The 212,463-nt window shown below is 41.3% G+C and overlaps 12 protein-coding genes and 4 long non-coding RNA genes across 37 annotated transcripts; 9 read left to right on the top strand and 7 right to left on the bottom strand.

Moving 5' to 3' along the window:
* The first annotated feature begins 5,606 nt into the window (after nt 1-5,606).
* On the top strand, nt 5,607-26,681 carry LOC114877974 (patched domain-containing protein 3). Of its 5 annotated transcripts, none has more exons than XM_029191214.2 (10): nt 5,615-6,079; nt 10,456-10,654; nt 17,276-17,552; nt 18,574-18,784; nt 19,044-19,229; nt 19,330-19,673; nt 21,502-21,702; nt 21,797-21,928; nt 23,270-23,583; nt 23,698-26,681. In XM_029191214.2, the coding sequence occupies exons 2-10, from the start codon at nt 10,610-10,612 to the stop codon at nt 25,165-25,167; spliced, it is 3,180 nt and encodes a 1,059-aa protein (XP_029047047.1). In that variant the 5' UTR covers nt 5,615-6,079; nt 10,456-10,609; the 3' UTR covers nt 25,168-26,681. The 5 variants fall into 5 exon arrangements, with proteins under 5 accessions (XP_029047051.1, XP_029047047.1, XP_029047050.1 ...); XM_029191217.2 differs by having other exon boundaries at nt 5,616-6,079; nt 10,456-10,650; XM_029191216.2 differs by lacking the exon at nt 10,456-10,654 and having other exon boundaries at nt 5,617-6,079.
* Nucleotides 26,682-37,650: 10,969 nt separating this feature from the next.
* On the top strand, nt 37,651-104,094 carry LOC114878009 (acetylcholinesterase-like). The gene is made up of 6 exons (XM_029191317.2): nt 37,651-39,256; nt 71,347-71,489; nt 81,105-81,257; nt 89,757-89,920; nt 92,049-92,206; nt 95,076-104,094. Exons 1-6 carry the CDS (start codon nt 38,125-38,127, stop codon nt 95,198-95,200), a joined length of 1,875 nt encoding a protein of 624 aa, XP_029047150.1. The 5' UTR covers nt 37,651-38,124; the 3' UTR covers nt 95,201-104,094.
* Nucleotides 104,095-108,964: 4,870 nt separating this feature from the next.
* LOC114878005 (venom allergen 5-like) lies at nt 108,965-120,265 on the top strand. The gene is made up of 7 exons (XM_029191315.2): nt 108,965-109,245; nt 113,366-113,487; nt 113,711-113,792; nt 114,248-114,408; nt 114,780-114,880; nt 116,517-116,611; nt 117,154-120,265. Exons 1-7 carry the CDS (start codon nt 109,140-109,142, stop codon nt 117,201-117,203), a joined length of 717 nt encoding a protein of 238 aa, XP_029047148.1. The 5' UTR covers nt 108,965-109,139; the 3' UTR covers nt 117,204-120,265.
* A 1,110-nt stretch (nt 120,266-121,375) lies between these two features.
* Nucleotides 121,376-141,945, bottom strand: LOC114878003 (calcium-binding mitochondrial carrier protein Aralar1). Of its 6 annotated transcripts, XM_046289099.1 has the most exons (18): nt 135,328-135,431; nt 129,139-129,195; nt 128,888-129,030; nt 128,652-128,767; nt 128,436-128,575; nt 128,176-128,322; nt 127,796-127,937; nt 126,969-127,062; nt 126,457-126,492; nt 125,590-125,680; nt 125,380-125,455; nt 124,883-125,001; nt 124,637-124,807; nt 124,428-124,568; nt 124,155-124,349; nt 123,981-124,083; nt 123,016-123,106; nt 121,376-122,269 (listed from the first exon to the last, which is right to left on the bottom strand). In XM_046289099.1, exons 1-18 carry the CDS (start codon nt 135,373-135,375, stop codon nt 122,095-122,097), a joined length of 2,085 nt encoding a protein of 694 aa, XP_046145055.1. In that variant the 5' UTR covers nt 135,376-135,431; the 3' UTR covers nt 121,376-122,094. The 6 variants fall into 6 exon arrangements, with proteins under 6 accessions (XP_046145055.1, XP_046145051.1, XP_046145052.1 ...); XM_046289095.1 differs by lacking the exons at nt 126,457-126,492; nt 135,328-135,431 and adding an exon at nt 141,511-141,945; XM_046289096.1 differs by lacking the exons at nt 126,457-126,492; nt 135,328-135,431 and adding an exon at nt 135,592-135,864.
* Nucleotides 141,946-142,763: 818 nt separating this feature from the next.
* On the top strand, nt 142,764-167,220 carry LOC114878002 (ran-binding protein 3-like). 6 transcript variants are annotated; one of them, XM_029191297.2, is made up of 12 exons: nt 142,764-142,940; nt 154,745-154,853; nt 154,936-155,045; nt 156,064-156,174; nt 156,925-157,101; nt 157,319-157,574; nt 158,862-158,951; nt 159,779-159,936; nt 164,115-164,219; nt 164,494-164,571; nt 164,636-165,363; nt 165,442-167,220. In XM_029191297.2, the coding sequence occupies exons 2-12, from the start codon at nt 154,789-154,791 to the stop codon at nt 165,751-165,753; spliced, it is 2,190 nt and encodes a 729-aa protein (XP_029047130.1). In that variant the 5' UTR covers nt 142,764-142,940; nt 154,745-154,788; the 3' UTR covers nt 165,754-167,220. The 6 variants fall into 6 exon arrangements, with proteins under 6 accessions (XP_029047130.1, XP_029047135.1, XP_029047133.1 ...); XM_029191300.2 differs by lacking the exon at nt 142,764-142,940 and adding an exon at nt 143,325-143,520; XM_029191301.2 differs by lacking the exon at nt 142,764-142,940 and adding an exon at nt 152,568-152,667.
* LOC114878006 (acyl-CoA-binding protein-like) lies at nt 160,000-163,801 on the bottom strand. 2 transcript variants are annotated; one of them, XR_003789682.2, is made up of 5 exons: nt 163,692-163,801; nt 162,444-162,743; nt 162,185-162,299; nt 160,955-161,874; nt 160,000-160,857 (listed from the first exon to the last, which is right to left on the bottom strand). XR_003789682.2 is itself a non-coding variant. In XM_029191316.2 (4 exons), the coding sequence occupies exons 2-4, from the start codon at nt 162,456-162,458 to the stop codon at nt 161,735-161,737; spliced, it is 270 nt and encodes an 89-aa protein (XP_029047149.1). In that variant the 5' UTR covers nt 162,459-162,743; nt 163,692-163,801; the 3' UTR covers nt 160,000-161,734. The 2 variants fall into 2 exon arrangements, 1 of the variants encoding a protein (XP_029047149.1); XM_029191316.2 differs by having other exon boundaries at nt 160,000-161,874.
* Nucleotides 167,221-170,587: 3,367 nt separating the features above from the next.
* On the bottom strand, nt 170,588-171,457 carry LOC114878008. The gene is made up of 4 exons (XR_003789684.2): nt 171,370-171,457; nt 171,179-171,207; nt 170,920-171,070; nt 170,588-170,716 (listed from the first exon to the last, which is right to left on the bottom strand). It is a non-coding gene; the product is annotated as an uncharacterized LOC114878008 (long non-coding RNA).
* An 893-nt stretch (nt 171,458-172,350) lies between these two features.
* Nucleotides 172,351-190,497, top strand: LOC114877997 (microtubule-associated protein futsch-like). The gene is made up of 11 exons (XM_046289305.1): nt 172,351-172,681; nt 174,713-178,449; nt 181,577-181,710; nt 182,704-183,198; nt 183,414-183,668; nt 184,480-184,674; nt 188,002-188,536; nt 188,607-189,130; nt 189,199-189,518; nt 189,696-189,917; nt 190,051-190,497. The coding sequence occupies exons 1-11, from the start codon at nt 172,599-172,601 to the stop codon at nt 190,367-190,369; spliced, it is 6,819 nt and encodes a 2,272-aa protein (XP_046145261.1). The 5' UTR covers nt 172,351-172,598; the 3' UTR covers nt 190,370-190,497.
* On the bottom strand, nt 180,212-181,570 carry LOC114878007. The gene is made up of 2 exons (XR_006830173.1): nt 180,747-181,570; nt 180,212-180,671 (listed from the first exon to the last, which is right to left on the bottom strand). It is a non-coding gene; the product is annotated as an uncharacterized LOC114878007 (long non-coding RNA).
* LOC114878004 (solute carrier family 35 member E1 homolog) lies at nt 190,399-194,097 on the bottom strand. Of its 3 annotated transcripts, none has more exons than XR_003789681.2 (5): nt 193,717-193,805; nt 192,871-193,445; nt 192,137-192,345; nt 190,823-192,069; nt 190,399-190,544 (listed from the first exon to the last, which is right to left on the bottom strand). XR_003789681.2 is itself a non-coding variant. In XM_029191311.2 (5 exons), the coding sequence occupies exons 3-5, from the start codon at nt 193,196-193,198 to the stop codon at nt 191,554-191,556; spliced, it is 1,053 nt and encodes a 350-aa protein (XP_029047144.1). In that variant the 5' UTR covers nt 193,199-193,445; nt 193,717-193,802; nt 194,006-194,097; the 3' UTR covers nt 190,399-191,553. The 3 variants fall into 3 exon arrangements, 2 of the variants coding, with proteins under 2 accessions (XP_029047144.1, XP_029047145.1); XM_029191311.2 differs by adding an exon at nt 194,006-194,097 and having other exon boundaries at nt 190,399-192,069; nt 193,717-193,802; XM_029191312.2 differs by lacking the exon at nt 193,717-193,805 and adding an exon at nt 194,006-194,088 and having other exon boundaries at nt 190,399-192,069.
* A 566-nt stretch (nt 194,098-194,663) lies between these two features.
* On the top strand, nt 194,664-198,264 carry LOC114878001. Its single transcript, XM_029191296.2, has 3 exons — nt 194,664-196,991; nt 197,057-197,258; nt 197,324-198,264. Exons 1-3 carry the CDS (start codon nt 194,988-194,990, stop codon nt 197,599-197,601), a joined length of 2,484 nt encoding a protein of 827 aa, XP_029047129.2. The 5' UTR covers nt 194,664-194,987; the 3' UTR covers nt 197,602-198,264.
* A 1,080-nt stretch (nt 198,265-199,344) lies between these two features.
* Nucleotides 199,345-200,790, top strand: LOC114877983 (THAP domain-containing protein 2-like). Of its 3 annotated transcripts, none has more exons than XM_046289168.1 (3): nt 199,345-199,708; nt 199,847-200,442; nt 200,714-200,790. In XM_046289168.1, the coding sequence occupies exons 1-3, from the start codon at nt 199,605-199,607 to the stop codon at nt 200,785-200,787; spliced, it is 774 nt and encodes a 257-aa protein (XP_046145124.1). In that variant the 5' UTR covers nt 199,345-199,604; the 3' UTR covers nt 200,788-200,790. The 3 variants fall into 3 exon arrangements, with proteins under 3 accessions (XP_046145124.1, XP_029047078.2, XP_029047079.2); XM_029191245.2 differs by having other exon boundaries at nt 199,847-200,645; XM_029191246.2 differs by lacking the exon at nt 200,714-200,790 and adding an exon at nt 200,531-200,622.
* Nucleotides 200,791-200,810: 20 nt separating this feature from the next.
* Nucleotides 200,811-201,904, bottom strand: LOC114877987. Its single transcript, XR_006830184.1, has 5 exons — nt 201,812-201,904; nt 201,545-201,729; nt 201,367-201,470; nt 201,141-201,300; nt 200,811-201,063 (listed from the first exon to the last, which is right to left on the bottom strand). It is a non-coding gene; the product is annotated as an uncharacterized LOC114877987 (long non-coding RNA).
* A 434-nt stretch (nt 201,905-202,338) lies between these two features.
* On the top strand, nt 202,339-203,415 carry LOC114877986 (myb/SANT-like DNA-binding domain-containing protein 3). Its single transcript, XM_029191251.2, has 2 exons — nt 202,339-202,515; nt 202,630-203,415. The coding sequence occupies exons 1-2, from the start codon at nt 202,339-202,341 to the stop codon at nt 203,308-203,310; spliced, it is 858 nt and encodes a 285-aa protein (XP_029047084.2). The 3' UTR covers nt 203,311-203,415.
* A 688-nt stretch (nt 203,416-204,103) lies between these two features.
* Nucleotides 204,104-206,360, top strand: LOC114877985 (DNA-binding protein Ets97D). Of its 3 annotated transcripts, none has more exons than XM_029191247.2 (6): nt 204,104-204,402; nt 204,618-204,915; nt 204,985-205,135; nt 205,210-205,286; nt 205,361-205,595; nt 205,662-206,360. In XM_029191247.2, exons 1-6 carry the CDS (start codon nt 204,365-204,367, stop codon nt 206,177-206,179), a joined length of 1,317 nt encoding a protein of 438 aa, XP_029047080.1. In that variant the 5' UTR covers nt 204,104-204,364; the 3' UTR covers nt 206,180-206,360. The 3 variants fall into 3 exon arrangements, with proteins under 3 accessions (XP_029047080.1, XP_029047083.1, XP_029047081.1); XM_029191250.2 differs by having other exon boundaries at nt 204,354-204,442; XM_029191248.2 differs by lacking the exon at nt 204,104-204,402 and adding an exon at nt 204,439-204,531.
* A 3,296-nt stretch (nt 206,361-209,656) lies between these two features.
* LOC123988591 lies at nt 209,657-211,123 on the bottom strand. The gene is made up of 3 exons (XR_006830201.1): nt 210,845-211,123; nt 210,651-210,764; nt 209,657-209,762 (listed from the first exon to the last, which is right to left on the bottom strand). It is a non-coding gene; the product is annotated as an uncharacterized LOC123988591 (long non-coding RNA).
* Between the last annotated feature and the right edge of the window lie 1,340 nt (nt 211,124-212,463).

The raw sequence follows: 212,463 nt of genomic DNA, 5'->3' as shown, positions 1-212,463 counted from the left end.
ACTATTTAAATATTTTAAAATGATTTAAATATTAAATATTAAATAATTATTATATTTAAATAATTTTAAAATTATTTATGGAATCGACGAGCAAATAACATTATCTTTGAAAAGTAAGAGGCAATCGAAAGGTATATGCAAATCAACCGTGGATAAACCGGAGACCTGCGTTTATTGTGCGTTTATCGAGGTCTAGGATAACGCATGAAAAAAAGCTGATATCAAGTATGATACTAATTAAAATAAAGAAAAAAGAGCCGGCAGCCTAGTTGCTACGAAACACCTTGCTTTCAGTTTCTCACTGCTCTATTTCTTCAAATTTCAGATCGCTGTATGCAGCGAAGAGTTCACCATTACGACACAATAGAAGCCCTGCTGTGATCGGACATGTAAACAATTGCATAAGGAGATTAATGAACTGATCTATATTTCCAAGGATCAATCTGATACACGTTAATTTAATAGAAGAGTCACCTTAAATTTCACCCATTTTTTCCCATTAGAATTTCAAATCAAACTATGTGCCAATTAATTCTATTTAATCTCAGAAAACAATTTAAGTTCAGCATAGGGGTAGTTTTGGTCAAAGTGACTAAATTCTCACTATTCTCAATATTGTCCAAGCACTGTATACCCCCCAAAAAAGGTCAATACTTCCATAAAATAATAAAAGGGATTTTAATATCCTCCATCCCTGTTTAATATTTAAAACTACCCTCAAAACAGTTTTTATTGAATTTCTCAAAAACAAATGCAGATAGGAAAGAATGTTTCAGACAAAAGTTGTTTGTCTTAAAATTCTGCACCAAAAAGGTCTCTTTCATTTTTTCAATAGGCAAATAAATGGGCAAAAACCATGTGTTTTTAGGGTGACTCTTGTTTTTTAAAATGAAGCTATCAATGATGCAACTTGTTGTATAATCAAAATCTTACTTTTGCGATGATGTAACGCGTCCTATCTTTCATAATCAGCCCTGATGATCGTGTATCGTCGTGCTTGATCTTGCAGCCTTGGCAAGATCATTGCCACCATGACACGATCGTCGGTGTACCACTGCGAGAAGCGAGCGACGATTACGCGTGCCTCTGTTACAGAATACCCAGCGTTTAATTGTAATATATAGCGGTCTACTTATCCGAATGTATCATGAACGAGGGTTTATTTGATTTGTAAAACGGTCGGTCAAGGATTGTCGCGTTAGCACGCGAGTAAACCGGGCTATTCTTTCCACATAATCTTATTGTATTTATGTAACAAAATTACCGGGTCATTATTGTCGCTGCATAGTGGAGGAGGTGATTTAATATTCGATGAAGTAGATTTTTTATTTTAAATTCAACTTTGCTTTAAGAATCCCTCCACATAATCTTATTGTATTTATTTATGTAACAAAATTACCGGGTCATTATTGTCGCTGCATAGTGGAGGAGGTGATTCAATTTTAAATTCAACTTTGCTTTAAGAATCACCTCCTTTATGATTGCTCTTCGTCACACGTCTCAACTGTTTCGTAGTTTTATATCACAGTTTTGTAATTCGTAGAGAAAGTTACAGATCGTTAGGAATTCACGTGATTTCGAAAAGCGACAGGTTGTACGAGGAAAATCATTGTATCCGAGAGAAAGCTGCGGTTTAGATGTCCCTTGTCCATCGCACGCGACAGCCTTACGGATGCAGTATGGATTTCTAATTGATACTTCATAACGGAGCATTATTTTCTTCATTTGTTTTTTACTTTTGTATTTCAGACCAGCGCAGCGGTACGTTGGAAGCAGATCCCAGCCGGCGGATGTCCACTTCTGTCCAAATTAGTGAAACTTGAACGAAACTGAAAGGAAATGAAAGCAAATTGGCTTGTCTCTGAAATCGTGGGCCGCCATGGGAGCATATAGAGCAAGGATAATTCCATTAAAAATAGAAGACATTGATAATAATTCAACATGGATACCAGGTGAAAATTAGTGTAATAAATTAAACAGAAATTAGGTAGAAAAATTGATTTGAAATGAAAGCAAATGTCTCTGAAATCGTGGGCTGCCTTGGGAGCACATAGAGCAAGGATAATTCCATTAAAAATAGAAGACATTGATAATAATTCAACATGGATACCAGGTGAAAATTAGTGTAATAAATTAAACAGAAATTAGGTAGAAAAATTGATTTGAAATGAAAGCAAATGTCTCTGAAATCGTGGGCTGCCTTGGGAGCACATAGAGCAAGGATAATTCTATTAAAAATAGAAGACATTAATAATAATTCAACATGGATACCAGGTGAAAATTAGTTTAATAAATTAAATAGATATTAGAAAAATTGATTTCTGATTCTGAAATCATTATTCACCTTTTATCAGGCTAACAGTAATTTATTTTCTTAATAGATTTAGAGAAGCTATCAAGTGAACAGGGTACAAGAGTCGTTTGAAACAAACCATCATAACAATAGAAACAAGTAAACGTGGGCAAGGAGGCAATGAACTCGAATGAAAACAGTTTATCGTGATATTTAATAAAGGTCGTGTTTCAGATGGTAATACCGCTGTTCGTGCTTCAGCTGAATAAACAGTCCTTTATTCAGAACAATATCACGGCCTCTTGTTTCGTAAAAATCGTACACATGTTTTTGTTTTCCATGTTTCAAAGTTCAGAGATTGTAACAAGAAATTATTTGCAGGTCATTCGAGAGACGTTCTCGGATTTCGACACCCTAGCGCAGCTGCAGTGTCGTTTCGTGGAAGAAAGAAGAACAAAACTTCCAGCTGAACAATAGATGTTCCATAAGATGCGCAGGTGGCGAGCAGCGTATCGGGAAAGGTGAATCTGTTCCTGCATCCTCTACCTGAGCAGGTACCAACAGGGATTCCTGGAAGGGAGATCTTGACCCAGAGATCTCGTGAAAAGTCGAACAACTGTGATTTTCACGAATTTGAAGAATAGAAATGGGAGGGGCACGTCCACGGTTCTATCCCATGAACTGGAAAAAAATGCAGCTTTCTGATGCTTGGAGAAGCAAGAGCAGACTTAAATTTATTTAGTTCTAAGAAATAGCAATTTTCATTTTTTATTAGAAAGTCTGTGTATATAAATTTTTTTATTTTCTTAGTCGATTATACGATTTGAAATTTATTTAGTTCTAAGAAATAGCAATTTTTATTTTCTATTAGAAAGTCTGTGTATATAAATTTTTTTATTTTCTTAGTCGATTATACGATTTAAAATTTATTTAGTTCTAAGAACTAGGAATTTTTATTTTTTATTATAAAGTCTGATATATATAAATTTGAAATAAATTTTAAACGCCGTATAGAATTTGTATTGCGATTAACCCTTTGATTACTGTTGGCGCAAAAAATTTCTCTTATGATACTGTAGGCACCTATAGGTGCTTAAACCAGTTTGAATTCTTATATTGGTATAATGCAATGGAATTCAGTATTTTGATTATTTCAATCTACTTTCTGAAAAAAGGCTGGTAGTCAAAGGGTTAACAGGAACGTTTCATTCGAATTTATTTGTCGGTGAACTTTGATGTCTCTATTTTCTTTTCTTGTAACGAAAGCCCTAGATCTCTCGAGTGAAACGAACTTAATGAGCGTTAATGAAACTCGTCGCAACGTGCGCGGTAACATGCGATTTAGCTGTAATTTCTCTAGTCGTACGTTTAGTTACGTAAATTGGAACGTGTCCGCTGACCTCCGGTTTCTCGTCTTATCGAAAATGCTGCGTTCTCTATTTAACTGTGAACGAGGAAAACGGAAGAAAGGTCACGATTTAATATTTCATCAATGTTTTTATCATTCTTATCTTAACTCATTTGCTACCATGATCCCCAAATGGGGATTTAAATATATATATTTTTTTAATTTTTAATGTTCTATCATTCTAAGGTGAATTATATTTTCTAATAATTCTAACAACGTTGCATTCCCTTTCAGGATCTCCAGTCGAGACAGAAAAATTCAACGAGAGCATTCGCAGATAGAAAATCCAGTGTGTGTTAAGGACGTTTCTTATCGGTGTGACCGAACCGATTGCAGGTCGAGCGTGATGTGACGTCAACGGAAATGCTGTGCAGAAGTGGTACATTCGATAATGGAAGCGAGTCAGAAGCCTTATCGCGTTATAATCAGCGGGCCAACGAAAGGTCAACCGAGAATTTAATTTCTCGTAGAAAAAAAAAATAGTTATCTGGTTGGATGACTTTTGTCTCTAGAAAACTGGAACCAGTTAATTATTTTCGGTTACTTTGTAATGAAATATGTTGTATCAACACCTGATCATAGGAATGAATTCAAAATTAATTTTTAAATTCATGAAACTCAAATCCGGATGTTCTTAATTGATTTTATACTCATTTTTCCTTATGAGTTTCGAGAATTTTGATTCAAAACTTTCTTGAGTTTCGAGGAACTCATTTCTAAAAAAAATAAAAAAATGTTTTCAACGGCGTTCGGTTGAATGGGAATGGAGATAGTAATTGCGATCGCATCTATAGAAAGTCTGCCTACGCTCTTGTGTAAATGCGTGTAAGCTGGGAAGGAAGTATCAAACTAGATAAGCGCAGGAACGTTCTATTACTTCCGTCTACCGTGGATGCTGCGCGTTAGATTCGTCCGTCCGCTGTGAGATTTGTGAATTGGTTCCTTTCTAACGCTTACGCAGGATCGTTTCAATCTATACAGACATTCTTAAACCGTCTTTCGTTCCTTTACTTTCAAACAGTCTAAATAGATTTATGTTTATAGGTGAACTATGAATAGGAACAATCTTATAAGAAAATAAAATTTAAAAAAAATAAAAAGAAGATAAAGGAACAGGTAAAATTTTGTATCAATCATTCACAGTATTTTTTTTTTTAATATTCTTATTCATATTAAATTGATGTAATTTTCAGTGTTACTTCTTTATTAATTTCTATGTATCACTAAATTATTAATAACTAATAACTAATAAAAACAATTTAAACAGATTTATGTTTGCAGGTGAACTATGAATAGCAACAATTTTATAAGAAAATAAAAAAATAAAATGAAAAGAAGATAAAGGAACAGGTACATTTTTTATCAATCATTCACAGTATTTCTTTTTATTAATATTCTTATTCATATTAAATTGATGTAATTTTCAGTGTTACTTCTTTATTAATTTCTATGTATCACTAAATTATTAATAACTAATAACTAATAAAAACAAGTGAACTTTGCAGGTGAACTATGAATAGCAACAATTTTATAAGAAAATAAAAAAAAAGAATGAAAAGAAGATAAAGGAACAGGTAAATTTTTTATCAATCATTCACAGTATTTCTTTTTATTAATATTCTTATTCATATTAAATTGATGTAATTTTCAGTGTTACTTTTTTATTAATTTCTATGTATCACTAAGTTATTAATAACTAATAACTAATAAAAACAATTTAAACAGATTTATGTTTGCAGGTGAACTATGAATAGCAACAATTTTATAAGAATAAAGAAAAAGAATGAAAAGAACATAAAGGAACAGGTAAATTTTTTATTAATCATTCACAGTTGAAAATTGATGTAATTTTCAATATCATGAAATTAAATGGATTCGAATTTTGCAGGTGAATTCCAGGATTTCTTTCATTTCTGAAAAATTATACCTGAAGATGAGGGGGGAAAGGGATGCGAGGGATGAAAGGAAAGAAAGGAACGGGCGTACGAAATTCGCGGTCGAGAAAGGTGGGAGGGGAACGGAGAATCAGGCGCGAGAAGGACGGGGAACCCCCCGACCGATGACGAGGGGTTTCGAGCTTGAACGAACGTTCCCGAACGGCGCACGCTCAAGCTAGTAGCGGGAGTCTCGAAGCGCGCGGCAATCAGTTCGAATCCGACATTTCTCGACGAACCGCTCGCTCCTTTCTCTCTTTCGTTCTCGATTTTTCGCGTCGCCGACGATGACACGCCGGTTCTCGAAAACGTGCAGGTGAAACCACATTCGGTAAATAAACGTTTTCAACTACCTCTGGTGTTCCATCGTTGATATCCAAATAGTGATCTTCAGGAACGATTCACGTGGAACAATTTTAAACAGGACCTGCTCTGCGTATCAAGGTTTGAGATTCTTATTTTTTATTATAATATTCAACATTTTAATTTTACACAATAATACTAGGTATTGAAAGACCCCACGTTTTTAGATTTAAAAAATAGAGGTCAAAATGATTGGGAATAATTCTGCTACTATCAGGGGAATGAATCACCAACTTAATTGATCCAACAACCGGTTGTTTTAATCCTTCTGGTTATGTTCACACTTCTGTTTTTTCAATTTATTTATCGACTTTCAATCATCGTCTCACAATGTTGCAGAGATGGCATGGATGGTTCTACTTTCTTCTACTAGAAAACAGAAATCTGGACCACTGTTCCTTGTGATAGTTTAATCAGTTCATCGATATTGAATGTAAACAGGAAGTAGTTCTATCACCAAAGAAGGCTTTCTCGAATTTCTCTCGTAGATCCTTCTGTAACATCCAATAATACACAGATAATAATTTCAATTGAAGGTCATATAAATCAGAAATTTCTTATGTTAGAATGGTGCATACAGTTTAAGGTTCATTATTTCATTTACAATCAATTGTTTCAATTGATGGTGTAGTTGAAATTCTTCCATAGAAAGAGTACTTATTTACTCTTTGACGATTCATTGATAGTCTATCAATGTACTCTATAGCATTAACTATAATAACAAGTTAAAATTTCTCATTTTAAGGTATCATTGGTGTTCCCTTCTGACAGCTGATTATCCAATTTACTACATTGCCGCCGCGTCTGTTTTATTAAAGACACGTAGAAAGAAGCGTTCAATGTATCATCAAGTTGCCATTACTTTGAATGCACTCGATTGTTCTTGTTATGTTGCGAAGGTATGCTGTTGAATGTGCGCGACGGGTCAATCAACCGCGGTGTTCATACACCCGATGAACATCGTCCCCGTAACAAACTGTTGACCTCGGTGTAGAGGGGAATTGCTCGATTATCGACGAATCACCGTCGAGGGGACGCTGGTTACTCTATTTTTATCGTTTTCAATCTGTGATCGTCGCACCATCCACACACGTTCGATTCATAGACGTAATTATTGATCGAGTCGTCGCTTTTAGTGCTCGTTAAACGGCGTAGAAAAATACAAAATGTTTCAAAAACGTTGCACACCATGAAAAATAGATTCTTTGTGTAAAAACAAGTAAAAAAGTCCTTTACCGTTTTGCAATCCGTGGCTTCGTTCTCGAGATATAAGCAATTTAAGATTGACCGCCCGACTTCCGGGGTGCTCCGTTACGCCATTGGTTTAAACACAGAGCACCCCGGAAGTCGACCGGGCAATCTTTAATTGCTTATATCTCGAGAACGAAGCTACCGATTGCAAAACGGTAAAGGACATTTTTATTTGTTTTTCCATGGAGAATCTATTTTTTGTGGTGTATAATGTTTTTGAAGTAACCTGTATGCGCTTGATGTTACAGCTGACTGCTGCATTTCCCTGGAATGAAAGTGCATTATGCTGGCGCGTTCAATGGGGCGCAATGAACTATGAACAATTCCATTTTTTTATCTGCTCGTATTTTGAATTCGAGTAGTTTGTTGAGCCATTGTTAGATTATTAAATTTGATATTTTCAACTTAGTTAATTAGATATCCTGAGTCGTGGGTCTCTGTTGAATCATTTCTAAACATAAAAAAAATTAAAAAGAATATTCATTTATTCCAAGATTGAGCTGAATGAATTGCAGAACAATCAGAAATATTAACGAATCGCTTTCACAACAAAGCGCCGATAAAATAGCACGTTTATCGGTTTACGGACATTATAAAACCGTTGTGTGCAGTAGCAAAGTCATGAGTTAATGGCGCATAAATTTTATTCGAGCTCATAAATCATTTAGCAAACGATCAAAATAGTTAGAAAGTTTTGAATAACGCTTCTGCGTTCGCATATTAATATGGGCAAACAAACGATTTCTTGGACATTGTGTCAATTGAAAGTGTTGAATTTCTTTCCAATTTTCTAAATTTCTTGAAGCTTTCATTAATGCTGAAAAATCATAATTCATGCAAATATATTATTTAAAAACAGGGGCGTTAGATCTTGTATGATTTAGAAAGTACATTTGATGTATTCTGTGCCTCCTCTGCAAAAAGAAAAATGATTTTTCTAATCGACAAAGAACTCATACATTCACCATGGAAAATAAAACAAAGTATCCCTGTAAAGTAGTAGAAAATAGCTCAAGAGCAGGGAGAAAGAAAGAGGAAGGTATTGAAATGAAAGGTGTGTACTGTAGTGTCCATTGTAAGGATCTTACATTTCTCCTCGTGTTAACATATTAGCCAGTCAGTTAAAGCTTGCTTTCGAACAGGAAGAGATACATGCATCAGAACTATAATTTATCGTTTACAGGGAATCGAGCCACGATGCTGTAGATGAATGTAGAGAGAAAGGAAGGAAGGAAGGAGTGTGTTTCTTTCAAGTCGTTTCTCTAATTTGAATACGATGACCATTGATTCTTGTGTAACACATGTTACAAGGTGATTTCGTTCAACTTCTTCCTTCGAATTACGTGTCATTCGTTAGAATTGATTATAGCCATTTGGAAGAAGATTCCATGTTTTATATAGACATTAGCTACTTGGAAATTGTCAAAATTAGGAGCAATTTAACTGTTGAAAGGATTGAAGCATTAAGATTCAGAAAATTCAACTGTATTAGCTTTTGTATGCAACCAACAATGGATTAACTGTGTGATGAACAACAATAGATAAGTTTCCATGGATATCCATCATTTTTATAGTTATTGCTGCTCTAGACCCCTGTTTCCATTAAAAAAAATTGTTGAATTAGTTTGAAATTATAATTTTAGATGACTGTAAATCATGGCAGGGGAACACATCAGAGGATAGCAAAGTACTTGCAACGGTGGTTTACATGAAAACGCGTGCCTGAATACCCGGAAACGAGTGTAAACGTGATTCCCCGGGCCCAGATCCGATTTTAGTTTGAATTATATTCAACCTGGGAAGATAGCGATCTTCTGGTTCGAGCACGCGAAACCAGTATAAACTTCCTTGATATTGGAATTGCGCAACGTCCTCTCCACTTTTTTTTAATCAAGATAGGAAATCATTATGACACTTGCGTGAATTTTTCCGGTATTGTTTTTAAACATAGCGACAAAAAGAAATTGAATTTTTGATTCAAAATTCGCAAGCTCGTGTTAGAAAACACGATGATTGAAGAAAATTAGCTATTTATATTCTTAATTATTATCTTTTAATAAATGCCCATTATTCGCTGTGGCAGTCAGCTTTTTAAAAAGATCAAACTAGTGTTTAATAATCAATGGGCAATAATTCATTGAAACGCTCGTTCAAAGAAAGTTCATCGCCATTGAATATCGTATTGAATGAAGCTGCATAAGTCAAAATAAGTGTTAACGTTAATAGCCGATAATTTATTTGCAGGTGTTGCATTAAAGAGTCACCACAGTCATTGAATAGCTACGCATCCGTCCTTGTCCCGATTATTTCACCTGACCCGTGGATTTTGCAATACTCAACCTGACAATGTATTAAAAAAAAAAAAGAGGAAAGAAACAGAAAAATCATACTTGACTGCATACGTTCGTGATGCCAGTTGTATCTAGGTCGAATTAAATACAATGTCATTGTAATAATTTTCTTAGAGAAGAGAAACACATTGTTCATGATTGTGTCATCTTGCTTCCAAAGCTAGATTGTATTTGGGACCATTATGTCTTTCAATATTCTTCATGCAAAATTTGCAATTCCTCCTTTTGTAAGGAGGATTCTCTTTTTGAAAGAGTGCCATTTTTTCAAAGTGCCATTTTTTCGAAGTGCCATTTTTTCGAAGTGCCATTTTTTCAAAGTGCCATTTTTCCAAAGTGCCATTTCATTGCCATTTTCATTGGTGCCATTATCAACGATTCTGTTGGATCGTAGCCAGTAAAAGGAAAGTTGCTGTTCTAGTTATTGCTTGAAACCGATTTTTCTACCAGTTACCCAGCGATATCGTTGTTACGTGTCTCAGGTGTTCATTTTTGGGGGAACGTTTTCTATAGTAAGGGGTCGTAATAGCTTCTGGTTCGTCTTGACGTCACGATGAATTGAGCAATGTGACTGTCATAATAATCGCACGCGGAAATACATAGTTCCTTTGCTAGTCGCTACGGTCAATTAATTAGCAAATAGTACCGATGACGTGCCATTTCATAATTAGATCATGGTGTCAGTGTGATGGGTGCCATTTTGTTGATTTTGGACTGAAAATACCCCAAACAGCTACTTGTAAAATATATTTCAATTAACAATCTCAATATTAACTCACAAATTATTTTTATAACAGCATTTTACTTTATTTCAGATAAAATATCTATCTTTATGTACATATTTTGCATTCATTCCAGGAACTTCAAGAGCTATCACGCGTCGTATTGGTTGTGAAATTTTTATACGAATTTTTCTGAAAGATTAATAATGATATGGATAATGCGGTTTACTGATTATGTGTGCAGTGTTTTGCATTCGTGCTTCTCGTCACGTTGAACGGCTCGCGATCGAATGTGCTGGGAATGTAAACGCATAATTGCGACCGCACGAACGTACGTACGTAGAATTGAGCTTGTTGACACTTTAGAATACTTTTATCGTTCTTACTTATTCACTGCTTCTGCCATTTTGATTTTTCACTTTTAATCAGTATTACAACCTGTACTGTACACACCTTTCTGCATCCATTTTATTAAATAGGCTTTTGGAGACTAGCAAGGGATATGTCGCAGGCTTTCAGAGATTTTCAGAAGCTTCCAAAGATCTTCAGAGACATCCAGAAATCTTTCAAAAGTTACAAAGGATTTTTAAACATCTATGGACTCTCAAACACTTCTACAGTGTCCCACTGAGAATTTCCAAAATGTTCACCAGAATCTTCAGAAATTCTGTAGAATTATTTTTCTTATTTAGAATTAAGGAAATGTATACACAGGGTATAATTTGATCAATCAACAAGATTAACACACTTTCGTTGCAAGAAAGAAAAAAACACGTTTGAAAGGTATCTTGTGCAAGGTCTAACTATATGTCCTGTTGGTTGCATTTTTTTTGTTCAGTTTCTTCGTTTTGAAAGAACCAACGACGTACGAGCGTCGATGCTGTTTCGACAGCAGTTCGTTCGACGAAATTGCGACTAGATATCGTTGAGCAACGAAGAGGATCGTGCTTACTTTCATTTCACGTAACGACCATCTTGTACGCACGAAATTGACCTGGAATCGCGTTAATGCTTTCGCGGTCAATTAACGAGCGAGTCCACATTTCATCCCCATTCGGCGAAGAAAAACCGGTACATGATGCAAAAACGGGCCCGTAAAACGTAACCGCATGAAACTGACTCTTTCTTCAGCTGTTTTCCCGAAGAATTACCCAGAAAATTCTAGAATTATATAAGTACCTTTCCTCCTGGATTAGAAATTGTTTTCTTATTTTAAAGGAGAAATTGACAATTTTTCATACAGCACTCAGGTGCAATGAGATCTTCTAAATGAAATTACCATTGACCATTAGGTAACAAACAGTAATTACAGCATCCAGCAATTATACCTGCAGCAGTAATCTCTGAAACTCATGGAAATTACTGTCCATAGGTGTCTTAGAAAGCAATATACTTAAACAGTAAAATTACAGCTATTCAAGAATCATTTCTCTGGACCAATGATGGATTGTCTTAAGGATTGTATATGTCTAATGGATGGATTTCGCAAGGGAACGCGTTTCAATCTGGAGTTTTCCTCGCTGAAAAATCTATGAAACGTGATAAACAACGTTCCAGCAGCGTGGAACCGGCATTTTGTCGCAATCTCGTCGACATTTAACAGCCCTGTCTCTCCTCGTTTTTCTTCAGCGCTCAGAGTCTCACTCTGTGAACCCTTTAATATTCAAAGCTAGAAAAAAGGCAGTAAAAATTCACTTTGAAATGTCGGTTCTTTATTTGCAAATACAATAGTGGTTTTCTTCTTTTACAGGAGGTATACGTTCAGATTGATACACTTTGTTAATTAGAGATTCTGGTTGGCACGTGGCCGAGATCAAAGGAAAGTAACACTTTATAAATAATAAAATGGGAAATTCACCGTGTGCTCGGTCATGGTAGGCTTTCACGTCGACACGCTGCACTTGCTGCCAGCGAAACAACTGTTTCAGAATAATTTGTGGCAAGGATTTGTCTTAAACGATTGTTCCATGACTCGTTTCATTGCTGGCAATAACACCTTGGTCTGTGAACATTTCATGGACTTGGTACAATTATTTACTTGAAGTGGTTCCATTTTCCTACCATTGGTAGGTATTCTTCCAATTCAGTTTTTCTTATTTTTTTTTTTGCAGAATGAATTCCTAGAAAAAGAGAGGCAATCATTGTTATTAAGGTACATCGCGTACAACGAATTTCGGGGACAAGGACCGTCCAGTGAAATTACGTGGTTGATATTCTCAGGGACTAAGTGCTTCAACGTTTCGTGACCGGCATACCAGATCATCTGTATTACCTATTCGTTACAAAGTATATACAGTGGGTAACAAAATTATTCGCTCACCGTTTAAAACAGAATACCTCTTTTAAAATTGGACCAAGTGACTTGGGGGGCCCCCTAAGTAGAGTAATGTTTATTTGAATATTAATCTAAATTAGTTATACAAGCTTTAATGTTAATTTTATAAATTTTATTTGAGCTACTTTTTTTTATGTCATACAAGCGAAGGAGCCCCCTTAGAACCCCAGAAATCTCAGGGCCGGCCCTGCTAATAATGCAAGTAGAGTAATGTTTACTTGAATATTAATCTAAATTATAAATAATGTTAATTTTATAAATTTTATTTGAGCTTTTTTTTATGTCATACAAGCGAAGGAGCCCCCTTAGAACCCCAGAAATCTCAGGGCCGGCCCTGCTAATAATGCAAGTAGAGTAATGTTTACTTGAATATTAATCTAAATTATAAATAATGTTAATTTTATAAATTTTATTTGAGCTTTTTTTGTCATTGTGAAGGAGCCCCCCTAGGACCCCCGAAATCTCAGGGCCGGCCCTGTTGACCGATCTCGATGAAATTTTCAGCACACACATAACTTACTTGAATCTACAAAAGACATATTTTAAATTTTCATTATAGACTCACACAAAGAGTAGAAAAATTACCCTTCTATTGTTTTTCATAATTTCAACAAATTGTAATTTTTTAAAACGACAAAAGCACATATCTTAATAAATTAATTTATATAGCTTTTCGAGAAACCTCAAGTCATTCGGTCCAATTTTAAATAAGGTATTCTGTTTTAAATGGTCTGCGAATACTTTTGCGACCCACTGTAGTCATCTTTATGGCAGTTGTACGATCGGTTCGTTTGAACCGCTGAAAATCTATACCGTACCTCTTTCTTTCGGTTATGTAAAATTGTTTTGCACGGTTCTACGATCGCTTTTACCCGTGAACGCAATCAGGAACCTGGAAATTTCGTAGACCACTGTGCAAAGTAGGCATAAAGCGATTGATGGTGAAAAATGGTGAAAGCGTATTCCCGTTGATTATATTAGAATTTGTATCGTACTAGCAACTGGATTTCGTAATCGTATCGTTATCGGAAGTTATCGTTGGTGTCAGGGATACTTGGTTACATTTCAAAATACGTTGGAACATTAATTGAGTCAGCAGAACTGAGATCACGATCTCTAGTTTCTTATTACCCAATGAAAAATCTATTTTATAATTTTCTTTATTTTTCTAGATTCTAATCGCTCAGAATTTTGTCTTTAGTCTTGGGGGAAACCCTGAGTGAACCTTGAGAGAAACCTAAGAGCCTCAGCTGTTGGTGTAATCAAATGGCACTATAGAATGTGGTAGTACAGCAAGAGTCTACCAATATCTCTTCCATCAATCTAACGCTGTATCACTTCCACAATCATGGATGAGCGAAGACCTTGCAGAAGGGTCTCCCCTAAGCTTCCTAAGCTTTCAACATTCTTTGTAGCATGTCGACATTGCGATTTAGAGCAACGATTATGATTCAATAATCGCCACCTGTTTGATAAGTCATATTCGACCCTGTTACCCAAGCAACAGGCATAGTGCGATTGAGCAATGCATACTTACCGATCGTACCTACTCTTTCAAACGGAAACGAAGCAGCCTCGTCAGAGAAACACACTCCCAAAATGAAAGCAGAGAAAGAATCTTACGTAACCGGCAAGAAATTGTGAATTTCACTGATAGAGGGTATATGAAAAATTCGTTGTTTCGATGGCAGGACTAATAGGTGGCCGGTCATTAATTAGCCTCATTAGAATCGTTACTTAACCGAGTTACGATTTCGTCGAGCGAACAAAAGGCACGATTGTTACGCGAACGTTATTCAATCACGGGGATCGAATAAGGAAGGCGTGTGTAGATTATGGACGCTTGTATTTGTGCGTTACCCAATGACCGGTCTTTGGCTGGTTACTTTCTCCCTGATGGAGAAAGACGGGCATCCGTTAAGGTGGATTGGCCTCTGAACTTCGCGAAGCCAACGTCATCTCTTCGCTCGGTTACGGAGCAACCCGTGGACAACTGTGGAAAAACCAGTTGGAATCGAGTGCAAGTGGTTTTAGAAAGTCGTTCACCACCGCTACCGTCTATGTCCGGAGCCAATGTCCTTCCGATATTGGCGAATACTCGGACCCGTCCACGCTTTCCAATTTTATTAATTCCTTGACAGTATTTTAGGCAGGTGGATGACGAATTGTTCTTCTGTAGAATTGTCTTTTAGATTTGATGACGATGGTAATTTGAATTTTGGATGATTAGGTAAATGAGTGACAGGGGACTGACCTCCTTTTCCTTAAAAATGTGGACTGACTCCATCACTATTCTGAAATTTCAAGATTGCAAAATTGTAAAATTTCAGAATTGCAGAATTTCAAAATTTTGTTAGTGAAGGGATAAGGTTGTCTCAGGCTGAAATGGACACTGAGGGAATTCTAAAAAGGAGTTAATATTTTACAATTGGGACTGACCTCCTTTTCCTTAAAAATGTGGACTGACTCCATGACTATTCTGAAATTTCAAGATTGCAAAATTGTAAAATTTCAAAATTTTGTTAGTGAAGGGATAAGGTTGTCTCAAAGGATAAGGGAATTCTAAAAATGAGTTAATATTTTACAATTCATCTTGTGAGGTCCTCTTCTAGAGATCATATGTTTAGTGGCAAGCAGATGCTGAGGAAAGAATATCCCAGGAATATCAGGATTGATTCACCCTCATTCTCTTGTTACGTGATCCTAGATGAGGGCATTGTGATCTTGAAAGTAAGAGTTCTTTTGTGTGGGAACAATGGGGAGGATATTGATCTGAAAAATGAAACAAGAGCCCCTCCTGTCCTTGATAGAGAACTAATGCCCTTGTTATTCAATCCTTGAGATTTCCATAATACCTCTGTTACCTTAATTCTGCAAATTAATCAAATTCAATTCGAAATTACCAATTATTCAAATATAAAATTACATAAATTCAAGAATACTAATTCCAAACAATTTCAGGTTCAAGGAATCACAAGTTTCCGGAAACGTTGATGTATGACTGAGGTGAATGCTCTTCCAACTTTACATTCATGCCTTCCGGCTAAAATACCGACCGACGTCAGGATGAAGAACCCGAGCGAACGTTCATCTTTTTTTAGTCCTGTTTCCCTCTAGTTCGTCGACTCTCACCTCCCGCAATCTTGTCCTGAATCCGCGGACTTAATAGTCAACGATGATACCCCGGTGATTTTGTTATGCTAAACGCGTATTGTTGCGTGCGATTTGGGTCAAGTCCTGCGTCACTTTTACGGGTCTTCTCAATGCCATTTGTCCTCCCGAATTATATTTCGTCTTCGAATTCGTTTAACCCACTTTTCACGTCTCTGTCGAACACTATTATAATTTGATCAAACTTACCGATAGATCTCTAACTTACAATTAGAGGAGTCCAGAAGGAATCTCTCTCCCTGAAGGAACTTAAGGAAAATCTATCCCAAGATCTCTAATTTTCAGTACCTAATTTATTACCTCTAGATAAGTTTAAAATAATGTCTGTGACATCAAGTTAAAACTTACTCAGCTGTTAAGTCTTATTTATAAAAGGGCAGTGGTGACTGATAGATTGAAGAAGATAGGACGGATATCCGCGATTTTCATCGTTAAAATTGAACGCTTGTTTCTTGTTGAGTTATTTAAGAAAGAGGGACGGATGTCTGCGTTATTATACTAAGTGTGCTTTTTCATGAGCAGCCTGCGTGAGTGACGCTATTTTGTATTACCAACCAGTGTCTACTTGTATAGCCTTCTTCTTTTGATCGGCTTTTCCGTTTCTATTTCACAATCCTTGCAAACTGTTACTAAATATGAGGGAAGAAAAAGGTATCTGAAGGACTTAGAATTTTGTATGCTTGAATCATGAGGTTTAAGTTAAATTTGAATTAATATTTTACTTAGCTTGGATTAGGTCTAAATGCACCAAGTGTAAGTTAAATTTGAGTGAAACTTCTGTTAAGTCATTGCTAAGTCTAAGTTATATATTTAATTCAGCTTTTAAACTTTATTTGTAATAACAGGTTCACTGTCGCCCACATTTACACAACGTCCTTGCGTACGAGCTTAACTGTGGTAATTATTTAGCCTGTATGAGTGCACGTGCAACGTTCCTTTACATAAGCTTCGAAGAAAACCCGATGGGATCTGAATTCGTCGCAACCGGACCGTGGCGAGGAGTTAATTTCACGTGCTTTACGTCACAACCAACACTGTCACTTGAAGCTATTAAAAGTGCAACTTAGAAAATTAAAAAAATTATTACTTATCAATTAGATCTACCAATTATCATTCTTCTTAACGTTACAAACCATCAAAATGGTGCACTGGTCAGTCTCACTGTTCTTCTTTCAAAAATGAAAAGGTAATTGATTTGAAGTCCTGTTCCCCAACTGGTGGCTGACTTTCTACGCCTCAAATGACTCTTTTTTTCGAGATAGGAACACGGATCATGTAATTATAGAAACTGTTTCAAAGGAAATATTTCCAGTTACTTGCAGTTGCAATTTTAGAAATTGGTGCACTTGAAACTGCCCTAAACGTTGCATTAGGTGTTTTACTTTAATGCACTCCATAGAATGGTCAATTTTCAATACCTGATTTATTACATTTAGTCATTTGTTTTCAGATGTGGAGTAATCTGACCTGCGTGGATGATTTCCTGAACCGAGCGTTCCATAAACTAGGCCTGATAGTCGGCCGTTATCCTGGCTACTTCGTGGTTATTCCGGTTCTATTGGCCTGCATCTGCTTCACCGGCTACCAGAGGATCCATTACGAGATTGACCCGGAATACCTGTTCTCACCGACCAACGGGCCGAGTAAAACTGAAAGGGCGATCGTCGAACAATACTTCAAAGTCAACTATAGCCATCACTTTGATCTGAGCCGTATCACCAGGCCAGGTGAGCTGTGGTAGAAGGTCAAGGAACGAGGAAGCGAAGGGGAAGAATCGTTGCACTATTTGCATTGTTTGTATATGAGATTGGAGGTCCTGGGATAGATTCTCCTTAGGTTCCTTTTAGACTCCTCCTAGGATCTCTTCAGGGAGAGAGATTCCTTGTAGACTCCTCCTAGGATCTCTTCAGGGAGGGGAAGATTCCTTCTGGACTCTTCCTAGGATCTCTTCAGGAAGAGGAAGATTCCTTCTGGACTCCTAGGATCTCTTCAGGGAGAGGAAGATTCCTTCTGGACTCCTAGGATCCCTTCAGGGAGGGGAAGATTCCTTCTGGACTCCTAGGATCTCTTCAGGAAGAGGAATATTCTTTCTGGACTCCTAGGATCTCTTCAGGGAGAGGAAGATTCCTTCTGGACTCCTAGGATCCTTTCAGGGAGAGGAAGATTCCTTCTGGACTCCTCCTAGGATCTCTTCAGGAAGAGGAATATTCTTTCTGGACTCCTAGGATCTCTTCAGAGAGAGGAATATTCCTTCTGGACTCCTGCTAGGATCTCTTCAGGGAGGGGAAGATTCCTTCTGGACTCCTCCTAGGATCTCTCCAGGAAAAGAAAAATTCCCCTAGATTCTTCTTAAGTTCCCCCAGGACCTGAGCTCCTCCCTTACCTAATAGAATCATAGAATATCAATAATTGTGTATTAATACAAAAAAAGAAATTAGCATAGCGTTGTCGGCGTTATGAAGGCGAAGGCTCGTCAAAGTTCAAGGAGAAAGTGCATCAACTTCCCAGACTTAATCGTCGCTCGTTATTTCTTCGTTTACATTGTCGCCGCTGTATAATTTTCTTCCATTCTCTGCGTCTCGATGAATCAAGCGTGCTTTGCCATTAGCCGAGACGCGAAAACTTTCACGTTTCATTGAGCCGTCGCTAATTAACCCCTGACGGACAAATGTCAGTGGGTGGTTCCTCTTTATGATCAAACGAGATCCTTAGAAATGGTTTAATAACGCTTCCTTCTCTCTGCGACAGGTCGATTTGGACACGTGATCGTAACGACAAAGGACGGGGACAATAATTTGTTGAGAAAAGCGGTGTTCGACGAGCTGCTGGAGTTGGATCGACTGATCAAAAGCGCGAAAGCTGTCTTCGAGGGTGAAGAGTTCACCTACAGTCAGATTTGTGCCAGGTGGTTGGATACTTGCTTCAGCAACAACATTTTGGACCTGCATCATGTGATAGAGTATGTATTGTCATGACTGGCCACTATTGGATACAATATAAGAATTGTAAAGGAGATTGAGGGTCATCTGTGATACTTCAGGCTTACATTCATTTTAGACTCCAACTGTAGCTAAGAAAGCAAAATACTAGACTGAAATATTTTCCCAGATTGTTATTCGTTAGATTCATCTTCAATCTAATTTTAACAAGGCATCGACCCATTAAACATTGTATCATTTACACGTTCTGGCATCTAAGTAGTCGGTAGCACTTTCTAGGGATGTGGAGAATAGAGAGCTGAACCTGACGTTCCCGGTGACGTTGAATCCCGTCACCTGGGACATCCACCTGCTACCGGTGTTCTTCGGAGGAAGCGTAATCAACGAGGACCTGATCATCGAGTCCGTTCCATCGTTGCAGCTCGCCTACTTCCTTGCCGCTGACAATGCACGTCAGGATGCGATGTAAGCAAACCATGATAAAGCCATTAACCGATGAGAGTCGGTGATGGGAGAATCACTGATGAGTCAGATAATCATCTTCTTCCTTTGTTTTCCAAAACAGCGGAGCAACCTGGGAAGAAGCTTTCCTCGACGCCTTGAAGAAGGTCGAGGATGAGGGTGTCTTCAAGCACATAGCCACCGCCAGGTTCGCCTCTAGGACCTTGGAATTGGAGCTGGAGGAGAACACTAAGACAATTGTGCCTTACTTCTCCAGCACGTTCATTCTGATGGCTCTTTTCTCAGTGGTCACTTGTATGATGACTGATTGGGTACGCAGCAAGCCTTGGTTGGGTCTTCTTGGAAACATCTCTGCAGCGATGGCCACTGTTGCTGCCTTTGGGCTGTGCATTTACCTGGGTGTAGACTTCATTGGTCTCAATTTGGCTGCACCGTTTCTGATGATTGGTGAGTGGCCATCTATCTACCAATTTTTATTTTTAACCTAGACTTTATTAAATAACTAACTTAAAATACTTTAGACACTAGGATGGAGCCTATATGTACACTTGGCTGTAGACTAGACTCTGTTACTCAGGGGAAGTGCTCTCCCCCAATGCAGGGGAAATGCTGGGGGGCTCTCTTTGGCTCTCCTAAGGTTCTCCATAACTGGAAGGCAAATATAATAACTCAAATTGCAGCCAAGTGTACAAGAAGAGCCACAACACAACGCTCGTTGATGAAATCCTTACGCCACTCGGTCGTCCAACCTCTCGGACTCGATCGAGTGGCTGCGAACGACTCGTCAAATGTCGTGGAATCACGAACGACCCAACGTCGGTGATTTGCGTGTAAAGCGGAAGTCCCAGCCAAGACTTTTTCCTTCCATCGTTGCGCTCGCTTGATTACCAACCATGATTGCGTTGCTCGCATATGATCAATTTCGAAACTGTTCTTTGTGTCGCGTGTTGTCATTGACGAGGCTCCAGCCGTGCATTGTGCTAGGTAACTGGTCGTTGAAGAGGAGGGTACCAGACATAACTGTTTATTTTACTTCTGTGTAGTTGATTGTACTACTTGTACGTTGAGCCCCATGCTGGTTCTTAATTTAATTAAGTCCAGGTGGTGACAAACATCTTCAATTTTGTATAATCAAATAATTTGTTAAAGAAAAGAGATGGCAAAATTTTATGTTATCAATGCAGGGTACCATTTTTAAAAATTAATCTATTATATTCTTAATAATTATATCAGCAAAGTTTCATTTAAATATTAATGAAACATTGAACCAGGGGATTAAAGTTCGGGGGGGGGGGGGGGTTTGCTATGCCATTCCTCGATGGTGACGCAGCAAAGATTTCCGGCATGGAAATTGTTCGTCCTTGCGTGAAATTGAATAAACGACGGTTATAAATCGACGTCCAAATGTAGCAGACGGTCGTCCCAAGCTGAATCACGAATAAAACTAACCATTCTGATTCACTGCGTGCGCTAAACTGCCGCCTCGTTATCGCGATAATAGCACCTTGTTCGTTTTCCTGCCAAAGGGATGTGCGATTTTCTCTTCTGACTCATCCTATATTCTCTTTTATACAACCCTTTGTTTCTCTTTTGTACATCATAATTGATTCAAACTGACTAATTCCACAAAACAAAACATAAAGAAACAGGGCCGGCCCTGAGATTTCGGGGGTCCGAGGTACTTCACATATACGACATGATAAAAAGTACTTCAAATAAAATTTATAAAATTAACATTAGAGCTTGTATAACTAATTTAGATTAATATTCAAGTAAACATTACTCTTCTTGTATTCTTAGACGCAAAAAAGTCTTATGGGGACCCTGGACCTTGGGGGGCCCTAGGGGGCTGCCTAGTCTGCCTAGGCCTAGGACCGGCCCTATAAAGAAATTAATAAAATACAAAGTGCTTTGTATTTTTAAAATGTGGAGTTAATTACTTGGTATTTTATTAATTTCTTTACAGGGCCGACCCTGGGCCTAGGCAGACTAGGCGGTCGCCTAGGGCCCCCCAAGGTTCAGGGCCTCCATAAGACGATTTTGCGACCAAAGTGCTTTGTATTTGTAAAATGTGGAGTTAATTACTTTGTATTTTATTAATTCCTTTATAGGGCCGACCCTGGGCCTAGGCAGATTAGGTGGCTACTTAGGGCCCCCCAAGGTTCAAGGTCCTCATAAGATGATTTTGCGACCAAAGTGCTTTGTATTTTTAAAATGTGCAGTTAATTATATTATTCAAGTATTGCAATTAATTATAGTAATTATTTGTTAACAGGAATTGGAATAGATGATACGTTTGTAATGCTGGCAGCCTGGAGACGAACCAGTATACTGAAACCGGTACCTGAAAGGATGGCCGCGACTCTCAGCGAGGCTGCTGTGTCCATCACGATCACCTCTCTCACCGATATGATTTCCTTTTTCATTGGGATACTATCGCCTTTCCCTTCGGTGCAGATTTTCTGTATCTATTCAGGTGGTTATCGAGATTCACTGTACTTTGTTACAGAAATGAAATTTCAAATCTACACCCAATAGATTAAAACTGATACTTCCTTCTTCCGTTCCAGGTTTTGCGGTGGTTTTCACCTTTGTCTTTCACCTGACGTTCTTCACAGGATGCGTGGCCATCAGCGGCTACTGCGAGCAGAAGAATCTCCACAGCATCGTCTGCTGCAAAGTGCAGCCTCTATCGAAATCCTGTGAGTAACTTCCTGCTTCGTTCAGCGGGAAACGAAACGCGCCAGGAATTGCGCAGAAAAATTCGAAATTGGAATGAAACGTTGAAACGCTTTTCCCTGTTGCGCAACCGTTCGGGAATTTACCTGGTCGGTAAAAGTAACCAGTCCTCCAATGATCATTTCGGTTACTGCATTCGACGTAATCATCGTATTTACGCGTACGATCGAAGAAGAGCTCACCCGGAATACTTTCACGGGCCACGTTGCCTCCGATGTATCGTTTACTGTTTTTGTTTGAACTTTCATTTATTTCCATCGCCACACTGATACTTTCTACCTTAAACCACTTAGCCAGCCGTGCCTTGCTCTGTGTAAAATCTGGAGGTATGTATGTATGTGTGTAAACAGTGTGTCCCATAGATTCAATTTTGAAAGAACACTTTCATACGTAAAAGTGGCGTGAAATTTAGAAACGAAAAAGGAAAACATTGTATTTTATTTATTGCTGCTTCAACTGGTTATCATCAGAAGATTTAATGTAATAAAATGAAATTGTACATAGTAGTGCATGGGTCACACCTGCATCAATCGACTTTCTCCAGGACTGAATCTTGTCATCGAACCACTTTTCACGCTTTTTCTCGACGGTTCTGTGGGAAAGTCGTGGATCGAACTGTTTAAAGTTACACCGCTGTTCGTGGTTACGTCAGAAAAGCATGGCGGGTTACGTTCGAACAGCGTTAATTCGTTAGATCACTAGGTATTACGTAAAGGTACCGCTTTCTCCGGGCACTGTCAACCTCGCGTTACGAACAATGTCATCTCGAGGAACAATTTACGTAACCGTCTTCTTCGAACCGAAAAGACCATAGGATTTTGTGTTTACCGACTCGGTCATTTATGGAATCAATATCTTTGCACCACTAGTGGTGAAAGTTGCCATTTCTTTGAGCCTCCCGACACGTAAGCTTGGACCAAAGATGGTACAGCGCGTTTCCACGAAGCCTTATCACTGTTAGAAAATAGTTTTAATTTTACCAAGAACTGTGATACCTTGAAGAGACAAGATTCCAAAGTGTTTGCATTGATATTCCCTTCTGGAGGCTAATTAATAATCAACAGGAGTCCCCTAGTGGTCAAAGCATCTTGGAAACGGTTGCTGCTCAATTGTACCCTTTGATTTAGTCATTCAAACGTACGTGACTCGCATTATGATGCAATTAGCATCGGTGATTGGCGCGTGACATTGTACCAACAATCACTGTGTCACCTTTGTTCCCTCTGTAAGATGATCTCATCAGTTGTCCTCTTGGATCACTTTCGGTTTCACAATTTTGAGAAATAATATTTCTTTGTTTCCAGCGCACCGATCTTGGTTGTACAGAGCATTCTGCACCGGTGGAGTGGACCCCGACGACCCGTACAATCCTGTGGACAATCCTGAACACGGATGCATGAGCTGGTTCCGCGATTACCTCGCCTCTGCGTTGAACTGTCGACCGGTCAAGGCGGTGATCATCTTTATTTTCGGTTGCTACATCGTTGGCGCCCTCTACGGACTGACGACTCTTCGAGAAGGCTTGGATCGTCGCAAGCTTTCCAAGAACGATTCTTATTCGATTATTTTCTACGATCGACAGGATTACTACTTCAGGGAGTTCCCCTATAGAATACAGGTAACAGGGATCATAACCTAACCCTTCTGATGTCTGCTAGATGAGATAAATAACTGAACCTAATGCTGTCCTTATAACTGAGACTCTAATGATCTTCATATTTTCCTATTTCAGGTGGTGGTCAGTGGGGAATACAACTACAATGACCCAGTGATTCAACAGCAAATGGAGAACCTGACCAGAGCATTGGAGGCCAGTAAATACATCAGCAGCGCTCCAATTTATACAGAAAGCTGGCTGCGAACTTTCCTCAGTTATGTAAACAATAATCTAAATGAAGTGGACGTCAAGGATGAAAAGAGCTTCATAAAGGTATTGAAGGACACCTGGCTGTCCCCGAAGAACAGTTTCTCTCTGGACGTGAAATTCGACGAGCAGGAAGAGCACATCATAGCTAGCAGATTCCTGATCCAAGCGGTGAATGTGAGTGGGACCAATCAGGAGAAGGATATGGTGAAGGAGCTGCGTCGAATTTGTACTGACTCTCCCCTGAACGCCAGTGTATTCCACCCTTACTTCGTCTTCTTCGACCAGTTCGAGCTGGTGAAGCCTACCAGCATCCAGTGCATGGTATTCGGTGCTCTGATCATGATGTTGATCAGTTTCATATTCATTCCCAACGTGTTGTGTTGTCTTTGGGTCGCTTTCTGCATTATTTCCATCGAGCTGGGCGTCGCTGGCTACATGGCCCTCTGGGACGTCAATCTGGACAGCATATCCATGATCAACTTGATCATGTGCATAGGCTTCAGCGTCGACTTCACTGCTCACATCTGTTACGCCTACATGAGCTCCAAACAGAAATCACCTGATGACAGAGTGAAGGAGAGCTTGTACAGCCTTGGTTTGCCAATAATCCAAGGCGCTGCATCAACCATTCTAGGGCTCATAGCCTTGCTGCTTGCTGGGACCTATATATTCATGGTGTTCTTTAAGATGGTCTTCCTGGTGATCTTCATAGGAGCCATGCATGGCATGTTCCTCCTACCCGTTCTGCTGTCTCTCTTCGGTCCCTCCTCCTATTCCAACGAGAGGATAGAGAGCGAGAAGGCTCAGCAGCAGAAGAAAATGCAAGAGAACGATCTCTCCTCGAAGCTCCAGCAGCCCTATGTGATCCCTCACCCCACTCTGTCGTATTATCAGCCATCAGGAGTTGCGAAGAGTCTTCAGGGAAGTCCTGCGACCAGTCTGGTCGCGTTCGAGGAAAGGGATCTTGGTCTGGGCACCAGCGAGGACAGCAACTCGACGGAGAGTGGGTCCTCGCAGAGCAGGAGGCGGGAGGGCCAGGGGGAACAGGAGAACCAAAGGCGTCACGACGTCTGGAGGAGGTCCATAGGGGTTCTCTATGGCATGTCCCAGTTTCAGACAGCCGCGCACCCTGCTGCACCCCCTCCAGACTACGCTGGCACGTTGCAAGAGCTGCAGGCTGATCAGGACCGACGAGCCGTGAGGACGGTGCCCTATGTCGGCTCCCACCCGGCCTATCGGTCCGCCAATCAGCTGCACAGGGATCACAGGAGAAGCAGGTCGTACCATAACCTCCAGCACCCGTCGAGGTACCTATCCGACCCTCGGTATCCTTAGAACGACCACTGAGCCCTGTGAGCCATAAGCAGCACTCGGCGTGATAGGACTCTGCGGTGCATTTCTCTCTGGTATTCTTCAAGTTTGTGACGATTACCTATAAAGAGGATTCGGGACCAGGATTTCGGTGATCGTTCATATCACTAGGATACAGTCTTACCGAAGAACGTACGATTTCTGACGCAAGTTAACTCGAACCAAACACACCAAATGAAAGATTGTGACTATGCTGTAGGTAAGTGCTGTCCATGGGAGGGACGGATGCTCTCTGGGACTCGTGGGGTGCACATGGGACCAAATCAGTGGACTTCACGGCTAGTGCGTGTCGAGAGTGAGTGGGAAAGTGTTTGGCTTTGTTAATGTTCCCTGTTGAGACTCTCATGGACAGCACTGCTCTAAGGCGTCTATGCTCGGACCAGACCAAGACACTTCGAGGTTAGGATAGGGTCGCTATCATGGACGATTATCGAGCATCGACGAACAGTATGCTTAGAGAAGCCTTCAATCGAGGAAAGGGAATACTCGTCTGTTTTCTATCTTCTTTCCCCCCCGGTGTGTCCCTCGTTTGGGACTCATCCAGAGATTCCGGGGGGAAAGAAGCGAGGAAAGCTTCTCGAAGCTGATAATCTGTAAATATCTTTTGGCGAGTTTGCTGAAGGTGCAGGGAAGGGGTGAGAACTCGATGGATCTCGAGCTGCATGCTCCGAGGAAACTTGGAAAGCGGATTTCGTCGGAGCGCATCTCTTTTCGAGGAATTCAAGTGGAGCTTTAAACGAGCCAGTTCGGTTGTTCGAAGAGACTTGTTTGCACAACCGAGAAATATAAATCTTTAGCGCTCAACGTGTACGACGTTAAGTTCCTTCTGAGTCTCATAGGAGCGTAGAAACGTATCGTTGTACAATTTTGAAAAATGTCTTGTGCTTTGTTTTTTAAAAATGTACACCGATGTGCTTGTAATAATGAGCGAATTTATTACAGTTTTTACTCGGAATCTTTTGTCAGCTAGTTCTATTATAGCATCGAACTCGTTCCCTTTCAATTATTCTTAGGATTTCTTATCGTGCGAGCATTTAATAAGAGTAGCATGTAATTGGCGGGAATATACTGTTATCAAGTCACGTGGACGTTTAAAATATTTCAAAATTTGATTTGAACACGTTGGTTCCATTCCTTTTTTTAATTATAATTTCTGCCATTGTATAATATCCATAATAGATTTTCTGAGCAGTGGTAATTGAAGTTACGTGACTTGATAATGATGTGGTACCGTTTTAACAATCGTTCAAGAAAAGAACGACCACTTGCTCAATGGAAATCAAAACCAAAAGCGCAACAATAGGGAGATGAATCCTTCGACTGTTAAATTCCTTTTTGAATTCGTTTCTCCGTCCTCGTGAATAAAAAATGAATCTTTTTCAAATGTAAACCTGATTAAACGCTGGTGAAGCGTGTCGTGCCTTATCAAAGTGTGTTTTAAACAATTAAATAAAACAAAAAAATATTCTTAGTTGAAATGTAAGAATGGAAGAAATAAAATTGATTGATTCCTGATAAGTTTATCGGTCCTAACATTTTTCTTGGGTTCTAATGATTATATACGTGTTTTTTTAATTTTCAAATTACGCGCTTTAATATAGATTACCAACAGAGCAAAATCGTGTAAAGAGGTTTCACGACTTTGCTGTTAGATGGCGCTGCAGGTACCATTGTTGAGACTTTAGGATACCGACATCAATAAAATATCCTTTTTTCAAATTTATCGCTTTCAATGCAATAGAGGGCTTTCGAATGAAACATATAACAAATTGAAAAGGGTTAGAAAGCTCAAATAAGTGGAGAAAAGTCAGATAATAGGAGAAAAATGAGAAAAATTTAATTCCATTAGTACCACCTTTTCGCCGCTAGATGGACGACAATTTTTTAGTCCATGAAATGCAATGAAGTAAAGTTGGCGCGGAATATTAATATTTCTTAACAATTAATTGCTCCCCAGTTGCTCCCTCGGAATTTAAAATTTCTCCGGTCGCAAATATTATATTTAACGAGATATTCGCAAACAAAAAAGCAGAAATTTGTTATCCGCCTAGCGTGTTCGAGGGTATACAAAAACTGATATGGCGAAGGGTGAAAGAAGAATCGAACCCTTTGCAACCCTTTTCCTGTCTCTTCACGACTCGCTGATGCATGAAACACAAACTTTAAAGTCGACAAACACCTTCTGGGATATTGCATGCCTCCTTCTGGATAATCGATGCTCCTCAAAGGGTCTGTATCGATACGAAGATCATCTTGGAATCTTTTCGTGTATCCCTCCAGAAATCCTCTTTGAATATCGTATATTGCCCTAGGTCCTTATACAATGTGCATCAGAAATTTTTCAAATGGTATTTTTAAACTTGTAGAATAACTTATAATATTTAGAACGAGAAAACTTGACTCAAAGTTCCATTTCAATTTTCGAACCTAACCTATATTTAAGTTGCATCTAACCTTAACTTAAATGACCAAATTATTTTTGAGATATTATTTCGGTTTTAAAGTGATTGTCATACAGTGGCCAATAATTTGCCCTCCGAGGGATGAGAACCTTTCAAATGGTAGCACTAATTTAATCGAACGTCTGCATCTAATTTCGTGCACCGCAAGCCGTTGATCGGACAAACTGATTTGCTTTCACCTGGAGGATGAACATCCCCCTGGTAATCCATTCCTATTCGAGGTCGTGGCTGCTATCATCGAATGAACATCATTCGACGGCACACGAAGGCAGCCCTAACAACAGGACGCAAACGTCAACAACGTTATTGGACATGGGATGTCCAATCAAACCTGTATTCATGGGACAGTAGTAGGTTGTTCGCCTCTGCGTTCGCAACTTCCCACCACGTTTTCGTGTATCGTCGATTTTTTTATTCATACACAAATCCTCCACTAATTTCCAGTCGAATTCTTTATTTGTTAAATCAATCAGCAGTACAAGTCCTAGGAGTAACGAACGCGCAAGGAGAATCAAGTCGAACAACCGAGTTTCTGTCTTTCGAACAAGCAAACTGTTCCCGAACAGTCGAGCAGAATTTCAGATTTGAATCCAGCAGGCGGGTAATTCGATCAGGGAGAGCCACTCGTTTCCCCGTGAATTCAGGTTGCTTCAAAGGATGCTCTGATTGTCCAAGTTCTCGTAGCTACCCCCAGTCCCCCCGCCCCTTCTACTGTCCACTTGATGAGACTATACCTTACCCTACAGTCTGGCGAATTATTAATAGGAACAATGTCGATGGTTATGTAGCCGGCGTCGTCGCGGTTCCTCCAGGAGTGAGTTATCGCTGGAGAATCCTTGGCACAAGTTTCCAGCTGGGAGAAACCTGACGAGTATCCTGACAAGCAGCCTGTTGCGTGACCTGACCGATCAATATCTGCACGGGCGCAACACCCGCGACTATTCTTCCTATCTTTCCAACCAAATGCCTCCCGTTTCACCCTGCTAGCCGTTGTGTAACCCCAAAGAGTTTCCGAGTACACAGCGACCTGTGCCAAGCTGTTTGAATTAGGATTATGCAAATCTTCTGTATGTTTGTTAAAAAGTTAGGTGATAGGAGATGTTTCCAAGCGCAGTAGCCGTGTAATATTAGAAGATAGAAGGATAAAAAGTATATAGAGGGCGTTTGGATCAGGGCCTACAGGTGGCCCATCGGTAAGGGCATGTAGCAGCCTCCTGCTTTGCACTGGACGTTGATTGAAGTGTTCCTTTCTTATGGAAAATTGGTTATAAGGAAAATAGGATGGGGCACAAGAGATAGGAGTGCGTAGAGGGCGTTTAGATCAGGGCCTACAGGTGGTCCATCGGTAGGGGCATGTAGCAGCCTCTTGCTTTGCATTGGGAGGTAGTTGAAGCGTTCCTTTTTCATGGAAAATTAGTTATAGCTAAAATAGGACGGGGGCACATTAGATAGGAGTGCGTAGAGGGCGTTTAGATCAGGGCCTACAGGTGGCCCATCGGTAGGGGCATGTAGCAGCCTCTTGCTTTGCATTGGGAGGTAGTTGAAGCGTTCCTTTTTCATGGAAAATTAGTTATAGCTAAAATAGGATGGGGGCACATGAGATAGGAGTACATAGAGGGCGTTAGGTGTAAGGCCTACAGGTGGCCTATTGATAGGGGCATCTACCAGCCTCCTGTCTCACTCTACTGCTGTTTACCAAGGCGCCTCCATGGTTTCTACCATTTTCACTTCACTGTAGTCTCTCTAATCAAGATTCTACCTTCGACAACCATCTGCACATTACATTTGCACCTTTAGAATCAGCGGCAAATGTCTTCTCGCACACGTAGACTGGTAAGCCGAGGGTGAATGGGAGGAAGATTGTCTAGTGCTGCAGCTTTAAGTCAGCTTTTAACATGAAAATGTGAAGCGTGCTTTTAATGCACGATGTTATTTGTTAAATGAACCATTTAGTATATTTTCCTCGTCGGGAATAATTACGTAGCCAAGGAGCTTGACCCGCTTTTTTCACGTTGACGTCAAAACCTCTGTTCGGTTTCCAACGACCTCCGGGAATACCTGTTTCTTCGTGAAAAATATTGCGATCTCGTTTCGAAATACGTAAGTTTACGTTGAAAACTTTATGTTTATGTCGTGGGTAGTATTAAACAAGAACTATCATTCTGACTGCACGATCGTGGTGTAATCGAACTAACTACAAGCTCGGGGGAGTTACCTATTTCTACCAACTTCTCTCCGAGAGGTTTGAGGTGACGAGGGAACATCGTTGGCTAGAGGAAAGCATCGCTTACCAAGGTACAAAGGGTTGCTTACGAAGACGTAACCCGAAACCACGAAAATCTAGCGAATTTAAACGCAAGTCTCGGCTTTCAAACATCTTTGACCAGAAACTAAACTCCCTACTTGACAAGACGAAAGCGGACTTCGCTGCTTACATAAGTTCGGCAATCTTCACTTAGTACCCTGAAGTTCGTGACTTATTTTACCAAGAACTCGTAAACTGTACTTACAGTCCCATAAACAGTGAAGTCCACGGATGTTCTAGTGTTATTGACACCGTTATTGTTGGCTATTCGTTATAATTAGTGTTCAGCTACGAAAATTGAGTTGTTGGCGTAATATGGGAACCCCGATAGCTGGGTATCGAATAGGGTTAGAACGGCAGGGCCGATGTTAACGTCAGCTATTCTTTCCCAACGGTAAACCGTTATCTGAGAATATGTCAATTCCAATAATTGGAGGTTCCTGATAACCTCGCTTTGCTGAGAAGCCTGTGGCGGTAGCGTTTATTAGCTAGAATTTGAGGATGCAACCACAGAACTGTCCTCTAACAGGAACGCTGATATACTGCACCAGAAGGTATGCATCTGTTATAGTGTTTCCATTGAACTTTATAGTGAAATTTTAGTTTTGGATGGTGCAAAAAAAGGAACCGTAACTCTAGTGGATTGGCGTGAGAGAAATTGGAGATAAAAAGTAAAATGAAGAAAAGTTCTTTGCCGAAGTGGATAAGGTGGCTGACTGTGATTGATAGGAGCTGGGAAACGTGAGTTCAAGTCCCCCGGTTAGGTCAAGATTTTTTCTAGAGATTTTAATGCTAGTAAAATAGTGTAATAGTGATGAAAAGTGTTCTAGTAATTTTTCATACTGATGAAAAGTGTTCTAATAAGTTTTCCCTGTGGGTAGGGAGTAGAATACACCCACAGTAACCCCTGCTTGTCGTAAAAGGCGACTAAAAGGGGGCCCTTTGCTCATTAGGTTTCTAGTATTCCACTAGAATAATTGTATTAATCCTAGTGAGAAAAGGGAAAATTACCAGAGTGAGTCCTAAGGGCACTAGAGGAATTTTCCCACATTTGTAAGTCCTACACTATTCTAGTAACATTGAAAGAAAATAGATAGAAAAAAGTTTCAATTAAACGTAACAAAAGCTAGAACATGCCATGAAACTCATAGAAGAAGAAGGGGTTTTTATATCGAGCCCTGCAGAACTGATCGCACCGTGGAGGAACATAAATCGTCAGATAATAAACAGCATTATCCGGCCTGGCCCCCTATTCTAGTTCCCCTCTTCCTCTTCCTCATTCTTTCTCGTCGATCGTGACACTGTAAACAATACGCGCAAGCGTAAAAGTAATAAACTGTGGTAAGGGACGAGTCGAAGGAGAAGCACGTGTCGGAAGATTGAGAGGGAGTTCGGGATGGGCTTGAAGTTCGTGGCGAGATTAGAAAGAAGCTGCTCTTCCGTTTGCTGAAATAAATCGAGGAAATTTTCGCGATCTTCGGAGAGATTTTTCTATCGAATAACAAAAAAAGAATTGTCTCAATAGCGAAGGCTTCGAGCAACCATCAAATTAGAACAATCTTTGATAAGAGATTCCCCTTCTGATGAACGACGCATTTTCCCACAGACTTGCCAGAATCTTCGAGAACTAGGAAACAATCGTAGCCTCCGGGATGAGTAAGGTCAGGGAGAGGCTTGCTGCGTGTCGGAAGAAGGGCGACCCGGACTGTATGGCTAGTTTCAATTACGCGAGCGACAGGCTAGGGACGAGCGCGTAGACATGGGAATGTTGGCTGAGACTCGAGGCTGCCGTTTGTCCTTGAACTTTAATCCCACATCCAACTGGTGGTTGGCACTCCCGTCCCGCGCTCGATTTGTTTCGATAATCATTGGGGCACACACGTGGGACACGTTTGAAGTCCACTGGGACAACTCACAGGGTGTTAAAAAAGAAGGTCCATGGGGCGGACATTGCAGACCCCAACTGACAGACTCCTAGCGAATTTTAGTACCCTTTTTCCTCCTGAACCCCATGACTTCGTACAATCCCTCGGTATCTGTCCTGTCAGGGTCTCCACTGATTCTGACATGTCACAAATAAACTTAGCAGTCCGTAACTGTTGTATCACCCAATACAGAATTGGAACCAGCGTACGCGCCGCGTGAATTGCATCCTATAACAAGATGCGGGCCGCCTCTGCTGGTAATCATCGGAGTTACTTACCAAATGGAGTGATGCTGCAATTGCCAGCGGAAGTGACTTGTTGTCCCCTCGGCCGGGCCGACCAATCGTAATCCTCTCGGTCCACGATCATTGCAGTCAACGTGACCAGACTGATCAAACGCCTATTTTCCTACTGTCTTCGTTTAAGACGTTGTTACGAATCGAATAATTAGGAAGAGGCTAGCCAGGCGAGGGGGCGATGCCGGCTGACAGAGGACAGCCTCGACGAATCCAATCGGATCTTTCAACCTGATAAAGTGGAAAAATTCGGGGATCGAATCGGTGCGTTGGAAAAATTCATGCAATCGAGGGTAATAGGAAGATTACTGGGAGAGGGAAACGATATATCCTTCTTTAATCGTGGAGCGGAGAGGTAGATGGGAATGAAGAGAAAGAGGGAGACTGGATAAGGCTTATAAGAGGGAATGGTGTCAAGAGGGCGCTTAAAAAAAACTCATCTAAAAAAAGCAAACTTTTCAAAAGCATCATCTATTAGGAGAGTGTAGTTAAGAAGATCGTCAAGCACCGACTCTACGTTTCGTCGATCCTTTGAAATGTTCGCGATGCGCCCGAGTGCTTGATACATATATTTTATTCCGCTATAGGCAAGAGAATAACGACGGAGATAAATCTAAATCCAAATTAGCATAATCCAGTTCCAATACTTCTCTCCCCACATATAGTATTCATGCTTAATGAGATGTATCTTAAATCTAACCTATAATTCACCTAACCTGACCTCAACTCAGATCGCGCTACGTAATATGCGAAAAATATGAAGATATTATTGAGGAACTATTTCTCTTTGGGGCTGCACTTCGTCTTAGGGGATCAAAAATTTGTGGTTAAAAAATATCAGATCTTATAGGTTTTCGACCTGAACATTCAAAAATGCAAGTTCAAAGTAAAAATGTACATATTTAACATATTTTTACAGGTTATGACGCCATATTGCTTCTATTCATACAAATGCCATGGTTAGGTTAGGCCTATGTAAATCTTTTTGGTCACCTGAATAAGAAATAATTTTTATACATATATTTTTAAATAAGGTAAACGAACCAATCAGAGTATGGGTAGAAATAATATGGCATCGTACTAACCTGTCCAACTCCACTAAATACGTACATTTTTACACAATTGTATTTTTTTAAACCATTGGTTTCCTAAACTTTTTATTTGTATTTTTGGATATTTCAGGTTGAAAACTACAAGATTTGATATTTTTGAACCACTTATTTTTGGTCCCTCAAAATGAAGTTTTACCTTCTTTGGTGTTATTAACATCACGTTCGGGGGATAAATGACGGGAACTTATCTGATCGTTAAAATTCCTCGTGTATGATGCAATGGTGGCTAGATGGACAGGTTATGTAGCCAGGTTTCGGGCCGGTAACGATCCCAGTTAGGTCGGACGTGGCTCGATTCCCGATTATATCGATAATCCGTTCTCCCCTGACAAATTCATCCCTCGTCTTCGTCCGAATTCTGGATCAGCTTTTGTATGTTTTCAATTTTCATTCGTCCACCGTCTGCTCGTCCCTCTTTATTTCTACTTTTTCCTCGTCCTCTCAAAGGGTTTTTATTTTCCCCCAGCCTGTTCGACGCAATAACGCAAAGAGCATGTACCCGTGAAGCAAACATCAAACAAAAGCATTCCGATCGCGTGACCGTCGCTAAAAATCGCGCTTCGATCAGGCTTGTTTGTTATTTGCTATAACACTGCTTGTTTCGACCAGCCTTTCAATTAAGAAACAACGCTGGTATGCTCGATTTAATTAGAAATTAATTCGCCGATAGGTCGATGATTATTTGATAGTCCTGGGATTATTTGATGACAAGGAGGTTTTTGAATTCGAAATTTAAACAAAGGATTCGCCTGCGCCTGACCAATCTAACCCCGACGTCCCTAACCTTAATCAAGGCGAACGACTAACATGGAGTAACGTTTTTCTGACGCCTGCTGACGTAGAGGGCGACCTGTAAATCATTAATGGTTTATTTCCAGTCGGCTAACCTCAATTAACAATCACCTTTCATCAGGGACCCTCAATTGTCAAGTGAGCCAGGTGGAATCTTTAACGTCCAACACCACCAGATGATTAACCGGATTCAACCTAACCTAACCAGGTGTCACATAATTCATGATCCACCTTGAAACCACCTGGGACATGGTTTAAATACTCAGGTACCCATGTTACATCAAGAATAACCAATTTTCCAGTCAACCAAGTGGATTCTTCAGCATCCACGACCATCGGCCATCGAGTGCTCCGGCTATTCGGAATGTGGTTTGAACAGGGACGAGAAATTGAAAGATTAGTTCGTCAAGATTTGCGTCCTTCCGTTATTCTTAATGTCCCTCGCGGGACTGGTTCGACCAGGGGACGATCGGGCGTTGCACAAAGTTCGAGATAGGTCGAGAGGTTCGCTTCAGGGTCGTTTTACTCGAGAGCAGTCCTATAGCGATTCCAAGCCCGGCTGGATTCGTAAGAAATCGATACGCGGCGAACCTGCCACCTGCTGGCAACCTCCGACCTACGTAGCGCAGGTGCTGGTACTGTTTCTTTCCAGAACTGATCAGGACCCCATGGAACGTTGTCATCGTTCTACTGGAAGGTGGAGGGAGAGGACTATCAGTTGACCTAGAACTTTGAATCACAGTTCAGGTGGATAGAACCAGCCGGTACCTGACGTCCTTTCCCTCCTTCTCTTCTTCGACTAGTTTAATAGCTTGGATGAAAAAGTAATAGCTTCCGCCTTTTTTCAAATAACGCGTATTTTGGGCTGAACTTAACACGATTAACCTGAATTTAAATTGTACCCATATTTAATTTAATCCGATTCAACTTCAGCTCCGATTTACTGTGAACTACATTCATGAATTTCATATTAAATATAAATCATATTTAGTACGTGTTCGATTCGGTTCAATGGAGTCTCAATTTAGACCAAAGCCAAATCTAATTGTATAACCGGGCCAATTAAAGGTATCAACTTAGATTTCAAATATGGAGTTATATGTATTCTTCATTTTGGAGGATCAATAATATTTCAGAAGTTCTCAGATGAACTCGAGAGGAACTTAAAGCAAACTCGATGAATCCTCAGCTCGTTAATTCGTAGTTCGACAAATATTCTTCAGGATCGAGGGAAGCATGTAAATCTTCATTTCGAGGATGGACGGCAATTTTTCAAGCTGCTAAAGCGTTCGACGAAAGTCTGGGACCGGCTTGACCTTTTCGGTAAAGAGGAAAAACGAGGCAGGGCGCGAAAGGGAAAAAGGAGAAGCCAGAGGCCTGGTGACGCTATCCGGCGGATAAGGTAATAAAATGGTCGGCTTCGAATCCCATAGCCTGCGAATCGTTCGTCGATTAATCGTAGTTAAAGCTCCGACGGGTCTATGCAACACGCTGGACCGTGTAATCGATGTAATTTAATGAATTACACAAGGGCCGAAGAGAGGCGACTCGCTCGAGTGGCCTCTCCAATTCGTTGCCTCTGATTCGCTGACAAATATTCGTTTATAATGTTACGCGTTTTGTAGCTTCAACACGTTTCAAAGTTTAAACGATGTTCATCAATTTCGATGATAGAATTATTTTTAAGTCGAACTCAATTTAGGTTAATGATTTAAATATGCGCTGTGCAGCACCATTTAATATGGACGCCATTATAAACAGTAAACCTAACCTAAACTGCTACGTTTAATATGGACGCCATTATAAACAGTAAACCTAACCTAAACTGCTATGTTTAATATGGACGCCATTATAAACAGTAAACCTAACCTAAACTGCTACGTTTAATATGGACGCCATTATAAACAGTAAACCTAACCTAAACTGCTATGTTTTGCTTAGGTTAGGTTAGGTCCAGGTAAAATTTACAAGGAAGAGAGTTGGCCCAATGCAATCTATAAAATCATGAAATTCCAACAACCACAAAGAGATCCAACGCAGATCTTTTGAATTAGAATCAATCCTTTTAAGTTTCAAAAGCCCTTGAATAAACTCATGGAGTGACATCGTTGTTATTATCTCCATTGGACGAGCTGGAATTGCGGTGTTTCAGCTGTTGGTTCAGGAAGGGTAAAAGAGAGAGCCTGAGCATGATAAACAAGAGATCCCGATCCAGGGGTACAGAGATACGAAAGGAGATTCTATCTAGCCGGGGATTAACTCGAACTGACCTGTGTGTAAAGAGGCCTTTTAGGGCAGGGATGTGATTAGAACGAAAGAGATCTACTTCGAAACGAAGAACTCGAAAATGGATAACTACAGTGTAATTGGCGGAGACTCGTTAGGGGAATCGTTTCATTCTTTTCTTTTTTTTTCGATATTTGAAGAGGATTATTTGTCTTTGAGCCTAACTGGTTTAAATCTGACCCATGATGCAATCTAGCAGACCTTAAAGAAATCATAATTTGTCTTCTTCTTGTAGTCTGCTAATGCCTCAATTTTTTGACAAAATCCCCCTTTGATGGGGCTGATAAACGGGGCTTTTTGCGGCCTGTTTACCTTTGGGGTAAGAAGAGGGTGAATGGAATTAAGACGATCATATTGCGTCGAAACAGAATCGTTTCGGATGTGCCTTTGCGAAGGGTGAAATGTGGTTTGGTTATGGTTGGGATTGAACCAGCTTGCCCCGGCTTTAGCTCACCTTTCTCCCCTATATTTTCTGCTATCATTGTAAAAACGAAGTTATTGGAGAAAGGGGGAGAAAAATTTTAACATTTTTCTGACTAGATCGAATTATTTGAAAAAGTATCGTATAAACTGAACAGTTTCCTCCACTATTGGAAACGTGAAGTTATTGAATTGAAAAAATAAAAAGTTTCTGCTGTTCTGCGTTTCTTTCCAACCAATTAAATCGTCTGCAAAATAGAAAAATTGACTCTCCACAATGTTCACTTGAACTGAAAAGAGGATGCGATTTCTTGGTCGGACAGAGTGATTAAGGGACGCCGGAATGAGATTGAAACTACGAGGGCGTGTAGATAGACAAACGACCAAGGACAGTGTTTGAAGATCGACTTGTCTGTAGATGCGGGTAGGAATGGGTTTAAGTCGCATCGAATCCATTTGAACAAACCATTCTTAACCCTAGTACAAAGTTTGTTAAAAACGATTCACAACATTTTTTTTTTTTTCAAAAAAAGGAAGGTTAAAAATCTCATCCTTTGCTTCAACTTTTCAAGATCAACTAGGTTTCTGGATTACACTTCGATCTTGGGGAATATTAATAGCTTACCAAGCAGACATGATCTCTTTCCTTAGATGAAATTGCTCCAAAACTCGCAACAAAGAGAATTGAATGGCCATCGCTAGAGGCGTGAGGTGTGCGCCAGCACACTCTCCACCACCGCATCTACCACTACCATCACTGCCACCTCCACCACCACCACCACCACCAGCCAACGGCGCACCTCTACTCCGTTCCACCTCTGCCTCCACGATCAGTCGACCCCGTGCAACGCGGCTCGCCGGCCGCCGCGCGAAAATTTATCCTACGTCCGTTGCGTGTTCTCCGTTTCGTTACTTCTATCGCGATTATTTCCCTGGTGATCCGTTGAGATATTAATCCTTCCGCGTCAAGTGGCAACCGTGGCAAATAAAAAAAAAAAAAACACGTTCACCCTTTGACACGGATCTAGCAAAGAAAGAAAGACTTATACCTCGTGCGACAAGGGTAGAGGGAAAAAAAAGGAGGGTGAAGAACGGTGATTCAGGGCGCGTGCGTGCGCGAGTCGGTGCGTATATGTTCCGATACGTCAGGGTGAATTAGAAGACGCACGGAGAACGAGACACGGCGTGGTTAGAGAGTGGAGGCTGAACGGAGAGGATTCCGCGCAAAAGCCGGCTTCACGGCCGGTCCCCCACTCACTAACTTGTTGAGTCTGTCTCGGCAGGTGTGCTTCGCGAGCCCTGCAACTCTATCCAAGCCGCACGATGACGGACAAGCTGCCCGCGTTGCTTCTGCTGATCCTCGTGTGCACAGGCTCGGCGAGAGCCAACGTGACCGCGCAAAGGAGCAACGTGCATAACGACCCCCTGGTGGTGGAGACCACCAGCGGCCTGGTCCGTGGATTCGCGCGTACCGTGTTGGACAAGGAGGTGCACATATTCTACGGGATCCCGTTCGCCAAACCCCCTATCGGACCGTTGAGATTCAGGAAGCCCCTGCCTATAGAACCCTGGCACGGCGTGCTGAACGCCAGCGTGTTGCCTAACAGCTGCTACCAGGAGAGGTACGAGTATTTTCCCGGCTTTCCGGGGGAAGAGATGTGGAATCCGAATACGAACATCTCGGAGGACTGTTTGTACCTGAATATCTGGGTGCCTGAGAAGAATCATCGTCTTAGGCATAAGGGGTCGGAATCATCCAATAATGGAGACAAAAATGGGCTACCGATGCTGGTGTGGATCTACGGCGGAGGATTCATGAGCGGCACCGCCACCCTGGACGTCTACGACGCAGACATCATGGCAGCAGTCAGCAACGTCATCATCGCCTCCATGCAGTACAGGGTGGGCGCGTTCGGTTTCCTGTACCTGAACAAACACTTCACCAACAGCGAGGAAGCTCCAGGGAACATGGGTCTGTGGGACCAAGCCCTGGCACTCAGGTGGTTGCGCGATAACGCAGCCGCCTTCGGGGGCGATCCCGATCTGATTACCATCTTCGGGGAGTCCGCCGGTGGTAGCTCTGTGTCTCTTCACCTGATCTCCCCGGTGACGCGAGGCCTAGTCCGTCGGGGGATTCTTCAGAGCGGTACCCTAAACGCACCTTGGAGCTACATGACAGGGGAGAAGGCTAACGAAGTGGCCAGGGTGTTGGTCGACGACTGCGGATGTAACTCCACTATGCTTCAAGAAAATCCGGCTAGAGTGATGGCTTGCATGAGGTCCGTCGACGCCAAGACCATCTCCGTGCAACAGTGGAACAGCTACTGGGGCATCCTGGGCTTCCCATCAGCGCCCACCATAGATGGCATCTTCCTACCCAAACATCCACTCGATCTCCTGCGAGAGGCTGACTTTAAGGACACCGAGATCTTGATAGGAAACAACGAGAACGAGGGTAAGTCAGATTCCTGCCATGATCCCATAGCTTCTGGTGCACTGGCTACCTTAGGACACAGCAGATACCCATTCCTCTTTGCGCTAGGACTTGTTCCTTTTACCTACAAGCGAGGGAGGTGTTGGCGGACTTGTTCACGATAATTAGCGAACTTGTAAGAAACATCAAGGTCATAATTCTTGGAAGAGGAGGAAGAACTAACTCAGCCCTCTGCTGCTGCCGCCTTCTGCCCCACCCTTCGCTACTTCCACGAGTGTTTACCGCTCTCAGGGCTAGATTCGTGGAAATCCCCTGGTGCCGCGAGTTTTTCTGTGCCGTGTTTCCGTAGTTAGAGCGTCCCTCGGTCGTTACGTAAAAGGAGGTTCAGCTAGAGGGACGGGTAACCGGCGGCGACTGGAAACAATGGTTCCAGTGTATTGTCGTTAGATAATGCGGATAGCTATTCATTATTGGCTCGTGATCTGCCCCTTTCTCGTTAATGAAAAGCCCGCGTCTCGCAACGCAGTTGCGTTCACCTCCTCGCCTGCACGGGAAATTATTCCGCTCGGCTTTCTTAAAAGTCGACCCACTCTAGCTAATTAACCTTTGTGACGTCTAAATGCCTCAGGGACCCGGTTCGAACAGCCTTTGGTCCCGATCGACAGAGCTTTCCTCTGTTTGCATAGCAAAGGACAACGTAGTCTCAGGGAACATCGAGTGCTTTAGTCATTCTTTTTTCAAAGTTTCAAGGATTTCTGCTACTACTGCTAACATTTTGGATGGGGAGATATTGATTGCGGATTGAGGACACCCGTAGGCAGGCTACATCAATTTAAATTGACATTTCCGTCGCGAAATGTCTTTCGCGTGTTGATAAAAGCTTCTGGAATCTTAAACCGCCGCAGACCTAACCTAAATCAACTTGAACTTAAATCTAGTATAATTAATTCATTCATGCCATAAGCTTGTAAATGTGACTTACCTAAGACCTTAACCTAACTGAATTTTAATTTCACCTTGATCCACCTGTCCATCGTTTAGTTATACGTTAACACCTCCATCAGAATGAGAGATGTTCGTCTAAGTTAGGCGCCGCGATGGCGCCAATTAGCTGGAAAAACGAGAGCTTCGATCTTTGACCCAAAGGCAAGCGCGGCCATTAATAGACGTTCCCCGCTTAAACGAGTCGAGGTAATTAAGCAACTCTCCTCGGTTTGGTTTCCATGGTGTCTGAGCCCTAAATCGAACGCTCCTTATTCTCCCCCGGAGAAATGCGCGGGAAAATTCCCCGATCGTTCATCGAACCCTAAATTATCATTGTTCTCTCCACCTTTAATCCATTTTTCAAACGTTTTCACCCTTTTAATTACTAATTAGACCAAAATGAAAGAGTGCATCTTGTGAACCGATGGGAAGTGCCTGCTACCCACTTGGAAATAGTTAAGTCATAAATGAAAATGTGTAATTATGCTTTGATATGTTAATGGCTCCTTCATGTTCAATGGAGTTCACGTTTATTTCACGTACAACTTGAACTGGCAGTTGCGTCGATGCGAGATGATGTACGTATACCTGCATCAGTAATTTCCCCTATTCAGGATACCGCTCGATATGATATCTTGGACCTGACACCTGTGCATATTCGCACTGCTACTGACAATTGAACGCTCTTACGAGCCTGTATCGTTTGGTAATGTCTTGGAGAATAGGTTCGATGCAATTATTCCGCTTCTCCGTGTAGACTTAACTCAAATTTAACCCATGGACTGTGTAGTGGAAGCCTGAGTCTTTGGGGCACCTAAGGCATACCACTGGTATAGTTATATACAGCCTTGCCCATGTGACCTGTGGGCTCGCAGGAGTGGGGATCAGTGTGGGCTAGGTCCAAAACAGAAATTAGTTAGATTAGGTTAGGTTGCGAGCCTGCAAAGTATTTGGGTTATCCCATATAACTTCCTCCCCTAGAGCAAGTACCTGCAGGATTAAAGAATGTACTCATAGTCTAACCTAACCTATATCTAAGTAACCTAACTGAGACGTAAATGGACTTTATTAAAATTGAATTAGAACTAATTTAACTGCATCTGGAATATGTTTAAATGGCTTAGCCAAGACATATTTTGAGAGGTCCTGACAAAAGGGAAGGTAGTCATCCCTGACCCGAGAGTCTTCCACGAATTTCCAACGTTGCATTTGCATGTGCAGCAACAATGAAAAGGGGGAATACTGAAAAACAGAGAAAATAGCAAGCCATGCAGGACTACGTGCCTCTGTTCTCGTATGTTCTCGTGAAAAAACCAACAATTTCGGTGGCTTCTGTTTACGTTTCATCCAACTGCATACGCGGAACAATGAAAATTTACGCTGCCTGACAATTTTTTGTTTACCTCCCTACGTATATACGTAACGAAAAAAATATAGAGGTAAGGAATTTTCGATCCGATCGGGAAGGGGTGAATTAGGGAACGGAGGAGGCTCCTTGGAAACAAACGGTGCACCGTTAACGAGGTCAAACGACGTTCGCGCCACAGTCGATAATTACATCAACAAGCTGCAGGATTATAATACGAGCGTAAATTCACATACTGTATGCTATTAACCGAATAATGCATCGGCCTTCCTCGCACCGATCAGCATTAACCGAAATGAGATTATACAATGTGCGAGGAAAGTGTAACACACCGAGTAATTACCGCTGACTATTTGATCATTATCACTCGTTTCATGTCGTTGTTTTCGTGACTTTATTCACTCTCATAGAATTGTTGCTCTAGGGCAAAGGGGGCAAAATTTGGATCCTGGGGCTTGGGCTTTATCTCCTGGTGCTACCTCATATAAAATAATCAAAATACGTGAAATGGGTTGCATAGAAAAGTTAGGTTACATTTTCTCTCATCATCAAGCCCTGAGATAAAGTCGAGACTTGGGGGTAGCACCCCAAGAACTGAGGGCACAAATGGGCCAGGACCTGCCCTAGAAACTTCGAAGCAGCTCTCAGTTAATCTTTTGCTTAAAATGGTGCATTTCATGCAACATTTAATATCATGATATTAAATTTCAAAATTCTATCTTGAAAATGAATTTCGTGTCAGCATATCAATGTCAGGACATTAATTTTTAATATTCCCAAGAGGAATCTCAATGGTTTAACAAGATTTCTTTTTTTTGTTTGAAAAATTATCATCGGTTTCAGTCGCCAGTATGATATTTTCATTCGTAATAAAATTTGCACGATCGGTCTGACACCTATGTATGTATATATTGAAACGTTATCGTTAGAGTGTGATTGTTTAAACGAAACTCACCGGAATAGCAAACCATGATCAAATTTTATTGTGTTCCGACGTGATTGATAAATATCTCTCAGACCACTGCTTTGATCGATGCACGTTTAAATAATCCTCTCTGTTCCGAACAATATTTTCCGATATATCGATTTTTTAATCGAATGAAAAAGAAAATGAGAGACTTCTATTCCATTTTGTTTCATTTTTTTTTTTTTTCAAAATTCTTTCCCTTTTGTTTCCCACTGATCGTGACCAGAGAAACAATGACGAATCCCCATCGAATGATAAATAAAATAAAAAAATAAAAAAAAATTGTTTGCAACACCCGCATCGACAATATTATTACACCTCTGTATCGATTGGTAAAACCATTTAAACGGATTTCGAATAATGGGAACCGTTCCAACCGGCGGGGAAGGTAGAAATTTATCGCGGAGAAAAATTTATCGCCAAGCCGTGAAAATTTCCTTAATTTAAAGCTTCGCCTTAATTGTGGATTATTTAATTCCTGTCCGAGGAGAATTAATTGAACCAAGAGGTTCTACGAAAGAACATATTTAGGGTTCATTTTGCTGGGATAATTTTCGAGATAAAAGGAAAGAAAATAGGATTTTATAAGACGATTAAGTTAATCTGGACTTAATACTAACCTAACTTGAATCAGCTACGCTGAACCTAACCAATCCGTCCGCCATTGACTCGACCATAACCTCAAAGAGACCTAACCTATAATTAATCGAGTCGAGATCTGCTTATCCTGGAAGTAATTGAAAATTAGCATGCCTAACTTAATTCGTGTCCGGCCCAGTTCAATTTCTATCAGCCCATCGATCAAACCTAACCTAACTTCAACAAAGCAGCGAGTGAATGAAGCTTCTTAAAAGCTGCTACACCAAATAACCCGACAATCTCATCAAGATGATCTTTAGCCTTTAATTTTTTTTACAAGAAACAAGATTTACTACGTTCGAAGTGTAATGTTCACAGTCGTTAGGGGGAACGATCAGACACGCTAGGAGGTTAATATGCTCAACGAGAGGCGGTTTTTTGTTAAGATCTGTCGGTGATTAACGTGGGAACAGGCGAACAACGGTTGTCACGCGAACACGCGTCAGATTAAAAACAGGCCTGTTTCGCGTATTAGAAGCTCCCGACAGATTGTCGTGGAAATTCCTCCCCCGGTCGGATATGCGTCTTCGTGTTATTAGGTTTCAAACATCGTTCACGAGATGACAGCTGCGATGTCGCGTGAAAAGGGTTAAAGCGAGTAGCGAGAGAGCACGGGCTCTTTTGTCGAGGCCTCTGTGCAATTACGCCAGACAAATTGCTGCTTGGATAATTCTGGGAATTGCACAAGGGAAAATCAACGAAGGAATCGGCGCTGCTTTTCAGGAATATTCGCTCGCGCGATTAAAATTTACCCTAACCTACATAAAGCGAATAAGGAGGTACTTAAAAAATGGCTGGCGTGTTGATTCCTAACCTCGTTTGTTAATATGATATCGAAAAATTTCGTTTGATCGTTCCGCTTTAAGTTACAGACAAGTGAAAAGGTGCTTGGGGTAACCGAGCTAGCTACTTGAAATATGTTTCATCAAAGGGTTAAGGTCACGTTGCGGGAGGGTCTCCCGTTAACCCTTGTCCCAACGCTGGTCCAGATTCTCCATTATTCAGTTTCTTTTATCCGACTTCTAATGGCTGACCTTCGTAGGCCGGACTCTTCCTTGAATCTTTCAGAAGTTCATACATGAATTTCCGTCGTTTTATCCTTCTCGGTATTACGGACGTAAACGTGCGGTGAAATTAATTTTTTATCGAAATTTTCAGTATTCAGTATCGTTCGAAAATTCATGTACCATAAATAATTGAAATGGTAAAAATTGGTCAAGGTGGAAAATGGTCGAGGGCGTAAAGTCGCAGAGTATTTGGTTTCCAACAGAAACGGCGCGGGTTCAAATCCGATTCCAGTCGCGTTTCTCGTTTTTCCAAATTTTTCTCGCTCCTAAAAAACGTTTTCCACCTTCGATACTAGTTTCCATAAATAATTTCTCGTGGAAAAGTGATTTCTCGATTTTCATGTGTCGGAAAACCGAAAAACGAAGGTGGAAAATTCGAATGGAAAAAGGTGCGCGGTAAAAACGTGTAAGGAAAAAGGGTGTGGGGAAAATTTCCAGGAGAAAAAATGGTGGAAAAATAAATGTTAGAATTGACAAGTGTTCCATTAACGGATGCGTCGGATCGATCAGGTGTAATAAACGGAAAAGTAAGATTTCTGCGCGTGGTTGGGGCCCAGATGCTAATTCCAGGGTTTGCTAACGATGCATCGAATAATTGCACAGGGTTGCAAGGAATTCTGTGAAAAACCTGCACTTTGTTAATTAATACCCGCTTTCGTTAATGCCCGGACTCGTCACTTTCAAAGGTATCATCATATCGTCCGTGATCTTTGAAAGAAGCTTGAGATGTATTAATTAGCGAATTAGTCGTGCAATTAGGTTCACTGTAATGTTCATCGTTTATAAGCTAACTACCTTGATCAAATTAAGGAATGGAAACATTCGTGATTATCCGCCTCGAGATTGCATCAACCATCGAATTTTCTCGAATTTTCTTTCCAAAATGGAGTATCCGATCGATAGCCAGCCATTCGGTTACCATGTGTAATGTGATCAAGCAATGGGATCTAATTACACAAATAACGGTTCGCCGTAACAGACTGTGCTTCAACCTATGAATGATGCAGTTAGGTAATTAAGGGTTTTCCGAAGGAATTTTGCCAGGAAACCGTTTCTTGTTAATTATTCCTCCCCCAGTACTTTTAGACTCCACCGGTTGACGTTCACAAAAAGCACACACGGGCTTCAGTAACTGAACGCGAACGTTCGTAATTACCGTAAAAGCATTTTGAATTTATTGAACGTGAAAAAATGGTCCCTTCGGAGAAAATAAAATCAGCATCGATGGACAATCGTCAGCTCGTTCGCGAATAATTGAAAAACGGGTCGAGTAATTAAAATCGACATAAAATGTACATTTTACAATCAAACTGTTCATTTTTTTTTCTAAACTGAAATTGCTTGTTTTTCCGTCGGGTTTCGAATCAATTGGACTCGCGTACGGGTTTATCGTGGACGTAATCTTCTCTCGTTCGATTGGCGCGCGCGCGAGCTCCCGGTTTCGATCCTTTAATCTGATATCGACAACGAACCAGCTGCTGCAGTTCTCCTCGGCTCCACGCGATTTGTCCGTCACTGTTAGCCGGCTGATCTTTGTCTTTCAATTAAATGTAATGCAGGCTGACGCGTGACGGGCGGAAAATACGCGTGGGAAAGCGGAGAAATAGGAATGCGAGAGGGAAAAATAGATGAAACGATCGAAATGGGTCATATTTGGAAATGCAAACAAAACTGGTAGGGCGCTTACGTGAACGTAAGTTAACTTAGTAAAAGTAGATAAGTTCGAACATTTCCTAGATTGTTCCGAAACTATAATTATCCCCGTTATTAGTTGTTAGAGTGAAAATATCCAGGCGACACGGATTAAAGTAATTGCGCTCCGATTTCCACTTGTTTCTCGTATCTGATTTTTTCGGAATACAAGCCAGCAAATGGCGACACGCGATTTCAGAAGCATCACGAATCCCCCGGATCCGTTACGTGACAATTTACGAGATCGCTTCAGTCTAATTACGGATTTACGGCGGTTCTTTTCCCGGGAAACGAGCTGCATGCACGCCTGCGCCGTCCGTTGGCATTCAGAACAAATACAAGCTGGAAGATTGATTTTATCATGTACAACAAAGGATCTCAGGGAATGATAACCTTAAGTCTTTAATGTTCCTTATCTGGAAAGCTTTTGTCAATCGCATGAGACCCGGAAGGGATTTGCCGTATCCGTAAAAATCTTATTTGTAGACTAGAGAATCCGACGGTGGTCGGATTTGCAAATGCAGTCCTGTTTGTTCGAACAAAATGCGATACCCCCGTTTCGTCGATATCCCAGCGCACAATGCGACTTCACTGTCATATGAAATTTTTGGAGGGATTGCTATGCGAGTACGTGACCCACATGCGACGAGTGGCAAACATCCGCAACGCCGCGACGCTTCGATTTTTGATACGTCCCTTCTCGATGCAATCTCTCTAAATTTGATCGAATAAAAACTATGAGATCTATGGAGCAAAAACTGCACAGCTTCTCAATTAGAACGCGGCACACGTGCCCGCTATCAACCGCGCGTTAGTCAACCGCGTAACGCGGACTTTTCCAGGCTGTAGGGAATCACTGGCAGAATTCCAGCGGGTCTATCATTCTTGCCGCATCAGGATACCGATGCACACGTAGCGAAGGAACGTACGACGACAGTCCGGAACGTCAGGTGGCCGGGGATTACCTCTCGTTAGTATACATAGGCCCATACATCCCGCAGCTGCATAACCGTGTGCCTTCAAATATGCAGAGAACTTGTCGCCATTTTCTATTGACGCTTCCGAATCACACTTCCCCTTCTCCCCCATTTCTAGTGATTTTTCCTCAACTTTCCACTCTGCTAGGGAGTTTCTCTATTTCAGTTTATTACTAGACTCATCCGCGTCTGTTTGGAACTTTTTTGGTAGTTCTGGCGCGTTGGGGGAATTACCGTACCCTGTTAATATTTCAAGGACCGTTTTTATATGGGGCTTTCCTTTTATGGGAACTTTTTTTTCTTTGAAAACTCTTGGGGTTTTCATGAGATTGAGGAACATCGGAGAGAAACGTGTGATGAAAAAACTTTTCCACCCTATGGTGGATTTGAACTCGGGACCCTCGCGGTGGTTAGCGAATGTTTTATCCACTGGCCTACCGATGTTCCTAGAAATTTTTTGTTCTTTTATCCATTACATGGCGTAATCGAATTTTCATTAGACAATGACCGGGAAGAGCTGTGTCGGCTTCAATTTCAAATTACAACATTTACAGTAACCGAGAGTGTTTGCTCAACCGGATGAGAGCTTTTTAACATAAACGCCTACAGCTGTGCGTTAGCCTCTGTTCCGTGCAATCGTACGTTGATTGTATTTGCCGCAGCCATTAGGTGATTTAGGATTACACGATTAGCCCACACGTTGATACGTGCGTTGGACTGAATTCACCCCATGAATATGCATGCTTCTTGTTTCTATCATTTGTACAACTAGCCAGTTTTACGATTTGATTCGATTTCCTTCGAAATACATTTTGATATTCACCGTGTAGGCAAATTCTGTGAATTACCTTTACAAAATTATCAATAATTCCCATTGAAAGCAACTAGGGTTTATCGCAAAGCACAAGAGACTCTATGGCATTGAGGTAATTAGGATTCTTGTTTGGGGGGCTAGAACCCATGAATGAAGGTAGGGCCCCTATGCATTTCAAAGGAGGGCACCCTCTGGTCCCTACGACTATGGCCCTCGCGCGGGGCACGGGGGGAGGAAAGGGGCATAGCCTCTGAAAACCGATCGAAATGAGCCCTGCCCCACGTAGCTTCGCCAATATTTCCATTGAGGGAAGCAGGGAATCGCAAACGGCCCATTATCCGCGTGATTCCAAAGGCAAAGGCGTTCGTTCGATCCGATGGATAAATGAGCATCGTATCAGCGGACGAGCACGAGTGCTCTGTCCACGTTCCTCGAAACGAAAACACGCGCGATTGTTATCGACATCCATCGAAATCCAACTCGAGTTTCCTCCCCTGTGGTCCAGTCCAACACCATTATTCGTTGCTAGGACCCAAAACACCTCACCGTCTTTCGAGACGCCCAGCTAATTTCTTGGGATGATTTATCCAGCCATCAGACAGGACGAATAAGAAACAAGGAGCAACGTCGTTACTTTCGGCAAGACTTGGCGACTGGCCAGATTCAACAGTTGCGGGGAGATCGGGTTGATACTGGCCACGAAGCCTAGGGAAATTGAAACGAACGGCTTAAATAATGGCTAGGGATATTTTCCCCCGACCATTTAAACGACGGTACAGTTTAATTACAGTAGAAATTGATTCTCTTCCGAGTTTATCTGTTAGCTTCAACTGACCTATCTAACTGACCAGGCTTATTTAACAACCCGTTAGATACACGAAGAGCTAACAGTGGTATTAGCTAGCAAACAAGACGCAATTGTTAATAATGTACAGGATGCTTTCCAATCCTTTGTCTGCCACGTACATCTGCGGCCAGAACACGGGACACGTCGCTTTTGGCGCTCGTGAAGGTACAGGGGAAGGGCGAAAAAGGGAGAGAGGAGGGGGGGATAGTTCTGCATCTTGGCGAAAGCTTTGTATATGGACATCAAAGGGAACGGTTTTAAACCGCGTCTCGTGACGGAAAGGAGTGCTGCTTTTTCCGCGTGCATGCTTGCAAAGCGACGCGACAAATAAAAGCCCCTGTCTCTTTCTTCTCTTCACTTTGTCTGCTGCAATTTTCTCTTAAAATGCTCCGGGGATGCGTTCATTACGCAAAGTTACGTGAAATGAATTAATCTTTCTACGTCTCGCATCGAATCCCCACAGTGATTTCACGTTTTAAAATAAAACGAAAGCCGTTCTGCGATGATAAAATTAATTGGAGATAAATTTATAAAAGTTTCGAGGTTGATGCTTTTAATAAGCGATAATTCACTGTTGATGAAACGTTTGTTGTTTCTACTTAAATTCTTGACGAACCTGAAGAATTTCCTGCCGGCTGATAAACAACGCACAGATGCACACCGTGAACACCTGTTATTTATTATTGCAACCATGACCGGTAGAGCGCATGGAAAGAGAAATGCATTCTGGCCACCTGCGGCGATTAATATTTTATATCAAGCATGAAATCCCTTTCGAGGAACAGTGACGCGCTCGATGAATCTCAATTTTACAGTTACCATTTATGGTACGAAGAATAATTTCAGCGAGGACGAAATTTATTGGGACATCCGTTCGGAGAAATCGAGAGGAGAGTATTTCAATTCCTTCCGATCTTGGGTTCTTCAATTTACTTTACTCTGTCTTTCGAGGCTCGTAATGGGAGCTACTAAAAATTTCAAGGGCCAGAATTGCTCGTTCGATTGTTGATTTACAACTTACATGTAATTTCGAAATGGTGGAAGCTGAAAGTAGTTCACTGGGTAGGATGCGCCGCACCGTGTCAATTTACCCGGGGATCGATGATTATTTACGAAGGTGTTGGATTTCGTGATCGCCGTAACGATAGAGAAGATCGGTTTCACGATTATTACAGACTCAGCTCGGCCAATCGGAACGCTGGCTCGAATAATAGAGGGGTTGGATGAAGGGAAGCTACAGCCGCGCGTGCTGTAAGTGTACTCTAAAGGGACATTAAAATGTATGAGCTGTTTGGAGGCTCCGCAAGAAGAGGCTCCTTTGGCTTTTAGGGGCTCGATACGTGTGTCAACAGCAGCATGTTAAATACCACAGTCGTGTCACTTCTGTTTTTGCAACCGTGCAATAAACTTAAGTTCCTTTAAAAACTGCTTAATACAAGTAATTCGTCATAAAACAATATTAGTTGAAAGAAAAATTGAAAGTTAAGTGTACGTGGTGGGACAGGGGGTAAGGGACTTAACTCCTACGCGGTGGGCCCGGGTTCAAATCCTATAGGGGGCAAAGATTTTTTCTGAAGCTTAATTCAATTTTTCCTGGTATTAAACATTGGGAAATAATTAGAAACAAATTTTCCAAGCTTCAGGAAAAATATTCGTGCCCACTAAATGGGAAGGGTATAAAGGAAACGGCGGGAAAATGCGGAAAAGTTGTATCTAATTGGAAATTTCTACCAGGAAAACGAAGAAAAAAGAGGAAATTAGGGAAAATAGAGGGAAATGACAGGGAGAAATGCGAAGAAGTAGGAAATTTGGAAATTTCAGCCAGGAAAAATCAAGAAAATTAAACAGATTCGCAGAAAGAATAGGAAAAGGAAATTGCGGAAAATAGAGGAAAATTAAATGCAGAAAACTAAGGAAACACCTGAGAACCGTCTATGAGAAAATGGACAAAGTTGAACAGGGTGAAAAAATGGAATTTCTTGGAACAACTGAAGCATCGCTCGGCTTTAAACGTCCATGGAGTTGGCTGGTGAATTGGTTTCGCAATAGCATTTAAGAAAATTGCACAAGCAGAAGTTTTCCGACGGGTAGCAGAGGATTTCCATGAAATAAGAGATGATCGTGGAAAATGGCCCAAGAAGTTAGCAACGTTCGCGGAGAGTTGTCTCGAGAAAAAATGGAAAAATTAGTCCTGAAGGAATTGTAGGAAGCATTCAGGACAATTTCTGTCATGGTACTTTAAAAAAATGGGTGCGTGGTAGCCTCACATGAAACATGTGGTTACTAAACAGAGTATACGGGAAAGAAATGAATATATGGAAAGTGCGTTCCTTGCTACAATAAAGACGAACTGAGAAGGAGGGAACGGAGTCTAAGTCCCGTGCGTCGCCGACCTTCCGGACGGATTCTTGGTACTTACAGTCCAGATCTACTTCTGAGTTCAAATTTTTGTTTCATTGCAAAAATAGAATATGCTGCCCATTCACCAAAGAAATAATGTTCAGAACAAATTCGAGCCTTCGGCCATAGAAAATAAGTTTACTTGCCTAACCCAGATCCATTGCTCGTTTCCTCTGACCATTTCCTCGACCACACTGTCGTAAGGAAGTAGGTATACCATATTTTTTATGGGCTATATTTCTTCCTTAGTATCTCGTATACGGGATTTAAGGATATCACCAAGAAATATCTGTTATTACGTGCAAAAGGGACGTCTCTGGTAAACGTTCCCAACATTTCCTAACAAAACTTACTCCCGACTGACTTTTCAACTCGCAGCAAATCGTTCCAAGTGAATCCACAAATGCTGGTCGGTGCTTTTTGTGCGCGATATGCTTCAATCTGGGTTAGAACCAAGAATTAATGACCAGGGACTTGGAGCAAATTTTGCGGTTTCAAACCGGAATACAATGAAACGAAGTTTCTATTATGTTATCTTTGTTGAATCAGTGATCGATTACTTATGGCGGTTCGTTTGCGTCTGAAGGAAAATTGGATTTCTGTGCCAGCAATGAAATTAAAGAATCATGTCTGCCATTCCGAGCACGTTGACGCAACAGTAATTCAAAAATTGAACCTTCGGGGATCAACGGATCACTGTAAGCACCTGACCAGGTTACACATGGGGAAAAGTAGGAAGCCCTGTAGCTTGGTGGCTAGCATTTATCGCGATTTATGCGTAGACAGGAGGCTGGTACGAAGTTCATCGACGAGTGTTCCGCGCCAGGAGAGTCGAGGCCGATAACGAATCACCGTCTGGGGGTCGATAGCTGTGTAGCTTAGCCTACATACCTCGACCGTCATGTTTTAATCAAACAATCAATAAATTGTCGTGGCGCCAAAGCGCGGAAGTAGCTCGCGGCAACGTTAAACGATTAATCCATCACCTTTGCCCTGAAGAAACTTTCTGGTCTTCAAGGATTTTCGCACATTTCTCTACCAATTCCGCAAATTTTCTTAGAATGGAAGCTAGGTCTTGAAATGTAACAAGAAGATTCGAGGCACATTGTAACGAATAAGAGCAACATCGACGGGCGAACTATCGAGCCAGAGGGTGTGAGTCAATTTTTGCATAATTGATCGAATTTAACGTTCTCCGGGTCTTTCGGGGTCCCTCTTTGACCAGCAGCTCACGTGCAAAGGTAGCTGAAAAGTTTCGAGTGTCGAGCAAAGAAAGGAAAGTCCGCGACACGGCACGAAGAAGCAAAATTTCCCGGCAGCAAAGAACGCTTGCCCCGTCTTTCAAACTTATGGAACTCTAGTTTACTCGCTGGTTTAGAGTAGCTAACATTTACCCCGGACACGTGTTCAGCCGCCGATGCACACGATGGCATTTCCGCGATTTTCCACGCTCCACAACGACAGTACCGGAAGCGGTAAACTGTGTCGCAACGAGAAATGGAAATTTCATGGATTACACGCTGTACGATCGAACCATCGTGTTCTTGCTACTTTGTAAAGCTTCGCATAAGAAGGATTTACATGAAACTGAAAGGTTTATCCAATCATGAGAAGGTTACTTGTTGGGAAAATAGGATTTCGTTGTAATATGATAGTGGAAAATTTGGAAAAATGAAAATTTCTTCTTGGGAAATTGAGGAAAGTGGAAATTTTCCATTGGAAAATAGGGAAAAGTGAAAATTTGCCAGGGGCGGATAGGATTTCGTGGAGATTTGATATCGGGAAATTGGGAAATATGAAAATTTTTCTTTGGAAATTATGGAAAGTGGAAATTTCCTCTGGGAAAATTAGAAAAAGTGAAAATTAGCCATGGCAAATTGGAAAAATGGAACCTCCTCATTGACAATTAAGAAAAATGGAAATCTATCGTCGGGAAATTAAAAGGAAACAAAGTGCGGTGTGAAGGAAACTAAAATTAAAAAGTAGGTGACACGTAATCACCAATTATTTTGTTTTCGTGTAGCCAGGACGCAACAAGTATCACGTGAACGGAATTCTATTTGCCCCCCCCCCCCCCCCCCCCCCCCGTTTCACTCGAGCATTTCTAATCCCAATGTGACCCTAACCCAAAAGTAACACAGTACTGTCCAACAGTTTGCCCTTGTAACATTGATCTTATTACTGATGGCACTGTCGTGCAAAGAAATATTGGAACTTTTTTTCCACTTTTATTACCATTTCTGTCATCGCTGCCCCAAGGCTTATCTGGTGGCAGACTATGGCGTCGTAAGCGATTGGGGCATCCTGTGGACTATCCCATATCGCTCAGAGGTTATATTCCGTTTCGGTAAAACCTGTTTTATCGAACAGCTCGCGATACACCGTCCCTTGATAGAAGCTATCGCAAGCAGTTGCCAGAACCCCGGAAACTGTTCGATTTTCGGCTCAAACATCCTGCGGCTTGCGGTTTATTTTTATTTAGGCTGTAGGCAAACGTTGGAAACAAGGTTTCGCGGTGTTTTTCGTTCAGCATCCCCCTATAAACTCGGCCAATTTGTGTGGCCGTCTGGTTTTTACGGTTCCTGTTTGCTTCGCCAGCCTGTTCTACCGGCAGTATAATACTTTATTTGATCAACAACGGAGAGAAACATAACCGTGACAGCGGAGGCTGTTTCACAGAGGTTTATTGATAGATTAACGGGCGGCTGTGTTAGGATAATTGACGTCTTGACTCGATAAGATGGTGGTGAGTCTCATCTCGCAATCTCTGACAATTTCGCTAATGGCTAACAATTGATTGTCATGGGTGGACGACGTACAACGTAGATTCAGTCTCGTTAGCGATGTCTCGTGATCGCATCATTACTTTCTTTTTTTTAACCGACGGTGAACTTGAGGATTCTCCGGCGTAACAAGCACCGTGCTCAATTTCATTTGGAAATTAGAAGGTTAGGGTACTGGAAAAATGGAAAATTAGAAACTGGGGTATTGGAAAATTGGGAAATTGGAAACCGGGGTATTGGAAAACTGGGAAATCAGGAACTGGGGTATTAGAAAATGGAGAAATTAAAAGCTGGGATATTGGAAAATGGGGAAATTAGGAATTGTGATATTGGGAAATGGGAAATTAGATATTGGGGTGCTAGGAAATAGGAAAATTAGAAGGAAATTGGAAATCAGGGTATTGGTAAGTTGGGAAATTGGAAATTCGCGAATTTACAAACTTGCGAAATGGAGAATGCACAAATTTCGACCATGTGTCTAGCAATCTTGGCAATCGAATATTTTATTTCAAACTTCTTCCCGAGTTCTCCAGATATTTCCTTTGTTTTCCTCGCGTCCCCATCGTCAAGATTTATATTCCAGAAATTTACCAGATACCGCTGGACTAAAGATTTATTTCTCCCTTGGAAATTTACTAGAGAGTCTTCTGGTAACTCTGAGCCATTCGTCGTTCGGGAAGCTGTGTTCTGTGTAGGATCGATGCTCGAAAAAAGAAGCGCGCAACAACCGGAAGACCGTGTAAGAGGTAATTAGCCTGAGAAAAATTTGAGATCTCGTCAAGGTTCATTTTCCTCCAGGAGGAATATGCATCGTTATCGACGATGCATCCTGAGATTCGTATCTCCACTGCAAATTCACGGGAAATCCTTCTCTATCGTGTAATTATATCCTTATTTTATCGTTCGGTATCGGTTTCGGGGAAAAACAGGAAACTCCCTGCGGCATAAAGAACGGCGGACAATCGTTTTGCTGTGAAAAATGTTTCAGGTCGGTATGTTTTCAATTTTAGCGTCGACCTAGACTGACTTTGCCTTATAAACGTCGAATTTATTGGAAAACACGGCTGGCGTTTCGCTTTACGATCAAAGTTGTTCGCGCCGGTGGAAAGGAAATCAACGACGTGAGGCCTCGTGAAATTACAGGGAAAATCGGGAAATGTTTTGACTTTACGAGCATGATAAATCATAAAGGGGATTCTATTTGGTTATTTCTGATATAAAATAAATAATACACGGAAATATTTCGCAAAAATTTGTGAATTAACATTCTGTAGGAGTTAGGGTTTGTTTTTTTCCGAGCAAAGTTTTACGCTTTTCCCAGAGGGGAAATAAATCGCTAAAGGGCTAAGGGCGTTTACTTGTAATTGTAAGCACAGACCCGAAGTTCCTGAGATAACAGGCTCGACAGAAAGCGTAACTATCTAGTAACCGTGACAGGTGGTAAATGGCAGTCGCGCTACGTGACTGTAAATACTATGTCACTTTACATATCACCCACGGACACCCTCTGGCCACCTCCAAGACCTCTGGTTCGACAAAAAAGTCTGGTTATTTATGAGAAACGGGGTCGGCTTGTGAGTTTCTTGCTTTCGTTTATACGGCACTCGACAAAAGAAACCTGCGGAAAGAGATTCATAAGATTAAAAATCTCTGTTTCATGCGGTTTCTTTGCGAGTGGATGCTTTCAGAAACACGAGAAGCTGTGATAAAGAAGAGTTGGGATAAGAGAGTCGTAAGGTCGAAAATGAGAAAATTTAGAAACTGGGACAACGGGAGAAGGGAAATAAAAATTGGGAAATGGGAAATGGAAAAATTGAGCGATGGGAAATAAGGATTGGAAAATTGGAAAATGGGAGATTGGAAAGTGAGTGATGGCGAATGCAAAATTGGGAAATGGGTGCAGCTGATGCCGAAAATTGGAAATTAGGAAAATTGATGCGTGGGAAACTTGGAAAATCTGTAATTGAAAACTGGGGGTGAATGGAAAATTGGGAAATACGTGAATGGGAAATGGGAAATTAGGCGGAGCGCGATGGGGAAATTAGGAAAGTGGAAGCGTGGGAAGCTTGGAGAATCTGTAATTGAAAACTGGGGGTGAATAAAAAGTTGGGAAATGCGTACATTCGTGAATGGGAAATAGGAAATTGGATGCATCGGAATAGGGAAACTTGGAAAATGGAAAATTAAGCTTCTGGAAAATATAGAAGTAAACTAAGGAACGGATGCACACTTCCTGGAGGAATAATTTAAGATAACTTTAACAAATATTCTCGAAAACGCTCTTTGCGAATTGGATCTCAGAAACGCGTTCATTCGTAATAAGCTTCAGTCAGATTAATATTTACGCTTGCCGTAATAAAACGCCGTAGACATTTCGCTGGCCGATAATACGCTTACTGAAGTCTAATAGGCTTTCCAAGAATTCAGTGTTCTTACCTAACAGCTATTGACTTTAATAATCTAAAACCTTTTATTTTGTTCAAGGAAAATTAATCTATCGTATCCACGATGAAAAATTAATATTCCATCGTACCTATCTATAATAACAGTACTGACTTTCCGTTCAGTTTTAAAATAAATTAAAATCACGATAGGAAAGTTGTAATCTTGAAAAATATTCCAGGTAAAAATCTGATTCGCGAAGCAATTACCAGGCGGTAGAAAGTTTTTCATCGAGCATAATACCGTCGATATTTAGCCGGAAGTTCCAGAAGATTACGTTTTCAACTTGTAAACTAATTTCTCAGGCACGAATGAGTTGTGACAAACTTAAGTTCGTCGAGTAAAGTGCTTGATTTACGAAAGCAGTAATACTTTCACCATATCTCGTTTCATTTTATACTTTAAATATAATGCCATTAAATCTGGAGGATTAAACGTGAAAATTTCCATTCATTAGAAGCAATAAAGCGATGCAAGATCCATCGAAAACATTTCTCTGTTCGATAATGCGCTTACACGCCCTCTAATAAGCTTATCGTAAGAGAAAAGGTTCGAGTTTTCTTTGCAAGAAAAGCCCTTCCACCATCGCGTTTTCAATTAAACGCTATTTCCTGTTGGTTCATGCTCGAGGATCAAGCGGGAATCATTAAAAGCTCGAAACAAGTTAGACCCGCCGCTCTCTCTACGGCCTTTTATTCGCATTAAAATTGAAAAAGTTCCGCGAAATGTCGGCTTGTTGTTACCGCTAACAATAACCATTTCCAACGGTGGGAAACGTTTTTAATTGGAGCGCTCCCTGGTGAACGTGGCGAACAATTAATCGGGAAAATCGTTCCTTTAATCATAACTGGACGTTCGATGGATCGAACGAATCGGGGGGGGGGCTTGAAAATGTGTCGAGAAGTTGATGGTGATTAAGTACGCGAGAGAATCTGTGGGGCTTATATTGCAGGATTTACTATTACACTCCCAGTTTTCATAGGAATCTACTTGTCCAACCACCTAAGGCACAATCCCCAATGGGGTCTGACCACTACAGGGTGATCCTCTCGCTAGGGGACACAAAGGAACACTGGCGACAATGGTGACCGCACCATAAAGAGGTCCGAATTGTCACGTGCCAGCGGGGACCTACCCGGGCCGAGACGACTCTTCATGGTGCGGTCAAGGGATTCATTGTCGCCAGTTCCTTTGTGTCCCCCAGCGAGAGGATCACCCTGTATAAGGCCTACATCCCAGGATCTACAGGGAGGTTCTCTCGGCGCGCAACACAATAGCCGCCCCGCACTGCTCTAGAGCAGTCTTGGGTCCGGCGACTTGACCTCCTGGGCTTTTTGCCCGCAAACACAGCAGGGTTTCATTGTGCGGGGCGGCTATTGTGTTGCGCGCCGAGAGAATCTCCCTGTACAACTAAAACCCCCAGTCCTCATAGGGCAGACCTGTCCAAGTAGGGGAATTCACTCCTGGAACACATGTTTTGGGTCCCCATCCAACGCTGCTCCTTCAAGTAAGATGGGACGGTTCCGACTACTATCTCTCCGAGGAGACAATACCGCCACTAGGAAAGACGGAGAGATGGTAGTCGGAACCGTCCCATCTTACTTGAAGGAGCAGCGTTGGAAGGGGACCCAAAACATGTGTTCCAGGAGTGGATTTCCCTACTTGGACATGCCTGCCATAGGGCATAGGGCTTATCTACTTGTCTGACCATCTGTGGGACCTACAGTTTAGAGCCTTCTACTACAACTCCCAGCACCCTTAAGAATTATCTACTTGTCTGACCACCTATGGCCCAACCTCTAATCTGCTTGCCTGACAAACTACAGACTCTGACCACTTTCTATTCGTCTGACCACCTCCCTTCATCCCCTGCCACTTCTCTGAATATAATTTCTCTGACCATCCTCACAGACGTGTTAAAAAGCATGAAATAATGGTAACAGAAAGCTTTGTCAATGCACAATACAAAGTTCTAATGAAATATGAACCTCCGCTCTGGTTTTTTCATCAAGAGAGCCTCCTCGACAGAGAATGATGCAGGGGTAGTCGTCGAAACGTTGTTAACGACGTCCAGAAAGACGGTGACAAACGTTTTTCGAGGAAACACGTGCCAATTAGTTTCGTTCAGAGATGGTTTCCACTGAGGGCGACTTTCATGCAAGCTTGCCGGACCAGTGCGTGTAAATTTAATGAATTGGCACCGCAGTGTGGTAATTTCTGCTTTTCCTATTTTTCAGCCTCTGACAAAGGAACGTGTATTGAAAAAGATTAAACGACCTTTTTCATCTTTCAACAGCTCATTATACTTTTATAATTCACACTGCGTTATCACCAGTTTGGAGGATTTTTGAAGAGCAAAGGAGTATCTTTTTTCATCCCTCTTGCGGCAAGTGTAATTAATAGAGTCTCGAGGGTTTTTTTTCCAACGATGCTCAACAATACGTCGCGAAAGTATTTGTATGCAAATACCGACTATATTAAGTTATTACCATACGAGAGTGTCACGACTTGTTTGCCGCTTGATTAAGAAACTTTTCAACCCTTATCTTCTCCAAAGCATTTTCTTCCTCGAAACAAAAGAAATTTCCATTTCTCTGTAAAATCCGTGTGTACGATTTTCAACGCTTATCGTCAAGCCTATTTTTCGGTTGCCGGAGGAACTTTCGCTGTTCAGAAACGCGGAAGCGCGAACAAAATATTCCTGTAGGAAAAATTTTGTCTGAACGAAATTACCCGCGGCGTTCGCCGAAGATATTATGTATTCCATGCATTTCGTTTGTACCGTGAAAACACGCCGGGAAATCTGCGGTAAGACAAAGGGAAAGGGTGAGGAGGAGAGAGAAGAACGCGATGAAATCTCGCGTGTCCTATCTGGCTTGGAATATTAAAGGGTTTTAGGGGAAACGGTTGGCCGATTCGTGGCGGGCAAACGAGGAGAAGTTGATCTAATTGAAGGAAATAAGAGAAGCAGATGGTGGTGGCAAAAGATTTCATTGGGTGAAGTGGTCTCGAGGAGAATACGATGAAAAGATTTTAAGTGACTGAAGATAAAACGTAACCAGAAACGATTTTTATATTAAAAATTGATGGAAGGACCAAAATATTTATATTAGAGGGAAAGGGCATAGGAGGAGGGTCTAAAGTGCCCTCGAGTCGATTTTATTGAGCTATGCACCATTTAATAGCTTATAAAAAAAGTATATTATACACCAAGTTTCAACCGTGTATCTCAACCAGGGGGGTAGTTATAGGGTAAGAAAGAAAAACTGGTTTTTGCCATATTTTCCGTATTTGATGGTATTCAAAAAATCTGAAAAAATTCTAGAATATTCTAGACATGTTTCTTTATGACTATGAATTTTTTTAGATTTTTTGAATACCATTAAATAGGAAAAATATGGCAAAAAGCAGTTTCTCTTTCTCACCCTGTAACTACCCTCCCGGTTGAGATACAACGGTTTTTTTTTGATAAGCTATAAAATTGACCATTGGCACTTTTGAACATCTTATCCTGCTATACCCTCAGCATCACAGATTTTCGTTTTTCCAAAATATTCAGAAATATCTCGGAATTGAATGTCCCGAATTCTTTGATGCGTCTGGTGCACGCCGGAAATGCTGAAAAAAAAAATCGACTGCGCGTCGCGACGTATTCCTTGGGGGGTGGTCGACGAATCGGAGAGCATGGTATAGGTGACGACGTGGCAGGAAATGGGCTTCCATTCCGAGGAAACGACCGAATCGCGGCTTCTTTTGTCTCGAAAGAGATCTGATCAAACGAGAAGCCGAAGGAAATATATTTTTCACGACAGGGGGAGGAGGTTGATTTCACGAAACCTATGAAGATTCGCAAAGGACCTAAACTTTTATGGTATGTACCTAATGTTTTTAGCTAAAAACAGTGGAGGATAGTTTATTTATTCGTTTGTTAATGAAAAGGGACGACAATATTTAGTTGAGGACAAATTGGAGACAAGTTTGGCGTAATGTTCATCACGCGTTCCCTCCCAAATTCATCACGGTCCCATGGTGTTTAACCATACCGTCATGATATTCGCGAACTCGCAGTAGAACTTCAGGCCGCAACGATGAACCTGCTGGGAACAGCGTTTAATCGAATTTTCACCTCTCCGGGCATGCTCTGTTAGAGTTGAAAAGCTGAATTTCGACTAATTTCGCTGGTGGTCACCTTATATCTATGTTCTCACCCCTTTTACACGTACTATGGTATAAACGATCACCATCATTCATCGCAATGAAATTCTGCAGGGAATCAAGCAATGAAGTATTGAAAAATCAGCAGAGGGAACGCACTTGGTGTAGCTGCGTGTCGTTTACAAAATCACTGGTCTATATGTGAGCAGCAGGGTATCTCATCTCCATAGAGATCGAATTTTTATTCAAGAGTTGCCAGGATACGTGACCGGAATCACTTTCAGCTAGGCTGCATCGATGACACCCATAAAGATTCAACTCCTTCCATTTTTTTTTTTCTGTTGCGTTATTGTTGGCAACACTTGCGAGAAAAAACTCCATCGAAGAGGATCGGGCAATATTTCACTGGATAACGTAGATTTGATGGACTTAACCTACTTCGAGCTTCGACTTAAACCCAACCTAACATGGACCTAACCTAGCTTAACCTAACTTAAACTCAGAGCCAACTAACCTACCTTAACTCAAGATGGATACCTTAGACATAACCTAAAAAACATTGATTGTACTTTTAACCCACTTGCAAGCTTTTGAAATATATCCAAGCCAGAGGATTTACGATTGAAGTTTCCCACCATTTTTCCCTTCTCCCTTGCGTTTTCCGTGACGCGGAGTCATGGTGCGGCAACCGGTACAAGGATAAAACATAACTTATAACCAGCCTTTCATAGACACAGCCCATTGTTTACGGGACGGCTTAATGTGGCCGGTGATAAATCTGCTCGTGAAAAGCTTAACGACATAAAGATCTCGATAAATCCCTGCTGAAAGGAGAATGGTCAAGTTAGTTAGCTCGTTTATTTAACGATTCCTACGGTTCCGCAGCTGAAGCGACCATCAAACTACATGCTCATAAATATAACCTAACTATTAGCGGGACTATATTTTATAATAAATTGCTACATCTTTTTTTAGAGGGCACGGAGGATGATGGCGAGAGTTAAAAATAATGCGAGGCTGTTCAATTGATCGAACAGCGCAGCAGTGAAATTATAATCACGGTAAAAATGGTCCCATTGGTGTTACTTGTTATTACATTTATTGTCGGTTCATTATGTAATCGAGCTGATCGGTGCGAATTTATAGAATGGCCGGAAGGAAGGAATCGTCGAAAAGTCAATTTCGTTCTTCTATCCAATTGAATCCGCTTGATTGGTCAATGTCGGATCGATTCGGGCTTCGTTGGAAACTTTTACCGTTAATTAAGCGAACCGTGCGAAAACCGAGAAACTGTTCGATTGAAAAAAAAAAGGGAAAGGAACTGATGGAAGGTGGAAAAAATTAAGCGAACGGTGTTTGATCATTTAAATCTGACCTCCGAGAAGAAGAGGAAAAATAAGTATTTAATTAACATGTTAATTATTATAATGAAAATGGCTCAGTAATTAAACTTTGGATTTGTTAATGATGGAACTGGGTTGATGGATCACTAGTGAGTTAAGAAAATTAACCAAGACCTAACCAAAACTTAACCAACTTAACTCTAACCTAACCTACACTTAGCAAACTTAACTTACCTAACCGAAATTTAACAAACTCAACTCAGAAGAGTTGTAGAGTGACAGGAAAATTTCAATTTCAATACTTGCAATCAATAAATGATAGGTGGAAGAATGAAGAATTGTTAAATTGTTCTTCGATGAATATAAAATGTCGAAAAGAGGTTAGGGCGGGAAAATTTGAAAGGAGAAATTGGAGACTCGTTCAGTATCATTAGAATCGTTTATTGCCCGCTATGGAATCGAATAACGAGAGGCAGAATAGAATATCGATTCGCTGAAAACGATAGCCGACCGTGTAAAACTTCAGTTTTACAAGGTAGAACCGATTAAAACTAATTTCATTTCATCGTTACGCGACGACATTCACTTCGATCTATTCCACTCGTGTTAATCGAACGGATGATAGTCAAAAGATTTAATTAATCCTTGTTTTAAATCGCTCCTTTTTCACGCGATAAACAAATCTCCTGTTTTTATTAAAAATTATATCGTTCCTATCTGGTCAGGGTTACCGGTGACCCCAGGTGGAATCGTGTTCTGAAACGTTTAAAAAATGAATAAATCAGGAAAAAGTATACAAACATAGCAAAGAGTCGTTTAAAATATTTATTCGACGTAAACCAGACCAGTGGGGACACAATTAAAAAAAAGCAGGAGAAGGCTGTAATCTAAATTGTCGTGGAGTTAAAATCGCGAAACAAACGCGACGAGGGTGAGGGTCGATAAGTATCGTGCAAGGGTAGGCCGATAAAAAGCTACAAAGAGGAGGACTTATATACCAGGATATCTGACCCAATTTCCAGCACGGTCGAAACGGGTAAACGATTCTGACGCACGTCAGTCCACCGGGCAGCCGCGAAATGCCGTCGACGTAATGAATTAACGCTTCCCGCATGCTTTCTAAACACCACATCCCCGGGAAATTGGAATTTTTAACATTTTCTATGAAAACGATACCAATGAAATTCGGAACTGTTAGGGGAAAAAAGGTCAAATATTCATGGAAATTATAAATTTCCTTAGAAAATATGGGAAATTAAAAGGATTCCTTAGAGAATACAGGGAAAATAATTCCTGGAAATATAGAAAATTAAAATTTTTCTTAGGAAATCCGTGGAAAACTTGAGAATTTCCCAGGGAGGCATGAAAAATTTAAGAATTTTCTTGAAGAAATGTGAAAAATTCGCAATTTTCTCGGGAAATGAGGGACATATAAACTCTTCCAGAGAAATATGAGAAAATAAAGAAGTAAAATTACATAATTTCCTATAGTATAATTTATCCCTTAGCAAGCCACTATGAATTATTCTGTGGAAATCGGTCGTTCAGACCCTGGACTAAAGCGTTTATCATCATGGTTTGCTCGACATTTATCAAACAGTGGAACAATAAAGTGCAATTAACGCGGCAAATAAGTTGAAGCATAGAGGGGGAGGAGGAAATGAGGGAGGAGGGTGGTTTTCGTAAGTTTTCAGTCACAGATTCGTCCTTGAGCCAAATACGTGGTAGGAAGGGCTGGCCATTCGACCCTCCCCACGCTTTCTGACGGCTGCGATTACGAGGGTAGGCCGCAGTTCTAAATTATATATTTCGCTTTCTCCGCATTTCCCGCGTCCCTTCAGGTATCTTGAAGTTCACAACGGAACTCGGTCAGGAGACGCAGCTGCAACTTGCAAACGGCTTGCTTCCGCCGGGCTGAGTCGTGCTTCCGGGGAAAATGACATCTCTGAATATTCTACTAAACGTGATCTAAACGTTCTCGAAAGAGTACTTGAAGCAAGTTGAACGGATTTCTGTCGAGCATTTCGTCCAGTTAACTCTTTATTCCTTTTTTGGATTTGAGAAAATTTTTCATTGAATTATGTTGAAAATGCTTGAATTATAGCAAATACAACTCCTTTTTCCACTTAGAACTGTCTATATATTATTATTCCACATTTTTGTGCAAAGTTATTGATGTTTCCTTTCAGAACCGATGAGACGAAATGCTTTTCATTAATTTTCTTGGAAAATTGTACGGTGACTATAGGTTGTTATACATCAATCTCTTGCATTTGTCATCCTCTATACAATGGTTGAGATGGTTTTATAAATTTGTCATTTTTTGAAGACTTTACTTCATTAACACTGAACGTTCTAGATTAGTGTTGAAATGATGGAAAATTCTCCACAGATTTACCGGAAATCGTCTGTTCTCCAGCAGAATCGAACGACGTGAGATAGTAAATCACGAGGATTCCCGGATGGGGCACGCGCAGGATTCTTTTTTCCTCGAAGCAAAAGGCAGACGGGCAGGCAGGCGTTCACCCGTGGGAGATTAAAGTTGAGCAGCGATTCGTGGGAGGGAAACTTCCTGGCGAGATCCAATCAGTCGGAAAACTTTATTTTCCACGGGCCTTCGAATGTTGATTCATGACTGGTTCGTGGATCGAGCTCGTTAAACGGCCGTCCAACCGGCTCGAATCGATTCGACCGACCAATCTGATCGGCTGCTTCCTTAAATATCCGTTGCACGATATCCTCGCGCACGATGAATAGGAAAAATTAAACTATACGAATTTCTATACAAAAAGGAAAGTCTTCCCTTTCTTTTTTCCCTCCATATTCCTTTTTTCCTTTTCCTTAACCAAGTTGATGGACTCACGTACGATGGAGACCCTTGTTTATTTGTCTCCGGACGGGTCACAAGGGACCCATATCTAGCGGTTAATTGCAATTCGCCAGGGAAAGAAGGGTCCAAATTGTATCTCATGCACTATTCATTTACACAATACGCACACTTTTCCTCGTCGTTTGCATTATAGGACAAAGGAAAGTAGAGCCGGAGTCCGGGTCCGGAAGCGTTCGCCGCTCTTCAATTATCGAGTGTCCAGGATCGTTGTACCGTTGCCGATTAATTGCTTTCAGGTGGTCCCTTTAGAATTCGAAACGAGAAACGATTTAAAAGACTCGCCAGGTTAGCCAGGTCGATAGAAATTCATGATTAAACGAGGCTCCGTTTCAATGGGAGCAAAAGAAGGCTTTGGGATTCAAGTGGTCTATCACCGAGGATGCGGTTGGAACTCTAAGATCTGAGCAAACTGGTCTCGTCAGATTTATAGAAATTCATGAAAAACAGGGACCACGGAACTGGAACTTAGTTTAGGACCACATGCCCAACCGTTCATTTTATCTGTCACCCCACTATAGTAGTCCGCTGACAACCCTACCTCCAGGAGTCTAATATTGGATTTCGGAGTCCCGCTTCCATAAATTTAACAATTTATTTATATTATTAATATGCATCAATCAATAGTGAACAAGTAGCCGGAAGTTGCTTAGCCCCGTAGGGGAGCGAAGTGTCCACCTGGGGTAGCGGCAAAACTCTGTTTATGCCAATGGTCACCCATGCTTGCCACTTAGTCCACGAGTGGAAATTGAATATGTATTCGGTATACACAGCCGTATGGTTGCGAATTCTGTTTATCTATGTCATGAAAATTGATGGAAGATCCAGGCGACGACCCCACCCATGAACGGCGTTGAGTAAGACCGAAGGACCTTACGACCCTGTCATTCCGAGTCCATATAAAGAATGTCCCGATCGATCAGACCGTTCCAATGTCTGTCATTCGATCGATGAATGAATTTTGAAAGAGCCAAAGAAGTTTGCGGGTCTGATGTCTGTGACCCCCAGGCAGATACGTGTTTAATCATGCATGCAGGTTCACGAGGCAAGTGTAAACATGGCGTAAACGTGTTTGCCGGGTTGCCGTGCTGGTTCGATTAAAGCCGAGGCGCAAAGAGATGGCGGACAGACATCGGGAACGGTAGCTGTGCGCAATTAATTCGGCCTGCGGCTTCGCTGGATCTCGTTACAGCTTCGAACGCGGTCGCTTCCGCTCGGCTACGACGCAATGCATCGAATACTCTGGCTCATCTCGTTCGGCACACGGTGTTTCAAAGTATTCCAGCCCCGGCAAACGAGAAATTTGGAAAGGAGGATTAATGAAACGGCATCGAATCGAGTTTCCTTCCGTCGGATAAGTTTCCTATGTCTCTGGTTATCCCGGCAACTTCCACTCAAAACTTTCCTAATAACGCTTCGATGAACGAGGAACGCGCGCGCGCGCGCTCGAACGCGTCCCTACGATTACATTCTCTCGTCAGATACGTGCCCAGTAATACAATGGCGCAAATTAATGTAAACACTTTGACCGTATCGTTTGTATATCTACATTGTGTTCTCCGACATTGCGTCACTCTATGGACCAAACAGTCGCCAATGAGGTCGAACTGAAACTCGATTAAACGGATTTCCGCGCCGGGATGCGTTTCTTTTATTTCGTTAATTAGAATTTTTCCTCACTTTGTGGTCGGAATCAAGGTAGTACGAAGATAATCTTGCCTCCAATATCAGCAACACCGTTTCTCCTATTTTTTCGTTCGGATTAGCGCCCTCCGTTCATTTAATTAACGTTCTAATTTTCCCAAAGAGGAGGAAATTCCTGGTTACAGCTGAAAAACAGCTCGCTAAGCCAGGGAACAATATCGCTTTAATCAGCCGGCTGAAGTTTTAAGTAAAGCAACATGGCGGCCAGCGTACAAGTAGGTTGTTTGCTGAATTCACATTGAACGAGAATCGCCGATCCGACAATTCCATTTCAGCTGGACCGAGCAGTGAGTAATACAAAGCTTCGACTGTTTCTCGGTCAATTAGAACTGCACGGACACGGGATGGTCAGGGAACTTTCCGCGTCCGAAAGTTCTTCCTCGTTATCGTCACTGAATTCGGCCATCCTCGGTTCTCGTCAGTTGACCCGTGGATTTAGTACTCCTTTTATGTTCATGAAACGTAAAATCCGAGTTTGTATACACTAGGAGTCGAATAATGAAACAAGAACTCGTTGTGGACTGGCGATAACACTAGGGGGCTGATGGTGACATCGTAAAGATGAAGATGACCATGATTGGTAATGACTCAGTTAAGGTAGAAGGTGAGGGGCAGGTGTAGTAGAGTTGAGGTGCGGACCACAGTGCGCAAATGGTGGCATATGAAGCCAGAGGTGGCAGTAGGCTTTTGGGATGAGGGGAATGAGCCACTACCAAGGCGCCAGTCTTAAGTACTGACCCATCCCCAAGCCAAGTACTGATCTGGACTGATCGGCCTTTCATGTAAACTAATGCTAACAGTGACCTGGTGGTACTATAGTCAAAATAAAGGGGGACGGCTATAAATTGGAGAACCACTGGGCTGCTGATCATGCCATTAAAATAGCCGACCCAGCCACAGCACTTAACTCCCCTGTTCCCAAAGACCTAAAATGATTTATTCTCACATAGTAAAACATGTCCCTCTTTGAAGCTGCAATTTGAACATTCGTTTCCCACAAAGAATTTCACTTTTGTATTCCAGCAAGAGGTATTTCTTTATTACGCGAAGCAGACGCGTTAGCCCATTCCAGCAATTTATCCAGGGTAATTTATCTACCCTTCAACTCGACTCGCAGTCAGAGACATCGTTCTTCGTCGTCGGAAATGAAATCGCGCTGCTGTCAGCGACGCGGAAAACGGCGTAGAGCCATCATCGGACTGCAAACGAAATTTCCAAGTTTCCTTTCAAAACTCTACCACTTAACGTCGGTTAATATAGCGGAAACATAAAGAATTGAATCCTTTTTATACTGCTTCGAGAGCGATACAGTTCAGTTTGCCAACAAAAGCCATAACATTGCAGATAATATAAAACGAAGGGGTTAAAAGAGAACGGAAGCAAAATCAAGAGATTGTTTCGATGGTTTAGAAAACTTGGACCAATTTCGACGAGTCTAGTGAAGAGTCGGGATCTCGGCCGCAGTTGGTAACACTGCTAGGGAAGTTTCTGATGGCCGACAAACTACTCGAATAGGCAGAAGTGAGGGAACTAGCGAAACTACTATTCGGTTTATCGCTTAGAACACGATCGCGATTAATATTGCTGTTTAGGGCGGATACGAGACACGCGATAACGTAACCTGCCACGTTTCTGAATGTTAACTGCAATATCGTGTCAGACCGGTGGTAAATTGACCCCATGAAGGATCTAGTTACAAATACTTCGGTGTTCGAGAAGATTGAACGCACAGCACTGCAAATCACTAGCGTAACTTCAGAGATGGACAGAAATTCCTTTACTTTATTTTAACAATACGGGTCATTGATGACCCATATGACAATAAGTCCAATGAACCATAAAAATCTTTTTGCGCTCCTTTATAGCTTTTCAAAGACACAAGGCTCACTAAAAGAATTCGCGAAAAGATACACTTGTTTTGTTCATTATAGCAGCGCGTTTTCCTCGACCGTTCAACAACAAAGGAATAATTATAATTTCTTTTGCTCTCGGAGATGGAGGTGGAGGAGACATCGCGTTTGTAGAAATGCTCGATACAAAGCTGTCTTGCCACGCTCTAGAAAAACAAGATTCCACTCCAGAAGCAGACGAGAGAACAATGGAACTCGATTTACGAATGCTTCCGCGAAAATATCACTCCGGAAAAGAAATCTTCGCGAGGAATAAAGTAGAAACCACTCCTTTCGGTTAGGGGTTGCATTAAACAGCTCATTCGCTCGGCTGACTGAAGTTGTAGTTCGTTTCAGGACCTTGTAATATTATTAATCGAGTTCCGAAGTAACAACTCGACTAATTGCAAATTAAAAGCTCCTGTGATAACTTAATAATCGTGCCACTAAGGAGTAACTTTATGTGACTCGTGTAGCATAAATTCATAGTCATCGTTACACCGTGTTCCCCCATGAAACCTGTAACAGCGGGACGGAGATAACATGCAGGCATTGTACGAACAGTTTGCTCCAACTTTTCCTTCTGTTTTTCCTACGCCCGAACCCCGCCTGACGGAGGCTTCTTATTTTCTTCGGTGTACAGAGAAAGAGAAGAAGAAAGTCTAACGGGGCAACATTAACGACGGAAAGATTTATGCGACGGGCTCTCGCGATGCTTCTTCTTCATTTATGTATCTCCCACGTTGTGGAGACGCGTGAAAAATTCATGGCACGACGAATTTTTCACGACAAAACGGAACAACGATGTTCGAGTAGAATCATTTTTGATTTCTTCTTCTCGTTTTTCCTCCTCGATGAATAAGAGCATCTTCATTTTCTTCTCCAAGGTTTCTTCTTTTTGGTCTCCGGAGTTCTTGAAGAGATGTGCATTAAACATCAACAGCAGGAGAGAACAGAAGACAAGAAGAAGAGCAGGAGGTTCGGCAGTTGGCTGTTGGGTCCCTAGTGTGGGATGTCTGATCAATGCGAGTAGTTACTACTGGAAAGCCGCGAGGAGTTGAGTTTTACCAGCCGGAAGCTGTTTCGCGAGGACTTCGCAGCGTGCTGTCTCTGTTTGCGGTTTTCCACGACCGCTTCCCTTTCGAAAAGCCCTTCCCTATCTCGCCGTTCGATCGACCGACGCTTCCGAACTTTGCCTTCTTCCGTTTGTAATCTACCCCTTCAAACTTCTCCCCTCCCTTATCTCGCGTCTGTATTTACCGATGGAAAGAACTTCGTTATCGCGACGGTTCGCAATAAGGAAAAGTGTGCTTTGCAATTTGCTCGTTGGGGTGTTTACGCACTTCTTCCCCTATCACCTTCCTACTTTTAACGACCTTTGACCCCGTGTTCCGATAAAAATGCTACGTCTGCTTCTACAGTGTTGCATATTCCAATGAAGGAAAGTGCTCGAGGAAACGACGATAGGGGTGGCAGTAGGCTAGGGGTGGAAGTATGTAAGGGGTGGTGCGGTAATAGTAGGGGCGACAGTGGGCTAGTGGTAACATAGCAAAGTCTTGGGTTCAATTCCCATTGACTTTAGTCCCTACTGTGCATGCCTCAAGAGAAGACAACTGGGACAGCAAGAGCACCCCTGAACTGGGGGCACGACCAATTAGAGGGGAAATACCAGTGTGGGACTCGTACCACCCACGACAAATTAGACCTGCATTCCTTCCAGGTGCCTTCTTGCGAGGCACGCACAGCACCTTCCATGAGTCCCCACAAAATTCACTTAGATGAACGAATTGGTAACCGAATAACATCGGACGGGTTGATACGTCAACAACGCGTTAAGGCCGTCTTTGAGCCTTCTCCCTGTCAACATGCCACGTGGAAAAACAGAAGGGTAATGGAAGGGTAGGGGTGGCTGATCCAACTTCCGCCGTCTGGGAGCAAGATTCCCGTGAAAATTGTCGAGACCAGAGGGCAGCCAACAAGTTGCCAACAGTGAATCGATAGGAAGGAGCGTGTCGAGGCGTGACTCGTCTAACCTTGCAACTCCCTTCTTTTTTTAACCCGTTTCCAGTCACCCCTCGTTCCCGCGAGGCAACCTCTCGATCTCTCTGCTTCTCACGTACCTACGCTCTTCTTTTTTCTCCACCCCCACTTCCCGCTGCTTCTACTTAGCCTCGACCCTCCACTTTGTTCCACCCTCGGCGGTCTTCCACCTCCTCCTCCTCCCTCCCGCAATATCTTTTGCCCCGGCGAGCTTCTGTCTCCTTCAATTTCCGTTCTCCCTGTCCCTGTTTCTTCTTCTCGTCGTGAGAGCCCTTCGAGCCTCGGGGAATCTCGAATATCCTCGAGGAACCCGCCGGATAATTGAGTTCTTTTACATCGTACCGTCACTCCGTTTGCGGCGAGTCCCGGAAGCAGTATCCCGAAACGGAGGACGAATTATCGACTGATTCCTGGGAGACTTTTTCCTTCCAAACGTAAACCTTTTGTCCATTATCCTCCAAGGACGTACATGTCTGTTGATCTTGAAAGGATGGTCGGACTTAAAACTTAAGGCACTATTGTTGCCACTACTTGGAGTGATGAAATTTTGTATAAATTAGAGTTCAGATAAGACGAAGGCCAATTTTCGTTCCCCCAAAAGTAACATATTTGAAAGAGATGTATAGTTACGAAAGGACAAGCTCGAAAATATCGGTGGACAAATTCATATTTCACTGGGATGACGTGGGTACCATTTATAAGACGAGGGTAGCCGGATTGTGGACGAGATATTTACAAAGCAAATAGGTTGACATGTTAGTGGTATCGGTTCGACAGGGTATCTTTCATTCTGCGCGTGTATACGCGTTAAGGGATAGTCACCCTGTGGGATCTGAAAGGCAGCCTCGCCTCAGTATGGTTTTTGCATACTTCCGGCGTTGCGCGCGTAAACGATGAAAAGAAGTAGCATCAAGGTACGAAGCAAGACGATGGGGGGATAAAATGTATCTTTTTTCAGAGATACGCTTGATTTATTGATCGCGTTCTTTGCCATCTAAGTTTACTTTGTGTTTTACAGCTGCACAAGATCCTTGCCATGCTGCTCCTTCTTGTTCCTTTTAAGTCTTAACGTTTAAAATTGCATGTTCTGACCTGGCTGAATGTGTTTGTTCCAGGAACTTACTTCATCCTCTACGACTTCATCGACTTCTTCGAGAAGGACCAAGCGAGCTTCCTGGAACGCGACAAGTTTCTCAACATCATCAACACCATCTTCAAGAACATGTCTCAGATCGAGCGGGATGCCATTACATTTCAGGTGAGTCCTCAGCATTAATTAGTCCTTGTTCATCCTTCGGGCTCCAGCAGGGTTTCAAATTTTTCCTCTGCCCTCTGGAAACGACGACAGTCGCATTTCCAAGATGAAAACGTTCGGACGGTTGACTAAAGTGTTACAGTTTGTCACATCGGGCTTAGAAACGAGCCGTAGACAGTCGATATTCCGCTCACGTCGAGCCAAGACACATCCACCCGCGGATGAGTAGTATAAGACGCAGGCTGCAGTAGTAACGGACCGCGCAAGTCAGACGGCTCCGCACTTTGTACCGTTCCCAGCGAACCAGTGGTAATGGAAGACAGGAGTCAGACACGGGACTTGAATATTCCATGCACGCTGTATTACATTGGACCCGGGAATTTTCATAACATTCTAGTTTCCCGGGCTACTCGGTAACCATGGAATCCTGGCGTTCCTCACAACATTATCCGCTTTGACAGAGGTTTTCTTCAACCGCGGAATATAATATAGCGCGCGGAAATGGTGGAAATTTTAGGAGAGATGAAGTTCATTTCACTAATTCCCTAATCTCAGTCCTAGGGATCCCTAGTATTGGTCCTAGCGATCCATAACATCGGTCCCTAGTGATTTCTAGCATTGGTCCCTAGTAATCCCTAGCACTGGACCTTGGGAATTCCTAGTATCTGTCCCTACTGATCCCTAGCAACGATTCCTAGGGATCCCTAGCATCAGTTACTGACAAAAACAGCGCTATCTAACGGAATTATTGGCTCCGCTAGTTTTAAATTATAATCTGAAGATTGGAAAATTTTCAGACTCTTATTGTTTTCTGACACGCCTGTATCATCGAGAACTGTATCATCAAAGAGACGAAAAAGATTGACAAGATTCGCGAAGCAAATACGCCTCGGCGCATCGGGGATCGAAACAGGGACGAGGCAATTTCGCGTGGAAGTTCGGATAAAAGTTCCCCCACTCCGTAACATCCCTGCCCTGTTAATATTGGAGGAAGAATGGCAGCCTCTGAAGGCCGGGAAGCACGTCAGAGTCGTTGGAAAACTTCCGTGCAACCGTATAGTCCGAACACTATAATGTTTCCTCTTTTTTTCATTCCCCGAATGCAAAGTACTTAGAAGTTTAACATAGTTGTTGAACGCGAATCCTCCGACACTCATAGAAACGAGTTTATCGCAAAAATTAATTTAGAAATCCTTTAATTTCCATCGGTGAAAATATTCAACTTTGTTTTTAATTTCGAGACCATTTGGAACTTATCAATTTTACAAAAACGTGTTAGTTGGGTGTTTTTTCTTTTTTCACGCGCGTTGAATTTTTACGATACTGCTGGGGAAAACGTTTGCAGTGATTTTGTAACACCTGTTCTAGTGACAAGAGGGAAAGGTGAATCGTCCCTTGGGAAATTTACAAACGCTAATTCTCCGTTCGTTAGCTGTCCACTGGGTATCATAGATATTCGCCCCGTCTGTCGTATATTATTCGATATTTCAATTATGTATGTGAATTCGATCGACAGCTGGGGGGAGGGTGAATAATTCGAAGCGTCCTTCGAGATTCGGATCGATTTTCCAAAAGTAGAAATTTATAGCAATAAAGAGGACAAGCATGAATCCACGTAACTCGTCTCAAATTCAATGGACCCGGATTGATACAAAAAAAACATTTCTTATATTATTTACAGCAACACTTTACTGGTCCATCCCCATTGAGACTCTGGTGACACAGTGAAAAATTGAACACTCTGTTACAATTTTCAGTGGACCAAAAAACAGCCGGTGTAGTTACAGGCCAATCGATCGGACGAATTGTAGGGGATGTTCAGGGTCGAAGGTCCCATAGGGTGTCCAAAGGTGGAAGGTCTGATCAAAAGTTTTGCCACCCTCTTAAAACAAACAAGAGTTGGTAACCACACAGAAGGGAAGTGTCCAAAAACAAGAGTGGTTCGCTGCTAATCAATATCGTTGTGTGCACGGTTAATGTCACCCCTCCCTTCCACGAAGGGAAGGGGTGGCTCTATGTGGGGCTGTCGCTAATTACTTTCCTGTCGATGATACGTCGCGTCAAAGCTACCTTGCCGTGGATCAGAGTTTGTAAAACCTCCAGCGAGCATCCATTTAATTAAGCAGCGACATGTGCGAGAGGGGGTTGGCAGGGGGTGGCAGGTGCACCAGGCTGGAAAATTGAAATTGGAAAGGGCTGTCTGTGCGCTGAAGATCTGATCTCTTCAGACATTCGTTTTTTCTTTCGTTTTTTTAAGGGCGACATCAATGTACAGAAAGAAATCCTTCGGTGAAAATGAATAAAGTCGTACGGTAACACTTTCATGCGATTTTTTTTAATGCGGAAAACTTGCTGAACACGTCATTAGCGTTCAGAAAATTTTTAATTTTATTTCCAATTTTGGGGGTTGAAAGTATCTTCCTTTATGGTCAGACTTTTTACGATACTCAGCAGTATCTATATCCCAGACGTTTCTTTTAAGTCGCCAATTTTTTTTTTAACTCTTTCACGACTTCTTCTTCTGGTATTCACATCTGTCGCAACCGATCATACGTATGCAAATGTTTGCCTTCGTTGGTTTCATAAATACGGAAACGATGCTCCCAATATATCCGAGGAAAATCGGACGTAGTTCACGTAAATATGTATGCACCCTCGTTTCCGGTGAACCAGCATTCTTGAACACAATCCTTGCACCCCTTTCACGGCTAAATAATGAGACCATGAATATTCAGCATCTAATTTCTTGAAATCTATGAATCTGAGTCCTTAATCGAAAGGAATGAACTCGGTGACACAGAATCGTATCTTCCTTTGTGCTTTGCCAAGGAAATAATGGTCGTTCGATAAAGAAGAACATTCATTTCTTTCACTTCTTCAAGGTTCTCGATATTTCAGAATATTCCGCTTGGATTCGTGTAAGAAGACAAACGAGGTTGGAAGTAATTAATCTACGTATAAGATAATGACAGGGTTAGCTTTTTCAATGGCGAAGGAAGAAATGGAATCGATTGGCGAGGTATTTTCTACAGGTGGCACGTCACGGATGACGAAGAACGAGGCAATGATAAAAGCCCATGCCGAAAATTGATTTCCAACAAGGTGGCCGCATTTACATAGACCGCCCCTGGCTCGCAATCCCTAGGATCCGCTCCCGCCCCATCCCTTTCTTCCTTGGGGTGGCCACCCCATCCTGGTCGCATTTGAGCCGAGCACGATTTGCATTCCCCCGGGCCTGACTTTTGTCGAACACTTTCACGAGCCGCTGCACTGAAAATATTCCGAGACCGGAAGCAGCCGGGCGAAATTTTCCTCCTGGACATTCAACAGACGTCACTCTTCACCCTCTCTGCTTTCTCTTATTTCGCACTATTTCTTGCGAGAGGAACTGATTCTATTCCATGGTTTATTTTGAAATTTAGTTATTCTGAAACGAGGGACTACCAGGGGAAGTAATTTTCGTTTCAGTATGAGAGATAGAGTTCATATGCTCGGCGAGTTCCGACGTGTTCCATCAACCGGTTCGACGATACCGTCGGGGGTAGCTTCAGCGACTGGTATCGCGACGCTGGCCAAGATAACGCGTCGTGGAACATTTATAATTAACCCTAAAACCGGAGGTATCGCGGATCTGGGTCGGTAATTATGAACACGTGTTTGCGAATATCCGTGTAGCCGCTGAAACTCTCGGCCAAGATCGATCGTCATTCCCCTACCCCCCTGACCCCGGGGCTCACCGCTGAATTTTTCAAGCTACCCCATCCCTTTCCCTCCCACGACACGAATTAATAATTTATTTTGACGTCATCCGATATTATGCTCGAGCCAAGGACACGAAACCGTCCGAATTCAGAAAACCCAAGGACGTACAACAGAATTTTCATGATGGAGCATCGAAATTTCAAACGCTCCATAGGCAGCTTCCGTGTTTAATTATCGCTAATTCAGACCGTGCTGTTCGACAGAGATGAACCATAATCCATAGAAAATACCTCCGTGTATCGAATGAGCTGTTAAAAACCGAGCCACAGAGGACGGTAAAAGAGAGTTTACGCGTTGTACGATGAAAAACGTTCAAGGTAAAACACGTGAAAGGAAAATGAAATTAATTTTTCAATTTGGTTGCAGCATCGCCATATTCGAGCTCCGTTCGCGAATAGCCGCGTAACCAGATTAACTCGAAATTGAAATTATTCCGCGGATAAAACGAACGAAACAATGTCTTTAATTTTCGACAGAGCGTGGAAATATATATCGGCGGCCCGCTGTTCGGTTCCCTTCAGCGAGTATTTTGAAAGGTCGCCGCGGGTTGCCTGGGACGAGGTGAATAAATAATTTCAACCGCTCTCCACCGCTTTCGACCAATGAAACTCGCGTATTTGTCGGGTGTTAAAAATGGCCGGAAATCAGTATTCATAAACACGCCTCCGCCATTTCGCTATCTGACGTACCACTTCCGCCGGACGGGATACAATATATATTTTAGGAAATGTTAAAAATAAATAAGTAAATTTTCGAAAATTCTTTACAGTCACAACGCGGGGCATCAAGGGTGTTACTTGATAGCCAGGGAACTTAATTTTATTCCACGATAACGGAGGGGTTTAATTCTTAGCGCGGCGCACCAGTCGAAAGAATGGGGTGTAACAGTGTTGGTGGCCGTTACAGGGAAAACCAGATGGCACGTGGGATGCGCAGGTCGCGTTTCCCAGTTGATATTAATGGTGTTCAGTTATCGAGCCAGTAAATCAAGCTCCGTGGTTACACGCCAGTCTCGATAAGTGGCCACCCCTTAAATCGACCCTGTACAACCCCTGTCCCCGCTCGCCCCTTGTCACATCTTCCCCTTTCGTTCGATACCTGAACTCTGATTTCACGAGCAATCCGATTTATTCGAGGATTGAAAACCTTTTGTGACTCGCGAATCGAAAGGATTTTCGAATTTAATATAATTTATAATACTACGTCTTTAGTCGTCGTTGGGAAAGTAGATAAAAACAGATGAAAAATGGCTAGAAAAACAGAAGGTATCTAGAGGAAAAGTAGCAACACCTAGCCTTACAAAAAACACCTCGACACCCTAGAATGAGTTAAGCCTGAAGCTGAGGAACGGAGAAAGATAACACTGAATCCCTGCCTTATCCAAACGTCATTACATTTAATCCAACAGAGAAACATACGGGCTGACCTTAATTTTCGAGAAACAGACACAGTAAACAGAGAAATGGAAGGTGGCTAAATAAAAGGAGGAGGGTATCTTTGAAATCAACCGCAAGATTTTTCCATCCAATCCGGCAACAATCGTCCAAGACAAGATTATTTAAACAAAAGTTTGAGACTGATGCATTGTCTCGGTGATTCGAGGCCTGGGCTCTTTGTTCCCGATGAAACATTACGGAAAAGTCCTGCGGCCAACGCTTCTTTCTTCGTCACTGGATCCTCCACCCCCTCCTCCTCCGCCTTCTTCTTGTTGCCTCTATTCTCGGCTCCCTTTGTATCACGGCGCGCTTGTACCACGCTGAAATAACGCCGGACGACGAAACACCGGGCTACGTGACGAAAAATAATGCCCTCGGGCTGTTCGATACGCGAAAAATGCTTGGAAGCGTGTTCCGCGCTTTTCAAATCGGACAACGTATCCTTGCGAACTTCTGTGACAACGTAGCAGTACGTGACGTGAAATGGTATGCGAAAATCGTGATACGGTACCCTGAAAGCGACAGAATTTCATAATTACGGGCGCAAGATCAAATTTTTTACATCCAACACGTAGTACTACGTTTTGAAATGACAACTTCTCGAAAACGTAGCGCTACGTTGTTGCTACGTGCAGCAGCCAACCGCGGAGTTAAGTTTAATTACAAGGACGTTAATTTCAGTGGCACACCTCGTGACCACCGATAACAGAATTATCACCCGCGGCGATCAACTTCGATTCTAATACCCGCCACGATTCGCGATCCAACTATGCGATCTACCCACATATACTGGGTGTCTAAAAGTCACACAACTTTTTCCAATAATTATATCGGTCACAATAATCCCAGAAATTTGAAGAATAACTCTTCGAACTGACTGACAGAGAAATAAAAACAAATGAGTAACAATTTAAAAAGAGATTGTAACATTACATCGGTACAGATAGATTCAGGACACCCGGTATATTCGAAGAAACCGATTCCCAATACACGGGGCTCTCTCGGCTATCCGCTTCGGGAAGTTATCGCGAACTTTTAATAGCCAATTCCGATCTTTCGTTGATATTCGCGCAAGAATCCTCCTGTTCCCTGTGCCTCTTTCTCCACTTGGTGACGCAAAAGCCCAACGTGTGCGTGCGCAGTGATCGCGCGCCGCCGGAAGTGACACGGAATCGAACCTGAATTGGCGAGCTACGGAATATCTATCGCACGTCGGCTGCTACAATGAATTTATGTAGATCAACCCTTGATTAGATTCCCTTTTGATACGCTGCCAAACGTCTGCGCTACGCATACATTTCAATCCTGATCTTGGGATTCTTTTATCTTTGAATAGTGCAGTATGGAGAAGATGAACCTATTACCATGTAGCACGTTTTTCTTAAAGTAGATACGTCGTCTCCTGGGGAGGAGCTATATGTGCCTTAAATACCTGATGGCGTGGAGGTCCATACGGTCCTGGTGGGCACATGGCCGGAGTTCCGTGAAATTAACTGCTCTTTTCGGCCAGTTTTCAGAGGCTACGCCCCTTTCCTCCCGCCGCTTGCCATGCCCCGTGCCGAGGGCCCGGCTAGCGGCGGGTGGAAAGGGGCGTAGCCTTTGAAAACTGGCCGAATGAAAACAAGACTGAGGATCGGAGGAATAGCACCTCTGTTAACCCTCCCCCCCCGGACCCTTTTTCTTCATTCGTCGAAGGGGAAGTACTCCCCGTGTTAGAGGCGTCCGTCCCCTCCAAGAGCCTAATGTTCTTTTAAGACACAGGGAAAATGTTTACTAGATAATGGTACCCAACAGTTGATGGGACTAATTTCAAAATGGTAAAACGAGGATCAGTGGCAAGCCAAGATAGTTAGTCGATAAGCTAGCCGTGTGCCGGGGTTTAAAGCACGGCTTACGGTACTTAAAATCGGCTCGACGCATGAAAATTGCCTGTCACGTGTAATTATAGGCCTGATTGAGTATCAGATTATTCGTGCACCGCGATCAGTGACAAGAAACCGGGTCATGCGGCCGCGTCGAATAAACTTTCCTTAATATCCTTGTAAAATTAGCGGTCTTAACTTTCGAGTAGAGACTTGCCGCAACAACCAACGAGTTTTCGAGCTAAACTAACCATTAACCTAACTTGGATGATCATGTGTTAAGAGAATAGTTCGTAAACAGCGAAGCAAATTCAATTCCCTTTGGTTTAAAGAAACCGTAGCCGTGTGGGAGAGTGTGTCGATGGTGAATACATCGACCTACACCCGTGGACATTAAATATGAACGCATTTGCCACCCTCGCTTACCCAGTGAACGTATGTGGTATTTCACGCCCTTGAATTTTCTGGCTACCTTCATAAATTTCGCCTCTTAAAGGGTCTGAAAGCCTAGTTACGGTAACACATTGTGAACGCTGTTGCAAATTTAAACAGCTGTCCCATTCGTACCCACGTCACATTATGAAATGCTCGGAAGGTTTGGGAGCGCGCTTAGGAGGCGTCGTTTCCATAATGACCTCGTTAGGATCAATAACCCTAAAGGTCCTTGCGAATTGATTAGTCGGATCGACAATAGACGTCCTTTGGATTCGTCACGACCTTTCGCCGGCCTACGCTGAAATGACACCGGCTACTTCCGGCCACTCGTCCCACGCTGATGGGATCTTTATCGACGATTCACGTTTACCGCTCGTTCATGCCATTCATTGCTCTTCACTGAAGAATATTCCATTCGAACCTCGGACGAGGCCCTTCATGACAACACTTTATAGATTTTGAAAAGGTTAACAGGCCGCGCTTCGAAATTGCTCAACGATAAAAGCCAAGAGATTTATATCTCTATCCTTCGTTAGAGCGTGTCACGCTTCGCAGATTAGATGTCTCGCCGCGAACATAATCAACTAAAAGTTTGATTAAAGCCTCAAACCAGTACTCCTCGGCTTGTACAACGATATCATATTGCGCACTGTGCCCGGGCAAAACCGTTAATTCCAGCCTGTCTGTGCTGGAACGGTTGAACGCACGAGCATCAATGGCGGCCGGGCGCGGAAATCGGAGACGTCGGGTTTGGTTGGATTTGGCAGGGTCTACTCGTGGCTTTCGTTAACGATGAAACGAGTCAGGCTGCAATGATCGCCCGGAAAATGATGGTGAAAGATAGCATCGTCAGACTATGTGCACCAACTGTACAGAGTATCTACACCTCAACTATAATGCTATACATTTCTCAGTTAACTTTTTCCTTCCACTGAAACGGTTAAATTAACCAGCAACTCTTGGTACAAACAACTAATTACATAGAAGGCTGGGTTCTTCAGTCCCTAGCTCGAAAGGACCAAGGAAACGCGTTTCTCGAGACGCGAATTTCGTTTCATTAAACTTGCCAGCCTGTGCGGGGCACAAAGTAATCTTTCAGCGATCAAACTTGTTTCGTGTTCCGGCGCCTGGAAATTTTCCGCTAATTGGAGAACACGCGAAATCCGTTCACCGTTCTGAGGACGTAGTTTGGAGCACGTTGGGCCAGCCCCTGAATCATGTTAATTTATTCCAATCAGAAGTGGTTATTCCCTTGTTGAAAGTAAATATTGAAGGGACACATTGAAACGATACGCTTCTATGAAACGTTTTCATTGTTGGAAAGTTTATGTGAAATTGTACCCCTGGAATATGGAAGCGAAAGAAATCCTTAGTTATAGAATGAAGTAACTACAGTGAACTTTCGTTTCAACGTCGATTCATTAAGAAACTCTTCAACTTTTATTCCGGGAAACTTTCCCGCTACTTCTTCGATCTCTTGTTCTCCACGGAACCGCGTTTCTTCGCCTCCTACTGGCTGTCCTCGCGAACCAACGTCTGTCAATTAATGGTATTCCATTATTCACGAAAACGCGGGTCGATATTCGTCCGGTATCAAAACCTTCCGTCAATCTCCAAGTCCAACTGTAGAGATGATAAATCTGGCATTAAATGACTCGGTAACTTTCCAGTTCGCTGGGAGCTTCCATAACACTTGAGAAAGTTCCACATCGTTTACGTTGGTTCGTTTCGAAAATCAAGGGATTCATCGATCAACGGTAATGTTAATTAACACTGGTGCTAATTAATCTGAAGTTAACCACCGCCCAGTCACGGTACTCCCGAGCGACCGAGTTTCCTATCGCTCTTGAAACTTTAAATAATCACTGTTCCTTTTAACTTGTCACTCGCTTCCGCTTGCAGTTTTTATCCGGTGACACTACCTCGACGGTAGCCGTACACTCTTACAATTAGTGTATCCTTTAGCAGGGGCTATGGGCACCCCACGACGCCATGGGTCCTACTGTGTTAGAATCAGGTCTGGCATAAAGGCTTCCAGGTTAAGGGCGACCAAAGGGCCCTACTTATGGGTAGCAATACGCTATATCCCCCACACTGACCATAAACGTGTTTTTCTGTTGCAGTACACTGACTGGGAGCAAGTGAACAATGGCTACATGTACCAAAAGATGGTCGCAGACGTTGTCGGCGATTATTTCTTTATCTGCCCATCGATACACTTCGCCCAACTGTTCGCCGATCGTGGCATGAAGGTCTACTACTACTTCTTCACTCAAGTAGGTAGTGGTTTTTTTATCGTGTCACGTGCGACTCGTAGACATCGACGGATACGCGTCACGTGTAACACGTCCAATCGATAGTCATCCATTATTATGTTATAGCCCTGTGCCATCGCGAAGACCGTAGCTTGACATTTCCACGAGACAACACAAAGAGTCACGTGGAGGTGGCAAATGAGAACGATAACACGGCTCGTGATTCTTTTCCCAGGCCCGATGCTGACCCCTTATCAGCAAAGGCTGGAAACCGACCTCTCACTGAATCTATTATTCAGTCTCACACGGAGAGATCATCGATTCCTTTTCGAAAAGCGAACACTTCGGTTGATTTCCGTCGGGTATCATTTAACCAGTTGACCAAATGGCTGTCATTTTTTAACTCACACTGAGTTCTTTTTAAATTTACGAGTCTTCTTTTAATTACTATTCGGTTACAGTCTGCAAAAAATGCAAATTAGGACTCAGCACTTGCGCGTCATTTTATATACACAAGTATTTCTCTTATAAAATTAAAAACAAACATTTATGCAATCCGTGATTATACTGTTTATTAACTGTATCATTCGTTGGCCGTGCAAACAGGTCCATAGAATATTTTTAGACTTAATTAACCGCATTCGTGGCGTGTTGAACAATTATGAAAAATATAAAACGCCGTGGAAAACTGGTGTATGATGTTCTCGTAATAAGCTTCGTTCCCTTTTTTTCCATAATTCCATGGTCGTTGCCACCAGAGAGGAAAAACAAGTCTAAAACGTCAACGAATGATTGACCAATGATGGCTTTTCGAACCGAAAGCTCACCAAACATGTCAGCAGAAAATTTATTCATTTTTTTTTTCTCTTCCTGTCGTTAACCATCCATCCTTCGACTTTATCGTTTATTTGTCTTTGAAGAGAACGATGGACTACAAAAAGCATAGCCATTAAAGAATCGATACTATCAAAGACGAGCTTTTAAAAAGCACTTCTTTCAGTTGAATAAAAAGTCTTACAGATATTAGGAAAGGTGGCTTTTTCCATTTTTATTGCTATTCAGTCTCATAAAGAAAGCAATCGTAATTAAACTTGTAAAATTTTTAGTGTCAATAAGTGAAGGTAAGAAATAGAAATTTCTTTCAAGAAATTTCATCAAACCTTCTGAACTATTCAAAGTGTAATTACATTTTGTTTTTTATTATCTTGTTCTGAAAACGGAAGACCGTAATTTTCTCGGTTCCATATATAGTTGAGCCTTTTTTGCGGGATCTTCGTCGATCTTTCCTCGAGTTTATCACGAAATTTCTCGATATATGTTCCCGTGTTGGGGTTATAAAAGCGGGTATATACAGGCCACTCATGAGGGCTCTTCAACTTTCATCGCCTCTTTAGCTCGAGAGGACATTAGAGTTCCACAATTTATGTAACGCCCGAGTGGAACATTACGGGCGCTGATGTCGAAGAAATATATTATATTAGCCTTGGCTGGCTGAGATTAAAGGAAAAAGCTAACAAGGAATCAAAACGAGATAAATTTTTCAGATGTTCCGAAGAATTTTTCAATTTTCTCCGCCTTTTTCCCTCTCTCTCACATTTAATCTCCCGTTTGCTGCACTTCTCACGCTTTAACCTCGCTCCGTTGAACACCGCCATTGTAAACGTGGCAGCAAAATTAGCTTGCGCTTCGTTAAACAAACAGAGCCACACACTGGGAACGGAAAATCGTCCTGCGTCACGTCAAAAATCGACTCACTACAACACTGATGAGGATATTTTACACTTTAATTAATGCTGGCATATTTGGGAAAGAAGCTTGTGCTAAGAACTTTTGCATTCTTAGGATAGCTATCATGACACTTGTCCAAGGAACCCCATGACAAGGGGTCCAAGGTATATCACTGCTAGAACACTGTCATTTCCACTTCCATGGCACTTCTTATGGGTTATATGAGCAGGTCCCAACACCACTGCACTTGTTGTCCACCTTATTCACTATGCCACAGCTAAAACACTGTCACCTCCACTTCTATAACAGATTATTGTCAATCCGGCCGTCCGAGGACAAGCGCGGATGTGCCACCTCACCCTTTAGGGTATATGCTCTATACTACTATCCACTCCCCAGCAGCCACCACCCGTGGCGGGGAGTGGAAAAACTGTCAAACTCATTATTTTTCAAAATCATAGTTATCGGGTACGGAAGATCCAACACTTGACTCTTTGTCGGCGTGTAGGAGTTTTGCTCTAGGACGCGTCTACTTTATCATGCTAACCTGAGTGGTCCCAGCTCAACCCACCAGGCGCTTCACGCCCACAGCCAGAGCCCCGTTTGCCACCGGTAAACCGGTGCCCGGACCACACCACGAGGAGGAGGGGTTGGCACATGTCACCGCCGGGGCTGGCTGCAAGGCCCCAACGGCATCTTTGTGCCTCTCCACTTCTATAACAGTTGGGGGTGTGGGGATCCCAACACTATGGCGCTGGTACCCCATTGCTATCTTTACTGCCATCCCCCCTGAGGGATGGAGGATGGGGCCCCAGTACCTTCTTTCGGTTCTTCTAATGGGTACGATAGCTGCCACCCTATGTATACTTAAGTACCAATCCGTGTAAAGCGGAGGCCGTAGGCATTAGAAACCTTATTCCCTATAAATATTTTATTTCCCTACGGGAATCCCGTTTTTATGACTCTGATTGCATTGTCTGCAGGAATACGGCCCTCGTACTGGGGTTGGGCTTAGATCATTACTTCTGGGATGCGCAGGGTTAACATTGTTGCTAGTACTCCTAGAACGTAAAACAATGACACGTGTAATTCTGCGGTATGTCACTTTTCTGACACGAAGTCAAGAAGGCACGCGTCGACTGTCAGGTCGCGTGCGCCAAAACAGAATACTCAAACGTATAAACACTTAACTCGGTCGTGTTAAGCTTTCGCAACGCTGTGAACGCTCGATCTCTGCCAGTTTCGCGCTATCCTCGAATAACTGGGACGTGAAACGCGCGTTAGCGAAACGCCGAGACCCAAGTAATTAGCGGAGGAGGTAATTTATCAGGGTAGCGCTGGTTGGAAGCAAAGGAGGATGTCATTACTCATGCGCGCCGCTCGTAATCTTAATAACGGTTTCGCTCGGTGGTTAAAGAAACCCCTCCTGTGTTTTCCTTCTCTTCCTGTGTGACGATTTACCCGCTACGCTGGAGGCTTTCCCTTTTACAAACGTTAATACGTCTCCGGTTTCTTCCTTTTCGACGCCTTTCCTCTTTCGGCTCTTTCAAACGTCGGGCATATGCAAAGCGTATGCGCTTTGCTTCCTCGTGTTGGGCTACGCTTTGAAACAGGCGTTTTAACGTCTTGTATATTTGCCTGCATTGTTGTAGACAGATGCCCCTTAGTACAGTTACACTTCTTCAACAGAACTCATAAAACAATGGTCAAAATAATTTTTATCTTATTTTTACAAACACAGAATCTTATGGCCTCCCAAATTCTTGATCAAGAAAGAAATTTAAATATTTTCGTTCAATGTTAACTACCTCACTAGAAAATCCATTCCCCGAGGCAACTTAAAGTTAAGCATCACTTTCAAGACTTCAACGTACTTGGTTCTCGAAGAGTACTCGTTACTGGAAGTTGTCCTTTACCTAACGGGCATCTTCATTTGGTTTTATTCCTTCAAAGCTAGCGATTCTGCTCATCAATCGCTTGCTCTGCTTCAGGATTCAAGGCAATCACCATTTCCTCCGAAACATCCCCGGAAGATGTTTCCGAGTCAACCTGTTTTTCATTTCAGTCCTCCAAAGAGACTTTTGCAAAAAGTAACACCGAGAAAAAGCTTTTCAGCTCACGGACGAAGAGGAACACGAGGAGGGAGAGAAAAAATGAAAGGCAACCATGTAGTTTGAAATGTCCACGGCAGAAGAAGTCGCAAGTTTTATGCTGCAGTAAAATAAGTTCAAAGCCGATAAGTAGGTCAGAAACGGGTTAACGTTGAAACAAAGTCCGGGTAAAAAGAAACGAAAGAAAATGCATGCTGCCCGAAGCACGAGTATGTATATCTAGACCCAAGGTTCTTCTGAAGTCAAAACACATCTTCTCCATCAGTATAGTGATTCTTTTTACGTTGGTCTTTTCTTTGTCCAACTACTGAGCTTGAGACGATTTTCAACATCGGTCTTTTAGGATCACTAATTACCCTTGGACTTGGATAAAAAATTTGCACAGTTCCTGCTAAAATCTCCACGAATCCTTGTAGATCTTAATTGTCAGGATCTTTCTACGTCGATGTAAAAAGCTTTTGAATATGCTGGCTCAGAACTCGTACTTATTTGCGGCTTGGGAGAAAATCAATTTGATTATACCCTCCGTTACGTCAATTAAAACAGAATCCCATCTTCCTCGTTAAAATAAACAGTCGGTCCAAGAATTGTTCATTATCAAAAGACCTCGTCCCGCCTCTCGACCGGGACACATTGACGTAATACAAAGCCGGAGGGCAAAGCGTTCCAATTCATCTAATAATGAACGTCCTCGTTCGAGATTCTTTTTCTCTGGTCGAAAAATAATTGTTAGCGCGAATAAATCAAGTCGGATGAACCAGTTCTTTTCGCGGCGATTCATTAAGCACTGAATCGACCGCGGCGATTAGCCTGGACGGAATTTAATGGAAACGAAATCCTCGCGATGAAAGTTGACGCTTCTGAGAAGACTGAGAGCTTCCTTTTCATTCCATGATTCTTCGTTCAGTTTCACGGGGAATCCTTTCAAAACGTGTTCTCTTCGCGTGTCTAGGGAACTTCATTATCGACGTAGCAAGATCGCGTTTCATGATTTTTCACAGCGATGGAAGTAAGAACGGACCGGCGAACCATTCATCCTGCGTGAAAACGCGATTGAAAGGGTTGAATCGTGGTAGCCAAAGGTACGGGGCGGCGCTTCTATTGAGAACGCTTTCCAGGAATCGTCGGGGGAACCGAAGAGAAACTTGAAAAGACGTTACTTTGCGCGGATGCTAAGTATCTCGGTCAGTCCGCGATTAAACGTTGCATTCAGACCTCTATCCTTGACGGAAACGGGGTTAATTTCTAAAGGAATGTGTCCTTTCAATGTCTTGCCTCGCTCTTCAGAGCTGAGAATGCAAGTTCCTCAACTTTCAGTGATCCTTGTGGTCCGATTGGTCCTGGTTCGACCATGCTACCACTATTTATCACTGTTTCCGTTTGTCTCTCTTTCCAACAAGGGCACTGATTGCTGAATATTTTCACAGAACACTACACTGACACACACACTATGCACAGAGCGAAGAGTAGCACAGTTCATCACCTAGGTAAAGGGAGAAAAATCAGAAGAAATTTCTCGATACACGTTTATTAAAGATACATAATGAAATTCCAGTCATCCATCAGCTCCACTGTCCATTATCGACCGCCGTATCGTTATACCTGCCCCTAAGGCTTCCCTCTGGACGTTCTTCACTCGCTGACGCTTCCCGTTGCCTTTGTAATTTTAAGGATCGTTAAAATTAACGACGTTAACCGAACAAGGAAGACTGCCGTAATGACAATCGCGCAATTGCAGCTTCCTTTGTTCGATTTACTTCTTTCTTTCAACCGTTGTGCACTTAGTTTTCTTCCTCCTCAAAAGGGATTACCTTTCGTTGCTTAATTAATCTTTATACAATTTTGGGACCAAGTGTTTTGGCAATATTATCGTGACAAATTTAATAATAAGAAACTGATAACTCCTCGTGACAGTCAATACATTAAGGAAAAGATAAATAACTACACGTCCCTTCGTGTAGGGAGGCTTGATGTCGCTGCTGTTTCTCGAGAGAAATTGCACTTTCAACTTTTAAGTTTCTTCCGTATGAAGTTCCACGGCAGCGGCAACTTTCGCCTTTGTAGAGAGCAGTGAGTAATCCAACTTTTTCAGAGGGAGCTTAAAAGTTCGCGACACGATCGTTCACGGGACACGTCGGGGGAATTTATTTGCCGAACGCTGGAATGCGGTCAATTGAAAACCTGATGTCTCGCGCAGTTCACGCTCGATCAGTCGGTTGATTTCGAACTGGCAGACGGTTTGAACAAGTTATACTTGACTGATCACTTACCTGCTTCGTTTCCATTCCGTCACACTTGGCTGCTGCCTACACTTATTTTCACTGAAACCAAATCCCCCCCTCTTGATATCAATTATGGAGGCAGTGATAATTCTATGTGACCTCGGCTTCGTTTGTACTATATTTAACCTAAGCAGCTCTCTGTCAGCCTGGTCGATTCCATTGTGCCGTTTCCCAGCGGGTCCTTTCCGCGGGTTCGACGAGACGTCGTATTATGCAGAGACTCTCCTGGTTATTCTCGACGAATCAGGCCGGGATTTAAGAATACTCCGAGTTGAATCAATAAATGGCCCAGTTGATAAGACGACCTCCATGATGGAATACTATAAACGCGACTATTCCACCCCTTCCAGTTAGAACAGTGGCCCAAAAAGTAAACGAAACCAAGTTGGATTTATCTCACCAAGATCCAGGACCTTATATCGAGTTTCGTTTAATGATTTACTTAATGCGATTAGATCTTCCTTGCGGATCTTTTATCAGGCTCCGAGGCTTAGTCTTTCTGTATTTTCGAGATGCTTCTCGAGTCTGCGACAGAGTTTGAGAAGCAGAGAAAGTTGAATCGAAGGATTTTAATTAATTCCAGCTTTATTATTGCACGAAGAGGTCAACGTCAAAAACATCGATCGTAATTGGATTCCGAAGAAAACTTCGTGATTGCCTCATCCGCGTGGCAAAGACTTTAAGGGTCTGCAGTCCAAGACACGAGTTCGTTCTGTATTGTGGGCGGACATTGCTCGGATTTCATCATTTTTAATGGAATACAATCTGAGTGACGGTATTTACCAGGCGCTGCTCTTGGTCGCTGAAAAATCGCGACCGTGGTGCAGTGTATTGTTACTGGGTATCTGTAAACACCGATAAATTTGCGTTCCAATCGCAAATACTGCAGTTTAAACAACGGAACACCTGCAGTGTTTGTTCACCCTTATCGGTAATTAACAGACGTCTCGTGCAAAAAAAACCTGCGGGTTTTTCCAATAAAAATTGATAGCACGATTCGCGAGATGGATCTGACACTATTTTTGAAACGTATTCCAAGATTCCTTTCGTTAGAATGAAGTTTGCCCCAGATTTCCGAAGTTGATACGGGCGAAACGATCTTGAGAATAATTAATTCCCCGCTTGAAACATCTGGTCTTCTCGAATCGAAGATGAATCGGATTTTCTGGAAAGCAATTTGAAGAATTCTGCTTTCAGATTGAATTTCCCATGGGGCCGAGCCAGTCATCTTGATCGCTGACACTTTTATTTATTGACTACATTGGTCTCCGGCTAAACATTTACCGGAATCTCTCATCCGTCAGCTCGAATGCCAAATTTCTTTGCGAGGAAGTTAGAAGCCAACAATAGGCCCCCATTGTGTATCAGTAGGCAGTAGAATTCAACGAGAACAAACGTTCAATTTCCACCCGTAACCCTCGGTTAGGGTCGGGTCGCAATTTTCCTTGCCCCAGGCAGGAACAGCATCGAAGACGACAACCATAACGGGGAATGTGTCCTGGAGCAAGAGGGGCTCATTGGATTCTATGGGTCGCTGACGCTTCGTTGATCCTCCAAAGACTTCGTATATAAGCGTATCCACCATATTAGAATAATTTCAGCTTTTATGAGTCACCTGACTATGCTGTAAACGTGTCTGGAATCTCAATAAATCTTCAAAGTAATGTGGGACGAATCCAGTCGCTTTATCTTCTTCTTGAATTAAACTTGTAGCTGTATTAAAACTAGGTTATCGTGCCAATGAGGCGCGTTATGTCTCAGTTGGTTCACTGGTACCCTGGTGCACTGCAGTGTTCAGTAGAGTCTAATGGTACTCGGCAGTGTCCAACAATGTCCAGTAGTACCTTTTTTTTAACCTGGGGAAATCTTGCATAAGACTCCTTAGCGTCTCCTGGGAGAAGGCAGCGAAGGATTGTTGAATTTCTACTGACTAAAACTCCCGCGGCGACCAAACTGGAATGTTGAGGACTTTGCATTAGTCCAACATCCCTAAAATCCTAAGGGCCCTGGTAGAACCATAAGAAATACTTAACAGTCGTCAGTAATACGGCAGTAGGCCCAATAACAGCCCTGAAACAGCATCAGACGGTACCGAAGTGGCTGTACTGTCGCTTCAGAGTAATAAATCTTCTGTTGCTCTAAAGTGATCCTCGCCCGCTGAACAGTGAACGTTAATTCTTCCGCGAAAAGCGCTTCCCCGTGAAAGCGACACAACCGGAATGAAAACTGACAAACTGCGAGGGGTTGGCGAGCGGTTAATGACAACACGATACCGTGTCGTGGCGGGGTGAGAGTCGATCTATGGGGTCAGCAGGCAGGGCTGATACACGACGACAGGCTGAGAATGTATTTGAACGGGCGTTTAACGCAAGCATAACCGACGGGAAACCATGTTACAGAGAACGAGCACAAACTTATGGGGCGAATGGATGGGAGTGATGCACGGTGACGAGGTGGAGTACGTGTTTGGGCATCCGATGAACACGTCCCTGATGTACAGCGACAAGGAACGGAATCTATCCTACAGGATGATACAGTACTTCTCTAAGTTTGCCTACTCGGGGTAAGTTTTCTCTTCAACGTCTTATTATGTAACAAGTATCCCGTTGAAAAGCCCGAGATCGCGGCTCTTTTCAGTTGTCTCTGAATGGGACATCTTGGAGGGAGTTTATCCCGCGGAGGACACTTTGCTTAGGAAGTTCCTGATTTTGTAGGTCGAGGGTACTTTGGGAAATAATTTTATCCGCCGTGGAATTTCAATTTTTGAAGGATGCTCCAAGTAAGAGACCCGTAGGTCCGGGGATCGCTAAAAAATTCATGGAAATTTGACACGGCCAGGACGTTCGACCTACTTCGACGAAAAATTCTTGCGTATTCGATGCTCCTTTTAGAATCCACTTATACGCTATCGCGGAGTATGCGGAACGATCCACCTTGGAAACAATGTCGCGCACCGGGACGAAGCATCGAAATAAAATTCGATGGGTACAGAATATCGAGAAAGGTCAATTTTCCTTTCGACCAAATCATATTATTGATCGCATTTTTGTTTCTACCGCATACGCGCATTCCCTGTTGACCCACTACGTTATTCCACGAATCAGTATGGGCTCTGATATCGGACTATCAGTTAAGCCTGAGACCGTGTGTTCCTCGTTCCTTCCTGGAGAGAGACACACTGTTTCTTGCCGCGTCACATACCGTTCATTTAACAGGATAAGAATTGAACGATATTTCATCTTGGTCGGATTAACAGCTCGTAAATCATGTCGAAAGAAAACAGGCTGGGACGAGACAAATTTATCGAGATTTTAGATTATTATGACGCATCGTTCTGGCTGGAGAAAAACTTAAGCCAAAATGTTTTTCTTAACTTATATTTCAGATTGTTTTATCCTTCCCGAGGACACCTCTCATCGATAACTAAACGCATCAAATTGGATTCTTTTAATCTTTATTTATTTCCATCGTAGTGCCATCGGTGAGGCGCGAGACATCCGTCCATTACCGGATAAGACATATATCCTTATTCATTCCGACATTTCTCCGAAAGTTCACACGACAGTCTGACAGCCGTCGATTCTCGTTCGGCTATTTAAAAGCCGCGTCCTAGTCGCGGTTGCTTAAAATTGCATTTGCTATTCACGTCTGGCCTCGTTTTAAATATACCCCTGGCTGAATAAGAAGCCAAGGAAGCTCCGGCGGAAGGGCCTGAAGCGATAGGAGACATCCGAGAAACAAATTTCACTTGCATGAACGTGTCTCGAAATTATACAAATTTCATCCGGCCAATTGTTCAGGCCTCCCTTTTCTAACTTGACACGACACACGGCTTTCTATAATCCGTTTCATTTTATCCATTAATCTCTTCCACTCCAGTTTTATAGTTCTCTGCGTCAATTGCCTCGTTACGATGACCTTTGACATGAGAATAGAACGGCGGTTCCATATCTGAAGCTGGATTAATAATTCCAGTGACGTGGCTACCTAAGCGCAGAGTCATCCGCTGGATTAATTTCGGATGAAGTGTCGTATTTGGCGACAACGATGAAATATTAACGATTGGCCCGCGGATACGATCCGCAAAGCTTTTCAATCTGGGTTAGCAGAAACCGAGGAATTATTTATCGACAGTGAACACGGCGGCTCGATATATCGCATGACCGTTGAACACGCTCCAAGTCGATATTCTTTTTTAATCCTACCACGTAAGGATCTATAACGATCCGATCGTGATATTTTTAATTCGATCGCATATTCGTCGACGTCGAGCATAGTAGTCTTCGTTCTGCGAGTTCTGTGATCCCTCGTCGCGGCGCGCTGTTTAAAGGGGAAGGCATCAAACACCATCGACGGGTAATTTAATAATGGAGAATTGCCTGATGAATGTTTGATTGACCCGTCGAAAAGGTTGCGGTACTCTTGCAACAATTAATAAAGCACTTTGATAGGACGCAGGACAATTTATTAGCCGCGACAGGCGTTAATATCGATTTTAAACGAAACCAGTTAACTGCCCCTGTTTGCGATGTCCCGAATTAATTAATTATCAACCAGACAGTTCTCTTTCAACGCCTCACATTAATCCGTCCAGGGTTGACGGACTATTTTTATCTTTGAAGTCTTCATTTCTTTCCTTGCTGGTTAACTTGAGGCGGAGTTTCTTGATGGCTCAATGAATTATTTTTTAGGAAACCGACGAACGAGGAGTCCGAGTGGCCACCATACTCGAGGGATCAGCCCCAGTATTTTATCTTCGACGCGGAGAGGATTGGCCTCGGCAAAGGTCCGCGCACCACGTCCTGCGCCTTCTGGAATGAGTTTCTGCCAAGGTTGCAGGGAGTACCAGGTACAGGATCACTTTCACTTCACTTTCTTTTGCACACGGGAGGTTTCCCTTAAGGCGAATTTATGTTGGGCATGGAGCTGGGGGCTAGGGCCATCCTTCTCATCCCTATGGCCTACTGGCCCAACTGCTGCTCCAGTTTAAATTCAGCCTTAAGGGACGAAGCACAGAATCCTTGTTTGCCACTATTTTGGAAAACCAATGCACTAGTCACTCGACCCACCAAGGATCCCAAACGATCAATCACTGTTTCAACTATCCAACACTTGTTCAAAGTGGTTATCCTAACGCACACAATAAGTACAGAAAATAAACTTCAGCAAAGAATTTTCATCAGCTTATCATCACTGTATCTTCGTCACGACAGCCTTCATTTGTCATTCCTTCGTTGAGATATCTTGGGTGTCCTTGCTCGGAGAGATCGATGCCTCGTTTACTTAATGCATTAGCACCCCTCAACAACTGGTTGGCTACTGAAATTATCTGCGTGAGACTATCGGCGATAGGCGGGGCTTCGATAAATAATTCAAGCCCCGCCGGATCGATACCCACGAGATTTTCCGTGTTCCCCGCATTTCGTTATCCAACCGGTTGTTGTTGTTGCGTGACGTTCCAACACGGCTGCTCTCATTTCGCATTCACTCGCATAATTCCGTGCTTTTGTTTGTTCGAGATTGTTTCGGATTAATCCCGGTGTTTGATCGAACCGAACGAGGACACTGTTGCATCTCCCATTTCCCCAGCTTTACACTGTTTCACACCGCCAAATCAAATTACACTTTGCACCAATATAATGTTCCTCTGCTGGAATTTAATTAACTGCGAATTGATTAGGTTTAACTTAGGACTTACCTGAAAAAACGTAGGCGCAGAACAATCGTAGAAGGCAGGGAGGCTAGGGTAGGTCAAAGTTGGCATTGATTCTAAATTATCTACGCATTAAATCTGGGACAGATGTGACTCATGAATAAGTCACTGAAATATGCATTCAAGATTAAATTGGTTTTGCATAATTAGGCAGATCGGAAAGTTGCGACGCAACTTTTTGCCTGCGCCTTTTGTTTCTTTTGCGTCTCGGGCGAGTACAACGCAATTATAAATGCTAATGAGGCATTACATCGTAAACCAATTAATTACAGTTTCATTTAAAAAAGGAACAAAAAGCTGAGTCACAGCCAGACTATGAATTAAATCAATGCTAACAAAAAAGTGAGGTTAGGTTCAAAGAGCAAGTTGATTCTAATGAAAAAGTGATGTTATGTTCGAAGAGCAAGCTGATCCTAATGAAAAAGTGATGTTAGGTTCGGAAAGTAAGTTGATCCTAATGAAAAAGTGGGGTTAGGTTCGAGAAGAAAATGGTCCCCCCTCAAATCTGAAGGTCCGCTTCACGAATCTTGCCGATCTGAAGAGGAACGAGAGTAGATGCGAAAGTAATTTCTTCTCCGTCGACATTGGGTCACCGTAGGTCCATCGAGGCAGCCTTTTCAAAGGCTGATCACTAGAAGTCCATGAGAATTGGCTCGACCACAGAAGACTAGAGCCACTTGCAATTCCCAGATTAATATTGGAAAAGCGAATACACCGGCCTTTCTTCTTTACACAATCGAGACCAGTCGTATGGGAATTGTCCGACCACAAAATAACATCTCCATTGCTAGGAGATACCAGCTCCATCGATCCCCCCCCCTGTCGAATCTAACGTATCAATTCTCCTAATTTGAAAGTCAGAACGAACCGGGACAATCTCGGAATTATGGCTTACCTTGATTCGTGTTTAACCTTCCTCGTTGAAGCTGGAAAATAACTCGGAGCATTACTATGTACAGCGGCATCTACCAATTTCCTCGTCGCTTTAATTAACAGGACACTTAAAGCTCACCTCTAATGGCGTCCAAATTGCTGTCCCTCTCGTTTCTTTCAAGAACCACCTAGCTGCTGGCGAAGTAGCGTCAAAGAATTCAAGGTAACCCGGAATTTTGATACGAATAGCAGGTCACGATCGATCCCATTCGATGGTAACCTTTCGAATCGCGTGCCACCATTTCTGCTGGATATTTAGGGATCCCTAATGTTCACCGTTCAATTTTGATGAAGTCATTAGTCAGATTCCAGGCGTTTGCAGTCGGTCCTTTTTCATTTGGCAATTTCAGCCAATCTGAAATAGACAAAGGGAATATGGTATTAGATATTCGATCAACCAGGACGATCACTGAAGGATGATGATTTAAGGTGTTGGAATATTTATACCGCGCTAAATGAACGCGAAACGAATTCTCTCTGTTCTTGGCAGCCATTAACGAATGGCGGCACTGAAATTGCTGCAGGCTTGCTAATGAGCTCGGGTAATTGGATAAATTAAGCGTTTCACTGTTGAAATTGGTCCCCGGCGAGCATGTGAGCCAGCATTGTCAGACAGTTGCAGTCTGGAAAAAAGTAGTGGCGAAATTTAATTAATGAACTGTTGTATACCAAGTTTAGTTATTAAAAGTATTTTATGTTCTTTATTTGCCCTCCCCATTTCTATATTGCCTAGGACATACCACACGTGACACTTAATCTTTGCTAACATTAAGTACTCAGTTCTTAATCCTCAATCCCCCCTTCTTTTTTCTAACCCTAGACACTCTAACCCTTATTTTCTAGCCTTTATTGTTTGCCCCCCTATATCTGGAGCTCTACATTCCCTATTCTCATTCGGCACACTACTGCACTTGTATAGTATCCTTTTGCGCATCAGCAGAGTGCTCCCATTTCACATACTCTCGAGATTCCTCGGCTTCTCTGTCGCTTCCACTTTCACCATATCTCCCATTACGTTCCCGGCAACTTCCACCAACATTCCACGTGCTCTATTCTCCTGTTGATGTTCCAGATCCGATACAGGAGGCATGCAACAGCGCGATAGCATCGAGTGTATCAGCCGGGGCTGAGAATCTGCGCAACACCCTGGCTATCATGGTGCTATCGTCGATCCTGGCGTTCTCGAGAGTCATCTAAAACCGTAAGAGGGACAACCGGTATCGATCGAGCCTTCCCTGAAAGGCCGCCAGGTCCGGGGTACGAACAGTGCGTTTCAGGTTCAGGATCTCGTTAGCGGTTAACAGGCTGTTAATCGGCCGGGTGGATCAATGGATCCCGGCACCCGTCAGCGTCAAACCATGCCTACTTTTCTCCCTTCCAAACGATAAAAGAAACAGAAACCCTCCCACGAACGAGGAACGGCTGATTCCGGTTGATTCCAGATTTACGAGCGAGTTTCTACAGGGACTTAACGTGGGATTAGACAGGGGCTTCGTAGTAAAGCAGTAGCCATTCCTTGGTCCTCCTCAGCGGCATGATCTCTGCTCGTCTTTCCTCGACCAAACAGATTTCATTCCAACCCCCCTGGATCGTGGGATTTAAACGGATAGGATTCAGAGATTGATGAGCGAGCAGGCTGTCGTTAGAAAAACCAGGACACCTTAACGAGCGTGTCCCAGCTCATCGGCACTTCTACTCCGAAGGGTGCACCCATCAAATTTTAGCGGAGAAAACCGACGAGACATTGTGAACCTAGGGAATTGGCTACACCTTTGGAAACGTGGATAATGAAGTGAGGAGGAGACGGAAGGTAACATCGAAGAGGGATTTCCTTGTATCAATTGTCCAGGAAAACACGGACGACCAAGGGATTTGAATAAAAATAGATGGGACTCGGTCTGCGGGCAAGCTCGTCGGTCCGATTCAAATGATAATACCTCCGTGATCCGATTTGCATAAATAATACAGAGAGCAGAGCTGACCGATCGATAGGACTACGGGTAAAAACGTGTTTCCGTTGGGACGGTTGGTCGCAGTAAACAGTTGGTTGGCCGCGATTAACCACCTGTTCGTGCAATCGATGGACTCGTGACAAAAGTTTCATCAGTAAAACGAGCAACAAGTGCGTCGTTTTGCATAAGAACGAGAGAGGGGTGAGGCGGGGGGGGAAGGGTGAAAGGTCGCGAACGATCGTTTGGATCCCGTCCAAAACCTTGGCTACGTGGTTTCTCGATTCTTTCCGATGGTTCGAACGCTTTAAATCGATCCCATGCTTTATGCCCGATCCTGGAATCAACCAAGGGCTTTGTGGAAGGTCGGATTGTTGCCTCTGGAAAAGCCTCGGATGGGGATGGGGGGAAAAAGTTGCGGAACGATTTGGCGCGAGTTACAAAGTGAAATTGGCTTGAGAAGATTGTAAGTCGACCTGAAACGTTCGAGATATAGGTGAAACGATTTACAAGTATCGACCGGACGGGCATGAAACTTTGGAAGACCAACGGTCGAGAATATTCATTGCAGCCCCTGCAGGAGACCAAGTTCGATGAAATATTCCCGAAGATTCAGTGAGACCACTCGTTTTTCGAGCATCCCAACCGTCGAGAACTCTTCCCCTGGAGATCCTTCACTCGGACCGAACATGGAAAAGCACCTTCCTTGGAAAATTCAATGGAGGAACTGCGATAGTTACACTTCCTATGGGAAAAATTGCGCGAATCTAATTGAAAATTGTCAAAAGTAGGCGCAAGACTAATTCTTATTGAATACCAAATTTCATGTCAAATCTGACAGTCAGAAAATACGGGAAAGTACCATTAGAAAGCCGCTTAAGGGTTCTACATAGGAGGAATGGCTCTCGAAAATTCAATGGGTTAAGTGCAGACTGGTGTCCTCCAAATAACTCGACAACACCTTCGAACCAGGAATACCATTTGCTCGCCCTAACGAATAAGGGTGGAAAGAACTGGCGACACAGGGGTTGAGGGAGAGCTGTCGGAATCATTATAAATAATCTCTAGTTCATCGAAAGTCAGTCTGTCGGGTACTGTTCACGTCGCTCAGAACTCGAAGGACTTGGTTCCTTGAAAGGCTGCCTTCAGTTTCCAGTTGTGGAAGAATTTAATGAACTTTTCTGTCGCAGAGTAAGAGATTGTTCAAACCATTCTGTCGCAGTATGAAAATGTTTATTTTTGCAAAATTATTCTAATTATAAGATAGCCTACGAATAAAAAGACCACGATTCTTATTTCTCCACGGTTAAGCATGGGATAGGGACCACCATACGAAGACAATGAAGGTAGCCTACTGGGGCAGACTTAGGACTCCCAAACCCCCTAAAAAGTATCATGGAAGTAGGGTTACCAGTATAGGAGAAGTCAACGAACCCAAAGATCCTGGAACTCTCAAGTCCCTCAACCAAATACCATGGAATTAGGGAGGGCAATGGACCCAGTCCCTGTTTCTAGGACATCCTTCTTCGTGTCTCTCCGTTAGAAATTTGTGGACGCTTATTTTACCCAGAAACTCTACAAGGTGTCGCGAGAAATGTCGAACGACAATAAATGTTTGCCGGATGGAGGAGAACAGCCACGGCCTAACGTAGTCTTCTACGATCGCACAATCATTTTCCATTAATGTAAACGTTGCTTGGCATTCCGATGATCCGGAACCTCCCACGAGACAACAAATCTACTTTGCATTCCAGACGAATCAAACGGAAGAGGAGGACTACAAGATCGCTCGCTGGTCCCTGGATGAAACTCGTTCGAAATGATGGAACACCGTTCAAAGCTCTCTTGAATTATATTTCGACCCTTAAAACGATCCTGTAAGGAGATAAAAAGAGAACCCAAAAGGGATTAATAGACGCCACGAGCTCAAGAGGACCACGATCGCTAAAGGGGACACCACCTTTGATCTGGACTTTCAAGATGGGCACAGCTAACATGACAATACCGTCGGTGAAGTAAACGTTTAAACAAGTAGATAAATTAAATCGCTAGGAGATACTAAAACAAACACACATACAAGGTTTAATAAAGTAGAGGAAAAGGAAGGAAAAAGGTGAGTTTAACAATGGAGGACGGAACTTGGAGAATCCGTTGGGAGGAAGGAGTCCAGGTCAAATTTTCGAGAAAATCTCGAGAATCGAGGGACACGCGTCAAGGGTGCAGAATTTAATAAAAAAAAAAAAAGAAAAAACGAAAACTAAGTGAAAATATGGTTCTTTTCTCGAGTCGATTCAGGTTACTCTACTTCTCTTTCTTCGAGTAGACTTTCTTATCGATCTTGAAGTTAACACACTGCCAACAGTTTCTTATCTTCTTCACTTCTATTTTATATTTTTCAAAGTTACCATTTCTCTGTGTTTAAAGAGCCCCGAAGGGTTGGCAGTGTGTCCAGAGATAAACACGTTAACTTTCAATATAACAAGAAATTTCGTTCCATTTTCACCGCTTTCGGTCTGTTTTCCGAGGAATAAAACGGGGAGGTGTAAAAAAAAAAACGGTCCGCGCACCCCTGAGGCACGACAAGGGTTAACCGAGGAAATTGGGGGGAAGATAAAACGATTTCTCAGCTTCGTTACACAGCTGTCAGAGAGATCACAAATATATAAATATATATATAAATATAATTAACAGTAAAGAAAAAAATAAACAAAAAATGGCACCTCGTGAATTAATCGTAAACACGTTAACAAGAAAACAAAAAATAGGAACTTAAGAGATGTATTGTTTAAGCGATGTACATATACGTATACATATACATATGAATCTATAAATACTACATACGAATACACACGCATACACACATGCAGCTGTACAGCTGAGATTACGCGTGACGTCGAGCAAGTTGACGTAGAGACGTACCTAAGGTAATTAAGGCACCCGTGTAATTTGCTCCGCAACGTAGCTCCACAGACGCAGACACACAGTGACACTTAGCCGGAATATTGATTAAGATAGATCGTTAAGGGCCGTCTGATCATTCCGATGAAAGATCAACCACCGAAGAGCGATTGTTTCGCCCGAGAACACCTGAGGGAACAAACTGTTCGAGGCTGGAGGACATTTTATGAGGGATATGACTTCCGTGGGATTTCCGGTTGCTGAGAAAAGTATCCATGGGAATTGGCAGACGTAAAACCATCGGTTAGACTTTTATAGCAAGGAATAAGAAGGGACTGAGTATGGAAAACCGAAAGAAAGTGGGCGACCGAAGATGGTCGCTGCGATGTCCCAAGATCTACATGAGCCTAATTCAGAGTTTCTGAGGATTTTCTCGAATAAAACGAATAATTTTCAAATTTGGAAGCTCTAGAAACTTTTAGAGTGGAATTTAAGAAGAAAGGACCCAGGGTTCGGTTAGGTTAGGTTGAGCTGGATCTCAATCGGGCCTAACATACAGGTAGCCTATCGGTTAATCCAAGTCCTAATCTTAATCCCAGAAGATTCTGATGGTCCTAAATGCAGGAAACTAACTAATTTTGGTTCTAATTTAATATTTTTGCGTGAACAATGTCGAAATTTATTCGTAGACCTAATCGAGCCTAATGTAAACGCAGCATACTAGGTCCTAACTTACATCCAACTCGAAATAACTCCTTGGGACCTACATTTCAAAGAGAATGTACAATTTCCGAATTAGAAATACTTTGAAAGCTTCTGAACAAGTTCCCAAGACTTCGCCTACGTAAAACCAAACATACCGAACGAGCTTAAACGAAGGAACTGGAACAGTTTGCCCCGGTCTCGCGGCAAATGCGTCGCTGAAACACGAATCTTCCATTTGGTACATATCACCTATATAAATACGTCATATAGAGAGAGTTGATTGTATCGTTAGTGATCTTTTCTCGTAGCCAGAGCATCGAGTCTTTAATCATCGTGCGTGACAGCGTGAACAGAGAGAAAGGATTCGGTATTTTGATTACAGCAAGAGGAATCGAATATTTTCTACCTAGTTATCATTGGCTCTGAACTGTCGCCAGTTGACCCTCGAGCAGCGGAGACATTAACCGAAAGATAAACATATCATTTTTGGTCGAAAGGATCTCATATATTGGAAGAATAATATTAAAAGAGGCAAGAAACCTTCATTTTGATTGGGGCTCTCCCCATGGTCCGCCGTCCGAGGGTTAAGAGACTTCGTCGCCGACCGGTCGTTTCACGTCTAACGCCACCCAGTTTGTTGTCATTCCTTTACGTGACACTAAAGGCGGTCCGCAAAGAACGATTAGCAACGTAGTCGTGACGCCCAGTCGACGTACGTTCGCCAGACGAGTAAACGCAGGGCCGTATATATACGCTTTTCCAGCGTCCAACGCACTCATCTCATTAAAGATTAAGCACGTCCTCACATATCATTAGTTAATTACCCGAGTATCGTCGTGAAAACTTAATGTTAGGATTAGTGCCTCGACGTGAAACACGCTCGGACCATTATCGTCGAAACGGACTATCCACGAACGATTACATGTTCCCTCGAACAAATTGGAAATCTTCATCTACCACGACGCTAATTTTCCTTTAATTTAATTCGAATTTATCCTCGACTTGGTAAAGAAAAAAAATGTTAATGTAACTTGTTACAGGGTGGAGAACTCGGTTAAGTCCGTGGTAGTCTGTAAAGCGAAATGGGTCAATATTTGTCTCTAGATAGTTTGTTCCTGCGTGTGCGGTTTATAGTGTACAATTCATCAGGATCGATGCCGTTCAGGATGTCGCCGATAACTCGACGCAACGTCCCTGAAAAATCACCGATTCCAAGAACTATTGTTTCTTTTTAAATTCCTTTTCGTTCGAGCCTAGCCACTAAAACGAATACGGTTCTAAAAACCTCTTCGCGAATCGTGAACCCTTTAAAGGTAATTTAACAGAGAGACTATATATATATATACACATATATATTTTTCGCTAATGAAATTATCGCTTCTCAATCTCGACAGGCCTAATTGTCATTTCGACGGAAAAAGAGTACGCTTAAGCAGTTACGATGATTCGAGGGCAGGTCAATCGTTGCTAGGTGTTTATACAAAACGATTGCGAACGGTTTTGACGAAAGGAAAATTGATTGAAAAAAAAAAAAGGGGGAACAAACAAAAAGAAATGGAGCGCGGTCATTTGGCTAATTAAACGACTCGATCGCGCGTAAACGCGACGCGAGCCAGTTTTCGTTTCGCTGACGTTTGCGGTTATTTCGTTCACCGTCGATGCGTCGCCGGGTGTCCTGTGTGTACCGATATCGACCCGGGGACGAAACCAATCCCGGCAAATTTATTCCACGCCTAGTAATGAACAGTTTATCAATTTTCAACGATCCTTGTCCTCGCTGTACCACCCTTCGTTCAACCTGTCCCCTTTAACTCGCCGCGCAAACGCTTGCCTGCCTTTCCGTTTTACCTTATTCTAAACAAAAATAAGAGACAAGCCTGGCTGGGAGAGAAAAAAATGGAGAAACAGGTGGCGGGGACAGACCGAAACAGTCGACGGCACTTCTATCGATAAAACGAAAGGAAAAACACGCGAAGGAGGAAACAACGGGCTGAGCGCGTGAAAAAAGAGCGACAGAGCGATGAAGAAAGGAGACGGGAGTACTTAGTTGAAAGGGGGTCGGGCCGAGCGTAGAGCTACGCTACTGAGAAGCAGTGGATCTGCTTTTAAACGGGGCTGAAGGAAGAGGAGAGAACAGTTTCCTTATGAAACAGGCGAGAGAACGGGGGGAAACGTAGATGCATAAAATGTTCAGTTCAGATGTAAGGAGGAAGAGGAAAGAAAAAAAAGAGGGTAAAAGCGAAGAAGACGAAGGCTGCCGGTACTTTCCATATACCCAGGCGCCAGAACCCACCGTGTTCCTCTATCGATCAGCGTCAGCTGGAGGAAATCGCTCGCTTTACCGTTTCCAGTAATGGTGTCGCGTGTTTTATTACACTTTCCCAAAGAGAATCCTTCGGTTTAAGCCCTACGAGCGTTTATTGAAACATAAATATCGGCGACGCGGGTCGTCCGCGGGACACACTTTTGCTGTGGGGATGTCTTTTATGAAACGTCCGCGAAAATCAGAATTAACCAGTCACAGTGACGTTGATTTCCGGTGAGAAACCTTCGTTGATCGATGCGCGAGAAGCGGTTCGTTCTGAAATTTCGCGGGGTTAAGGTAAAAGTAGGGACTGACGTAGCCCTAGCGGCTACGAGGGACTTTTGAATTATTCCGCGCCGAGGACAGGGAATTTTCCATTCCTTTTTTCCCCTCCTTTTTCTCCTTCCTTTTCCGGTGCTGAATTGCGTTTTAACCTGAGAGGGGGAAAAAAACACCGCGAAGCCGCGAGGCTCGGTACACATTGGGGCGAAGATGGAAACGGTGAAAGGAACAGATGAATAAGCGGCGCATACAAGCACGCCTGGCTTACCCCGGAGCGCACTTCAAAGCCACCCCTTTGATCGTTCCTACGGGGCAAAACTCGGCCTAAGTGGGCCAACACTCGAATTCCGGGGTAACAAACAACTGCTGGTTTATTTCCCACGGAAAATCGTACGCCCCATAGAAAACCGCACCATTCACACCCTTTGATTCTCTGATCCTTTAATCAGCCTCCTAAAGGAGGACACTTTGTCTGAAGCTGTTCCTTAAGTTCGCTTTCAGCCTAACCCTTTTTTTTTCTTTTTCGTTTAATGGAAGAGGAAATGCGTTTACGCACGCGCAGGTTATCCGCTGTTGGCACTATTCGGCTAGAGGGGGCCCGGGCAGTGTGGGACTTATAACGCCCTGAAGGGGCAGAACCCAACCTAACCTGATTCGCTTCGAGCTGACCAATCCGGTTCACCTGCATGAACCTAACCTCAATTTAATTAACCTACTCCGATTTAACCAAAGAAACTGTTTATTTTTCTTTATGTAGGTATGCGAAATATTGTAAATTAAACGAAAATTGATATTTTTTATGGTAAAAAAGATTCTTCTGATCTTGGAATTGGTATATATTTAAGAAAATCAATTTTCCTTCTGTCTCAAACGGCAATTTAAAGCGCGCGCGATACGAACGACACAAAACCGGCCAAAAAACATAGTAAAAGAGAAAAACGCGAGACGAAAAGATAGAGGAGGAACGAAAACGTGTTGCAGCGAATGGTTGCAGGATCGATCAAACTGATGAACGAGGCCCTAAAAGTGACGAGAACCTTATCAACGACAGCACCGTCGCAAAACACAGCGAATTTTCCTCGGAAATGCTAGAAAATAAAGTAGCCAAACACCATTCGATCGCTCATTCACCTCGTTCATCCCGCATTCCCTTTATTTCTCATCGAAAGCACTTCTGATGCTAAAAATATACAATTTTCAATATCGCAGCTTCGCGAGAAGAGCGACCCAATTCAAAAGCAATAAATTTTTTTGAAGTGTATCGCTTTTCCAGCAAACGGACGATATATTTTTTCGAAGCAAGCGAGATAAATGAATGCTGCTCAAACGCAAAAAACTTCTATATGAAAAAAAAAGTAAGATAGCTATCTAGTCTCCGTTATAAAACAGATGAAGAAAGAAAAAAAAAGGTGAAGTTAGGAGGCAAACTTTTACTTTGTCCGTAGTTAATTAACGAGAAAAATCATGTGCATGTATGTATATAAAATATATATATATATATAACTAAGTATCAAGCAGACATATTATATATATATACACATTAAATTTTATATATTATATAATGATATATATTATGTGTATGTATGTATGTATAACACACCTGCACGAGGGTCGTTCTTTTGCTTTCGCGGGTAAAAATTGAAAAGAAGAAAAAGTATATTGTTTAGGGCAAAAGGAAGCGACCAGAAGAGATACTAACAAACAAAATGGAGTAAAATATATATTGAGGATAAGGGTGAGAGTGAGAGAATGAGTGAAAGTGGGAGGGAAAAACGTGTGTGTTGCGTTAAACGTTGTTAGGTTATAACATAAAAGATATTATAAATGTTACACAGTTGTACGTAAATGAAGAGAAGTCGAAAGGGCGGAGGGAGAGAAGAAAATGAAACTATGTATAAGAGAAATTAATGTAGTTATTAAATGAAATAAACGATACGATGATTACTACGAAACTTCCTTCGTTCGCTACTCCCTCCTTTTCTTTTTCTTTTTAATGGACAGATAATTTGAGAGAAAATTCAAGATTTACTTTATATTTTTCTTGTGTTCATTTATTCTTCCCCTTTTTCTTTTTTTGTTAATTAAAATGATGGTAAATCAATGTTAGTTGAGATTCAAGGAGAAGCGCAGCTGAAAATTATAATTGGGATAGATTTTAATTTGAAAATTCACTGTAGATCTTATTCGTGTCCGTTCATTGAATCCTAGATCAGCGAATTTTGATTTTATCAGAATTTCAATTAATAAGATCCTAATTGGCGAGTAGAAGAGCTGATTAATCTAGCGAAAATGAACAGATTCGAATTAACGAAGCCCTAATTACACCTGATTCCGTGGGGCGTTAAGAGGATCCTGATTATTAAGAGCCTAGTTAACGCCTGTCTAATTAAGGACACCACCTTCTGACGAGGCACAAATTGGGACACACTGGAAACAAGGTAATGTTGAATTGGAAGCGAAAGAAGATCTGATTGCCAAGATGACTGAAAATAAAAATTTTACAAAGTTAAAAAACATCAAATACTTTTTCTCTCTTTTAAGTTCAGATGAGGTTGCAGATTTTAAAGATCGTATTGAAATCGGATAGCTCTTTGATATTCTTTTGATTAAAATGATGACAGTTGGTCCGTGAATTCATTATAAGGCAGCAAACTCCACGTTGAACTATCACATATTTTTAGAACCTGATCGATAACCATCAAATTTAATACGAACCAGCTGAAGATTCTTTATTTCCTCAATTCCGATTTCTTTGTAAAACTTTAGGTAGTCTGTGAGACATGTTACATCATAACTGTGATGAAAAAGGTGCAATTAACCTTGGAAGGCTTAATCACGGAGTTGAAAATAAAGAGGTAATTTTCTTTTAAATAATTAAAGTCTAAAGGTGATGGACTTTCACCTAATGAAAAATTGCATCATATGTGCATTCATTGTTCGGACACGTGTCAGTGCATTTTGAGTAAAATGACGTATGAGCGAATGGAGGTCGATGACTAATCACTCGACTGCATAAACAGTGTTTATGAGCAATGATGCAGTCGGGATCTAGCAGAGTGTAAGAGCGACGACCCGCAATTCCGGAGGTATAATATTTCCACGACTCGGAATCACAATGGCCTATTTCCACGACCCGGAATTCCAGTGGCCCAAAATTTCGACGACCCAAAATTCCAGTGGTCCTATATTTCCACGACCTGAAATTCCAGTGGTCCTATATTTCCACGACCCAAAATTCCAGTGGCCCTATATTTCCACGGCCCAAAATTCCAGTGGCCCTATATTTCCACGACCTGAAATTCCAGTGGTCCTATATTTCCACGACCCAAAATTCCAGTGGTCCTATATTTCCACGACCCAAAATTCCAGTGGCCCTATATTTCCACGACCCAAAATTCCAGTGGCCCTATATGTCCACGACCCAAAATTCCAGTGGCCCTATATTTCCACGACCCAAAATTCCAGTGGCCCTATATTTCCACGACCTAAAATTCCAGTGGCCCTATATTTCCACGACCTGAAATTCCAGTGGCCCTATATTTCCACGACCTAAAATTCCAGTGGCCCCATAATTTCCACGACCTGAAATTACAGTGGCCCTATATTTCCACGACCCGGAGTTCCAGTGGCCCTATACTTCCACGGCCCAAAATTCCTATGGTCTAATATTTCCATGACCTGAAATTCCAGTGGCCCTATATTTCCACGTTCCAAAATTCCAGTGGCCCTATATTTCCACGGCCTGGAATTGCAGTGGCCCAAAATTTCCACGACCCGAAGTTCCAGTGGCCCTATACTTCCACAACTCGAAGCTCCAGTGACCCTATACTTCCACGGCCCGGAACTCCAGTGGCCCTATACTTCCACAGCCCAAAATCCCTATGGTCTAATATTCCTACGATCTAAAATTCCACTATTCCATAATGTCCACGACTCGCAATTCCACCGACCCAGGACACCACCAGTCCAAAGATTCAATTTCTCAAGTTGCCAATCCTTCCACGCTTCAATGTCCCAGTATTTCGATATAGAGCCCATAAAAATAAACCGAACAAGGTAATACCTCAATTCTCCTACAAAACAAACCTATTTCAGTATAGATGGCAACTGAACGAACAGATGCTTCATCGGTCGCAGCTATTTCCGTGAAATTTCCAAAATCGATCAAAAGATCCGAGGAAAAATAAATCGAAGAACACAAGCCGAAACGCAGAGCACGTTCCGACGGCAGAAAAATTTTCTCGGTCCCGGGCAAAGTATCAGTTGAATTTGCATTCCAAAGTGCAGCAGCCCGATGCAACGTGCATTCGCTAGCAGCTTCTCGAACAACGTTTCGCACGTCCTCGACGAGATAAATCATTTCAAACGTCAGTTTAACGAACGCCCGGCTTTCAAAACCGGTGGAACCTTATTATGATATTTCTCGAACCGTATTGACCACGATTGTCTAAGGAAACCTCACGTTTCTCTCGTTCTTCAAACGAAACAACGGAAGATAAAAGAAGAAAACTGATCCAAGTCTTTTGTCTGCTTTCCTTTGGTTTTTTTTTCTCAATGACAAGATTCTGCGCTGTTTCGTTAAAAATGGAGAAACAGTGTCGCAAGATCGAGGATCGAGTAAAAAAAAAAGAGGAACACCTGGTTTGGAGATGCAAATAAGTCGTATAATCGACCATTTCGGGGAACAACTCCCATGGAGAATAATTAATTCCGCTCGAAACGCTGTCTGCCTCCTCGACTCGCGATGATCAATCGATCTAACCGGTCGATACACCCGTTCCGAGGCAGAATTTACATCGGGATTTTTGACAAACGATCGACAATTACAAAATGTAACGATTCAAATCGTCGATTACACCATAATTCCCTCCACTTATCCGGATTATAATTCATTCGAAATATTATCCGATCAGAGCGACTCTTTCACGAGATTCTGAATATGCTAAAATGTGACCATGATACGAATCTCGACAGAGAATGGACAGGATGATCAAAATTCCCATCCGTCCATCGAAGCGACTCGTTTTCTTTTTTTTTTCGTTCGAAATGATCGTTCGATTAGAAATTTATTGATATTGACAGTTGCAGTAATAATTTTACTTGATCGTAAAAGTCAGCGTTTAAAAGAAAAAGGTTAAAATACGAGTGTGAATATTTAACGACCCTAAGTTTGAAACGAGAATAAAAGGTGTAGCAGGTGAATCGGGGCAATTACTCGGCCGTCGACTAATTATTCCCGATTATTAGGGAGCGTAAGATCTCTGGAAAACTTTCCTCCCTCTTCGCGGCTCCTCCGTTGAAACTTTGCTGAATTTATATTCGACTCCGCATCGCTGGAAACTGTCGTTAATCTCGTGTATGACGCGGACCGTGTAAGCACATTAATTATCGGGAAACGGTCTCTTGCTTCTAAATTAGCTCGTTAGAAAACTGCATATCATCCTTCGATTCTTGAACTAGCAAGTTTAAGAATCCCATTTGTCCAAATTGACGTCTAACGATCAATCTTTCAGACGAGACTTTTTCATTTATGAATCACCCTGTATACACTTTGTCTTCAAAGAGCATCAATGAAAATCATATAGGGTCCATTTGAATATAAATGGCTGAAGAAGTTAGTCAAAAAAGTGTATGGGTGCCGAGTTGACCTTTGACTTTTTGGAGGCCATTTCCTCAAAAAATATTATAGACAGCATCACACTCAACTGCATTTAGTAGACCTTGGACAGTAGTACTAATGCATATTTTTAGATTTGATCTAATACGCCTCTTTAGCAGGTTTTCGGAAATGGTCATTTGGTCATGGGCCTTTTTGGCCATGTCGGAGGGCTGAACCGGACCAGTCTATATAGCTAAAAGTACCTCTAGTCAATGCCTACAAATGAAGGAGTTTTGAAAAAAATTGCCTCGTTTGGAATATGTCGCAAAATTGAAATGTAATATGAGGAAATTGTAATATGAGGAAAAACAGTGGACGACGAGGAGCTCGCTGATGATGTCAAATAGGGTGATTAAGTGCTACCCAGAATGGTTTTTGAAAAACTGGCCTCCGAAAAGTGAAAGGTCAACTCGGTGCCCAAACACTTTTTTGACTAACGTCGTCAACCATCTTTATTCAAATGGACCCCAATGAATAATTATAACCATTCCTAAGCCCTAGGCCGAGGGGCCGGTACCCTATATGACTTTCCTTGATTTTCAAACTTCGATGTACCAAGTCAAATATCTTCGAAGAACGTTGTTTCCTTGCTTCACTGTCCAAATTCACTTCGTCCTCCATTTATGACTCACCCTGTACATGTTCTTTTCCAAGATTTCTATGTCTTCCACAGTTTCTACAAGTGATAATCGATATCAGTCCGAGCTCTTCAGCATCTGACATTTCATAAAATGGAGATAAATCGTGAAAATGTGGCGGAATGACTGCATCCACTTCGTCCTCCATTTATGAATCGCACTGTGCATACTCTTTTCCAAGATTTCTTCGCACTTCCAAGTTCCTACAAGTGACAATCGACGTCAGTGCGAGCTCTTCAGCACCTGACAATCCATAAAATGGAGATAAATCGTGAAAATATGGCGGAATGGCTGGGACGGATCACGATTCTTCACGAACCGTCCAACATTTTCCAACAGAAAAGCTCCTGATGGCAGATTGCAGACTGTCCTTGAATACCCGTTGAAGCAGCCGTTATCGAGGACCATGCAACTGGTCCCCTCCATAGAAACCGGTAGCCCCAACAATTACACCGTCCAACCTATGGGACAGGTGAATATAAAGGCAGCCAGACGAGCGTGGCGGCTATTAGTGTCCGTCTGCGTCCGACGACCGGTTCTGACTCTCGAGAGTCTAGTAAATCATCTGGTTTCATCAGCTGATCGACCAGCCACTCGCGTCCGAGTGAACCTGATACTGATTCACCCACGAGGTTATAGGACATCCAGTGTAGTCCAAGGGACTAAGGACTGTGATTTCAGAAGAGAGGAAACTTTGAAAATGAAGAGACAGAGAGACAGAATCTGGCTGATGCTGGTGCTGGTCTTGAGTCCGATGGTGTTGGTGGACAGCTCATGGCCTTCGTGCGTTGGAAAAACCATACTAAGTGAGTATCATAACCGATGACAGGTCTGACTAGTCGTGGACAGGTGGTAAATCAGAGAATGAAAGGAAAATGTCAGATAGTTTGAAGAGGAGTTGGAGGATCTAGGTGGATATGAGGGAACTTCTGATGTTTGAAAGATCAGAGACGTCTAGGATGGGGGAAACTTAAGGAAACTAGATAGCTGGGGCTGGGTAGACTCGGTTAGGAAAACTTCGCGAGGGAAATAGGAAAACAAAGACCCAAGAAAGAATTAGTGACCACACAGCGAAGCAAGTGGCTGAGAAGAGGGTCATTTGTCTGGGGGTCAAGAATTCACCTGGATAGCATTGTTTCAATCTTTACACTTGTCACTTTGTCGGGCTTCTTTATCCTTGGCGCTTGGATTTCGAGTTCAGGTGATTCATCTCCGAGCGGCGATTTGAATAATCTCTGCTCTGCCTCTGGTGCAGCCGAGTACCGTGATTTCCAAGCTCGTCCATCAGCCTTCAGACAACGCGCTCCCTCCGATAAGAACGTGACTAGACGTAACCTACGTTTTACCAGTCTCGTTACCAGAACGAATTAATCTATTCTTTAGTTCCTAACTTTTTTCACCTTTCACATCTCTCCTGCTCTTTTCAAGATGATCTCTTTTGTTCAGAATTTCATTTCATTTCTTTATCATCGTTAACCCTTAAAGGGTTGACCACCAACTGAGGGTAGATCCAGAGGAGAGGCGACAATTGTTGAATTAATTAAAACTCTCTGATTTATTAACGTGGTTCGCACCAAAGCTGCCATAACGACAGAGAGTCAATTAAGTCCGAATTCGTTCAACGATCACGTATCTCGTTCCATTCACGATTGGACTTCTTCTCACGCAGATCAGACAAGGAAATCATGCAAATATATCGGGTCCACTGACACACAGATGATTTCGAAACATTCATACCTGTCTGGCCAGCCTCGACAGAGTGTCTAATCCATTTAGCGAACCGCCTTGGAATTTCAATGGGCATTTTGTAAGGAATCCTCGATTGTGATCGAGGGTCGATGTTGGCAAAATCTTGATACGGGTCCAGAATGGGTCAACGACAGGCGCGCATCGGTGTTGGTAGAAAATTGGAATAACCGTGGTAACTATGAATGGGAGCCGGTAGCCTCGTCGGAGAACTATTTATTTAACAAGCTAGCAAGTCCATTCCCACGAAATCCATTTAACTGTGAGCCACGACAGAGAATGGAGTTAGCAGGTGTCGGCGGAATCGTTACGTACCGTGGCCCGGCCAAGCCCTCCTCATTTCCGGGACAAAAAGAAACTGACCGTGTATACAGCGCTGGGGAAATGTCTAATTCCAGTGTCATGCCCCCTCTCGTACCCTGGTCGATATCGATGCCGTATAAACGGCGAGGTATCGATGCTGAATTAAACATCACGGAACATCTTTTTGCATTTATAAACTGTACGTTAAATTATTCCAAAGAAAATTAAATATACAATCATAATGATACTTTAATTAAAGTCTTTTTTTCGTGGGTTACTTTCTCTCATCAATTAAAAGCTTCGGTGGTTTATCGATTTCCGTTTCTCCATCGAACAGTAATATTATTACGCCGATGTTGAACGCTGAATATTGTATTAATAATCCAATAATTTCGCGATACGCGTTTATAAAAAAACGCATTAAAAGAATTAGAGATGAAAAAAGAGGTCGTGCGTCTGGCTGGATTATTTTAATTCCGCGGTAATCTGGTCCTTTTACAGGGAGCACAGGGATATTTGAATAAATCCAGCAATACGACGAGAATACTAATTTTTCTCCCCCCCGTTAAAAGGGAAGCGTGTTAATCGTTACGCGAAAAAAATACACAGTCTAGGCAAATTTAATCGTCGTTTCGTTTATTTTTCCCTCCCTCCGCTGACGAAATAATCTCTTTTTCGAATCGAGAGAATTTCCGGGTGAAAATCAGAGAAATAGGTTTTGAAAAACAGGTTTCGCTCTCGTGGGCTATATTTAAAGCTAATTGCGCAATCCTAATTAAAAATAGCAACGGAAAATTAGCGATTCCAGAATTTAGAAAGGATTTTTATTGCCGAGACCTGTCGGTCGTTTCGAAATCGTCTGATTTAAGATATGAAATATTAACTGGAAATATAAACAGAAATCAGGATGGATCAAATAAAATGAACTTTGTATACATAAACAAGGTAAATTCATTAATATTTATGATACATGAAAAGAGACGGCCTTTAATTAATCCACGAACAATACCGTAACGTGATTTCGAGAGACTAAACGAACGAACGTTAAAACGAATATCGATAGTTCGATATAACAATCGGATAAATTATTATGCAAATTCGCTTGCACGGAAACAACGATTTTATAATAAATTTTCAAAAATATCTGCGTCTAAATATATCAAACTGAGAAAGAAATTTGCTTCGCTTTAATCTCGTCTGTCCAAGAAAAAAAAAGAAAAATAACATCTGGTTAGGTGTTTCTCATTTTAACTGAGACGTCAAACGGAACCCAGAGGTAATTAGGTAAGTAAAAAAGAGAGGAGGAAGAAGAGAACGAAAAAGAGAAGTAGGCAAGTTTATTGCTCCGCTTTTCGTCCAGCTGTGCCACTCTTCGTCTCATGAATAATTCAGTCGGTACATTATTTACAGGGAGAAAATTCGAATCTATTACGTTTCGATACAGCGTCGAACATCGAACGGATTCGACTTTAAAAATAGCGTGTGCCTCGGCGAGGCCACGTTTTTGAATTAAAACATCAGCTTCCGGTTAAATTTTCTCAATGAAATTTCGCCTCGAGAGATGGGAAGATTAATTAAAATTGTAGCTGAGAATTTATCTAATCGAATTCAATTTCCGATTCCTCCCTCGAAAATTTACATGTAACCCCGAGACAAAGGTAGGAACCTCGTCCCCCTGGCGGAGGTAAAAGTTATTAGGGAAAAGAATACGGTAGAAGGAAAGTTTCCTCGGGGAAAGACAGAGGGAACGTCGTTAAAGCAGATTCCAGGAAAGTTAAGAGCAATTCAAAGGGACCGAGGTGCTGAGAAACAAGAAGCGTAGGGAAACTTGAGCGACTATAGACATCCCTGATGGTTTACGAAACAACGAAATAAGAATATTGATAATATTCACTGATCTCGATGCGCGTACGATTCCCTTTGTACCGAGTCGTGGAGGAATGCAAATGCATAATAAACGAGTCTGCACGCAGCTAAACTCTCATATCCAACGTAGCGTGTTTCAGTGGGACTAGAACACCACTCGGAGGCATTAATCAATTAAAACCGGTTGAATTTGTAATTTCAGCAGCCCCGTCAGCTTGGTACAAGGCAACGGTAGCAATTAATGAAAGAAAGGACATCCTGAGCCAACACGCCAGTGAATAGGATTGATCAATAACACAGTGGACTCTCTAATGAGGATTAATTCTTAATGTCCTTATTATCCTGTGTTCATAGGGGGTGTGATAAGCTTAGAATCACTGGAGGATTGCCTCGAAAGAAGCAACTCGACATCAGCTCTTCTTTGTTTGAAGTCGCCCGCAGAGCAAGTGTCGCTTAATGCCAGAATGAGAAAAAAAGTCATCTTCTGTTCTTTAAAAAAGAAAAACTCGCTTGTTCGGCCGATTACCTTATAGTGTGCCACTCTCGTCCCGCTTCGAGATCAAAGTCAAGCCGAATAGTATACCTGCTCATAAGAGCCAGTTGCTTATTCCGAGGCGATACTGTAGTTTTAGGAAAGTCTAAGACCTTATACTATAGGGACTCGCTAATTCCCTGCTGGAATGCCTAGATAGAAAAGTCTAAGACCTGATACTATAGGGACTCGCTAATTCCCTGCTGGAATGCCTAAATAGAAAAGTCTAAGACCTGATACTATAGGGACTCGCTAATTCCCTGCTGGAATGCCTAGATAGCCAACGACTGCATGGCTGCACCACTGATGCTCGATAATTCCCTGATTCTTAGAATTTCCCGCCTCTAAAACAAGTGCAGGGAATTATCGAGCACCGACTGCGCTACGTATCAATGAACACAGTCCATCGGTAGGATTTGCCCCGTCGCGATCTTCGGATTTCCCGAACTTGATTAAGATTAGCGTCAATTCATTCGCAGGATCCAGCGGTTTATCCTGCGAGGAGAAGCAGGCCATCTTAGACGAGCATAATCGGCTGAGACAGCTGGTGGCTTTGGGGCAGATTCATGGACAGCCGAGCGCCGCGAATATGAGGGAAATGGTAAGAGGATGCTGCCTGCTTAATCCTTCCTCTCGTCACATTTTCTCGTGGAATACTTTTTTAACGCGGCGCGCATTGGGTAACTCCGGTGCTGCGTTTCACACGGTTTCTCGCCGCGTTTAAACGTGCTTGTGTAACGGGAGAACAAATTTACTTAAGTTGCCGCGAACCGGAACCGTTTGCCGTGAATCTCCTTCCAACGACAAGGAAATTTCTTCCGCAGGTCTGGGACGACGAATTGGCGGCGATCGCGCAGAGATGGGCGAACAGGTGCACGGAGATCCACGACAATTCCAGAAACGTTCGTAAGTAAATTTGTTTACTTTTGAAACACCCTGTAGGTGCCAATCTCGCATGGGTACTTAAATAATCTATAAACTTTTATTGTACACGTACCTTTTGAAGAAGGATCTTCTTTCTCAGCTTTGAAACATTAAAACACTTGGAACACCACTTTTGAATCACCCTATACACTGCACAAAACTTGCACTTTAGAACACTACGAATCACTTCACTCTTCGTTAACACATTTGTATTCACTGTAGGACACTTAGTAGCTTTCTAAATTTAGGGACATTGTTTTTGTATCGTCCTGTACATCAATTGAAATCCTCCATTTCCCTTGAATTTACAATAGACTCAGTCTCGCCATGCGTGCGACAGTCAATAAATTAAACGGGCAAGAAATCGTCCAGATAGAAAAGCGATTCTCCGCTCTATCTCTTTGGATCGATCAAGATTAATGGTGATCAATCTACAGGTAGGTTCGCAGTGGGGCAAAATATCGCTTGGACATGGACAACGAGACCTCCGGGACCGTTCGACGACGAACCGAACTGGAGACAGAGGATCACGGATTGGTTCAACGAGGTGCAACATTATCGAGCCGGTTACAGCGACGCCACTGGGCACTACACTCAGGTTGGTGATCATTCACGTAAATGAATCTCTCTGTGAGTACATAGAACACTTCCAGGCTGCGTAAGTTCCCCCCGGCTCGTAAAGATGACTTTGAAGAACGACTGTTCGAAAAGTCCCGGGGTATAATCCAATTCAGCGGAGTCAGGGATGAAATATTGTTGCGATACAATTTTTTTGCTTGTTTCAAAGAGTTGGTAACTGAACTAATTAATCATTAGTGGGCACGCGTGCTCGGAATCGCGGGAATAATCCCCGGTTGCAATCGCGTTGCAGAGAAAGTATTCGAGAAAATGAACGAACACTTTCCGTCGAGCAGAGCCGAGGAATCTCGGTTATTCAAGGGGATGAAGCAGGTTTTAAATTACTTGCAGATCGTCTGGGGCGACACGTACCTCGTGGGCTGTGGATACTCCTTCTACTACGACCCGGCTCGAGGCTACACCAAGTATTATGTCTGCAACTACGGGCCCAGGTGAGAATATTCCATTGAAACACTTTCGTAATATCAATTCTCACCAAATCTCCAACCATCCATGCAGTCCCAATGCATGTCTTCATCTCGGAGTGTCTTGTATGCCACTATTTGCACCTTCTCCCTGGCCGGTTTATGCCTCCAACTTCTTTACTTCTCGAGATTTTATGTCTTCATTAACTTGTGCAGTTCCTCCGAAAAATAATACGCCCTTTGTTTGGGCTGTAATTGCCCGCCCCCATATGTAGGGACCAGTCGTCCTAATTCCTAATTCCTAATTCGTCCCTGAGCCCGCGCGCTATGCGCACTCGGATTGGTCACTGTTTTAATTCAAAACAGTGCTTAATAATTCGAAAATAAAGCTTCAAACAAGCCGTGTGAAGTTGGCCCCCCAATATTAAAATTTTTTAAATCTTCTTTTTGCAAACGTTTGCCCATCGTTTGTCCATTAATGCCCCGTTGGAATTTTCGTTTGCCCCTTTTTAGTTTAAAAGTTACAAGCAATTCAATTTTGGGGGGGCCCACTTCACGTTGGCCCCCCAAAATTAAAATTTTTTAAATCTTCTTTTTGCAAACGTTTGCCCATCGTTTACCCATTAATGCCCCATTGGAATTTTCGTTTGCTCCCTTTTAGTTTAAAAGTTACAAGCAATTCAATTTTGGAACATTCAAAATCTTCTTTTTGGAAACATTTGCTCACGAATACCCCGTTCGAATTTTCTCCTTCCAGTTAAAAGAATCATACGCAATTACATTTAACTAAGATATTATATTCACTCTCGTTTATTCGTTTAGAATAACATGTTTGTATGGCACAAGTTGTTAAAATTTATAGTACCGCCGGCATTAGCTTTACCCAATAGTAGGCATAGGTTTTTATTTTTTAAAGCACAGCTTAGTCTGGGTAGGATGGCTGAATCCTGATCACCTCCATCTTATTCTTCAGCTTATGGTGAACCTTCCCTTCGAGGGTGCCTTAATGCTGGGATCTCCAGCGCCATCTAAGTGGGGTACTTCAGTACTCCCCACTCCATTTAAGGGGTACCTTAAGTCCCCGCCATTATGGGCTCACTATGAAAATGTATACCCATAAATTCATGGAGATCAGTCCCAAGGAACTAAACGAACTAGACACTTCCTTTCCATCTCTGCTACTCTTTCATTTATCTCCCTTCCGCTTCAATTCAACTAAACGCAGAAGTAGACTCACGATTTCGAGCTGGAAATACGTTAGGACTCTCCTCGGACGCGAGCTGCCTCACAATCACCAGTCCGTTCTACCTGGTCCGCTTTTTAAACAGTCTACTTGTTAATTTTCAATCAGCTTCGACGTTTCTGTATCGACGGAGTATCAGAAATTCGCGAAGAGTGGAACGTGCGTGGAATCCGATCCGAGGGTGTCATACATTCCTCCCAGTTTCGCGGTTGATCATAACGAAGGGGGTTTCGTGAGCGGCAACAAGCGTGAACGAGGACGATGAATGATGCATGAAGCGATTTTATTTTATTTTTTTTTTCCACCTTTCGTTTAGCCGATCAATTTTTTTAACACACTCCGTAATCGGTTGCGTTTCATCACCACCATCGATAAATCATCCTTCCGACGCTGTTTAACCTTAATTCTTTCGCATCGCAGTGGCAACGTGCTAGGCTTTCAACCCTATCAATCAGGCCAGCCTGCTTGCGGCAGCTACGGGATGGTTTATTCGAATCGATACGCCGGACTTTGCTGTAAGTTTCAAACAATGATCATGCCTGAACTGGAGTAAGTCTTTGTCGAGGATCTTCTTCTTGTGAAACAATCCTCTCATTTATTTCACTCTGTGTTTCTTAATGCGTTGACTGATGAAGGTAACGATGAGTGGTATGGGAGTAAGGGTAGCCCTCAAAGCATATGGGCAAAATTGAGGGAAAGGGCAGTCCCTACTGTATATAGGCGCAAAGTGAAGGGCAAGGGCAGCCTACACTGCATATGGGCTCCAAGAAGAGGGCAAGAGCAGCCCCCAAGGCACATGGGCAAAGTAGAGGGCAAGGGCAGCCCCCAAGGCACATAAGCAAAGAAAAGGGCAGTCCCCATTACATATAGCCATTACAAAATAGAGGGCAGCAATGAAGGGCAAACAGTGACATAGCTAGCCTACTAAAAACTAGGGGGCTTTTCACCCTCTTTTTGGAATTGTTACCCATCGGTCAACATGTTTTTTAACCCTTCTGCTCCACTTCTTCCCTTCATTTTCAAACTTCGCATAAGTCTAAATGTTTCTCTTTTTCAGCTGGACACAATTACTACCACCTGGGTGCCCTCTGTCCATATGGGCGATAGGACAGTAGGAAAAATGGAACGATCGTGTTGATAACGTGACTTTGAAGGATAAAAGTTGAAGAAAACGAACACTGCGTCGAGATTGATCGTTGGATATTATTTAAAATATAGTTCATTGTTTCTAGTCCGTAACAATTAGGTTCTAATCGCGTTCGAAGAAGGAAAAAATAGCGAACGTTTTAGGAAGTTAATTAGGTTGCTCGTAGATTATCATGTACACCGGCTGTAACGGAGGAAACTCGTTAAACCGAGATCCGATAAGCCGCGTTACAAAACCTCGTTGAACGTGTTAAACAAAATTAATTGGAAAGCGAAATCGATTCCCAATTTTCACGGGATTCGGGGATATTGGAGTATCAGTGAAGGCTCTAATCAGATTTTGATTAAAAATGAGAAAATAAAAAATTAATAAACATATCACCCGACAACAAATAAAAAGTAACTGAACCGATTGTCGAAATTTTCGTCCATGAAGGTAATTTCAAATTCACATGTCCAAGGCACCAGGATTTTTACAATATTTCGGGACACCGTGGGATAATAAAGGTCCCATAAAACACCGAATACCGGGTCGTTTAAGCGAATACTAAAATATTCCAAGCATTATATCCAACGTGTTGTTTTCCCCCATAAACGTGGCCCCATGCAATCTTTATAAGCGCGAGTTGCTTCCTGCATCCTGTTGCCGGAACAGGAATCTCTTTAACGTCCAAACTTATGGTGTGTTTCTATGTTATACCGAGTTCCAAGACTCGGCAGAAAATTTGTTAAACACAAAATCTCTCTTTAGAGAGATTAAAAAAAAAAAATAGGATTGGGTTCGCGAAGAAATTTCACGATCAACTTTTCCCAAAGAGACGACCGAGATGAATCTCTTAAATAATATTTATTCTTATTTTAAAATATATGCACAACAACTTAGGTGTTATTCACAATTAGGTATTTTCTTTCATATCTTTTTTTGTCTGTTTTTCTTTTGATTTACAATTATATATAATATATATATATATATATCTTTACAATTCGCAATGAGGTAAAACTAAGTTTATCAAAGATTATTACGACCGAGAGTAGTTCGTAAGAATTCGAATTGAAAATCGTCTAACTAAATCGGCCTTCCGCGGCTCAGCCGTCCAGAATCTGACACGCAATGATCACAGATCAGTAGAACGTCGATTCGTCAATTGGCCAAGAAATACCTGCCTTATATTTATCCTTTTAATATTATTCTCAGATTCTCAGATTTCTTCTGTCGACTGGGCGCCGAACGGATATGAGACGGTCGATCACGGAAACGAGCTTAATTTTAACCCTTATCTATCCCTCCCTTAACAATCCTTTCGCTGAGGATCACGTATATATAAATCCCAAAACGATAGCCTCTTGAAACCGTACATATACGTGTAGTTAACTACGGCAGACTCTCGTTATATTGCCACGCGAGGGATTTGACCTCCTAATGCCCCCCCCCCCCAATCATATTTTACGATGATGATGCTCTTTTATATCCCCTCCCACCTTTCAAATGGAAGCTTGCAAGATTTTCCGCTCCTACAGCGCCATCCGTGGCGATATAACGAGAGCCCACTGTACATGGCTGCTGTTGCTTTCAAGCCACAGCGAAAGGATTAATGTTATTATTACACGTAATAGATTTCCACGTTCAGAGTGCTTCATAAAATAGATTTAACCTTAATTTAGTTTTGGTATGTTTATTTTTTTTTCTGTTTCTTCTTTTGTGCAATCGCATAGCCATTGTCTTCTGCGTTAGGTCTCCCGCTAACCGAGTGGTCGTAAACAGGCGAAATAATCCGTGTGCCTGTGAACGTAGATCGAAATTCTCGAAGAGGAATTGAAATCTGATAATTGAAATTTAATTTCACGCTGAGTTTCATTCATCGTTTCACGAAAGTATCGACTAATTTTTGGAGACGTCTTGCATTTTTCGGCGGGAATCTCGATCTTCGTTTGAGAAAGGATAAAATCTAACCCTATAAGAACAGGCTGCCTTCAGAAACGCTGATTTTTCATCCGCGGATACCGGAAACCGAGTAATTCTCTTTAGGCCGGTTGAAGAAACCCTCGAGCTAATTAAATTTGAAATTTTAATTCCTGAAAAGAAGAGACCGAGGTTAACCCTACTGTTATCAACGAAATTGAATTCAATTCCTTGGAAAATGCGTGTCTGAAATTCCTCCTGTTCTAATTTCTTTTTTTTTCTTACTTATCACAAGCCAGCCTGCGAGATAATTCAGATTCTTATAACGTTTAGTTAAGGACGAGTCGTATTAACACTTTAAACAATGAAATAGAGCGGTGGCCCTGGGCAACTCGATGGCCCTTGAGCGAAATAAAGTGTCTTAAAAAGAAAATAAACAGCTTTTCTTATTGGCTTCTGGTATAGCTGCCCTGGCACCTAAGGGCAATCGAGGTTGCCCCCCGGGCAGAGTTGCCCCCGCCCCGGGCAGAGTTGCCCAGGAGCTTGAAATAGAGGATCGGTGCAACAATTACTGAGAAAAATCGTGTATATGTGTTTACGTATAAAAACCAAATGTGTTTATTGAGCTGCGAATGCCCACGACGGATTTCTGAATCTTTTTTTTTTTCATTTTAAATATATTTTCTTTTTTGAACAAAATGCGAACGCTTATCCACGAGGTATCCCGCTGTTCGACTTTGATTAACAAACTACAGTTAGCGCAAAAGCAAACATTTGGTTTAATTTTACTAAATGGACTGAAACGTTAAACTGGCCAGATTCGTTACGTCGATCACAACCGGGTTATATGCAGCGTTCGCATTCGCCAGTCGCATATATATATGTACACGGGCTAATTAAATATATTTTACATATGCAACATATGTATATACATCGAACTATGATCAGGATGGTTCAATTGATATCCAAGGGGCTCTCAGCCTACCCCTAAACTCCCACTTCGTTCTTCACTTTATATAAATATACACCCCAGACTTAATCCAGACCCTGTGTACGAAATCAAATCCACCAGAATTACAGAAAAATCATATTTGATGATCGAAAAACCTGACTTATAATTTCAACGAAAGAATCTAATTTTTCCCTATTAAAGAATTTCATTTTTCAATGATAACATTAACAAATTTTTGATGAATAAAAAAATTCTTTAATAAGCAACAAATTCCCTAGGAGAGTTCTCCACGCTCGACAGTGTACACCGCCATTTACCCTAGGAAGGTTCTCGATGCTCGACACTGTACACCGCCATTTACCCTAGAAAGTTTCACCATGCTCGATACTGTACCTATGCAGAACCAAAGGACAGAGAATTGGAAAGCGACTAGAAGAGTAGAAAGAAAAGGCAAATGGAAATCTCCGAAGCGAAATTCTATGGGAAAATTGCGACTTGTCTACCATCGAATACAAAGCTACAAAAATAGTGTAAACTCTCGGGGGAACCGCGTACAAACAAGCTTCAGTTTCGACCGCATATAAAAAGTAGAAAAAGTAAGGTGCCAGCGGCAAAGCAACGCTTCAAAATTTCGGACCAATTTCTTTCACCCTTACGTGTCTAAAGAAATAGGAGAACACGCCAATATTCAGCTGAAGCAAGAAGCAATGTATAATTTATAATCTAATTGAAGTCGAGTGCAAAAGGTGAGGCAGAATAGGGTCGTTAATGAAAGGTGTTCCTACGTGTACAAAGAAGATTAACGACTGCTTCTTGTCGAGCTCCACACTTGCGCAGATCGGTAAACGTAAGATTAAAGAGGCTATTGAGAATATTCAATAATATCTTTAAGTGTTCCCTGTCTCAATCTTGACTCAGTGCTGTCCACGACCCCTTTGTGGTCCTCCTACTATGTACACGTTCCATTGGGTTCTCTCTTAGTACTATAGTCCTCATCGTGAGAGGATGTACACCTTGGGGCAACGTAGGCTTCCTTTGACTAAAGGTGCAGTTAGGGGAAAGGAGTGTCTCATCAATGGCTTTGGGAGAGCCATGGAATAATTGAAGGATTACTCGAGGAAAACCCAGGGAGAAACACTCCTCCCCCCTACACTGTACTTAATTTAACTAAGAAAAACTTAAGCTACATCCTATTGTACCCCCCTGACGACGAGTTCTCATTCTGCGCATCTCGCCTCTGATTGGCTCTAACATCCAATGATCATTCGATACACCTGCATCCTCACTTCTTTCCGCTATTCATATATTTCTGTCCACCATGTACATGATTAATGAAGTTAGAAGCAGGCGGTAGAAGGCCTCCCGAATTCCCTCCTGACGGGGACTATAAATATACATCCAATTTTTATTCGCAGACTGTGTGCCTCTAGCTGCAGAAGAGATTCCCCCTGGACAGCACCGGGTGTAACTTGTCTAAACCCTGTGTTACTGTTCCTCTTCTGTCGTTCCATCACGGTGGCCTCGATGGAGGATCGTCGCCTGAAGAGGTTGTGCGCGTTAGCGATGCTCAATCCCATATGCTCGCTTCAGAAAATCTGAGCCTCATCTTCTTCAAGGAACCTGATTCCTTCCAATTCCCAGTTTTTTCTTTAGATGTTTCCTTTCTCCTGCTGATCTGTGTTGCTTCCAGGAAGATGATGCTGTTATTTATTCGTCGAATGTTCAGAGACGCTATAGGACCTCGAAGGTCAGGTGTCCTAAGAGGGTTACCCCGGACTTGGGCCTGGGAGAGTCGGGTTCCTTCAACGACGACGGTCGAAGACCCGATTTTAAATAAGTTTTCACCAGGTTTGGCTAGGTCGGTAGGTTCTGTGGAGCTCGTACCTCGTTGGTCTTGGACAGTCGGTTGAGTATTCTCAGCGACTGGATACGCAGTTCTGTCGATGGGGTTGTCTGTCGCTACAAGCTTAATTTTCTAGCGGAAGCTAACTCGACGAGCGTTACTTTCCTTGTGTACCGGTTTGGAACCTGGGTAGATAGAGACCGAACTTTGTTTCGATACCGTTGAAGATGGGCAACGCTACTTGGTAACCGCCTATGTGGTCTGGGTTCGTCGAACGGATCTCTTCCGCAACTCCTGTCGCCGGCACCCTGTGCTCGGACCCGGAGGGTCGACTGGAAACAACCAGGCACACGTTCAGTGATCTCATACTCTCTTTCTTTCAATGAAAAACAGGCTTTCTCATGCGGATGCAAGCGATTTGGCGGATGATATTTGACCAATCTCCTGGGTGAATTCTTAAAGGATCCCTGACACCTTCTGCCCTTAACGTAATACTTGAATGATAAGAAAGCCTTACCAGCCAAGGAGTTAAACGTGTTCTTTTGGAATATTAATGACTGTAATAATTTTAAATACCACAACCATAAATTCCAATTACATTTCTTTTTGATTGGTAGGCAAAAGGTGTTGATACCGTGTCTCCGAATGGAACAGATTTAGGAAATGAGGCAAGCTACTGCAAAAAATCACACAGGCGGGTGAGTTGAGATGAGAAGAAAAATCGAAGACAAATATTGAACACAAAAAACAAAGGAAGAGAAAGCACAAGATGTACTTACCAAGAAAATAAACGGTTCCAAATCATTTTTTAATTTGCATGCAAATTAATCACACAATATTTATAACCGGAATGGATAAACGTGTATACGATTAGTATGCGTCAAAGACAAACAAAAAGACAGTTCGTCAATGAGAAAATATGAAAATAAACAGTTCAGATCACCGACACACAACGCATTAGATTTGCATGATAAACCACCCACACGCAGACACACCATAATTTGGACAAAGTGCGGTTAGCAGATAGTTTTTTAAGACGATTGAAAATGATGAGATTTATCTTGAATGTGCTACTTACGATCCTCCGAAGTCGACCACGAAGAGCCTCTGCAAAAGCTCGTAGGTGAAGAGGGTCACGCCAAACTGGGGTGACGATCTAAATACTCGGGCTGTAAAATAGGGTAAAAAAGAATAAATAAGATCAATCGTTTGATCGTTAACACTTTCACACAATACTTCGTGTTCTTTGTCTAAATAAAGATTTGAATTTCAACATTTAATCACTCTTGGTAAGAATTAATATTATGATTTTAATTATGAGCTGTACATCCACGAGCATAGATGGCCTCTGTTGATTGAAGACTGATGTAGAGACACCTCTCACCATTCACCTTTTAAATCACACCTGGGCCAAACTGTGCCCTGAGGGCTTGGGGGCAGCACAGAATGCCCCAACCTTAATTCAGGGCTTTATTGAACCTCTTAAACCATCTATGCCCAGAAGTGTACATATGAAATTATTCGACAAGATGATATCTTTCATTCAAACTATGAGACACTATTCGTCCTAGCGATAGAGTTTGAACAACTATTAGTTGCAAATAATAAGAAATGAATAAACATGTAAGTTACGTGAGGATAAACCGTGCGATGTAATATGCTGTTCGGACCAACTGGGTCTGTTTTAAAACAAAAACAGTGAAAACCTCTTTGATTGAAAGGAACACAACGTTATGAGAGACAAAACGTAGAACAAAGGGTAAACTGAAACATCACGGATTATTATGTGGCAGGCAGAGAGATAAAGATGTACTCACTCAGAAGCAAGTCACCAGGTCATATTGGGGAGAAAGAATAGGTCGAAAGATGCGGCCAGGGGACGACCCCAGCCCATGCAATCGACCAAATCATAAATGTATTACTAACTTTCTTTTGTATGTGAGAACTTAAAATAAATATCACACACCCTAGGAGCTTTCTATTTCTCCAAATATGATAGAAGAAAGAAGTAGTCAAATGAAATATAGGAATTGAATTTTATACCTGTGGCTCCTTTCCAGAATGCCCTTGGACCTTCTTCCTTGAAGATCTTCTTCGCACAATCCAGTAAACCGTTGTACGTTGTTTGACCCTGTCTGGCTACCACCTAAAATACAACAACGTTAATTAGAGAATATACAAGAATGAGATAATTGAAAGGGAAGATTGAGATATTACTTGTAGCCTTGTTTTTATCACATCTGCAGGAGTGACCAGCGCTGCTGCAGGTACACCAGCGATAGCACCAGAAGCAAGAAGAGACAGAGGGGTGTTGTAACCCCCTTCGTCTGCTAATCGTGTCTTCAAGTGGGCATACATTGGGAAATAAATTGCACTAAATGGAACGTCTCTTAAGAAACAAGCTCTTGCACCCTGAAATGAAACAGAAGTGACATTAACAGTGATCTGGTTTAGTTGATCCTGCTCGGGATTCACCTTGCGACTACTCACTTTATACAAACCAAAGAGACCTAATTCTTTAACCACAGTCCATGCTCTGACTTTAGCCCCCCCTGCTATCTCTCCAGCCACCTGCAGCCGGATTTTAACTATTTCCAAGGGATTTGTGAATATCACCTGAGAGCCTCCTGCCTAAAGATCAAATAATCTTTCTCAATATCACTAGAATTCTACTTTTTCTTAGAGTGGAAGAGACTTACACAAGCACCAGATAGAATTTCCCCATAAAGAGGTAGATTGCCGTTCTTATCCATGAACTTATCTCTGACAAAATCATTGACAGTCAACTTGATGGCCTTCTCAGGTGCCACCCCCATCAGCTGAGGTATCAAACCTCTGTAAAGACCGAAGAAACCTTCATGCCGTATAACCTGTCAAACGCAAGACACCAACTTCATGATTAACAATGCAGACAGTGTTTCATGGCGAGACTTTTCGATTCCAACCTTTTTGCAGCAATCAAAGCTGTTTCTGTACATCAGCTCGCCGACAAGGGACCCGGTCCTTTGGTTCTGCATCCTCGTCTTCACCAGATCAATCGGGTAGACGGCTGTGGCGCCAACCGCTAAAGAAAACATTATTCGTCTAATGGTTTACTTTTAACTGTACCTTCGTCACAGGGAGTCTCGCTCCAGAAGTTGATCTTTCAGCCAAAATACAAGCTGCCTCAACAATGATGTACACAATAATTTTTACAATTTTCAGTTTCTTTGCATGCCAAATAAAAAAATTTTTAAATTAATGGAAAGGAAATAGTGCACATCTTCTTTGAGGCATCTTGTGTAACCATCCCCCACAAGCATGGACCAACGTCCAATTCAGTAGCTCCATCCAAGGATCGAGATACAATAAATCATTTATTTATTCAAAGAAGTAGCTGAAGTCATTTGCCTGGCTGTAAAGAGAAAAACGTTAACGTCGATAAGAGAAACAGCGAACGTACCTCCTCCGATGGATCCAAGGACAAATCGGTATCCACTCTCGAGTATCTGGATGACGATACCACGATCTTCGGGGCTCTGAAATAGAAGAATTCTGTCTATATTGAACAACGTATCCGACACACAGTCTGGTAATTGTTTGTTACATTGTTCCCAGGTTAAATCTGGTGCCATCTGACCGGCTTCAACAATCTTCTTGTCACCACACTTACCGACACCGCCTTTATCTCGGCAAGGCGTTTTGTTATTTGCTTGAAATACTGCTCGGGTGTAATAGCCACGAGATCATTGTATACAATTTTCCTGAAACCCGAGAAAATGCGTGCTCAATACGTAGGTCGTTGCTGTCGCGACGTTAAAAAAAGCAATTTTTTTAAAGAAGAAACTTTGAGGGGTTTATGTAATGGCGAGGCGGTTGCCTTATTCAGAATTTTAAAAAAAAGAAATAGAAGAAGAAGAGGTGGAGAGGTGGTTGTTATGAAGGATAACAAATAACGTTGATGGCACTGCTTCGAGCGATTCTATAAATATATCCTGCCAATAAAGTTTCCTTAACACGCATAATCTTAAATATGTCATAGCATTGAAAACGGGAGAAATGGAAATATCGTTAGTGCCCATGGTGTGCAAATGTTTGCAAATACCATCGTCCTAAGATAGATGCTGAAGAAAGTAGGTGAGACAAGTGGCATTATCGGTTATGTACAGACAAATACATTGGCAAAAGAAATGGGAATTTTCCTTCCAAAAGACAGCATACGTGGAATTTAGAAAAGAATATGATTCTCCCTCTTTCCTTCAGAGTCCTTAACCCGTTGAACCCCACAGTGAAACTGGGACTTATTAAGCTCTAATTACTAAGAATAGTAATAATTAATTTTCAAATTTATTTTTATTAAATTGCGCAGCCGGTCACCATGGCGTTCAACGTGTTAATTCTCTTTGAATTATTTTTATTTCCCAAATTCTCTGTTCTGCGGCGTTTCAGAGAAAAGGTCCCATTGCTTTCGCGCGAGGCCAGCGTATGCGTTATAACAAATTCATAGCACGGTGATTATTCTTGTAATACAAAGACGCACCCAAGCCGCGAATCTGCCTCGTCATCTTCTGTAGATCTGATCCAGGCAGCGTAAACACGTAAACAAATATATTCAATGATGGGAACTTTAGTTGGCGCTCGCTGAAGATCGGAAAGAATAATGGAAAGTTTTCTTTTGGTATAGCAAACACAGAAAAAAAATAAACAAAAAACAAATGAAGGGGCGGGAAGGGGAGCTCTCCATCTTCCTTTGATAAGAATGCGAACACTCGATTATTTGGATGATGACGGTGATGCGTGTGCTGGCTGGTGCAACGATAGCATTCTCTACTCATGCGACATTTTTTTTTTTTTCATTTCTCGCTTTGCTTCTCGTTCACCAGGTCAACGTGGAAGATTAGTTATCGCGCTCGATTATCGGTCCCTGATACCGCAAATATTTTTCTGCTCACAGCTTGATTATTGTTCTCGGTTCCACGTGACCTTTCTGTTCGATCGAACAGTCCGATGTCGAGGAGAACAGCTTGGCGTTTCAGGGTCAGAGATACTCACCCAGTCTGATGGAGCAGGTCGCACAGTTGAAAAAGAATGTCCACCTCTAATGGCGTGATCTGCGACATCATTTGTGCGGAATGAAGGAACGTTTCTAAAAAAGAAAATCATTGCCACAAACGTTTCACTTATTTTTGGGTATACTTCCGAAAGGCCCCATCACCCCAGGACAACCAAACTTCGGATTTATAGTAATTGAGGGACGAGAAATCGAATGAGACCATTTTCAGAACTGGCAAATAAACCGTTCTCCAGATATACAGGGTATTATAACAGTGCGGAAACCCCCTATTATCTTGATAAGAACGCATTTCCACGCAAAATGACTAACCTAACCTAGGTTAGGGTTAGGGTTAGGTTAGTCATTTTAGGTTAGTCCCTATTATCTTGATAAGAACTAACCCTAACCCTAACCCTAACCTAGGTTAGGTTAGTCATTTTGCGTGGAAATGCGTTCTTATCAAGATAATAGGGACTAACCTAAAATGACTAACCTAACCTAGGTTAGGGTTAGGGTTAGGGTTAGTCATTTTACGTGGAAATGCGTTCTTATCAAGATAATAGGGGGTTTCCGCACTTTTAGAATACCCTGTATATCTCGAGAACGGTTTATTTGCCAGTTCTGAAAATGGTCTCATTCGATTTCTCGTCCCTCAATTACTATAAATCCGAAGTTTGGTTGTCCTGGGGTGATGGGGCCTTTCGGAAGTTTCCCCTTATTTTTCATTGGAGAATTCATTAGGGGTATTAAAAAATTCCCTGAAGACTTTTCATGATTTATCCAACAGGGAATTTTTTAACACCCTGTATTATTCGCGAACAAATACCTTTGGTAACCTCCTCGTATCTATGGCCGTTAGTAGCGTTTAGATAAATACGTTTGATGAGCTCCATGTTATTCAACAGGGAATTGAACGCCATGAAGTATGGAAAGCTCACTTTACGCCCGCTCTGTCCAGTACTAGCAGCCTGTAATTTATTGAATTTATTGATTTCTTGTTCTTCAACACTTTGGGTGAATTCCTATTGAATTTCAATAGGAATCCATCACTCATATTATCAGGAATTCTTTGACTCAATTGGAAATACTTGTATTAGGTACTTGAAATTGTGGATGAAAATATAATGAAATATTTTTAAGATAATATACAAAATTAGCGTGGCAGTGAAAGGGTTAAGAGAAGCAGTGACAGGATCAATAACGTACAGCGACCAAGTTGTCCCTCACGTCCTTGGTTAGCAAGTGGCTCTTGATGCTGATCATGATGTCTTGGAAATCCAGCGCCGAGATGAAACCCTGACAGTCTTTGTCGAATTTCTTGAAAGCCTCCGTTGCGTACTCCTCGTGGAAGTCCTAGGAGAATCGGTGATTAAGCATTGCTAAAGAATCTTTGGACCCTGACAGACGTTACTTAAAATATTGAAAAAGATGAGCAATTACTTTTATCAGAATAAACATTAACGTACATGCAAGAATTGACTGAACTCGGCATAGTTGATCAACCTCTTCTTATCCTTTCCAAAATAAAGTTTGATCAAACTGCTTTCCATGTCGAAGGGCATCCTTTGATGCAGCTCAGTTTTCAGCATCACCTCAACGAACTCGTCTGCAGGGAGAAAGAATTAGCGATCTCCTCTTCGGGTTAATTAAATGGGGAAAGTTTGAATGAATGTTCTGCTCACCAAACGCAACCATTCCATTTCCATTAGTGTCGAACAACTGAAAGGCTGTCTTGTACAAAGCATCTGGCACGCAGAGCAGCCCTTCGAATGCTTGGAACTCAGGGAATGATATGAGCCTGCAAGTTTTAACGGTATAATTAAAGATTCTTATGCTCAGTAGTAATTAGCAAGGTTTAAATGAACGTTCAATCAGTGAAAGGAAGAATACTCTAATTAAAATGAAACTGGATACAAACCCATCTTTACTGGTATCAACGATACCGGCGAGCAAATTAACGGAATCAGAATTGTAATCGGGATTCGTGAAGAGTCCAAGGTAACTTCGTACGAAGTCAGACGGGGTCATAAACCTCTCGCCATTCTTCTTTTGTGAGGCGTACTGTAATACATCCAATAAAATGTTTATTATTCCTGATCCTTTCTCTAACATCCACCTGTACCGTGCAACACTGTGATTGATAAAGGCTTAACTCAGACAATTGTTTACCTGATTAAATATTTCATGGAGCCGTTCAGTGTTCGCACGCTTTAGATATCCGGAACCCTGGAAAGCAAACAAATCATCAAATTAATACCAGTGAATAAAGCAAGAGTAAATAATTTATTCTGTCACAAAATCTCTCCTTCCTCTGGAGACTAATTAATTTTGCAACAGACTTCTTGAAAATGAAAATTCTTCTTAATGTTAATGATGAAAGACGTTCCACGAATGGCGTTACATTAAATCCATTTACACAGCTGTACCCCTTACACAATTTTGCAATTTACATCAATTTTTCTAGTTTTCAAGATATTCAATCAAATGCATTCGCACTCTACTCTGAAATAATTACTTCCTGATGGCCCTTCGCAAAAGACTGAGTTTAACACTTTGAGTGCCACGCTAGAACTATTGAAAATTCCATTAAGTATTACTTTTGTCTTAACAAATCTTGTGTATATTATCTTCAAAATACTAATAATTTCAAGTATCTAATACCAGTTTCCAATTAAGTAAGCCAAAGAATTCCTAATAATGAGTGATGGATTCCTATTGAAATTCAATAGGAATTCACCCATATGTGGGTGATGTGGCACCCAAAGTGTTAATACCATTCGAACATGATCATATTTGGTATCATTTTCAACAGAAAAACCTAAGTAATCTGATTACAATGGATCCATAGTTATGAAGTGAAAGGTATAGGAATTCACCCATATATGGGTGATGTGGCACCCAAAGTGTTAGTACCACCCATACGTGGGTGATGTGGCACCCAAAGTGTTAATACCATTCAAACATGATCATATTTGGTATCATTTTCAACAGAAAAACCTAAGTAATCTGATTACAATGGTTCCACAGTTATAAAGTGAAAGGTATAGGAATTCATTGCTCCTTATTTTGATGATTTATTGGTAGCTGAGCTATCGTCGATCACGCGTCATAGATAAGGCGATCACTGGAATAACCGGTGTAAAAATGCGAATAATAAACGGGTGCTAATGTAATCAAGGATCCCGGGTTATCAGCCATATTATTTATCATGTAATGCAGAAAGGTTGCCTTTGCTTGCACAGAATCCTATCATATTGCGTAAGTCCACGATAGCAGGGTCGTCAACATAGCCCAATTGATCATCCATAAAAATTATTTCATATGTTGCCTCTTGTTTCATAAATTTGTATTCGAGTAATCTTGAATGCAGGCCTAACAATGGCTGGAGAAACACTTTTGCTTAACCTTTCCAATCAGGGTAATATGTTTAACAAATACCCGGCTAATTAAATATACAGCTCAACAACCAATTAAACTATTGACCTGGATCAAATATATTTGATCCCATAACAAATGGGATCTCATAATCTTCAATTTATTCAATTTAAGAACGTCAGGATCATTTATACATATATATATAAATAACCCTTATTTCATTTTGATTTTTTTTTTTAATTTAAATTTATTTTTAAATATTTTACTTTTTTCAATTTAATTACATTATTAACCATTTTGAGAAATATTCCTACTCTAAATGTGGAAGTGGGCAATTTGTGGGATACAAATTAGGAGGGAGGGAAGAAGTACCCTCGTTACCGTGAACCAGCTAAGAATCTGATAAAATCCTCAAGCACTCCGCATGTATAGGGGGATCATGTATCGGTCGCGTGGCACTAACGAACCAGACACCACTACACTCGCTTTTCACGGTCAAGCTGCTCGAGAACTTGACGCAGAAAATAATGCGGTAACGATATACATGTGTATACGTATAAGCCAGTCGGTGAACGTGCCAGCTCGGCGAAGCCGATAACCCGATCCGTTGTCGCTGGGTTTCACCGGCAAGAAAAAGAACCGTTCCAAAAATAAGGCTCGCCTTCTGGCTACGGATGTCCTTTTCATCAACAAAGCTACTAGAAAATTTATCAACTGAAAGATTTTCACACTTATGAAACTTGATATTATATAACAACAAACGGGGGGTCTTAGAGGCAACATAGCAACATTATGGAATATTTAAACAGTATAGCCCTGATTAGGGATGTGCGGGTACCTGATATTACGGGCTCGGGCGGGCTCGGAAAAAATCGGGCGGACTCGGGCGGGCCGGCCGATACATGCGCGCAGTCGGGTGGCCCGACTGTTTCGGGTTCGGTCGGGTACAGTCGGGCGGGTCCGGCCGCGGCCCGCGACCCAACTCTCATGTAGTGTATTTTGTAATTTCAAATAGATTATTGAAATGTTAATTATTTTAACGCTTTTATTAAATAATTAGATTTATGATATTTGCTGCGGTTAAACTTGGACTCAAGGTCAGTGTTTTTTCACTAGACGAACGGACACTATGATATTGTACTTGTTAATACTTGTAATAAACGTGCAAAATCTGCTTTATATGGAATTTTGGAGCTCGTCCGAATCTGCCCGACTGTACCCGACCGAACCCGAAATAGTCGGGCTACCCGACTGCACGCGTCTATCGGACGCCAGCCCGAGCCCGCCCGATGTTTTCCGAACCGACCCGACTAGTCGGGCCGCAAATCACTAGCCCTGAAATAAAATGATAATCCAACGACTGGAAAGTTAGTTGAGCCTCCTTATCACTCGTGATTTATAGAAACAGAAGGCTCTATCAATTCTAAATTACACAGAGAGGAAAAGTTTCCGTTCAATGACTCGAGAAGAGAATTATCTGTACTTTTACTATTGTAGATTAATTACTTTCGACTGCTCAAGGTTTCCAAACATTGTACAATGCGAATAAGACCTAAACTAAAATTGAAGAATGAAACAAACTATATAAATATCATGGCAGCCGACCTTGAGAAGTCAAAACTCATCTCTCTCGCCCTGACACCATTATTCAAATCAAAACATTTCATCGTTAAACATTATTGCATCATTATTTTAACACACAGCGAACTACGTAGAACAAACGTACCATAACGCGGCGATTGTTATAAGTCTCTTTCTAACGTTGGACAAAAAAGTAGCAGAAGAAGCGAATCCTTTCTGGGTAATAGAAAAACCGTGTCACGTGGTTCGCGAGATCAGCATGCTGGCGGTGGTCGTCGATTATGGGGCGTGATAAAAACCCCTTAACGGGGTTGGGGCGAGCGTTAAATCACACGGAACGGTATGCGAGCCGCGCACGTGTCGGATTTGAACCGACTAGACGGGAACACGTCACCGATGAACCGCGTGCGTTTCGCGAGCGAAAGTCACGAGTAGACTGAACCAGCTTCCTGAAGCGCGCGCTCGCGACGAAGAGAACGTTCTCTTAACCCCCTCCTCCCCCGGGCAAGTGTCTCGCTTTTTCATTGACTTTCTGCTGGCAGCCAGGCGATGGCCTTCCGATTCTCTCGCTTCGGTTATGCAATTCTATGTAACGTTCGACGTTTCCGACTAATTTCCTCTACAAAAAAAAAAAAAAAAAAAAATAAACCCATATAAAAAAGGCCGTGAAACAGTTGGATGCGGTGAAATTCGAACAGGACATAAAGTAAAATCTCTCTAGTTGACCGTTTGTTGCTCTGCTGACAGTGTCCGTCGGTTTCATCCCACGCCTATGGATTTCTCACCAGACGCCTATGTTCTGTTCGTTCCAGTCAGTCACGCGGTACGCAACGCGGCTTCTTTAATGACAGTTTGGTAATTTATAGTAAAGTACTGTAACTTTTTTAATATTAATTTTCTTTACCTACGGATTTTTTTTAAATATCGGCCAGACTCTTCTGATTAAAATGAGAGGAAATATTTACTTTATTTTAGGTACAAGGAAACATCCCCAATTATGTCACGTTTGATCTCATTTTAATCACAAAAATTGTATAATTTGCATCCAGAAAAATTCTAAAAATAAAAAAGTTAAACTGTTGTTAATTTCTCGGCTGTTACGGCTCTCTTGCTACCTTCTCTGCGAGGCTCAAAAAATCCTGTCCATCCTGCCCACATTGTCCATTTTCGCTTTCCAGCTTACGGACAACTAGAGAGATTTTACTGTACCTTCTTTTTATTCTTCTAGACGCCGACGCCGCTTGGGCTCGATCACTGTCAAGAGCAGGTATTTTTACGTCTCGGAGAGCACGTGCCTTGACATGGCCGCCAACCGGTCGACCGACCGGGTAACTTCCTGCATGCAACGGCTCTTCTCGTTTTGCAACGATCCGCGTTACGTAATCGTTGTCACGTTGTTCATCGACGTTCATTAGTCCCTGTTCGCGGCACCGATCCTAATTAAACACACCGAGGCGTCGAATTCTTCCACGCGTTGACGCCACGGTGATAACAATCGTATTCGCCGTTTCCATGTGATTAGATTTATTAGGGCAGACTCATTGAGAGAACGACGAGAGTGCAATCAATAGAGATAGCGATGACGCCCAAAGGATTTCCTGTCACGTGCATCACTTTTCTAGGTTATGTTAACCATCGAAGGGTTTGGGGGATTTTTCAACTCAAATGTCACTAGATAGCATAGGTCGATATTATAAGAAGATGCTAATCTGACCTATGCCATTAGGATAGCCTTGATATTCACACAACCTTTTCCTTTTAGAATAGGAACATTTGTGAACAGGGCCGGCCCTGGGCTTAGGCAGACTAGGCGGCCCCCCAAGGGCCGGCCCTGTTGAAAGGCCATATTGCAATTATTCTAAATCTAAAATTGCAATTATTCTAAATCTAAAATTGCAATTATTAATGATGCTTTGAAAAACAGGGCCGGCCCTAGGCCTAGGCAGACTAGGCGGCCCCTTAGGGCCCCCCAAGGGCCGGCCCTGTTGAAAGGCCATATTGCAATTATTCTAAATCTAAAATTGCAATTATTAATGATGCTTTGAAAAACAGGGCCGGCCCTAGGCCTAGGCAGACTAGGCGGCCCCTTAGGGCCCCCTGAGGTCCAGGGACCTCATAAGACGATTTTGCAAGAATGCAAGAACCCTTTAGCTGCCACGGGAATTTTTAAACTTGCACCAGTGGACCACAATACAAATTTCATTTCAAAAATTATATGATGGCAAAGAATTAGAAAATATATTAAAATAACGGTACAATTTTGCCAATAGCACATTTTTCTTAATGCTGGTCACCCGTGACCATGGCCCAAATGAAAAGGCAAGCGCCGGTCCCATGGGACTACCGTGGCAGCGAAAGGGTTAATATCAATTTTATAAATTTTATTTGAGCTACTTTTTTTTATGTGAAGGGGCCATTTTTCTTAGGGCCGGCCCTGTTTCTGAAGAAATTAAATTCCTCTTGAGACCAAAGGCAAACAGTAGAATCCTCTGAAAACCACTTTCCATTTGCTAAAGAAGATAAGCAAAATGAAGTCTAACAAATGTAAATTCAATCATACATGACCTTCTCTGTGTGGGAATAATAAACGTCAGAGTAACGGTTATGATTCCAGCCTCTGAATAATTCCTTTTCAAAGATTTTCCCAATGAATCAGTGCGAATTGTTAACCGATTCCAAAGTGGCTGAATGGAAAGGAAAAAGAGAAAAGAAGCAACAGGTGTCTTTGAGAAGTGTAAGGACGGCCACGAAAGCAGTGGCGGCTAATTCGACACGAGTATGTGCAGCCGAGCTAAGATTCTAGGAGACTAGCATTGAACGGGGGTGTACTTAAAAGGTATCCCATCCACGGCCGTCTAATACGGTTAAGGAATTTTAGCCTAGCTATCACGAAACGATGGATCGCAGTCACGGATAATCTCGGCGACAACAAGATCACACGTTTACGTAATGAATCACGCAAAACAGAATATTAGACGTACAACAGTATCAATTCTAACCGAGTAAATAATCGATGGAAAATAAATTCTCTTTTATGTAAACTATGAAACATAATTATACTCCTATCAAATTCCTACATCTTTGAAAAGCCTCAGCGTATCTCAATATGGTGCCTTCTAAACGTCACTTTTCCTGTCCAATTGTGCACCCTATAACAACAGAGTTAATGGAAAAGGTTCCATCAAGCTATCAAACAAAGGAGGACAGTGTTAAGTTTCTAAAGTAGGAAAAAAACGATCAATAAAAAGACGATATCATTGCCAACCTTCGGCGTCGGATATCAAACACCTCGGCAGAAAATTGCGCCCAACGATTGTTTCCTATCCTAACGAGCGATAAGTGCCCAACAAATGTTGACTTATATTCTAATCAAAATGCAATTAGTCAATCAGAAGTAATTACCGTGACGGTGGGGTGGGGATTGCTACGTGTATCGCATACGTGTACCATACATCACATGGTTTCTGTCGAAGAAACCGAACGATCAACTACGTTCCTCTTAAAAATCCAAAATTCCATTCGGTCACCAATCACTTTCACGTCTTCCAAAACACTTTCACCGCAATAAAACATTCCTGCCTCTCGTACGTGGGATACTAAACAGAGGATAATGAGAGAAACGTCGAAAAAGTGATATTAATTTTAAAGAATATTATCTCGGCTGACCTCTTCACAAGTATCGATGCTCTTCTCATGCATTCTCCTTTCCTCATTCGTTTCTTCGTTCTGCGACGCCAAGTGTACTCGGATAACGCGCACGGGGGATCACCTTTTTAAATGCTCGTGGAATCTTGGATCACGTGATCGAGTGGCGGGAATAACGCACGAACGGCTGGATCATTTCGTCGAAATAAGAGATGTTACCTCGACGGGGATCCAGGCGTAACTGACGTGGACTCACCGCGAGACTCGCGACGCAACTGGTGCAGGTTTACGCGCGTACCGTTGGGAGGAGGACACGGGGTTCCCGGCTCGCTTTACGGGGAAAACTGTAACACAGGAAGCTTGATATATCACGCGTCAGCGAATCTCGTCCGAATGGACTTAATTGTCCAATCGTATAATATACATTGAACCAACTCTGTATCCAAGTGACTACTAACTGAATTAATTTAACCCTTTCCCCGCCACGCGAATTTTTCAACTTGCACCAGTGGGCCACAATACAAATTAATTAATTAATTAATTAATTATTAGTTAATTATTTTTTATTAATTATTAATTATTTATTTATTTAGCTTCTACACAGAATATGAGATAAGTAGAAACTTTTTAGATATTAATGGTGAAGAAACTTATGCTGATATAAATTTTATATTAAAAATTTTGTAATGGCATATATTAAAATAACGGTACAATCTTGCCAATAGCACATTTTTCTTAGTGGCGGTTATCCGTTAGACCACAGGTCCCATGGGACCTCCGTGGCAGCGAAAGGGTTAATAATAGCTGTAAGATTGTACCAGGAAACCCGAGAAACTTGACTTTTACCGAACTAACAGGTAAGCGTACCCGGATGAGATAAAATAAAATAAATAATCGAAGAGGTAAGCAGAGGCTGAATCGGATGGATTTGCAGTGGGCTGGGATAATAATACCCGTATCCAGGCCTCGCGTGTGCGACACAGAAATTGGGTCAATGCGAAGGGAACAGGAGTCGAATCGCTGAGGATGGAATCTCGCTAAAGCTTGCGCTCGAGGATTACAAGAACAAGGGAAAACATTGTTCGAGCAGACTCGATGGAAAATACGTGGCATAGCATTTTAAAAAAATTATAACGCTTCCCTCGTTTCCAGGTCAACCGTCGAGCAAACTCCGGCGAGAATAAAAAAACAAAATGGCTTTACCGCGCGATTCCGCTGAACGCACTGTATCTTCGAGTGTCTTCGTTTAAAAAGAAAAATAAACGGATCATCGATTTTCTAGATACGTTAACACATTCCATGCGTTTCGAGGAAGTTGATACTTAAAAACTGCAGAAAAGTTTTCTAACCTAATAAATCGGCGGTTCGGATAAAAATAAGACACGTGTCGTTAGAAGCATCGATTCTGAAATAAAAATTTATGAATTAAAAATTGATCGAAAACAGGGCCGGTCCTGAGATTTCAGGGGTCCGAAAAAGGGCCCCTTCACATATATGGCATAAAAAAAGTAGCTCAAATAAAATTAATAAAATTAACCTTAAAGCTTGCATAACTAACTTAGATTAGTATTACTCTTCTTGCATTTTTGCAAAATCGTCTTATGGGGGCCCTGGACCTCGAGGGGCCCTAAGGGGCCGCCTAGGCCAAGGGCCGGCCCTGTTTCTCAAAGCATTATTAATAATTGCAATTTTAGATTTAGAATAATTGCAATATGGCCTTTCAACAGGGCCGGCCCTTGGGGGCCCTAAGCGACCGCCTAGTCTGCCTAGGCCCAGGGGAGCCCTGCCTTTAAAAACATCATTAATAATTGCAATTTTAGATTTAGAATAATTTCAATATGGCCTTTCAACAGGGCCGGCCCTGAATTTTCGAGGTCCGAGGCGAGTTCCAAAATAGGGCCCCTTCACAAAAAAAAGTACCTCAAATAAAATTTATAAAATTAACATTAAAGCTTGCATAACTAATGTAGATTAACATTACTCTTCTTGCAATCTTGCAAAATCGTTTTATGGGGGCCCTGGATCTCGGGGGGCTCTAAGGGGCCGCCTAGTCTCCTAGGCCTAGGGCCGGCCCTGTTTTTCAAAGCATCATTAATAATTGCAATTTTAGATTTAGAATAATTTCAACAGGGCCGGCCCTGAGTTTTCGAGGTCCAAGGCGAGTTCCAAAATAGGGCCCATTCACAAAAAAAAGTACCTCAAATAAAATTTATAAAATTAATATTAAAACTTGTATAACTAATTTAGATTTGCATTTCCATTACTCTTCTTGCATTCTTAGATGCAAAATATTCTTATGGGGGCCCTGGACCCTGGGGGGGCCTTAGGGGCCACCTAGGCCTAGGGCCGGCCCTGATCGGAAATAAATGATCCTATGCAATGACGTCAGAAATGGAAGCAGATATACACGCTCTCTTTTACCATTTAAAATTCAAACGATCGATCCTCTGTGGAGCTGCAAGGATTCAGTATTTCTTGGCCATCAAATCACTGTTGTGTATCGTCCAACAGAGATGAAGAATTCTGTCTGCGCTTTGCTGATACGTGCAAAAACGTTAGACGGGAATAATTCTCTGCAGAAACGTTGGCTTTTTTTCCTATTCTAACAGAGAGGAATTTTTTTGTTAGAAGCCTTTACGCGACGTTAGAGGCGAATTTATGGCGGAGGTAGAAACTCGGAATTAGAACGGCCTGAAAATCGCGTCGCAGTATTTTCGGCTGCTCTAGTAAGATACACGTGTTTCGCAAGTTTCTAGAGGCTATTGACTCGCAATCTCATCGGATAAATGATTATTATATTCGTCGATAAAATTAAATACGATATCGCTGAGAAATCTGATCGTTTTATTTTCTTATCTTACAATCGTTCCAGATTATTGGAAATCGAGGGAGTTTCTTATCGCAATTTTCAGACGATCGATCGATGTTGCATAACTGTTCGATTATCGGGAGTTTGATAATATCGATCACGTGACGCTACCGGTAAAAATGCAAATCGATATATGTATCGCTAGAAAGCCGGTAGGAATGAAATCGACCGAAGGTTACCCGATAAAAAGAAATTATTCTGACGTTTTAAAATAGGATGTAAATTACTCAAATAAATAATTATTTATTGTGAAAAATTGTGTAGAGGAAATAAAAACAATTTCGACTTGCGCAGAAAACCAGTGCGCCGATGCGGTGCATTCGACGCAACAACGTATCCGATCCACGTACAACACGGAGAATGATAGGCTTCCCGAGGGAAAATGAAATACGGGAAACAGGAATTTTCAAATGTCTTAATTTTGAAGATAATAATATTAAAAGTAATTTAGAAAAAGGTTAATGTAAATTTTAATTGAAAAAATTTATATATATCGAAAAAGAACGAATAACAAATTCAAATTTTCCCGCGGAAAAATTTACACCCAAGTAATGGCGGACCACGGACCTCTATATATTTGGGGCCTGATTGCCTGCAGCGTCATTTTCCTTCGGGACGCTCTTCGAGAAGCGATAATTGAACTTCTAGGAAAGTAATGCAACTAAAAGAAAAAACTGAAAATTGTAAGGTTAGATTATAAAGTCATAAATTCTGAAATAAAATGCATAACTGGAAAAAGAAATATTGGCAAATATTGATTTTTAAAACATAACCTAAAACTGTATAGTAAAGTGCAGTTTATACGTTACATTATATAAAATATATAAAAATATTCACGTTCAATTTGCAGAAAGGGATTTGAAAGGCAATTATTCGGGGCTTTTATCTTGATGAAATGACCGGTGAATTTGAAAGGCAGAAATTCGAGTGGTGAAACGAGAGACTATTGACGAGATTGATTTGTTGGTTTCTCGATTGTCTGCTATGTTTATCGTGAAGTGTGATACAAGAGCATTAAATCAGTGCTGAAGTAATCGTAATCGCTTACAAACAGCAACACTGATTTCGACATGGAGAAAATACTATTTTCAAAAACACTGCTCGTTTAACTGAACGTATGTTTATCATTACTGGTCAATATCACTGAATAATAAACTTCTTGAGTACAAAATAAAAAAACACGAATTTAAAAAATAAGCCTAATCTAACCTGAAGCTGATATTACAATTATTCTTTCTTATCGGTTTTTTCTTCTTATCATTTAACGTCATAAGATTATGCATACTTATCGTTAGTTGCAAGTTTCAAAATGACTGTCTTGAAATATCTACTAGTGGAAAGAAAAACGACCGAAGGTCAGGTTTAAAATCGCTTGCGAAATAATGCGTCTCTAACCTTCTTTGGTCGACTTTTTAGAGATTCAAGCTTAAAGTCCCCGGCTCTCTTGCACTCAGGGAAAATCAATTTTTCATTTCGTCAATCATTCCTCACTCTCACTCATTCCCCTTCCATATTTTAAAAACAAATATTCCGTTTGAGATTAAAATTAATGAACGCAGTAGATGCATCAATTCTCTAGTTTCATCACAACTGACGTTGTTTATGGTTGATAAAAGGGTTACAAAATCGGGGACACTTGATAAGAAAGCATCGCCGGGATTTAATAACCGAACCGATTAATGGACACGGCTAGAAAATAATAAATAACAACCGTCGACGTCGCTCAGCGGAAAAAAGATGCGGGATAAAACACGGACCAGTGTTGCAATCAAGATATTGTTTTTCCTTTGACGTTATCCAGTAATTAGAGACTTTAACAGTGGAAGTACATTTCCAAATTATTTCTTCCTCGCAATGAAGGGACCAATGATCTCAAAGGCAATAATTATTAAAAAAAAAAGAAAATTTAGTTAATAAATTAAGTTAATATTAGCTAATATTACTTAATTTATTAACTAAATTTTCTTTTTTTTAAATAGTTATTGCCTTTCAGCTACTATTAACTAATAAATTTAGTTAATATAAATAAATTAAATTTGAGAAAAATAAATTAAATATAAAAGGGAGGTATCTCTCGCTGGTAGTGAGACGACTGAATAACTTTCATGAAATGGCATTCAAAATTACGACACAGGATGCTTAACAGTCACGGAAGGATTAACACCACGGTCAAGGTTGATGTTAAGCATTATATTGTACGATTCGAATCGAACGCCTGCATTCCCCACGCTCGTCCCTGCGTCTCGGTAAATAGGACATACTTTCAACAATTTCCGTGATCGCTTATGTAAGCTATGCGCCAAAATTCCAATATACCCAGGTCACTGTACCAGTAAACCTCTTCTCCAAGGCTTCCCCCGTCGAGGACCGTACTGCGGTATAAAGGGCACTAGAGGCCTAAAAGGAACTTCGAAACTAGCCAGAGTACTACCGAAGACAATTCTTCCTGCGCTTACAATAAAATCCCCATTTGAAATAATTCCATGTAAGCCACAATTTTTCCAAGCGAACTGTACATATGCTGTATACCGTGCAAACACTGGGGTGGCTGTTGGAATTCAAACAATGATGAATGTGTACTCAGCTTTATAAGTTCCAAGTGTTACGGTTTACATTCCTTACTCATCGCTATTTCCTATTCCCATAACGAGACAGGATGTTAGCAATCATTACCGGTTATCGTACAGTGGCATCGCGGAGGGGAAGAAAAGGGTGTGTAAATGACGGTGAAGGAAAATCGTGGACAAAGATATAGAAATCGAGAGTGAGGGTTGCGACTGAAGTCCCGGTGACCTCGAAAGCGAGACAGCCTCGCGGCGGAGACTTCAGGATCGATATTAGCACCGCCATTCGTGGATACGTCCAACCCGATGCAGATGTCACTCGGCCAGTACCGCTTTCGTCCTTTGCACCGGGACTCGAAGAGAACCGCGACGGTCGTTCGAAGCCGTTAAGATAAAAGAATTCCGGGCACAGGCCGGATTTACGAGCCGTTTGAAAAACGGCCGTTACGAAGCGACGCACGCGGTACGGCGTGTAACGAGGCGAGAAGATCGACAAAACTTACCCACCTCTTGGCAGGATGCTTGAACGAGAAGCGAGTCCATCAACATTCCCAGCAGGAAGTTTACCTCGATCGTTCCTGCACGAGTTCACACCGAGTGGAAAAAAATGAGATTCTTCTTTTTCCGGCTGAAATCGAACAGTGATGTTCGATACACTATCACACGCACAGCCACACACCGGGTCACAACACTGGAATAAGATTTTTCACCGTCGATACGTCCAACGAGTCGCGACGCTCTCTACGAAACGCTCACCTGCTCTTTGAAAACACTTTGCAGAACGGAAGCTGCCATGCTACTGCGCGTCGACCAATCAGCTAGCGCCATCTCAGCGGCCATCATGTCTCCCGCAGTTGCTGATTGGTGGCGCCACCGATACCTCTCGCGGCCGCTGATTGGTGGCACCGCGGAGGCTCGACCGCGCGTAATTGGGCAAGATTCGAAATTGTACTTCGGGACATTTCGTGTTTTCCATTATATTTGAAAAGTTTTTCACGTTTGTGCATCCTAAAATATGAAATTTAATTAGGCTTAAGTTTATAATAATGAGCAGTTGTTTAAATAAATGTGAATCGTGGCGCTATCGAATGTAAATTTGTGGCGCCGTTTATTATCAATCATTTCAGAGCTTGCCGGTTGAGAAGAATAATTTAGAATTAAAAAGATTACAGGTCGAAACGATTCTTCTCGTTCATTCGAGACATTTAATTGAAGCTGTAGGTAAAACAGCAACCTTGTTTATCATTGTTCTGATAGGTGTCGCTGGCAAGCAAGCGCGATTTTTGATTTCTACGAATAATTGTTGCTTTTTTCATAATAAAATTGATTTATCGTACATATTATAGACGATTTCCTTTTAATTATAACTGTAGCAAATAGCTCTTTTAATTTCTACTAATTATTTAAATTTGTATTTTAAACGTTTATGTTAAATTTCTCCAAGAAAATACTATGTTAATTAATATTTTATTAAAAATATACGTAATTTATATTAATTTTGTAGAAATTACGTTTAAATTTTCCTAACCTGAAATAAATAGAAATACGAACCATTATGTGAGAAAACTCGAACATCCCGCTGTTGTCATTCAACATTCTGTCATGTTTTTAAGAAAAATCCTCTTCATGATTTTCATAGAATCGTAAGCGTTAAAATTTAATTATCAAATCAATAAAATGAGGTAGAAGGTGACGAGTATCGAAGCGGGTACGTAACGTGCTCTAGAAAAATCGAAACGGCGGCCATATTGAATATCGACCGTTGTTTGCGCCAACTTCAGGCGATAGGTGCATTTCTCTACTTTTTCGCGAGATTGTCGCTTGTTGTCCACTGTGTGTCTGTCCTCCGTCGAAAGGAAAACAATTATTCGCTTCTCTGTGGAAAAAATTGATCGCTGAGTTGTGACTGGCGTGGAAGAAGCAGGAGCCACTTCTCGGTGAGTATGCGGATATTCTGTTTATTCGTGAAAATTCACCAGTTACCACCACCGAACTACGTCGTCCGAAGGGGAACCGTTGCAACGTCGGGAGATAGGTTCCGCTTGAAAATTTCGAGAACAACACGTTGCCCGCTATCGTTTTTCCATCTACATTGCGCCATCCCATACTTTTTCAATCCATATACTTTCTCACGCCTTGTGACAACGCATTTTTCCTAGCTCGGAAACGTTTACCGTCGTGTACCAACGTAAGTGATCATCTTTTCACATTCTGATAGTTCTTCTGTAAAAAAAAGTAACTCGTGTCATTTGCAATCGATAATGCCCGTATCGTAACTCACTGTTACTAGATAAAAGATAAGCGCGCAACAACCGTTGAATCATTATCAAGAAAATTTAATACGCGTAAAAAATTTCCTAATGGACAACTTTGTGCGTTACGTTTGAAAACACGAATCATTTGAATCCTTGGTAACCGGTTTAACGAGCTTTTCGACTTTTCCCACGTCGATAACGATTTTCTCGAACAACGTTTCGATTCTGAAAGCTCAAGCATGCTCGAACGAGAACCGTCCATGTAAGTTTCCTATAATTATCATTATCAGTTTGGCACATTCACCGCCGTTTATTTATCGGATTCTTACCAGTTTAATCACAAACTGTTTGCACAATTGGAATATACCATTACAAAAATTCATATGCGCAACGTTAAATGTCATACAAATAGGTTATAGTTTAATATATGGTGGTTCATGGTTCTCATTCTCTTCTAGATGTCATTACTTTCTTCTGCTATGTTCCAGAGAAATTATACGTTTGATTTTCATACGAATTGCGTTGTTATAAATTCATCTTAAAAATTATAGGTTACGTTGCAATTGAGCATATGTTAGAATACATGTGCAGATAAACGAATTCCTTGAATTTCCCTTGCTGTCAGACATTGTACGTCCCATCAAAGTGCTTTATTGTTGTATTTCTCTGAATCTTAGCACGACATTGCACTTGCAATGCTATTTTAAAGCCAGGTCAAACACCTCAGTTTCTATATTGCACATTATATATATATTTCCCTGCTCTATATCAGGAGGCATTCCATTCTGTGTCATCCGTACACAGCTATATCATTCCAAATAGGAAAATTCCTCTATGATTTCACTGTTGTCAACTATTGGCATGTGGCATCTATGCTTAACTAAATATGTACAGTTTCTTGTTAAGTTTACTGGCTGGAAACTGATGCATTTGAATTCGAATGCTCAAGCAGTTAAAATTCAATCAAATGCAGTGACACGAATCAATGATTCTCGATTAACGACGGTTCGATAATTTGAACGGATTCGTTCGTCGACACACTGTAATTACAGTCATCCTTGGGGAATTCAAATTTTCCATTGTATCAATGGAAGGATCGTTCTTCACCTTCCATTGTGTCTTTATATTGAACATGAATCAAGAGAAAATTAATAGCGATCGTTTCTCCGCGTTTGTCGCGTATAAATCATCGTTCAAGTGACACGATGTTGCCGGTGATGTATTATGGCGCTGCTTGTAAGGAAGCAACGGCTGAAATTGAAACTTGCTAACGGCATTTTCCTGGTCACGTGACTTCCAGTTTCAATATACAGCTGTTTGAAGGGTGTATGGGCGCTAGGCGCCTGGTGGGTGTAGTCTCTAACCCACTCAGATTAGCTTGTTCGTCCCTAGACCAAAATTCCTTACACGCCGACAAAGAGTCAAGTGTTGGGTTTTTCCGTACCCGTGCGATGATTGGCCAGCCCAGGAGCGGATTTGTCCAACCCGCACGCCACTTGGTTGGGTGGCGGCTGCTGGGGGGGAGGGGGTGGACTTATAGCGCAATTGCGCCCTTTAATACCGTTGGTATAAGTGAAAAATTGGGAACGATAAAGGGGGCTTATAGCGCAATTGCGCCCTTTAATACCGTTGGTATAAGTGAAAAATTGGGAACGATAGAGCGGGCATTTAGCCCCACGAGGCTCACTTACACAATGGGGCTAGTCGGAAGGGCGAAAAGGACCTTTTTTTTGTTTTTGGGAGAAGAAATACATTTACGTACGCGCAGGGAACTCTCCATGTCGCACTATTCGGCTAAGGGGGCCCAGGCAGTGTGGGACTCATACCTCCTAGAAGGGAAGAGGGCGAAACGGACCTGGACCTTTCGAATCCTCTTAACCTTCAGTTTTTCTCAATAAGAGGTTCCCTTTGTTTTCAGGCACCTGGCCGATTTCGCACGCCGGGGGCTCATGTTTTAATGATTAGCAGCAGCGACTGGCGCTATCAATGGGAACAATGATTTTGCAATAGCTATAGGTATCTTTATTACCAGTCGCACGTTTGTAATAACGAACAGCGTAACTCGTGATGTTTCTATATTAAGTTCGGTTCTCCGTGCACGGGAGAGGGAGGACGGTACAGCTGATTCTCTTCTCATCGCGTTTCTGATAATCGTCGTGCTTGAAGAACAATTAACATTGTTAACCGTGGAGCATCTAACTGATTCGTTAAACATGTTTCATGTAATTCATTCTTAATTAGGTTATATCTGAAAAGGTCAATGAATTGTTATTTCAGAATCCAGGGCCGGCCATGAGATTTCGGGGGTCCGAGGCCAGCTCTGAAAAAGGGCCCCTTCACATATGTGACATAAAAGAAAGTAGCTCAAAGAAAATTTATCAAATTAACATTAAAGCTGGCATAACTAATTTAGATTAATATTCAAGTAAACATTACTCTTCTTGCATTCTTAGACGCAAAATCGTCTTATGAGGGCCCTGGACCTTAGGGGACCCTAGGCGGTCGCCTAGTCTGCTTAGCCCTAGGACCGGCCCTGTCAGAATCCAATGTAGATATACTAATAATGATATTGTTATTAAATGTACGTTTATCTGTGGGAAGGAATCAGTATATTACATTATATCCAATGAAGATATAGTAATAATGATATAGTTAGGTTAGCTATTATTATTTAGAAGAGCCATGAAATATTATGGTTTGTATTTTACTGGTCAGTATTTAAATATGAAGGGTTAGGATTTAAATCCTTTGGTCAGTGTCCTTCCATAGTAACCATTCTCTATTTATGTACTAACCTAACCTAACCTAACCTAACCTAACCTAACCGTTTAGTATTTTTATACTGACCATTTTGGTAATAAAATACTAATCGAAAGTTGATTTATGTACTGACCGAAAATGGATTTAAATACTGACCATTTAATTTGTTGCCAAATATTATTGAGCATTCTAGAATTAATCACGGGTTAGTCATGCAATTATTGCTGTACTCGAACAGACTGTAAGTGGATTCTTAATGCTAATTTTTCGATGGTTCTTAACATTACAATGCAAATAATGTTTACAAGACTCGTCGCTTGTGATATTGCACTATACTTAATGGAAAATCCTTAAAGGTTAAATTCAGACGTAAGATTGGAAGGTCGGGGATTAACTCCTTGGTACGTTGATGAAATTCCAAGGGTTCAGAGAGGAGGGACCGTTGAAAATATGTAACTAAAATTAAACCGTGGCCGTGGTAGCTGTCCTAGACCCTTTCATTGGCCTTTTAACCGACATTTTCTAGCCCCGACCTAGCGCAACACGTGTTACGTGTATCGCTCTTCTCAAAGAACAAACACTGCGTGCAGGAAACTGCGCGGTTAACGTGTCGGGGCAAAAAGGAATATCGTGGTATTTTTAATGAGCCACATTACACAATATCATGCAACGTTGCACTGATATCAAAGTTGCCAGTAATACCTTCGTTTATTTATGCAGTATGCGAAGATAAATCGATGGCATAGAAATAGATGGTTCCACTTTCTGCAATTCCTCTATTAATGAATCAATGTTTCAAATGGAACTTCTCTGTTTTCCAATCGCATGTATTTTACTGGCCATTATTTTAATCCCCTTTGGTCAGTATCCTTCCATACTGACCATTCGCTATTTATGTACTAACCTAACCTAACCTAACCTAACCGTTTAGTATTTTTATACTGACCATTTTGGAAATAAAATACTGACCATTTAATTTAATTAAAATTCAAAATTTGTGTGTCATGGTAGAGAAATATTCAGTTACTTGGTAGATAACCTAACCTAACCTAACCGTTTAGTATTTTTATACTGACCATTTTGGAAATAAAATACTGACCATTTAATTTAATTAAAATTCAAAATTTGTGTGTCATGGTAGAGAAATATTCAGTTACTTGGTAGATAAATGATCAAGATCAAGAATGATATTGAATACTCTTTGCCTCGAGATCGTCGAGTACAAAAGAAATATACCTGGCGATATTTTAAACAGGCAAGGATGGCCGTGCGTCGAGCGCAAAAATCGTCGTCCTTCTGGCTGAAACGAACACAGAACAGCCTCTCAAGATCAGGAGACACGCGAGAAATCCTTTTTCCTCGATACGTCGCTCGCGCTGCCCGAATATGTAAAACTGACGTCACACCTCGCCGGGATAGCGCAAAAGGAAGCCCAGGCGGTGTGGTTCTCTTCATCTTAGAATTCTCTCTTTCTCGAGTTTTTCACGCTTCGCTGCATTTTCACTGCAAAAACAAGAAGCATATCGTTTCATTTCACTTTCTACGTACTCTTCGGGTACACTTTACTCGCGAGGAAATTATCCAAGAGGAAAATTAATCAAACTCTTACTACCTGTGAGATAAACCGCAGGAAATAGAGCCTGTAATAATTACATTGCATCAGTTTCCTCGGAGGTTTCTTAATTATTTCCTTCCTGTTGAAGTGTACATACAGTGTGTCATAAAATTATTCACTCATCGTATAAAACAGAATACCTCGTTTAAAATTGGACCAAATGACTTGAGGCTTCTCGAGAAGCTATACAAATTAATTTACTAAGATACGTGATTTTGTCGTTTTAAAAAATTACAATTTGTTGAAATCGTGAAGAATAATAGTGAAGGGTAATTTTTCAAATTTTTATGTGGCCCACTGTATATTGCTCATAAGTAAACATCGGTTAAGCGATCAGTTTCTTTTCAAAGGAGTTTCACCAGAAGAAATGTAAATTGGTTGTAGATATTCTGATATGGATAGAGTTAGTAAAGTCAGGACTGGTTCTAGATTAGGTGGGATTGCTCATTTACACTCTTCTGCTACTAATTTGTTAAAGACTGTCGCATCGCCCACGTTCCTACATCCTCCTTGACAATCCCATTGATTCTGTGTTCGATAGATTGTAACGTTTAAATCTTCCAATTATTCCTACCTAGCAGGAAGGAAAATTAAACCGGTTCTAACGAGCGAGATCGCAGCCTGTTGAATCATTCGGATGATTAACCCTGTATCGGACACAGATCGCTTAAAAGTCAGGGGCTCTGTATTGTTTATAAAATATGGCAGCTGATTAAATGGTCAGTATTAAATCCATTTTCGGTCGGTACATAAATCAACTTTTGGTCAGTATTTGATTACCAAAATGGTCAGTATAAAAATACCAAACGGTTAGGTTAGGTTACATAAACAGAGAATGGTCACTATGGAAGGACACTGGCCAAAGGATTTAAATATTGACCCTTCATATTTAAATACTGACAAAAATGGATTGAAATACTGCCATAATATGTCATGGCTCTTCTAAATAATAATAGCATAGATTCTGACAGGGCCGGCCCTGGCCCTAAGCAGACTAGGCAATTTTATTACTAAACGGTTAGGTTAGGTTAGTATATGGGTGTCGCCCCTTCTGGGCTGTGGCCTCTTTGGGTTTGCCCTCCCCTCACGGGCGCCAGGCTGCCCCCTCAGGGCAGATATTAGTCCCACACTGCCCGGGCCCCCTCTGGCCGAATAGTGCGACAAGGGGATCACCTGCGCGTGCGCAAACGCATTTCCTCTTCCATTAAAAAAAAAAGGCCCTCCCTTTAGCCCCAGTGCAGGCCACCGTGGTGGTTTTAGTGGGTCAAAATCCCACACTACCCCAACCCCTCCCCAGGAGGCAGGGGGTGTCTTTCGAAGATTTCCATCACGTAAAGAAAAAAGGTTAGGTTAGTACATAAATAGCGAATAGCCAGTATGGAAGGACGCTGACCAAAGGATTTAAATACAAGGCATAAATATATAGAAAGTTAAGTTTTTGCATAGTGACCTCACTAATAGGCACAATAGCTGTGCTCTGCGGCGGGGCACGGTGGCCTTGAGCGGTTGCTTGACTTTGAATAGACTGTATCGAGTCATCGCCGCTGGGTTAGGTCAATAATTCCGATAAACTTTCGAATACGTTTCCCGCAATCAACGAAGTCCTTCGATTCGTGAAATTACCGAACGTAGCCGAGATAGAATAGATAAAAGCATCGATACCGTGGCCAGGTGTATCCTCGAAAGTCGCCCGGGACCGTATTTGGTTTCGTTTAATCGATGCGCGCAGGTTCAACGAAAGCGTGTTCCATGACTAAACCGCCGTTTGCAAAACGACGGAAGTGTCACGCTTCGCGATACGATGCTCCCGACACGCATTTCCACGAGGACGCGTTTCTACGCAAATATTCCGGGTTAACCCTTTAACCGCGGGTACTTTTAGCACAGCCGACCGCTCTAATTTTAAATTATATTACTGAAGTGACATTCTATTTTAAACGATTTTTTTTTTTATTAGCCAACCCATTTCTAAGATTGAAAATCTTGATAAGGGGCCTATAGCATTTAGACTTTCTGTCACTTTTGTAAGAGTTATCGAAAAAATTCTTACGCCATTGTGTTCAGTGGGTCAAATTCTCAACGAATGGCCACAACAAATTTTTTTTTTTGCCACTTTCAATCTGACCGGAAATGGCCGAAAAAGGGCGAATCTCGCTCTAGTTCACTTTAGCTTGTTTTATTTTTATTTTAGTGGTGTATAAGCCACAGTCGCTATTTGATATTAGCGAAAATGAACATTTTGTTTATATACCCGCCTCTGGCTGTAATTTTAGTATGGTTTATAAACCACACCCTCAGTTAAAGGGTTAATCTGTAGATAGCCCGTGGATCGATAATTCCTTGGTTGGATAAAGGAAGGAAAATGCGATGCGTTTCCTGGGTTAATATCTTCTCAGGTGGTCTGCTTTCTGCTAAAGGTATCTCTATTGTATACATGTTAAGATTTTTTTTTTGTTGATAAAATGTACCTTTAAAATGCATTAAGAATATAAAGCACTATGGCGAACATTATCTTCTTCAGAAATCCTGTTTTCCTTTCTTCGTTTATCTGAGAAGGAAATCCAGTTTGCAAATTCTGCTTATTTCATTACATCCTTCTCTTCGGTCCAGGTGGAAACTTCTCACAGTATAATTAACGCGCGATGTTCTAAAGACACCTGTTTCCTACTTGCACTGCTAAGAAAAGTGAGATACTAATTTATATGTATGATTGAAGCAACGAAAGCAACGTGTATCCGATCCTTCCATTCTTGGAACGGTGCCCGAAACGTTTCTTGTCTTCGACGATTATCTTTGGACGAATGTCAAGACCAAAACTGGTACGACGCGATTATTAACGATCATCGTTCTCTATAAAATTGATACCTTACACAATACATTCTCCCATTAGGTATAGAGATTCAGTTTTGAGGTTAACGTGTAAAGCGATTGTGTTATGGTAATTAGAAATCAAAATTCCTAGACCCACTAGGGTCTTTTTATAATGCGATTTTAATTCCTAGTGTGGCGATAACGAGCTTCCTGAAGTTGATGAGTCATAGAACTCGCAGGGCGGGGATCCTCCGGTACTCGTCAATTGATAAGACTCAGCTGCTGTTCTCTGATCATGTTACGAACACAATAGGCATCCGAAACATTCGTTCGAATCGCCTGTTACGTAAGCCAGCCGAGTCCCAGTTCTCGTGTACAGGCGCCGGTGGTGAATTTTAATATCGAAGACCCGTTTTCCAGCCACGTTCCTCGCGTTGTTCGTTCGATCGTTAGACACTTGGTCCATACCTCCTGATAGTCGTCTAAAACCGGAAAATTTCTCTGAAAAAGAGTTATAGGATATTTCAAAAACAGGGGATGAAGTTTTAGAAGTTTCTGCTCACCCTAACCTTAACACTAGGGACATATGCATCTTATGATTAAATTCGAGTACGAATAATATTATTCTTTATTTATTATTTAATTTTGATTCTTTAATTATTATTCTTTCCTCGCTGGAAATTTTGAAAAATTCTTCACTGATCGTTATGAATCTGTATATGCGCATGCGCATGCGCAGTCGTGCTCGGTGCGCGCCATTAACCTATATATGCGTTCGATATTATTAACTTGCTGAAATAACAAACAGAATATCTGTATTGATATAAATTATAAATAGATGATTACCTGGAATGTTTTACAGCTTCATGTTGTAATAATTTACATACTATCGATACTTTTTTCACGAGAAATAATAAAATGTAGTTGACCCATTGTGCGCACTATCGCGGTAGATGTTGAGCCTATTGGCGCATGCGCGTTATTTAACACTAGATTACCGGAGTGAATCAATTTGATTCATTTAAACTTAATAAGACTTAAATAATTTTTTTAAAAACATATGTTGCTTTTTAATAGAATTATGAAATGTATACAAATACTAATTCCCTAGTTCCAAAAATCCTATACCTATTTTGACGGATCTATTTGTCCGGGAATTTAGTGTTAAATTCTTGGCGGCAAAGTTCAAAATGGTTAAGCGAACAAGGAACGTGTATTGATTTTATAAGCGTTGAAGGATTAATTGAAAACATTTGATTGATTGATAGGAAGCTTTTCATGAGATTGTCAGGCCAGGTTGATCTTCTAAGGACAATAGCCAAGTGGGGAAGGGTGTTTCGTAGCGTACTGTTGGAAAGACGCCCACGACGACCCACGTCGCGATGACTGTTCGCGCGGTTTTACCTGCGACGCTTGTTCAGCGTGTAGGCAGGCCAAAATCACCTTCGAAAGCGGCGTGACTCACGGATTTCGCGATCCTCGTATGAACGAGCAGATTTATTATAAGCTACAGGATAAGCTTCCTAATTCGTGGACTGGCAAGGTTCACTTTTCACCCACCACTTAGCGAATTTGACAATACCGACAGAGTATCTGCCTTTTCCTTTTCACCTTTCCAATTTTGTTAGAAACATTTCTGAGGTGTTTTCATCTTGATCATTCTGATTTCAAAGCTTCATAGATGACTGTGTATTTTATAAGAGACACCTGATGAGACAGAGGTCTTAGTTGACTCTTTTGAAAACTATCAAAGGAACATTGCTACAATTCTCCTCCTAAATCTAAGATTTCATTTCTAATTCATTAGTTGAACATTAAGATAGATGTAGAGATAGGAAGGAACCTGTGTAGGACATGAAACGCCGCAGTCCAACGTCCTCGACCTGATCGCGGAGGTGGTGTTCCTGTATCACGTATGGACATGAAACGTTAGAGGACAGTCCTGTTCACCTAGTAACACAGTTTGAACTACAGCTAGAGTCAGTCAAATCCATTCATCGCAAAATCTCTCTCTTTCAGGAAAGGAAGACATTCGATTTGCAGCTGTATTTGGATCAGCATCTTGCGTTAAGAGAAATGATTTGACGGATTGTTTTCGTTTGGATGATTCAGTGCACTCTGTACTCTCGTATAGATGAAATGTAACGAGCTGAATGCAAGTGGGACCGAGTCAATCCGCTTCTTAGCACCTAGCAAAGTGGAGGGAGAGACATAGAAGCCGAGGTGGGATAACGTAATGACCTCCACCTCCGTGTTTCGAACTATTTTCGATACACGTCTCGGCTAACTTTAGCGTGTTCGTTAGTCCAGTCTTTGACTTTGAGCTCAGCTTTTCCACCGGCTATTCGCAACCTTCGTGCTTTTCGCCTCCCTTCGTTTCCATAGCGGCGATCCCTCCGGGATGAGTGGTCCCTTCAAAACGCGTTTGGAATTCGTTCGGTAAACCTATCAGAGAAGCAAAATGTTGCTGGACGAAGGGATCGAATCGATGAGTGACTGGTGAGCTTCTGTGAATCGAGTGAAGTTGAAGTTTCGCTTTGAAGCAGCTCGTGACGATGAGGCTTTCACGCCTGGGCAAGTTTCTTTCTCAAGAATTACTGGTTTTTACTGCTCTGCTTTCTGTGCACCTAAGGTGACACAGTTGTTTATCCACTAATTGCTATTTAATTGTTCAGTGTGAATAGGAAAGTACTGTTGTTATTTACTGGTGATGTCCTAAGGATGATTACAGTCATTCGTCGGTTTTTAATAGCTTCCTGTGAACTAGGGGTGAATTTTGAGGATGGCATTAATCAATGGCAAAAGAAGCCTTGGTAAAATCTTCTGCTAATAACAGAAACGCGTTAACCAGCTCGATTTTCATTAATTTCTGGTCAAACTGCGAGCTAAGTACTAGCCAGAGAGCGGCGAGCCATTTATATAACGCTGCGTCGCTATTTCGAAGACCGCCACGTAAAATTAACTCGACGAGGAATATATTTGCCTGTTCACTGGAATACTACATAGTACGAGAAAACTATTTTGGAATGTTGGCACGTATTTTTTGCCGGCATTCTTGGACCGCAGGCTCGTTAGCTGAATGAAGTACATGGCTGGGTTTGTTGGACCCTCTGCCGCTCGTGTTTTTGGACAGTTATTCAGTTGGACGCGATGCAGAATCTTCTGAAATGCCTGCAACGTGAGAGACAGGAGTTTTCTTCACTCTTTAGTAGCTCTGTATTTCATAGAATTGTTTGGGACGCGTTCAGAGAGACTGTTGTCTGTCTAGACCAGGGATCATCAAAGTGGTCGACATAATATAATTAGGGGTCGATGAATACCAATGCTGTTCAATTCATTTTCCTTTGTAATTGCAAGAATCTGGCTTCAGACATGTTAATTCTATTTTAACAAAGCAGAGAAATAAATTGATGCTAATCTTGCCAAGCGTCATCAAGCACATCCTTCTCATTAATTTATGTAAAAATTTGATTTTGGCAAAATAAAATAAATCATTCAAGAAACAGATAAGTTCCTTTTTGTTTTTTAACATTTCTTTAGAGAAGAGGTCGATAAGAGAATTAGCAAATTTGTAGGGGTCAATGATCAAAAAAGTTTAGCAGTCCTTGGTCAAGACATTAGTAACCAACTATTGCTAAGAATAATTTGATTTTAAAGTTCAGTAATGAAAGAAACACTGTTTCATTTGAAACAATGAATTTTTCTATTCAACAGTGTCAGTCAGTTAATTGGTTGCAACTCAGTATTACTTCATAAGCTGTGTGATTGCACCTTCAGGTTCTCAGCTGATAGATTAATTTGAGTGGCCTCTTTTTAACGTGCTTGTGTTGATTGGATGCTTTTGATACGTCTGGTAGGGCAACAGGTGGTTGGAAATCTCTTTGAAGATTGCTTCAATAGAAATCAGCACTCCAAGCGATGAAACCCTTCCTCCGTAGACTTATAAATGCTTTCTCCAACTCAATTGTACGTAACCTTTCAACTGTCTGCATCCACGCTTAATTCATAATTAAAACAGAGGAGCACAATTTTCACTTCTCAGCTTTACCTGAAACAATAGATTCTGTAGAAAAGCTTTGTAAGTCATTATATTATACTGAACAAAGGATTCTTCCATTTAAAGAAGCAAAGTTGACCCGGGTAAATCAATGGAACAGTTACACCAGTTGGCTTGTCAGACAAATGAAACTGGGATAGCTGTTTTTTCCTGCGTTCCTAACCCATTGACCCTCCTTCGTGTAGCAGCGTTGTTGCCAATTGACCTGCTAATCACGATAACTGTTCTCGCATTGTTCGACAGGTGGTTGCCTAAGCCCTGACATCCAAGCGCGAAGACAGTGAACGATGGTCGACTATTACAAAATACTGGAGGTTCAGCGAACCGCCTCGAGCGGGGACATAAAAAAGGCGTAAGTATTCCATTTTCCTTAATCCATAAAGATTCAGTGTGCAAGATAAAGAATTATAATCACATTCCCTGTGGCTTTACAGATACAGAAAATTGGCACTAAGATGGCACCCAGACAAGAATCCTGAGAATCTGGAAGAAGCAAACAAGAGATTCAAAGAGATCTCTGAGGCGTATGAAGTTCTAATAGATGGTAAGTATCCCCTACCTTTCTCCAAAATAAAACATCTCTCTCTCTGTAACAATTGCCAGCGATGATTTCCAAATTCCAATGAGATAAGGATTTTGTGTCGGTTCTTGCTAAGTGATTAATCGGTGTACCGACACACTGGCTTGTATAATGAAAGCTGTAGTAGCTGGCGATGCCAACAGGAGATGATCGACAGGAGCTACTCTGCTTGTCAGCAACACCGAATTTCGCATGAGCCTATATTCCCCTTTCAACCGGTCTCCAACTAGTACGACTTATTCTGGGAGCCAGCAGTTCAACCAGATACGATCTAGAACGAATCTATCGTTTCTTATGAATGAGCTGTTTCATAACCAGTGTCTATATTATATCCTATTCAGAGGAGCTGCGAGGATCAGTAATTCTCTGATGACCGTAAGCTTGTTTTAACAAACTGTCCAAGGCCAGCGAGGACTAATCATCCAATACGTGTCAGAGTGTTTGAATTTTCTGTCTGAAACAATTAGCTGCTAATAATGTTTGCCATGTTTAGAACACTCGCTGCTCCAGAGCCTGGATTCTAGAGTTTCAACGTCTCTGTTCTTTTATTAACCCCTTGATAATGAATGATACTTCATGCGTGTAATGCTGTTGACCATATTTCAAAGCGAACAGTAACAAATGAATCATTAAAAACTTGTGACGTATGGTGGTTAACATCAGACACATTAGTCATTGTTTATATTAACAAGATTAGTAATGCGTTAACTAGTATTTGAAAGCTTATGAATAAGTGGCTATGCATATGTCTCTTATGATAACAGACTCATCATTTGAAGTCAAGGGGTTGAGAAATGGAGCTATAGAACAGTATGCTTGAAACTCGAGAATCTAACAAGTCCAGACTCCTTTAGCCGAAGCATCGCTCCAATAACCGACGAGTCGAATCGTGTCACCAAAAAATGTGGAAGCGAAAAAGAAAAGTATTCAATTAGAAATGTTTGTTTCCGGATGATCTCTCGTGACCGTGCTCGATGTCCAGATGCGAAGAGACGAACCTACGACCAACGATTGTATCAGAAGGCATCCTCGAGGCCCGGCCGTGGATTCACCTACCGGAGTTACTTTGACTCTCCTTTCCAGCGATATTTCGGTACCGCTTAAGAGAAAAAAAGACTTTGAGAGTGGCCAAGCGTTTTCTTTTCTTTTTCTTTTTCTTTTTTTTTAATTTTCTGTATTGCTCTCCAATCATCCACCTTCAGTTTTATTTTGCCGTTGCAACACAGATACAGTCTTCTTGAAATAGCCAATATTTTCTGAAAGATTCATCGGATACCTGATCCCTTATTCATGCCCTCAAGGTGTAACTCCCATCTCCAACATCGGATTCAAAGGTTTCTTTACAAAACTAGGAAGATACTTTTTTCTCTTTCACTCGGTGTATGAGTCGTCGTTAAAAAAAGCAGATAATATTGCCTGTATCATATTGCATTTCTAACCATTTGCCATTGACCAATAAGAGAACGACCAGTGTACGCCAGTAGTTTCACCTTAAACAGGTACATCTTTGAAGGACTAATGTTATGATCTGCGTTAGCCAAGGATGTCTATTTAATTAATTAAGCAGTTAGTCCTTCAATGATTTCTATACTGACACTCGAGTATTCCAAATACCAGTCACCTCTCTTTGTTCATTAATATTCTAAGTTGTTTTCTATACATTGATTTTGTTGTTGCGGTGGGCCATCAACTGGTGTTAGAAACCATCCAACGTACTCTACTAACACGACAAGCCTTGCAGTACCTGCTTCTTGGAATTTGGAGCGAATAAAACTAAGCAAAATGCATTCACTTCTTATCGCATGACCAATAATAATCAGATTTCATCTTGTAACCTTTCCAGAAAAGAAAAGGAGAGTATACGATCAGTATGGAAAGGATGGGCTTCAGATGTCTGGAGGCAAACGACGACACGAGGACGACTTTGATGCACACTTTGCTGGCACCTTTGTCTTCAGAGATCCTGCAGAAGTGTTTAGGGAATTCTTTGGTGGTAGCTCCTTCGAGGACTTGTTCTCTGGTAAGCGAACAACTTCTGAACCTTTGAAACTGTATCGTGTGTCACCCATTGTACACCTTGAAAAGAAGAGACCAATGAATGACAAAACCAACCTTCTTTGTTGAACGATGAATGAGATAGTGATTAATCGAATAATAGTTTTTTCCCCACGCCCATGAGATTCTTTTAGCTTCGAGGACCGTGTGATTAACTTGTTTTTAACCGAATGTTCCCAAAGACCTCACTGGAACCGGTGTTCATCGAGGATCCAACAGGCATAGTCATCCAAGCAGTAACAGCATAAGCACGTCCTTCTTCGGCCCGTTAGGTTTTGGTGGTTTCTCACAGTTCAACAACTTGTTCGAAGGTGTGTCAGGAAACTTCACCTCCTTCAACACGTTCACAACGTTCGACGGTAACACCGGCGGTGGGGCTATGAAGCGAACAAGTACCTCGACACGATTTATCAACGGCAAAAAGATAACCACCAAAAAGTAAGGGAATAATTATACAGGGTGTAGCGTAATTCGCGTAACTCCTGGAAATGGGGGGTTGATGGGGTGATTCTGAACAACTTTTTCCTTTACCAAAATCTTGGTTGAAGCCTCGTTTTTGAATTATTAACGAAAAACACTGGCCAATCAGAGCGCGCGCTGAACCACGGGAGCGTTGGCTCTGAACCGCGCTCGGTCGTGAACAAACGCATTGACAAAGCATGCGACTAATTCCACATTGTTCTTAATTTTAGACAATGTAACATTTATCAGTGCCGGTTTTAGCAATATTGGCGCCCATTCAGAGGCTGAAAATTTTTAAGAAAAAAAGACAAGGTAATAATATGAAACGATGAATTTGCAGTTAGATTGTAAAAATTGTTAAACTACATAGCAGCTTTACTAATCTAAACGGATATAAATGAATAATTATTAGGAACACCGAGCTGCGGCGCCCCCTACAGATCCGCGCCCCACCCTTACGCCGGCCCTGCCCTCGATACTCACGCTGTGCCAATGCGTTTGTTACTCATGAATAACGAATAATTCCACATGGTTTTTAACCCTTTCGCTACTAATGGTGACTTTAGTCACCCGTCCCACTAGACGGTGAATTTTGCATTCATTTTTAACTTTGGTAGAGCAGAATATTATTACATTGTTATTTCTATAGTTACCGATTTTTCGTATTTAATTTCTATTTTATTTCATATTACGAGATTATTATTTTATTATTTTTATTATTTAAGTACGTCTGCGTTAGGATTGCTCCGTACCCAGGGACGGCGTCGGGGGGGATCGCCGTAGGGGGCGCCGCAGCCCGGTGTCCCTAGTATTTATTCATTTATATCCGTTTCAATTTTTACAATCTAACTACAGATTCATCGTTTCATATTATTACCTTGTCTTCTTTTCTTAAAAATTTTGAGCCCCTGAATGGGCGCTACGATAATCTTGCCCGGGGCGCCAGTATTGCTAAAACCGTCCCTGCCCCGTACCGGGATAGCGCATTCGCGAGCACGTCCGCCATAGCGGGAAGGTTAATTAAAAATATTTGTTCACGACCGAGCGCGGTTCATAGCCAACGCTCTCGTGGCTGAGCGCGCGCTCTGATTGGCCAGTGTTTTTCGTTAATAACTCAAAAACGAAGCTTCAGCCAGCATTTTGGTAAAGGAAAAAGTTGTTCAGAATCACTCCAGCAACCCCCCTATTACCGGTAGTTACTCGAGTTCCGCTTTATTCGAACACCACCGTAATCCCAAAACTTACGACCCGTTTCCTTTGCAGAGTTTTCGAGAACGGCAAGGAAACGATAATGTCGTACGAGAACGACGTGCTGAAGTCGAAGACGGTGAACGGCGTGCCACAATCAATAACGTACAGTTAAATACAGATCTCTACCATCCCAAGAACGCTCGCTCGATCTCCGCTCAGCAGCAATTGAGAAATTCCTGTCGTCGTGTCACAATTTGCGAGTAATATTTCTGCGCTCTACCGAGATGTCTTTGTGTTCCTGCTACCTATCTACCTGACAGAGAGAGAGAGAGAGAGAGAGAGAGAAAGAGAGAAAGAAAGAAATAAGTGTATTCGTTTTTCAACGAATCGTCACCGCGGTTTCTCTTCGTATCTTAATCTAGATATCGTCTCCATCGACTGGCTTCGTATCTCGTTGGAATAATGCTAATTTAAATTAACAATGTTTTGTGCCGCTGGTCGACGCACTTTTTTCTCAACCGCATTATTGTACACGAGATAACAAAATATACATGTACATATACATAGATTATTATTATATATAACATTATCGTTAACACACAGCAAACTATACCGCAGTTCACCAGAGTCCATAACTGCGTAAAGACCTATTTTCGTTCTTTGCGCATCTCTAGTACGCATCTTCGTCCTGATTGGCGATCCTGAGAGCTCGCTGCGTTCCCCCACCATCTTCCAACCTGCGCGTCGCAGTTATGGACTCTGGTGAACTGTGGTATATATATATATATATACGTTCAAAAGAAAAAAAGAAACGGCGGATTTACTCGACGAAATATATTCCGATGACAGTGATTGGGATTCCTTGCTCGAGCGATCGAGCCTCGTTCAAAAACTCAATGATGCTTAAATTTTTGAAATTAACAATATTAAGCGAACCAGTGAGAATGCTACTGAGCTTTTGTTCCCGTCACCTTCTCTGTTTTTACCAGGTTTGACGAGTCATCGACGAGTCGTCAACCGCTGAGTGACAGTGCCAGCGATATCGCGATGGCTGGCCAGAACTCGAGAACAGTCCACGGTGACCATCAGAAGGCTAGCAGAATAAAGACGCACCATCATCCACCTCTCGCTAAGAAGCACGATAAGAGTAAGAGAAAATAGAGGCAACAATTTATTTGCAGCCTTCTCTCATTCATTTCTAATACCGTACTTTATTTTTTTTTTTTTTTTTTTTAAATTTTCTTTTATTCTTTGGTCTCTTCGTTTCTTTTGGATCAGATACACCTGCATACATACACGCATACATATACATGACCATTAATCAGATGTAAATTTTGTCAGATAACATGTTGTTATTTTTTGCTGTTCGAATACGATCGGTATATAAAGTTGACCGATTAGCATTCACCGATCATATCTCTGTCTCTTAAAACAATGAATAAATTCTTTGCAAAGTAGCCTGTTGTAAGGAATTCTACTGAACATTCTTATTCGAATTTTTTCATTCGTAAAAGAAAATGATAATAGAGAAATTTTCATTCACACATTCTCTTGCGTTTTTACTAGACGCGTCACTTTTAGTTTCAAAATCTGGCGTGTTAACGTTTATAATTATCCACGGTAAGTTTCGCTTATCCTTAGTTTCTTAGCGGATTATAATTCATAATATCTCGTAAGTTATAATTAATTAGATTTTTACTCGTATGTAAGTCGCGAGAATATGAAAAGTGAAAAGAAAAAAAAAAATGAAATGCTACGACTGATTTTAACGAGTTTAACGTGCGATACGCTCTAATTACATATAAATGTTTCTGCGAATAAGATACACACGTGGATGTGCTTCTCTCGCATTGATATATAAATTTATTTAGGGACACGTTTAACTCTTACAGCCATAACCATTAACCTCGGAGGGTAAAAATTGTATTACGACCACGTTCATAATTAATTAATACAAATATTTTTTTCTAATTTTCTTTTGAAAATGATCATGTTGAAAATAATCTGTTCCTCTTTAGTCGAACTGTAATTTGGGTTAGATGTTTCTGTTCCAGGAATTGTCTACCCCCTGAAAAAATTTTAAGTGTCGTAATCCTATTTGTTTTTTTCTTAGTTAGTTTCTTGCGTATGTGTATATAATGATAAGGAAGAAATGTCATACTTACGTGGAGAAAATACATTAATTAATATACTATAAAATATCATAAACTTTTTTTGTTGATTCCATTCACCACATGTTTCTCATCGATACTTTTCATTCATCATAGACAGTATTTCTTTTAGATGGGATGTGTTTTTCTTTTAGAACCAACATTCTGTTGTATCAAAGTAACATTTATTTATTTCTTATGTTTTATTCAGAGAGAGGTCAATGAAGTTACAAATCCATACATAAATGGATTCATCTGAATAATTGTAATTATATAAACAGATTAAGCAAAAGGTGTAAAAGTTTTCTTTAAAAAAAAAGAATTCTTTCTTTCGTTTCTTCTTAATACTTTTAACATTATGCGCCTTGAGAAGGTATTGATAAACGTTATTGATGTACTCTAAAGAATTATGTACGTAACAGTCACGTCTCGTTGTGTAAAGAGAACACGCTGGCTTAGTATCGGCGTTGTAAATAACGAATCATTGATAGCGAAATAAATCCAGCTACCAGGATAAATAATAATCTTGAATTAATTCATCGATTTCTGACTTATCAATTCCTGTGGCCGTATAAACTTTTCAATTATAATCGTCAACACGAGATAACGATTACTTTTGAAGTAACAAATTATTTCAGAAACAACTAAGCTAAATAACTCTATATAAAGTATCTAAAACGTCTTCCACCCTGCTATACAAAAAGTTGAACAAAAAAATAGTACATCCGCATTGATAAGAGTATAAAAGTTATGGAAGTTGATAAGTAAGTTTTATACAATGTATCCTTGAAGACGTTACTTCTTTCCAATGGAAGATACCAACTGTTTCACCTTTTGAACGTATTTCTCCTTAGCAGAATCTTGATTCATGCCCTTTATACGATCCCAAGCATCCCATTTCGCTTTGCCTTTGAAATCTAGCATGCCTGGCCTTGCTGAAAAAAATTACATTGTTCATTAGAAGCGATAACGTAATTATAATACTAGACGATAGAAAGTTATTATTAAAGTCAGAGAAAATATGTATATTAAATATTAGCATGTTTTCATCGCACTGATCAGCATTGCAAATGAAGATCCAAAGTGCACAGTCACCTTTAATATATTCAGGAAAGGCGAATATTAAATCGCCAAGTAAAAAAGTCTTTTCTCTAAGTATACCAATGCTTTTACACCTATGACAAAACATCCCACAAATTTTAGCTAATCAGACGTACAGAAGGAACTTGAAATTATTAAATGTACCTGTGTTACAGTCGCCAACAGTTGCTTGTTTAAACAATGAATAAAGCTCGAGTAGATCAGCGTCCGAAGGTTGAGAACTCAGTTCTTTCACTTCTTCCGCAGCTTTCTCAAATTGCTGAAAAAATACAGGAATGAAAGCATGGTGTTCTTGCATTTTCTAATAAAATTTAAAAAATATATACATCACACTTAAGAAACTGAAAAACTAATATAAAGAGAAGTATTAATTGATGAATACAATTGGTAACAAAATACTTACTTCTACAAGAGACATTGTGGTTTAATAATGAAAATTCTAGTTATTAAACAAACAGTATCCACAACCGGTCTCAGCCACTGTTACAAGGCTAAATGAGACTACAGAACTGGTGTATAAACCATGGAAAGTATAATCAGCTATGTTTCCCCCACTCCTGTCCTTCGTGCGATACGGCTACCACTGCCAATAAATTTCAATATACACAAATTTTCGATAAACCGTTTATTCCTAATCGTTATCGTGGTAAACTTGATAACTTGAAGGATAAATTTACGAAACCGTGAATGTCGCTGCTTTTAGCTGAAAAATAAAAAAATTTCAATTTACGATAAGAAAGTTATAAATAAATTGAACACGTGACGTTTTATATTTATTTGAATGATATAGGTACAAACAGAAAATATTTACGCACAATTTTATATAAATATATTTATTTTGAATTTATTTTGTAAGATTCCGCTCTGAACATATCCTTGGTTAATGATTTGCTCATTATCGCGGGAAAGTAGCGGTGATTAAAAATCAAACGAAGAAGCTAACGAATGAAATTTAAAATATCTCAAACTTTCGACTTTTATAATATATTTAAATTAATGCCGTAAAACGTGTTCAAATTAAAAATACAAAAGCAGTGCCGTACCTAGCGCCAGGCGGACCGGGAGGAACTTACCCCGGGCCCTGCGCTCGGAGGCACGGATTTTGTAAAAATTAACCAAATTCAGTTATTGATTGGGATAGATTTTAAGGTTATCTGTTTTCGAATAGCTTTTATCCTGACTCCTTAACAGGGCCGGCCCTGAGATTTCGAGGGTCCAAGGCGAATTCTGACAAAGGGTCCCTTCACATATATGACATAAAAAAGATTACCGAACACAAAATTTATAAAATCGACATTAAAGCTTGTATAACTAATTTAGATTTGCATTTACATCGATTAATATTCAAATAAACAATCTTGCGTTCTTAGTCTGTCTAGGGCCGGCCCTGCTCCTTAAATTCAAGGCAAGGGACAACTTTCTTTGCGAAGTATTATGTCTCTTACATGCTTCGATAATTTTGAAACGTTACAGCTGAAAGAAGTACATCAGAATTCATTATAATATTTTCAAACGGTTACTGAACAGGAAAATAATGCATACAAATTATTTGTAAAGAATATGTTATAACTTCTAACCATAAATGTATCGACTAGCTTTCGATAATAGACTAATCTCGAGAAATATTGTAAGAATAAATAAAACGAAATACCATATTTGTAAAACAACGCCAGATTTTTGTGTTCATAGAAAGAAATCCGATATTATTTCTACGAAATTATGATGTATGCGTGTATGTATGCGATCCGTGGACATTTTATTTTTCTTTTTTCTGTTTCTAAACGATACGACTAGATGGCAGCATCCAAGCACTTCCACGTAAAAAATGGCGGACTGCAAGGGTGCGTTTTGTGATTCTTTCCTAAGTAAACTATCAATAAATTGTGCAGAATCATGTAAATTAATTATTAAAGATGTTTAGATAATCATTGTTATACCGTTAACGTGTTTACCGTACGAATATAGAATTTTCTTGTTAACCGTTTCTTGTAATGCTCGTTTGTGCAAGTGTTTCGACAGATTGATGGAACTCATTCTGACAATAATACAACTGTTTGTTTTGTGTTTTATGCAGAAAACAAAGAGGAAACAAATAGGCCATCGTATGTTTTAAAGGTAGATCCACCGCAGGATTCGCCGGGGGATTCACCAGGGGATTCACCAGAAAATTCGAACAGTGGTAAATACACTGTTGTTTTTCCACATTAAATAAGTAATATTCTTGGAACATTTTTTATAGCCTCTACTTCGTTTAAGATATTTTATTTCACAATTTTTTGTTGCTTCACAGTATTGCTTGACCGATTCTCAACACCTTAAATAATAAGTATTATTCAACATATAGGTTATGATACCGATTGAATCGTTATAAGAATAATTGTGTAAACATTACAGCCTGCAATCGTAATAACACTTATGGAATGATGTTTTATATATGTAAATTCTTTTAATAGAAATGGAAAATGCAGCTACAGAGAATAATGTTCAAGAATCATCGTCAAGTTCCAACAAACCAGCCAATAAAATACAAGGTAAAGTATCGCCAAACCAGCCCCTAGTATTTATTAAGATACCAATGAAATTTTTCATCTTTAGGCTCTGTATTAGCGGCATCAAAGTTTGGGAATCCATTTGGGAGCAGTGACTTTGCCAATTCCTCGCCTAATAAAACAAAGTCATCCATATTGAGGCCATCTCAGCTGGGTGCAGTGTCGAACAATCAGACGGCGAACAAAGTAGTCTTACAGCCGGCAAAGTTTCAGAATCCGTTCGCTAAAGTGACAGAGAATTTTTTAGAAGAGAAGGACGAGACTGTAAATCAAAAGAAGGAGACCAAGGAAGCGAAGGAGGCTAAGAGCGAAGAGAAAGAGAAGGAAAAGGAGAAGGAGAAGGAGAAACCAACGGAGGAGACGAAACCTACGTTTTTACCATTAGGAGCGAGCACAAAGGATAGCGAAAATAATACTGTAAATAGTAGCACTGTGTCATCCTGCGACTCGGAGCCGAGCTTCGTGTTCGGCCAGAACCTGAAGGAACGCGTCGTGGTCGCGGACGACGCGGAGAGTTCCGAGAAGTCGGAGAGCGAAGAACCAAAGGAGGAGACCGCGAACGAGAACGGTTCTTCGGAGCTTCTTTTCTCGAACGCCTCCGCGGTTTGCCGCACGACCGCCCGTCCCGGTCTGACGTTAACGGAAGCGGCGCAGGAGCTGGAGGAAGCGAACCGCGCGAATAAAAGGAAATATAGTCAAGTAACGCTGTTAACCGGCGAGGAAGGTGAAACAAACGTCCTCCAAATAAATTGTAAACTGTTCGCGTTCGACAAGGTAGATAAAAACGGATAAATTCTCCTGTAAATAATAACTGTAATCGCCCAGCGTAACAAATGTATTTTGTATATTTAGGCTAGCGGCGGCTGGCAAGAGAGGGGAAGGGGTACGCTGCGGCTAAACGACCGCGACGAAGAGTCCCGGTTGGTCGGACGCACCGCTGGTACGCAGAGATTAATTTTAAACACAAAAGTGTGGCCAGGTATGACCGCGGAAAGGGCCGCGCCGAAATCCCTGAGATTAACAGCGATGGACGTACACGGGGACATCAGAATCTTCATCGTTCAAGCGGCGCCTAAGGAGATCGAACTTCTTCACTTCTTGCTGCAGGCACGACTGAAGCGTGCACAGGAACGGCAGCCTAAAAAATTAGCCGCCGATCACTGACGATCGATCAATCACCCCTGCGAGACCATCATACATAATTATCGTCATTCGAACCTACGCAATGCAGTTGCTAACACGTGAATGAAGAAAAGGTTTTTTTTCCCCCCCTCGCCCCCCAAGTTAAACGAGGCCCTATCTAGTACACGTACGCAATAGAATGACTATGATTTGTGCCTTCCTCAAAGGAAGATTTTACACCTCGAACCTCCGTGGCACCAATGTTTGCAGGCAGACAGAAAAGAAAGAAAAATGAAAGGCAAGAAATCGTAGGCCAAACGGATCTCTTCTGATTTTTGCAATTACACGAAGTCTTTTTGTAATCATTCCTAATTGATATTCTTCTTTTACATGGATTTCGAAACGGTGTTTCTTTATTTTTTTTTCTTTTTTTTTTTTTTTTTTTTTTTTGAGGATACGCGTTGCTGTATTCGCGAGTCATGGAACGACTAGGTAGAGATTTTTGATAATAGTATAATAATTAGATCATGGATCTGTAACGTGAAACGAAAGAAAACCAGGGCAACGTTTTAATTTTTCAAAAATAAGAAGTCAGCCTCTCTCTTTGTAAGGAATCACTTCAACTTTTACGGTAGCAATGCTCGTATCGATTTAGAATTCTATTTCTCGTCGGCTATACATACATATATAAATATATATATATATAAATATTATACTTTCTAAGACGTTACTATTAGTTTGGTTATTTAACGTGTAGCGAAAGTGAAACAGCTCAATGGACACGTGTCCGGCGACGAGGAAACGGTTGCAGTTGCAACCTCCGATTGCGACACCTCTGTTAAGCACAAAATATAACGCGATTGATCCAACTTGTTTGTATTTCTCATTTTAGTTGTACATAGCGTTTTAGAGAAACGCGCCGTTTCCTCGTCGCGTCTGCGACGTAAGAAGGCTGTGCTCGAGGCGGCTTTTCTTTAATTTCGCTTAGCAATATTTATCACACGAAGACTCGCGTTTCTGTCACAGGAGACGAAGGACGAATTCACGAGTCCTTAACGTGATATACACACATACACATACACAGTAACAGAAAGAAAGAAAAAAAAAAGGATATTACTTAACTCTATCTAACAATACAATCACCAATAAATACATTTCTCTGTACTTGCTATATTACAGAAAACAGATTCACTGTACACATCGTTAATCATAAGAATGGAAAAAGAAGAAAAAACCAAAAAAAAAAGGAAAGAATACAAATGTTTGCATAAAAAGAAACAAAGCTACCTAATGAAAGTCTGTGTTTTCATTTCACCGATGGGATCTGCATATAAAAAGACACCTTTGAAGAAGGATCCTAACTTAGAGGCGCAGAGGAAGAGAATTGTGGTTACCGTCTTAAGAATGGAAACATATACATTTTAAAACTGTTACACATTAGTAGAGCTATTCAGAAAAATCTCTTGTTTTAGGATAATCTAAACAATAAAAAAGATACTTTATATTTAATACGGTGAGATCCTTATTCAACATTTCACATTGCTCCTGCGAAGGATGTTTCACAGTGTCATTCAAGTTTCTTACAAAAGTTATCCAAGTTTACGAAGGGTCAGTATAGAGTGATAAATAATTTTATTTTGTTGGGAAATGTTATGAAAATAAAACCTACTATTCCATTTATATACAAAATTGATCTTATCTCTTTAACCCTTTCCAAAGGAATAAAAGTATAATTATTATATGCCTTCCACAAGATTGTGAAATTTTTGTTCAATTTTCATTTCAGTTTATATACAAGGTGAAATATCCTAAAATATACTTGTCCCTTTCATTTGATTTTTGTCACCCTGAATGAAAGTATTACAAGGAGACTGATAAGCAACAGAAAATAGGATTCTTCATAAAGAAACTGGAATCTTTATCTGGAAGATTTAGATTGCTTTTCCAGCCTGGAAAACCCGCTCGAGGAGGTGATTCTAAAATATTTGCCACCGGTGGCGCTGGGTGCACCGATGGCGGGCGGTATTCAACAGGCTGATATTTATAGATCCGAGAGTTTCGTGCAAACCTACAACGTTTTAGGCGTCAAAATCCAGTTCCTGTGTCCGTCAACATTCGTTCAACCATCCATGAATATCCAACGAACTTGATAACGGGATCAGTCGGTGGGATTGTTGAGAAATTTCAAGAAATAATTCAAGTGTACCAAGTGCGACCAGTTGAACCCGCGTTACCCTGACGTTTCAACATCTCTTAGCGCTACTTTTGGTCACAAGACGTCCCTGATGAAACAATGAATCGTGCCCGGACGTTTGATCAACATAGATGAAGAGTAAATTTTAAAAAAATAATAATAATAATAAAGAAAGGTATACAGTTACCCAGTGTCTCCCTTGGGGCAGAGGTCTATGTAACACATCCTCTCTGTGTATTAGTCATTCTTCCAATTTGTCAAAAGCGTGGCCTTCGCAAACAGGGACATCTAGAACATAAACTGTTTCCTTTAAATTTCATATAAAAGGTTCTCTAAACAATATTTGAATACTATGATAGCCTTTTGTGAATTTATATTTCTTATTATACTTAATAGGGCACTATTAGCTCTAGCAATTAGTACTATAATTAAAAAATAATTATTTTCTTATTTAGAAAATTTTCAAAAAATTATTAGCGCCATCGCTACAAATACACCGGCCATCAGAGTATTAATTGTTAATTTTATTAGCTGCTCAGGATGATCCTAGTCTCTTCTGAAAGCTGGAATCGTTGATAGCGGAAGTGATCGATGCGTCGTTCAAGGCGTGTTCGGGCGAGGATGTTGCTGGCTGACGGACGAAAATTCTTCTGGCATTACGCGGCGAGATGCGGCGAAATTCCTAACGGAAAGCTGAAGAGATAGCACCTGAAAGGAGGACGCGCTTATCAATCCTTATTAAATAACAGACTTTTGATATTAAATTAGATCCAATGAATTTGTTGATGATATACGGTATAGTGAATTGAATCGGTGGAAGATGATGTTCACCGGTGGTTCCCACGCGAGGAGGCGCAACGCTGGAGGCGGTTCCGGCTCCAGCCGGAGGTCCTCCGTGAACCACAAAAGCCCACAGGCACGCGTGGGTGCGGAAGGATACACATACAGGTGAGCCAGTCGGTACGTGCTCCTGATACATTATTAGGCAATCTAAAATGTCTACTAAAATATATATATAAATATAAGTAAAAAAATATTTCATGGCTCCTGCTGTTTCAGAACACGGATCCCAGTACTGAATCCAGCTGACCTACCGCCCTCGACGTCTACAGGGAAATACGTGTACAAGACCAGGGTCCCTCGACGAGACATTGCTTCTGCGTCGACGTTACCGCATGAAAATAACGTCGGCGGTGCCATCACCAGGAGAAGGGGCGCGGTGAAACACAACAAGGTGCACATTGTTCGTGGGCACAGACTGGTCGCCAAATTCTTCAGAACGCCGACCTTCTGCGCATTCTGCAAGGATTTTCTCTGGTAAATTAGACGCATAAATAGAGAATAGAAAAATTATTCCATTGGAATGCAGCGTTTGAGTCAGTGACCTAAAAATACCTTGGATTCTGCGGATGTATTTTGTCGATTTTTTATTATTAGAAATTAACAAAATCTCGTTGAACCATGATCATACAGCCCTGCATTGGACCTTCCTCTTTCGAATGAGCCCTCACCCAGCCCCATATGTTCCCATATAAGGAGGAAAAACGTAATTTCCTGAACCCCCTGTTAGTTCCATTTCTGTCGGTAATGTCACTCGCTGCATTACCCTGGGCGAAATTTTGAACTTGCACCAGTGGGCCAGAAATTTCATATTAAAAATGTTATAATGTTTTACAATCTTGCCAATAGCACATTTTTCTTATAATTAATGGTGACCACCATGGCCCAAATGAAAAGGCAAACGCCGGTACCCATGGGACCACTGTGGCAGCGAAAGGGTTAACACTGTCTGACAAGTGAATGGTCCAGACTATGTTTATTCGAAAGAGCATGAAACGAGAATTTATAGTGCAATTTTTGAGTACCATTGGCAAAGGGTCCAAAAGTTATAGGACTTTGAAATTTTCATATTTTCAGGTGCAAATGTTTAGATGATGTTCACTAACAATTAAGATGAGTTTCAGGGAAAATTGCATGTGTGATGCAAATTTCAAAGTCCCATAACTTTTGAGCCCGTTGCCAATGGCAGTCAAAAATGGCACTATAAACTCTACCATCCACTTTTGACCACTCCCTTCTGAGGCTTCTATGTAAGTCATATTTAAAAATAGATTACCAACCCTTGGGTTCATCAAGGGCCTAAGGGTGTCCTCAAAGTCTCAAACATTCTTAAGTTCCCAACCTTTTCAATAATGATCATAAGACTGACGTATAGCATCCAAAGGCGTCACGCACACCCATTGAGGATAGGTTTATCGAGAATGTTCAGCGCAGTGGACTGGTAAATAACCGAAGGAATCTCGATTTATCATAAGAGAGTTGCCTCCTCGATACGCTTATGCATCTAAAAATAGTTTCATTGTACGGGCATTACTCAAAAGTATCGGTTATTTCTCAGCCTTTTTACTCTCTCGATTGACCTAAAACGCGTGCTTTCTTTCTGTCGCAGGGGCTTCGGAAAGCAGGGATACCAGTGCCAAGGTAAATATTAAATTCGCGCATCACTTTTTCTATCTATAACGACCACGCGCTCGTGTATACAACATTGCTCTCTCTATTAATATATTTCCATCTCTCGCGGTTCCCAGCCTGCCAAACAGCGGTGCACAAGAAGTGCCACGATAAACTGCTGACCAAGTGTCCGGAGAGCGGCAGGGAATCGGAAAACACGATAGTAAGTGTCCGCATCTGCAACCTTCAAGAGGTCCTGCGAGTTCCCTCCGCGTTGGGATAGAAAAGAGACGTTTCATTCGTTAATGAACAAAATTTCTCAGATGATCCTTAAGACAGACTGTGTCCTCTTCTTTGTACCTGAAATTTAATGAAAATTTAAATTTTTGTGGAAATAAGTGACATTGATTGATCAACATGGAGATTCTCCATTTTATAATAGTATAGTGGAATGCATTGCTTCTTATGGATTTTGAAAAGAATTGGTAAGAATTGTTATCACAGGTGCAACACGTGCACACTTGGCAATGTGTTACATCATATCTAAATTTTACTTTACTTACCAGAAACATATTAACGTGGATGACATTAGTTTGCTTATTTATTTCTTATAGATAATCCACTTGCATTTAATTTAGTATTCCTTAATAAGGATTACTTCTTTTAATTTTTAATTGTTAATTATCAGCCAAGTTGCATCAATTATTCAGACATCTGAAACAGAAAAAATGGATGACATTAGTTTTCTTATTTATTTCTTATACATTTAATTTAGTATTCCTTAATAAGGATTACTTCTTTTAATTTTTAATTGTTAATTACCAGCCAAGTTGCATCAATTATTCAGACATCTGAAACAGAAAAAATGAATGACATTAGTTTTCTTATTTATTTCTTATACATTTAATTTAGTATTCCTTATTCCTTAATAAGGATTACTCCTTTCAATTTTTAATTAAGTCAGCAATGTGTTAATTATCAGCCAAGAAAAAATGATCTAGAATGCTACTTACTCCACAAATAATTCCAATTTTTTATTCTACACATTGATGTTGTTTATTGAAACTGAGCCACATGCTAATTCTGTGAATGCTTGTTCAATGACAGTACTTGAGGGAGCGTTTCAAGGTAGATGTACCTCACAGGTTTCGGCCTCACACATTCATGTCGCCGACCTTCTGCGACCATTGCGGTTCCCTGCTCTACGGTTTCTTCAGGCAAGGTCTGAGATGCGACGGTGAGTAACAAATGAAAATACTTCATCGTTCATCTTTGATGCACCTTGAAACAATTTGCAAAAGAATTAATGAAATTTAAGGTTGACTTCAATCGTACACCCTAAGTCGACTATGTCTATTCTGATATTAAGTCCACTCTGATTCAAAATAGAATCTGGCTATTCCCAAGATTCTCTGAACCAGTAACAATAGGCGACGAAGGAAAGAAGTATTTGGCGCGAACAACGAAACGACACGAGACGGTGTTCTGTCACTATAAGCATGCGTGTGCCCTGTTTTCTCTGTTCGAATCGCACGTTTATCGCCCTATTAACAAATTTTCTTTTCAAACATTTGAAATTTATCATCCGACTGCACGTAAAGGCGTTAAAGAACAGCGAAGATTGTGCCAACAATCGAGCCGTTTCCTTGACGTTACTGAATTACAAAATATTCTTAATAATCTTCCATCGCTTATAAATAGAAAACTGAGCATTGCTTTACGTAATCTCTGTTTAAATCCCTACAAATTAACATTCTTTCATATCCCTGCCATGGCAATAAATACCTTAAGAAATAAAAGGTCCGATTGGACTCTAGTTTCTGGTAAATTTTTTCAACTACCAGACACCAGTTACCGTCTGCTGATCGTGAGTCACGTAAAGGCAACAATCAGAAAACGCAAATATTTATTCGCAAACGGGGTGGCGGAGACTGTTGCACGGGTTATTAGAGTCCAGCTAGTATAGTTAGTCCCTAGGAAGCCTCGTACACTAGACTTCTATTATTACACTGGGTCGCTGGCTTAAACTCAGTCAGCGTTGGCTCCCTGAACCGTGAGAACGTCTTCGCGAACACCTGAGGGAACGCGTCTTCGGCCGGCGATTCCGCGGCGCGCTCAGTCGTATTCGAGAACGTCGAACCGCTAGTGCCGCTGCTACCCCGTACTACATTGGTGCTTTTTTATACGTTCAACCCTAGGCTACCCTTCGCGCGAACACAGTGGATAATTGGACGCTAGGATCATGCCTTACTACGGGGATGGTCTGCCCTATTACTATGGGGGGGCTTTCTCGAATCACAGTTCACTGATGACTGGTGGTCCACGGTAAGGTTTCTCTTCATTCTTCGGGCCCATCCTAGCTGATTATTTTCTTCCCTGCAAAAATAAATCTTTGTCAATTTTATGCTTTTAAATTTGAATCTTTTCAAAAATATCCTTTTTCTCTTTTACCTTCTTACTGTACCTAGTCCCTTGCTTTTGACAAACAAAGATTTTCATTATTTCCATAGAAAATATAAACTCTCTCAGTTGAAAGTAGAAATATCCCCTTTCCTCGTTTCATCCCATTATTCTTGGTCGTGGAGTGACGTTCGAGGTTTCTCTGGTGGCTAGTTACGTGAACGCGACGTCCGTCCGCAACAAAGGATTGCGGCAACGAAAATAGAAATGTTTTTCCCTGGTTTTTTTCGTTCTTGAAAGTGAAATAAAATTCGTGTTGCAACAGACCGTGAAACGTGCACGGTTCCCCGGTAATTAGAATAGCTTTCTAGAATGTTATTCGAGGATTTTTGGCAACGCACGAATATGACATACGATTCGTCAAACCAGTAACTCATTAGCGATTACGGTAGAGGGTGAGGATTAATTGATCGGTACGGGTAGGTCGGTATAAATCAAAAAGGTATTACAAGAAACGACGGATTGGATTAAAAATAGCGGCTGCTCCGTCTGGACGTACGTTTTCCACGTGATAAAACTTCTACCGTGTGTAACGTTCCTTGTTGCACTTGCCAAGTGAAATCCTCGGTCGAGATCCGCAATTACGTTGTAACTTTCAACAAGCTGAAATGATTGATGCCATCGTTTACAAATGATGTACCGAGGGTACGGGATTAATAAATTGGTAGAAGAAACGCTGTACTTTACCTTGTCATAATTTTCAATCCTCGGAGTTGAAGAAAATATATTGTAAACCTGAAACGTGAGGCAGCGTAACGATATATCTTCCAAGGTGTTTTCTTATTTCATCATTTTAATATTAGAACCTCCGGTTTAAAATAAACAGACAAAGAGTGAAGCATGAACTAGCGTATACAACAGTTTATCTCAACAAAAGTCAATATGCATTCCAACAAAAACAGTTTAATAAATGAGAAACCTGGCTCGCTTGGTGAGGATTCTAGTTCTGGTATCAGAGAAGATTAATTGTGTTTAATTAAGAATATTTGTTCTTGAGTTGACTAGCTTGGTAATTCTAGTTCTAGTATCAGAGGAGATTAATTGTAATTAATTAAAAATATTTGTTAACCAGCGGTCACCAAACTAAGGCCTCCAACTTTTATTTATAAATATTTTATGATTTGTTTGCAAATACACGACAACGTGATTTGGTACATTTTAATAATTCCAACATAAATTTCAATAAGAATATTCCTCTCCCGGCGCCGCAGTTTTTAAAAATTTCAAAAAGTTTGGCGACCCTTGTAAACAATAAACAATGAAAAATGATAGCAACTCTGATACCATGATTTGCAATTGTTTCTGCCGGCCACGTGTGCCCAATTGCCACTCGTTTGCCATCGTGCAGCGATTCATGAATGGAAACGTGTCAATCAATCCTGTCCACTCGCCAAAACAATAGGCAACGACTTCAGCAATACGTGTAACAAGTGTTCGCTACGGGCTTCCCTTCAGCAACGCGTAATGCGTAATGTGAACTCTTCAGGGCTTGCGTAATAGCCGAAACAATGACCGTGCACGTTCCATCTTTCTGTCTCTTGCCACCTGCAATGATAGTCTTTTTTTAAACGATCTTTTTACTCAGGCAAGCTTCTTCATATGTTATTTTAACCCTTTAACTGCAGGTGTAATTTATAAACAATACCACTAAAATAAAAATAAAATGCAATAAAACAAAATTTTTAAAAAATAGAACACCACTTCAGTAATATAATTTAAAATTAGAATGCAACCGTACGTGCTAAAAGTGGCCGTAGTTAAAGGGTTAAAAATAAGAAACAGTAAAAAGCTTGCAAGGTAAACAATTTCTTCCAGCGTTGCGCAAAACCGAACTAGTCACCAGAGAAGCTTCCCGTTGGTTTAGCTAGCCCCGAGTTAATTGAAATGTTCGCGTAGTGCCTTTCACACGCCGTTGTCTCGGTTCTCCCCCCACCTGTCGACGATCTCCGAGTCGCCGTTGTCCACCCTGCGTCGTTACTCCCCTGTATCGGTGCCCACGCGGCCCCGACGCGTGATCGACACCGCGGACATCGACGTGTCGACCCCGAGGATCCACCATCAGGATGCAAACCGTCAGAGGAACCGGCTGCGCCGCGATCGGCCGACGATCAAGATCAGATCGCAAGCGTTGAAGGACAACCCGGCTCTGCGGGAGCACAACGAACGACACGAGAAAACGGTGGGCGAGTTGTTGGTGGAGAAGTTCCTGATCAAGGACAAGAAGCTGGAAGAAGCCGAGAGGCGTATGCAGTTGTTCCATCAGATCAGCTTGGACCGCGAGGAGGAGGACGAGGAGCTGCAACAGATAAACAACAAGATCACCAGGAGATTCACCAGAAGGAGATCCTCCGCGGATATTCAATTGGACCCTGAACAGTTGGAGAGGGAGGTCGCTTACGCTCAGGTGCAGGCTAAGGTGCTGGACACTCTGGTAGCCGAAGAGCAGGCCGAGATCGAGAACGAGGTACGTCGGGGGACTCTGATTAAGAAGAGCAACGCCGGAGGGCCTAGAACGGTCCCTGGTTTCTTCAGAAACGTGGATGGAGACTCTGCGTCCCAGGGGGAGGAGGAGGCCGCGCAGAAGATGAGAAAGACGTTGAAGAAGCTGAAGAAGAAGAAGAAAACCACTGAGAAACCGTCGCCCCCCGACGACGAGGAGGATGATTCGAGAGTACGCAGGTCTAGCACCTCCAGCGACGTGTCCGTTGAGCTCGAAACGGATGAAAAGGAGGCACGGAAGCACAAGAAGCCTCAGATGTTCAAGGTCGAGGCTAGTAACAGCGTTGGAGACTTCGCGACCATCTTGGTGAACAGCAGAGGTGCTGACAATGCGGTCGTTGAACAGTTCAGGGAGAGCGTGAAGATCCCTGTGCCTAGAAGAGTGGGCATACGTAAGACTGATAGGGACAGCGTGGACGAAGAGTCTGAAACGGAGGTCGTGTTACCTGTGAAGAGACCGTACGTGAAGGACACCTCCAGGAACAGTGTTCACTTCACTGTGAAGACACCGCCTGAGAATGTGAAGAACGATCCTTTCAGAAAAATCAGACCTGTGGGGAATGTAGAAGAAGAGCCTCAGTCTGTGGAAAGCAAAGAAGAAAATAAAGAAGAGACAGAAAGCCCTAAAATAGAGTCACCCAAGATTCTTGGTGTTTCTGGATTAAAAAGTGAAGAAAGTCAGCAGAGCAGCAGGGAGGTCCCTGAATCCCCCAAGTCTCCTGTCACTCCCAGGTTAAAGAAAAAAGAAATTAAATGCTTCAAGGTGAACAGTACTGAAGTAGAGAGCAAAGAGGCTCCTCAGTCTCCTAAGTTTGCTGTTACTTCCATACTGAAGAAAGAAACTCCGAAAAGTCCAGTGATTTCTAAATTTAACAAAACTGGACCATTGGAGAAGAAGACTCCCGGCTCTCCTAAGTCTCCAGATGCCTCCGTGTTGAAGAAAGAAGAATCTCCAATGGCTGGAAAGGCAGCTTCGACGATGGTCGACGAAACGAGCGTGGTGCTAGGTGTTGACCCGCTGGCGAATGAAAACAGCGCCAGTGCAGCGCTTCCATCGGTCGCGGACAGGCTGCCAAAAGCGTCTAAAATTAATACGGATGAAAATAATGCCGTAGAAGCGCCAAAGCGTTCGTTACCAGAGGCGGAGTACCTGGCAAAGCCGACGAAAAGCGTGCGTGACGAGGACGTCGGTTATCCGTTACCGGGAAAGAAGGCGAACAAAGCCCCGACCTTGAAGAACGCCTCCGACTCGGCTGCATCTGGTACGCCGGTACGCGAGAACCAGGTTAAACGACCTTCGGACAGAGAGGAACGATTGGGAAAGACTGTCACCGATGACGCAACCGGTAAGAAGCTCGTGACGAAGACGACCTTGTTCGAGGGTCCCAAGAGCGTCGCGCAGAAGGTAGAGGCTTCGGGGAGCACTGGTGAGAAAAAGGGAACACCGGTGGAGGATGTTAAGGGTGACAAGGTGAAGGAGCCCAGTCTGGAGAAACTTGTAAAGACGTGTGATGAAGAGGCTTCAAGAATCCCTGTGAAAGTGACCTTGAAGAAGGAGGAGGCAGATCCCTGGAAACGTACAAAGACTGAGAGTAACAAAGCAGAGAAGAAGCCGATGCTGAAGGATAGTTTGCAGAATACCTCGAAGACTGAAGCGAAAGAATCAAAGATCCCTTGGAGGAACAAGGTGTCCAAGTCACCTGGTGACAGTGTACCTTTGGACAGAAGTATCAGCGTTGATCCTCAATTTATTTCTCGTCCAGAATCGATAGATCCAAAGTCCCTGAAGCAGTCTACCTCCCTGGAGGAGAATCTGATCAGCAAGATGCCCGTGGATAAACAACACTTGATCAGATCTTATGAAAGCCTGAATGGAGACAGTGGAACGTTGTCTAAGAGCACGTCATCAGAGTCCATAGACTTCTGGAGCGAGATCAAGGGTCCGGAGAGTCCAAAAGTGGCGAAGGTAGTGAACAGGGAATTCAGTTTCGTTGCTTCCAAGAATGTAGAGCCGCGCCAGACGGTCGAGGACCCCACTGGCAAAGAACTGGACAAGAAAAAAGAGACCGCTGCTAAAATAAGCGTCGCTGCGGCGCAGCACGGGCTCAGTAATATCCCCGTAATCGAGGAGGAGTCGTCGAAATGCGACGCTGAGCAGAGAGTATCAAGCTGCGAGGCGACCCCAGTTGCCGCAGAGAAGTCGGAGGCGGAGAAGGACAGCTCGACGCCGAGGAAGGGATTGAGAAAGAAGAACCTGTCTCTGGCCATTAACTCGGAGGCGTACTCGACCGTGAAGAAGGCTCCTTTGAAGCGCGACGATTCGAACGCCTCGACCGTTTCCGCAAATTCGGTGTCCAGCACGCCGGACACCTCGGTGCCCGTGTCCGAGGTCTCGACGCCGGTCGCGGAGGTGCCTCTGCCGTTGATAAACATCATCGACACACCGACGCCGACCGCGACGCCTACCAGGACAGGCTCCCAGATCTTAGACGAGGAGGACGAGGTCAAAACGCCTACCAACGAGTGGCCAGACCCGGACTTCCCTAAGATCTCCAAATGGACCAACCACAGTGACCTCTCCAACGTGGACCAGGTGGACAACGACGTGACTCCTGTTCCTTCCAAGGACGTCAGTGTGGCTTGCAGCCCGGAGAACAGTCCAGATTCGTCCAAAAAGAAGAAAATAGTTAGAAAGAAGAAATCTTCTACCACGAAGAGCTCCACCAAAAAGAGCTCCACCAAGAAAGAATCCAAGGACAGCAAAAGGACCAAGAAGAATTCCTCCAAAGTGCAGGAGAATCTGAAGCCCTCCGAACCGTCCACGAACAGTCCCAAGATCTCGCCCACCCAACGACCCATCGATCTCATCAAAATGTTCTACACAACACCTATGGCGCTATTGACCGCGACACCCCGAGATCTGTCCAAGGTACGTCGAGCTAAGATCAAGAGGAAAAAGCACCACTCGAGGACACCGTCCATCAGCAGCGACAGTACAGGAAGCACCACCAGCACCGCCACCACGGAGAGCAGTGGGTCCACCTGCGCGGAGCTCGACGACGATCCGGAGCACAAGAGGATGAACTCGACGAGGAGCAACGACTCCGGATTCGACGGTTCACCGAGGATATCGAGTACATGTTTATATAGTATTTTTGGATTGCTTGCTGCTGGTGTACAGTTGCGTGCAACGCATGCTTCCTTGGGTTCTCCCAAAATCCGAGGCAAACGGTGGATCGCTCCTGTCTCTGTAATTATTCTTAGCCAAAGGAAGACTAGGTTGCACCCAAGTGTACGCTGCTCTTCACCCCCTCCATCCTCACCCTGACTCGTTGCGTAATTCCAATGCATTTGTCTTGCCTCAGGACTCTTGACCTCTGTTTAACCGACCTGTCAGGAAGTTTACTAGATTCGTGCAAAATTTATGGCCTCTTGTGAGCGTGGGTGGTGCTTGTAAACAATGGAAAGACGGGGGTTCATGTAGTTTCAATATATCTTGGCTTTTTGATTATGTATTGTTAAAATTGGCAGCTCGAGTATCAAGTCTGTGTTTCTTAACTGCATTCAAATTGTTGTTTTCTGTCACTTATATTCATGGCTTACTTTCTTTCTTTCTTTCTGCATGCTTTTAAAATTTCATGGGTTTGAGCATGTATATTTGTTTGCTGACTCACAGACAGTTCTGTAACACAAATGCTACACGTTAGAAATACTGAAACTGACAACGAGTTACATGTAATCTGAGTGAAAAGAAAATACCAAGGTAATTCCTTCCGGGTGTTCAACAGCTTCTAATATATTCTGAGAAGAAAAAATGTTTCTGTTGGAATCGTTCCAATAAGATTGCCTGATTCTAAGTCAGCCAGTTCATCAGGCAATTTTGCATCGAAGCAAGAAGTACAATCTTAAAAATTTTCATAAATGCAAAAGTACTTTCTTCGCACAAACATGATAAAATGGTAGCAACAGTAGCAACTTCCAAAGTCAAGGAATCAATAAGACATTCTTTGGCATACAGTTCAGATTTAGTCAGAATCGCTTTCATGAACTGCCAAGTTATTAGAAAATGATCAGCTGCTGCAACACAGTTCCACGTCCAGCTGTCTTCTCAGAGTATCCTCAAAAGCATCCGGTGTTACCATTGCAGATGCGAAGCCAGATACTCAGTGTCATTTAAGGTTATTGTCACAGGGTCAACGACATTGTCCACTAGGTTTGTTTACAGGAAGGGACAGCTACCAAAAATTCTCATCCACTTCTTGCAAAGTTATTAATTACTCTCGCATCCTTGAATCATGATCAGGTTTCAACTGGTATATCACAAATGATTAATTGATTCTTCTCTATGTTAGCTTCAAACTGATCCACACGACTGTGAACTTAGCGCTCCTATTTATAACGTGCTACGCGGTTTCATAACAATATTCTAGGCATCATAATGCAGCCACGAGTGGCTGTAGCTGCATACAAAAGTTACAAGATAAATTTAGCTGTTAGGTGGTGGGTTCATTGGGTATCAGTTGAGAGAAAAGCACGAGGGCGTACTGTTCTCTCTCTGAATCTGTGTTCTCTGGTGAAAGTATGACAAACAGATGTTATATATTCAAGTGTTTGTATCATTTTCAAACTTGATACGCAACGTTTAAAAATAATAGCCTGTGTACAAGGTGCATCAAAGATATTTAGCGGTAAGGACAAATAAAACATGCATCAACGTGGAAAACATTTGAAAACAGATTGTGACATGGCTTGCCACAAGAAATGTGAGAAACTGACTGGCAATCTCTGCGGATTGAACCAGAAACTCGTGGCTGAAGCTTTGCAGGCACTCAAGAGGGGTGAGTTTCATTTTCAGAGAAGAAAAGTTAGCCACTCGAGTTACAAACATTGCAAGAATTTAATCAAACTTTCAATTTATTCAAGAGACCACCTGGCAGTTGCATAATGATTCATAATAGCAACAAGGTCATCAAAATATTTGCAATCAACTAACTTCCATCTCTATCTCGCCTAAATTATAATAATTAATAAAAAAATTCATTAACAAAACTCTCATTCTTCTTTCAATTCAACTTGTCATCTTCTCTGCATTTCATTCCAATGTTTCTGGTAAGGCAGTAAAACTTGGCTGCTCTCGGTACATTCATCCACGACTTCATAAATCATAAATCCATATTCTAAATAATCTTCGTGGCCAATGGATGATACCGCGATCCAGCTGAATTTAATATGACATCATCGTTAATTCGGTCTCTTAACTCTCCTCTAATCGATCATTTACAAGTCTTCCTCGCGTCGTACGACGGTCAGCTCTATTTTCGAAAAATCTCAGCCGGCCAAGATCCAGCGTGTACGCCTGCCAGAGATAAATCGACAATTAATGCGCTTATTAATCGAAATCTCAGGAAAATATCGTTTAATCTAGCTGTACCTTGGCTCGAAGAAATCACAGAAGAGGATCCAATGCGTCGCTGCAATTTCACCATCAGGCCAATTAATCTTCTATCAAAATAATTCTTTGTTCCCATCGCACTAACATTTGTTCCTATATTTTAAATTCAAAAGGAATCCTCTTGAAGAACATCCATGATTAACTGCAACCTTTTTTTATTTCACCATTGGACCAATTAATCTTCTATCAAAATAATTCTCTGTTCCCATTGCACTAACATTTGTTCCTATATTTTAAATTCAAAAGGAATCCTCTTGAAGAACATCCATGATTAACTGCAACCTTTTTTTATTTCACCATTGGACCAATTAATCTTCTATCAAAATAATTCTCTGTTCCCATCGCACTAACATTTGTTCCTATATTTTAAATTCAAAAGGAATCCTCTTGAAGAACATCCATGATTAACTGCAACCTTTTTTTATTTCACCATTGGACCAATTAATCTTCTATCAAAATAATTCTTTGTTCCCATCGCACTAACATTTGTTCCTATATTTTAAATTCAAAAGGAAAACATCGTGCAGTCATCCTCTTGCAGAACATCCATAATTAACTGCAACCTTTTTATTTCACCATTGGACCAATTAATCTTCTATCAAAATAATTCTCTGTTCCCATCGCACTAACATTTGTTTCTGCGTTTTAAATTCAATAGGAAAACATTGTGCAGTCATCCTCTTGAAGAACATCCATGATTAACTGCAACCCTTTTAATTTTATTTTTTGAAATCTTCAGAAGTTGCATGCAAGGGGATTGAGCGCAGCAGTTGGTTGATTGAAATGTGATTTCTTTTTGACATCCACAGCACCCTCGCAGTCGTCGGACACCCAAAGGAACTCAGACTCCTCGGACCACTTCCCCAGTGGACGAATCACACCGCCGGCGACTAACCTGCCAAGATTCAAGAAGTACGCCCTGACAGACTTTAATTTTCTCAAAGTAAGTCCTCATTGTAACGAGAAGCTCGTTAGCGAATTTTAACAAGAACCGCTTGTGTTTACCTCGCACACGCGACGTTGAAGCCTCCGCCAAGGTCCCGGTTGAAAATTCCTCTGATGAAACGCTTGATTTATTTACCGCGAGCCTCGTTTCAGTTCTTTCTATTGAAAATTCGTACTGGCAGCTTCCAGGATTCTCTCCGCGTACCTGAAATAACAAGACACCTTGCTTAGATTCTAAACAGTTTCTTGGAACATTGAAAAGTGAAGCTTAAACCAACACCATTACCAAATTGTTTATTTCTGTATGTTAATAAGACTCGTCGAGACTGAAAGCTTTGTTCAAATTCTATAGCGCTTCTAAGAAAATAGAAATGCTTTTAAATTTCATCTTTTCTTCTGCTTTCGCAAACATTGAAGATTCGATAAACTTCTCCGAAATGTTTCGATTCGAACTATCCGCGGCCGCTAACGATCTGTAAATATAGTTTCCCGGAAATTTATGAGCCACCTCGGGCAACTCGTTGGCTCGCCGCACGACGAAAGCCAATCTGGATCACGTGTGTATTTACATCACGTGAAGCCGGCTTGATTCACGAGGCCTCCGGCGCGAAATCATCCAGACAACGAGGTGCTAACGTTCGATTTTCAAGTTTACGATCACATTGGCCCGGTGACAATGCCAAAAATTGGATACCTTGTATCCCCGAGACTCCGTCCCACATACTACGCAACCGCGTTCGAACGAACGAAGAGAGAACGAGTTACTTTTCAATCGGGGCGAACGATTTTGCGGAGGATCGCCACGCAAATAGATTCGCCGCAATTAGCAGCACGCAAAGGCATTATTTTTAACGGGCGCACCTTCACCTGGGTCGCTATTTAGACGCTTGAACTTTCTACCGTTTTAACCCTATAGAATTTGGATTTTCCCTCGTTAATGAACTTAAGTTCAGTCTCGACAATCTGAAGCATTCGCTGTTCTTATATCTAGGTCCTAGGGAAAGGCAGCTTCGGCAAGGTGCTGCTGGCCGAGTTGCGCGGGACGGAGTGCGTTTACGCGGTGAAATGTTTGAAGAAAGACGTGGTGCTGGAGGACGACGACGTGGAGTGTACCCTGATAGAGAGGAAGGTGTTGACTCTGGCCACCAGGCATCCGTATCTCTGTCACCTGTTCTGCACCTTCCAAACGGACTCCCATTTGTTCTTCGTGATGGAATACCTGAACGGCGGTGATCTGATGTTCCATATACAGAAATCTGGTCGATTCTCAGAGACAAGGGCCCGTTTCTACGCTGCTGAGATCTGGTCCGGATTGAACTTCTTGCACAAAAAGGGAATAGTGTACAGGGACTTGAAGCTGGACAACGTGTTGCTGGATTTCGAGGGCCACATCAGAATAGCCGATTTTGGCATGTGCAAGCTGCAGATATTCCTTGATAGAACGGCTGATACATTCTGTGGCACGCCTGATTACATGGCACCTGAGGTAAGGAGGCAAAATCAGCCTTTTAAGATTTATAAGGTTTTGGCTGGATTAAAAGTGTCCTTCAAACCTGGCAGATATTTTTTTAATTTAAAGATTTCAAGTGTAATTAAGCTACAGTATGCTACTGATGCTCTTAAAGGTATCAAATCGACTTCCAAAGTCAGTGTGTTCGTTGGTCTCTTTTGGTTAACCGGAGTGTCGTTTCCGCATTGCAGATCATAAAGGGACTAAAATACAATCAGGCGGTGGATTGGTGGTCGTACGGCGTGCTTCTGTACGAGATGCTCACGGGACAGTCGCCATTCTCCGGCTGCGACGAGGACGAGCTATTTTGGAGTATATGTAACGAAAGACCGTTCATACCGCGGTACCTGAGCCAAGAGGCCACAGACATACTGGTCTGCCTTCTAGAAAAGGATTCAGGGAAGAGGCTACCTGGACACGATATCGCGTTGCACTCCTTCTTTCAAGTACAAACAATTGCTTCATTTTCATCCTTAGAGTGGTCCATTGTATCGGCATTATCAATATAATTCAGTCTTGAAAAATGATGTATTGCAACGGGCCATTCTTGTCGTCAATTAAAAGATGTACTGTCCACTGGTGACAAGAAGTCTCGCGGGGCGGCATAGGGGCAAGGGGAGATACTACGCGCGCATCGACTGACCCCTGGTTTCATAGGAGACTGATTAGTAGATGTGACCGCGTCGACCAATCACACGTCACGTGTGAGCTGAGGTGGGGGGCGGCCAATCAGACTGCGTTATTCTCACGGGACTTCTCGCGATCGGTGGACAGTAAGGGTTTAGTGGAGGGGGAGAGGGTTTCGTCTCCCCGGACGCCTTGGGTTCGGGTTGGGACCGCTAGGTGGCGGGCGAGACGACGGTGTTCTCGCTGGCGGTCGCCCGGCATGCAATTCAAATATATAGATGTCTGGGGTTTCATTTATGCCGTTAAGTCAGCTTATTGCTGACAGGCACGGCACCTGAGGGAAGTGTCACTCATATTTGTGTTGGGTGCTCCATCTTGTTCATGGCGTGCGCTACCACTTTTATTATAAAATAAAAAAAAAAGGTATGATAGGTGTCTGGGGCAGGGGTTGTCTGTTGTCAGCCCCACTGACGAGTCTGAGAGAGGATCCCGAGACGAAAACGTCTTTTTCTCCCCTCTCCTACAAAGAAGAGGTTCTCCATTAAGCTCTTCTTATGTGCCTTCTTCCTCCATGCTTACTCTCTTAACAAGAAGAGACCAAGAAAATAAGGAATACATTAAATTTTTCAGTCACTGCCGTGGGATCGGTTAGAAAGGAGGCAGCTAGAGGCACCGTTCAGGCCAGCCCTGGATCACACTCTGGATACCAAGTACTTTGACACAGCATTCACCGCTGAAAGGCCGCGATTGACCCCGGTACCCGAGCAGATCCTGACCTCGATGGACCAGGGTGTCTTCCGTGGATTCTCCTACACGAATCCAAACGCAACAGACTGAACGGGCTTGCGGGGACACGCGACGAGTCCAACTTTGACAACTTCAGGCGTTGATCATCCGTCAACGTTCTGCTACTCATGGCACTGGTGAACGTGTTGGAGTTAATCCAGGAAGGATTACGGATGACTTTGAAGTCTTCTGGAGACGGTGAATCGATGGGATTGATGGAAGATGGCGGCTAGACGCCTCCAACGAGTCAATGTTCCTGAACAGCTTGCACTCATCTCGAGTCGAGTCTTCCAGCGATCACGTTACTAGGTTTTTATAATGCAAAGGCCACGCTGCGTCGATAGAACACTTAGATTAGTCTTCCATGAAACGTGGACGAGATCACAGCGTGCCTTCTTTCTCGTTTCACCCTTAGGTACCCTGTATTTTCTCTCTTCTTTTTTTAAGTCCTCCCCGGTAGGGTGTCGTGAAACGCAAATTCTGCTGGCGCTGAGTGTACAATGATGTGTTTCGAATAAAAAAAAAGAACGAACAGTGTATTTCAGGCTAGATGCGAAGGATTATCCCAGCACGAGAGAGCGGCGCGACCGGAGAAACCGGAAGGCGCTCGAGTTGAATCTCAGAGACGCGTAACTACTCGATATTCCCGCGTTTATTCTAAACGTCTAGCGTTACACCGTGTCCAGGTTATTAATACACCAAGTGGCTCATTATTTTGGCAAGGATAGACACCGTCTCGAGCGTTTTCCACCCACGGACCAACCCTCTCGCTTCTTCCTCCCTTCCTCCCCTCTGGAGGGCAGCCTTTCTTCTTCTTCTACCAAGCTTTCCCTTCACACCTTTCGCCTTCTGTGACCTGTTTTTTCCTTTTCGTCAACTTTTCCTTTTTCTATTTCCATCCGGCACCGACTCCCAAACCCACTCTGCCCGTTTTCCTCCTCCCCTTGTTGCACGCTCGCCTCTCCGCTGACTGTACGCTAACTTTAGCACACGGTGGAATTGGCAAACCACCACGTTTGCCACTTTCAAAGTGCAGCCTCGTTGGAACATGTCAACTTTTGGTCCAGCCTCCTCTCCAGCTGGAATTCTGGAATATTGGGAATCGGTTTTTGGTTGTTGCTATGACACGTGTCACTGGGGAACATGGTTCTACTAACAAAGAATCACAGATTAGAGATAGGGGCTTGATAAGTACCTTCGCAGTTGATGGGACAAGGTTCAGAGTCAAGTCACAAGGTGAACAATGTTAGAGAGCGCTTGATGAAATTAATGGAGCTGGTTAATTAGGTTAAATTCTGATAAACCTGGAACAGAGAACCATTGTTAGACTCATGAAGGGAAGCTTTTTGTTAATAAATATGAAAATCAGACAATGTATCCAATTTTTCAAGACAGCTCTGTTAGACATTGATAGAAACAGGCTACAGAAGGGGATAAAAAGGAGAGTTAATGAACCGATTAACTTGGCTAATTGATTTAATTGAACCGTTCCAAGATGGTTGGTGAATGAACGGATCACACCTCTGGAAATGGATCAATGAGACAAAGACTGTCTCTGAATTGAACTAAATTAATTACAAAATTAAGCAATTGTGCTTGAGCTGACTTGTAATAAAATTAATGAAAAATTCCGATGCACGATGTGATTTAAAGCAAGAAACGTATGCGAATATGAGATCAAAGGATAGAGAACGATGAAAGGTGTTCGCACCGGCAGACTTCTGCGAAACGGAGATCGAATCAGTGAGAGGAAGAGAGCGAGAGGCTAAACAGTTGGAAACTGAAACGAAGAAAGATTTAGAGAGAGGAGAGAAGTTGTAGGAAGAGGTTGCAAAAACCGACTACTTAAGATCGGTCAATGGACCCTGATTCCTCCTCTTCTTGCTCTCTCTCTCTTTCTCTCTTGGTTCACTGGACTATTACAAAATAGATTCTTTTCTTTTTTTATCTATCCTCTCTTCTGAGCAATTGTAGTTTCGACAGGATCTTGGAAGATCGAGTAGTTCTTAAGTGTAGCGCTGATTCTGTATTAAATATCATTTTCTACGTGTATTTTGTTTTTTATTTATTCTTATCCAAGACTGTGCCCTCATCCTAACATGAATCACTTTGAATGCCATGAAACTTCCAGTAGGAAATCATTTGAATTTTCAATAAATTCATGTAGAGTTCAATAAGTAATACATCATCATCAAATAATGGATGACAATTAAAATGCCTCTACATGAATTTTAATATTAATTATTGCAATAAATGAACTAAAATTATAAAAGATTCTCAAGTATAAAATTCTAAACACTAGACAGAAATAAATTTAAGAACCGATGAGAGAAGAATATTCAAAAGCCTTGAATCGTTGAATTTAGATTTGAAAAACAAGTGTTTAAAAAAGAATCTCTGAATCTGAATGGCATCAAAGTCTCTCTGGTCACCGTCCAACGGTGTGCGTCGTTTAAACGAAGACTTCTAGGTATCACGAACGTCTGTTCGACGTTGGCGATATCGCGGACTAAAAATAAAAGAGATCCCCCGTTAAATTAAGCGCGGCGACGGTTCAGACGCGGTTTTCAAACGGTGCAACCGTAGGCGAAGCGAGCCGACCGGCAACACGTACACTCGAAATCTAAGCTTTTAACGAGAAGTGCAGACTTATTTGACGGTAGAGCGACTGCGGGGCGCCTACAGGGCCGCGTCGAACGGTACACGTTTCTCCATAGCGGCGAGGGTGTCGCAGTGTATAAATAGACGATCCGTTGTACGAGATGCGGCCCTACCATCGTCGAGTTATTTTCGACAGGCATCGCCACTCGTTACACATCTCCGCCGCTCAGTTCCAACGAGTTTCCTCCGGCTACAACTTCTTCGCCCACCTCGGCCTCGTCAAACAAAGACACCGACCTGCTGTTTACACCGCGACCAACAAGAAACCCTCGATCGTCCCGGGTGTCCTCGACGACCTGCTGCTCTTCTTCTATCGCCTGGATCGTTCTGAAACCAGGATACACCGGTTGTGTGAATGTGGTTAATCGTTCCAACGTGCTGGCTACACGTTCCAGCCAGTCTCTTGAAATAAATCGTGAACACGAGCGCGAACAGTGCGAAAAAATACGCTCTCTTAAAATAAATACCGATGAGCGCCGGTCAGTCGACGCCGCACAGCGTGCACGGGGAACCGTGTCCGCTAGATGATCCTTTCCAGGGAATTATCAAGTGTATTTAAAGCCTCCTCGAGGTGCCCGACTGCCTCACAGTTTCCTCTTCTATCAGTGCCTTAATAAAAGTGCAACGAGTTAGACCAGCGTGTCTTATCAGCGATGCCAATCGTCTATTCCCCAAGCAGCGACGTTGATCGGTAAAATACCCTGAAGAGGGACGTCGAGGATGTTCAGTTCCCTGAGACTGACCACCATGCGTTCGCACAAGAATCGTGCCAGACCTGGAAGCGTAGCTACGTCAGCGAGTTCCGACTCGGCGAGAGCAGACGACATTACAACTCAGTCTTACCATCCGCATAGTTTCTTGTTGCTCGATGATCAGGACAGCCTCGTGTCGACTCCGTCCAGCGTGTCCTCGAAGGTTGCCCAGGTTAGAGTGGAACGCGAGGGGGGCAGTCTAGGAGTGACCCTCAGGGGAGGCGTATCGAGAGCCCTGGTCGTCACCGGAGTGAAAGCCGACGGACCTGCGGCGAAAGAGGGAAGAGTCAGGCCTGGAGACAGGTTACTAGCTGTGGATGATACCGAGTTGAGAGGGCTGACCTTGGCGGAGGCCCAGAGGGCACTCAGGAGGAGCTCGGACGCTCCGGTTGCTTCCTTGACCATAGAGTACGACGTTGCTAACATGGAGGAGGCGAGGGCTGCCACTTCTGGTCCGCTTTTGGTGCAGCTTGAACGAGGCCTCTCAGGTTAGTGTAATATTAAACTCTGATGGTCTTTGAATCATCAGAGTACATTAATGACTGTTTCTGATTACAGGTGAGTTAGGTCTGACAGTCAGGGAGACAGCAACCGGGGTGTACATTGAGAGCCTCCGACCAGCCAGCACAGCAGACCGTTGTGGAGCTCTGCAGCCAGGGGACAAGCTTCTGGCAGTGGACGAGACACCTGTCCAGGATGCTGTGACAGCAGCTAAATTGCTCAGGAACAACTTTGACAATTCTCGTATAGCCAGGCTGCAGATTCTACCAAGGCCCCCCAGCACTTCTCAGAGGACGGTGAAGAGGAGGGCACAACCTCAGGCGCAGCAGAGCTCCAGTCAAACCCTGCAGACCAAGGAGAGCTTGACTATAGTGCTGAGACCTGATCATAAAGGGTTCGGTCTGGCTCTGAAGCCTGCAGAGGATCGCTTGAACTATGTGGTCAGCTTGCTGGAGGCTGGTGGTCCTGCAGAGCGTAGTGGAGTCATTTTGCCTGGTGATAAGGTGCTCGCTGTAAACCGTAGAATGCTGAGGGACCTGCAGCCAGCAGAGGTCACTAGCATCTTAGAAACTTCCCAAGTGGTGAGCAACGTTTGTCATCTTTCTCTCTTCTGTCAGACGTGCTTCTAAATTGTTGCTGTTCACTTCAGATTGAACTGGTGACAGAGTACAAGGTGGGTGGACCAGTTGTGCCCAGTTCAGGAGTGTTCACTGTGAGAGTGGCAAGACCTGTAGGTGGTCAGCCAGACGTTGGCCTAACCGTGAACGAGGATTTGATCATCACCGAGGTTAGGAAGGGTTCGTTGGCTTACAGGACCGGCAGCCTCGCGCCCAGGGACAGACTGTTAGCGATAGACGGGCAAAAACTGGATCCCGGCGATCTCAGACAAGCGGCGCAGCTGTTGCATCGACCTGGCAGCTCGGTCGTTGCTTTGACGGTCAGGAAACCGGATCCTACCTCGGAAACTAGGTAATTGTTACTTATAAATATTAGGAATGAATGAACAGAAGCTCGCTTTAATCCTTCAGTACTTCTGATTTTAATTTTTGTACATATTTTACATGGGATTCTTAAGAGTATTGTGAGAGTGTACTGAAGGATTAATCACAGTGAACAGAATGGAAGATGAAAGGTGGATTTTTATAGAGAATATTGCAGGGACTCTAGCATAGGAAGCGACACAGTGCAACAGTACCCTCCAGGAATTCTACGTCCAGCAAGGGAGAGTTTGCCAAGCGTAGACAGTGCAGTGGACTCTTGGGGTGAATTAGGAGATAACAGTGGAACGGGTCCAGAAATTCTGAGACTTTGGGACACGGCTTCTGTGGATAGCGGTCAACTGGATCTACCCATGCCTCCTTTTCCTGGGTAAATAAAAAGAAGATACATGTACAATGTTCAGTGTTTAGAAAATGAAAATATAACAATTTAATTTCATTACAAGTTTAAATTGTAAATACCCTAATTACAAATTTTCAACCTTTCGTTGATTTCTTATCAGGCCACAAGAGTGCAGTAATTCGGATAGACCTCAGCAGATTGTCCACGTGTCGCTGCACAAGGATCCAGTCTACGAGGACTTTGGGTTCTCGGTGTCGGATGGATTATACGAGCGTGGGGTATACATAAACCGTCTACGACCAGGAGGTCCATGCGACGGTATACTAAGACCATACGACAGGATCCTTCGGGTGAACGAGGCCAGCACAGAGGACTGCGATTGCTGTTTGGCCGTTCCCCTGATCGCCGCTGCTGGTCCACGCTTAGACCTGACGGTGGCTAGACCAATGTCCCCTCCGAACATCATAAAAACTCTGTAGGGAGAGGAGATGAAAAATGACAGAGAATATATTGGTGTCGAGTCGACCGGTGAACATATCTGGTATATTTTTGTACACACCTGTATTTTATTTATAAAAATAAATGTATAGATTGCTTTTAGCTAAAACATCTTCTCCTACATACAGTCCACACACACCACAACCGAGCACACTCCTGTAAAATGTTAACACGACGTAAGTTTAACCCTGCATGAACGAAATTAACTCTTACAGCGATAAGGTGTAATTGATGGGGTGTACAAATTAATTCGGTGCCTTCTTAATTAATATTTTTAATTTCAATATTTTCTCGCGGTTTTGAACATTTGAAAAGTGTCAAGACAACATAGTAACAATAAATGGAATTACTATAGCTCTTTAAAAATAAATCTTTAATTAAAATAAAGAAAAGGCACCGAATTAATTTGTACACCTAATAATATCGTGGACTACCTTTGAGATTCATCGAGTTCGCAGCTGATCACTGTGAGAGATCCAAAGAGTATTAAAAGGAAACCTTCACAGAGGATTAAACTATCATGTTCCTTTGATAACAACCTAAGGAGTTCGTGAAATAGAACCGTGACACCTGAGCTTCACGCGACTCCAACGTGACACATTCTTTTCCACAGCGGCGGGCTAACGATTGGAAAGAAGTTATTATTTCATACATAATCGATAACGCGTGAATGCCGCTCGATATCGTATGCGGAACGTCTCTAAATACATACACACAACGATCGTAAGCTGAATTTTGATCTATTCGCTTCGTTGGACGCAGGAATGTTATCGATCTTAACGCCGATCGACCCAGCGACCAGCCTGAAACGGTAACGATCATGCGAATTGTACAATCCTATCTTGCCAGCAAGTCTATTCGTCTGATTGTAAATTTAAAATAAATTCTCTGTTCAAAAAAGAAAATACGATAATCAAGTACCAAGCGGATCACATCTTTGTGCAGGAATAATTATCAATAAAGTATATAGACGTGTGAGCGTGTGTGTGTGAGAGTGTATAAATACTTTTGTCATCATATGAGTGTTCTAATTACCGCGCTACTCCCCCCTCGTCTATTCTTCAAATATAAATAAAACCGATAACACCGCTCACGACTGGAACGTCGTGTTTCTGGCAAAGAAAATGAACTCATACGAATTTGTCAAATGGAAAACAATTTCAGACTAGACTGCATACAGTTGTTGCTTCTTTCCAGTCCATCCATTTATCATGAAGGAACTACTACTGTCGCCGTTACGATTCTTATCGTAATACTTTGGAAGAGCTGTTTCACTCTCTTTCTCCAATCTCTGATCGTACTTGGCTTTGTTGTAGTACAATACACCGATGATGGCCAGTGTCATTCCGAATACATTCAACCATGTCACAGGATTACCGAGCACTAGCAAAGTCACTGCAATTACAAATATACGCTTGCTAGCACTGGCTACCGCGTACGTCAAAGGTGTAACAATGGACAGTACCGAGAAGGCGATGATATTTTGAAACCAGTTCAATACACCGTCCAGAAATAACAATCCTATTATGTTAGAACTTAAATACGCTGACCCATGGGTAGTTGGGTCGTATATCAATCGCCTTAAGTCGTACATTAGCCATATAGGAAGAAAGAGAATCAATGCTAAACGACCCAGAATATGTAACAGCCTTAGATGATGTATTCCAGTGTCGCGTAGGACCTAGAAGTAAAAGCAGAGTTAGAATTATGGATTATAATGAAATAATTTTCAAATTAGGGTTAAATACCTTCTTGGAATAAATATTTTGCAATGAGAATGCCATGGTGGATGCTAAGGCACTCAGCAAACCGATCATGTTGAAACTGAGCTCCGTCAGTGTGGCAACAGCCACGCCTACAACGATCGGAACCAAGCTAAGGTACACCTTCCAGGTCTGCTTTTCCCTTAGTATGATTCTTGACAGCAGCACCGTAAAGAAGGGCATTGTAGCCTTCACTGGGACAGAGCCAAACTTTAGTTAATATGTGAGATTGATAGAACTAGAAATAACGTTTGCATAAATTTTTATCTCTTTTAGCATCTATTATTCAACCCGGTACTAAATAATTGATACTGCTTAAATTTAATTAAGAATAATCTGTCTTTTATCTACTATTGAGATCTTATAATACAAGTAAAATCTGTGATCAATCATTGTATTATCTCTGCATTATACAAAAGACATTTTAATCCTCTTCGTTAACAGATTACCACTTATCAAACGATGCTTAAACAAAATGTGTAAAACTGAAAAATTTGAACATTAAATATTTTGACAGAAATGTTTCTCTTTGAATACAGCTGTGTAAATGAATATAACGATTCAAATTTAAAAATCTTATCGCCAGGTTATCGCGGGCATAGTGCTAACAGGCAGCGCACACTAGCAGCTATCCCGCGCTTCGCGCGAAGGTCGCAGGGTATTTTATTTTTGAATTAGACGCACGCGGTACACGTGACTGTCAAAATAGTATTTCATACCAGTATGAGCATAGGAGACAGGCACTTTCCAAATGCTGACGTGGCTGAATACATTTGCCAAAAATTTGCCCAGGGCGAGTGGCACGATCAACCTCAAATAATATCCCCATGGGATATTCGAGGCGTACTTTCGTACACCCCATAAATTGAAAAACGGTCCGGAGTAGATGGTGATGGAGGTTAACTGGACCATCGTTACTGTCATCGGATAGGGAAACTCCGAGAGCAACATTTTCCCTACCACGTTGCTGCTGCTCGATATTCCGTACCACAGTAGGCACAGAAACAATATGGTGGCCACCTCCCGGCTGTTTCGGCGATCGTCCATGATTGCGCGAACGAGCCTTTTCAAAACTGAGCGTCCTTACTACTCCATACGTATACGCCGTTGCTCGACACGCCGGCACTCGCTGATACTCGGTATTTGCGGCCACTGCCACGAATGGTATTCGAGTAACGATGCCATTTCTTTCTCCCTCCCTTCTCCTACTCCCCCACTTCTTGCGCAACACTTTTGAAACACGTGGCGCATATTCAGGGCCGGCCGTGAGAATTCGGGGGCCCGGGACGAACTCCTTCACATATGACATAAAAAAAAGTGGCGCGAATAAAATTTATAAAATTAACATTAAAGCTTGTACAATATTAATATAATTTCAAATAAATTATTGAATATTTTAAAGCTTTTATCAGATGATTATAATTATTTTAAGGCTTTTATTAAATTATTAGGTTTATGATATTTGCTGCGGTTAAACTTGGACTCCAAGGTCGGTGCTTTCTCACTAGACGAACAGACACTATGATTGATATTGTATAAGTAATTAATATTCAAGTAAACATTACTCTTCTTAGACGCAAAATTGTTTTATGGGGGCCCTGGACCTTGGGGCCCCTCGGCAGCCGGCTAGTCAGGGCCGGCCCTGCGCATACTTCGAACAAAAATTAATATTTGATTAACACTTAGGCGATTAGATTGAAATGAGCAACGCGATAAAAGATTGATTGTTTCAAATATTATTTAAACAAACTTGAAATATTCAGAAGTCATTCAAAAGCATTTTGAATGGCTTCATTTTGAAACAGTGTCTGTTTTGAAAGTTTCAGCACTGCTATATAATATTTGTCAACTTACCAATAAATGTAAACAATTATTTATAATTAATACTGAACATAGCATTCAAGTTCACATGGAAGAGCAGAAACTTGTTGAAAAAGAATTTGTCCATTACCTTAGAAAGAAAGAAGGAAGCTCAATATTTCTATGAAAATGTAGAAAAATTTGAAATGTATAATTACTTGTAATGTTGTTAAACATATTACATAACATTAATAAATACTTAACCTAAGCTATACCATTATCAACACCTGCAAAAATATAGATTAGGAAGCAGAAATTCCCATCAGTGGTACCAACCTCTATTCCATCTTATATGTTAACAAACACCAAATAAATTACTAACAGATTTGTGTATTTCAAACGTAATCAAAATTAACTTATATACAATAACCTCCAAAAATCAGCATCAGCTTACAATTAATTACAATATCAACAGATTCTAAAATTGAATTATCCCATTATTTTTGTATTTCATTTCATTTTCTTACTTATTAGAATAGATCCTAAGGTTTTTTTCTTTGAATTATCTTCCTTAGTTTCTCTTAGAAATCTCGTTTTCTGAAACTTATACAACAATTTCACCTTTTTTCTAATTATCACAGTAATTATACACCAAAATTAGGTTACAAACAACGTTTCGCAAGCGTCGAAACTATACAATGAAGTTCACCTAATGTATAGTATGTGTCAGTAATCTGGATTGAGGGATGTCCCCTTTTGTGAATTTGGATGTGGAAATACCCTGTCTGAGATTAGCTATCATGATTTTATGTATTATTGTACAATGGTTCTAATATTTTAAGATATTATTGTCTTGTGCTCATAAAGTGAAAGAAACATCCAGAAATAATGTAATATTTACTTGGGTGCATTAGGTTATATGTACCATGTTTTATGGTGTGATTTTTTAAACACTGAAATTTTGATTCATTCCACTAAGCAAAATCCCTCAGTGTTTTGAATCGTGAAACCTTGAGAAAAAAAGAAGTGCACTTAAATGGAGACTTTATCTACGGTTAAAAGACTAAGAACTACACAGAATATTAGTATACCAACGATACAATGTAAAAGGGAATTTGATTTACCGCATAAATTTCCAAGCAAAATCTCAGGGAAGAGTAATATTGTACAAAAAGGCCAAAATGCAGTAAATACTACTACCAAAGCAATAACCCAGAAGAACCTTAATAATTTAAGAGGTAAAGAACTATTGTCCGTTAATAATATAACAAAATTAAGAATAAAATCCCAAGATGGTAAAGATCTTGGTGAAGTTAAAGTACGCTTTCTCTCTCAGGAGAATGTGTTAAGCTCTAAAACAATTACCTTTAATAAAGCTAGTTTGAGTTATAAGATACATAAGCCTGTGAAACTTTCCATTGTCCCACCGAGTAATACTGGCTCGTTGAGGGGTTCGCAAAATGATGTTGAAACGTCAAAAGCAGTCGCAAAATCAATTCCTTCTAACAAAGTATCAGCTGGTTCTGATCGACGATCCGAAGTGAAAGAAAAATGTAATAAAGCCCAGACTCAGTATGTTTTAACAAAAATAAGTAAAATAAATCAACAGAACAATGATAAAATGGTATTGTTAAAGGAAAATCATAAGAAATTGTTGGACAAAGTTCAAACTCTAAGTAAGAATAATCCAAAATACGTAACAATACAGAAAAACAAAATATTATTTCCAAGTAAAAAGAAAAATGATGATCTTTCAATAAAAAACCAAAGTAATTCTCATAGTGAAGAAAATACAAAAAATCAAAGTAAAACGAATGTATTAAAGACTCAGAATGGTTTAGATTCTGAGAAATTAGCGGAATCAAAAATTCTTGTAGTAAAATGTGAAAGATTATCAGTACCAAGAAGTAAATCTATCGGTAATGATATTACTAGGCTTTCTGTGAACACAAATAATAATCAATCAGATATTAATTCAGGTATCAGAAATAGTACAGTAGAGGATAATATTAAATTACGTAGAAATTCCTATAGTATAAAGCCTATTGATAACAAAGAGTGCCATGTAAGTACTCAGACAAATCTGATAAACTCAACAGACAAAGTGCTAAATGAAACTCCTCAAAATGAGGAGAAAAATAGTACTGTAATTATGCAGAAAGAGAGTACGATTCAGAAACAGGAGGATATTGTTACTTTGGTACCTGCAAATAATAAACATATAAGTAGTGAAAATCAAGTCGTACCTAATAATACGAATAATCAATCAAATTCTTGCCAAAATGAGACAATGCATAATAACACTAACAGCATGCATCACGAAGATTCAATTTCTGAAACAAGTAAAGCTAAAGAGGCAGTCTCTGTTGATGTCCGTAAGGAAGAGAAATTATCACAACATTGGGACATAATTAAAGAAGCATTGACAAGTGTGAAGGACGAAGAACTTAGAACGAAAGCTTTACAAGCTCTTGCAGATTGTGGGATAGGTACACCGAAACAAATTCCTATTAAACCACCAGAGAATTTAAAGACAGTCCATGATTCACCAATTCAGACTGATGTGTTTGGACTTTTAGATTTTGAAAATTTCATACTAGTCAAGGAGGATACACCAATTCTGGAAAGAATAAAACAAACAGAAAGATCAACTCTTAAGTCGTCTACTTTAGATGCTGTAACACAAACACGACCCAACATCAAAGTGAATAGACACATAGATAATATAGATTTATTCCCAACTCTGAGTTCAATATCGATGCAAGATACTCTTGATTTAGATAATTATTTCGTAGAACATTTTGGGACAAATGCGAATGTAAATGAAGTGAAACAGGTATTGTCAACACCTCATTCGTTGTACAAGAAAGTTGGTGCAAAGTTGAAAAGTGATTTTGAAGGATTGCAAAAATGGGATGAAAATGGTATGGTTAATATACATAGAGCAGTGATAAATGACCAGCTGCACGAATTACAGAGACTGCTATTGGTACTACAAGCTTCTAAAATGAGTATTGATATACCCACAGATGATGGAGAGGTAAATTAACTATATTATTAACATTCTGGAAAATGTTGCATTATAAAATAAAAAAATGTTTTCAGACATGTTTAGAGTTGGCTATCAAATGGAACGCATCTGAAGATATAGTGAAATTGTTACTGAAAAATGGAGCGAACCCAGTTTCTTCAGAACTTTTGCATGATTCTGCGATACTCTTGGCTAGCAAATGTTCATCTCCATTATTACCAGACCTGGTTAAATGCGTGACAGACTCTAAACTACTGAACCAGGTGGATTCATTAGGTAATTATTCAAATTTGAATTATCTAAGAGATTGGACATTCCTCTAAGGTGTATGTATTTTTAAGGATTTGCTGCTTTGCATTACTGTGCCTTCAATGGTAACTTGGAAGGCGTTACCGCCTTAATAGAAGCTGGTGCAAACGTAAATTTGAAGGACAGTCGTTCTGGGAGAACTCCATTCTTTCATGCGCTCGAAAATAATTATGTATGGATCGCGCAAAAGTTATTGGTGAACGGTGCGATTGCGAATCTCCCAAATTTTTCTGGCCAGACTGTTCTATCCTTAATAGACGATACTAAAAGCCTTTCTATAAAGGCTGCCTTAAAGCATATAATGGGTTAGTTTTATTGTAAATATAATGATTATTAGAGGAAACAGTTGGTAACAACACATCACAATAACTAGTCCTTCACTTATCATAATAGTGATAATTACTGTGCATAATTAAAGCAGGAAGTAAAAAACTTTGTCTTGCACAAATTGAAGTAAAAGAAAAATTGTAAATATTAGCTGGAATGTTGCAATTCTATTATTACAACAAACTGAAAAGGAATTAATAAGTTGTAATAAACCAATGTATTATTAGGTTCTTAAAATTCATAATTATCATTCCTTGATTATTTTTTTTACAAATGAATTATACAAATAGATTTATACTTTTTATTGGGCTCGACACAGTTTTTACTGTATAAAACATTGCATAAAATTTTTATTAATATAACAAATCATAATAGCTATGAGATGAAAAGAAGATTGAATATCGCTAAAACTATTTTTGTTAGTATATTTTAATGCTATTTAAATAACTGTGCTTTTTACCGTTTCGATGGCATTATCGGTGTATTATTGTTATATGGTTTTAGAGTAATTTATTTCGTCGAAGAATTATTTTATTTTTTTTGAATTATACGATCACTGCCGATTATTGTAACGATTCTTTTCTGTTTTAGTTATATGTAACATGTAACAATTAAGAAATTAATAAACATATAGAGAATGCAAAAATGATGTAAAATATTTACATCAGTAGTTTCTGCAACATAAGAATAATATTTTGGTACCTATATTTATTTAAATGTAAACTTTCTTCTAAGCCGCGTATATACTTAAATAAATTATTATAACTATCTCTAGAACTTATAGGAATTTGATTATTCAAACGTTGCATATTATACACGTATAATGTTCTGTAAATCTAATAAATTTAAATAAATTGCAATTCCTTTGACTTTCATTTTAAAAACACCTTGTTCCTTCGAATTTCTAAAGGCTAATTTGTAATGTACTTGTATTACAGCGGTATCTATAAAAAAAAAATGTTCATCGATTGAAGCTGAGGCTGCACTTCGTTTTAGAAGACCAAAAATTTTTGAATAAAAAGTAATTTTATAGTTTTTGACCTGAAACATTCGAAAATGCGAGTTAAAAGTCCAGGAAGCCAATGATTTAAAAAATACAATTGTGTAAAAATGTACGTATTTAGTGATGTTTGACAAGTTAGTACGACGCCATATTGTTTCTACGCATTCTCTGATTGGTTCGTTAAAATGACTGTAACATCCGCTCACCTTATTTAAAAACATACTGCTTCTTAATTGCTGTGATCAAGGAATCCATAAGGTGTATTGGGTTCATTTTAAGAAAGCTACGCCACAAAAATTCACATAGGCGATTTGAAAAATCTTCCACGCACCCAATCTACATTTCGAATTTATGTGCGAACCAATCAGAAGGTGGGTAGAAGCAATATGGCGTCGTACTAACTTGTCAAAGTACGCTAAAGGCTGGTTCAGACACGGCTAGTAGTTTAGTCGAGTGGCGAGTAGTTTAGTGTATGGACAGTAGAGTTTAGTCGAGTAGTTTAGTAAAACGGTTTAGTCGAGTAGTTTAGTAAAACGGTTTAGTCGAGTCGATCCGTTTCATTGGATTTTTCTGGTCGAGTAGGCTTCCCCCACCACTAACTAGGCTTGCCCCACCACTAACTAGCCTTCGGGACAGACCTGTCCGGACGCATTTCTTTAGTCAAGGGATATATCTTGAACTCTTGATTTTCAAAGCTCAACTGTACTAGTCCGGACACTTTTCTATGCACTAAACGGTTTAGTAGTAAGTAGCTACTCCCCACTCGACTAAACTACTAGCCGTGTCTGAACCAGCCTTAAGGCCGGGATTCAGAGTCGCAACGTCTTATTAAAAAATACAACTGTGTGAAAAAAGTGTATTTAGGGCCGTATTCAGAGTCGCAACTTAAGCAAGGACTTAAGACGGTATCACATGTTCAAATGCTTCCATGCATTCCATGCTCCCATCTATTGCGGACGGTTTAATAAATTTCATTTTAAAAAATGAGTTTTTGTGTCGTGCACGGGTGTAAAAATCGCCATAGTAAAAAAAATATACAACAGATTGAACTGGAAAATAGTTCAGAACAGAAAATTTCATTTCACTTGTAAGTAAAATGTTTTTCTTATAGGTTATATAAATTCAATTTTTAGGTTACCTGGATTCAAAATTTATAATTAGTTATTAATGTAATGTATTCATAATGCAAATATTATATATACATATATTTAATATATTGTTTTAGATTTCCTAAATGTATCTTGAGGCGTAGTAAATGGCTTAAAGCTATACAATTGGAAAAATATATTCCCACAAAAACAGCAGCAGTTTGTTCTGCTCATTTTAAAGAAGCAGATTATGAATTGAATCATCCACAACGTAAATTAAAAAAAGATGCCATCCCATACTTACGTAAAGCAGAAATACGTTTAGATGTTCCGATAGATCACCAAAACACAACCTCTGTTGAAGAAAATATAAATAATGAAGCTGAAAAGAATGAAGTACAGATACAAGAAATGGATGTGAAGAAAGAAGATGTAATCATAGAAGAAATGGATGTGACGAAAGAAGATGATACATGCTCATATAATCATCGAATGATACATCGTTCCACCAGTATATCACCTGATAGGATTATGAATTCACCAACTAAGTCTAGAATTCGAAAATTATACAAAAATGAAATTACTGCTTTGAAAAGGAAGCTATCTGTAAGTCGTTATGAGCAAAAGAAAATGCAGAAAAAGCTGGTTTCTCTAAAAAATGTATTAAAAGATCTACAGAAGAGGAATCTATTAAGAACAGAAGAGAGTGACATACTACAATATTTAGATGCAGGTACGCGAGAATTATTATTTAATAATATACGCATACATGGAGGATATAATAATAATCCCACTGTTAAACAATTTAAATCCATTTTCAGAAACTTAATAGTACATGTAGAAATAAAAGACACAGGAACTGGTAACTGTATACCTTTAGAATCTATTCCGATATTGCATACACCATCTACACGCGATCCTGTTACTATTATAAATGCAAGTACAAGTGCAAATTCCCACTGATCACGATTACAATTTACATATTCAATATCCATTTTTTACAGAATATAAAAATGAAGTTATCACATACATAGCTGGTTATATATTAAGAAAACTGAGGAAAATTTTGCATTGTTGAAGTATTAATTAAACAAAATACAAACGTTAATTGTAATTTAATAAATATTAAAAACAGGGGGTCATTACTATACCCATCAGAAACGCTTGTATATGTTTGCAAACAAATTGAAAATGGATTAACCGTTTATATACATATGAATAAAACATTGGACCAATTTAATATGAATAAGTTTACATACGAAATGATGATTTACTTTGTAGATAAGAATATATTTTTAGAATTAAGAGACCACATTAATGATCAGGTCGGGTCCTGATCTGGATTTCATTGTACCTGTGTCGATCAAATAATTTAATGTTAATTTGTGCATCAATCAGTCGAGTAAATAAGTAAAACAGTAGCAGTATTACCTTATTTCTTCTTAAGTCTGTGGATTCCGCAGCGGTGTCATGAGAAAATGCAGACATGGATATCCACTATCCCCGACAAGGATTCCATCTAATTCTTCCGTCACATATCGCATGTGTAATCGGGATGTACGGAAAATTCCATACGAGGACCCACGACAGCCTGCATTTATATTAATATGGTTCATTTCGATGAATATTGGTTAATATAAATAACTTAATGACATACCTGAACATTCAATGAAAAATATCCTTTTCTATTTCTGTACATTTCTTCCATGTTGTTGAATGCTGTTAATCTAATGTGGGTGCAATCAATAGCGTCGTCCACACCTGGTAAATCAATTACATTGTATATGTATGTATATATGTATATAGAAAAAGTTATAATGATATAAAATCCATACCTGGTAAACCAATAGCTCTGTTTCCCTGTCCCAGATTATTGAATCACCTGCGATTTTGAGTGGAATTGTCTGAATCCCTGGGAAACCTGATATACTCCGTCATCAGACTGCCCATTAGTAAACTCACTCTAAATACTATGTGGGAAACTGGGCTGAGAAACATTCATCCTGTTTCCCAGAATAAGCTACAATTACAGTACATATATAATTTTTATTTTTTTCTACTTCTTTTAAGAGTAGTGATACTGATATATATTTATGACTTACTTGAAAACTTGCAGTAGCATAATACCGCAAACAGCGTAATTTAAATCTCTTTTACTGTATTCGTGTACCCTAACCTACTCTCTCCCGTCCCATCACTGTACAATAATACCTTCAAACGCGTGCTTAAGTCCTCAATATCGTCGACTTAAAAACATAACCTCAATGAAGACAAATAAGAACTCGTTTTCTACAAATAAGGCGGACTTATTCGACTATGAATTCATAAGAGCTTAAGACTTTCTTAAGCATCGTCTGTGAATCTACACCGATAAGCATTTACTTTTCTAAGCAAATGTTTAAGCTGAGGCTTAAGACGTTGCTTATTCGGCGACTGTGAATCTAGCCGATGTCTTAAGCATGTGTTATGCCCAGCTTAGAAATAAGTTGCGACTGTGAATACCGCCCTGTAATGTGGACTTTTTCGGAGTGGGGAAGGCATTGCCTTTTGGTAAGAAGACTGTGATGAACCCCACGGCACTTACCGTACAACCGTACATAGGAAAGGACAGTGCGATTTTCTATACAAAATGACCAGTAAGAAACATTTTACCGAAATCGATAAGAATACATTCGTGGCAATATTAAAAAAGTTTTCGCACATAGTAGAAAATAAGAAAAGTGACAGTTCTACTCTGAAGAACAAAGAAGATGCGTGGCAGAAAATCACACAGCAGTATAATATGTCGGCTGTGATTTCATGCAAGGTTTGTAGAATAAACGATATTATTACATGAAACTATTATCGCTATTTGTAATTTGAAACGCACTGTGTGCGCTCGTATTCTGGGACACCCTGTAATATAAATTTTATTTTTCAGAGAAATACTGCACAGCTTAAAAAGATGTGGAGTAATATGACGGCTGCGCAACGAACCGCGATCATGAGGGAAAGGCAATCCCGATTGGCAACAGGGGGAGGACCGGCAGAACCGGCAGCCAAAATCAACCCAGAAATAGCGGAGATCGTGCCATCGTTAATGCAGAATGCGCCAAGTATATTATCCTCCAATTACACAGAGGAAGAGTTGGCGAACAGACGCGAAGCTATATTTCATGGGGTATACATTTTGGACGATGTTGAAGTGGATGATAATCCAATTTGTATAAACACCAGTCAGGAAAGTACAAACATTACACCGGAAGGTAATGATGAGGGCCGTGAAGAAGAAAACTGCAATCGGTCCCTACAATTTAAAAACTTAGAAATTGATCAAATCGTGGACAGCGCGCTGCAGCGAAAACCGCAGAAAGCAGCCACTTCCACCGCTCCAAAGATGGATTATGATGAGAGGAGGTTGAAATTCGAGCGAATAAGACGGACAATGAAAAGCGAAGAATTGGCCGACCTAAAACTGCGGCACGAGGAACGGAAAAACCAATTGGAAATTGAATTAATGCGATTATTACATTTCTGCAGCCCTGCTTCCGTAGTGTCTACGGAATTCTTCCTCGTCAAAACAATCAAACGGATTACTCCCGTCTCGAATGTATCGCATTGATATTTCTGGATGTTCATTCTGGATGTCCTCAATGTCTTCAATGTCCTCGATATCCTCGAAGTCCATTTTGTACTTAATCAAAATAAATTGTTGAATACACCACAATATTAGCTTCAAACGCGTGCTTAAGACGTTGAATGCCGACTACGAGAAATAGCGTGGCTGGTGTTCTTGCCCAGGATGAGAATCCCGTTACTTTTACCGTATATGTGTACCCTAACCTACTCTCTCCCGTCCCATCACTGTACAATAATACCTTCAAACGCGTGCTTAAGTCCTCAATATCGTCGACTTAAAAACATAACCTCAATGAAGACAAATAAGAACTCGTTTTCTACAAATAAGGCGGACTTATTCGACTATGAATTCATAAGAGCTTAAGACTTTCCTAAGCAAATGCTTAAGCTGATGCCAGCTTAGAAATAAGTTGCGACTCTGAATACCGGCGTTAGCGTACTTTGACAAGTTAGTACGACGCCATATTGCTCCTACCCACCTTCTGATTGGTTCGCACATAAATTCAAAATGTAGATTGGATGCGTGGAAGATTTTTCAAATCGCCTATGTGAATTTTTGTGGCATAGCATTTTTAAAATTAACTAAATACACCTTATGGATTCCTTGATCACAGCAATTAAGAAGCAGTATGTTTTTAAATAAGGTAAGCGGATGTTACAGTCATTTTAACGAACCAATCAGAGAATGCATAGAAACAATATGGCGTCGTACTAACCTGTCAAACATCACTAAATACGTACATTTTTATACAATTGTATTTTTTAAACCATTGGTTTCCTGGACTTTTAACTTGCATTTTCGAATGTTTCAAGTCAAAAACTACAAGACTACATATTTTGGAACCGTTAATTTTTGATCCCCTAAAACGAAGTTTGACCGAAGCTGATGCATCTATGCAATTTGTAGCCCATGGTAATGCATTTATGGTAATACAAGATGTCCGTGAAGTTTTAGAAAACGAGAGCTTTATTATTTTGTAAAGGTTAAAGTTCATTCAGGTCTACTTTGTAAGCTTTGACAGCTTCGATTAGTGCTGATGGATCTTGGAAACGGACGGAAAAATTGCGAGAAGAGGTCGGTTACTATGAACTTTCCATCATAATCTATGTCACAAGTTAGTTGCTAGAAAGGGGATACTTTGTTTACAATGAAATTCTATTAATACCCTAACCATAATAGAAGATACACTGTTCCTAATTACGTGTAATGATCTTCAATTGTTCATACATTCATTATTGATTTACGCTGTTTGATTTATGCTAAAAAAACTGTATGTTTACGTTACATAGTTTTGACACGGATGATGATTCTGATTATGCAATCATAAAACGCATTAAAATGGAGCCAGAGGCCATATTATCGCAAGAAGACGACATAATGGCTCAACTGCAACAAGAAAGTTCCGATTTGGAAGTAGAACCAAGCTTTGCTTTAGAGGGCGCAGTAAATGGAGACGACTGCAACGAAGGTGTACTAATGCAGCATATGGACATAAGAGAACCTCTGTCCACTTTAAGAAATTTATTAGAACAAAGATTAGGAGTTGAATTAACAGACTACTCATTTTGGCTGCAAGATGCTCAAATGGTATATCGCAGCTGAATAATATAATAACATTATAACATTATATTCTTTAATTTGTAAATATATTTTCAGCTAGAGAGTCACAAAAACTTGGTGGACCAATGCGTTCAAGGAGAAGGACTAGTTCAAGTAAATGTTCAAATAAAAGCTAATCAAAGACGTATTAATATAGTAGATGTCTTGAAACCTGCCGAAGATTACATAGAATTAGCAGAGAACAGCAGTACGCGTTAACATTATTTACAATGCTTATTATGTATACTTTGAATATCTTTCAATTCTATTTTATTCCTTTAGCATCCGTTCCAATTAATGAAGACAGCAAACGAAACATAATTAGATGGATGGTTGATCCACAGTACAAGAAAGAACAGGTACAACTTAAATCTCGTATAGAATTCACAGTTAATACATGTTGAAATTTTACGCACACACATATATTATACAGGAACGGTTAAAAATTCCAGCCGATCCGAAAGAATGGACACAGACGCACGTGAAGCATTGGCTTCAGTGGGCAGTGAGACAGTTCAATTTAGCATCGGTGAAATTAGCTGATTGGAACATAACTGGTCAACAGTTATGCAATCTTACGCTTGAGGAGTTCCAGGCGAAAGTGCCACTTGATCCAGGGGAAGTGTTTTGGACTCATTTAGAGCTACTTCGAAAGTGTAAATTTGTTGGTACGTACTATTAAAGCAATTATTAAATTATTGAATAATTTCATTAATTATGTAACCTTATCTTAGCCGTTGTACAAAAGGACCCTCCAGCATCACCTACAGAAAATAACGTTGAGAAGTCAATCAAAGTTCGAAACCAGAAGACTCCAAAATCCCGACCGGTGGTGAATCAACAGGCTCGAGTGGTCAGTGTTCCTTTTGAGAACATCGAATCCACGCCAATTACGATAGCAACCTCTAGCCGTTCGGTCAACAGTGGTCAGATACAATTATGGCAATTTTTGTTGGAGCTATTAACCGACCGGGAGCACAGAGGTGCTATACAATGGGTGGGGACCGAAGGAGAGTTCAAGTTGAATCAACCAGAAGCGGTGGCACAACTTTGGGGTGCGCGTAAAAACAAACCGTCGATGAATTATGAAAAATTGAGCCGCGCCTTACGCTATTATTACGACGGAGATATGATTTCTAAGGTTCACGGGAAACGATTTGTGTACAAATTTGTATGCGACTTGAAGCAAGTTCTCGGTTACTCGGCCGCTGAGCTTAGTCGGTTAGTGGAAGAAGGTAGAAGATATTTCTGATGGAACACTATTTTTCTACGCTCACAACGATCTTTATCATCCTACTTCCAGAATATTTTGCACCAATCATTGTACATATTCAGTGAAAAATATACAATATTGTTTATATAAGAAGAAAAAAATATTAATTGTTACTCAGACAATCGGGCATATAATACTGAAATATAAAGATTAATATAAAGATCATTGTTTATTTTTTTAATGTACACCGTTACAATAAACTGAAACTATGCACCACCCAAGATATTTAAGGGATTACTTATATTAGTTATAAACTTAACGATTTAGAAACTGAAATCAGCATCCACAGAAAATGAAGAAACTAAAAAGAAAATGAAAAGTACTTTGACAATTTCAGGATATCCCCTGACGTGAATATATAACTGTTGGACCAGTGGCGGCTCGCGTATAGGCACTGTGGAACTGCAGCACCCCCTATTTCCACTTGATGAGTCCTTTTTTCTTTAATTCTTTCTTTATACTTGTACAATATATAATCCTTAAGCTTAATGTCAGTAGCCATCCCCCAGTTTATGAAAAAGATACAAAAATCTTCCCAGTTCCAGCGGCGTGGTGTTTGACCCTGTGCGCATGCGCATGCGCATGCTCACATACGAAGCTGCGCACTAGGCTGCGCAGGAGAAAGAGCACTGTCGTTCCCGCAATGCCGGTTTTTTAAAACAAAGGTTAAAAATTTTCTCACGAACCGCCACTGCTGGTGACAAATAAATTTATAAATAATGTTGCATCAGTGCGTTACAATATTGATGTACATTATATATTCACATATAAACTACGATTTTCCAAGATGCGTCATGCAGTAGACGTTTGAATGTCGAGTCTCTCCTCGTTTTTATAGGGCGTCGACGTATCCGGACGTTTTCTATCTCTGATGACTAGGACTGACTTTTGATCGGCAAAAGGCAGCACTCATCGCCAATACCAGAGAATCTAGCCTGTGAGATATCGGTCGCGACGTCACAAGTTAGGGTCTCAGGGGACCGGCGACGCGGCAGGCTTTACAATCAGCCCGCCCGCCATTGCCCATATTCTCATTTCATTTTCTCTACCCCTTTTCATCCCTTACCCGTGTACCTATTGCACACATAGACGTATAAAAGTACACACTCTCGTCTTAAGAGGATCTACCACCATTCATTTCCTTGCAATTTAACAGAAAAGAAAATATAAAATTATTTATTAATTTAAGATGGTTGCAAGCAATATACTGTCTCTATTATTATTTTATATTCCTCTATGATACTTCAGCTTTTTAAGATAATTTAAAGGCATCATCTGTTCAATTTTAAAACAATTTATGCTTGATACAACCACTTTAATTTCTTCTTATTATAAACTTATTTTACAAGCATCGTTTCTGGTAGCAGATCATCTTCTTTATTTAATACTATATTCACACTGCAAATACGCGCGTTACGCACTAATAGAACTTCGGTATCTTCGTCAGAGAATCTTCTGAATCTTCTTGAAGATAAAAACGTCGAATCGATGAAACGTTGCGGCGTCGACGACCGGGAAAGTTAGCAAGTTGTACAGTGGACTTCGTATCACGCGAATTTCCATTCCCTACTATACAACCTACTACCTCACCCAGGCGTCGTCGCTAATGCTGCTCGTTTCCTCTTCTTAATTCTCGCTTCCGTTCCTGCTTTTAACAGCTATCGAACATTAACAATAACGAGTAACGTTGTCGGAGCGAGGCTCCTCTATTAAACTCATAGGGATTTTTTGGTGACTTTTTAACTCAAAAATTAGATTATCAATTTTGACCATTCTTTGCAAACCGATCATAGTGGGCACTGTGAGTGTTTATTAAACACTAGTTTTAATTGCTATATTGTGTCCCAACTCTGTTAATATTACTTTTACTGCAAATCAATCGCTTTGTTCTAGTATGGCGGCCTAATATCGTAATGGTGTTACATTTATTTTTGTATACTGTACTTAAATTTTTAATTCTCATTCTCTCGCGCATCGTCTCATTCTCTCCCCCTTCCTGATGTAACTCTTCTATTCAGAATATTACTTGGCAAAAAGTCTTGGTAACCGGAAGTACCTCTACTCGCGGATGGCATAGAGGCGCGAAAGAGAAGGAGGAGGTTCCGTCGAAAAGCTTAAATGCTGGCCTGACTACATGTACCGGTAGATAGGAGCTTGCGGTATACATATAAAAAAGCCCACAAGTTCGGATCTACGGGTTAGTATCATCAAGTATAGCTGATAACCGCTTTCGCTTCGTTGATGATCCCGTTTCCTTTCTCATCTTTCTGGAATACTTCACCTAAAAATGGAGAAAAAGAAACGATATGTAATTCGTAATTAATACTTTCATCATTGGAGTAATTAGGTAAGGGACAGAGTGGGCCTGGGTGTTCCTACCATTTCAAAATTCTAAAATGGCACACCTCAAAAAAAATCCTAGTTATACCAATGATTTATTGATTTTTCAGATTCCTACAATATACAATTAACACTAGATTGCCGGAGCGAGTGAATTTGATTCATTTACAATTTTAGTGCTATAAAACTGAAATAATCTTTTTCGAAACATATGTTGGTTCTTAATGGTACACTCCTTAGTACCAAAAATCAATATGTGCTATATCTATTTTGATGGATATGAGCCCGGCAACCTAGTGTTAATGAATGATTAATCCTCAAGGTTCTAAAAAATTTCATTCCTTCGAACGCGTGACCGAAGAACATCTTCAACTAAATGATCGGTGCAATTATTGGCTAGAAATTCAGCATAATTTGGAGGATCTCTGACTGGACTTTCTCACGCACGGTCCCTGACTCGCCACGCCATTGCAGGGTAGAGAGATCAGGAGGGCATAGAAAAAGGAAGCTGTACAAGAAAACAAGAAGGAGAAGAGGAAGAAGTAGAGGAGGATACGGCGAGAGAAGAAGAGCAAGAAGAATACGAGAGCTCAGAGAGTAGGTAGACTCCGGCCGCTGTAAAAATCCCCTGCCTGCTCGATCGTAGACAGTTGAATGGCCTCTGCAGCTCTCCTTGCGCGGCCCTAAGGGATGTTAGGCACCGTTTCCAACTGACCGATTATGCTCTACGATTAGATTGCCTCTGCTCCTTCCATCTATCTGCCTGGAAGTATTCTTCAGCCTGAAATAAATACAAAATATCAATAAATATTCTGCATTTCATATTGATGTTAATTAATAATTAATAATTTTTAGGATATTTTGAATATTTCTTCTTCCAGCATTTCTTTGTTTTTAATTACTTACTATTCTAAATGATTTCTTACAGTTTAATAATAATGACAATGATTTACAATGTAGAGTAAATATCAATAGGAAATTATTAATATTTTTATAACGTTACCTTTTAGATAAAGCCAACACCTTGAAATGAAATTTTCAAAGCACACAAAGATGTTTCAATTGTTCAGTGTGAATGAAACTTAAGGTCTAAAAGGCGGTGAAGGGCCTGGATGCAGGAGCAGTCGAGCCAGAATTCTGTACGCTACACGTAAAGCTGCACTCTTTCCTGCACCTCGAGATCCTCTGGCAATCCTCTTCTCCCAAAACCCTCGGCCTCTTCCTAGCATAAGAAATAAAAGTATCTTTAGGAACCACTGATCAAACATTATCAATTAAAAGTAATCTTTTTAACAATTCTATATAAAAATAAGTGTAGACGTTGTTATAAACATTCATTTCTCCCACTACTTATTTCAAATTTTGGGAAATCCTAGGAGGAATATGGAACTTTCTTCCTTCCCCTTAAACTAATAATAAGAAAAAATAAAAGAGCAATCATACTGCTAATCAAATCTAACGATAAGGTCTTAAGGGAAGCACCTCTGCCAATCATGGTGGGATACGATAAAATTGGAGCAGGCAGAAAAGTATCAAGAAAGATAGAGGATCAGAGAAGCCTCTTCTTGCTCATTGTCAGTTTTTCTTCCACGGCAACCAAGAACAGAGAATAGAAAGCTAGCCGGCGAAGCGGGTGGCGGTGGGGTGGAAAGAAAGGAGGCAGAAGTAAAGAGAAAAGAAGAGGAAGAGAAGGGAATAGAAGCGGAGTCGAAGGAAGGGACGGTACCCCGGACAGGGGACGCGAGGGCAGGGACGTAATCACAGAGGCGTTGAATTAGGGAAGCATTGAAGGGAGGAGTGGGGAATCAAGGGATGGGGAAGGGGAGTCGACAGTGAAGGACCGGGGTCACCGCCATATTATATTTAGCGAAACACAGCCGTGTGAATGAACTGCATATCCCAGGGACGAACGCACTTGCGACGATATTTTTTTTTTTTTCAAATTTTTCCTTCATTTTTCAATCACAAGATGGTAAGGCAGGGAACTTTCATATCCTTTTATCTAATCATGCATGAATCACCTGGGATGTTCTAAAATAATAAAGGAATTTAAATTTAATAAAGAAAGAAATATAATTGTGCTAATTGCATATCTCAGGGACGTACGCACTTGCAAAGATTTTTTTTTCAAATCTTCTTTTCCTTCATTTTTTAATCACAAGATGGTAAAGCAGGGATCCTTCGTATCCTTTTATCTAATCATACATGAAGCACCTGGGATGTTCTAAAATAGTAAAGGAATGTAAATTTAGTAAAAAAAAGAATTGGTATACATTAGTGATATAGTAATAAAGCAATGGATACCTGGTGGACCATATAAACATCTGGGCTCAATCATAAAGCAAGGCTTAAATTGTCTATCTATCAATAAAACTTCACTGAAATAGTTCTCTTGTCATACTGGTAGTTAACAGACGTTGACAGAGCGGTCGGAACGTCCGGTGTACACAAGGTACGACACATGTCCTGGCGAATATCCATTGTTCCTGGTTACAGTATGAACAATACACAAGCTGTTCAGCAAATGTTCCTGAGACCGCTAATGTTTTCCACAGAAGAATATCATTGTTCAGTCTAAGGTTCCAATAGCTTTCAAGACGTCAAAGTGCCCTCTTGAAGTTTATTGCAATCATGAAAAAGGATTCTTAAGTCGTTCGCTTGCGCATCAAACGTTGCGTCTCCATTGAAATGAGATACGTTCTTACCCTGTGAAGCAATGATTCCAATGTTACACATCAATGTTATAAGGTTACAAAAGTAATTAATTATTAGATAGATATTCAAACCGTAGGGCTAATTATAGGGATTCCTCTTCATTGTCGGGCGCTTCTTAACCCTAGAACCACCGGCGATTGACGTGTGGGGTCAAAATGGATTGTTTTTCAAATTAATTAGTCATTATGTCTCCTATGGTAATTTTGGGGGAAACTTTAGGTTAGGGTTAGTTTATGTTTAGGTTAGGGTTAGTTTAGGGTTAGGTTAGGTTTAGGTTAGGGTTAGGTTAGGGTAGTCATTTTCCGTGGAAATGCGTTCTTATCGAGATAATAGGAGGGTCACACACTTTTAGAATACCCTGTATATCTCGAGAACGGTTTATTTGCCAGTTCTGAAAATGGTCTCATTCGATTTCTCGTCCCTCAATTACTATAAATCCGAAGTTTGGTTATCCTAGGGTGGGGGGGCCTTTCGGAAGTTTCCCCCAAAAATCACAAGTTTACCTACGTTCCATGGGGGATCAAAATGACCCATCTCAGTGTATGGAGGTATACTGCATAAAAAAAAATATTAAAAAGTAATATTTTAGAAAACAAAATGTAGTGAAAATGAATAGTGATTATAAGAAATGCCAAATAAGTCATTTTTATCCCCCTTGGTAGATCTAGCGTTAAAGGCATCAGTGACGGACACAGAAACGTTTTGCGGACGAGATGGATTTCCTCGGAGAACCGCAAGAAATCCACGGAAAGGAAGAGCATCGAACGAGAACAGAGAAGAGGGGGAGAGATAAAGGAAGAAAGAAAAAAAGAAACGTCCCCATAGCAACACCAGGCGATCGAGACTTGGTTTACATGTACACTGAGTTGCATTGAACTTGTCGCAGTGAAGTTGGTTAAAAATTCACTAACGCATTCACGCAGCGTTGGTATGCCGATTTGTAGCCAATTTCACTGCGACAAGTTCAATGCAACTCAGTGTACAACAAGGCTACGTATATGCAGTAATTCAGATTGTACGTTAGGTACGTACAATCTTGAACCACGTTATGCCTGGCTCGAGTGTCGGAGCGATCACTTTTCCTATCTCTCGCACGACTATACCTTCAATCGTTATTCCAGTAATGTCACATCAATTCTTGACATCAGATATCTATCCAAAGAAAAATTGAGTGACCTTTTTCTCAAAGAACACAGCAAGCAAATAAT

Source organism: Osmia bicornis, chromosome 16 (genome assembly GCF_907164935.1).
Source record: "Osmia bicornis bicornis chromosome 16, iOsmBic2.1, whole genome shotgun sequence".
Classification (NCBI taxonomy): domain Eukaryota; kingdom Metazoa; phylum Arthropoda; class Insecta; order Hymenoptera; family Megachilidae; genus Osmia; species Osmia bicornis.
The sequence above is the reverse complement of the archived record's forward strand: the minus strand, read 5'-3'. Positions and strand labels throughout refer to the sequence as shown.

Bases quoted from the DNA above. Each gene is read 5' to 3' on its own strand.
- LOC114877974 (XM_029191214.2), top strand. From the start codon at position 10,610: ATGTGCTGGGAATGTAAACGCATAATTGCGACCGCACGAACGTAC. The intron at 19,230-19,329 runs GTAAGCAAACCA...TTTCCAAAACAG, and splicing joins AATGCACGTCAGGATGCGAT to CGGAGCAACCTGGGAAGAAG. The intron at 19,674-21,501 runs GTGAGTGGCCAT...ATTTGTTAACAG, and splicing joins TGCACCGTTTCTGATGATTG to GAATTGGAATAGATGATACG.
- LOC114878009 (XM_029191317.2), top strand. From the start codon at position 38,125: ATGACGGACAAGCTGCCCGCGTTGCTTCTGCTGATCCTCGTGTGCACA. The intron at 39,257-71,346 runs GTAAGTCAGATT...TGTTTGTTCCAG, and splicing joins AGGAAACAACGAGAACGAGG to GAACTTACTTCATCCTCTAC. The intron at 81,258-89,756 runs GTAGGTAGTGGT...ACCATGTTACAG, and splicing joins ACTACTACTTCTTCACTCAA to AGAACGAGCACAAACTTATG.
- LOC114878005 (XM_029191315.2), top strand. From the start codon at position 109,140: ATGAAGAGACAGAGAGACAGAATCTGGCTGATGCTGGTGCTGGTCTTG. The intron at 109,246-113,365 runs GTGAGTATCATA...ATTCATTCGCAG, and splicing joins CGTTGGAAAAACCATACTAA to GATCCAGCGGTTTATCCTGC. The intron at 114,409-114,779 runs GTTGGTGATCAT...AATTACTTGCAG, and splicing joins CCACTGGGCACTACACTCAG to ATCGTCTGGGGCGACACGTA.
- LOC114878003 (XM_046289099.1), bottom strand. From the start codon at position 135,375: ATGGTACACGTATGCGATACACGTAGCAATCCCCACCCCACCGTCACG. The intron at 127,938-128,175 runs GTACGTTATTGA...AATAAATTACAG, and splicing joins TGAGGGACAACTTGGTCGCT to GCTGCTAGTACTGGACAGAG. The intron at 124,569-124,636 runs GTAAGTCTCTTC...TTTGATCTTTAG, and splicing joins AAATTCTATCTGGTGCTTGT to GCAGGAGGCTCTCAGGTGAT.
- LOC114878002 (XM_029191297.2), top strand. From the start codon at position 154,789: ATGGTCGACTATTACAAAATACTGGAGGTTCAGCGAACCGCCTCGAGC. The intron at 157,575-158,861 runs GTAAGGGAATAA...TTTCCTTTGCAG, and splicing joins AAAAAGATAACCACCAAAAA to AGTTTTCGAGAACGGCAAGG. The intron at 164,572-164,635 runs GTAAAGTATCGC...TTTCATCTTTAG, and splicing joins ACCAGCCAATAAAATACAAG to GCTCTGTATTAGCGGCATCA.
- LOC114878006 (XM_029191316.2), bottom strand. The intron at 161,875-162,184 runs GTACATTTAATA...AATTTTTTTCAG, and splicing joins TGTTGGCGACTGTAACACAG to CAAGGCCAGGCATGCTAGAT.
- LOC114877997 (XM_046289305.1), top strand. From the start codon at position 172,599: ATGCCTTACTACGGGGATGGTCTGCCCTATTACTATGGGGGGGCTTTC. The intron at 172,682-174,712 runs GTAAGGTTTCTC...ATGTTCGCGTAG, and splicing joins CTGATGACTGGTGGTCCACG to TGCCTTTCACACGCCGTTGT. The intron at 188,537-188,606 runs GTTAGTGTAATA...TTCTGATTACAG, and splicing joins GCTTGAACGAGGCCTCTCAG to GTGAGTTAGGTCTGACAGTC.
- LOC114878004 (XM_029191311.2), bottom strand. From the start codon at position 193,198: ATGGACGATCGCCGAAACAGCCGGGAGGTGGCCACCATATTGTTTCTG. The intron at 192,346-192,870 runs GTATGAAATACT...GCTCTGTCCCAG, and splicing joins TGTCTCCTATGCTCATACTG to TGAAGGCTACAATGCCCTTC. The intron at 192,070-192,136 runs GTATTTAACCCT...TTTTACTTCTAG, and splicing joins AAAATATTTATTCCAAGAAG to GTCCTACGCGACACTGGAAT.
- LOC114878001 (XM_029191296.2), top strand. From the start codon at position 194,988: ATGGAGACTTTATCTACGGTTAAAAGACTAAGAACTACACAGAATATT. The intron at 196,992-197,056 runs GTAAATTAACTA...AAATGTTTTCAG, and splicing joins TACCCACAGATGATGGAGAG to ACATGTTTAGAGTTGGCTAT. The intron at 197,259-197,323 runs GTAATTATTCAA...TGTATTTTTAAG, and splicing joins GAACCAGGTGGATTCATTAG to GATTTGCTGCTTTGCATTAC.
- LOC114877983 (XM_029191245.2), top strand. From the start codon at position 199,605: ATGAGTTTTTGTGTCGTGCACGGGTGTAAAAATCGCCATAGTAAAAAA. The intron at 199,709-199,846 runs GTAAGTAAAATG...ATATTGTTTTAG, and splicing joins CAGAAAATTTCATTTCACTT to ATTTCCTAAATGTATCTTGA. The intron at 200,646-200,713 runs GCAAGTACAAGT...CATTTTTTACAG, and splicing joins ATCCTGTTACTATTATAAAT to AATATAAAAATGAAGTTATC.
- LOC114877986 (XM_029191251.2), top strand. From the start codon at position 202,339: ATGACCAGTAAGAAACATTTTACCGAAATCGATAAGAATACATTCGTG. The intron at 202,516-202,629 runs GTTTGTAGAATA...TTTATTTTTCAG, and splicing joins CGGCTGTGATTTCATGCAAG to AGAAATACTGCACAGCTTAA.
- LOC114877985 (XM_029191247.2), top strand. From the start codon at position 204,365: ATGGATCTTGGAAACGGACGGAAAAATTGCGAGAAGAG. The intron at 204,403-204,617 runs GTCGGTTACTAT...TACGTTACATAG, and splicing joins CGGAAAAATTGCGAGAAGAG to TTTTGACACGGATGATGATT. The intron at 205,596-205,661 runs GTACGTACTATT...ACCTTATCTTAG, and splicing joins TCGAAAGTGTAAATTTGTTG to CCGTTGTACAAAAGGACCCT.